Source organism: Dermacentor albipictus, chromosome 9 (assembly GCF_038994185.2).
Source record: "Dermacentor albipictus isolate Rhodes 1998 colony chromosome 9, USDA_Dalb.pri_finalv2, whole genome shotgun sequence".
Lineage (NCBI taxonomy): Eukaryota > Metazoa > Arthropoda > Arachnida > Ixodida > Ixodidae > Dermacentor > Dermacentor albipictus.
The window spans coordinates 118,553,421-118,766,642 of record NC_091829.1 but is presented as its reverse complement, the minus strand read 5'-3'; the positions used below and the strand labels follow the sequence as shown (position 1 = coordinate 118,766,642).

The 213,222-nt window shown below is 45.2% G+C and overlaps 1 protein-coding gene across 4 annotated transcripts; it reads right to left on the bottom strand.

Annotated features, from left to right (window-relative positions):
* Window positions 1–13,772: 13,772 nt before the first annotated feature.
* Window positions 13,773–131,076, bottom strand: LOC135911255 (tetracycline resistance protein, class H-like). 4 transcript variants are annotated; one of them, XM_065443449.1, is made up of 8 exons: window positions 130,798–131,075; window positions 99,721–99,896; window positions 80,621–80,892; window positions 74,789–75,423; window positions 69,419–69,658; window positions 52,540–52,623; window positions 35,872–36,028; window positions 13,773–25,400 (listed from the first exon to the last, which is right to left on the bottom strand). In XM_065443449.1, the coding sequence occupies exons 2-8, from the start codon at window positions 99,817–99,819 to the stop codon at window positions 25,298–25,300; spliced, it is 1,590 nt and encodes a 529-aa protein (XP_065299521.1). In that variant the 5' UTR covers window positions 99,820–99,896; window positions 130,798–131,075; the 3' UTR covers window positions 13,773–25,297. The 4 variants fall into 4 exon arrangements, with proteins under 4 accessions (XP_065299521.1, XP_065299520.1, XP_070381395.1 ...); XM_065443448.1 differs by having other exon boundaries at window positions 130,802–131,075; XM_070525294.1 differs by lacking the exon at window positions 130,798–131,075 and adding an exon at window positions 130,689–130,710.
* Between the last annotated feature and the right edge of the window lie 82,146 nt (window positions 131,077–213,222).

Here is a 213,222-nt window from a genome sequence, read left to right as displayed (position 1 = left end):
AGAAATATGTTAGTGTCATCTGCATACATAACTAATTCGGGAGAGTCGGGTATGTCACACAGATCATTAATATATATTATAAATAGAAGAGGTCCAAGTATTGATCCTTGTGGAACACCCGTTACGATTTCCGCGTAAGATGAAACATCATTATTTATACTGACATATTGTTAGCGATTGATTAAGTAATGTCGTAAAAGTTCCAATACGATACCTCGTACACCGCACTGTTCCAATTTGGTAATTAATAAACTGGCATGCTGAATCGAAGGCTTTCCTAAAGTCTACAAATAAACCTAATGTGTACATTTTATTTTCAATATTTGTTATTACTTTATGTCTGATATTGAGAAGAGCTACTTCACAAGATTTATTTTTTTGGAATCCATACTGCATGTCACTAATTACACTATATTTACTGAAAAATGTTTGTAGTCTAACATTCAGGGCACTCTCGAATACCTGGATAGAACAGGTAAGACAGATATCGGCCGGAAATTTGTCATTAAATGTTTATCACCTCCTTTGTAAATAGGGCATACACGTGCTATTTTTAGACAATCGGGAAATATACCGCTTTCAAACATTCTGTTTATGATGTGAACAAGGACAGGTGCAATTATATCCGCAATGTATTTCATTGGTACTGGTTTCACATCATCGTACCCAGCAGAGACGGTGTTTTTTACTTTGAACAGCAGTTGCACAACTTCAGTAGGTGTAACAGGTGTAAGTATCACTGAGTTAGTAAGACTGAATTTATTCACAATAGATGTGGCCGTGGGCTCCGCCCTGTTGGGATACTGGGTGCTGGAGACGAAATATTCATTTAGAGCAGCTGCTGCTTCTCTGCCTGTCAACACGCCAGTGGCTGTCTTTATGTTAATCTCCGTATTCTGTCTTTTCGTAGATGTTAAGTCTCTAACTTCATTCCAAACTTTCCTAGGGTCATTTTTTATTTTAGCAAATAGCCATTCATAGTACTTAATTTTTACTTGCTTTAATGCACTGTTGACCTTATTTCTGTATTTTTTGTAATCAGTCAACAATTGCACACTCCTACATTTTACGAACAAGTGATACATTTTGTTTTTTCTTATCATTTTTAGCAAAGCAGCGTTTATCCAGGGTTTTCGTATTTTCTTGCTCCTCTGATTGCAAAATTTCAACGGAAACGCTAGGTCGTAGCACGTAATCATTTTATGAAAGAACAATTCGTAGGCTGCATTTGGATCTTGTTTTTCAAATACAGATGACCAGTCTGTTGATAGGATCAGAGCACGAAAATTTTCTAATGCGCTTGCGTGGAAACTGCGAGTCTGCACTTTTTTTCCTCCTTCCACTCGTTTGTGCGCATGAGGAATGAAACAAAATACGGGTAGATGATCACTTATATCAGCGGCTAACAGTCCTGCAAGGCAGTCAGTCGGGTGTGCATTGGTTATGCACATATCAAGCAAGGTAGCCGTTAGCGCCGTTAGCCTAGTGGGTTCCGAGATTACGTTTGTGCACATGAACGAATTGATGAGACCAGCAAACTGTCTAGATGATATGTCGTTCGACAACATATCTATATTTATGTCACCCATTATGATAAAGGCGGAGGACGAATGGCTAAGGAAATGTAGTACCTGTTCTAGGAAATCAAAGAACGTCACTTTGTTTCCCAACGGTGGGCGATACATAACCACAACTGTGACATTTCTAAGCGTACCATTATACATTCTATATTGTTCGTTACAAGTGAAAATTCTGAAATTATCTCGTGTACAAGACACTGTTTAACATAGACAGCCACGCCACCTCCTCTGCACTTTGTTCTTACTAACCTATGCTATGTGTAATTTTCACAGTACGGGGGGTTATCATTCACAGTAAGCCATGTTTCACAATACAATAAGATGTCAAAATTATGGGCGATTGACGCAAATAAGCAATTCAGTTTGTCCTCTTTGTTTTTTATGCTCCGCACGTTTAGGTGAAATATTTTTAGCAATTTACTGGTATGAGACACTAATTTATTGAAAGACTGAACATCATAATATGTGCAGTTCATACGGTGAAACTAACTAAAAAAGGAAAGAAGAGAAGCAGGCCAAGACGCTCACGTTGTCATCTTATCAATGTCTTCCATACTGGCGATTCGAATAGCTGGTGAATTTTCATCCTTGTGTACGAACACTTTGCCGCCAGCCTCTGCAGGCCCAGTCTTGAGCATTGAGTAAGGGGGGTTTCGAAAATGAAGAGTCAACAATATTGCGGGTCTAAAAAAAAAAAATAGCCTAAAAAATTACCTTTTAACATCGGCTCTGCAACATAAAAAAAAAAGAAAAGAAAATGCTTCGAAGTGCATCACAAAAACCCGTAATACCAATGTCAAAGCTGTGGACAAAACCCTGGTCTATGGGAAATCAAGAGGGGAGCAAGCAGTTGCACTAATGCTACTCTGCCTGAGTGACGCATAGTTTGAATCAAGTGCAGATGACATAGATGATTATACCAAAGATCCTGAAATGCCATGGCAATCACAAGGTAGCAAAAACATGACCACTTCAGATGATTTTGTTACGGGACCTAGTTAATTGAATCATAAACATAACCTTTAGCAAGCAAGTGTCGCTTTGTGAGGAACTGAAATGTTACAGTCATGTATTGGCCACAATATTCAATGAGGATGACGTGGAGGACAATGAAAAGGAAACACAGGCCACCATTTCAACAAAATGGAGAGAGCGGAACAAATCTAACAATGCCAAAATGCCATTGTCAAAAAAGGTTGTTGCACGTTGCCAAGGTGACATGTGAGAGGGCTACTGTCGTGCATCTGTAGTTAGAAACCATGAAACAGGTTGTTGTGGATCTGTACCACAGAGGAATGCCTGAACTCAACTGTTCAAACTAAAATGTACTGTGCTTTTGTGTTTCAAGAGTAGCTACAACATGTTGGTTTCTTTCTGCAAGCATGCTTCGGTTAGGGCACGAGATGGTATCCTCATATGTAAAGACAGATGGAAGACTATCATTCAGAGGTTGAGAACACTGCGATTGCTGAATTACTTCACTGGTAATATCAATAAGAATAATGTCAGAATGGTTACTTGGATTAATTAAGCGACAGAAACGTGAAACAAATTATTTGTAGAAGTGACAGCAACAAGACTTAAGGAATTATTGGTATTTTTTGTCGCAGTGATTGTGCCAATGCCACAATCAAATCTGTGATTTGGTTTTTGTCTACCTACCTAAAAAGGCGCTCCTTTTGGCTGTTGAGCCAAGGTGCAGTTGTTGCACTGACACAAATGTGCATCTAGAAAGGCGGCCATTGCGATGGCTGCAGCTAGGAACAGTTTTTTTTACTAATAGAAAGATGCTGCCATCTCTATTCCTGATATTGCTATCAGGAATAGTATGATTGAGCCATGTTTCTGTTACTGTAATTATCAATGTGCATGAAGAGTCAATTATGAACAATAACACAACGCTTTCCAAGAGTACACTTATTTTCTAGTAGAATAAACTACATGTCATCTGGGCAAGATTCACTACTTATGCGAGGTGAAAGACAAAACTTGAAGGTTGCAGTTAGAACATCATTGCATGTTTGAGTGTGGAAGTTTGATTACACTATTAGTACTTGCGACTGGAATATTGGCTGCACTCTTGACAAACAATTAGTTAAAACTGAGGCAAATATGGTCAATATATTTTTTTGTCGTCCTAGAAAACTGTAGCACTTTTCATCTCTTTTCTTGAGCAGTCTCAGAGTAATCATAGGCTAAACTCAAAGCGGTGCCCATTAGTTTGATATTAGAGCTCAAAACTGATTCCACTTCTTTCTCATTGTAGTGTAGCAGACAAGTACCAGCTCAGATGGTAAGCCCTCGCAGCAGACACAATGTTTAGGTCAAGCTTATGTTTACAGAACTCGGTCATGAGTTGCTCAGAGGTTTCCCACTTTTCTGATTTGCTGTCAAGTACACCGTAGAATGTAAGGTAGGACCTCCTCTTTTCTAAATCACCAGCCTTGTCTTAGATTCTGCAATATCCAGTTCAGAGTTAGCGGCAGTCTGACCGAAGCATGCCGACATCAGCCTGGACACCAAACTTTCAAGCTGGTTCTGAACTTTAAAACAGTACTGTCATCATTCACTGAAGACTTTTTTTTTAGAGTGCAGTTCTTAGGCCCCCGTTCCTGCGTTGAGCATCGGCGTCTTTCATAACCGAGTGAACAAGCGCAGCAAAAGATGAAAGAGTGAATGCGGAGCACGGCAGGAGATGAAAGATGGCGAGAGTGAGGAAGAAAGCGGAGTAGGAGAGTATGGCAGCAGGGTGAGGAGGAAAGCAGAGTGCCACATGCTCAGCGGCAGTGACCAGGCATGCGGTGAGCGCTATGGAAACAAAGCACTGGCGTGGTCTTCGGACCCACTGCACATGAGCTACTCCGCCTGCATTGTCGCCGCTAGAGAATGCACTCCGCACGAGCCACACATTCTCATGTTCACGCTTTCATTCTGAACAATGAGCGCCGCAACTGGTGGACACGCTTCGTATGCCGCTGCTGCTAATAGAGCTGCCCAAGCAGAGGCTTAGTGCCGCCACCAAGAGGACCTTGTCGCTCAGAATCATATCCTTTGCCACAATATATCGCGAATTCAAAACACCTAAACAGCTGTACTCAAAATTTGCATTAGAGAGTATCGTAATCATGGATTTTTTTTTAGGTGTAGAAGTGTGGGAAAGACAGTCGAGAACAGAGGGACTGCACGCTGTCCAATGTCATGCAAGTGCTTTGTTGTCTTGATGTCTGTTTTTATATCCATGTGAATGTTGAGTATTTTGTCAAACAAACTGATTCGAGCATATTATGTACAAACTGCTCCATGTTTCATGTATGCGTGACCTGATAGTTAGGCTGGGGAGGTGGAGTGCCCTGGCTTCAATCCCACCAGCAAATGCATAACTTTTTTGCACTGAAGAGGTGTCGAATGAGGTGAGACGGGCACCTACCTACCCATGTACAACAAAGCACACGGTAAGAGGCATTGCATTGAAAGCACTTGCGAGTGAGTTTTCACTGTCACGTAATTCAGGGAAAGATTGTGTTTGAGCAGTTCATTTACAAGGAAAAGAATGGTGTGGTGGGCATGGTGGTGGGGATGAATACAACCATTTCGGCGACTCGGTGGTTGAAGCATCCTGCTGCCAAGTTTGGTTTTCAGCTACCAGTACAGCTGCATTCCGATGGTGTTGGAATGTCCAAGTGCTTGAAATGATCTTGGAGCCCTCCCCTTAAGTGTCTTGATATTTCCTTTACTCTGAACATCAGCATTTGGGTTTCTTGGTTGGTAATTTTGAACTTTAGGACTAAATTTACAATTTAGAACGCACTGACATTTACACTTCTTTATTCAGAAAGAGTGGACACACACACACACACACATGTATTGCCAAGTGCTACTCGAAGATGATGTAGACCCTTGGATTTAACCCATAAGTGGTCACTGCGTGATCTGAAGATGACAACATGCTCTGCTTTATGTCGGTGGACTTCAAGGCGAGTGCTTACTAGCCTTGTAAATATATCCTGTAAATAGTTTCCCACCTACTGTGATACCACGTAAGAATGTAAACATACCAAAATAAAAACGGGAAAAAAAAAATGAAGTCGATATGCAATGATGCCCTGTTTCAACTTCCATTAATGCCCAGCTACCGCAACTTTTTGTTGTACTGTGCCAATTGCGTTATGCTAACGCCCAATGCTCTCAACCAACTAATCTTGCTTCTTGGACGATTTCTCTATCAATTATGATGCAGCACCCGTGGAGAATCCTAGAACACTTTAAATTTGGGCCACAGCTCCACTGCTGGCAATGATCCACTTCCAAATCTAGTACTGTCTTTTCTTCTAAGGTCACCTTCATGCTCATTCAGCTTATCGTTGAACTGATGGAAGTCAGCATTGTGTGTGTCCTCTTCTGTCACGTGTCTTATGTTGTGCTGCTCTAAATCCTTTACTGTATTTGAATGTTAAACGAAAATGAATGAATGAATGAATGAAATCACTTGTATTTTGAGAAACCGATAACATACTTCCATATCTAACCGCGTGAATTGAATTTTGTGCTAGTAACATAAACCGAGTATCTTAAGCAGCTGAGGACTGTAATGCACTGATGCAATTTTTTATAGGAATTGACCCCTCAGTGTCTCCAATTCCTTTTGCTCATGACATTGAGAAGGTCTTGACTCCGACAGCCTTACAATGTCTTGAAGTAGCATACTGTGTTTATTTGCCTGCTCCAAAGATCATGTACCCTGTGATGCCATGAATGCATGCGACACTGGCTAAAACCCTAGTAATGTGTGTGCCACTTGCCAAAGCAGAGGTCCAAATATGTGTGCACAGATACCTGAGAAAGTGGACTAAGAGAAGGCTGTCATTGTGGTGTACATTACATGTGCACACTATGGCTTTAGTTTCCACTGCAGTGGGAAAAATTAAGTTCTTTCTTCTTTTCAACAACTTAAGGGTATTGCAGACTGTCGAAACATCATTCATTTTTAATTGTGCAGCATAGTAAAAAAACAGAGAGCTTAATTTCTGCAATGCCTTACTTCTCTCTAGTCTGTTAGCTCAATGTTTTGTTCATGTGGTCATCCTCAATATGTTACCATGCATGCCAATCTTCGTGCTCCAAAATAATAGAACTGTCATTACAAAAACAGCTGTGCAAACAGGCTGTTGCTGCTGTGTGAAGCTAAGTGGGAAGCTAAGTATACTGCAGTGTTTAATAGGTTGTGATGGCCTCTTGGTCCTAGGCCAATATACATGTGCCCGTCTGGCCTAATGTTCTTTGGCGAGCAGGACACTGTGTCATGTGATACAAGCCCAACAACTTGTCATCCTGCTAAGATTTAGGAGACCTATCTGGAATGCCAAATGCTGTTGTTTCCCTTGCACTTCATTCTGATCAATGCTGCAATGTCTTCAACATGGCAAACAGTGAACGAACAGGACACTTTGTTCGCTTCATTTGACATGTTGAATGTAAAGCATCTTAAAACCATCCTGCAAAATCTGCGATATCCTTTTTGTGTCAGATTCTTCTTCCACAGATCCTCATCTTGCATTGTGCTGTATGCCTGTGCCCGGAGAAGCTACCGCTTGCAAGTCTTTTATTTTGCAGCTCTAATTTCTTTCAAACAAATTTTGCAATTAGAAATTTTCAGGGTAATTGAAGGCACACAAAGAACTTGGGTGCTCAACATGCATGCTAAAGTAAAGAGCTTTATTTTAATCCTCAGGGAAAAAGCAGCCATGGATCAAAGTACACTTTGGGGCACAAGCTTTTGTCATGCTTTTCTTGTCGATTATACAAAGCCAGTAGAAAATGCAATCAATGAAAACAAGAAATATTCGTTTACTTTTTTTTTTCACGACAATGTCTCATTTTATCTTTCAGTATCTTTCTTTTTTTTTGCTTTATGGTCGGTTGAATTCACATAGTTCTTTCTAAACAAACATAGGTGCTCACAGTTGGTATGGTTATCCTCATTTTTACTGACTGCATTGCACAGGCTATCTCCATCCTACCAGACAGCATGGATAATATTTCACTAATACAAGGGCATGGAACATTGATTCACATGCTAATAAGAGCATGATGGAATGAGCATCCCCCCTCCCTCCTCGCTTTACCATGGAACATGAATCTCACAATAGATATTTGATCCACCTAAATGAAAGGCGCTTCTTAAAAATTTTTGCACCCATTTATGGTGTAATTTTGATGGACAACAGTGACGACTATCATTCTTGTGTACACTTGTGTGCATTTTGACACATAGAATTCTTAACAAAAACATTGTGAATCTTGTGCGCATTTTATTTCTATGCAGCTGTGTGTTGGAACACTGGGCTAGTCTTAACATCGCGTACCATTCTCACAAGGCAAGTAGCAGACACACAGCACTAAATGGAAATGGTCCCATATCAGGAGGTCTCATTGCAGTCTTTGACTTTGGGAACTCTTTCTGTATATTAGCATACTGTGATCTTTCTAATCATCACAATAAAACTGATTCTGATTCTGAATGTTTCGGCTATGCTCAGCTATGTTCAACTATGCCATTTGAAGAGGTTAAACAAATGCTGTGTGCATTGAAGAAAAGACTTGGCTCTTCAAGCAACTCCGAAACAGGGCTCGATCGTTTGCAGAAGAGTAGGTCTTGGTGGAGACGTTGCCACGCAAAGCTGTAGAGCAGGCAAATTGCCAATGAACCAGGGCAACGCAGGCATTGGTGGTGAGCAGTTCGTCTCTTTTTCTGCGGTGTTTCGTGCCCCAACCATTAGGCCTCACGCCGTAGGTATCGCGTCCGTCGAAGAAACACCACAGAGAGCTTTAATGTTTGAGGAGTGAATGTCAACTTCAACTTAGCAGTGTTCTTAAAACAGCTTAAGGACGAGGATGAAAAGTGCACATACGAAAGGACGGTGCGCTTGACTTCCAACTAGAGTTTATTTCAAACGACCGGTAATTTTATACACATTGGTGCATCAGGCATGCATCATCCGAAAGAGTACACCATTCAATGAATTCACATGTCTACAGATATACCTGAAAAGAAATGACACCTCTTTTTCATGCAGCACCAAACATGCAAAGCTGACACAGTTATCAACTGCTTTGCTCATATAATACACTTCAACTGTTTCACATTCAACACCTGTCCTGTTGTGTGTGTACTTTTAGTCCTCAGTACTGATTCAAGAACATGGTCAAGATGAACCAACTCGCCCAAATCATGGTACTCTTGCTTCAATTCAAGTACGCAATAATTTTGGCATAGGTGCTCAGTGGTGCCACTGACAAACTGATATTTGGAGCAATTTTCGGAGCAGCAAAATGTTAATTTTTAAGCAGTTTGGAGCCCCTAAATAAAGATTTTGGTGCACTTTGTCGCAAATGAATGCCAACTGCTAGACAGGCTATTTCAAAAACTTAAACTTGACAAGTGTTAAAGAAATTATTTACTCGCTGTAAAACAATGTTGATCTGCCTCTAAATACAATAAATTAGAAACTGAAATTTGGGTATCCCTTTAATTTAAGTGAAGACAACAGACTTGTTCACACATCGTGCTGTAATTAGTTTATTTCAAATTATGTGAAGCTGCTCGGACGTTGCCTTTAGCATCATATGAATTTTTTATTGAGAGCTGCCAGCTTAGCCATATTTTCAGCAAGGCTAGAGCTAGCATCAGCAAGAAACACCGGGACAGACTCAATGTCAACCTCTTCTGAGACAGACTGGCCTTGATGGGCTCCTGGTAATGCTCAAGTATTGCTTTAGAAACCATGCACTTTTCAATGGTGTGCTTTTCCTCATAAAGCTGAAACCTCTGCTCAGCAACTGGCTGACTCCCAACTGGTGCCGACTGATTATTCAGACAAGCTTGATTATTCCGATTATGTTGGGGAACCTTCACTGGCCCATAAGTACCGCCAAAATTTCGGACACCTTAAAGGGCTCACCAAGTCTGGCCAGTTCGAGCTTACAAGCGCAGAGCATATAATGCGCGGCAACGATTGTATTTGCAAAGAATTACATTGTTACGCGCCGCGGAAAGGTCTGAAATTTCAATCCGAACGGCGTTTTCCTTTCTCCTCATGGCCACTGTGCTCCAAGCCGGACAGTGACGTACTCGGGTCCGCAGTGTGACGTTGCTCGTGGCGACACATAAGTTTAAGAATTATTCAAGGCACCATCTGTTATTTGTGTGATCTGTTGCTTGAATTGACGAATTGAGGTTTAGAGAAATAATAAAACACACAAACAGAATGCCTGCGTGTTTTTTGTTTTATTTCGAACCGAAGCAAGGGAGATGTACTTCCACTTCGTCTGCTTGTTCCTACGGTTGTGCAGTCATGTGCGCAGGTATTGAAGCTATGCCATTTTCTACCATGTTCCAGCGCGTGACCATGCTCGGCGGCCCGCTTGTGTCTGCCTCAGTATTCGTGTAGCACTGAATTATACCACTAGTCATGTGTCCCTGTGCACAGTGAGCAAAATCATGCGCTGCGCAAAACGAAACATCACAACTGCTCACGCGTAATGCCGTCGCCGGAAGTGCGTGACACCGAAAAAAAAAAAAAAGCGAGGAGAAAAAAAAAAGATACGAAGGTGAGGCCTGTGACATATGCGTCACGCGATCCTCGAGGTTCAGTATGGGAGAACGCAGAGAAGGAATTTCGCTTGCGGAGGCCAGACAGGGCGAGTGGAGAGAGCGTCTTGCTTGGCTGTAGAGCCCGCCTGCTGAAATCATATGTTCGTGGCACTTAATGAGCTATGAGCTTAACGAGCTTAATAATGGCTATTAATGAGCCGATTTGAAATTTCTTTTTTCGGCAGAATGCTCCCTAGCGGACTGCCCTTTAAGAAATGCGGTTCAATAATTCGCACTCTGCCTGCACGATTGCATGCTAATTTGACCCTCGAGTTGAGCAGAAATAGTGATATTTTGGCCCCGATACGTAGCTGTTACAGCCACGGCAAGGTATTCGACCATGTTGCTGATAGTACACCCTTGAAACTGAAACTAGTAAAGCCCAGTTAATCAAGCACAGACTGCACCCAAACCGTAAGATAAGTAAATCACAGCAAGCCATTCACGAGTCCCCACAGTGCTGGTTCCATGTGTCCAGCGTTTGTTCATTCACGGGTTAAATAGTGGGACGGTACTAGTGACTTCCAAGTTGTTTAACCGCTGGTACCTTGGAGGTACCTCCAATACCTGCACCGACGAGCACAATGACTGTTGCGAAAGAAAAGCAGCTGTCATTCGGCAATGATAGCGTGGTCGACCTCTGGGCTGCAATTTTGTAGCACTGCATGGCTCAATTCTATATGCCACCCTTATCATTACCATTCACGACCGGCTGTACCATTGATAACACAGGCGGAGTGCCACTCTTATCAATGACAAAGCACAAAAAGGAGTGGCACCAGAAAGGGCATTGCTACAAAGTGCATTCGGTGCATGCACTGACTGTATTTTCAACTATCTGGGGCAACTGCATGACGAGGCACTGTGCCAGGAAGGCTATCGTCAGTCAACGTGTGGTGCCAATCAGATGAAATGTCACGCAAGGGATTGTCCAAAAAATAAAGCCGACGTTTGTCAATGCATTGCTGCATGCACGTACGTTTACCTACGATCTGGGGATGTATTCTGTGATGACCACTTTCGGCAATACTGTCGCCTTGGCCACGGCTTCACCATTGGTGTGCGCCTATTGGCTGTTTTAGAAAAACGGACGAGCTGCTTGGCTGGTTGAGCACTACCTCCTCCGATTTTGCTCATTAGCCAATCAGTGTGTGCCTGACGGCAATACTATTGCCGAGGCAACACAGTCACCAAATGTGATTGTTGCAGAATCAGGGCTGCCAGGTTTGGCTACTGCATGCCAAACTGGCTACTTTTGAAGGCTCGTGGCAGGAAAATTTTCATGGTTGGCTACTTGGCTACTTCCTGGCTACTTTCAATATCAACGTTTTTCTACAAGAACTACAAACAACCCAGACAAAATATTGCAAATAAATTGTACAATTCGCTGTACTATGACTCATGACACACACTATGTGCAACGACCATCCTCACTATGTCTATTTGGAAGGAAGGATGCAACCTCCACCTTGCAACCGACGAAATTCACTCAACAGGAACACCTTGTGGCTCCATTCCATGGAACGTCTCCTCTTATAGTTGATTCCTCATAAAATTATAAGGTGGGAACAGAAGTTTTATTACGGTTTCATGATGAAATTGAGTAAAGGCATACGAGAACATATCAATATACACCTATAAAATTACTAGAAAAACACTTTTCTTAAGTCATAAAAAATCCTGACTAGTATATGATATTCCTTTTCAAAGTTGAGATATGGCACAGGGACATATTGACGAATGACTAAAGAGCGAGAATTGTACACACACCATATTTGCTGGTACTAGAGCTCACTGAGAACTACTTATGTTTACCTTAATGATTTATACAGCGATAACAATACCTGAACACGAATAATGAGCCACCAGTTCTAACTCGACTTCCAAAGTCGCATTTTAAATAAGTCGAAGCACACTAGACATAACAGATCCAAAAGGAGCAGTTCATAATCGGCTAATGCAATGTTTTCTTCCTAAGTTGTTGGCCATGGCGGCATCGTGGCAACAGTTTTTACTACTTTTTAAGCACCTGTAATGAGCCGGCTACTTTTATTACTACTTTTCGTGATTTCCTGGCTACTTTTCTCTTTTTAGACCTGGTCACACTGCGCAGTATATGTCCCGGTCCTGGTCACTGATATATGCCCACTGGCCAGTCTGTATCTCTATCATATGCCGTCCCTCGCAGATGCAGATGCGTCCGACGCTGGTGACACAAAATCCCACGAAAGCGAACACATCCCCGAAAGACGTCATAGGAGAATAGGACACGCTTTTTTTAAGCCACTCGTGGAATAAAGCCACTTGTTTTCTGGTGAATTTGGATATGTCGGACTCACGATTATTCGGTCATTTAGGCAGTCACCATCGAGCCTGAATAATTGGCCAGCGACATACACTGTAGATAATGTGAAGTTCAATTCATTGAGCCACTTTAGTCATGGGCTATGCACGTCTGCCAGACTACTGGTGGCAGACATGCATTTTGGTGCAGTTTGGTCCAAAATCGTATTATTTTATCAGAATGGTACAGGAACTCTCGTTTGGCACACAGTTGATGAGAGAGATAACATGTGAAAGTGAAGGAAGAAATGAAGCCGAGAGCCAAGGCTATGCTTTGTAATGGCATATGTTTAACATGTGCACTGCAATTCGCTAATTGCAAGGAAATGAGTTTCTGTGCAAGATATGAGCCGATTTAAGGTGGTGTGATCTCACCATTTTGATATTCAGGAATCGCAGGAGTTCAACATATTCAATACCCCCTGGGATATTCTGAAGTCCTCTCACGTACACATACAGCTGCACGTGCAGTACTATTGCGGAATTCACAGGGCTCGAGACCATGAGCCATTTTTTTACTTTTCTTGTATGCAAGAAGAGCTGAACTGGTCCAGAAAAAAGCTTCAACTATTAATTTCTGTCGTTGCACATGCCTCCAGATGCCTTCACATTAAAAAAGTGCCCCACCTACAGCTTAGCCATGTGTACAACACTGTACTTCCACGCAACTTGCAGGAAAAAGTACTTTCAGGGATGGAGAAGCTTGAATTAGTAGCGCTTTTTTTTTTTTGCAAGTATACCATGTTTTTGTTGCACATGATTAGGTATTGTACGCCTTTCTTTGTTGTAAAATAGAGGCTAGAAAAGAAAAGGTATGTTGTGTAACCTCGTGTACAACAAGGTGCAGTCAACTGAAAAAGTTTACAGACCACAGGTTCTGAATATTTTTGAGGCCTCTGAATGTCCCCTGGTATTAGAACTTCCAGTTCATACCAGTAGTAACTATACACAAACAACATAGTGTTGTTTATGGTTTATTTTTTCGCTTCGCACAGAAAATGCGTAGAAATATAAAATTTTCTCTGATCTTGTGGTTCACAAGCTTTCGCAGTTGACTGTACATTGTGGACTTGGGGAAGCAAGCCTAGAAAATGTCTTGGCAATTGTGAACCAAGATGGCCACCGTTTTGCGTAATGCAACTTCAGTTAAGGTAGAAGACAAGTTTAGTTAAATTGACACACAAAGGAGGGAAGGAAGCTCCATTGCAGAGATTACCCTTTATTACAGAGCCAAAAATAAAAGCTTCTTCAACAACCAATAATACAGGCTGTTACTTGAGTACAGGCAAGAAGGCAAACTCACAGTCAACAGTTGTGGCTCACAAGCAGCACTCTGTTATAAAACACAACGCCGTGTACATTTATTCACAGCTACATTTTGCAACAGTGGTTATACTTAAGGCTTCATTTAAGCCAGCACCAAATTGCTAGCTATTCAATCAACAACCTTCTCAATTGAAGGCAGAAGCAGGTAAAAATGATTAAAATGTGCCACAGTGCATCAGCCCAAAGGATAACAAAGAAATAATAATAATTAAAAAATGCGCAAGTGTATATGCAAGAAAAGCAAGGACTAGATCAAAACTACCAGAATAGGCATTTCTAGATGGGCTTAGAGCAGCATGAGTGACCCATTTTATAAAACAACACTAAACAAAAGAGAATCACAAAATTTCACATACGGGCAAGACTGATTTGGCAAGCCTGGCCTAAAAGAAAGAGCAAGAAGTAGTTAAAGGAAAGACCATTCGCCATTCTGGCATCAATATTTCTCTCGGAGGAAAAACTCAAAGGAAAACTCGTTTCCCTTTCCAACACACCCGCCTTTGCATTCAGCTCACGTGTTGTTCGGTTCCTCAATACATCCGGCGCTTCATGAGCTGGTCATCACGGTTGTGACATGCAGCACAACAATACAGATAACGAAAGACCAAGTAAAACAGCAAGCAGACAACACAGCACAACAAACAGCAAGAGCTGAGTGCAATCCTTAAAATTAATACTGCAGTCAGAGCAGTGAAGGCACAGATCTGTTCCAGAATAATGCTTCGCAATTCATCATCACTGGCCTAATTCATGTCCATTGCAAAATGAAAGACTCCTCATGTTTCATCAGTCAAGCGAGTCGTATGACTGCAGATTTTCTAATCTCACCTCGCCATTGAATTTCCTACAAATTTCACTGGGGGACTCTGGTGTTGGTCCAGCTGTCACGGCAGTGCATAATTTGTCTAATCTTTGAGCTTATGGCTCCAGATGTTCTTGTTGAAATATTTATTCCACCATATCTTTCCAAATTCCCAAGCAACCGTATTTTCCGAAACCCACAAAGCCAATTAGTTTTTGCACACAAACACATAATCATTGTGAATTGTTGCAATTATAGTGTAATATATATTGTTGAAAGTGATCGACCTGCAAAGTGATAAAGCCGTATGAAGCCAGGAGGAGGATGTCTAAGCAAATTCCCATAGTACCCATGCTGGCTAAAACACCGTGCTTTGCAGCTACTGCAAACACTAGCAGCACAATTCAAGCTAGTAATTTTTGTAGGTAACTCTGTGTGCCACACCACCTAAAAGTCTGCTGTCCTTGGCCGGTTATCTTTTCGTAACCTTTAACCTCCTATAGATGAGCTGGGCAAGTCCACAATAAAAAGTACCAGTTTATCACAGCAAGGACAATCTTGGTGCGTCCACACACCTAGTTCTGTTTTTCTATCGTACACAGCTCTGAAAAACCTATTGCCACCTGCAGTAGTGGGCACAGTGCAAGAGAAGAGGCAAGAAGAACAAGAAGGAAGAAGTGCGCATGCTACTCCCGCCCGCTCGATAGCCAGGTCCCACTGCCGTGTTTTTTGGGAGCCAGTTGTCTGCATTAAACGTTGCGAGTCCTCTTTGAAGACACACGTGACAGACAATATGAAATCTCAACAGAGGCCTTTTTAATGTTTGCGAAAGAAAAAAAAGGCGTCACTGCTGTCATTTGGGGACACACTAAGTGAGGCTACATTAACCGAGGCCACATTAAGTGAGGCCTTCCTACAAGACTAAATGTGATCCCGCATGGCAATGAACTCTCACAGGGCATAGAAGTCGTGTTTGGGATGTTCCATTTTTTTTTTGCTTTATTGGTGCTAAAAAAGGCAGCTTCAAGCTGTGCAATGATGTCAACATTATTTAGCATTAAAAATATTTTTTATGTGTGTTCTCTAAATAAATATAAAATTCTGAATATGTTTCTGGCATTTATTTATGAGCTGATTCATCAAGCATTAAAAAAATCTGTATTTTGAGAATGCTTTAAAAAATTAATTTGGCAGTCAAAAGGGAGATGTGCCAAACTCCACACCTTCCATTTGACCTTAAGCTGCTTTCTTCTGGTCCACTTCTCTAATATTACATTTCTGTAAAGCTGTGCCATGTAGAGTTTACTACATCCCTTATAAATGTTATATCATCAATTACACTGAATTGTGTCACTCTGGCTCTAGATGCTTGAATTGAATGCCTTAATTGTCAGTACAAAGTGACTTCAAAGTGGATTAAGGATATGAAACCCTGATCAAATCCGTGACATTCGTAAGCATAGGTCCAAGTTATTGCAAGTCGACTACAGTGTAAAATGATAAATAAATAAAGCTTGTCTTTTCTTCCAACCAGTCTTTTGTCAAAGGCAGTTGTTGCAATAGGGAACTGTTGCCAATTTTTTTGGTGTCACACCTATCACAAATAGATAACATTGTTCAGATGTCCTGCATTCTCTTGTGTAGACCGCTCAGTAATAAATTGTCTTGTGGTGCCCAAAACATTGGATAAATGCTTTTTCTGATGAATATTCAGTCGTGCCAAGTGCGGCGAGATGAGAGATGTTTACTGAGTCAGCAATTTTATCAGTGGATACAACTAACTTGACGATCGAGAACGATATCTTACCAGTGCCTGTCATCCCTCCTGTGCTTTCTCTCAAATAAGATGGACTGATGGGCTTACTAAGCTCACTGATGTAGACAGAGAAGGCACAGGTGCAGGGACTGCTTTGGAAAAGGACTTCGTTCCAGAGAAGGTTTCATTAGGCCTGTGATGACAATGATCAGAAGTGCTCTGGAGCAAATGACAATGCGCCAGCTCATTAATAAATCTGCTAAGTGTGCACCCCCAGACGCAACATCTTGAAATCAATCGTATGATGGAACCCCATCAGGTTGGGAAAGAACATGATGAAAGATGATTACAAACGCTGACAACAAAAGATTTAGTGAGCTCAACATTATGGCTTCCACACGGGAGCATTGTTCACAACATAATTGAAAGAAACAAAAAAGTAGATTAAGTATGCCACATAATGTGGCCGAGATGCTTAGCATATATGGGTGGTAAATTACCATCATTTCCGCTGAGAATGCCTGTCACAGTTTAAATGTGTAGCAGGCTCTACATAAAGATGCATGATTATACAGTTGACTTCCATTAATTTGACCCAGATGCGACCAACAAAACTGATTGAATTATCCGACGGGTGAAATTAAACAAAATTTAAAAAAAAAACGCTGGTTCATGTGGCAGTATTTGCCCCATTTTACCACGCCCCCGAATCAAACGTGCATGCACTTTCTAGGAATTAAAATAGTTAAGTAATGTAGGAATAACAAATCTAACACGCACGAGATTTTCTTGGAAGAAAGATTGTTGCACAAAGACAGCCAGTTTTTTAAAATCAGCTTTGACACGTTTTATTTAGTTCAGCTCCGCCGCAATACACCCACGTTATGCGGTAAAGCATGCGACCGTTGCTAAGGCAGTTTTGATATTATGCTCGATTGCACTGTGCAGGCAATTTTTGGCCAAATTTTCTTTAAAAAAAGAAAGGCATGCCCAAGAACCAGGCAAATTTCGTAATCAAACGCTGTGAACTACAGTTATTGCTTGAACATCTTTCTAGGAAGGGCCAAAAATGGACGAGAGATGATTTGTGTTATTTGCATTCACTGTCCCCTAAGCTCCGCCGGGATGACATTGCCACTAAAGGGGTCGCTGTTGGGGTCACTATAGGGGTCACTATAGGGGTCAGGCTTACGTGTGTTGAGTAGTACTGAAATTGGGGGTCATAGGAATGCATGGGTGCTGGCCGAGACCTTAGGTCGGGATCAAATTAACCGAATTTGAATTAACAGAAGTTTACTGTATTTTCTTTTGCAATCACACGTTCCTGTTACCTGTTGATATTATGGCCTGATGAAACACAATGCATCAGCAAGCAAACACAACAATCTCATTGTGATCAAGGTTTGCATGCAGGAGCCCAAACATTAACATCAATTACTAAATCTTTTGTAGTCTGTGTTTGTCTTCATACTGTGTCGAGACAACAGTTCGGGATCGGTGCTTATGCAAGAAAGACAAGCAGTGCAAAAGGCCTGCAAATGTGTGCTTGCAGGTGCTGTTCAATGGTTTAGTACGTGGCCTTACACTGTTTGGCCATGAGCATCCATATTATTTCTCATCGTGCTTCTTAAGAAGTGTTTGAACAGCAGTGCCACCATGTAAAGGCTGAATGCAAGACAGTGACCGAGCAGTAGCCATTTGAAAAGCAAGCATGAGAGGCTTATTTAGGGGTGCAGAAGAAGAGTTCACTTCCGGAATAAAAAAAAAAAAAGTGCCTATGGTAATTGGTGAAATTATACAAAAGCAAGCAAAATATTTTTCTAAAATACATAAATACAGGTATCTCAAATTTTTTTTTAATTGACACAGAAGAACATGAAAAAAAAGGACTAATAAGGAGCAAGTAACAATGCACAACCAGCGCATACACTTGAATGGCTTGCCCTAAATAAGGTGACCTAAACTTTGAGTAATACTGCAGCTGCTGCTGCATGGCGCCTGCACCTATGCAGAGTCAGTAACCAAATCACGGCAACACTTGACTCCTTAACAATAGAGCGTTTTAGCCTGTCCAAGAACTTCTTACCTTTTGCGATTCACTGGCTTACTGGAGAGTTATACGGCAGCAACAACACTGGTAGCAACATCTTATGATCCTTCATCTAACCACAAAGCCATTTTTACATTTTTGTGCTTCATGAGTGTTCTCATAGAAAAAAAAAAAAGAAAAGTCACGATTACACCGCTGCCATAAATTTATGCCAGCAGCGAAGTAGATCACACTTGGTTACTGCAAAAATGGCTATGTTTGTCCGGTCGAGATCTGTGCCACCAGGTGGCGCCACCAACCCGGCTTCTCATGTTTGCATCATCAGTAATTGGGTAATCTGCAAATGGTAAAAAGTTTGCGGACAAGCTAAAACTCTAATAACAAGGAACAAAAGTGGATACCTGATATGTCTGGATTAAAACATAAACTAAGAAACACTCCAGTGAGTGAATGCACTTAAAAATCACAGCATGCAGGAGGAGGTCACTCACAAACAGACGAACAGAACAAACAAACAGCCAACAAAATGTAGTCACAAAACAAACACAGTTGGCCAAGTAATGCAAGCCTTCTGAAGCCGAGCCCTTGGCACATGCCATAGTCGCAAGCATGCAGGACATTTGATTGTCTGTGTATGAGCTCAAAGCTCAAAGGTTACGAAAAAGAACCACTCACTAGTCTTGGCAAGCTTTAGTAAGCACGTGCAGCCAGAGCTCAATAAAACGAACACCGATATAATGAATTATCAGTTATAACAAAGTAAATTAAATATGTTTCTCACCGTTATCCGAACATAAGCAGTATATGTTCATAAGAAATATCAGACCAATAACTTTCTCACCAGATGCAACTTCATCGTAACGAGGTTTGACTGTACCAGAGTAGTGCCAGTTGCTCTTGGGTATGTAAAGTCTAGGAGAGGCCTTGGCCAGTGCGTGCTGTGTTTAATATAGCCACATTCTGTCACGCATCACGCCACTCTTCACCCCACCACCAAAGTGCCCTTATTTGACTAATTCCACATGTGCACTTTGGCTGTTGTTTTCCTCTGCATCTTGCATTCTTCAATAAGCTTTACTTGGTAGTGCACATTTATTGGTCCCATTTTTTCATCTGTTCAAAAGAACAGACCAATGGGCTTAATTGATATTGCATTATGTAATGTGGAGCGCATACGGGGCATGCAATATGACAGAGAAGATTCCATGTCTTCCGTCTTCTGCTGTTCCCTGTCTGCACAACACATCGTGTAATCTTCTGTCCATTGTTTCCTGCGCCACGCGGTGTCATGCAACCACATCAACTCATCCAGCTTTCGTTTCTGCTACACTACCGTTCTCGCAGAGAGACTTGTTTCAGCCTAAGCCCATTGTATGAGAGTCACTACAAGCTCACCCACAAGGCATGCCCAACAGATCTGCCCTTGGCGGCTTGCCGACAACAAATAAACACATTCGTGGTGCTCCACTGACCACAGCACAGAATCAAAACTCATGACAGCTATGCGTAAAAGGCAACATAATCAGGCTGGTGTCTCAAAAGGACTCCCCTTGTGGAACTTATTTTGGCCACTATGCTGCAACAGGTTCTCTCTGACATAAGCACACACATTCACAAAGCCATCAGGTCAGTTGGCTTGCACTTCATGTTGACAGCTGTCCATGACAGAAAAAGGTGAATCAAAAGGTGGCAGTCTTTGCTTTCCTGTTAGCTTTAGGAGCACCCAAACATCAAGATGCGATCTCAAAAGCAGCAAAAGGTTATCTGGTTGGCGAGACCACAGGAAACAGTATCCTGCTATATCATTATTTATCAAAGCCCGCGAGCAAGCAGTGCTCTAGCTATAATGTGCTTGACCTTAACGTTGCTTCAAAGGCTGCCACTGTTACACTGTGAACATCACAAAATGTGACGCCACAAATGCGCACGTTAGTACTGTATTTTCCGTTGTATATGCAAAATTTTTTTCTGAATTTGTGTATATGTCACATGTTTTTTCTGAACTTTTTGTCGGTGAGTCTTATAGAACTGTGCAACTTATATACGTTTTCTTTCTTTTTTTTTCAGAAAGAACTGCTATCAAAATCTGATTGGATGCTATGGCCACATAAAGCACGCTGAATTGACCTGCTCTGGCAGTTGCTACGGGTTGTGTGCGCACTATGGAGGTCCCGGGTTCTTCTTGTGATGGAGCTGCCGAGCACCATGTTAGGACGGAGCAGCAATGCAAGCGGCGGCAGGCCGGCCACAAGTCGACCGACTCCAAAGTCATCCCATCTGCAGGTCGTTTTCAAGATACGGCACGTGCCGCTGCGCAAACTACGCAGTTGCTGCTGGAGTACAAGCCGCACCCCCCTCCCCCTCACACTGCCTTCCCGCTTTCCTCCCATGTGCGCGATTCGGTTCACCGTTGCACACTTTCACTCGCACATAAAGCATACGGCGCGTGGGGATGATTTTCACACCCTTGGCCTTTAAGCGAAACATCGCGGCAACCACGACGGCGGAAATGCGCCTGGAGTGTCCAGATCATTGCTTGCGCATGACCCGCGTTCGCGAAGTAAAACAACACTGTATCTTTTTAAAATTGCATACCAAATGAACAGGCGTGTCTTGTATACCAGTGCAACTCACACACGTTTTTTTTTTTTTTTTTAGAGACTGCCGTTTTGAGGCAGTTGCAACTTATAGACCGGAAAATACGGTGCTACACATGGTGGTCATGCCACACTCCATGCATTAATATTTTTGTGTACTCTTTTTCTGGTCGGTTAGGACGCAGAGAGGCAAGAGGGCATTGTCAGGGAACCTCAAGACAGAAAGTGCGCATAGTACCAGCTCAGAAATATGAATCACAAGTTCCAAGGAAGTGGCGATGGAAAGAAAAAAAAAAAGCACTATTTACCAGTCCTGTGCATTTTATGGTTTACTCAGAGCGACAGCTAGATAGTTAAAGTACTGTAATCTATAACAGCAACCGTTGTTACAGGTTCTTCCCTTTAGCCAAGATGATATGGTTCTCGGTTGCCGATATTGTGCTGCCCTCTAGTGTGTCTAATGCAAAACACATAAGTAGAGCGTATTCCAAGGCAAGCTAGTTAGTAGGTGACCATAATTAAAAACAGAATAAAAATAATTGTGAATAAAAATAAAATAAAAATGGGGCATGGAACTGAGAAACATACAAGGCGCGCTCACGCGGTAGTGCATGAAAGCGACATTTCCTACACATCTGGAATTGACAGTGGTCATCCTTTGTCTGATGTTTCCTCCCTGCTTTCGCAGTTGGTACTCCTTGACTCTTGCATGTCATCCATTTTGTTGTTCTTTCCCCACATTTATGCTGCAACCAATGTAGTACTAAATCAGACAGTTGAGAGTGACAGCCTGCACTATGTCCATGACTCATTTCTGTGTTTTTACACTACTTTTTCCATGATGGATGCATAAGAACAAAAAACAAAGACATCAAATAGGGCACCTGTTTAGGAATGTTGCTAAATGTAATCAATGCCGATGGGTTTTTGCTCACAAATAGTCTGCCACTTCACATATTCTTGTCCTCGATTTACACGTAAAAACCGCTGAATATCAAGCTGTTGCATCAAACATGAAATACGTAAACAAACAACCATCTGTGCTGACGACAGCAAGGGAGGGTAGTGAAAAACTAGAATTGTCAATGAAGTTGAGGAACACTAGGCTCATAGACTACACAATCAGAAAGCTTCATAAGCAGTGGCACTTCGTGTTGGGCTAGTTGGTTGACAGATAGCTATTAGACGAGGGGCGCAAGTTAGGACGGGACGTATCTTAATTTGAGCCCCTCGTCTAATAGCTTCATAAGCAGGAGCTTGCTCTTACTATGACGAGAGTAACGACTCACACGCCCATGGGCCAGGGAAAGGCCAGGGGATCTTTTTGTGTAGGTTTCGTGCTACTCGTTTGTCTTCAATGAATTCAAGTGTACAAGGCTGTCTATGATTTCAGAGTTATGCATCATATCTTAAAAAGAGCTGTTTAGTTGGGTGAGTTGGTTTGTTATACAGAGTAAAATTAAAACAGTGCAAAGAAAGGTGCTTTGGTGACATTAATTTTCCACGCATGTGCAGACCATGAACTGTTCATTTACGTCTTCCTGAAATACACCAGTTATTAAAAAAGGAAAGACCCTGTACAGTTCCTTGATTTGTCCATATATTTCTTTGCATTCTTAATCCTTTCAATGCCGTGTATGAGTCTTTCTTGGTTACCATTGTTTTTTTATCAAAAGATGCCAAGGACGAGTCTGACTTGTTCAAGCATTAGGGGGCTCGCTCAAAGTGCCGGTAACAAGCGGGGCTTGTCCACTCCATTTTAACATTTAAGAAATTTCTCTCTTTGGCTGCCTAGAGGGCCTAGCAAGTCAATTCATCTGCGAAAAGGGGGAAATGGCAGCTTCCAGTAGTATATTGCCATGCTCACTACAAAAATGTGGATATAAATTCATTGAGTCATCAAGCTTGGAAGGCTTGCTTATGCATAAAAACATTGACAGTGATGGCAGTGTTTCCAGTGCATGTTTAAAGCTCTAGAATGTATGTGTAGTATCAAGGACTTGCGACAGAAGTGAACTGCCATTCTAAAAGGTCTAGTACACCACTTTTGTTATTTGGTATTTTTAGACACTAGTTCTGAATTTACTGCCCACATAATTTTTGAATCTGCAAATAATTCTTCTATCCTGATGTGCAATAAAAAAAAGTCCTTTCCTGAACATTTTATTTTTTGCAGCCACTTAAAAGGTCACTTTATTCCTTTATTGTATCTGTCCTTTGCACACCTGAGGAGTGAATGGTGGTATCTAGTGAAACCATGCATCGAGGCTATCTGTATGGGTGAGTGTGAAGGATCAAATGTATAGAAATGGTTGAGGACAGACTAGGGAAACCTTGGCACCGGAGGTTTCATATAAGCTGCGAGGATAGTATGTCGACAGTCCTCTTTGTAAATCTACATGCTTGGTATTCGGTGCCTTAGAGCGCATGCACAATGCCAGCAATACCCACCACGTCATCGTCACATTGAATATCGTAATGAATTATCATTGCAAAAGCTGAATTTTTTGCATCCTCTGGTCATGCCACTCATAAAAAAAAAAATTGCCAAGGTGGGTTAGTTGGTTGCTACCGCTTACCACATCGCAAAGCTGAAGGCAACACGTAGAGAAAGCAAAGAACAAAACTGATGGGACGAGCATTGGCCTAGTGCTTGTCTTGTCTGTTTCAGTTCTTCCTTTGCATGCATCGTTTCTCCAATTTTGACATGCCGAAACAAATACAAATTGACAGGGCCTTCAGCCTTTTCAACAATGCTTTCTAGATGGCAGCCAAAACTGTCTGCACACATACAGTCTTCATAAATAAATTTCAAACTGCACAAGTGACAAGTTCCCTCGCTGGGCGCTGTTTGTGAGAAACCTGTGGTAGACCCTGTGGAATCCCTTTCAGTGCCTCAGGCATGATAAAAGTTCTACAGAGAGACCACCTTATGGCCCAGCAAAAGACCTAGCCAGGTACGGTAGCTTGAAAGCTTTAAATGTCACCTGTGGTTAAAACAATGGGAGTACCAAGGAAATACAAAGGAAAGCAAGTGCCATGTGCCTAACAGTACTGCTGCAACCGGTACAGTAATGATAAAAAAAAAAGGTTTAGAATGAAAACAACATTTCTGGCTGGAATCCCACATTTCTGGCCACTTCCAAGTCTCCCTCTTCACCTGTCTTGTTTGAATAGCTGAGGTACCTTGCCATTTCATGCACTTTTTAGAAAGCGCCACATAGCACAGGAAGTTTCAAACTGTAGCTGGGCAACGTGCTGGCTGGTTAATATTTCCAGGCCACTCTTACAGTATTCTGCGATTCCACAATAAATAAAAATAATCAAATTACAGGGTTTGTCCCAAAGGAAAAAGGCTGCAATAAGCTCCACATTAATTTGACAAACAAGCTCCAGAATAATTTAGACTGCCTGGATTTCTTTTAACATTTGCACGCAAAGCAAAGTGCCAGAGTGTTCTTGCACTCCCCACACTTCAGAATGCGACTGCCACAACTGGGATTCCAACCCGCGACCTTGTGCTCGAGCTGCAAAATGCCCGAGTTGACACTGCGAATGGATACTGCAGGGGTTTTCGACACCCAGTGTCAAATCTGCAACAGTTCCGCCCTGGACGAAACACCCCAAACAAAAAAAAGTTTGGACTCTTTGGGGCATACTTGTTTCCAAACAATAATCATCATGCGTCCTGCTTGCGTTTCCTTTCTTGAAAATTCTGTGCTCGCTACTTTCCTCTGCAGAGATGCTGTGTCACGCCAATAATGCACATGCCGTTCGGGGCCAGGATAATTTACCAGGCACGCAGCATTAAAGAAAGGCACGCAAGGTGGGTGACGATTATGCTTTGGGGACAAGAGAGGCCCTAAAGCGTACAAACTTTTCTTAGGGTATAGCGCAAAACACGATGCCCTACTCTGGAGTGAGCTCACCGGATTGCACGTTTAGAGCCTGCCAACAAGACTACATCCACAGAGCAATGAGTAGGTGACCTCCACCTGCTGCTTGGCACTGATGGTTGGACCAGTGCCCTGGTACCGGTGCTCTGTGATTCTACAATCCCAGGCAGCATTTTGTGTGCCAAGCACTCGGCATTCAGGAGAGATGCCCTGCAACAGTATGGGCCTGCGAGAACTGGGCAGGGTAGCCCATCCCTGATGTAGAGAGCGGCGAAGAGGCATTCCTGGTCACATCCATCAAAGTGAGTGCGGCAGCTGGTTTGTGGAACCGTCCCGGTCAGGCTCGAGGATGGTCTCGTCCTCGTCTTCGGGGTCGGCATGAGGCATTCGCAAGCAGAGTCTGAAAACATGCAAGAGTAAACTGTTACTTAACGGCTATCAAGAGTGTGCAAACATTCAAGTGTTCATAGCTGTTCTAGCACAAAAAAAATTCAAGGCTTTCCAGAAACTTCAGACCCCTACAAAGCATTTTCAAGAGCCAGAAAGTTGATTAACACTTAGAGGTGATAATGATAGAGGCCAGCATGGTTGCCTGTAGTTTCAAATTCATCCCACTGCTCCCATGATTCTGCTGTTATCTGGTCAGACATGCCTGTGTCACTATAAGCTTGGCAACTACTTTCAAGGAGTTACCGATACAGCGAATGTGCCTAATGCGAGAGTGTTAACGTGATACACTCGAACCGACTTATAACGATACCGGTTTTAACAATATATTGGTTATAACAATGAGAAGCTGCTGCACTGTCGACTTTTGTATGTTTTCCATGGTGAAATAACCCAGTTACTACAATGCCCCGATGCCGCATTATCGGTTATAACGATGAAGTCTGGCTGCTGGGTGTCTGAGTTAAAAGGTAGTGAAATGCGAAATCCTTGAAAAGAAAAAAAGAAAACGAGAAATTCGAGCAGCTGCACGATGGGCCGCTGCTCGAACAGCTGCCGCACGCTCATTTTCCAGCCATCTCTGCATGGCTCTCTCCCGTCGCCCTTCCACCCCTTCGAACACGATGGACTGCACCCATAGCTCTGTGCCACACCACCCTCCGTAACACGAATGGACCGCACCAACTGTGCTGCTCGCACATTGCTTGCACGTTGCTCGCTGGCTCCTCATTCAGCGTAGTTCTGCAAACAGCTTAATTGCTCACGCTAGTTTTTGTTGCTTGTGTCAAAGTCCTTCCTGGCCACGTGGTTTCTCAACAGCGCTTGGCTCACCGCCGAAACGGAAGATATCTGATCTGCCCGTTGATCATCAGCAATGCACGACGCTACCGGTGAAAAGAATGCGCACGGCTATTGATTTGGAAACTAAGTGCTTCTAACCAATGAGACGATTGGCGCGAACGTTCTTGCACTGGATAGCGACAGTGACGACGGCAGCGATGATGCGGTAGGGCAGGCTGCCTCAACATTGTCCTCAAAGGAGGCCCGGCATGATTAAGTCCCTCTGGGGCTTCATTTTTGCGAGGAACCTTCCGCTGCACTACGAGGAGTGCTTGGATGCCTTGGAGAAGGATGCCAGCAAGCTTCGCATAAAGTATGCATGGCTGATGGACATAAGCTTTTCTCGTGCGAACCAGTGAGAAGTACATGGTGAGATGCTTGTGGTGATCTCTCCTCAACCTTTCTTCTGGATTTCCCAAGCTTACAGGCTGCCGCGGCAGCCTTTTCGCAATTTTTGAAAGGCCCCTTTTGGGGCCACCAAAGTGACGCCTCGGCGGTGCTCGCATATCGCTTGCCGCCTGTGACACCTCTTTGCAGTTGTTATAGCAGTGCCATTCTTTAATGCCGACAGCTGCAGCTTGTTACACTTGATTGGAGCGCACAGGAAGCAGTTAAACAAGTCAACAAAATTAGCAGCCGGGCGAAGGAAGGTGGTGGGGAGGGGCACAGGCCTCCCTGCCGATATATTTTTCTGATATTAGCTCTGCCATCCCACTACTTTGATTTTTTCATGCAACCCAGTTATAACAATTATCGGTTATAATGATGGAATCTTCGTGGCACTTGAATATTGTTATAAGTGGTTTCGACTGTAGCAGTGATATCTGTCATAGCAATCGGTACAAAAAAAAAAAAGAAAGATTAGAAAAATGCACGCATGGCAATACTATGTTGTAGTCACAAATATTATGCATTGTTTGCATTGCTTTGGCTGTGGTGCTAAATACCATCCAGAGAAAACGGAGTCAGAACTTCATGGAAACTAGATTTCATGGGAGTATCTTAAGTCTCTAGCTATCCAGACTACAAGAAAAATGCTGAATTTCAACAATGACAACCTTCTGCCTGAATGCACAAGATATCTATCCAGTACAAAAAAATAATTAAGCTCACCACTTTGAACAGTTTGTTTTGTGAATGTGGAGGCCAAAACATCCAGTACTTATTAACCACACTTGTTAACTGATGTCGTTTTCCTTTTGACAAGTAACAAATCTGGAGTAACAACCTTTATTTTAAGTGAGCTGGTCCTTATACATTGTGGTAGAAAGTTGGTGTGCAAAGTGGATAATTCAACTGTAAGTGAAGTAATTGCAACACTCAGATTTATTAATGATTGCCTAGTAGCACTGAAACGTTCGGGTGTGAACTTCAATAAGCTTGCCAATCGGAAGCACATTTGCAACTAGGGGAGGGGGGGAAGTGAAGATTGTAAACTTTAGAATGAAAAATCAAATTCGATGACTGAATCTAATAGTCCCAACTCAAAAATACAAACATCTTTCAAATATTTTTGATTACCAACTCAACAATACAAACATTTTTCAAATATCTTTTACTACTTTATGTCGTCACCTGTCAAGATCAAGTATAAAATTGAAGCAAGAATGCCATAACTTCCATTGCATTCACAATACACATGTAACATACCAGAGCACGTTGCATTGCTCAGACTGGCCGACTTTTCCAGCTAAACATGATCACTCCTAATAAAATGTTATCTAGACACAGCATTTGGCAGTTGGTACTGTTTGATACTTTATATAAACACAGCACCTGTGCCTTCTGATCGAATAAACTAAGAATACCTTTCACTGCCGCATACTTTATACAAGAGTGGCTAATGAGACCAATGTGAGAGCCATTTATAGAGCCACCCATAAAGCCAATGTAAAAGAACGTAATTTTGGACGCTAAGGCTCTTTGCCATCTGATTTTGCAGACTTGTTGCTGTGACCACAGCTCCAAAACGGCAATAATCGAAGCCACCACCACCGGCATTTTGATTATCTCACAGAATCAAACCAGCGTTCTTGTGCACCGATTTGCTAGCAGCCTCAGCCATCGCATTAATTCTAGGACGAGCTGCTTTGACGTTTGCTACCCAGCTTCCTGCTGTTCAGTGCTGCGTTTTTCACTAAAATAATTCGCCAGTGTCAGCAACGCCGCCTACTCTGCCTTTGCAATCCTCACTGGCGGCTTTGTATGGTAAGGATAAAGCATTGCGTAATGCTGGTTCCCGAAAGTCAGCTTTGTACAGTAAGGATAAAGCGTTGCGTAATGCTGGTTCCCGAAAGTCAGCTTTGTATGGTAAGGATAAAGCATTGTATAATGCTTTATGCATAATGCATAGCGCACAAAGAATGAAAGTGTCCAACTCAAGAGGTAAGATAGAATTCGCAGAACTGTCAAAACTGGTCAACAAGGCGAAAATAAGTGATATTCGAAACTATAATGCCAGAAAGACTGAAAAAGCCATAAAAAATGGACGCAGCCTGAAATCATTAAGAAGAAAACTTGGCATAAGACAAACTAAGATGTATGCACTGAAAGATAAGCAGGGTAATATCATCAGCAATCTTGAAGATATAGCAAAAGCAGTGAAAGAATTCTACACCGACCTGTACAGTCCCCAGAGGAGTCAGGATACCTCAATTAGAAACAGCAATGAACAGGATACAGAAACTCCTCCTATAGCTAGCGATGAGGTCAGAAGGGCGTTGCAAGACATGAAACGAGGAAGAGCAGCAGGAGAAGATGGAATAACTGTCGATTTAATCAAAGATGGAGGAGACATAATGCTTGGAAAATGGGTAGATTTTTATACAAAGTGTCTATCGAGTGCAAGGGTCCCAGAAAACTGGAAGAATGCAATCATTATACTAATCCACAAAAAGGGAGACGTTAAAGAATTGAAAAATTATAGGCCCATTAGCTTACTACCAGTATTATATGAAATATTTACCAAGATAATCTCCAATAGAATAAGGGCAACACTGGACTTTAGTCAACCAAGGGAACAGGCTGGCTTCGGGAAGAGATGCTCTACAATGGACCACATCCATGTCATTAATCAGGTTATAGAGAAATCCGCAGAGTACGTTAAGCCTCTCTATATGGATTTCATAGATTACGAAAATGCACTTCATTCAGTAGAGATACCAGCAATCATAGAGGCATTACGTAATCAAGGAGTACAGACCGCTTACGTAAATACCTTGAAAAATATCTACAGAGGTTCCACAGCTACCTTAGTTCTACACAAGAAAAGCAGAACGATACCTATAAAGAAAGGGCTCAGACAGGGATACCCAATCTCTCCAATGCTATTCACTGTGTGCTTGGAAGAAGTATTCAAGCTATTAAACTGGGAAGGCTTAGGAGTAAGGATCGACGGCAAATATCTCAGCAACCTTCGGTTTGCAGATGACATTGTTCTATTCAGCAACAATGCAGACGAATTACAACAAATGATTGAGGACCTTAACAAAGAGAGTATGAGAGTGGGGTTGAAGATTAATATGCAGAAGACAAAGATAATGATCAGTAGCCTAGCAAGGGAACAAGAGTTCAAGATTGCCAATCAGCCTCTAGAGTCTGTTAAAGAGTATGTTTAGGCCAATTAAGTTGTTCTGATCATGAGAAGGAAGTTTACAGAAGAATAAAAGTGGGTTGGAGTGCACAGGGCAGGCATTGTCAGCTTATGACAGGAAGCTTACCATTATAATTGAAAAGGAAGGTGTACAATCAGTGCATTTTATCGGTGCTGACATATGGGGCAGAAGACTTGGAGACTGACAAAGAAGCTTGACAAGTTAAGGACCACACAAAGAGCGATGGAACGAAGATTGCTAGGCATAACATTAAGAGACAGAAAGAGAGCAGTTTGGATCAGAGAGCAAACGGGTATAGCCGATATTCTAATTGACATTGAGAGAAAAAAATGGAGCTGGGCAGGTCATGTAATGTGCCAGTTAGATACCCGTTGGACCATTCGGGCTACGGAATGGGCACCGAGAGAAGGGAAATGCAGTCAAGGACGGCAGAAGACAAGGTGGAGTGATGAAATTAAGAAATTTGCGGGCGCTAGTTGGAATTGGTTGGCGCAGGTCAGGGGTAACTGGAGATCGCAGAGAGATCGCCTTCGTCCTGCAGTGGACATAAAACAGGCTGATGATGATGATAAATGCTGGTTCCGGAAAGTCAGCTTTGTATGGTAAGGATAAAGCATTGCATAATGCTGGTTCCCGAAAGCCAGCTTTGCCGCAATACGTCATTAAGCGTTCAGGCATACGCAGTGTATTGCAGCAAAGCATACCAATAGCAGAAAGGAGCCACTGTCATGGGACATGATGTCTACTATTTCATTATACACGTGCGCACCTGGTGTCGCCTGACACAGTACAAGCACTGATACTGATGAGTGTACTGGAAGGCCTTCAGAGATATTTTAGATGTGCCCATGGAGATTTGAGCCCTCGGGGCTGAAAGAGGCACACATTCACTTTTTTGGACTGCCTGATTATTCTAATGTTTCTGCAGATCTTAGGGAGTTCAAAAAATTAAGCATTGACTGTATAGACATATTAATTTGCCCACAATGTTAACTTTATATTACGCATGACTACATGTATGCTCTGAAGAACCCAGAGTTTGAGAATAATCTAATAACTAATCTTTTTGTGAATACCAGGGATGTGAAACTTGTTCATGAGAAGACCGTACATTATTCTCATACAACAGTTTAACATCGATATAACAACGTCGGTAAAACTGGCAATTTGCTTCATTATATCAAACAATTTTTATATTAAAATTTCACCTTTTATGCAAATCAGTACAGGTGCCGATAAATTTTTCTTACACAGAAGAGGATACAAAATTTTCAGCAATATCAGCCAATCGGAAAAACAAATATTAATGAGCAAAAATGAGCAATACTCCTGAGGCCTCCATTTGCAGGTTACATGCGCCCTCCTGGAGCAGTGCTTGCAAAAATCCAATCTATCGTCGCAACGAAAAAAGCAATCCACTACTTATACAACACCGGTCACAACCTTGCCCATTAAGACACAGCGATCACCTAATGGGGCATCCGTGCCCACTGCCTCACCGCGCGGGCAGCCAGCGGTGGAGCATATACAAATGCGACCACACTCTGCAATGCCGGCATGTCTGGGGGACAAACACATACAACACGCGCTAAGAAACCTCCTCCATAGTCCCTAGGCAGAGTCACATATTCAGGGAGCAAAAACCCCGAGATTTTCTCTCTCGCACCCGCTCTTACTCGTGCCTGTGCACAAATGGCTGGCGATCCCTCAAATGAACGTCTCGTGCATGTGCACAGCTCAGCGCAATCTGCTTGCGGCACACTTGGCGCAGTGCATTTGTGTTCCAGAGGGCAGGGCGACCTAGAGCTATGGGCGCAGTCCATTCGTGTTCGAAGGAGTGGAAGGGCGACAGGAGAGAGAGCCGCGTGGAGATGGCTGGAAAATGAGCATGCGGCGACTGTTGGTGCAGCGGCCCATTGTGCAGCGGCTCGAATTTCTCGTTTTCTTTTTTTTCTTCTCAAAGATTTCGCATTTCACTACCTTTCGGCTTGGACACCCAGCAGCCAGACTTCATCGTTATAACCGATAATGCAACGTCGGGACATTGTAGTAAGCGGGTTATTTTACCATGGAAAACATACAAAAGTCAATGGTGCAGCAGCTTCACACTGTTATAACCGATGTATTGTTAAAAACGGTATAGTTATAAGTGGGTTCAACTGTATAACAAACTCATATCATTCAGTGCATGTAAGCTACCCTATTTACTTGCACAAGGAAAGCAGTCATGTAATGAACGCGCATCCCCACTTTTCCAATCGCACATACGGCATTTCAACCACTTTTCCAATCGAGAAGTGTGCTTCTTTTCTCCTTTCCTCGCATAATGATGGCACCTCGATCTTGCTGCTGTGAGGGTTGTCTACTCGGTCTGGCTACCGAGTGCCGTACATAAAGCGCCATGCAACCTGCACTGTGCATGGCATGCATGGCCTCAGACATTTCAAGCACTGCAAATCTCAGAGGTCATTTTTTAATGGTTCCTAGTGCTACCTAGTGCCACCAGCAGAAAACCAGAATGCCTCCATGCATATGTTGCCTTGCCTCGATGCCTCCACATTTTCTTTGTCAGTTCGATCGGCCTGCTTGCGACATTCACACGTGTGTATAGTGATTGAACTGCCTGCGTTTATAGCGGATATGCGAGCTATAGTGTTAGCTTCAAGCTTGAAGCTGTCAAATATGCATTAGAGAGTGGCAACCACACATCAGCAGGGCGCTTCCATGGCTGGTCTGATGTGGGATGCTGCATGCTCTGGAATTACCTATACGATTAAGGACATACGGAATGCCCATCCGAAAGAGCGAGTAGTGCGTAAGCTTCACCCAAATTGAGTGTCATGGCTTGTTTGCCTGGAAGACTTCATATCCTAGTTGAGAAGTACAAAACAAACAACTCTTCACACATGCTGCTTTGCTTTACGCAAACATTGTCAATAAAAGCATGTCTGCCCAAGCTACGAACACTTCACAGTGGTGCAGGTGAGCTGGGAGGGGGGGGTTGTAGGTGAGTGGTAATGTGATCAAGTGCGCACTGGGGGCTCCTTCCTGCTTCTTTTAAGCCTGATGGGAGAGGAGGGCATACACTGTTGTGCTTGCTCTGGTTTGGTATCTGCTTCCTGCATGTCTTTCCTCATCATTTTTATGAGATGCGATGTTACGGTACCTAGCGATGCATCAAACATTCGCCTTTGGCTTGAGTTTGTCTGAAAAGCAGTGTATGGAAGAGATTTTCCATGGCAAGGAATGTGAAAAACAAACAAAAAGAAACATTGCGCATTAGAGGCAACATGGAGCTTCTTCATTGTCAGTGGTTTTCTCAGTGTCAGCGTCTCTTTTGCTCACACCACTCTTGCTATAAGGTGCTTCGGTGGTGTGTGGTGGCGGAATCTATGGAAAATAGCAACAATGCGAGCAGAGAGCCAACGGCGACGTTTTTGTGGATAGCTAATATGGCGATAACTGATGAACTGATGGGTTGATAGGTGGAATGGCTAATTTGGGGGCTTTCATTATGACCTTCTAAATCTGGTACAGCGCAATACAGAAAAGAAGAAACAAGCCGAGCCGGCCAGATGAAAGAACAGAGCACTGCCTTCCAACCGGTTTACTGGCAGGTTGCACCAAATATATAGCTACAAGAAAGCATCAAGCAATGTCGTCACAACACTTCACAAAAGATCACACTGACAGAAGACTAAACTGTCATGAGTCACAGAACGTGCAATTCTGTCATGCACGGTTAAACTGATAAAGAAATCTCTACTTCCTCTGAAGATGGGCACAAAGATGGCGCACTAACATATGTGCTGCCAGCCCTGGCTATAAGATAAGCTTCAATAAGCTCCCACGTAAGTTGTGATCGGTGCTTTCTTAGCACTTCCCACCAATAAAAATTCGGTTTGCATCTACAGTCGCGACAGTGAGTTCCTAAATGTCCCTGTATAGCTCGGTCCCCATTGTAATCATGTTCTTTTAGCCTTTCATTAAGGCAGCAACCAGTTTGGCCTATATATTTCTTCCCACATAAATTGAATTGCTTAAATGATATTGCGCGACATAAAAAACGACACGGACGTGAAAGAAGACGACACACCAAGCGCAAACTTTCAACTAAGTTTATTGTGCCACTGCGTCATTTTATACATGGCATGCACGTAGATCGCGCATGCGCTTACACGGAAATGAAGTGCGAAATCATGTAACATGGTTACGTGTCGTGTGATGCCGCGTCCAAGTAACGTAATTCTTTTTCTGTGAGAGCTAGAGACGGGAAGCTGACACACGCATCACCCAATTTTGCGATCATCTGTGCTTCAGATATCTCACGGATGAGCTGTGTGCTGCCACGGGAAACAATCGTACATTGATCCTCAAGAGGTTTGCACCCATGATCGCGACAGTGGATCGCCAAGAAACCGCTCTCATAATGCTGCTCTCATAAATTGAATAAAGAAGCCGAACAAAACAAGATTCTTGTGCATAGTCGAACAGACAGTGGTGCACGGATGGAGTGGATTTACGGCCGTACAGAGCCTGTGTAGCGTATCCATCACGGAAAACACTATTTCCATGCTACCCTTGTGGCCAATCTTTTTTCATCTGTGAGAGACGTTATGCAAATATGGTATGACTACCGGCCTCTATTGTTCATTTCTTCTTTGTTGGGGTTCTGCATTACTGTCCTTCTTTATCTGCTTTAATAGCTTTTCAGCTATTATTTCAGTAGTGTAGCCGGGTATCTGGCACACAAAAGTCAGATCAACCTGACCTGCAAAACTGCACTGCATGGCACGATGACAGGATTTCCTGTGGGCATTAGTAAGACAAAGATCAGTGATGATTCACTTAACCAGCTTAGAATGGGCTGAGTCAAATGATAAAAGAGGTTTCCCTCTTCTTGGTTCATACATCCAGCATACATGGTCACGTGAAAGAAGTAAATCAAGGTCTAAAAATCGTAACCTGTTGTCAGTTGGTGTCAGCATTTTAGAATGCAATACCAACTCGCTCAATACTCGACCCTAGTGAAGTTCAATATAACGACCTTTTAGAACAACAAGAAATTTACTGTGGTCCCCTGAAGTTCGTTATATCGAGATTTCGCTGTAGTATGTACTACCAATTTGTAACTAATTTAGTCAAAGAGAAGTTTCATTGCAGTTAGACGATGCCTGGACTTCTCTGCTGTATCTTGCCAATTCTTTTCTTTTATGATTTATTTATTATTTATTTACTCTCATACCCACAGCGCCATTTAGGCATTACAGTGGGGGGGTTACATACATCAATGTAAGCAGCTTATGGCATCGAATAAACAGTATTATGCTTACAATACACTGAAAGAGAAAAAGAGAAAAAAAAAACGCAAAAATGACATGACAAAAATGGTACATCAGGATATCAATGTACAGCACGCAGGAAACGGCATCATAGAATTAAGTAATAAAGCACTATATAATGATAGCAAACTCTGCAATTACTGCATACTGAAAAATAAAGAAGAAAATTTCAAAGAGCATTTGCAAAATGTTCATTATTAAGTATACTAACTACGGCAGCAGGCAGTCGATTCCATTCTAAAATGGTTTTGGGGAAAAAGGTGCTTTTGAAAAGTTTAGTTCTACAAGTGTATTCCCTAACCTTGAGCTCGTGATCTGTTCGTCTGGATATATAATGTGGCTGAAGAATATACTTATTACGGTCTATTCCGATTTGGCCATAAAATATATTGTGAAAAAGTTTCAAGCGTAATGCCTGCCTTCTCTTTTCTAAGGTGTCCCATTTTAATGTTTGTTTTGCACTAGTAATACTAAGGTTTCTGTCATAGTTGCCGATTACGTACAGCAAAGTAACAGCAACAGAAGTTACCAGCCTCCAGAAAGCCTCATATGGCCAATGTAACCCTTGCATTAAGATTCAACCTTCTAGTGGCTTCAGTTGCCTCCAAGGGCAAGCAGCCATACTCACATTAGTGCAGCTAATGGGAAGAGCTGCAGGACGGCACCGATCAGAAATGGCAGCCCAGGCTGGTAGCTCAGAGCAGCATTGAACACCAGTGAAGAGAAGATGTCTCCAAATGCAGGCACCAGCGATTCGCATGTCGTCCAGAATGAGAACACCTTGGCTGCAAGAGAAAGAAGGAAGCCCAGAGTCAGAACATGAGCCGAGCCATATCTAACGAGAAACAAGCAGGAAAGGCCACACATAAATAGGGATAAGGCACACCTTGTCTCCATTTATGTACCTTTTCTTTTTTCCCGCACCTTCCTTGTCATTCTAGTAGCATGATTTAGTTCATGTGAACAATGGTCACGAGAAAGAAGTAAACTGAGGTGTAAAAATTTCTAACCTTAACACTTTTTGAACGTAGTAAAAAAACATTGCCGATCTCTTGCCAAGGCTCCTTGAGCTTGTGAGCCAAATATTAATGTTCTGCATCCAGCAGGGACTTTACAATCTCACGTCAAGAGCAGTCAGAAGTTGCTTCCTCTTGCACCTGCAATGTGGTCATCGCAAGCAGTAGGCCAACCAATGCTACTGGCTGATTTCGTGATCACAAGTACATTCTCGGTAATATATCGTTGCTAATTTTGTGCTCAATAAGAAAAAAATATATGTCTGCCATGTCAAAAAGACACAAAAATAACTTCATCATTGCACTGCACATAGCTGCATCTGCTGCAGGTGGCCTCTGAGATGGCAGTGGCTTACTGTGTAGCGTAGTCTACCATGGCTGCCACGACTGCCACGAAAAGAGAGAAAGCAGGATATCGGTGGGATAACTCCCTTTACAGGTTCGATGATCTGATTAATTTTTGCAGCATGAGATTTGTGCAATAACATACTTTAGTAGTTAGGGGTGCGCGAATATAAGTTAATGAATCGAATAGAGAACATTCGAATAATTTAATTCAGGAATCAAATATCTACTCGTAATTTTTTTTAACATTCAATATATTCAGTGGAGAGCCATGCAGTGCCACAGGTCACGTGTGCCACGGGACCCCTCGTACTTAGTGCCACCCGAGCAAGTATTTCGCTCCGTGTCTGCCACAAGAAGACTGCCGAGCGTGCCTCAAACGTACCGCCCTGGCTGGCATAGTAAGTCAAGCCCACATACAACATCCCAACTTAAGATGAACTTTCAATTAAAACAAACGAAACCCACACGACCATCAAAATATACATTATTTCAATGGTGCAAAATCGCACGTACAACAAACATTTTTGAGCCCTGCCGATTGATTACAGTAAACAGGTGGCGTAAACCTGGCGCCACAATGCAAGTCGAGATAATGACGGACTCCGACTCCTTTGCGTGTGTGGGCTGTTTTCTCGAGCCTCCTCGCAGGCAAACTCCCTGTTTCATGCCCCGCTCAAGAGCTACCCTCTACCCTCTCCACATGCTGCCCATGAGCACCGGCGTGTAGCTTCCAAGCAAAAAAGGGAGTAAGGTGTGCAGACACGGACACAAGGGAAGGGAAGTGGACAATATGAATGCTGACTACCGTCCACTTCTCTTCTCTTGTGTCCGTGTCTGCATGCCTCATCCCCTTTTTTGCATTATGAATCCTTACCAACTAGCTCAGCTTTCTGTCGTTCTAGCTTCCAAAATCGCCCCCTTGCCCATTCTCACAACTCCACTCCCCTTTCCTCGCTCTTTCTCACAACTCCCTTGCATTCGCCTGTCTCTGTGGGTGTGCTACGGTGCCATCTTGAAGTCCAGAAGTTCTAGTTTATGGCCATTACTGGGTGTTTACCGTTACACCAGTGATGTTCCATGCAGGGAATTTTCCACTTTTCAGGGAGTTTTTGGACACACATTTAGATGAATGGGAAAACTTGGAATCGGCCAGCTTGAGGTTCTGATAACCTTTGTTGTTAAAAAGCTGGTGTGCTATTTTGGTACAAAACATGAACTGCAGTTTGTTGTGTCTATATTAGATAAGGCTACCTACTCAGAATTGCTAAAAGCTGCAAGCCACCAGTGGCAGTTGATGGTAGAGTTCTCTCTACGGGGAAGATATGTTGGGATATGCCCGTGAGCTGCCACTTGCTATCAAACGCTGTAAGAACTTGTTGTGCTTGTTCATATGTCGGGTATGCTTGCTTCTTTCTGGAGACGTCGAATCAAATCCTGGTCCCGTTGACCTAGCTACCATTTTGGTATCATTGCGACGTATCGAAACCAGTCAAGATGAAATTCGAAATGACTTGCAAGCCCTTAAAAATTGGCAGGCATCTGTCGACGGTCAACTGAAACAGTTATCCGTTAGGCTTCAGACTGTTGAGGGCGATCTCAAATTGATTAAAAGTTTTGGCAATAGGTCATCACCCGAGTCTCCTAAAGAATGCCATGCTATTTCGAGGCCGCTTAAAACAATAGAGATGCGTTGCGAGGATGCCGAAAACAGACTTCGGCAGAGTAATTTACTCTTCTTTGGCATCCCTGATGATCAAAACGAATCATGGCCATCATCTGAATCAAAACTTATCAACTTGTGCAGAGAACACCTTGGCATCGCCATCGAACCCACCAAAATAGAACGCGCACACCGCCTTGGCCAGTTTAACAGAGAGAAGAACAGGCCAATAATTGCTAAATTTACGTTTTTTAAAGATAAACAAAGCATAATAGAAAATGGCTATAAATTTAAAGGCACGGAATTCGCTGTTCACGAAGATTTTTCCCTCCAAACGCGCATTGCCCGACGCAAGCTCATTGCCTTCGCAAAAACCAAGGGCGTACCATTGAATTTAACCCTTGACAAACTGCGAGTAGATAACACTGCTTACAGGTGTGACTCGCTGTCCGATACCGTGGTACCAATTTCGCGATAGCTAGAACTTAACCCGATAACATGCACATCTGACAACCCCTCTGCTGCGCAACATACACACAACGAGCCTTCGTACCTAGCTTTATCATTTACTAACATTCGTAGTATAATTTCTAAACACACCGAAATCGTATCGTACTTGGAAAATAGTAACTGTGATATTTTGGCACTAACGGAAACTTGGCTCTGTGGCGGCGTGAATGACAGCGAAGTTTTTCCTGATACGGAGGACTATGTCATTTATCACCGATACTGAGATGATCAAAGGGGAGGAGATGTCTTGCTGGCAATAAAGAAACATATCACTTCGTTTATAGTACCGATACCCTCCGTTATTGAGATAGTGTGGGTTTGTATAACGTCGACACTATCAAAGTCACTTTACGGAGCATGTTACAGGCCTCCTGACAGCACTGATAACTTCGCTTCTAACTTGTGTGAGAACCTTACTGCTGTTCGTTCTAAATTCCCTAAAGCTGATATATTCATTCCTGGCGATTTTAATTTCCCGGACATAGATTGGCCTAACTTAAGAGGCAATTCGTGTGCATCTAATGACTTTGTCCAGCTCATCCTTGATTTTTCTTGTGAGCAACTAGTCCTCCAACCAATGCGCATTACTAACGTCTTAGACCTTGCTCTAACAACAGCACCTAATAGAGTTAGCACCATTTCAATCACTGATGGGTTCAGTGACCACTCGTTATTGGAATTTACAGTTCGCACACCTTCCTGTACACGTAATCTAACAACAAAACAAATATCTTACTATAAAAGAGCAGACTATAATGCCATTAACAGAGATTTACAGAGCTTTTCATCTAGATTTATCGCAACATTTTCTCAACGATCAGTCAACAAAAATTGGTGCCTTTTTAAAGAACAACTACTAGGTCTAGCAAATAAATACATACCTCAGATCTCATTTCGCACCAACTGCTCCAAACCATGGTTTAATAAAACTTTGAATGCGTTAAAAAACAAAAAGAAACGTTTATACAGGGCAGCCAAAAGTGTCAACACGTTAGGTTTTTGGAATAAACATAAAGCCTGCGACTAAGCCTACTGCAGTTTCCTTCGTCGTGCAAAGCATAAATTCTTTTCTGATGACCTTCAGTCACTGATAAAAAATAATCCTAAGAAATTCTGGAAAACCATATCTCCTTCAAACAACACTGACACTCCCACACTTGTGGATAGCACTGGTCTTCCCATACCGCGAGAGCACTGCGCATCTGTATTTAACAACTACTTTCTTTCCATGTTCACAAAGGAAGACCATTACTTTTACCTTCATTGTTATTTATTTATGTAAGCATTTGTTCTAAGGTTGTTTGCTTTACTGTATACTGAAAAGCTAACTCCTGTTCGTTTACCTTCCTTGCTTTTTATCTTTGTTTATTTTGCGATCTTTGTTCATTATTTGATTCTCGTTTTGTTCATATTTATGTAACAAAAACTATGTTTTTGCTCCACAATTGTTATCTGTACTGCCCCCCTCACGCAATACTCCTCCTGGAGCCTGTGAGGTATATACAGTAAAAGCTCGTTAATTCGAACCGCATGGGGAAGCCGCTTCAGTTCGAATTAACGAAAGTTCGAACTAACGAAAGTGAAGGAGAGCAGCAGTACACTGCGATTTGGAAGCAGTACGGAATGTCAGAAATTTGGCGTGTCAGAAAGTGATGGCGTGTGCCGCGGGCACATGCCATCTTCAAGTCGAAGCTCTGGGTCCGACTGTGCCACACCACCGATTTCCACAGAAACGAACGTTAGCCGAGGCATAACACCATCACAATGAATCGCGACGGCCGATACCTCCTAAGCTGAAAACAGAGGTAAACAACCGATGAAGACTGCCGAGATGAAGACGCCGAACATGTGAAGGTGGCGAAGGCCCTGATTCGTTGGTTCTTGATTGCAAGCGCAGCTGCGACGTACTTGATTCGCTGTGTTTTGGCGCTTGCCGTGCCATCTCCGCACAACCTTAGCAGCTGTACAAGATTTGCAAAGCCTCCGAGATTTGCAACGGGCAAGAAGTCTCGGAGGTTACGTAGAACGGAGAGGCAGCAGCCGCCGCTGCCTTCTGGCTGACCCCGCGTCGGTTAGATTTTTTTTCCGATTTTGCCTTCTCTCGCCGTTCTCTCCGTTTAGGAGGCAATACAGCCTTGTGTGTAGGCCGTAGGCGCGTTTCTCTGGCCGTGTGCCAGGCGAGCGTAGTTCGAATTATCCGTGAGGGAACCTTCTCGCGTTCGAATTAACGGACTTTTTTATACATAGACTTCTGTGGAGCTTGGCCGGACCAAATCGTACAGTTCGAATTATCCATAAATTCGAATTAATGAAGTTCGAATTAACGAGCTTTCACTGTATAAAAAAAAGAAAAAAAACAACATTGGAAAGTGCCACATTAGAAATTGAGTTCTCACATTGCTGTCCGGCTGAGATGTCGAGAAAAATTGTAATGTTTTAACACACACACACAAATCTACAGTTGAACCCATTTATTACGAACTGGATATTTCAGTGAAAAGTGGTCGTTATATCAGTAGTTCGTTATATACAAACTCGCCCTTAAGAACACTAAAAAAAATTACTGCAATGAAGCTGGCGTCAGTAGTTACAATTTGACAGTACTTTGGTCCGAAAATCAGATTTTCAGTGACATTTTTGTTCCCGGCGCATTCCTGCACCTAGCTGCAAACTTCCGCCATAAACGTCTATCTAAAGAATGAAATGTGGAGTCTTGCAGCTCTTTCAAAATGGTGCCTAGTGCAGACCCCAGGTTATTTCGAAACTGCAAGCACAGCCGGCATTTTTTTTTTTTTAGAGTTTCTGATATATTTTACTACCAGTGGGACATGACTATATTCTGCACAAGGGAGCAAAGCATTCTAGTTGGCCGGAAGCGTAAACTTCAGAAATTACTGCGGCATGCCGCTATTCTGCGGAGGGTCTCGGACGACATGGTCTTGGCATTACAAACGTGCGTCAGCAACACAAGAGTGGTAAAATTACGTTATCTACGTCGCTTGGGCAAAAAAAAAAATTTGATGATCGAAAGGTAAAACATCACTGCAGAGCATTATCAACCATCGACAATGTGTAAACAAAGTACCGTCGAACTGTGATCTCATGATCACAGCGTAGTAACTGTCGACCTTTTACAATATTGCCTGGCCGCAGCATGTGGTGCAGCATTCTCGCTGACTCGGGCGACATTGACAGGAACGCCTGAGCGACCGTTGTTCTCATGCTGGAAAGACATAGACGGTCATTCCAAATCGCTGAAACAGGCATACGGTGTGTCTGTGCACATGGTGTGCACGGAAAATTGCACAGGAATGAGAGTGACACCATTGTGGCATCTGATTTCACACCGATGCAAGTCTTGCATCATGCTGTTTAGATGTATGCTGTACACTGCATGCCTCTGCCTTGGTGGTGTGCCTTGGGAACGTGTACAGGCGCCCTAAAAACTCAAGCGTGACCTTCTTCGTGGCTTCCGAAATGCATGCGAGGCAGTTTCTCATTTCTCCCGAAGGCTGTTTCATCGCCCCAGCTAGAGTAGAGTGGGGCGTGCCCTGCTGTGTGCCAAGTTTTGTCGCGCTTCCATGCTTTGGCACTTTGCGTGTGCCCTCTTTTAACGTTGGCCAGGTTCGATGTGTTCGTTGTAGCAGCAAGGTGACTTAAAAAAACTTTCATTATATCTGGAAGCAGCTTCCATAGGGAGGGTCAAAAAATTGTAAATGCACTGAAATGTGGCCGTTACAACCGATATATCGTTATACCTGGGATTGTTATAAGCGGGTTTCACTGCCTATATATGTGTGCGTGTGTTTGTGTGCAGGGAAATTTATGGGGAAGTTTAGATTAATGCAGGAATAATTGTTGCAAATAGAGAATTTTTGTGTATAAGAATGGGATTCTTCTGCAAGGTACGGAACATTACTGCTCTACCCTAGTCTCCACGCTTCCTTGCTTGATCGTCGCACGTGCATGTCTGCTCCATCGATTGTGGTGCTTTGTTCTCCATGTCCGTGTGTGGTGCGTATGCTTAGTTGTAGTTGTATCTGTGTTGTACTCTGGATGGCGGACGGGAAGCCTGCCATGCCTGCAGCAGTCACGTAACAAAAAGTGCTGGACATGGGAACGGCGTGAGCAAATTTGACGGAACTGTCTCAAGGTGCTAAAAGCTGCCATTTGGTGAAGTACAATGTGTCGAAATCAACCATCTCAATGGGTCTAATGAACAAGGAAAAGATCGCCAGCTCCGACACCAACTTGACTGACAGAATGCGCCTGCGGAAGGGCACCTAAGCAGACTTAGAGGAGACCCTACTCATGTGATTCGTTGACACACGGGCTCGCAACATTTCAATATGTGGGTCAATGATGCCGGGCAAAATCAAAAACATCGCATTCCTACCAAATCTTCCCGACTTCTGCACAGGCATCGATTTAAAGTGTGGCATGGGATTGTTTTTAAACCGATAGTCAGCGAGGGGCTTTGGCAAGTGACCAAGAGGTTGCCACTTGGCTGTAACAAACCGGGCCATTATTGCAAGCTATGCGGTGCAGGACGTGTATAACACCGATGAAACGGCACTATTTTATAAGATGCTGCCAGACAAAATGCACGCCATAAAATGCGACTCCTGCACTGGCGGCAAACACAGTAAATTGTGCATTACAGCACTTCTGTGCACTAATACGGATGGCAGCAACCGGTGCATGCCCTTTTTAAACGGAAAATCAAAGAAGTCGCTTTGATTTCTGGGCTATATGCCCATGCGATATACAGGCACAATGCTAAGGTGTGGATGACGCACAATTTATTCGCAGAGTGGCTGGGAAATTTTGACCACGACATGCAGAGGCAACTGAGACAGGCACATGCTGCTAGTGCTCGACAACTGCTCAGCACGCCCCCTGCAAACTTCACTGACGGCAGTGACTACCTCTTCCTGCCACCCAATATCACTTCAAAAGTGCAGCCAACTGATTTAGGCATAACCTGTGCAAATAAGGTATCGTATAGGCGCCACATAGTGAAGCGTTTGCCCATTGCTGGTGGCCTGGGCAGAGCTGATGGCCACTTGTGTGCAGAATGTTTCTGCAAGGCCAGTTTTGTAGAAGTTTTGCCCGATGTCAAGCCTCATGCTTCCAAAGAAGATCAGTCTGGTGGCGATTTGTGGCAGCACATCGTCGATTCTGACATGGGACGCCACAACATTGGCTGGGATTGTTTTAGTTCTGCTGATGAAGATGCTGACACTGAAGGACCGTGCATGGATGATGGCATTGCTTGCGAAGTGCAGGCCGAGAGTGACACAGAGGAAACGAAGGACAACGAAGCCAGCAACCTTAAGTGCGCCTGTAGCAATGGGCTGCATAGGGAGCGTCAGGCAACTTATGTATGCCAGGGGCCTCGGCAAAGAGCGCGCTTTTGCTTTAAATAAAGTGGACACCACCCTCATCAGATCTGCACTGCAGAAACAGACGAGCATCCTGGACTTTTTTGCAAAGACCTAAATTTTGTGTTTTGACTAGCAACATTTTTTTTAGGTGTGTTCCATTTGATACGAATGTCAGAACGTACCGTATAGACTCGTGTAAGGGGCGAAACCGTGTAAGGGCCACGCCCCCACCTTGGCAGCTTATAATTTGGGGGAAAAAATTCCACCGATGAAGCCATCGCGTTTGGTGCTTGGATACCACATGTGCCTTGGAAAATTTTCTTGTGCTGCATACTTCCGCATTGGCCTCTGATGTAATGAATTTCGGTTATGCACAAGTTGCCGGTTGCACCGGCCCCATTTTCCCCAAAAGGTTCGGCGCTGTGTAAGGGCCACACCTCATCAAAATTGCAAAAAAAAGAAGTGCGGCCCTTACATAAGCTTATACGGTAACGAAGGAACACCGTGTGATGCTCAGGTTCGCTATAAGCAGGCTCAACAGTGCACTTTGTCACTGCGAACACTCCCCAACGTTGGCTCGATGCGGGGATGGCACACATAGTGCCCAAACTGTTCAATTCGCAGAAGGGCAACATGAGTTTCGCACATTTAGTAAAATGTGAAGATCGGGCCAATTAGCTGCCAATGGGCACGCAGATCGCATTGGTTGGCTATGCTGCAATGAACTGCATGGTGGTTCAACAGCCATCAATCTAACCCGCACTGATCACACAAAGAGCCATTTGAATAAACATACTAGTGGCAAGCCCTCCGTGGTGGCTTCCTGCCCGTTACCACATTGGCCAGCGGCGAATGCTCGTCATGGCCACACTGCCTAAGCCATTATGCCTAATCGGCACTGCCTCATCAGGCGTCCGTAACTAAAGTTACGGTTTGGTGCTGTTCGAAGCAGATCTATTCGCAGCAGCCGCACAACACTTGGAAAGCCGACAAACCACCTCCTCACAAATGGAAGCGAGTGTGCGGGATGGCAACAAAGCAGTTCATAGCCGTCATCCTTGCGAAACACTGAACAGCGGTCTGTCGTTGCCAACGCCGTTCATAGATGCGCCTCAGGTGTTTTTTCTTTTTCTTTTATTTACTTATTTAAAATACTGTCAGGGCCATATGGCATTAAAGAGGGGAGTGGTTACAGAGTAGTAGTGTAAAGCAAACAAACAAGTGCAGTCGGTTCTTTTAATACAGTGATTTTCCTGATTTTACAATGTTAGATATTGCGTCACGGAAAAGTTTGTTATCGGTGATCGCTACAATACTTGAGGGAAGGTAGTTCCATTCCTGAGATGTACGGGGGATGAAAGACTGAAAGACAGATGAAAGACTTTTTGTGACATGAATCAATCCCTACCTGACTGGGATGATAAACGCGGTTTGAAATGTACCGAGGCCGCAGGATGAATTTGTTGTGAAGCGTGGTGTGATTAAAAATTTTATGAAATAGCGAAAGACAGGAAATATTGTGGCGGTTAGTGAGTGAAATAAGTGCTAGGTTAGTTTTCATTAAGGTTATACTTGCAGCATGGTTATAATTAGAAAGAATGAAATGGGTGGAGTTATTTTGTACTAGTTTAAGTGACATAATGACATTAACGTGGCTGGGATCCCATATTGCAGATGCACATTCAAGTTTTGGGCGTATTAGAGTCCTTTAAAGCTGTAACTTTAAGGTAGTTGGTGCTTTAAAAAAGTTGCGCCGTAAGTACCCAAGCATGTGATTAGCATTGTTAATGACATACCGTATAGGAATGGTCCAATTGAAGTTATTTGTAATGTGTATACTACCAAGATATTTACATGACATTATGAAAGGAAACCTAAGGGAATGTTGTTCAGATGGCAGGTGCTAGGAGCACAATTAGATCTGGATATGCACATTATTTTGCATTTGTTAATATTTAATTCCATTAGCCACTTCCCACATGAGTGACATATATTAACCAGATCAGCTTGGAATGTTTTAGTATAATCAGTGCTTTTATTTCCCGGAAGATAGCACAATCATCTGCGAACAGATGTACGTTAGAAGATATATACTAGTGGTTAGATCATTAATATAGATAAGAAATAATAGCAGTCCCAGCACAAACCCTTGTGGCACACCCAATTGAAATTCAGTGAATGGAGAGTTATGACCATTAGCAGTAACAAATTGGAAGCAGTTAGTAAGGAAATGATCTATCTATTTTGGAGGGTTATGGCCGATATTTAGCAAGATTAGTTCAAAAAGCAGTCGCTTTATCAAATGCTTTACTAAAATCCAAGAAGACACAGTCAGCACACGATGAGCTATCCAGGATGCGATGCAGTTTATGAGTGGATGATACTAGTTGTGCTTTGCAGGAATACGATTTTCAAAAATTATGTTGTGCAGAAGTAAAACACGAGTTGGATCCTAGAAAGCTAGCCTGATTCATGAAAACTACATGCTCTAATAATTTACAGCAGCTACTTGTAAGAGACATGGGACAATAATTAAGAGGCAAATTTCTGGGGCCAGATTTATAGATTGGAACCACCTTCCCAATTTTCCATTCCTTTGGAAGCTCACATGAATAAAGGGATTGTCGGAAAATTTTTGTTAGTATCATGGAACTAAAGAGGTAAGTGCTTTTAAGGAATTTACTGTTAATAAAGTCGTAGCCAGGTGATGAATAATACGACAAACTATCTATTAACTTGCTAATTCCACGTACCTCAACAATTACAGGATGGGATGCATTGGTAAGCACTCGTGTTGGTATGCGACAGGAAATTCAACATTGACAGCTTTTGAAAACTGACTAGTAAATGATTCATTAAGAATGGTCGTGCATATGTTCTCGAGAACAGCATTTCCAGGTAAATCTTCTTATGAAACAACATTGTTAGTTGTTGGGTTTACTATTTGCCAAAACTTTTTAAGATTTGTTTTTAGTACTTCAGGTAGTGTGCTAGATAAGTAGTTGTCTTTAGCAGTATATAGAGCTGCTATATAGATATCTGAGGCGGACTTATAAGTTGCCCAGCGCGCGTCAGTAGGGGATGATGTTGCTAAGTGATAGAAGCCTTCTTTTTCCATTGGATAAGCGTTTGGGTGACCAGAGTACCATGGTGCTTGCGCATTTGAAGTGATTGTGCGGTTAGGGATGTATTTCGCGGTTAATCTGTGAACTGTACATGCGAAGAAATCCCAGTTAGAGTGGACTGAATGATCATCAAAGTTTTTGACAAAGTCATCATAGAAATGAGAGAGCTCATTGTTTATTGCTATAAAGTTAGCTTTCCGATAGTCGCGTATGGTTTTTCGGTGTTTAGACTTTTTAGGGAAAGGAACATTAATTATGAAATTGAACGAGAGGTGGTCACTAATTCTTGGTAAGTAGGTGATATGAGATGCAAGGTCAGCACGTGTCATAAGTACCAAGTCAAGGGCATTAGCTACATCACTTGAAATACTGGTGGCCTGAGTAACTAATTGCGTGAGGGGAAAAAACTGAGCATAAATTAAGAAAGTCATCAACCTTGCGAGAATGGGGAAATAATTAATGGCAGAGTATTCCACATTATGTTAGGAATCTCCTAGCAAAAACAAAGGGTGAGAAGGAAAACGAGAATATACCGTAAAAACCCGCGTATAGTACGAGTTTTTTTTCCTGTTATTAGCGTCCCAAATTTCCGCCTCGTACTATATGCGGATCCGGACAAAAATTTCAAAGTTCGGCTCGAAGTTTTGGTTTCGTTATTGCTCTGTGGCTACGGCTTGGCTTCGTAATATCTGCATGGCTACGACTTCTCTTTGTTATTGCTGCCTGGCTACAGCTTGCCTTCGCTATTGCAGCGTGGCTACGGCATCGTTTCTTTCTTTGTTGAGTGCGGACCTTGGCAGTTCACGTGTTAACCGCGCTTCGCGAAGTGCATCGTTTTTAGTGAAGGAGCACGATGTCGGGGGCACGGAAGCAGTACTCGGCAGCTTTCAAGCGAAATGTGATTTTAGCGGCAGAGAAAATCGGCAACAGTGCGGCCGGGAGGCAGTTTGGCGTCACCGAGGGAAGTATCCGCGGATGGCGACGGCAAAGAGAAGCACTTTTCGAGTGCAGCGGAAAGCGAAGAAGCTTTCGTGGCCTGAAGAATGGGGCATTCCCTGAAATTGAACTCAAACTGACGGAATTCGTCCGAGAACAGCGAGCCGCGCATCTTGCTGTGAGCGTGGAGCTCATGCAGGCAAAAGCCAGGGAGCTTGCGAGAGAAAAAGGGCTAACGAGCTCCACCTTCAAAGCAAGCAAGCATTGGGTTTATCGGTATATGTGCCGTGCAGGATTTTCATTGCGCCGGAGAACTTCAATTTCACAAAAGCTGCCGGAATCGTTTGAAGAGTTACTGGTGGCTTTCCAGCGCCGCGTTATTTCGTTGCGCAAGTTGAAGAACTTTCAGCTAGGGCAAATCGGCAATGCTGACCAAACACCAGTTTATCTGGACATGCCATCGCCCCTCACCGTGCACGAAAAGGGCTCGACACAAGTTTGTGTCCGGTCCACTGGGAACGAGAAGACGCGTGTTACCGTCATGTTGTCATGCACGGCAGACGGCCGCAAGCTCCCGCCCTATGTCGTCTTCAAGCGCAAGACAATGCCGAAAGGTGAGCTGCCGAAAAATGTCATCGTTAAATGCCATGAGAAAGGGTGGATGAATGAGAGTCTTGTGCTCGACTGGATAAAGTCCGTTTGGTGTAGGCGGCCCGGTGCACTGTTGTCGTTCCCGTCCATCCTCGTGCTGGACGCGTTTCGTGGCCATTTGGCCGACTCGGTGAAGAAGCTGTTGCGTGATTGTAATACTGAACTCGTCGTTATCCTTGGTGGGATGACGTCTCAGCTGCAGCCTCTAGATGTTTGCGTCAACAAGCCTTTCAAGGACGCGGTGAAGCGGTGCTACGCAGAGTGGATGCGGTCAGGTGAACCTGCAGTGACGCCAACTGGGCGGCTGAAGCGGGCATCGCCAGCCACGCTGTGCAAGTGGATCGTGGACGCATGGGCGAGCATCCCAGAAGACCTTGTGCGTCGCGCTTTCAAGAAGTGCGGGATCTCGAACGCGCTCGATGGCACCGAGGACGAGTACCTCTGGGAGGATATGTCAGACAAGGAATTGTCCGATGAAAGCGCAGCGGAGGACGACAGTGAATGAAGTGCTGAGTCCGATTTCAATAAATGTTTTCCCCGAGTTTCTCTCACTCGTATTATACGCGGGTAAACCTTTTTTTTTTCCATTTCTCGTCCCAGAAATTTCACCTCGTATTATATTCGGGTTCGTATTTTACGCGGGTTTTTACGGTACTATGTCGATAGTGTCATGCAGTTCATTAATAAAGGTGGATGGTGAAGAAAGTGGTCGATAACACGTGCCAAGAATCAATTTAGAGTTACCTAGGGTTAATATAACCCATGTGATTTCTAGAGAGCTGGTAACTTGGACAGGTGATGATGGTATGTCTTTTGAAACCGCAAGAAGCGTGCCTCCTCCTCTACGCTTGGCACAGTCGCAGCCGTAAACATTGAAGTGGCGCGCATAATGGATTATCTACGAGTCAAGCGCATGCGTGGGCAACCAGGTTTCAGTTAGGGCGATTATATTCGCACCACATGTATCTATCGTGGATGGATGAGAAAGTGTTATGTTTATTAAGAACACTTCTGGCATTAGTAAAGAGTAGAGTACCAATACTTCGGATGAATGTAATTGCTACGATATGCCACTGCACCTCCGCCTTTCCTAAGGTGTAATACGTGGCACAGCAGTGTCACGATGACTTGCCTCAAAGCCACGTATATTCACCTCTTGAACGCGGTTGAGATCGGGCTGTAGATAAAGCACTTGTTATGCATGAACAATCTGTTATAGTGCAATCTGAACTGAGGGGAAGCTGGTCGGCTCCTAGTGAAATTGACTAGTTTTCTTTTGAGAAATACGGGCGCTAGGGGAGAAGTCCTCGCCAAGTGAAATGTTCTGTTGTTTCAGCTGGCTGCAGAGTGAAAGCATGTCTTGTTTGGCCTTAAAGCTTGCAAATTTGGCTATAATGGGTCAGCATTTAGTTCGTGAAAATGTGCTGAGGCGGGGCGTGTGATCAATCAAGTCTGTGCTGAAGGGTTCGAAAACTCTTTTTATCGTGGTTGACATTTTTGTTTTGTTTTGCTTCAGATTTCTTTAGCTTCGGCAAGACCATGAAAGCTTAACTTGTCATGCCTAGACCTATCTTAAAATTCATCAAGGCGTGCTTGGAAAGAATTATTGTGGTTTATTAAACTGCCAAATACGTTGTGGTTATCTGTTAATTCTTTGCCGAGATGATCAAAGTTGTTCGGTTTTTCTTCAAGTTCCAATAGTCTTTTTTGTATACCAGAGATCTTTGTTTCTATGTTCTTTTGCTCACTTCTAATAACCTTCACATCAGCAGCTAGCTCATTTTGTGCTTTCGAACTTTGGAGGGAAGAAGCATGTACATCTTTTACTGATTGAAACAGGACTTTGATCTGTCCTGCGAGATTTTCTGATAAGCTTTCAATATTAGTAAAGTTCTCTGAATGTACGTTAGGGCCAGGGTTAGTTTCAACACCACCGCATTGTAGAAGCAATAAAATTATAGAAGGGCTATCACATATTATATCACTAAACACTTGTGGGCCCGGAAACAGCATTAAGTATGGGTCGTCAGACCTTTTAGCGTAAGAGTAAGCTTAATACACACCTGCATGTTTTTTTTTTTTTCATTTCGAGCAATCTACCACGAAAACAGCTTTGGATTTATACGGCAGGAGCGAAAGTCTCCTTGGCTGCATGCATTGGACGGGAGGAGGGGGCGGGGGCATAACGAACGGCCAATAACAAATGACCGCAGTTTGCACCAGACATCCACAGGCGCTGTGAGCAAAACTGAGGGCACGCTGCTCATTTTTCTTACATGGCATAATGCACTACCCTTCAGATTTGATCTAGTTTCGACAGCATCTGCCAAAATTGTGTCGTTTCGAATTAGTCAGCATTAAATATTTCAGATGAAGCGCATTTGCAGGGGTGCAGCGCAGCATTCTATTCAATATATAAACCACTGCGGTGAACGGCACTTTGGTGCACACAGAGTGCATCGCTGTACTTTTGCATACGATTTTCAAGGGGATTTTGCAACTGTTCGATATAGGCAATAATTTTAATTGCCTATTTTAATTGCCTATTTTAATTGCCTATTTTAATTGCCTATTTTAATTGCCTATTTTAATCTCCAAAGTGAGTGATGCACTGGTGACGCTGCCTAGCAGTGGGGTTGGTCGGGCATGACAGGGCTGTTCCTCTTTGGGCTCCGGGTAGGCAAGCAACATTCTGCACGTGCATGACTCCATTCTTCTGCGAGACTGTCTTGTGAGGCCTACACTGGAACGGATGAACACGATCGTTCAAACGCACCACCATTCACGTGACCATTTACACGAACGACCAGACGTTGGTGTCCAGCACGGGGCGAACATATTCACTCGCTACCCGGTCGCGGTGAGTCGGACTTCCTAGATTTGTTGCGCCCCCATCGGCATGTTCTGTGTGTAGCAAGCATTAGTGTATAAAAGGCACAATAAACGCGCTTGCGATTGTTCGCAATACTGTGTTGTCTTTCCTTTGTCTGAATGTACGAGTGAGATCTCCACAAACTTCAGCAATAAGCAGCTCAATGAAGACCGTGCAATGTCAGTGCAAACAGGCAGTCGATATGAGTGTTGTTTGCTAGAAATTTTTGCTAGAGCGTGCAAGCTCCTTGGCACTGCGCCTGTCACATGCTCTGTGTGTCACTGCTTGCCAACGCTTTACCATTGGTGAGATGCACCTCTTTGGCGCTTTTACCCGTTTTTGTGGTCGGTAGTTGGCAGTCGGATGTTGGCGGTTGGTGGTCGGAGGTCGGAACAAAAGCACCAACGGAAAGGGTGCGTGCACTTGATGAGATGTACATGATGTCCACCAATACTACCACTCAAGTTGTGCTGGTTAAAGGCTTTGTTCTTTATGGTAATACACAATGAAACACAAGAATGCTGCTAAAATACCCTCACTACAACAAACATATGTCATCAAAATTCCTTTTATATCTTTCTTGAAGTGTTCGGCTATTCGCTTACATTGACAATTATTGTCGATAATTTCTGCAAAGCTTTTTTTTTTTTTCAAGTGTCCTGATTGCAATACCACTAAAGAACCGGTTTTGCTGCTCTCGTGATGGCTGCTGCACCACTTTCGGGCACAAATAGCTGTTGTGTAGAACAGGCATAGCACACTTATAAGGGAACAAGTATTTTGGCACTCACTGGCTTCGTGGGGGCTAATCAGCTTGGAGGCGTAGGATGAAATCCCGATGCCAGCTGCTCCACCGGGGGCACCTAGGACATAACCTGCAGGCATAAACAGAAAACCAATTGTTCATACCTCACACTGCTTTTTGCCTCCTTATCTACGAGACTGATGGCCAGGTGACATTTCATCACTGCTGGACAGGCACACACATTGTCACGCAACATCTTTAGCCCTTTCAGCGTTGCGTTTTTTCGAAGTGGATGCAAGCCCAGTGTTTAGGTTCTTTTCTCAGATATTATAAAACAAACACAACCGTTTATATTCCGTTATTTGGAAGCGAAAAAATGCTACAACTGCTACAACTTATAACTAGTGCTGCTAGGCGAACACCCCCGTTACAACACAGATAGTGGGAAATGCACGCGTAGTGAGGTCCTCACTACAGAGTGGAGAACTTATGAGTATGTCAGTGATATAGTGGGATAGAAATGTGGAAACATACTGGTGGGTCAGTGACACTAAAAGGGTTGATAGGTCAACCATTTGGTGCGAGCGATGAAATACACACAATTGGAATAACTGTCCCAAACTTTCGCCCCAAGATGATCAAAAAAGCACATTAAAGGTGCCTTTACCACTGTTTAGCTTGGTGAACAAGTATTCAGTAAGTACAGTACAGATATCAAAACTGTTAAAGGGACACCAAAAGCAAATCATAAGTCGACGTGGACTGTTTAAATAATATTCCAGAAATCCCGCAATGCTTGTTTCGTGCCAAGGAAGTCTTATTTTACGATAAAATTGTATCTGAAGGGTCCGAATGCCGTTTTTCGAAATGTAAATCTCCAGGGACCCAACTAGGGGAGTGGTGACGTTGCATTCAGCATCTACACCCTTTGCTGCTGTCGGTGAGTAAAATGGCACCTGATAGACGACGGCACAGAGCCAAGACAGGGCGGTGGATTCGCTGTTGCAGCTGCCTTTTGGTCAAGTGGTGTAGACCGTTCGGGCATCCCGTGACATAACATGAAAGTTGAATTCTCTGCTACTTGCAGTTTGTGCGAGTTTCGTGAGCCAGCAAAACCAGCACAGCACTACATAACGAAACTGTTGAAACGATAAAGCATGGGTGATGCAGAGGCGAGTGAAAATGAAGCCTTTCGACTGTTCGCGTTGTTGTCAAGGGTAATTTCAATTAGTTCTCTTTTCTAAAAATGAAATAGAACTGGACGAGTAACATTTTATTTCGTCTTACAATACAATGATGTTTCTTGTAATGAGTGGTTGAATACTAGTAACAGAATTTAACTGAGGAGTTCTTTCAATAATACCATACAATTATGTTTTTTTGCAATTAGTGGCTGAGTACTAGCGACAGAATTTAACTGAAAAGTGCTTTCGCCGTTGGACAAGCACTTGAGCGTCCTGGGGGAGCCTCTAATCATGTCGTGCATTTACCTGTTTCTCAATGGTTAATATCTCTGTTTGCGATAATATTCACGCCTTGGAGTTCCTCGAACACTAATCTATCACTTTAGCTTCGCTTAATATTTGCCTTTAGTGTCCCTTTAATGAGCAACCCTCATCAGCTGCACAGCTACCAGCATTTCGAGTACCGACACAGCTGATTTGTCTTATTCAGTGGCACAGGGTCTTATTATAAGACGAGCGCTGCATACTGACGCAGGTACCAGAGTTTAGAAACAACATGCATAAAGCACTTGTTTTGCACCTAACAGTTGTAAGGTCTGCGCAGAGCCACGAACACCTGAGCCAAGCTACAATGTAGTATGCAAGTGTAGCTCAAAGCAGCTCCCTCCTCCCAGACAAAGAATGGTGATGGGCACAGTGGCATTCTGCCGATGAGCGTGAGGTCGTAAGTTCGATCACCGGCCACTGTTTGCATAAAATTATTATGAAAATGCATTCTGTGAGAGATAATCGCAACCCCTTCAGGCACCAATTAATCATACCCATTGAAAATACGGTTTCACCACATTTTATGCACCTTTAGAATTATGAAAAGAGTACAGCTTCAAACCAGACCGACAGTGTCAGTCAGCGAGTTTTGCCCAAGTCTTAAGAATGTGGACTCCATGCTAAAAACCTCTCCAGAGCCATCAGATACTAGAGCATCTGCTGTTTCACGTCTAGTGTACTTGAAATGCACCGATCCAGCCACTTTAAAGATATTCCTTGCACAAAAAATTGTGAAAAACAATAAAAGATGAGAACCCCTTAGATGATGAAATGCTCCCATGAGCCTAACCTAACTGTCTGAATTCCAGCTTGTCTTACTAAAACATTTTACACATAATTAATTAAACTTGGAGCACAAGTCCTATCAGGGGTGTTCGAGATGTATGAAATGCATTTTAAATGTCCCAATTTTCACCAGTGCTTTTGCTTTGGATGCACCAACTTGACATGCACAATTGTGCTCACAGCGCCTCCAGAAATTAATGTTTAGGTGGCAATATTGGGTGCAACAAAAATTGTTTCAGGGCCTCTTTAAGTCCCATCCTGTTACAAAGCTCATTAGGTTTTTAATGTATCCTTGAGAGAATTGCCTACTGGCATGCCTGGCTTGCTAATACAGATGTTGGTAAAACGTTTGCTAAAATATTTGCAAAATGTTTCCACCCCAAGGAAGCAGACCCATCACGGCAGGGGGCCAGTTAAAGGAGGTGACAGGTCAGTTCAGATATTGTCAACCATTATCACGAAACTTCTGGACTATCACAAAAAGATAAACATCCTGAAAAATGGTCACAAACTTAAAGGTTGTGACTTCCGTATTTTGGAGAATTTTTCAATGTGCATACGATCAATCAGAAAAAAGATATGAGAGTATCCAAGCCCTTTTTGGATTATGGCTCCAATGTTCACTCAAGCTTTGACCATGCATTCATTGATAAAGTTAGGTACAATTGGGACAATGATACTAAGACCCTCACTAAGGTTCTTTCGCCCAACAAGAGTTCTTTCCAATGTCTCGGCTATTACCCCCTGATGCCTCAGTAACCAACCACAAGAACCCCTTGGGACGTGCCTTAAATGTTAATGCCAGAAGCTTAATTAACAAGTTTCCAAATTTTCTTTCAGTGATATCTGCCCATACACCACATATTGCTGGTGTAACAGAAACATGCTTGCATGATAACATATATGACTCAAATAACACCTCCAGGTTTTACAGTTGTTAGAACTGATAGACGTCATGGAAGAGCAGATGGCGTTGCATTATTTTTGTGGTCTGACCTTAAATTTTCAATAGTCCCCAGCCCACCTGATACCGAATCAGTTTGGTGTGAGAAGAGGTTTATTGGCGGCTCCTAATGCAAAAGCGCAGTGACAAGGAACGGTGAAACAGCCCGAAGCACTGTCCAAAAAGGCGACAGTAATCAACAGCGCGAGCGGAGCCGAGCCGCGAGGCGTGTCTTCTTCTTCACAGGTGTAACGTCTTTTTGGGAAGCATCTCTATAGTATTTTGCGTTATCTATTGCCTGCCATCATTGAACATAGCTCAGCTGCTCGCTTTAACGGCATTCACACGAGCCTACCTTGTCTGCAAGATTGATCTGTCTTGGTGATTTTAATGCCCCCAGTATTTTGTGGCCATCTTTATTGCTCACCGGCTAATGCAGAAATGAACAAAGCGGTGTTAGATTTTTTTATTGTATATTGGGTTAAAGCTAATAGTTGAATCGAACACAAGAGGTGCTGAAGTTATATAGATTTAGCTTTTGTTAGTTCCCACCTCAGGGTGTCTACCAAGTTGACATTTCCAAATTCCCTGAGTTTTCCAGGTTTTCCCTGAGTGCCTTTACACATTTCCCTGAGTGATGCAGAACTATGTTTTATGTCAAGACGGGCTGAAACCATATCGCCTGATGTGTCACTCTCTAGTAAGCGCATGAAAAAAATAAAGAAGCGACTTAATCCAATTTGAATACTAAGGAGTAGTGTTTATGTTATTCAAAAAGAGAATAGAAGGCAGGGGTTAGTGAAATGCACAGCAAATAAAGTATCTTCGAAAAAAAATTTCAAATGAAGTTGGACATTCACAAATACGAGTAAAAATGAGATGCACATAGAAGCAAATATATTCGAATATGAGCTATTTCTATCAACTGATAGCAAGCTCAGTGGTATGAGGCCCGAACTCACTCACAATTGAGATTCTCTCTCAATCGCTCGTAACTCAACCTCAACTGTCCTGACATACTCTCAGCCCGCGCACGACGCCTGAGTGTTATGTTTCACTGCTTTAAAGAGTTTATTTTCGTTTGGATGAGGGACACCTGCATCTCGGCATCAGCCAAAATTTAGTTTTTTGAGCTCAAACTTCTTCAAAACGGCGGCAGCAGGCTTCCTTTACCGTTTACTCCTCAATGCATACATCATTTCTGTTCTTGTCCTCCTCCTGCCACTTGTTCGCCCCAAGGACCATTTCAAGCATCTTGGTCAGTTGCACAGTCCACGACCGATATTTAGAACTCCTTAGTGGTCGGGAAAACGTTCGAAAAATCGGCCAGTTGGAAAAAAATAAATGCGTGTCATTTACTGCCCTTAGGGGCTCAAACCGCGACAGGCACGTTCGAAAACGCTCTGAAGGCCTGTCGGTACACATATTAGGCATATCGGCGCTCGTACTGTGACAGAAAATACCGGGTGCACGTGTGTATAATTAAGGAATGCATACTGTGTTCCGTGACAATAGCCCCTTCCGACGCTTGTTATGCTTCACTGCAATACTTTTGCGTATGCTTCACCATGTAACATTTCTGTACAAAGGCAAAGCTAACTTTCGGGAACCGGCATTATGCAACGCATCGTGTTTTCTAAGTTCCTAAGCCAATCGCGAGGACCACAAATGCGGAGTACATGCCATTGCTGACAATAGCTTATTCTTTGAATAAAGAACTCGGCACCCAACGGCAACAAGCTTCATAGCGAACGTCGAAGCAGCTAGGCCTAGCGCGTTGCCGCAGTGGTGGCAACGGCTGCCAGCGGATCTGCGTGCGACAGTGCCGGTTCGAGGTGGTGAAGTAATCAAAACGGCAGCGGTGGTGCCTTTGATTATTGCCGTTTCGGACCTGTGGTCACGGCAAAACGTGCGGAAAATCGGACGGCGAAGAGTTCTTGCGTCCGAAATTTCACACATTCTGATAGGTTGACTCTATGGGTTACGTGGCGGTGCCGTGAAGCCGTCCAAATTATCGGGAATCCGGAAAGTCGGTCGTCGACTGCACACTGGCAACTCCTCCAGCCGACGACAGCGCGTCAAAGACGTTTCATTACGATTCCTGTCTGTTGCTCGAGCGCATTACCGCGACTTCGACCCTGTCAATAAAATTGCCGCTAATTTTCCCTGATAGAGGCCCGAATTCCCTGAGTTTTCCCTGACTTTTTCCAGACTACTCAAAATCCCTGAGAATTCCCGGTTTTCCCGGTTGGTAGACACCCTGCACCTTTAAGAAAATGGTTTCGAATGTGAAGTTACAGATGGTATTTGAGACCACAAGGCCGTTCTTGTATCTATTTCCATTTCAGTTCGCAGCAATCTTTTGCTTATTCTACTTTGCCTGATTTTTCACATGCCGACGACGCGACTATTATTGATCTTTTATCTGATTCTTTTGATGATTTCGACTGTCTCAGCGAATCTAATGATGTGAATTTCTTGGTGGCTTTTTTGGAAATGATTGCGGCAAGCTGCATCCAGCGGTTGGTCCCTCTGAAAACAAAAAAGAAAAATCCCAATTTTCCCTGGATTTCGTGTGACATACGTCATCTGGCGCGTCGCATTACTAGGTTAAGGCAATTAAGGTGAAACGGTGACCTCCTTAAAATGGCCAAATTTAACATAACGAAGGCGGAACTTCACCTCAAAATTAGTTAATCAAAGGACTTGTGCTTCAGGGTTTCATTACAAGGTCTAATTAATAAAGAGAAAGTCAGACATCCACCCATTCGTAGCAACTGCTACAAAGGAAACCCATATGGGTTCCTCGAAAGAAAAGCCTCACAGTTGAAAAAAAATTCATCCTGGTCCGGGACTCGAACCCGGGACCACCGCCTTTCCAGGCATCTAATGAAAAGATATAATGAAAAGTAACTCTAGAAGATTTTGGGCTCCAATCTTACCCAGCTAGCCTCCCCAAATATAGGTGTTATAAATAATGTCTCTTCAAATTATACATTAATTATCACCACCACATTAAACAAATATTTTCAATCCATATTCATAACTGATAACTTCTACTTACCTACCTTCATTCACCACTCACATTATTCAATTGGCAATATTATGGTGTCTCTCGAAGGTGTTCTGAATCTAATTTAGCACTTAGAAAATAAAAAATCCAGTGGCCCGGATGGCATTAACAATGCTTTTCTCATTAGATGTTGTGTTTGAAGCAGTCGATATTTGGCTGTAATTTTTCAAACATTTTTATCTACCTCGACAGTTCCTTTAGTTTAGAAATTGGCAAAAATTCTTCCCTTGTATAGATTTAGCAACAAGTAGTCACCATTAAACTATCGTCCGATTTCATTAAGGTCTCAATCATGTAAACTTCTTGAACATATCATTTTAAGCATACTATAATAACATTTTGAATTATGCCCAGCATGGTTTTTGTCACAGGTTTACTAAAATAGCTCATCTCGCAGAATTCTAGCCTGACATTTTACACGCTCTTGACACTGGAAATCAAATAGATGCCGTTTTCATCCATTTTTCAAAGGCATTCGACACCGTTACACACTCAAAACTTCCACATGAGCTTCGCGCAATACTTAACAACTCTTCCTAGGCTGACTAGATCGCTAGCTTTTTACACAACTGTTCCGAGTATGTTTAATTTAATTCCTCAAACTCGTCTGCAGTAAATGTGACGTCCGAAGTTTCCCAGCGTTCAGTGCTGGGGCCTCTTTTGTTCTTGTTGTATATAAATAATTTGCCGAATCATATGTCAGCAAAAATCTACCTTTATGCTGCCAACTGCGTATAACGTAATTAACTTGCATGTTGACCACTTTTCACTTAATGATTTTTTACACAATTTTGCAGGTGGTGAGACAAATGGAAAATGAAAAATTACTGGGCCTCTTAAAGTCTCGCAAGAGGTAAACGGCGAAAGCATACTCTTCCTCCTCTTATCATTTGCCTTTTTCGCTTTGCCTCTTATCTTTCTCTTCTTTCTTTTAGTCATTTGTAATCAATTGTGGTCATTACAAGCTGCCATTAGACATGTTGGTCATATCATAGTCATTAGTAGTCTTTACAAGTCATTTCAGTCATTATTAGTCATTACTGGCCATTACTAAGAATCTTTAGTCATTTCTAATCAATTGTAGTCGTTACAATTCATAGTTAGACATATTGGTCATTTCATAGTCATTACTAGTCATTTCAGTCATTATTATTCATTACTGCTCACTAGTAGGCATTTTATAGTAGTAATTTGTAATCAGTAGTAGTCATCACAAGCCGTCGTCAGACATATTGGTCATTTCGTAGTCGCCAGTAGTCATTATTAAACTCTATCAATCTCTATTATAATGTTATCATTCACTAACTACCACTATCAATCATTTTTCATTCTTTAGTCTGTCTTCATATGGCATGATGACGCTTTGGCAGACACTTCGGCGGTCAGTTCTTCTGACAAACTTCACCATGAGCCTAGAAAGGCTTTCGCCTTAATATGAACTTTGTAAAAACAGTCACTTTATCTTTTAGTAAGCGCACTTCTGTTTCTTTGCTGAATTATTCATTTAATGGATCTTCCCTTGAACAGGTGTCTGAATACAAGTACCTTGGCCTTATCTTCACACCTAACATGTCATGGGCAAAGCATATTGAGTACACATGTAATTAAGTGCTAAAGAAAATAGGCTATATAAATCGCACATTACGAAAAGCTCCACGTAGAACGAAATTGCTATCATATAATCTAACCCATTCTCGAATATGGTTGCCCCATCTGGAATCCTTATAAAGTATCTGACATTACCACCCTTGAATCAGTTCAAAAGAAAGCAATTGGTTTCATATACTGCTGTTATGACTGGAACTTCTCACCCTCATCTCACCTTGTCGCACTAGGTCTACAACGTCTGTCCACGCAGCATGATCATGGATGCCTTAAATTGTTTGCACAATCTCTCAACACGAGGGTCACAACGTGGGCTTGGTAACATGTCTTGAATAGGTGTACGGCAGCGCAATTACTAAAAAACAGGACAAAAGAAGACATGCAGGGACACATGCAGCGCTGAATTCCAGCAATGTTTATTATCGAAAACCAGGGCGTACTTATACTCGGCCAACACGAGTCACGGCCACGTGAACAGATAGACATTCAAAGTGAAACATTTTTGTAAGTGATATCTTAAGCCATGCGTAAAAATTTCAGTTCTTTTACAGAAAGAGCCAATGATGGTTTACTGATACAAGAATCCCCCAGTGCAGCAATCTGCTCAGCTTCTATTATAAGTCTAGTCATTTCGCACTTCTACCAGTAATGGTTGTTGATTCACACTGCGGACAGGCACTATGCTCCACAGTTGCAGCAAACACACTCTGCACCAGACAAATAGAAAGGTTCATGAAGCTTATTAATGAAACATGTAAGACATCTTGACCAAAATTTCAATTGCCATCATACATTGGCAGTACAACTGGATGTTACTGGTGTGGGCAGATGTAAATGATTAAGCAGGTCCAAAAAATATGCTTTGAATATCTACTGCCAACTGTATTCGTATTTTTCTGAAATAACTTATGCCCTATTTGAGATTAGATTTACCCTAAGCTGAAAGCAAACTAATAATTTTAAGTAGGGGTGTGTGAACATCGAATGTCACTGAATCGAATCGAACAATGAGCATTCAAATAATTCAATTCGTGAATCCAATATGTACAAATAAATTTTTCGAATATTCGATACACTCGGTATTGGGAGTGAGCTCTACCACTGGAAGAACTGGCGCCACCGTTGGCATGACATGGCATGAGGGATCACATGGACACGGCGGCCGAGTCGGCTGCTTCGGAAGCGCCGAAGCGAGCTGAAAACGAAAGTTGTAAGTCCCACCTGCGTCGCGGTTCCGATTAAGTGGTGAGGCTTTACCGCCTTGGGTGTCTGCTTGACAACATTTGAAAGCACTATAATAGGTAGTGGCTGCCTTTGGAGGCATCATAGGCTACTGCTCGGTGCCGTAGTGCCGGACGTACGCAACGAAGCCCGGTGTCAGCCTTATTCACACGCAACCACAGGGCAAGGAGCTGCATGAAGCTTGGCAGGCGAAACTTAGAACCAGCAGACAGCCATCAGCTACAACTCGGGTATGCAGCAAGCACAGACGTGAGGAAGATTTCTGCTACTGTGCCGAGTCTGCGATGTTTGGCGAGTAGCAGAAAACGCGCGCTGAGACACTCGCCCGGCTGTTTGGCTAATGTCATGATGCTTTATTAGGTCTATGAACTTGTTGATACTAGATTCTGGCAAGTTCACTGGAATGGAAAGGGAGCGGTAAGAATCGCATTAAATAAAGGCATGGCATATGGTCATGTTTGTGTTATGAATTAAGGCACTGGATTGCGAAAAACAAGCAGAGGGAAATTGCATGCTGAGAAGACCGATAAACATATGGTGCGACGCAACTTGAGAAATAATATTGAAATGACCAAGAATTTAGAAGACAAAAAAGATTGAATTGTTGCGATGGCACATCACAGTAGCCATAGGCGTCAAAGTCTGTATAACGAAATTATTTTAGAACAGTTCTGATAGCGTCCATGCAACAATGGTTGCTAGTGTGCTGTAAAATGCTTATAAGCTGCGGCCTAAAGCTCATGGCACAGTGCGAAAACGAAAAAAGCCAAACAAACGTGTGGACATGCACGCAGACGTGCAGTCAGTCACCGCGAAGCCGTGCTATCGCTGCATTGGGTCTTCATTCTGTTATGCCCCATTTGGTTATACAGACAGCCCACTATAAGAACATATTTCACATATTTTACTCTCAGCGTTTGCCTACCTTTCATGCAAGAAGCCCGTTCAGGAGACTCCATCGCGGCGACCGCGCGCAGTGGCGTTCACTGTACGTATTCGGCAAAGAGATGGCGTCTGTAAACAATTCTGTGCTTTCAGTTTGCCCAAGATAATTATATCGACAGTCAAAAAGTCCCCTCATTTTGAGAGTACCTACATAGATGTCCAGGAGGGCTGCCGCGTGGTGTTTTTATTGAGCGCCGTAAGCGAAACCTATGAAGAGCGTGCCGCGTGATTTCTCGTACTAAGCAAGGAAGGCGCTACCGACAGATGGCGACTCCGTAACTCCTCGCCCCCAACAGAGACCCATGCAACATGCGCCGCGGAGCCCTTCAGGCTTAATGCCATCCAAGTGAACATTTTATTTCGTTTTCAGTGCAAAGGGAGCACTGAACATGCCATGGATGGGCCAACCATTTGGTGTGAGTGATAAAGTACACACGATAGGAATAATTGTCCCAAAGGTTGTCCTGGCCAACATGGTAGCAGAATCTGTCACAGCGAGCGCTCCCTGATGTTGGCCCAAGGCGGGGGTCTCACACGCAACGCCCGAACATCGCAATTCACAGAATGGTGCCGCGTCGGCTCGGGCCGCCTTTGTCGGTACGAGGTTTATAGGTTTATCCGGGTCGACACAACTGACTGAAATGATAACGTGAATCAGAGAGAGGATCCGGCAACAAAAGCAGCACGTAAACTGCAAAGATTGGGCCGCTTAGCCACCAATAGGCATGCAGATGGTGCTGGATGTGGGGCAACGAACTTAATGCTGCTTCAACAGCCAGCAATCTAACCAGCACACGTGATCTTGAGACTGATCACATGATGAGCCACTTGTATAAACATACTAGTGGCAAGCATTCCGCTACTTATGCGGGTTATGGCCTATTACCACATCGGTCAGTGGCCAATTTTCATAATGGCCACATATTCCTAAGCCATTAGGCCTAATCGCCGCTGTTGCTTTGGGCATTGATGACTAATGCTACCGTTTGGTGACGAATCGATGCAGATCTATTCGCAGCAGCCATGTGACACTTGGAAAGGCGACAAACCGCTTTGCAAATGGAAGTGAGTGCTCAGGATGGCAACAAAGTTGTTCACAGCTGCAATCTTTGCAACACACCGTATACCTTGGCCTCTCGTTCCTGATGCCATTTGTAGACACACATCTGTCCTTTTTTTGTGTGTGTGTGTGCGTGCCTTGAACAACCCATCGCAAGACTAGCTTTAGATTTAAATGGCAGGTGTGAAAGTGTCATGACTCGGTTGCATGCACTGGTGTTGGTGGTGAATGGACCGGAGGGAGGGGGGGAGGGGAGGCTGAGGTGTCACGTGGACTTGCCTTGACCCTGCAGATTTCAGGATTAATAAAGGGAAAACTTTCCCTTTATTAATTACTTCTCTCCACTTTGCGAGTTTCCGCAGAACTACTATGTCTGATTTCAGAATCCCTGACAGGTGGCAAATCATGTGAAACCTGACAATGAAACAGCACACAGGGCTGCCTGCTATTTAGTGTCGGCGGCAGCTACGCGTGTGTGGTGATCAAGTCACATGATGCAGGGTCCTTTTGTCCGCTGCACACATTGGCTGTATGATAACATACCTGCCATAAAGTTGGGATAGCGCTTTTGTATTTTCGAGAAAAACTGGAAAATGTGCAATATATAAAAGACTGACACAAAACACAGGTCCACTCTTAAACTAAGAACCTCATTGGTGTTTGGTACTAATAGAATGTCACTAATTCAGTAGTTTCAAAGGGAAAAAAAAAACGCATTTCATTCTACTCAAGATAATTTTGTCAAGTTAAAAAAAGAATACTTTGCAGACCCTTATATACTATAACTGAGCTGTAATCAGTGCTAGCATAATAATTTCATGTTTACATAAGTAAGCACACCACACTGTATATGTTGATCTTTATGTACCCATGTTACTGATAGCTTACTACATTCTTGTTATACAATGCTAGGAGACTCCCATGTATGTGCAGCACCACATTTTCTTGCCCAGAATTTGTAAGCATTAAATTTTATGAAAACTTTTCTGACACTCAGCTTTTTCTTCTTAGTTCGACTCGATATTTAATTTGAAACCTACTACAGTCGAACTTACTTATAACAATATTCAAGTGCCAGGGAAATTTCATTGTTGTAACCGATAATTGTTATAACCGGGTTGTACGAAAAAATCAAAATAGGGGGATGGCAGAGCTGTTGCGAGAAAAATGTAATGGCAGGGGAGGCCAGTGCCCCGTACCCAGCACTTTCCCCCACCCAGGTGCTCATTGTGCTCATTTGTTTAACTGCTTCCTGGGTGCTCCGATTGCATGTAAGAAGCTGCAGCTGTTGGCATTAAAGAATGGCACTGCTATTAGCCCCGAGAACGACCTACATCGGCACTGCATGTGCCACTCGCGTGACGTCAGGGCACAGACATGTGCCAGTCGTCTGCTTAAGTTCTGGTGGTGTTCGGGCGCTTTCTGCAGCATTTCCGTCTGTTCGCTCTCATCCCCTGTGCTTGTATACTTATGACTGTCATCTTAAATATATCTTCACAACGCCTTCATTTGCAAAAATTGATTCAAAGAGCTTATTTCCTAGACGATGATACATTTCTCAAGGGCAACGCTACAGTGCCGGCCGAAGGAGCTCAGACCAGCCCACTGCAGGTTTTTCACGCCCAAAATCTACACTTTGCAGCCTGAGTAATAGAAGCATAAATGCAAAAACATAGCATATAAGAATCCACTTAAGATGACACACCTGCCGCAGTACAGGTATGTCACAAACGCGGGCTACATATGACTTCTGCAATATTTACCTTGATTTTAGACTGCTAAAACATGTTTGCTCACGACGAGCAGTTCATGGTATATAATATTGAATTTTTGCATTTCTCTACCGAAACACTTGGCAGTTACACGATGACTTAACTATCACTGCAGTTTAGAATCTGCCAGTACCGTTCACTTTATTAACTGCTTCTAAACATTGGGCGGTTCTTTACCGATTAATTGTAAGTGGCGGTAAATTGAAGCAAAGCTAATAGAGGCTTACAGCTGTTTGCAGCATATGAAAAGGAATGTACCAATATTATTTGGTACATTTTCCGTACTACGAATTCAATTCACTTGACCAATTTATTGTGCTCATTGCTTTAGGAACAGACACGATGAATCTGTTTGGCGAACTGACACATGCTGCTCGGCCTGAATTTTTTTGAATGAAATATGCTTTTTTAACTGTATGGCTGCAGCCAGAAAGAAGCCGGAGCATCATTCATTAGTAGTATGGGATATATTGGAGATATCATTATTCCCCAGTGGAAGTCAAAAATGCATTCATGCAAGGCTTTTAGTGTCCTCCCCTATGAAGGTCTGCAAGGTTCTGTATTATGTACTAACGAAGCGAATAGTTCTCCGTTTGTATAATTAAACAACATTGGATTGAGACAACGGAAGGCAGAAGGTGCTTGACTTTTCCTTTTCTAGGCAACCTAAGCTGTGCTGTAGTGCCTTGAGTAAACTTTAGGCACTGCAATTGGCGCTGTAAAAAAACTGCTTCGTGGTTTCAAATCGAAGTTGTAGCGAACTGAAGGGTTTCACGAACAATGCGTGCCTCACCAACACGACAGTCGTTGCTTCCATTCTTAACCACGAAACTTTTCTTTCGGGTGGTTGTTGTGACAGTATTTGTCAATTAAGTATGTACGTACTATACATGATGCGCCATCGTGTTAACAGACATAAGCAATGTGTTTTGTGGGGGGCTTGTTTCGAAGTAGTCGAAAACTTTTTCATACAAAATGCGCACCTAACTCTTCTTCTTACGCATTAATAAAGTAGCTATGTGTGACTAGAACAACTCACCAGAATAATAAGAACTGCGATGAAAGCTCTGCTGCGCAGTGTCCTTCTAACACAGATTTATAATCATGACACCAAATACCGAAAATTTTCTTCCATGTAAAATGCAATGTCTCTCATAGCTAGGTACTAAGGGAATATGTTAAGTGTTCAGCAGAGTGTCATACATAACTTCGCATGTTGAATTTGTAGGCATTCTTTTAATGCAAAATTTATGGACAGACACGGCGAATATATGCGTTGCAAAACCAGTAGGCCCCTTAAACGCCACAGAGCTTGCGATATCCAAGCCACAAATTTTGTGGCTTGAAGCTTTTGAAGAAGAAACTGCAGCTCAGGCATGGCAGCAGAAAGAAGCCGACATATCCATCAATAATTACAGCTCAAGCCACCAATACCTCAAGCATGCATGAAGGGAACGAGCGCATGCGGCAGCCAAGCGAGCCGAAGCAGCAGTCGAGTGAGCCACAGTGGCATCCTGGCCATGACATCACTCGCGAGAGGGCACCACTCTAGCTTCTTGCCACTAATAACAACTGCAAAGAGGAGTCATAGGTGGCAAGTGATATGCGAGCATCACCTAGGCATCGCCTTGGTGGCCCCAAAAGGGGCCTATTAAAAACTGCAAGAAGGCTGCCGTGGCAGCCTGTCAGCTTGAGGAATCCAGAGGAAATGCTGAGGCAAGATCACCACAAACATCTTGCCACATATTTCTCACTGGCTTGCACGAGAAAACCCTACATCCGTCATCCTTGCGTGCCTTACGCAAAGGTTGCCGACATCCTTTTCCAAGCCAACCAGGTGCTCCACATGGTGCAGCAGACGGTTCCTTGCAAAAACGAAGCCTCAGGGGGACTGAATCATCTGCCAGGCCTCTTGAAAGGACAACGTTGAGACAGCCTGTCCTACTGCATCATTCCTGCCATCGTTGCAGTTGCTATCTGATGCAAGCACGTTCGCCTCATCGGATAGAAGCATTTCGACTCTAAACCTATAGCGGTGTGCTTTCTTTTCACCGGCAACGTTGTGCATTGCTGGTGGTCAGCAGGCGAATCAGCCATCTTCCATTTAGGCAGCGAGTCAAGCGAAGTTGAGAAACGATGTGGCCAGGAATGACTTCGACATAACTAACAAAGACGAACACGAGCAACTAAGTGGTTTGCAGAACTGTCCTGAATGAGGAGCCGGCAAGCAACGTGCGAGCAATCTGTGAGCTGCACAGTTGGCGCATTCCATTCGTGTTTCGGAGGGTGGCGTGGCGTAGAGTGATGGGCGCAGCCCATTCTTGTTCGGAGGGGTGGAAGGGCAAGGAAGAAAGGGCCCGCGAAGATGGCTGGAAGTTGAGCGCTAGCGGCCCATCATGCAGCAGCTCGAATTTTTCGTTTTCTTTTTCTTCTTTTCAAGGATTTTGCATTTCACTGCATTTCGGTTCGGACACCCAGCAGCCAGACTTCATCATTATAACCGATAATGAAGCATCGGGACATTGTAGTAACTGGATTATTTCACCATGGAAAACATACAACAGTTGATGGTTGCAGCAGCTTCTCATTGTTATAACCGATATAGTGTTAAAACTGGTATCGTTATAAGTGGTTTTGACTGTATTCAGTATTAGCACACCGTTAAATTTAACACATTTTTTACTACGACTGTAAACAACGTCTAAAAATTAAGCACTTTTACAAAAAAAATTGTAAGAATTGCAAACTATGCATTAGTGTAGCTTTTCTGTTTTTTTTTTTTGTAACTATGTTGCAAGATTGCAGCCCAAAACACCATCATTAAGAACATCACCATGTGATGATTATGATGGTGGCTTGCTTGGAATGGTTGTCTTTTTTGTGCTTTGACCGTTCTAGACGTGTTTTTTTATTATATTTCAAAAGACAACTTCAAATTAACCTGCTGCGTTGATGAGCCAATGGTTGGAATGCAAAGAATGAACAGCTCTCAATTTATTAACCCATTGTACATGCACTGTACATGTACATTTGCCCGAATTGTGGTCTTTCCAGTAAGGAGCACTTTTGTGCGTTTAGATGCCATGCAAAAGATGCGCTCATGTAAACAAGTGCTTGTAGGAGGTTTATTTCAGAAAACTGATGAACGTGATAGCGCTTGAAGCACTCTCTTAGGAGGAGGCAAGGACTTCCACAGTAGGTCTGTAGGGGTCCTCATTGTTGCATTCTTCCAAAGAGCTCCAATCAGAGGACATTTGCTGACCATCTGAAGGTGGAATATATTCATGCACGCCACTAAAATAATCTTCTGATTCAGTGAACTCACGTAAATTTCATCCTAAAATGTGCACACCGAAAACGTCACCATCTTGTTGGTGCTTTACGCCACAAAGTGCGCAAAAAACCTCCTCAAGCATGCAAGAAGAAAAAGGCTGCCTTACTCTGGAGATATTGTGAATGCACTTGAAATTGAGAAACTTCCACAAAACTAGCACTACCAACTCGAATAAATGGTGATTGAGAGAATGCATGTGTTTGCCGGGCTGATTTATTACAGCCCCCCAGAAGACCCAAAGAAAACACACAATAGAATGTGCATGCGCAATACGTCCATCATGGCAAAGAAAAAGAATTGAAAAAACAACAACCTTGCTTCCAAATAGACACACAGCAATGTCATTGGTGGCTCCTTTCTCAATATGATATTTTCTCACATTAAGAAAAGCAGCAGGAATTGTATTAGCTGTGTGTCTATTCAGAAGGAGGACATGGTTGTTGAATTCTTTTTCTTTGACATGGTGAACCTCTATACATGCGTGAATTATTGTATGCTCTCTTGTGGTCCACGGGAGCATAATAAATATTGTGTAAGGGTAGCCCACATGGTGTCCGGTCTGCTTTATTTACACTACACTGGCTTCACCAAGCGTCATCCAAACTAGCCCAAGAAGTTATCCTGTACACCTCAAAACAAACAAAGGCCACTCACTGAGATAGTACATCCACTCGTGCGTGGAGACGCCTTTGACGGCATTCTGCAGGGCGAAGGCCACCACTCCCAGGCAAGCAAGCACCAGGTCCCGGACCTGCAGCAGGCGGCTGAGCACGACCACGCACACGGCCGTGGCCAACAGCTGCACCAGGCCGAAGAAGGCAGTCACGTTGGAGAACTTGACGGGGCTCCAGTCGAAGCGCGTTTCCGTGTAGAAGTAATTGATGTTGCGTGCCGCTGCACATGAGGGAAGGAGACGACAAATGGGGGAGGGGAAAACACGCCCCGTGGCATGGCAGGCCCTCAAGGCTACACGCCCACCAGTTTGCACAGATTGTGCAGTTTCCTACAATACCAGGTAGCGGGAAATGTGGCACCACTGCACACGCAAGTTTCTTAAAGGGACAGTAATAAATAAACTCTGTGAAGAATAAAGACTGTGAAGGCCCGAACAGGCACAAAGTGGTCAGTCCTGTTGTTCCCGCACAATTTCTGCTGATGACTATTGTGATGCGGACTGCGCTGCTTCATTTCGGTTGTTTGCTAGTGCTGCTTCTGCTATTTGGCATCACATATTTGCGGCACTGGCTGCGATCTGAAGGTTTTCCAAATTAATTGGTGTGTGGACAAATATGTCTTAATTGAATCTGATGCCATCAGATAATGCATACGCTTGCAGGGACCAGAGGATAAGTCCAAACTATAAGGCTTTCTTAATTAACAAGGGTTGACTTAACGAGGTTTTACTGTATAAGTTAAGATGGACTACATATTTTTTGTATGCTATGTTGTTTCAATAAAATTGGACATTTGCTGTAGAACAATGGTCCACTGTCGGGAATTCTGACTGCATTCAAGGAGCTTACAGACGAGGATATTAATCAGTCATTTACATGTGTGTGTTGCAAGCAAACAAGCCTAGCATGTAAATTGAGACGTAGGAATGCGGAGGTCTCCCTCTTGGATGCAAGAACAATGTTACATACACTGATAATTTGTGTAGGCAATAAACAACTTGACCATTCTGCTCTACTAAGAAACCCGTGCAATTAAGGCCATTAAAAGGAAGGATAAGTAATACGTCTTGAGGAAAAGTGGCAGGAGAAGATGGAATAACAGTTCATATAACAAAAGACGAAATAAATATTTATTTTACTTGAAAAGCTCATTTACCATATTCGCATGCTTTTCTTCCTTATATTAGGGCTTAAAATAGGGTGTGTGCAAATTGTGCAATAGTTTTGCTAACATGTCAAAATAACATCTACTAAGGTAATGGCACTCAAAATATCGCGTTTACTTGATTCTAACTGACAAATAGGTTGATCGAAAGTGGCACCGAGTGACGACAAGTGCCAATAAACTGTGCTTACAAATTTTAGGTATTTGCTAGTCGTAATAATAATGTACGTAAGTACAGTACAGGTAAGTAAGGTAAACACAGTACATACCTAAAAGATTAAAGTAAGTATCACACCCAAAATTAAAGGTCTTTATTTTACACATCACTCTCTGTCTAATCAGAGTCGCTGTTGGAGGAATCAAACTCTGAACTGTCATCTTCGCTGCCGCTCTCACTACCGTCATCCCAAAATGGTATACTACTTACTGCTTTACTGATGTAATGACTTAATGCAACTACTTCATTAGTCTATTACTTAGTGCAATTACTGCAACCTTACTGCAATTTCTCAGTTCCATCAAGTGCATTTGACAGCCCTTGGATTACAATGTTGGCAAAGACCATGCCCCACGCTGTCACTATAGAGTTGCATGCTGGCTCCAGAGGAAGTCTCTTTATGCTTCCAACGGGAGTGAGGCCATGTTCTCCGTCGACTATCTATTCCACATACAGTTTGCATATATAGTCTTTAAAGGTCTTGTTCAACGACACATCCAAGGGCGGCAGAACTGATGATAGGCTGTGCAAAATAACAGCCAAGTTTGTCTTTATGTGCCTCTGCTTTTCTTTCATGCTGTCAATGAGACATTCTTTGAAGATGTCAAGCACCGAGAGCGATGGCAGTAGCAGCAGAATGCCTGGTCGTCTTCCCCAGTGTCGACCCAGTTGCTTCATTCATCCAGCGATTTTCAATGTGACTCTGTCCTCGAATATTTATCTTTGGCAATGTCATTCGCTTGAAAATGACGAAGGGTGAATGTTTTCGCCCATCAGCAGTCACCGCAAGCATTACAGTGCAACACCATTTCTCATAGCCCATTGTTCTTACCGAGACAGACAAAGCAACTTTTTTGCACATAGTGGCGCTGGGTGGTATGTGAAATGTCAGCGGTGTTTCACCAGTGTCCTCAATCTGAGACATTACAGTTATTGACCTTACGCAGTCCACTCCCGAAATAGTAAAAAGCAACCGCTTTTTCTTTGTAGTCGTTGAGCAAACGTTGGCAGAGAGTCGTCCTTCGTCTCAGAGACAGGCGATGGTGTCTCATGAAGTGTGTCACCCACCCTCTGCTTGCTTTGAATGTTGCAACAGAGATGCCTTTTTTGTGTGCAATCTTCCTTGTCTGAAATTGCAGCATCTCAAAGGACACGGTGAGACTAGAGGTTCTATGGTCTTCAGTGGCATGGCCTAAAATTTCTTTCGGAGGCGGGAAGGTCCTCTGCCAACAACTACCACTCCTCCCCCTCCTTCACCCTCTCTCTCTCTATTATATACACACACACATGAACGCATGCAAGCATACACACACACACAGTCAAACCTTGATATATCAAACACTTTATCGAACCCGACTATATCAAACCCGTTTACATCAAATTATTCTTGACATCGAACAATTTCTGAACACGGTATTGTTACAATAAGTATATATAGCAAAAGTTACACTTGCATTGAACAAAAATAGCAGCGACTCCCGATATATCGAATGTCAAGCGGCAGAAAAGTGCCCCCAGAAGTTGGCTTTCCCTTGCGGTGATAGGAAAACCCGGCGGCGCGGCTCCATCAAACCACTCTCCCTACTGTGACTGTGCTGCCGTTGACACCTCCCTGCAAAAAATGATCATCTGCAGGGCCTCCTGTACGGACAACGTTGAGGCAGCCTGCCCTACCGTGTCATCACTGTCGCCGTCGCCATTGCTATCTGATGCAAACACGTTCGCGACAATCATCGCATCAGTTAGAAGCACTCGGTTTCTAAATCTATAGCTGTGTGCTTTCTTTTCACTGGCAATGTCGTGCATTGCCGATGATTAGCGGGCGGATCAGCTATCTTCCATTGTGGCAGCGAGTCAAGCGAAGCTGAGAAACCGTGTGGCCAGGAATGACTTCAATGCAACCAACAAAGAAGAACGCAAGCGACTAAGCTGTTCGTAGAACAGCGCAAAATAAGGAGCCAGCGAGCAAGACGCGATCAATCTGCGAGCGGCATAGTTGGCGTGGTGCATTTGTGTTTTGGAGGGCAGGGCGATGTAGAGCTATGAACGATGCCCATTCTCGTTCTGAGGGTTTGAAGGGCGACGGGAGAGAGCCGCACAGGGATGGCTGGAAAATGAGCGCGTGGTGGCTGTTGAAGCAGCGGCCCATCATGCAGCAGCTTGAATTTTCAAGGTAGCCTTTCGCTACCTTTCAGCTCAGACGCCCAGCAGCCAGACTCCATCGTTATAGCCGATAATGCGGCATTGGGCGGGTTATTTCACAATGGAAAACATACAAAAGTCGACAGTGCAGCAGCTTCTCATTGTTATAACTGATATATTGTGAAAACTGATATCGTAATAAGTGGGTTTGACTGTATATCAAGCTCCGCCACCCCAGACCACATGCGCTCGATGGACAGGCAGTGAGCTTTCACACAACACCCTCGATGATAGTGGTGGTGCGATGGGCATTCCAGACTGCTGCGCACTGCACACATCGATAGTGCCGAGGGCGCCACTTGAATGTAGCGGCATGCGCACACGGCGGCTGGGCTAGCTTGACAACGTCAATGATGTATTGCATTCGCTGCACTGACTCCTTCTCGGTGCAGTGCTCTGCGCCTGCCACGCCTCGCAAGGACTGGCAGTTTGCATCCACAAAGACGCGCAACAGAGCGCACACACTGGGCTCACTCATAGATGCCTTGGCAGATGCCACTTTGTCATTGACGGTGTTTGAAAATGCTTCGATTGACGGACATGGAGATCGCATCAGAAGTAGCGGCCAAACGAAGACGCTGCCGAGGTTGATCCCGCAAGCGTGGACTGCAAAAGTGGACATGGCTACATTGTTGTTGCAAACTTGCCGGGATATTAACAATATTATTCATTACCGATAGGGAAGAAACTGTTTCAATGCGCTTAATGTACTCACAAGAAGAAAAATAATCACGTTCGGTGTGTTCGGCTTGCTCTGCCGGCTGCCATTTTTGTTTTGGTGTCCCGCACTGACAGCGGCAGCTGCCTGCTTGTCATCCTGCAGCAAATGCGGGATGAAAAAAGAAAATGTTCCTTTTCGTGGGAAACTTACCCCACGTAATGATCACACCCCTGAATTGGTGTCAATTTTTTTTACAAGAGAATGCAATCATTATGCGAGTAAATATGGTAAACAGAAGTCCACTGTAGCAATTTTTATTATTGGCACATTAGAGAGTTTTAGAATAGGGGCCTCAAACGTTTTGGGGCCCCAAAGAAATAGCGTCGAAGCCACTGCGCATGCGCGAGATGCAAACTGCGTTTGGGTTTTGCGTTGGGAACGCTATTTCACCAATTTAGCGGGAGCTCAAATAGCGTTCCCAAAAGCTTTGCGTCAACAAACATGGCGGCACCCATCGAAGCGACGGCTCTAACCTAGCACCAAACTGGGTTCGATTCGTGGTAACGCGTGAAGTTCGCAAGCTAGGAGAAGTGACTGCAGTTATCGCTTTCTCTCAACTAGCGTGTGTTATGAAGACTGATTCATTAGACGCCGCTGATTACGAATTCGAGTGTGGATTTTATGGCTCGTAGGCCTAACACGGCTAAGCTTGGCTGGTGAAGGCACGTAAAGTTGGTTTTGTTGCTCAAAACTAAGCACAACTAATTGTTTGCTACTTGAAGAATAACCTATAAATTGTAATTAAATGCGAATACACGCAAGTCAAAATTTCTATTCATATCATAAAATGGTATATTTTACTTAATTATTTTTAATCGATTTTCTTAGATGCCGTAGTGGCATTGTCAGCGCAAGACGCTATCCGCAAACGCAAAGCCCTATACTAAAACTCTTCACTCCTGCGTGCCCCAACGCGAACACCCGCAAAGCTCTTTGGGGCCCCAAAATATTGGGGCCCCTATTCTAAAACTCTCTATTATATTAAATGTTGTGTGGTGGGTCTCATGAAATCGATTACTCAAATGAAGGCTTTGAAGGCACTCACTCTCGCTATTGAAGAGAATGAACCAGATGGAGATCATGAGCAGGAGCAGCTTGGCCCGGTTGGAGCCCGGCCGTGGCCGAAACACAGCTCGGCTGCCCTCGCGCAAGTTGTCTAGTCGCATCAAGTCTCGCAGAAGCTCCCGTCTGCTCGTCCGGTGAAGCTGGCTACTGAATGGCACTGTCCAACCAATCCACACAAACATGAACGCCAGCAAGATGGCAGATGTCACGTAGATTGCTGTGTAGTTGCCTCCCGCTGCGCGAAACACCTGGCCACCGACAAACAATCCCAGCTGAAAACCCAGCGTCAGCGCTGTCATGATGCAAGCGAAACGCACTGTTTTTAGTTCAGCTGAGGCTGTCCGCGTGCCATTGCTGTAGACCGAAGCACACACGGACACAAGGCCACCGCTAAAACCATTGGGGATCGCACAGAGGACAGTGGCATACAGCGGCGTGCTGAAGGACATCACGGTGAAGAGTGTGGTTAGGTCCTGCAGGATGCCACCGGCCGTGGCAATGAGCAGCGGTATCTTGTGGCCATAACGGTCACTCCAGGGGCTGACGAAGATGGAGAGAAGGCCGGCTGGCACAAATTGAATGAGGAACAGGGCCAAATTGTGGACGTTAGCATACCTGCAAGAAAGGTCAGAAAGAGCTTAAAAGCTTCAGACAATGTCTACTCGTATGACGTAAAGCAACTAACGGTTTGCTGGCACCACCTTCACTGCAGTTAGGGGCAAACTATGGGTCTGTTTGATTTGCCTGCACCACTTGAACCAGAGCGCTGCACCCTGTCATTAATTTCAGTGGTGTAACAACAGCACCCAGTGAACCACGCTATTGATTTCAAAAGATTCAGAAGTGCAGGGTTGGTTCACAATTTCCTGGCACCCTCCCTACTGACAGTGCCAACTTGGTGCAGACATGCAGGTGCAAAGCAGCAGAGTAGCAGATGATGCAGCACGCTGGCATAAGTGCTGTTGAAACCTTGCTTACATGTGTCTGCTGTGTCTATGCAACACAGGGTGTGTTTTACGTCTCGGAAGCCGACTATACCGGTTTGGGACCGCTCAAATTGACAGGCAGTGTATATTAGGCGAATGTCTGCTCCGCATATGCGCCTCTGCATTCATCTTGTATGTCATGTTCTGCCTGCACTCCTGAGGTCAAGCTTCACAATTTCTTACCTTCTTGTGTCCCGCCATCAAATGGTTCACAGTGTTGCAAGCAAATTAAACGAACCTTGCACTTTATCTTTAATGGCATCAGAAAGAGACAACACATTGAGAACATGGCCCACACATGTACCAAACATTCTAATTCATTTGTCACACTTTGTTTCAGTCGTGATGCAATGCAACAAAGAAAAAGAAATCACAAAATCACGATACTCCCTAATGTGGAATTTCAGCATACTTCTATACATGTTTTCATTTTGCGATATCTTGGCTGGTGCGGACAACCTGTGTCGTGCGGCACATTGCAAACAGAGTCAAGTGTGGTGTGATCGCCTCACTTATTCGGAGATCGCGAGAAGCAGCGCATGGCTCACGCATGGCTCACGCATGGCTCACGCATGGGTGCGATTCACAGCAGCCGTTGTAGACAGACCTCTACTCGTGCAGCACTTGGTTTCCATATACATATGGCATCGGTGGATGCGCTCGCTGCAAGCCATCGGTGAACAGAGAATGGCATGCTACTCTGGTGCCATCTCATACTGGTCGATGCAGCAGAACCCGTCTCGTGTGGCACTATGCTTTTCTTTTCACGCTTTTGCCATACCCTCCTCCTCCACTTTCCGCCTCATGGTTCTACTGCACCCTCCTCGCGTTCTCTTCGCTATTGCCATCTTTTATCTCCTGCTGCGCTCCGCGCTCACCTCTTTCATCCTCTGCTCATTCACTGTGACGCCGAGGGACACCGACACGAAATGCAGGAACGGGTGCCTAAGAGCTACACTCTAAAAACGTCTGTGCCTGTACACTCAGTATTGAACCCACAACCATGCATTTCAAGCCTAGCATTAAAATACTATGTGACTTGCTTTGGGACTGACAAACACTGACAGTTTTCTTTCAGGCTCATCTTGCACGCTGTATTGCGCTCTACCTTTGCTCTACTGTCAGTTATAATGCATTGCACTTGCTGCACACACTTCTGCAAGCACACTATGACAATGCACATAAAAATGCAGCAGGAGTGTTGCATAAACACGGGCACCAGGTGTACGCGGCTCATTCAGCTAAACCGCTGGTTGCTCTCCACTAAAATTTCACACAGGGCTAGCGTTTAGCTGTGGGCTCAGTTTAATATCCTGATGGAATAAAACAAGACTGTGAACAAGGCCCCTGTAGGGAACTGAAACATTAACTTTACTAAATCTTTTCTGGTCAGTGTTTTATTTCATCATGTTCCATCTCAACCCAATGGGATTGATTCCATCACACTCTTGATTTCAGTTTATCGCCCTGTGTATGAGCATTAATTGCCTGTTTTGTTCACAATAAAGCCAAGATGACACAATTAAAGATTTTTTTTTTCTGCAACAGAATGGTTGAGCCATCTGTCACTACTACAGTGAAAAGTGCATTTCACTGTAGCAGTGGAATCTGTAAAAATCCTGCACCTGTCGATGCCTTTTAGCTGTGTCAGAGTCCTTGAAGTCTGCAACTTGCGACCAATCTGGATTTATACTGGCCTGGGAAAAGCAATGCAGGTTCGAAGTAAGCAACCCCTGAGAAGTTGTCCGGGAATGTAACCAGACTTTCCAGGGGTGCTTCAGTATGCCAGCAGTGCCAGGTACTGGCCTGAGGCTTTCCGCAGCAAGTCCTTGAATGTACAGACCATGCACTCTTGTTCGTCATTATACTGCGGAAAGCAGGGGCTGCTGGTGACATCCATGAATCCATACTCTTTTGTGAAGTTCTGAAAGGCTGTGCAGGTCATGGGAGAACCATTGTCCCTAAGCACTAAGGTTGGAATGCTATGCCTGGCAAAGATGTTCTCGACGGTAGCTACAGTAGAACCTCGTTGATACGTTTTTAAAGGGACTGTGGGGAAAAAAAAATGTATCAGCGGGAAAATATAACCGTAAGGAAGGGTGCAAATCACCACAGCACAAAATCAGAAACAGTCTGAGTGGCTGCCAGTGCAGTTATAAGGTGCCTCAGTGCTCGTAGTGTGACCAGGAATGGCCCATGCGTGTGTGTATAATTAAAGGACATGTATGGTGTCCCATGACAGTGGCCCTACAGCAATATATTGTGTACACTTCACTTCATAACACGGTTCTACTGCGCAGAAGCTGACTAATGAGAACCAGCAATTGTGAAATGCAAACAAGACTGTTGCAGAACTGATGTGCCTATAGTCAATGTCCTAGTGCTTCAAGTTGTTCATTAATTCCCCCGTTCTCAACGATCTATGAGCCTCCTGGTTAGCTCAGATGGTAGAACCACACCGGAGGGACATTGGTCCCACGTTTGAATCACGTACCAGGTCAACTTTTTTCAACTGTGAGGTTTTCTTTATGAGAATCCCATGTGGGCTTCTTTTGTAGCTTCATGCTATAGTTGTATGGACGATAGTATTTCACTTTCATGAACATTCCTCCACCTTGTGGGCTTCCACAGGACTAATTTGCCATTTTAGCAGGGAAGAAGTTTGGGCGTGTTGGTGAGATGCATACAGACTCGGAAACATAGCACAAAAAATGACACAGAGACAAGCAGGAACACAGGACGAGCGCTCGTCCTGTGTTCCTGCTTGTCCCTGTGTCATTTTTTGCGCTATGTTTCCGAGTCTGTATACTTTGCCATATTCAGTGTTTTCACTATGAAAAAATAAAAGACATATCTGTTCCTAAAGTTAGTTCTTGCACTCATATAATTACCCAAAAAAGTAGATGTGGGAACAGGAACTGCCATAGCACAACTGGTAGTGCAACATATGCATAATGCAGAGGTTATGGGTTTGGCTTCTACCAGCGGCTAGTTATTTTTTCGTCGACTTTCATTTCGCTTTAGAGGGGCTCTGAAACAGTTTTTATCAAAGTCAAGAAATGTATTTGAAGTTAAATTAGACTATTTAAGAAATATTTTGCAGCAAGAAGTACTTCAGTGCATTTTTAGCAGAAGCAGAATTATTGCTGGTCAAAGATTGCCTGTGATCCACTTCGCGGAGCCCCCATTCCTTCTTTATTGCCTTGCACTGCGAAGGCTATGGTGGAGTAGGCCATGCCCACAATGCTCTGCCTACTGAATGTCACAGAGGTGCACGGTTCAAATTTGATTTTGAATGTTCCCATAGCTGCCCCTATTTCCAATTTTGGCACCTACAACATGCCAAATGCGGTTGTCCTCAGCGAGCCGCAGTGAGCTCAGCGAGCAGACTTGTCGCGGCACCCCACGGTGGCAGCGGTATCAATGCTACGCAGCAGATCGGAGCTGCATGCAACTTTAGTGTGCGTATGCGCAATGTCTGCTTTGAGCGCAACAGGGCCAAAGTGCGTGCTCGCGGAGTGCGGCCACGCTCCATAGTGCAGACAGGCTTTGTTCTACACCAGCTAGACTGATCATACTAATAGCCACATACAATTGCGTATTTTGAAGCGTCAATAGCTCAATACGAAGCAATTACTGCCAACGCGTTTAGCCAGAAGCAGCCAGGATTGTGCATGAGCTGGCAAGTGTACGTGTGGTCCGACCTCAAGTTTAGAATAGTTTGAGGCTAGTTGAGTGTTTAAAACTCATTGAAATTAGCAAGACCCAATGGCTACAACACCAGTAAACAGGGCAGCAAAAGTTTAATTCCTACACTGGCGGCTGCGACTGAGTGTGAACAGACGTGATAGTCAGCTTCTTTTGGAAGTACATAATTCTTACAGAAATTCGAAAGCAGATTTTCGCTTACTTTAGTCTGCTCATTAAACTGTGCCCATAAATACTCAGTAACAGTACGAAGGAGCAGACTGATCCAAACACCCGTCTTGGTTAATGTCAGCTATCAACCAATGGTAGCCATCTATTGGAATCTTGCATATGAATCTTGCAAGGCCGCCAGCAGCTTTGAGGCAATGAGGAGAAAGCTTTGTTTGAAACAAGTGTTTGAGAAATATGTAACTTAATGCTCTGCTTGTGAGCTCCACGTGCCGCAAACAACTGCAAAATTTGGCTGAGACGTTCACAGCAGCACATGCTATCCACAGAAGGTGCTTCTTCACCAAGCCTGATGAGTGGATCATTATCATCATCATTATCATCATCAACCTATTTTAAGTCCACTGCAGGAAGAAGGCCTCTCCCCCCGATCTCCAATTACCGCTGTGCTGCACCAACCAATTCCAACTTGCGCCTGAAAACTTCTTAATCTTATCAGCCCACCTAGTCTTTTGCCATCCTCAACTGCGTTTCCCCTTCTCTTGGAACCCATTCTGTGATCCTAACGGTTGTTATCTAACCTACGCATAACATGACCTGCCCAGCTCCATTTCTTTCTCTTAATGCCGATTAGAGTATCAGCTATGCCCGTTTGCTCTCTGATCTACACCATTCTCTTACTGTCTCTTAACCCCTTCAATTTACCAGTTCTACACTTCCATTAAAAGTGCAAATTACTTCCGTTATGCTGTCTTAGGCTATCATAATCTATTGGCTTCATATGGTTGTGACTATTAAATGACATATGCATATCAATATGTTTCTTTTATATGTAACACACCCTTTTTTCATCAAGAATTCAAACAGCGAAAAAACCCTTTGCAAAACCTTTGCGAAACGGGCTGTAGCTATGAGCATCATTTCATGCTCCATAAGCAAGCCACACGCACCGTGTGACATCGTCTTTGATAGTCTTATTCCAGGAGAGGTTGCGGCATGCTGTGGCATTGATGCTGTACCGCTGCAGACAGGCTTTGGTCAGCAGCAGGTCCTGGGTCATGACAAGCCGCATGGAGTATGACACGGCGTACACAAACAGGAACAGCTCTAGATGTAGTGTGCGCACAAAGTGCAGCCAGTCCACGCGTCGCAGTGCCCCCGCGGATGCCTTCTTGTCCGGCATCGCAACGTCCAGCTCCCCCGTGTCCATCAAGCAGGTCGTCTGCGAGGTAGGTTCTGCTTTATTTCACTCAACCCAAATCAAACACGCAAGATAAACGCTTTGTTTCATCCTACCTGCTACAAGCTATTGCATATTGTGATGATCTTCCCAACACAATTCCAAACAGCATCAGCAGTATTTTTGGGAAGGGTTTTGCGGGGACAACAGTGACCATCTCCAAACATTTCTATTCACTTATTCTTGCATGTGAATCAAGCACACTGCTGACATATGACAGCATAAACATATAATACATATAGTACTGTATATTTACATATATGTACATGTAATGACATAGCATGTGTAAGTTGTACTGAGCAGTATGTCGCCGCAGCAATAATTTCAGGGAGTTTCAGGACCCCTTAACTTTCCTCCCGGTTGCGGGCCTGGTGGTGGGAATGCTCTCCAGCATTTTGGAGCAGCCATTGGAGCAGGAAAAATCTGCTTTTGGAGCACCGACTCCTGTGTTTTGAGCAAGCGTAAGCGTAATGTTTCAACGAAGGCGCACACAGAGAAATGAAACTTAGTTTAGTGTAGGGATGTACGAATACTGTGTAGTAAATTTCGAATTGTGATTTAATCTTGCGACTTTTACATATAAAGCAAGCAGTCATCTAACCTAATGCATTGGATTCTGAAGTTTTACGTAAGTAAAAAAAAAAAAAAAAGCGATTATGAGGCATGCCATAGTGAGGGCCTCCAGATTAGGCTTGACTACCAGGGGATCTTTAACGTGTACCCAAAGCATGGGACACAGGCATTTTTTTTTTGCATTTTGCCCCATTAGAATGTGGCCGTTGTGGCCTGGATCAGATCCCACAACCTCGTGCTTGGCGGCGTAACACCATAGTTGCTAAGCCACTGCGGCGGGTATTTATCCTAATGCTCATGTATTGTATGCATATTGTACGCGTTGTGGTATCTGCATACAAATGAGTAGGCTGTGGTATCCTGTGTTAGCTTCTGGTTTCGGTTTTGCGTCGTTTACGTCAGGGCGCCACTCAGCGCCAAATGCTGTAAGTTGCCTTCCTGCTTCCCCTCGGAGAAATAAAAGTTCATTCTTCGTCTGGACCCCGACTGGAGCAGTCCGGCTCTTTCTTGCGGCGTTGCGTGCCCCGGCCGTTTAGGCCTCTTGCCGTAACCCTTTCGTCCCGCCGCCCCGTCGAAGCTACAACAAACTGGCGACGAAGTAAACCATTACTCTGCTTCCTATGTGCCCTTGCCGTACTTCTGCTCCTCCTCCTGCTTCCGGCATGCAATGCGCCGCAGCTACGTCTCCTCCGTCAACTGCAACTCCTCTGCCTTTGTTTTCGGTGCCTGGCATGGCGTTCGTACCCTACATGCCGTCTTTCCTGGAGCTACCCGGCGCTCCTGCGGTACCGTGGCTCACGTGGAAACGGTACTTTCGCACGTTTCTCGAGGCAACCGGAGGCGAGGCACTACAAGACGAGAGGAAGAAAGCCATTTTACTGAGCAACTTAGGCTTCGAGGGGCAGCGTCTCTACTACGACCTCGCGTCGCAAACAGACCAGACGGCTACTACGTTCGAAGACGTTCTCCGCATCTTCGACCAGCACTACGAAGAAAGCACCAACCCCCTGGTGCACCGTATTATCTTCCGGGAAAGGAAGCAATTACCCGGAGAAACCTTCCAGGACTTCGTCACCGCGCTACAAAGGCTAGCGCCTGCTTGTGCGTTCGGCGCTTGGCACGACAAGTCCTTTTGCGACCAAATCCTCCAAGGCGCCGCATCAACAAGAGTTAGAGAAAGGTTACTTTACGAAGGAGCGTCCCTCACGCTCAAGAAGGCCCAGGAAATCGGACGAGCCGTACAGCAAGTTCACAAACACCTTCAAGCATTTAACAGCTTGTCTGTTCAGCGCGTCTCGACGCAACGCCAAGATGGCGTCGACAGCCATCACCTTCCTCGCCTGGGCGCGCAAGATGGCGGTTCCCGCCACCCTTCTCCCTCGACCCGGCGGCTTCAAAATGGCACTCGGCGGCATGGCAGAAAGTCACAACCTGGGGAGGCCGGCCAACATGGCGCGCGGCCTGAACTCCGCGAAGACAGTCGTCACATCGCGGGCTATTGCTACCGATGTGGTTCACCTCACCACATCGCATCCGATTCAGGCTGTCCAGCCAAGCACGTTTTCTGCTGTGCGTGCGGAAAAGTAGGACATTTCACTGCAGTTTGCCGTTCGAGCACCCGAAAGCATCGACAGTCCCCTGCTCGTACGCAGCTTGTTTTCGCTGCACGCCAACAAGTGTCAGAAGTTCCAGCTGACCCAAGCATTCTGTTTCCGTCTCTTCCGCATAACCCTGCCTCATAGTTCGCCCAGCTGTACTCAGGACAATCGGGACTTGCAAAGCACTTCATCCACGACGTTCATCTTCAAGCGTCAGTGCAACCAGTCTTCGCGAACTGCGTCCTCAACCTCGGTTTCTCCGTGAGCAAGTCTGCACTGCAAACGGTATTTCGCCGCTGGAAAACAAAGTTCAGTCAGTTGTTAAGGCACTGCAGCCAACTGACAAGAAGTCGCTGCATTCATTGCTCGGTGTCACGCAATGCTACGCTAAACTGATCCCGCAGTACGATGAATTGGTAGAGCCGCTTAGGAGACTGCTAAAGCAAGGACAACCGTTTGTCTGGGATCAGGATACCGAGTATTGCTTCCAGACTATTAAGGAGGTGATTGCATGCGAATTCGGCTCTTACGCCAAAAGTGTTCAGACGTACGTAGACCGTCGTCGTGCAACAAGATGTCCTCAATTTCGTCCAGATCTTGTTTGAGTACGTAACTCAAGAAAGTCCGATCCTAAATACTCGGGTCCATTTAAGATTTACCGTAGGGTAGGTCGCAATACTTTCACGCTTGAAAATGTCAAACGATGGAATGCATCCAAACTGGTGAAATGTCCTGCACTACAGGATTTTTTTGGAAAATTCACCGAAAAGAGTCACTCCAGTGACTACCCTTCGCTTGATGACTGTCTCCCATCTTTTCTTCCAGTTATTACTGGTATAGGGGATACATTACGTTTCTTGTAGGGTAATCGTGCAGTACGCACATTATTACTACGGTGCTGACCGCCATACTAATTTGTCTTTCATGCCAAAAAGTTTTTAACATTAAAAGTAGTTACCATTCTTACGGGGGGACTATGGAGTGTAAAGTCCTTTTACGCACGATTCCAAATCCACGACAGCCACAGAGACTGTCTCGAGTCAGGCTCAGGGCGAATGAGCCACCCATCAGTGCTGTCCCAGGGGGCACACAGATGTTGGTACTGTCTATATTTGTACTTTGTGAATTCTTTGTGTTATCGGTGTGTGCAAGGCTGCATCTCATCGTCCTCCCAAGACGGGTACTGAAACTGCAGAACTGGAGTGCAATACATATTCAGTATTCATGTGCGTTTTTCTTAAATGGGGAAGCCAAAGATATCATATTCTATTATGTAAAGATGTCATCACTAATCATGTATGTTACAGTGCTAACATGTGTTCCTTGGCTCGTGACTTACTTTTGTTGCGAGGAGAGCGAGTAGAACATTTTTCCTTTCAAGGGAGAGGTGATGTGGTATCCTGTGTTAGCTTCTGGTTTCGATTTTGCGTCGTTTAAGTCAGGGCGCCACTCAGCGCCAAACGCTGTAAGTTGCCTTCCTGCTTCCCCTCGGAGAAATAAAAGTTCATTCTTCGTCTGGTCCCCGACTGGAGCAGTCCGGCTCTTTCTTGCGGCGCTGCGTGCGCCGGCCGTTTAGGCCTCTTGCTGTAACCCTTTCGTCCGGCCGCCCCGTCGAAGCTACAACATAGGCCATGGTCCGCAATTTCCTTGATACATTTGTTCATGTATGACAAGTACTACTCCACTGCAACCATTGCAGGTTCATTGACACAGCTGATTTACTGCAATATAACAATGTATAAGCAAATTGTGACTTCTGCTGCTAACTATTGTATAACATTTGATTTCGTAATGCTAAATTTTATGTAACGAACTACTTCTGCTCATTTTCATTATGCTTAGCCTTTTCTAACCCCACTTACATAATACTCCACCTCATAGGCTGCGAATACTGAAAAAAGTTAGAAAAATAAAGGGAAAAAATATGCAGATCCCACACACTGTTGGAATTGATGTACGCGAAGCTTTTCGTGCTGGATGCTTTGATTGACGATAATTAGTGGTAATGCTGACGGCTAAGGCTTTATTTCTTGAACGTTTACGCTAACATGAAGAGTGGCGAGTTGATGTTAAACATTACCTTGCGTGCACCACTGCTGTTTGTTTGCGTAGTACACAGAACACGCAGGGAGAGGTGTTTGCTTGAGGCGTTGTTGTGCGCCATACTTTATAACCTCAGAGGGTTGAGCGTTGTCATTGCCTCGCATGGCACATCACATTGTAGCAGAAGAATTGAACTTCAATTGGGTTATGGGGCTGTACGTGCCAAAACCACACTCGGATTATGAGGCACGACGTAGTGGCGGACTCCGGATTAATTTTGACACTGTGATGTCCTTTAACGTGACCCAAAATCTAAGTGCATGTGCGTTTTCTATTTCACCCCCGTCGAAATGCGGCTGCGGCGACTGGGATCAAATCCATGACCTCTAGCAATGTCACAGCCGGAAAGCTATTGCAGCGGGCACAGAACGTTGGCACAGAAGCGTTGCTTTGACGGTCGACCACTTCTGTAGTGCCTCTGGGACTCTGCGGTGCATTTTAATTAATGCGGCTCTGCTTCTGCGCACCCTGCATAAGTTGCCCGCTTGACATATTTGCATGGCGTTTATTTTTAAGAAATAGCAGCAACGTACCGTACCGTAACTTGAACTTAAGCTTATCCTTTGTCTCCGCAACTGATGTCGTATAGTATTGGGGTTTCCTTGCCTTCTCACGTCACCTCCCCACTCTCTTGTATGGGAATTGCCTCTTCTCCTCTTCTCTCTTCAGTTCTATCTGTGTGCCCTCTGGTTTCTCATGTTAGTAGAATGGAAAGCACTGCAGTTTCTGCAATGCTTCTGAGAGGAGTCATGGTTAATTAGAGCTGTCACGCGGCGGCGGCGGCGGCGGCGGCGGCCGCCGCTGCTGCTGCTGCTGCTGCTGCAGCAGCAGCAGGAAAGTTGAAGGAACAGACAAAGAAAGCTTCACTTTAAAAAAGCGCCAGTAGTAGAACCTCTCTTTAGTAGTAGAACCTCTCTCTTTTGTGGCCACATTGTGCTGCCTTCGTAAATAAGCCATGCCTTGCACTCTCCAGACTGATACGCCCAACACACCACTCACTGCAGACAGCAAGCAACTTTGTTCGCTCTGAGGCAGCACCAAGGAGGGTGCCCCGGTGCAACATGCCATAAACAGATGGTGCCCACTTGTTAAAAGTAAAGATGGTTAGTTAGTCTTTATTCCAAATGCCTCTCATTGATGTGCATAAAGCCAGTGTCACCAGCATACTAACTGACTACACTGAAACCTTGTTAAATCCTAGTTGGTCAGAGCTCGGAAGAAGTATGTACTAAACGGTAGTAATGCTTAACCGAAATAGGATGAGATCGCCCACTTACCTGTCAAAAATGGAACTCGGAAAGAGTGCGATGAAAGGGGAAAAAGACATGCAGTATTTATTCACTTCGCACGACAGAAGTGTTATTTTCATTTGATGCCGCGGCGACTTAGCAGCGACTACAGCGGCCTCAAACTTACTGAAACTGCGAGCCGGCTTTTCAGCCAGCCCCCTCTTCTCGGCAAACACACACATGGCAAATTCCTTGTTGGCATTGCATGTTCTCCGTGCACGCGAGCGGTAGCACTGCTGAAGTCGCGGGGCGCCTTTTTAATTGTGGGGTGCTGTTCTCGTCACGATGATTGCATTCACGAGGCTGACGTAACATGCAGCTTCTGCCACTGTCGGGCTTGAATCGTCCGTGCTGTCACTTTCTGTGTCATCCTCATCACTGTCGCTAGAGGACACTTCGGCAACAACAGAGGCAATTATGGCGAAAAGTCGAACCTCACAGCTGACATCTCTTCACAGTCACAGCAGCGCTGCCGAGCAACTTATTTGCATTCGAAATGCTACACACCGTAGTCAACAGTAGATCCCTGTTGAGTGCCTGCGCTGACTTCTTCGTGTCACATTCGATAGCACGAACTATGTCTATTTTTTCTTGTATGCTGAGCACCTGGTGTCTTTTTTATCCGAGCTTTGGCATGATGCGAGTTCGTGTTTGCACGACGCCACAACGCTCTCTCATAGAATAAAGAACTAACTTTAGAGAAGGGAAACTGTACGTTCCGCAGTGGTACGAAAATAAGCAGCGGCAGCGCATGGTACTTACATAGGTGGACGCCAGACGGCGCTGCTCAATCAGGAAGCGGAAGTGTGTGTGTGTGTGTGTGTGTTTTTTTAGAGCAAAATCCAATATGGCCGCTTTATACCGGTAGCGTGCGGTGGTACGCGCCATGCTTGCCCTGTTGGCTATGCAGCATACTTCGATGCCTTGGCTGCTGCGTAGCTGGTGCGTTCTAATTGCCAGGAGACCAAGAGCCTGTACTAACGCCCATACAAACAAGCCACAAGTGAGTGAACAGAATGTGCAACTTTATTGGCAGAAGAGAAGCAGTGTACATTCTCGTGCAAGAGCAGAAATAAAATTTGCATGTCGAGATATGTTGGGGTTATTGACATGAGCTCATAAACGGCTCACCGTCGTCATCACACATGGTGGTCTGGTAACAAGCGACAACCAGCGGAGCAAGCAGATTGGACAGAGTGTCCCAGCTGTTTGCAGCGACAGTCGCCATTAAAGATGAGCAACTTGCATTGCGACGCAATCGGGTGATGCAGGAATCTGCTGCCGCAACCAACATAGCGACATGGATACCCAGTATTTTACGTTAACTCCTTTCCAAGCTGCATGTTCCTTTTCTTTCGAGGGCCACCAATGTGCGGCTCATACTTGGTGCTCCACTTTGTCTCAATATGGACAAATTTGTTCCGTGGGCATCACCTTCGGCAGCCACTCTTGCAGGCCTATCCACGCATGTGGCTATCAACTTCATACACTTCGAACCATGGAAGCATATATGCTGGTCTCCGTTCTGAGCAAATCATGACCAAGGTAGGCCACAAGCACAATTTGCCCATGGCTGCAGCAGGAAAGAACGAACAGGGAGCACCAGTTATGGTACATGTATACTGGGAGTCTATGTCACTGTGCGGACTGCAGGAGCAAATGCATACCTCGAGAGACTGCTTCCCAACGCAAGTGACCAGGCCCCCACATCCGAGAAACGTAACACAGTGACCACAACCAAGTGGGGCAGCAAAACCAGCTTCTGCAATCAGTCACTTCAGTGTAGCTTGCGCAAAGGCCCAGGCTATCAAGGAAAAAACAGCAATCATCAGCTAGACTAGGAATATGGAAAATGAGAAAGCTTGCATTCAAGAAAGAAGCCACTCTGCTCTGCAAGCATTGAAGCAGCAGAAAAGTAAAATAGTGCATAGCACACGGTGTGTAGGTTAATGCAAGGCACATGCCGATGCTGATCAGCTATTCCAGGAGAGAACTTGCGCATGACAACATGCACTAGAAGATCCTGCTACAGATATGTTACGCTACTAGACAGTGACTAGTATTAAGTATGAGAGAAGAATTGGCTGACCTTTATCTTTGGATGAGGATGAATGATCTCCAACGAGAATGGGCAATGAAAAAGCTTGCATTTTTAGAAAAAGAAATTACATTAGGCACAAATGGAATTGACATGGCCAGGAAGCTGATTAAGGGCGAACTGATGGAACTCTTTTGGCCAGCATTGCCTGTGCTTGGTCAAAAGTTGCAGGTGCATCTGAAGGAAGGAGAAGGAGGAGACAAAGGGGAGGAAAGACAGGGAGGTTAGCCAGTGTAAGTACCGGCTGGCTACCCTGTGCTGGGGAAAGGGGTAAAGGGAATAAAAGGAGAAAGAAGTTGAAAAAAAAAGTGGAAACCAGAAAAAATCACACAGTAACGCGATACTATGCTCTACAACATTCAAAGGCAGTCGCACAATTCGCATGTCCCTAAAAACTTCAGCAAAGCCCTTAAGGTCTTGAGTGCTGAAGCCCGTCTGGACCAGTGTCCTAGAGCTTTTTCCTCTGTAAAGGGGTGATAGTCCAGTTAATTAATTAATTCCACAGTTAATTAATTCCGCAGTGACCCGGTATCCACTGGTAGATGATGTTGTGTCCCTTGTTGAATGCATGATGGTGGAGTAGTCGGATGTCTGCGACTAGTTGCACATTTGGTCCGTGGTTGAAAGGGGACATCAGACACTAGAGAGCTGCCTTTGAGCCACATAAGATGGACCAAGAATCTGATGATGTGTAAACAATAAGCTCCAGAGCAGCACGGATAACTGTGAGTTCTGCAGCCGTCGATGATGTAATGTGAGATGTCTTGAACTTGAGGGTGACAGACTCTGCAGGAATCACCACTGCTCCAGCTGAACATTTAGAGGAGACAGAAACGTTTGTGTAAACGTGGATGCGTCCTCCGTGTTTGTCATGTAGCACTGAAAGCACGGTTTGTTTGAGGGTGAAAGTTGACATTTCCGTTTTCTTTTTGATACTGGGAATAAGAAGAAGAGCCTGGAGTGGATGGAGGCACAACAGCGGTAGAGATGGTCGTGCTGCAGGCGTGAAGTTTGACGGTAAAGTTCCATGGTTGGCGGCAATAATCTTGCTAAACGCTGAACGAGGTCGAGTGGCAGGAAGGGAGGCGAGATGATGCAATGGAAGTCGGGCGAAGTGCCTGATGTGCATCCTTAAAGTGTCGACTTGAAGATACGTATTGATGGGGTGGTCATGCGCGATGGCTATTGTTGCTGCCGTAGATGCACATCTGGGAAGACCAAGACAAATTCGCAGCGCTTGAGCTTGTACAGACTGGAGGGCACGGAGGTTAGTCTTACCCGTCCCACCCAGTACAGGTAAGCTATAACACAGGAGACCGAGGGACAGTGCGTTATAGAGTTGGAGCATCACACTCACAGACACACCCCATGACTTTCCCGCAAGAAATCTGAGCACGTGGGTTATCATGACTAATTTCCTTTTTAGGTAGGAGATATGAGGACTCCAGGAAAGGTCTCGATCTACATGTATTACGTATCACTCCTAGAAAGCGGTGCGTCTTCTCGTAGGCAACTGGCTGTCCATTAATTCTGATAACGTACGGTTTCATTGCTTTGCGCATGAAAGCGACTATAGAGCACCTCTCAAAGGACACCTCCAGACCTCGCGCTCGAAGATAACCTGATGTTAGTGAGGCCGCTTTTGAAGTCTGGCGCGCACCTGGGGACGCGTCGCTCCTGATGACCAAATGCATATATCTTCTGCATAAATCGACACATGGATGGATTGCGGAAGGGTATGAAGCAGGTCGATGAGCACGAGGTTAGAGTGGGGCTCAAGACTCCGCCTTGTGGTACGCTACGGTTGGTGTTGTGTTGTGATGACGCACCATTCTCTGTTTGCACGAAGAATGACCTGTGCTTCAAGAAGCTGCATATCCACAGAAAAACAAGGCCGCCTAGGCCGACATCGCCCAAGGCGTACAGGATGGCTTGATGGGTTACGTTGTCATAAGTGCCTTTAACATCCAGGAACATTGCTGCTGGCAGCCCCCTGAGGCTTTTTTCGTGCTGAACAGACGAGACAAGATCTATGACGTTGTCTACAACAGAGAGTCCGCGTCGAAAGCTTGCGATAGCGTCAGGGTACAACTTGTAGTGTTCTAGATACCGCTCTAGATGCGTCAGCACCATCCTCTCCATTCCCTTTCCTAGACAACTGGCCAGAGCAATGGGATGATAAGACGCCATGTCTAAGGGTGAGTTACCTGGTTTGAGCAGAAGCACAAGGCGGCTGAACTTCCTTGCAGCAGGAACTACTCCTTCACGCCATGAATTATTGTACACGTCTAAAAGTGCATGCCGGGCTGTCTGACCAAGATTTCGAAGGGCTGCGTATGTCACTCCGTCAGGCCCAGGTGACGAGGAACGTCTGCACGCTGCCAACGCCGCCTGCAACTCCTCGATGGAAAAGAGATTGTCCATACGAGAATCCCGCGAGATTGGAACAACATGGCGGTCACGTGTAGCGAACGATGGCAGTAGACCAGCAACCTTGGAACAGAAGTCCTCCGCTACGTCGATCTCTCTGCGACCTTGGCATTCGAAGGGGTGGTTGGTGTTGTTGTGGTGATGTTCGAAGACCACGCACTGTTCTCCATATATGTGACAAGGGTTTACGGGGATCAAGGGAAGCACTAAAGGTTTTCCATCTTAAGAGACTGCAGGGAGTTGATCCGACGCTGGATCTTCTTCTGTATGCGTCTCGCCTCCCTTAGGTCGTAGATGGACTTGGTGCGCCTGTACAGTCGTTCTGCGAGACGGCGGATTGCTCGAAGCCGCTTCAATTCTGCTTCGAATTCAGAAAATTTAGGAATAGGCCTAAAGATATTGTGGCTTCTTGAGCAGCGGCGTTAATTAGCTTCTCGATGTTTTCAGGTAGACAGTCCTGGATCTCTTGGCAATTCTTCTCCATGAGCAACGTGTATTTAGGCCAGTCGATGTGATGAAGAATTGTAGTAGAGTGTGACTTGCATATGCCGTCGATTTTAATATATGTTGGAACGTGGTCACTACCGTGCGTTTCGTTGTCCGTGAACCATTTCACACTGGCACTGAGGCATCTTGAAACAAAAGTTAATTCCAGGCAGCTGCTGTATGTCAATCCCCGCAGAAAAGTAGGACTGCCATCATTTAGGCAGCAGAGCTCATGGTCTGACGCAAAGGATAGTACACGTCTTCCTCGACAGTCCATCTTTAAGCTTCCCCATAGCGAATGATGCACATTGAAGTCGCCAGTAATAACCCATGGTCCAGGTGTCACTGTTAGAATTGTACCTAGTCTTGCGTTGTCAAATCAACTCGAAGGTGAAATGTAGGCACCTACGAGCGTGAGTGCGACATTCCTGCATCGTATAGTCAAGCATACGTACTGATTGTTGTCATCAAGTGCCACTGGGTGTAAAACATACGTGAAATCGCATCTGATATAAAAAATGACTTTGCTGCGGTTGCTACAGCTGGAAGACATTAAAGCTTCATATCCTGATAGGCGGATGGCGCTCGCAACATTTGGTTCACAAATGGTGATTATTGGAAATCTGTTCTTAAAAACAAACGGACGAAAGTACAAAATGCGGCATTTAATGCCTCTGACATTCCATTGGAAGACAGATGCTTCCTTGACCTCTTTAAGGAACGAATGTAGAGGAGCAGCCATGGTGCTTCTCAAAATTGGACAGTACCGTATTCAGGGCATCCAGTATTTGAAGTGCGCCTCGAGCCAACGGAGTGTCTATGGCGGTCAGTAGTACTTGTAGTGTGTTCATAAGGGCTCTTATCATGGTGACAACTTGTTTGTCGCTGTCTTGGTTGCTGCCAGAAGGTGAAGCATGATTCGGCAAGCATGCTACATCTTGTCGCTCTGCTGGTGGATCTAGCCGTGGCAATGGCGGCCACTCCTCGCTTGAGGCAATGATATTGGAGACTTTCTGCTGAAGAATCTCATTGCTGCTATTGCTAGTTGTATGCGGAAGTTTGTGGACTGTCAGTGGACGCAGTGCATCCTTAGCAATAGCAGTGGGTTTCCTAGATCTCCGGCAATGTGAGCGTCGACGTTGCACCCTTAGCGGCAGCCTCCCTGTGCGAGGAACCATCCCTGACCATTTGCCTCAAGACTTTCGCCTCATTTTTCACATGTGGGAAATTCTTTGATGTTGCATCGTGAAAGCCCTGACAATTGGCGCGCTTTTGGTTTTCTGCACGACAGGCGTCGGAGCTGCCCGACATAGAGCACCGTAAGCACACGGCGGCATTTGTGCAAACCGTACTAACGTGCCCTATCTTTTGACACTTCCTGCACTGAAGTGGCTTTGGCACAAAAGGCCAAACAATGTGTCGGAAGTGACTGACCTTGACGTGGGACGGTAGGCTGTCTCCTTTGAAAGTAACTTGACACACTGCGAGTTTCCTAGGCGATGGGCTTGCAATATGGCAATTCCCTCTGTCGCCGGCTTAATGAGTACATGCAGGTCAGCATCGCTTATGGAATTATCCACGCCATACACAATGCCAGCCGTAGAGTCATGATCGCCTTGTTTATAGCAGCGTATGTTAATGTTATCCAGCACCTTAACGTTGCTCAGAATGTCTAGCGTGCTGTGGTTTGTGACATCTATAGCGAGGGTGTTCTTACGGGCGTTGATCCTTACATCTTTGATCTGACCCGGAACAAGTGCCTCGGGTGACACAGATGCGGCTTGGCGGTTGATTCGATTTAGATTGTCGCTAGCAGCCACAGGCACAAATAAAATTGTGACGTCTGATGGCTTTCGCGTCGGGATCACAGTTGCCTTACTTGTGGAAGGAGATGTCCTGACGAGTCTTCGCTTTGCTTTGTGCTTCGCTACGGGCACGAAGTCACTGTCATCTAAGGTTTCATCACTGGTCCCTGAGTAGATCACAGGGTCCTCGCTGTCGGTGTCACTCGGGCGACTAGACCGCTTTCTCGGTACAGCCGCTGTTGACATAGGAGGACCGGAAAACCCTCCAGGTGACTCCACGTCTATCGCCGCAGTTAAGGGAGCGGCATCTCCCACAAAGTAGCTTCAAATTCTGAAGACGAAGAATTTCTAGAAAGTCCTTTTTGAGTTACCTGGATGACTCGGCCAAATGTCCGTGCGGGTGGATTGGTGGCTGAAGCTCTTTTCAGTCTTGACACAGTCCTTTGCAGATTTGATATCTCATTCAGATTCTTCTGCATGCGCTTCTTTGTTCTTGGTGTAAAAGCCTTGCAAATTTGGCTCCAGCCCCTTCCTGTTTGTGTAGATGGGGGCTCCAGTGATGACCAAGATGTGCTTGGCACAGACACTGCTGGGGCAGAACAGTAACACGTGAGATACAGCACAGATTAGCCAAACTCATGTAGTGTTTTCTTTTATGTTCGAACCAATTATAGTGAGCCATAAATATGAACAAACATTCATATCTGCTGTAAACAAATTACATGTACCTCAAGACCAGGAAGCCAATACAGCATATATCAAGCATATCTATTTCTGAGCCAGATGCTGTTTACCTTGTAGTACCGGCCAAAGTTCACACAATGGCCGTGTTGTAGCAAGCAGCACTTCTATTTAGTGCATGGAGTGTTTGCTTTATACTGGTGCCGTCCTCATTACTGCATGTCTGGAACAATTGTTTAACTGCATCAGAAATTGAAAAAGCACAATTTTGCAATATGAAATGTAAAGACGTGTGACATATACAGTCAAACTTCGATATATCGAACACGGATATATCGAATTATTGCGTACATCGAACACTCTCTATAACCCGCAACACTTTCAAAGATAGCGGCGGCGCGATGGGTGTTCCAGACTGCTGCGTACGACAGCTATCCACATTGGTTGCGCCGAGGGCGCCATTTGAACGTAGCGGCGTACGCACGCGGTGGCTTGGCGTGGCCATGGCTTGGCCAGGTTGGCTAGTTTGACAATGTCAACGACACGTGCTTCTCGCTGCTGCCCATGGTGCTGCCGCTTGTGCTACGCCAGTCGTTGTTTGTGTGTGTGTGTGTGTGTGTGGCTTAGGCCTGTCGTGGTTGGTGTGATGGCTGCAAACGCGAAGAAGCGGACGTCCCTGAAATTTGCAGCGAAATTGGAAGTGATAAAGCGCGTTGAAAATGGAGAAAAGAAGTCGAGCGTCGCCGAAGCTTTCAACATCCCAAGGAGTACTTTGAGCACTCTGCTGAAAAACAAGAGTGACATGAAGGCCATGGCGGAACAGAACCAGCACTCAGGCGTGCGGCGGGTGTGCAAAGCTGCCTTTGAAGACGTCGAGAAGGCGCTGCACAAATGGTTTATCGACCTAAGGGCCCGGAAGAATGCCAGCCCGAAGAAACCTGGAGCCAGTTAGAGCGCTTTGTCGGTACTGAGCCACACAGCATGAGCATTGAGGACATCGTTGGGGGTGACGACAGCCCCGGAACAGTGGCGGAGTTAACAGACGTGGAGATCACGGCAGGTGATTGCTGAGCGGCCAAACGAAGATGCTGCCGAGGCTGATCCAGCAAGCGCTGATGTTGCCCCGCTCCCGACTGCAACTGAGGCTGTAGCTGCTTTGGCCGTTGCACGCCGCTATTGCGGCGCAATAGAAGGCACTGGACTGTCTCTTGTGGACCGTTTGGACTATTTTGAGGACACCGTGGTCAAGCACGCAGTTGCCAATATAAAGCAGGCTACGCTGCTTCAGTACTTCCAGTGAACGAAATAAATACTTTGTTTGAAGCTTCATGTGAGTATCTATTGCACCACGATTGGTTCATTGATTGATCTGTGCTAGTTTTTGACGCGTTTTCTACGTGATTTTATATATCAAATTCTGGCTATATCGAACTATTTTGCGATCACCGCGCTGTTCGATATATCGAGGTTCGACTGCACATTGTAGTGGTTTGAGACTACAGAACACATGCAAATGTACACTGTCTGTTCTAGGGTGCTCAAGCAGCATGTTAAATAAATATTGAGTTATCATGCTTCTACTGTTGAATACATTAAATTCTGTACTTTCACTTCACTTACCAAAGCATTATTCGGTTTTGTGGACAAAAGAAGTAGCCAGTGGACTCGAAAAAATGTTTATATATATAATGATAAGGCTACCCAGTCACCTATGGCCACGACTACAATAAGATGAAAAATGTGACGCGCGTTCCGATATCGCTCTCTTTTTTTCCTCTGATTGTGTGTGTATAACAACGGCCTCGCAACTAAAGGTTTATTTAGGAAACAGCAACGGAGGATCCTGACTACCCATATCTAATGCAGAATCTAGTTCGTTATCTTGTCTCCACCTGCAAGTGAATGAGACTAGTATTATATAACGATTCAAGGAGCAGTGTTAAACGACTCACCGTTATTGCCGTTGTCAGCCGCAGCAGAATCCAGCTCTTGTTTCGATGCAGACGTGTTCCTAATGGCTCAAGACCGAAACCTAGCTTTTGGGCTTACAAGTTTGCTTGCAAACACGTCACTTCACCCCATGTTAAATAATGCGAGACATCGAAGCGAAATGAACTAGTTTTAGACACAAAGAAGCAACCAGCCTAAGTGTACGAATGACTGAATCCGTGCCGCCGCACACTCAAAAATACCTTAAAATTTAAAATCCAGGCCAGAGGTCACGTGAAAGATCGATGATGCTGAACGATATTTACGTTTATAATGACAAAAAACAATAAACTCACTAATAAAGAGTACAATATCTAATTAGAAATGATAACTTTGTGCTCTTTTTTAAGTAATAAAAATGCTTCGATAATTGCAAGAGAATATTTGTAAGATAAAATTGTGCTTATTATGGTGCCTCTAGCGGGAGATATTGGAACTAAAGAGGGCATCCCTAAGTGTTTATAATGTGCTGGTTATATTAGCAGTGGGGCGCGGTCGATTTTTTCACCCTCTGTAGCTATTTGCAGAACTTGAGAGTGTGCTACCCCTGGCTCTCTGGCACAGCGCTGAAATGATGTTGATGTCCATGATGTGGCTTCATGCGCAAACGCACAGGGCGCTTGGAGATTGTTCTGATCTCTGACGCGTGTTCTTCTGCCGGGCCCTAGATGGAGACGATGCATCGCTGTGTTTGCGCGACGAAAAGTGGAAACACTACGTGTTAACCGATACGTACGCAATAAGGTGGTATGGTTTATGCAGATACAAAACACATTATGTTCAATGGCTGCTGAGTTGGAGATCTGACTTTCCAGTAAAACCTCGTTGAACCGTATTCGCTTAAACAGTAGTTTTGTTTTAAAAGTAGTAACGTCAAATCCCCGACTCGGGGGCCATCGAACATAATGTGTTTTGTATCGGCATAAACCGGCCCAGCTTATTGCGCATGCATCGGTTAAAACGCAGCGTTTCAATTTTTCATCACGAAAACACGGCAGTGCGTCGTTTCCATCGGGCGGCCCGGCAGAACAACAAGCCTCAGAGGTCTGAACAATGGCCTCCAAGCACCCTATGCGTTTGCGCATAAAGCCACATCAACATCAACATCATTTCGACGCTGTGCCAGAGAGCGTTATGGCGTCATGCAAGCGAGGACTCCTGTTATGCCGAAGCTCGGATAAAAACGATGCCGGGTGCTCAGCATAGAAGAAAAATTAGACATCGTCCGTGCTATCAAACGTGATGCGAAGAAGACGGCGCTGGCACGCGACAGGGATCTGCTGTTGACTATGGTGTGTGGCATTTGGAATGCAAAGAAGTTGCTCGGCAGTGCTGCTGCGACCGTGAAGACATGTCGGCTATGAGGTTCGACTTTTCGCCATCGTTGCCTTTGTTGTTGCCGATGTGTCGACTAGCAACAGTGATGAGGACAACACAAAATGCGACGGCACGGGCGATTCAGGCCGGACAGTGGCATAAGCTGCACGTTACGTCAGCCTCATGAATGCAATCGTCGCGACGAGAACAGGACACGATAATGTAGCTCAATTCCAAACGAAAAGTATTCAAAACTCCAGCACCTGGCAATGAAAAAGGCGTCCCGGGACTTCTGCAGCACTACTGCGCACGTGCACGGAGAATACGTAACGCCAACGAGGAATCTGCCATGTGAGTGTTTGCCAAGAAGAGGGTGCTGGCTGAAAAGCTGGCACACACCTTCAGTAAGTTTGAGGCCGCTATTGTCGTGCTAGGCCGCCATGGCATCAAACGAAAATCACACTTTTGTAATGCGAAGTGAATAAATACTGCGTGTTTTTTCCCCTTTCATCGCACTCTCTCTGAGTTCCGTTTTCAACAGGTAAGTGGGCGATCTCATGCTATTTCGGTTAAACAGTACTACTGTTTAGTACGTACTTTTTCCAAGCTCCGGCCAACTACAGTTTAACGAGGTTTCACTGTACTACTTTTAAAACGAGGCTACTGTTTAAGCGAGTACAGGTTAACAAGGTTTTACTGTATTCTAGTTAATTTTGAGGCCATATCTTGTATGTACAGTTGCATTCTATATGAGCTGCAATACTGGTGAAAGTGGTTGAAGGGGCTCTAGAACACAAGACGTTCATTTGAGGGATAGCCAATCGTTTGTGCATAGGCGCGAGTAAGAGCGGGTGTGAGAGAGAAAATCTGGGGGCTTTTGCTCCTTGAATATATGGCTCCGCCTAGGCACTATGGAGGAGGTTGTTGCATGCGTTTGTCCCCTAGACAGGCCGGCATTGCGGAGTGCAGTCGAGTTTGTTTACGCTCTGCCGCTGGCCGCCCGCGTGGTGCGGCAGTGGGCACGGAAGCCCCATTTTGTGACCGCTGTGTTTGAAGGGACAACGTTCTGACTGGTGTTGTATAAGTTGCGGGTTGCTTTTTTCATTGCGACGATAGATTGGATTTTTTACAAGCACTGCTCCAGGAGAGCACATGTAACTTGCAAATGGAGGCCTCAGGAGAGCACCTGAGGTTATAGTAAAGCAGGCGGCATAGTATCTTTAGGGCACTCAAGGGGTAGCTGGGTGATCAAAGCTGGAAGCAGGGCAGCCCGTGTGTTGAAGCCGCGGAGGTCGAAGCGTTCCAGGAGGTGTTCGCATAAAAAATTGGCTGTCCGCATCTTATACACCCCTGGCACGCACAGGCCTCGGTGAGCCCCTATCCACGGACCAGTCAGAGTTCTAGCTTTGGTGTCCTGGAGGCACTGCCAATAATATGAAATAATGACACGTTGTTACAATTAGTAAAAAACACGATTGAATAAATGTCCAGCTGCCAACTTGTGACGCTAAGTCCAGCACCATCGCGCGCCGTGACTTCTGCAACACAGTCAGTACTCTGCGTTTGAAGGTATGTAGGACAGACTTCACGCACCTGCGGTGCCGGTGCTGGGTCAGTCATCGTCACCGGTGGCCTTTCAGCCACTTCTGTTCAACTGCGATTGCTAAGGCCTTCCAGATTTGCAATATATGCGGCCCGGGCTTTACTACAGTCACTACTGCTCCCACAGAAACATCTGTGATGTTATTTACAAGGTACATTGCCGTAAGGCACGAGAAAGCTATGATCCGCAACGACTGACTTAGCATGAGCGCAGCAGGTGCAAGACAGTCTGTCCGTCACAGCGGTTGCCAAATCAGGTGTCAGTGCCCGCTGCTTCACCTATTTCACTGCACCGGCAGCCAGTGTCCGAGCGTAAATAAACTCGACGGCACTCCGCTGGCACACCTAGAGACAAACACCTACAACATGCGCTAAGAAACCTCCCTCCTCCATAGTGCCTAGACAGAGTCATATATTCAAGGAGCAAAAGCGCCCAGATTTTCTCTCTCGTGCTCGCTCTTACTCGCGACTGCACACAAACGGCTGGAGATCCCTCAAATGAATGTCTCATCTTTAAAACAGCACTGTGATGCCAACATATGAAATGTTGCAGAACTACACACAGTTCTGATTAGTGGTACTTACAAAACCAATATTTTTTATGTAAGAACCACTGTGTAGTCTTAGAGCCTCTTCAATCATGGGCGCCAGTGTTGCAGCTCATACTGAATGGAACTGCACAATAGGCACTGCTCCAAAAGCATTTGCCAGTGCACCAAATCAGCTTTCTGGTTGTACCATCACTGCTTGAATTGGGATGTGCTGTCCTCCCCTTTAAATGTTAGAATAGTAGCAACTAATCAACTGGCAGTCACATACTGCTGAGTCATGTTCCTCACCTGATCACTCAGAGCTCTGGTCCGCAGAAGGGGTGTTCGGCTGCTGCTGCTCTGGACACCCTCAAAGCCGTCCGAATCCAGTGAGGAAGCCGCGTGCATAAAGGGCGTGCCAGCAAATGCCCTTGTGGACTCCTATCGCGTCGTCGGCTCAGCTTCGGCTTCTATTTACATGCCGGCTGCAAAGTTGAGTGAGGAAGTTGCCAATCATGTACCAAAATGAAAGCACGGCGTTTACGACCAGTAGCCACACACTCAAATCATTATCTCAAAATAACTTGTTCTTGAGCTAGTTCATCCTAGACCTCTACAATACTACTATAATCACACATGCGCTCTTTGTATGTTCATATATCGTTACAAATTTGCGCTGTGTTGTGTGCCTTCTATAAGTGCTGTTTACATACGTCAATAGGAATCATTTTGTTACCTATAGCTCAAAACTGTTCCAAAGTGTGTAATGTTTATGTTACATTGACTGAGTTTTATTTGTTTTTCTTTTATTTTTCCTTTCTTTAACCCTTTGTGGTCCGTTGTTGGGCAGGGCCCGACAACGCAACACAGCCGTAGCAGTCTGCTGTCGCTTTCGGGCATGCGTACGTGATAAGAATCAAAACAAGCGCACGTCTCTCAGGCTTTAGTGGAATATAAAAAAGTTTTATTATGTACCGCAGAACACCGTTAGGGCATCAAAATACAATGGGCCGCATCCATTGGGAGAGTTGGTTGAAACATGGGCAGCAATGTGCTTTCTGCATTTCAAGGAACACAAGCCCAAAAAGATTCAGGCCGATCTAGTAGTGGTGTACCGTTACCATCACCACACACAGTCACCATGCACTGCAACCAGATCGGCATGAATTTTTTCAAACTTGTGTTCCTTGAAATGCAGAAAGCAGATAGCTGCCTGTGTTTCAACTAACTCTCCCGGTGGACGTTGCCCATTGTGTTTTGATGCCCTAGCAGTGTTCCGCAGCACATAAAATAGAATTTCTTATGTTTTGTTAGAACTAAAGATGTACGCTTATTTGGTGCTTATCATGTACGTGTGCTCCAAATTTATGGTCCTGGTACTACGAACTTTATGAATGCTCATTGTAGGAGAACATCTATGGTATTAAATTACAGGGCTCACCGTCCCGAAGCTGTACAGCGGGTCATGAGGGAGGCTCTAGTGGAGAGCTCTGGACAAATTTTTACCAGGGGCTTCATTAATTCTTTCCATACCGCACACATTGGGCATAATTAGCCTGCTAACAATAGGTTGAACTGCCGCTTTCGAGACATTTTGCACCACTCACGGACACACTGCACTTTTATACATGAAGGAGGAGAACTATATTTTTGTTTTCTAAACAGATTTTTTCATGCCAGGCAGTAATTTTTGAATGCACTCCGAAGTTTCATGATTGTCAAAGTAGAATGTAAAAATGGTCGCCTCCAGGAGTGGAGTGCGCTCTTCGAAAGATCGCAGATGTTGTGATTCCACTGCATCTGTGTGTGATTTTACAGGTAGATCTCAGGATACTGCCCACTCGTCAGACCTTGACTCTGAGAGAGAGGACGATGCAAGCCAGCCCGGAACACCCAACTGTACTGCTTGCAGTTAAATTTTTATAGCAGAATACCAGTTCAATAAAAAAATTTAATTTTTTCAGAGACGGTAATACATATTGCGTATCTCCTCATTTTTGTTAGACATTTTTCTGAGTAGATACAAGCGTGTCCTTACAAATTTTGTTCAATTTTATCCAACAATTTTGATTTTGGCAATTTGTCTTTTTTTTAACATACATCTCATTAATAAAATTTTTATGCATGAAAAATACGTTCATTCTGCTTTTTGTTTATGTATTACATCAAATATTAAGTGCAGTAGTTTGTTCAAAAAAACAAATCTGGCGTGACCTACAAAAACACCTACTTTTTCCAAGGTAGGGAAAGAGTTAACATGGGCCTAAATTTAACATACAAAGGAACGCCACTTCTTGACTCTAACAGTGAAAATGAGAGTGAAAGCGATGCACCAGAGTTTTGTTCTTCGAGCAAAGAGGTTGATAATAAGTCTTCTCATTGCTACTTCTATTGAAAGTGACGATGCAAAAAGCAATTCAAAAGGCAAGGACGACACTGACTTCAGCCGACAGTGCTGCAGTGTTTTCACACTTAAAACATGAAGCAAATTGGTTGAAAATGCTTCAGAGGGGTTTTCAATAGCGTGAAGTTTAAAAAGCAAAGCAAGGTCATTTTTGGTCAAAATAATAAAACATTTAATAAGAGGTTAGGCATCTGTGATCCTTCCTTGTTCACAAGGAAGAGTGAGAACAAGGTGCCCATATGGATGACAAAAAGTCGTTTTATTTTCTTGGTCATTTAAAGCTAAAAAAGATTACACTAAAACTACTTTTCCTAACGAGACGGGCATGTACCGTCAAACTTGACATTGTCAATCACCGTATGAATGTTTCCCAAATTCCAGAACTAACCAGCTCTTACACACCTGTCAGATGGACAGCCTTAGCCGCAGTTGGCAAAATTAACCACAGGCTCAGCAGTCAGTTTGCTGTTGCTATGTGGGCACAATCAAGGGAAGCAACATAATGACGTGGTAATCATATCAGCAAATATTTTGTACAAACTTAGCTACTTATAACAAAATAACATTTTAAGTTGTAAATTTGTGCAAGAATCAGCTACCTGTTCAACAAATAACAGAATGAAATTGTTGTAAGCTGTGTATTCTCCACAAGGTGGAATTCGAAATCAGCCTTTCATACCTGGCTTGGTGGGACCAGTAGGAGCAGTCTCTGCTTCATTCAAGTGTTATTGTGTGGGTAGGATGAAATTTCCATGGTGTGTGGTTTCTGCAGAACTGAGCTGTTTTCATGTTGTGGGGAGCTTCAACATGTGGCAGCTTGGCATCCACTTCTTTGAAATTTCTTTTCAGAATTGTCAAGAATTCCACGTGTTTTAATGCAATGAGCTGGGGTGATATTCGCAAACATGCATTAATAATGCCCATGTCGTCACCCTTGGCCAGTTAAGCACTTTTGGCTAAGCAGTTCAGATGACGGTGTTGTGCTCACAACTGCCATGGCTTCCACCATCTTGCTTGGTTCTCCATTAGCAAAGGGGAACAGGTTGCTAAGCTCAGTTTGTGGTAATTGTGGCAACGTGACCAACTACATTTACATCAGACATGCAGCTAGCAGTAACCGTGGTCAGCTGTAACCATAGTGAGCTTAACCACAGTCAAGGCTGTCTGCGTAACAGGGGTATAACTAATTTAGTCTAAAGACTATGTCATGACTGGAACAACCTGCCCACCGCCACTGCCTATATTATGGAACAAGAAAATTTCAAGTCTGCCGTTGACGTTCAACTCTTGCAATCTCTTATTTTTCCTGCGTCTGTATATTTATTTGTATTGTACTTTTTGCCAATGTAAATAAATAAATAGTTGCCCACCCTATTAAAAGAAGTCAATAAATGACAAACAAGCATTTATATCTTTACTAAACATTCTTCAACCAGCAACAAACTTCCAAATGTGCTGAGTTTGTGGTGCTCTGTTGTTAAAACAGCGTATTATGCTATAATCACAAAGGCCATGCATTTGGCACCCTGCATAAATTGAAAGGCACGGAAAAGGTCCAGTCCTTGTGAACTGAATTTAGAGCACCAAAGGCATAGATAAAGTGGCATACGGGTGAGAAGGTGACGATGCACACAAAAACTATCATCAGTAGCCACTTCCAAGGCAAAGCACGACTTCCAGTCTGCTGAGCAGCAATCATAGGAGTACTGCCATGTTAATTTTGAGCACTCATTCTTTTTTTTGCATTACATGAAGGTCTAGGACCTCTAAACTTGAGAAAAGACACTCGTGAACCTCTTAGCGCCCAAAATAATTCAATATAATGGCCTTTCTACAGCCAGTTTCGGTTTCACTTCTACTGTGTCGTGATGTCATGCGGAAGGTGGTCACGTGAGAGGAGGACATCGGGACGTTTTGAGACTTGCACTGGCTTTCTTGGTCGCCTACTATGCTGCTACATTAGCGCTGTCAATGAGTAGCAGCATAGGAGATGACTAAGCAATACAGAGAGAGGGTCAAAGCGTCGCAGTCTCCTGCTCCTACGTGAGCCCATTCTGCACTGTGATGTCATGAAACAGCAACCTCCTGGGAAAATAGGGTGCTTTCAGGCTGCCAGCATTCTTTTAGGGCGTAGAGGTCAAGGACCTTCACTTAGTGCCAGAAAAATAAATAGTTGAAAATATCATGTCAGTAACGCTTTACAGGAACATTAACCCATTCGCAGCCGCCTGCCACCTGCGCATGCGGGCCATTCGTACAGTGCATTTTTTCACCGAAAGCATGCGCGCGCGCCCCGCACCCCCCTTTCTGTGCGTCACGAGCGCCTAAGCAAAATATTTGCAGGACACTTATCAAGATACGTTCATTGACATTTGAGAAATATTCACACTTAACTCTCTTAAGTTTTTTCAAGTCACAGGCGTTTCACCATGTGAAAAATCTTGAAGCACTTAGGCATGTCAAGAGCAGCATCACATTTTTCGCATTCCCAGTGGCTTTCACTTTTTTTTTTCCTTTAGCCTTACACACCTGGCATTGCCTTGAGGCTGCTCATCGCTGTCGCTATCAAAGAGGATATCCAATATGTCATGCTCGGAGAGAGCATGCCGCCCACTAGACGCCGCCATTCCTTCTGCCGCCAGACACCATGACAAAAAAAAAAGGAAGAAGAAGGAAGAAAAACATAAATAAGTGCGTTCAAATGACACAGCTCAGTACTGCCATCTATCGGTAATATATTCAAGCAACTTCAGATAAGCTTAAGTGCTGCCGTCTATTAACCACTTCAGGAAATCCTAAAGTCGGCAGCCCAGCGCTTTGCTGGCTTCGGCAACATTGCCACTGCACATATGCCCATTGATTTGCCGACTTTGGCAGCGAATACATTAAAGGCCAAACTAACTCGGTGTGGACTGTTTAAATACCATTACAGAAACCTCACAACGCTTGTTTCGTGCCAAGAAAAGATTTAGTTTGCAAGAAAATTGCACCTGTAGGGCCCAAATACTTCTATCGCAATTCAAATCTCCCACGACGCAACCATGGAGTGGCGACGTTGCATATGCCATCATTGCACTTCTCGAACATTGGTGAGTAAAATGGTGCTCGACAGACAGACGTACGGTGTTCTGAGTGAAAACGCAAGCAGCTGGCCATGGAGAAACCGTGCCACAACAGAGTGGTGGATTCGCTGCTGCAGTGGCAGGGACTATTCAGGCATCCTACGACATCACATGGAAGTTGAATTCTCTGCTACTTGCAGTTTGTGCGAGTTTTGCGAGCCAGCAAAATCAGCGCAGCACATCACAGAGTCGAGCAAAAACGGAACCTCTCGATTGTCAGGCAACGTTGTGGGGATGCGCGACTCTCACGCACCCCCTGATATGTTGTTTTCCCGCATAGCTCCCGTCACCCGCATTACGGCTTCGCCACATGGCCTGGGGCCCGCGGCAGTTGGCGTGGTTGAAGCGCAGTACGAGAGATGGCGCGAGTGTGGCGCTGCTAATGCCGCCTACCGGCGGGGTTACTTGGGCGAGAAGAGGAGAAAGCTGTTTCTCTTCGGCTGCGGGTCAGCGAACGCCGCGGTCGTCCCGCGCGTGCGCCAATTCATACTTCTGCGAGACCGTCTCGCATGGCCGCCTTCGAACGCGCCACCGTTCGCGTGACCGTACATGCGAACGACCAGGCGTTGGGATCCAGCATGGGGCGAACATATTCGCTCGTTATCCGGTCGCGGTGAGTCGGACTTCTAGATTTGTCGCGCGTCAATCGGCATGTTTTGTGGATAGCAACTCAGCTAGCAGGCATTGATCTATGAAAGGTGCAATAAATGCCCTTGTGATTGTTTGCACTACTGTGTTGTCGTCCCTTTGTCCCAAGAGTACGGGGGTGAGGATCCCACATCTGGCTGCCCAACGTAGACCTCTTGGGGCATCGGACGATAGATTTAACAGTTTTGCTTCGTTCGAGACCTTTGTTTGAACCGAAGCGTATGGCTAGCGTGAATTTTGATCACTAGCGTTGGCGGCGTGCTTTCTTGAGCGAGGCGACGGTGCCTGTAGTGTGTCTGAACATGTCAACATGCTAAGTCTTTTCGCAAGTGTTTTTTTTAATGACATTTATCTGTATGAGAGCCACGTGGTCTGCATCCTAGGAGAGCGAGGCTTAGCGCCCGCGGAGCATTGGCAAGCCTGAAGCGAGTGAGTACGGAAGCCTCGTGGGCGGTCCGAATTTCATATGTAAATAGCTTCTTCTATCTCTTTGACTCTAATGAAGTCGCGGCACTGGGAGCCGGGTGGCCACGAGCCACGGGTGCCACTACAGGCTGACTGGTATTGCGGCCTGGCACCGGGCACTCCAACACCGTCTGGGATGGTGGGCGCCATCAACTCGGATGATGTGTGCACCGAGCGGGGTAGGACCACTTCACAGAGCTGACGTCTCCTCGCGGCTGCCTGTTTTGCGCTCATTTTGGTTGTTGTTTTTGGATGCCGGTTGTTATCAGGGTAGCGACGCTTTAGGCTTAAGGCTTTACGAAGCTGCCTGTCACAAATGGAGGGACACAACCTGGTAGACCATGGCGTTGAGATGTTTCAATTTACTTCCCTCATTCTATTTAGCCTCGCACAAATTGAAATTACTCGTTCGACTTAAGGAAGCGAGCTTCGTTCACATGAACTTAGCATCTGAGTAGCTGCCCGATCTTTTGCTAGCCGAGTTGAACATTGTACCACATGGACGATGCGCATGCAGAATTCCTCTCCCTTGCACTACTTTAGTGTTTGCCGAGTGTGTTGAGTGTACACAGCGTGAGTGGAGTCACGCCTGGTTTGCTGTCACCTGCACATCGTCCGCGCTGCTGCCCCGGACTAGGATCGAGCCACACCGGGCAATGGTGATGCTGTGGCCGGTGCGGCACAGCGACTTCGGCGGTGGACAAAAGAGCCGGCGGTCACCGACAGCTGCGGCGACTCTTGCCAGAAGGGCGTGTTGGCGCGAGCGACGCTTACTCGTATTGACTACTGCGTCGTCGTTTCCGGAGTCCTGGCCTGGAATCGTGCCATCGAGTCTGCAAAGCTGCTGCTGTGACCGGCCAACGCCAGCAGTGTACCCAAGGACAATGTCGGCTCGCATGCTATGGACAGCGTGTGGACATTTCAGGAGAGCACGTTGTTGGGCGAGTCGGTCGTACATACTTAAAGAATTGCGCCCGTCCATGTCCTTACTCGTCCGTGTCTTTTTTAGTGCAATTCCCTTCTTTAAGTATGTGGACATTTCCTCAGCGCGGCCACTGTAGCATGTACTACCGTGCTCGCGAAGCACGCGTTGATGTTAGACCGTGGTACATGTTTTGCCGGAATATGTAGTGATTTAATGTTGGGGGGATGTGGGGATGCGCGACTCTCACGCGTCCCCTGATGTGTTGTTTTCCCGCATAGCTCCTGTCTCCTGCAATGCGGCTTCGGCGCGTGGCCTGGGGCCTGCGGCAGTCGGCGTGGTTGAAGCGCAGTACGAGAGATGGCGCGAGTGTGGCGCTGATAACGCCGCCTACCGGCAGGGTTACTTGGGCGAGAAGAGGAGAAAGCTGTTTCTCTTTGGCTGCGGGTCGGCGAACGCCGCAGACGTCCCGCGCGTGCACTGACCCATACTTCTGCGAGACCGTCTCGCGTGGTCTCCTTCGAACGCGACACCGCTCGCGTGACCGTACACGCGAATGACCAAGCGTTGGGATCCAGCATGGGCGAACACATTCGCTCGTTATCCGGTCGCGGTGAGTCGGATTTCTAGATTTGTCGCGTGCCCATCGGCATGTTTTGTGGATAGCAACTCGGCTAGCAGGCACTGATCTATGAAAGGTGCAATAAATGCCCTTATGATTGTTTGCACTACTGTGTTGTCGTTCCTTTGTCCCAAGAGTACGGGGGTGAGGATCCCACAATGTCAATCAGTTTTTTTTAAATGAAATAGAACTGGACAAGTAGCATTTTCTTTCATCCCATAATGCAATGCAATGATGCTTTTATAACGAATGTTTAAGTACTGGTGGCAGAATTCATACGAGTGCCTTCGTCATTGGGCAAGTACTTGAATGCCCCGGGGAAGTTTCGAGTCGTGCACTGCATTTATCTCTATTTCTCGATTACTAAGGCTCTGTTCACGATAATATCTGGCGCCTTAGAGATCCTCAAGCACTAATCTATCACTTTAGCTTGACATAATAGAGCAGTGCTTCTGTGGCACATACCATATAAAGTAGTGTAAGGGCCACACTTTTTTTTCGTAATTTTGACGACGTGCGGCCCTTACAGGGAACCAACCTTTCGGTCAAAATGGTTTTAGCGCAGACGGCATCTAGTGTGCACCGCTGATCCCCGAATATACCATTGCATCAGAGGTCAACGCACTGCTCTCGTGATCTAGTAGGGGCATAGAGAAGTGCGCAGCATGTGAAAATTCAACGATGCACACGTGTGGCATCGGGACACCCAACGCGACTGCTTCTCCGATGGAAACTGTTCTCCCCAAATTTTGGACTGCCAAGTTGGGGATGCAGCCCTTCACGGGTGTAGCCCATACATGAGTCTATACGGCAGTTCAAGTGCAGACATTAAAGATCACTGAATGCTTGTGCTTGGTAGATGGGAAAACTCTCATTCCAATGCGCTACACGGTTTTTAGAAGATCACCAATAGTACACGTCACTTTTGTTTATCCGATGATTGTTTCATATTCAGGATGAGTGCTAACCTGCAGTTCAGACCTGCAATAAGCTGTCTAATCTTCTCATCGCCTGGCATGCTGGCGAACTTCAACCGATTGTCAGAAAATTCTAAAGCTGCAAACAAATGATGGTATATGTAAGGTGGCTGTCTTTAAAGAGGCACTAAAGAAAAGTATTACATTGAACTTGATTAAAAGATTAAGCTTCTGGTATAACGAATTCATCATTTGTAGTGAGAACAGAGCTTCTGTAAGCAAGAAAATGACAAAAGTACGAAATTGGGAGTGGTCCCATCTGTTGTGGGCTATGACACCCTCTCATGTTGTTGAAAATCGCAAATGACTGTTTTTATTTATTTATTTATTTATTCGGTATACCTACATCGCCTGTACGGCATTATCGTAGGGGGGTAATCGTAAAACATTATCGTAAAACCCCATAATTAAATTATGGGGTTTTACGTGCCAAAACCACTTTCTGATTATGAGGCACGCTGTTGTGGAGGACTCTGAAAATTTCGACCACCTGGAGTTCTTTATAGTGCACCTAAATCTAAGTACATGGGTGTTTTTGCATTTCGCCCCCACTGAAATGCGGCCGCCATGGCTAGGATTCGATCCCGCGACCTTTTGCTCAGCAGCCCAACATCGTAGCCACTGAGCAACCGCGGCGGGTAATTTTTGTTGAGAGGGTGCAAGTGTCATCACATGGCTCTGCTCCACCAATAGGGCCCCCTGCTGCGATCATCGAAACCCGTATACCGCAGATAATTAAAGCATGTTTTCAGGCATTTGAGATATACTAAATGGACTTAAACTGACTCTACCGACGTGCCTTGCGCCAACATTCTAGTGAGAGCCCTCCCACCCCTTAAATAAAATTGTAGTGCTAAAGGAAGAGAAAAAGTGATGAGAAGGTTTGCAGTACCACGCAAACAATCAGAAAACAAATAATGTGAAGACAACAGTTGCAAAGTTCGCATACGAATTTTCATCAAGTAAAAAAAAAAAAGTCATAGTTTGTGTCCAGTTATTTCTTATACATCCGCACTTATAGTCATTTTCATGGGTTTCTGTTTGTACTCCTGTAGATCACGAGCATGTATTTGCAACTGTGAAAGTTTGTCGGTGTGAAAGTAGCAGTGTGAGCTCTGTGTCGCAGAGAACCCAATGGTGGAGTCTTCCAATTTGTTTGGGAGCGCAAGTTTCCGCATATATATATATACGTATATGCATATATATATATATATATATGCCACATATATATGTATGTATATTTGTTTTGCAGGTTTCCGTATGTTGTCCTGTAGATCACGAGCATGTATCCGCAACGGCTAAATTGCATGTATTGCAAGTTCGGCGGCAAATGGGATGTCAATAAGTTTCCCGTTCGAAGTGTACAAACAATGCCTAACTGATCGCAGGCTGTAGGTTATGCTGTAGCTTAGGGGACCCTGAAACGATTTTGAGGATATTGTACAAACGTACTGAGTCGTTAGAGTAGGTCCTTCCAATAATTAATTGACGCATCTAATGCTCTGCGTAAAAGGTCTAATTTATTATAAGGTTTTAAAAATGTACATCACTGCTGATCACAGCACACTGCTCAGCGGAATTTTAAGCCGCCCCTACCCATACGATGTAAATCACCCAATCGACATCAGTAGGGTGAGCTATCCACTTGGCTGCCCAGGGCACGTCATCGATGTTTCCACCTTTATGGTGAACAAATGATGTTCGTAATAGTTGGAATGGTAGTTAATTTGTTTCCATAAAAAGAAAGTAACAGAAAGAGAATACACAAGAACTATTTCTCCCTACACTTAAGCACTTCCGGCACACAGCAAGCGTCATCTGCTTGTATTACAACATGCTCCATTTTGATGAGAGCTCTGCGTTCAGAGTCGGTCTCAGTCTTTTCGCGAGCACTATGATTAGGCTTTGTTGCATTGTGTACTGCAAACATGGCGACTGGCAATACATCGAGCTGCGACATCGTATCCCTCCGCAAGACAGCAGACGAGTGGACTGGGTGCAGCGCATCGGACTGCCGCTATCCGATCAGCACCAGGATTTGCGCGTTTGCGGCCGTCACTTTACACCGGAGGATTACTACCACAATAGTGTTTTGAGAGTCTGGTATTAGGGTAAATGCAAGCACAAAGGGGACAGGGCCTGGCCATTTTACTGTGTTGTTCCACGGGATCAGCAGAAGTCCAAATTTGAATGGTCTGCACAGTGCAGCCACCTGGTGGCACAGAGCTCGACCACACACAGTAGCAGTACCAAAATGTATTCTTTTCTGCTGGAGTAAATTTTTTGCAGGAGTGTAATCATTACCACATAGTTTTTGTAAATGTTTAAAATGTTTTACACTTGGTTAGAGCCATATTAGCGCTTTGTTTGGCTGGTTAACCTCTGCGCCAACAGATGGCTGGACCGTGCAGACCGATCAGGCCGCTCTTACGTCTACGCTAAAGTTCCTTTATCAGCTTGAGTTTATGCCTCCAGCCATCCGTTGAAACAACCAGCTCGCCTGTGGTTACCGAAATACCAGACACGTTCGGCGCTGCTTTGATAGTTTGAAACAGAACAGCGCGGTTTTCACGGGGTCAAGCAGGGAGAAATGACACGGACGAGCGCTGTAGTTGGTAAGACATGTTTGAAACAGAACAGCGCTTGTCCTGCTTGTCCCTGCTTGTCCCCATGAAAACCACGCTGTTCTGTTTCAAATAGAGAGTTTTAGTTTAGGGGACGCAAGGTGTTGGGGTCCCTAGTGCTTGGGTGCTTTTGCGTTTGCGTATGCAAGCAGAAACACGTTATAGGTTAGCGGCCCCAAATGCAAGCCACAGTGAGGTCGCATGCGCTCGCAGCGCCATCAACGTCTGATCTTTTCTGCGTTTTAATTTTTTAAAACATGAAATCAAGCATATGAAGTAAAGCATGTAAAACTGTTCTTATTAAAAGCAGTTAATAAAGAGGTTTAGAGTGTCCGGTATTCGAATAAACGCAGGCTTGGGCATTGGGGCGGAGCCATGAACGGGAGCGGCCGGCATGGTGCAGCCACCTGGTGGCGCAGAGCTCAAACAGACAAAAACAGCTAATATTGCAGTGACCAAGTGTATTTTACTTTGCTGCGGGTATAAATTATTGGCAGCAACACAATTACGCCAGTGCCGAAAATTTACACCAGCAGCGAAGTAGAATAGACTTGGTTACAGCAATATTAGCTGCTTCTGTCTGTTTGAGCTTTGCGCCGCCAGGTGGATGCACCATGCAGGCTGCTCCAGTTTATGGCTCCGCCCCAATGCCACAACTGCGTTTATCCGAACACCGGACACGCTAAACTTCTCTAATATATATAAAAACGGCGTCTGTCGACACTTGGCGAAAGATTTGTTAGATTATCTACCCGCTAGCTACTCGCAAGTTCTCCTACACCGCGAGAGTCACGTGGGTAACGTGACCACTTAGGGACAGCGATGTTTTCGGCCGGCCAAACAACCCAAGGACGCAAGTAGACGTAGCGGTCTGCGCATGCGCAGTACCGTCGCCCCTAGTTCTTGCGTATGCAAGCCGCTTGCGTCCCCTAAACTAAACTCTCTAATATGTCTTACGAACTCGCCCAAACGTCTGTTTTAACGTGCTTCGATCGCTCTCCCTTGGGGTCAACTGCCAAGCAGCTGGAGGAGAGTTTGGAGAGGCTTCGCGGGCGCGCTCCTAGAGAACCGAAAGTCTACAACACGATGTGCCATCATGACGCAGAGCCAGTGAAGGCGAAGCTTAGCCACGATCACTTGGCAAACGAGTTGAGAAGAAAATGCATGACTATGGAGGAGAGTAACTTGTAATCATCCGCAGCTCTCTTGATATGAGACGTTTCACACAAATTGTGGTGCGAATGATTAAGATTAGCTGTACTTTACGCGCCTACAAAATTTGTGCGAACCGTTTCAGTGGCCCTTTAAAGGAGGCGTCGTATAAGTGCTTTCCAACCACAGAACACGGCCACTTCCAAGGTTGCATATTTTATGCGTGGCTCAGAACTATTTTTTGGCAGCCTGTCTCGATACTGAGGATTTGCCTTTGAGCGAAAGTATCTGTCAATGCACCCTCTTCACATCCAACGTCTCAGCCTTGTGCAGCGCATATGGAAAATGCTCCAACTGCTGATAAGTGTATTGCGCCAAATTCTATTTTTTTTATACCCGCAGACCCCCCCCCCAGTTGAAGCACAAAACTTAACAAAAAACTTAAAAACACTGTTGTATCAGGGATTGATGAAACAGGCTCTGCTGAGCTGAAATCGATATCACCATTGATATGTGATGTGTTGGCTTATATTATCAACCACACCCTCACTACCGGTGTATTTCCAGAACAGTTAAGGGTGGCAAAAGTCACTGCAGTCCATAAAGGTGGTGATTCCAATATTTCAGCCAACTATCGACCAATATCCATGCTTCCAACAATATCAAAAATATTTGAAGGAGTACCAATTTATGATAGACTTGCATCCTTTTTTGGTAAGCATCGAATAATATAGAAGAGTCAGTAAGGGTTTCAGAAAAGAAGTCAACGGAACAAGCTCTACTTTATATCAAAGATAAGATAATCAATCATATGGTAAAGAACAAATACATTCTTGGACTTTTTCATGATCTTCAAAAAGCATTCGACTGCATACTATTCGAACAATTAATTTATAAATTGTCGAAGTATGGAGTGCATGGAGTCGCATTTCAACTCCTCAAAAGTTACCTTGAAGATCGTTACTAATTCATACAAATTAATAGCACAATATCTACAAAGGTAAAGTTAAACCAAGGAGTTCCCCAAGGGTTCATACTGGGGCCACTATTGTTCCTTGCCTATATAAATTATATTGTCGAAATACCCGATTCCCCAAAACTTATTATGTATGCTGATGATGCCAACGTTTCCTTTTCATCAGACAATTTAAAAGTACTTGAGGTCAGTGTAAATAATTATTTAAGGCATCTTGCAATTTGGTTAGGGCTAAATAAGCTATGCTTGAATGAAAAAAAAAACCAAAAACTATATGATATTCCGACCTATAAACAAGCCTGTAAGTAAAATAAGGGTGAATTCAAAAGAAATTGTATTGCACAAGTCGGGGAACAAAAATTTCTTGGTGTGTAGTTCCAGGAGGACTTACTGGATACACATGTAAATCACCTGATAACCACGTTAGCATGAATAGTTGGATGTTTCTACAAAACAGTACACCTAATTCCACTAATGTTAAAAATAAGCATGTACTATGCACTCTCCCATTCAAAGGTAAATTATGGGCAATGCCTCCTTTACTAGATGCCTGCTACGTTGTCCGGTAAACTCGGTTCCGTACCCTCTCTCTTTTCTCGTCTCCGCGAAAAGGCAACGAGCGCCTCTCATGGCAAAAGCCTGCAACATAGATCACATGTTGCAGCCTCTGAGATTACCATGGCATCTGTCACCATCTCAGAGGCCTGTGAGAACGTTCGCTAACAGTCGCTCGGGCATATCGGCGCTACGAATGCGCCGGCAGAAGCATTCAGCCATCGCCGCCGCCGAAAGTTGAAAAGGCAACGAGCGCCGTCTCACGGAATTTATGCTGAACTAAGGGAACCGCTGCTACAATGGGAAAGCGAGCGACGTAGCAGGCATGTAGTAAAGGAGGCATTGTTATGGGATATTAGTCTGGGGAATGACATCGCAATGAAATTACCATAGGCTCATTACTCTAGAAAGGAAAATATTGCGCTGTTTTGAAAAGTACACGAAAAAATTACAGGACCTGCCAACTGCTCCACTGTTCGTAAAACATTCTACGCTCAGGGTGGATCAGTCATACTATATTATGTTACTCCAGGTAATTCAACAAAATAAACTATATGAAGAAAGTCCTATCAAAAGACCATATTAGTCTTTACGAGGACAAAGGAAACGAGCATCTAATATAAGAACTAATTATGGAAAACAAAGTGCTGCATATTAGACACATTATATTCTGAATATCCTTGCAGACAGACTGAACTTTAGAGCTAGTAGTAGTGCCTTTAAAAAACAAGCAAAGAACTTATTAATAACCAGATGTATACAATATCAACATTAACAAGTGGATTTTCATGCCTCGACCAATGCTTGAACCATCCACAAACTAGTATTTCTGAGTATTTCCATGTATAATGCACTTTCAGTGTATCCTCATGCATTCACATTTCTCATTCTGGAATTTATTTTGTTTAGCTGTGTATTTTGCTGTGCACAACTTATTCTGTACGAGTGTTTAAACATGTTATGCAAACTTCTTTTATTTATGTGTGATTTGGTATGTGTACTCTTGCACGTTACTAGTTGGCCATTTTCCTGTAACTAATGCATTAAAATCCTTTTTTGATTGTGCTGAACTCAAAGCATGTGAACTGTCACGATCTGCGGAGGGACAGGGGCCTTTGTCAGCCTTGATTGCTTTTAGCCCTTGCCCCTACAGTGAGCTTTGTAAATCGCTTACTGTAAATAATGTACTTACTTACTTACTGAATGGAAGAGGTACCCAAGAGCCACATCGCTAGACTGTGTGTTTAGCAACGCATGAGCGCACAGCACATGAAACATTCTGCTATGGCAAGCACCACCTAGCGAATTAAATTTTTTAGCCTGCACATTTGTTCAATTATTACATAGCATATTGATAAAGCGACAGCTGACAATTCTGCGATATTACACATCTGGTACATGAGCTTGGGCTGCTGGTTACCGGAGCATACTTTACCATTCATGCCCAGTCAAGCCAGTGGAAAGAGAGGGGTCTTGAGACATAGGACACCCCCCCCCCCCCCACTCCAATTGCCATTTGTATTGCAGTAAAGGTAATCAGACCCTTCAGATAAAATTTTCCCATTAACTAAATCCTTTCTTGCCCCGAAGCAAGCGTTTCACCGTTTCTGGAATGGTATTTAAACAATCCACATTGGCTTATTATTTGTCTTTAGAGTCCCTTTAAAGGGCCCCTCGCCAGGCCCCATAGCAAATTTTGGTTATATGCTGGAAGTTGTTACAGCTCCACTAGAGAGCGCTCTGCCTCAAAAATCTTTCAAACCCGTTCATTAATAGCAGAGATAGAAATACTTCAGTGCCGCAGACCCATGATTTCAGAAAGTGAGCTACACTGTCAAGTGAGACACTTTCTCCACTTGTCCCATCTAGCCTCCGCAAGTGAAATTCCTTCCCTGCATTCTCCCATACCGGACTTCGAGGATTGCATGACGCATACGTCGTGGCCCTGCCTTCATCTTTGTTTTTTCTCCTCGCTTTTCTGTGGTGCAGCGCACTTCCGCTGACGGCGTCGTGCACGAGCTGTTGCAATTGTCTTGTTTTGCTGAGCACACGATTTTGTGCGCTGTGCATGAGGACTGACTAGCGGTACAAGTTAGTGCTACACGAATACTGAGGCAGACACAAGCGGATCACAGAGCATGATCCCGCGCTGGAACATGGTAGAAAATGACACAGTTTCGGTGTCTGCACGTGCGACTGCATGGCATGGGAACAAGTAGATGAAGCAGAAGTGCATTTCTTTTGCTGTGGTGCGAAGTAAAACAAAAATACGCAGACATTCAGTTTGTGTGTTTTGTTATTTCTCTAAGCTTTAATTTGTCTATTCAAGCAACATTTTACACAAATAACAGATGTTGCCTTGAATAATTCTCGAAGTAACGTGTCACAAGTGACGTCACAGCACAAACACATGTACATATGCGCACTAACACATGTACGTCATCCTCCAGCTTGGAGTACGGTGCTGAAACCGGTGTTCGGTTTCAAATTTCAGATCGTTCCATGGCGCCATAGGGATGTAATACTTTGCAGACACGATCATTATCACGCATTGTAGGCTCTGCGCATGTCAGCTCAAAATGGCCAGACCTGGTGAGGGGCCCTTTAGGATTAGAATGCGATAGCATTCAAAGATCCCCGACTGCTTCTCGCGCTTCCTGGCAACTGCTTCTTATGTAATTGTAATGTGTTCCTGGAAACGCCGGTGGCAAACGCTATGCATGATGGCGAGCTTTCTGGTTCTTTTTTTACCCCTCCCCTCCAACGGTCGGTGCTGACACAGATGGAAGCACCATCTGGATGGTGTTGCAAGGAACTGAGCAGGGTGCACCGTTCCTACTAGGACAGACCTCAAATGGCAACTGAAAAAGGCGCTTGTGTTTGACTTTCTGCGTAACAGGATTATGTTTTCTTGTAAATTCAAATTACAATCCGATGCTATCGTGTCTATAGGTTGTGCGTAAGTTGTAACATCTATGTGCCACAAGGAGGGCTTGCGTGGTTCGAGATGTTTTTTTTTCCCAACGGACAACGATGGCGATGCCGACACAGGATTTTCTGTGACACAGGGCCCTTAAAGCTCTTGCATTAAAACATTAGAATGTTTGTCATTACAATGCGCATTATAAGGCAAGTTTTATTAAAAGCACCAAAGGACCATGAGGAACAATTAAATAAGCAGTTTGCTTGCAAGCTCGGGGCTTTCTGGGGTATTCGTGGTCATGCATTATTTATTTATTTGCAATACTGCTAGTCTCAGTGAGACCAAAGCAGGGGGGCACAGTTTTACAAAAAGAAACAAACAGGTGATTATACATGGTACAGTAAAAGAAAGAAAGGAAAGAGAAAAAGCTTCCTTAACTACTGCAGAAATCACCAATGACAATGTGAAGTACAATACTTTTGGTTGGTACAACAATATGGCCATAACAATATAACAATATAGTTGGTATAAAAATATAGTATTACTAGAATTTATATAAAAATTAGCGATAAATGAGCCATGCAAGATTGCAGAAGCTATAAAGTAACATAACCGCGCAGAAGTGGCCAGTTTGGGGGTTGAAATGCAGAAATTCCACGCACAGAAGTATTACAGTTTAATATATGTGGATACGTTAAGTGGCGTCTTCTCTGTTGAATGTGTCTAGTAGGCTGATAAATGATGAAAGTGAGGGAGAGGAAACTATGTCTGAGTAGAGGAGATTCCATTCTATGATCGCACGTGGGAAAAGTGAAAACTTGAATGTGTCATTGCGAACACTGTACTGGTTTAGAGTAAATGGATGATTTTTTCGCAATAGACGTGATGTAGAGAAACTAATGTACTTAGCTCGGTCTATCTTATAACTGCCATGCATTAGTTGGTAGATGAATTTTAAGCGGGCTTCTCTGGCCCTAACGGATAGTGTATTAAGACCTGCGTTAGCTAAGAGGTTTGTTGGGGAGTCATAGGGCCTGTATTTGTTAAAAATGAACCTCACAGCTTTTCTTTGCACCTTTTTTAGTTTTGAGATGTTAGCTGATGTGTGCAGGAACCAGCCGATGTTAACGTATTCTAAGATAGGGTGAACAAAAGTTGTGTAGGCTAGTAGTCTGGTGTGCTTCAGTGCAAGGCGTAAACATCGTCTAAGAAAAAAAAGCTTGCGTAATGTGACTGAGGTAATATTATCAATATGCAAGTTCCATGAAAGGTCAGAAGACAATGGCAAACCTGGGTATTTGTGGTTATTTACTTTATTCAGGCAAGTGCCACCGAGGGCGTAAGTCAATTCCAAAGGCTTCTTTTTTGTTGTAAAGGACATGCATACAGATTTACTGGTGTTAATTGACATTTGCCATTCTTTACACCAATTGGACACCAAATCGAGTGCTCTGTTTAATAATAAGTGGTCTGCGTAACTGACAATTTCTTCATAAATAATACAATCATCCGCGAAGAGCTTAATGTCACATTCAATGTTAGCAGCAATGTTGTTGATAAAGGTCAAAAATAGCAATGGGCCCAGTACTGACCCTTGGGGAACACCGGAGGTGACTGCTACAGACCTGGAAGGGGTGCTATCTACAATAACGTGCTGTGTTCGATGTGATAAGAAGTTCTTTATCCATGCAGTAATCTGACCGTCCCCGATAGTAGCCTCTAGTTTCGCAACTAATTTTACCTGGCTTACACAATCAAATGCTTATCATATAAAGTTTAGAATGGCAGCCTCCTCGACCAATTAATACCGCTCTATACCTTCATGACCAAATCATAAATATGTGCCATCTGCTACGATGGCAGAGTGGAAAAAAAAAGCACTTTTTCTCTAGTCCTAATGGCCATAGCAGATGGTGCCACTATTGTTAAAGTATGCTGCAATAAAACATATTTAGTGCTTGATCTCATATGAAGACACAGGTGCTGCATCTATAAATAATACCAAACAATACCCACTGCCAAATGGCATGTTTAAACAACATTTTATAGCAAATGATAGTGCCCAGAAAAGCGCATCTGTCTGAGTGATGCAGTGTGCTCTAGTACATTACGTCTACTGCGGTTGGATTAAAACTTATTACGTTCTTGCTTGAATTTGATGTTCAAATGCATGCAGCCGACAATGCAAAGTGTTTGAAAACTATGAGAAAATATTCTGATTTTCAGATAGTGACTGTTCAATTTGAGGACAAAATTGATTAGGATAATCAATTCATTATTTGAAAGTTTTGAATAATCACACATCCTTAAATATCCACTTACCACCTTGCATAGTAGTGAGGTAGCTTATCCAGTTGTGCACTTACAGTAACCTCTGATATCATAGTCCTGATTCGTGCATGGTCTGTTTTCTTGATGTATTCTACATAATTAGCGATGAAGGTGGCCGAATAAATGCATGCATATTTAGACTTTATTTTTTTACTTTCTTGTGACTGTGTTTTTTGTGTGTGCTATTTATTTATAACCATGAGATGTGTCCATTTCTTTTTTTCTATGCCGTTGTTTTGATGCAACATCTTGCCACATCTTAAAGGTTTGTTACATGACGTAAAGCGTGAAAGAGGCAGAATGGCACATTATCAACAAGTGCGTAACACTGTCATCAGTTAGTATGTTATAAAATATTAGGTTGAAAAGCTTTATCTGCACTAGTGATTAGGTGGTTTATTGGGGCAAGATCAAAGTTGAAATTAATATTCACTATATCATCCAAGATTGCATGAACCGTGGACTTCTCACAAAGGCTTTTTTCTGTGAAACGTGGGGCCCTTATACAGAAAATGGAAGTTCTTTTTGTGACAGGTTCACATCCTTAAACAATATGATGACATCATTTAGGCAGCTGGCCTACTTTAGCGATATCGACCTTGTTTTTGCACCAATGCAAACATAACATTCATTTCTGTGATGATGACAAGCAATCTCATGCATTTAGTTTCATATTTATAAGCAGATGTAGACATTACAGAAAAAAGTAACTGATAACAATTACAATTATTTAATTCAATTATGTAATTTATTACAGTTACCAATTACTGCCCCACAAAAGCAATTAAGGAATAACTCAAAATAATCAATTATGTCCAAGTTCCTTTCTTTCGATTTTTATTAATATTGCATTGATACAGTAAACAGATGAGCTGGCCTGGCACTTTCAGTGCGTCCTCTGCAGCCCTTCATATGTTGCTCGACTCTTTTGTTACCATGCCTATATAAATCAATCAATCTTAACTAAAGTTTTTTCTATGTGCTGTAAAAAATTTTCGTTGGAATTCTACTAGCAGTGTCATGCAGTGTCTGAAGTGGCGACTGAACTTAACTATTTGTTAGATTTGGCTATTTCTGGCAGATTAGGGAGCCTGTAAAAATAAAACTTTGACTGGAGATATCGTCGAAGCTAGCCTCCAGTGCTCTTAGCGCTTCAATATAACAACGCAAAATCTGTGCTTTGGTCGACTTGGCAACATAATCTTCTAATGACAGCAGCTGCGAAGGCACAGACGCTTCTCCCAGTAACTGAGCATTGGACAACCTGAGTAACTTCTCCCAGGTTGTCCAATTTTTCAACCCCATGCCTAGGCTAGTTTAACAATGTCACAGACAATAGTAGATGCTGATGAGTTCCGTGTTATTTAGATAATTTTGTTTGACTGATATCAGGTGCAATTTTATTTTTCAAACCATGAGTTGGACTAATCAGCGTTTCGACAGTGTGTGCACAAATTATTACGAGCAATCCTTCCCGTCGTGTGGGTTTTCACTCGCATAAGAGCACTCAGTCGATTTCAGACCGACCTTCAACCGAAGCTTGACAAGCAGTCTAATCTCTTACATGTTAAACACTGCCTTTGCAAGTGCCCTTATTCATTGGTGTACAATACTGTGCAACACTCCTTTACAGTACACTACATCATTATTGTACCACACTGTACTGGAACTAAACAAAGCATGTGGAGGCTCCACCACTAGTTGAACGCATACAGACCACATTGCTTGCACAGAAAAGTTGATTGAACGCAATAATAAAGTATGGGGGGGCTTCAGCACGCTATCTGACCTAAAAGCCATTGCGTTGCAAGCCTAAAGAATCCAGCAAAAGGATGAGCAAGGCACATGCTGCAATGAGTAAAAAGAAATGCTCCCTGTATAAAAGCAATTTACCTACTTGCACATTTGCAAAGCTACTGCTTTCCCACATAGCATGGGCATCACTATGGCTAGTATTGACACCGACAAATCTTCATAGTAATTTTTTTCCCCGTGATCTGACTTACAAAAGTTGAGAACTAGGAGCCAGATGCATATCTTATGTTTTTCAGATTTTTTTTTGTCGTCAGAACTAATACAAAAAATAGTAAATCATTACGTTCATTAACGTTCCTTGAAGTTTCCCATTAAAATTATCAAAAAGTGGCTTTGCAATTATTACTGCTTTACATCCATTCAAAACACCAGTGATCTGGTTATAATATTATGTGCCACATATACGTGAAGACAACTGCATCCTCAAATTAAACGTTAAAACCAAAAATGAGCACATTTCGAACGGTAACAAAAAAAGTCAACTATCTACATTAACAATTTGTTTTAAGAAGTTTTGGTGGTCATCGTACTACGTTTTAGTTCTGAAGACGTCAGCAGTGACATTGAAAACTCGCTTGAGGAGGGAAAATAGAGGGAACGATAGGGAGGTTAGCCAGTTAGCTCGTTATGTGCACTGGGTGTAGGGCAGTGTTGTAACATATAAGAATCTTGAGCACAAGATTGCAATTACTCAGCCTCTCGGTCCTCTGTGAAGTGCAGCCCTTCATTGTTGCTGGGACTTGGAGAAGAAGCTCTTCGTAAGGCCAATGAAAAGCTGACAATAGTCCATATGCGATTTCCTGGCATTAACATCCTAAGTGGCCTTTGCTATATAGAAATACCAGCACCGGTTCAACGAGGAAAGAGATATTGAGCCCCCTGGTTTGCCTGCTGGAACATGAGCAGTTGCCAGGGTGCCGTGTGGCACGATCTCAGGCGTTCTCTGTAGCTTATGCCAAATTCAGGTTCTCAAAGCTGCATCCCCTTTTACAGCTTGTCTTGTCAATAAATTAAGTGGTTACATGTAATCACTTACTAGAAAGAAGCAATTGAGTTATAGTGAACATTACCGAGTAGTCACAACTCAGTTACGGTGTGGTTAGTGATGTGTACTGAAGAGCTGAAGGGAAGAAGTTGCTCAGGTGGTTATCACCATTTTCAATCGCGCACTTGGGGCTTCGAACTCCGTGTGCTGGTTGGGCACTATCAGGCTCACAAGGATGACGCAAAGGTCCCACACTTCTGTTGGCACCCTGCAAGAAGTTTCCACTGCAAGCACCTGCGATGTGCCTACTTGCAAGTCCTCACATACTGCTCTGCACCTGTGTTCACTGCAATGGCATGAGGGAGTGGTCGACAACTTTGCATGCATTGCACATAGGTCTAGGGCACGTTGTGCCATGTAGAAACACTTCAGATGACGGACATCTCTAATGTTGCACTGTTGACCGGGCACGGTGGCACCATAGGCATACGGTTAACAAATTGCCCGTTCTTCTACATTTTGCAGTTCCTCTTCGGCCTGCTGCTCGGCGCAGGAGATGTGCACCTTGGAACTACCAGGACTGTTCCGACTGCAGTGGACCGGCATGCAAGAAACGACCAAGTGCCGATGCTGCCCACATGGATCTTCCACTAGCAGCTGCATCAGCTTACCGGCACATGCGCCTACCCATCTCTTGTAGAGCGCCAGCCAGCATCTGCACCGTCTACGGCTATACATGCGTTCTACAAGGGACCTCCTGTCACTGGGCATGGTGGCACCGTTGACATGCGGTTCACAAATTGCCTGTCCATCTACATTTTGCAGGTGAGAAACCGGTTTGGAAAGTGCATCTGCTCAAGTAATCGCTACCTGGTGGTGTTGCTGTGCCCATGGCATTACAGAGCTGTGTGTGAGTCGTGCATGACACATTTTAAGAAGGTAGTGTTGATTGGTGGAGACAATGAAAGCAACTCCCGTCCTCAACTCGAGGAAATAGCCAAAAAACTTACCAAAATGGCTTCAGACATTAAAGATATCAAAGAAAAGCGACTAGCGGATATAGATAGCAAGCTCGACGACATTGGGAAACTAGAAGCTGAAATCAGCGCATGCCATACAGAAATAGCTTGTATGAATAAGGTAATTAAGAGTCTTGAAGCAAGAATAGATGACCCAGAAAACTGCAGCAGGAGGTCAAATCTAATCGGTTGTGGTCTACCAGAAATAGAAGAAGAAACAAGCGAAGCACTAGAAGAGGCTGTAAACGAGGGAACAATCACAAATATCCTTGAACGCAAACCTGTGGCCATTGAGCGCATACCTCGCTTAGGAAGAGGAGGACCAAACAAGACGAGGCCATTCATATTTAAGCTACTAGACGCAAGAGATAAAAGTGCCATACTGAAGAATGGCTTCAACTTGAAGAACTCAGAGCTCTTGATAGCGAAAGGTTTTTCACTAATACTTAGAGAGACGCGAGAAAAAAAAATCTGAGACAGTGCTAAGCAAAGCCGCTAAAATAAACACAGAGTGTCTTTGGCGCACAACAAAGTGTTCATTATCAAATGTGTTTTCATCTGGGATGATGAAAAGAATGACAGGGTAGAAATAAAGAAGCATGACAAAATGGAGCAAAAAATGAATGAGAATAAAAACAACATTCTGACATGCATCTTACTTCTAGACTACAAAATATCCGTACAAACTGCAGCCCAAACTATAATCAATTTCGACAAAGCAGACGACGCCCACATACAAACCTATTTAGCTCACGAATTCTAAGAGTTTTCAGCACTGACCTCGGATCCTTTGACTGATCTAAATGTTGTCTAGTTGCGTTTTAAAGACATAGTGTCATACTGTGTAACGAATTTTATTCCTGTTAAATTGAAGAAAAGAAAGAAAAACATTTAAACATAGCCCGTGGATAACTTGGGAAGTAATACACGCAAAACGGCATCTCAAAAGGTTACGAAAAGTTAGCAAAGGAACAGGCAATAACCCATCTAACACCCCTAGGCTAGCGCTTGCTGCAAAAAACATGAAACAGAAATCCAAGGAAGCAAAACACCTCTACTTTAACACTGTGCTTGCCAGCTTCCTAAAAAACAACCCACATAGATTCTGGAACCACTTTCGCTGAAAAAACACTCACAATTCAGCTCCTGTCAAGTGAAAAAGCCAATAGATATAACCAATTCTTTCGTTCGTTCTTCACAAAAGATAACGGCGTCATGCCAGACATAGCTCCACAGACTGTTTTTACTATCAACCCACTCATTATCACAGATGCTGGTGCTCTTAATCTCCTGCTTGTCCTAGACATTTATTTTAAAAAAGCATATGGCCCGGACAATATACCCACCCAATTTCTTAAAAAGTGGTGCAGCAGATACCTCGACCTTATTTTCTGTAAATCCCTCTCGACATCAAAACTACCCAAAGATTGGAAAATAACTCAAATTGTTCCGACCTACAAATTTGGAGATAAATCCAAGGAATCAAATTTCAGACCAATATCATTAATGAGCACAGCATGCAAACTACTTGAACATATAATTTAAAAACATTTAACTCTTCTTTTTTTTAGATGAGGGCATTCTGTCCCCAAATCAGCACGGTCTTCACGGAAGTCTATCGATCATAACACAGTTAACCGTCATCCACAGTCTTGCACTAAGTATTAACAATCACAGCCAAACCGACATAATCCTACTTGATTATTCTAAAGCATTTGACTGTGTTTGTCACACCAAGCTAATAACTAAACTAAAAATGTTATCGCAGCTGGAGAAATTGTTGCTTGGGTTTGTGGGTTTTTGTTTAGTAGGTCTCAGTTTGTTCTATTCAAACACATCGCATCAGATACAGTACTAGTTACGTCAGGAGTGCTCCAGGGTTCCATGCTCAGGCCCTTGTTGTTTCTCGTGTATATTAATGATATTGACACATGTACTTGTTCATCTTTATTGAGTGAACACGTTTCACCGCCTAACAAATGTTATCGCACAGCACTGGACGCGCCTACGTGTATCGGAAGTTTCTGGAATGTTATCAATGGTTCCATCCGCTGTCTGTCGCTGAACCGTGTGTAATCTGATTTCATGTATGCGAATGACATGAATGACACAAATGGTGTAGAATATTGTGGAAGACAGGTGGGTCCCGGCGATTACTCTGGAACATTTGACGACTGATGTATCAAGAGCAGATGTGTTTGACCCGCTGATCAGATTTCCGACAATCACCGACTGTGTTTGCTGCTATCGCTGTGCTTTAAGTGTAACTCGCCTTTGTGAGCACAAGTTCGCCCAATAAGACACTAGCTTTGCCATTCACCCTTTTGCTTTATTCACTGTCACTGCCACGTGACATCTGGTGGAGGTGCTAGTGCGTTCATGTACCGAGCGCCCCCGCAAAGCTGTGATCCAAGTCCGAACCACGAAGAGAACGTCGCCGTCGCCAAGGACCAGCGAGCTAGCCCCAGGCTGAAAGGACTGCCCTCAGAGCATGGACGTTTGTTTGAGACGACCAGGAAGATCGTTACCAAGTCAATTACCACAATACCAGCACCAGCGTCCCCCATCGTGCTTCAACAGCCTAGAGAGTCGCCTACCTTCCGAGAAGCTTCGTTGGAGGATCCAGAAAACTGACTGGAGACTTTCGAAAGGATCTCTGTTTTCAACAACTGGACTTCTGAGGACAAGATGTGCCACATGTACTTTTCCTTGGAAGATGCCACGAGGACGTGGTTCGAGAACCGGGAGTCGACCCTTACAATGTGGGAGCTGTTAAGAAGTAACTTCCTGCGGACCTTCATGAGCATTGTCTGGAAGGAAAGGGCCAAGGTTCTATTGGAAGCCCGAGTGCAGCTACCAAATGAGAATGTTGCCATCTTTACAGAAGAAATGAGCCACCTATTCCGCCACACTGACCCGGAAATGTCAGAGGAGAAGAAAGTGTGCCTACTGATGCATGCTGTGAAGGAGGAACCTCTCGCCGGAATGGTACGAAGCCAACCAATCAGCATCGACGCGTTTTTTCGTGAGGCCACCAGCATCGAGAAGACACTGGAAATGCAGAACCGGCCATTCAACCACCGCACGATCTCAACAAACTATGCCGGAGTTGAGTCACTGGCCACCAACGACCTGCGTGAAAGTATAAGAGCGGTCATGCGGGAGTAGCTACAGAAGCTGTTCCCTTCATCACAGCCCCAAGTGGCTTCGATTGCCGATGTTGTACGTGAGAAGCTCCAACATCAACTCCAAGTAGCCCCTGAATCGCCGCAGCCTCAGCCGCAACATATCACGTACGCAGCTGTAGCTTGTCGTCACGTCCCCCCTCCGCGCCCACGGTAGGGCCCAGTGACACCAGAGTTCCGTCACCCACCACCGCCACCAGCACGCGAACGCATCGCCCCATGCAGCAATAAAAGGAAGACTGATGTTTTACGCGCCCTCGACCACAGTCCGCTTTGCTATTACTGTGGAGAAGCTGGGCACATCTACCGTCGATGCTCTTACTGCGAGATGGGACTGTGAGGGTTCGCCATCAACGCACCGCGCCCACGGCAGGGTGAACGCCCATGTGACATTGCCAACTATCTCGCTGCCACACAGTGAAGCCCTCGACAACCATCCCATTCGCCGTCACCAGCCCGCTACCTGTTGCCACAGCGCCGTCCGTACACTGGCCCAACCCGGGGCTGGTCTGTCAGCCCCATACCCGGAAAACTAAAGGCAGCAACCAAGGGAGGTGCGGTTGCTATTTGTAGAACTGACAAAGACCCTCCGCCGCCAACAAAGACACCGAGAAGACTTTTTCAACGACATATCAACGACATATCAACGAGACGACGCCATCCCGACGAAGCCTGAAAGTCAAGAATACACCGAAGAGAGACAACCTGACGATGCAACATTCCAACTTCAGTTCAACAAAACATAGCTGTGACCCGACACCAAGACCTAACTGGAACACAAGATAAAGAACCACCGATCTCGACGTGCTTCTCGACGGCCACACAGTCACCGCCTTAGTGGACACGAGCTGGCTACTCGGTCATGAGTGGACCCATCACCGCCCATGGGAAGGCCCTCAAATTGGGACCGCTGGAGGACACTTAACGCCAAATGGAATGTGCACCACAAGAATTACCGTTCATGACCGGACTTACCCAGCCAGACAAGCCACAGGAGGACAACTGCCTACCAATCGCAGACGAATGGTCTCACGAAACGCCTGAATGAGACCTTCGTTAACATGCCAGCAATGTGCGTCGGGGTCGAGCAAAAGACCCGATATGCCGTTCTGGCGTACATAACCTTCACTTACAACACGGTGGTGCAAGAAACAACACAGATCACGCCGTTCAACCTGGTTTATGGCAGGAATCCGAGGACTACTCTCGATGCCATGCTGCCGCACGGGTGCGACGAAGAGAATCTTGATGTCACCATCTATCTCCAGCGTGCCGAAGAAGCCCAACAGCTCACCCACCTGCCGACACTACAACCTTCGACGAAGCTACGTCGAGTACCAGCCCAGCGACCATGTTTGTGTTTGGGCCGCAATTCACCGATGAGGATTTAGCGAGAAGCTTTTATGCTGCTATTTCGGACCCAAGATCATCCGACGCATTGGCGCACTCGACTATGAGGTCGTACCAGACGGTATTTCGCTATCATATCGGCGCCACTCATGACCTGAAATAGTCCCCGTTATGCGACTTAAGCCGTTCTACGAACGCTAATGAATTAACGAATGCTAATGAATGAGCTGACCTTTAGACTTTTTTGGACTTTGTTCCTTTTCGTTGTTTTGTTAGTTTTGGTTAATAAGTGTCCTTCTATGTTCCACTTTCTTATGTTTGTAGCATTGGGATGATGTTTTTAAGAGGAGGGTAATGACACATGTACTTGTTCATCTTTATCAGGAGACCATGTTTCAGCGCCTAACAAATGTTATCGCACAGCACTGGACACGCCTACATGTATCGGAAGTTTCTGGAATGTTATCGATGGTTCCATCCGCTGTCTGTCGCCGAACCTTGTGTAATCTGATTTCATGTATGTGTGACGCGAATGGCATACAACTTTGTGGAAGACACGCGGGTCCCAGTGATTAATCTGGAACATTCAACGACCGATGTATAAAAAGCCGACATGTTTGACCCGCTGATAAGATTTCTGACAATCACCGACTGTGTTCGCCGATATCATTGTACTTTATGTGTAACTTGCCTTTGTGGGCACAAGTTCGCCCAATAAAATACTAGTTTCGACATTCACCGTTTAGCTTTATTCCCTGTCACTACCATGTGACAATATAATTACTAATATAGACTAAAATAAAGTTATTCATGGACGACCGTATCATTTATAGAGAAATTAAAAACGATCAAGATCACTACTTCCTTAACAAATTCCTTAGTGCTATTAGTCAGAGCGCCTTAGTGCTATTATTACTTGGTGCTCAGACTGGCAGGTGACAGTCAATGTAAAAATGAACCTTCACACTTTTGCTACACTATAAATGGCACAGCTTTGACTAAAGTACAGGAACATAAATATCTAGGCTTAACAGTAATGTTAGACCTAATGTGGAACTGGCATATTGACCACGTTACTTCATCTGCTATGCAAAAATTATGTTTGCTTCGCAGATCACTTCAACTTGCCCTCTTGTTAACAAAACTCTTAATGTACAAAACATTCATTAGGCCGATCCTCGAATATGGAAACACTGTATGGTTTGACGTGATAGTTCTGCGGAAACTCGCAACACGGAGAGAAGTAATTGACTATGGGAAAATCAGACATCCACCCATTTGTAACATTGCTACAACGGAAACCCATATGGGTTCCTCGAATGAAAAGTCTCGCAGTTGGAGAGAAATTCGTCCTGGTTCGAGACCCAAACCTGGACTCCCGGGTTAGTCACATTACCTTATTTACTTCCTTTGTAGCAACTGCTACGAATGGTTGGATGCTTCATTTTCCCTTAATCAACTGTATGGTTTCCTCATACCCAGACCAACACAAAGAAAATAGAAACAGTACAAAGGAAGGCCATTCGATTCATCCATAATAAATTTAAACATGAAGACTCTCCTACTAACCTTCTAGCTATTTCTGGGCTCCTTACATTAGAAACACGAGTGAAACAGGCACGTTTAAAATTTCTTTACCAACTCCTGCATAATTATTTCAATTGACATTTCAAATTATATTTCTTATTTACAAAGACGACCTACCAGGCACAAACATACAAATGCTTTAGTGGAGTATAAATGTAACAACGTGTTTAGACATTCCTTTTTTTCAGTTGCCATCCGTGTATAGAATACGTTAGCACCTCTCACCACTAACGCTGAGTCACTGTCTGAGTTTGAATTAAACATCGATAAAATCTGTTAGCATGTTAAAATTGCTAGTGGCATTATATGATAATGCAAACCAGCATGTACCTGTGCCTTGTGTATACAGTCATGTACGCAGCATAGAAAGTTTAAAATGCTATTTTATTCTATCATGAAGATTAGCACGTACTTGTATTTGGTGTATATATATTATGTAGTGTAAATGGCCTATGAGCAACGTGCAGGTTGTTACACATTTCTTGTTACATATGTGTTGCACATTTTTTGTATCTGTACATATATATAGTGCCCCCCTGCTATGGTCTCAGTAGAGACTGGCAGTATTGTAAATAAATAAATAGTCACTTTGTTCGTTGACTGTGATATTTAGGTCAGTTGCCTGTGTCATTTATATGTCTACATGTATGCTTGTGCTCCGCATATTGTCAAGAAGTATTTTTTTATGCGTATTGTACCCCGCTGGCACGTCTGAGGTCCTGGGCCCGCACTTCCCATAGCACGAGTAAACAAAGTAATCATTAAATTACAATTATCAAAATGTATTTGATTACAAGTAATTAATTAATGTAATTCGTTACGTAGATGTCTATAAGCCAGCTGGCAGTCAGCCGCTCTTGCTGCTGCACTCGCGAGAGAACGCCTGCTTCAGACACAAATTGTCACGACCCGGCGTGACAATTTTCGACAAACGCAGGCTTCGTCGTCATGCGTAGCATCTGGATTGCTTCTAAATTAGCAATGGGCCTGGGCGCGCTCGCCTACATTCCGTGCTTTACGCAACAGCCCGTAGTCACAGTTGCGTGCATCACAGGTGAATGAACATGCTACCCCGAGTTTCTTGTTCATCAGTAGTGTCTAGAATACGTCGTGCCCTTGGCGACTCACGAAGTGCGGAACGCGACTTTCGGAACGGTAACTCGATCCGTAAGAAAGACGCGAGAAAAGCCCCCCACAGAAGCATTTGGTTGGCCGCGATTAACGGTATACACTGTGTTCTGCGCATAGATTGGAATTTCACTGTCCCGGCCCACACTGCCGAAATACAAACGCTCCCGACTACGACGTGTTTACGGTTCTGTATCGCTGCGCACAGATGCCGGTAGACGGGAAACGTAAACGAACACGAAATGCCACTTCACGGTGATTCGAGGTCCCCGTTTTTTAACGGTTGCTCACAAGCGAAAAAAAAAAACAAACTCAGTTTACATGTCCAATTTATGTCCTGCATACACGTTAAAATGTAGTCGAAAACTGACATAACCCGTGAAAATGATCGCTCCCTTATCTCGTCTGTGCGTGCCGTGCATGCGCTGTAGCCAAAAAAAAAAAAAAAAACACGGTTGTTTACCAAGACCGCACCTAAGTTACGTACGATCTGATTATTTCGGTGAACAAGGCACAAGACGGCGAATCGAATTCCTCAACGTGAATAGCGCTACTGACGTTTGAATGCGATTCTGCATCAGGAAACCGCGAGTTACCTGCCTTTGCGAGGTGATGGCTGTCGAGTCAGGTTACGGTCCCATTGTGCATTCAGATGACAAAGTGCTGGCTCCGGTACTCCGGTGACGATCCTGCAGTTAACGAGAGCGATCGACCTTTCTAAAAGCACGATGCGATTGCACCCTAAGCACAGGGATTGCTCGCACGGGCGTCAACACTACAGAGTGAAGCACATTTCGGCCTCTCTAACCGCCCACACTGAGCGCGTGGTATGTTATACTCCCGTTGTTGTGTGTGTAATGGTATGCCCCCGAGACGGCCAACGTTTTTGAGCAGTACACCCACGGATGAGTACACCCGTTGCACGTCGAGGATCTTTGGTGCTGTCAGTGTGTCCGACTTCTCAGAGATGGCAGCACCTGGATAAATGTGTGGATGGATGATTAAGGCTCAACCCTTTGAAGCGGATGAATATGTGGATAGATGTTATGAGCGTCCCCTTTAGAACGGGGCGGTGGGTTGCGCCATCAAGCTCTTGCTATTATACTGTCTAATGTCCTACCTAGATCGGGTCCTAGATCTAGATCTAGGTCCTACCTAGCATAGAGTTTCCTACAAAAATTTTGGTAGGAAACTCTACAGAGATCGGGAGGCGGTGGTGCGCGCCACCTAGCCTTGAATGGTACTATATGCACGCATACCTATCTATTTACTCCTTTACTTTTGCGTTGATATTATCCACCCATCAGATAGCCTTCGTTTAGTTATTTCTACCTGTTCAAAGTCTATTTTACTTTCACTGTCTTTAAAACCTAAAGCTTTGAATAGTTCCCCGTTACATTCAGCTGCAGGTTGAAGTTGTTTACGACACGCCCCGCACAACAAGTATAGTATCTGGCTCGGTAGGTTTCAGTCTGCAGTACACCTGTCCTGGCCTCAAAAGCAATGAGCTTCCCTTATAGTAAATATTTTCTTTGGCTATTTCTTGCTTAAACGTCCTGTATCTACTTAATGCTGATTTGGTTTGCATCTCTGTTTTCCACATACCCCTCTCTGTCTCCTTAACATTTTTCTTCGCGGATGATTCCTTACCTGTCCCCTCACTGCTGCCCAAGTATTTGCTTGACAATTTTCTAGTTTGCTTCCTCAACCTTGTGTCAACATTCATCGTGTATAAGTAACTGAAAACCTTCCTAGCTCACCGCATTTCCTCCATTTTTCTCAATCACTCCTCAAATGCTATCTTGCTACTAGCCTCTCTGCCCTCGAAAGAAGACCATCCCAGATCCCCCTGCACCCCAAGATTTGGTGTCTTGCCATGTGCTCCCAGATCTAGCCTACCCACACCACGTTGTCTAGTTTCCAACTGTGCCCGGTTCTGTGCTGTCATACATAGAACTGCATTGGCAAAATTCAGGCCCGGAACCATTACCCCCTTCCATATCCCTCGTACTACCTCGTACCTGTTGTAGTTCCACAGTGCCCTACTCTTCATAATCGCTGCACTTCTGTTACCTTTCGTCGTTACATATTTTTCGTACTCTGTCAGGTACTCAATTACATTATTTTATCCACACCTCAAGATACTTGTACCTTTCAACTATCTCAAGCGTGGCCTCCTGTATCTCATGCACGTCGCAAATGTCATCATTAAAAATCATGACTGCTGATTTTTCTTTGCTAAACTTCAAGCCTAATCTGTCTTCTTCTGTACCACATATGTCCATCAATCCCTGCAGATCTTCTGTATTGTCAGCCATTAATACAATACCGTCCGCATACATCAGTCCTGGTAATGCGCCTGTTCAATCAATTTTTCTTGTTTGAAAAATGATAGGTTGAAGCCGAGTCCGCTTTGCTGTATTTTGGCCTCTAATCCTTGTAGATACAGCATAAACAACAGAAGTAGCAATGGACACCCCTGCCTTAGCCCCCGCCGAATCATTACAGGCTCCGAAACCTGCTTTTCCCATTTTATAATCACCCGTTTACATTTATAGATATTTTTTAAGAAATTGTTACTCCATCTTGCACTCCTAAACTTTCCAGAAGCCCTCTTGAAGTACACTGTCATAGGTTCCCTTGATATCCAAAAAAAGCCAGCCATAGGGGTCTGTGTTCCTTTTCAGCTATTTCAATGAACTGTGTCAGTGAGAACAAATTGTCTTCCAGCCTCCCATGCTTCCGGAACCCATGCTGTAGCTCTCCAAGCACACCCTCGTTCTCTACCAATGCCTGCAGTCTGTCCTTTATATTCTGCATAACCACCCTGTAAACCACTGACGTCACTGATATATAGGCTGGTAGTTATTTATGTCAGCTTTGTCCCGCTTTCCCTTATATATCATTATCATCCTACTTAGCCTGCATTCGTCAGGTACTTTAACATCCATTAGCATTTTGCTCACCACCTCCCTTAATGCTTTCCTAGATTTCGGGCCCAATTTCTTTATTAACATAATTGGAATACCATCCGGGCCTGCCGATGTGCTATTTGTTACCCTTTTCTCGGCCCTTTCCCACTCTCTTTGTCCAAGCGAAAGCAGTGGATTGACCGGGCTATCCCTCTCTGACATACTGCATGTCCCATTTCTCTGTTCTGTAAATTTTTCCGTGATCATGGTTCCTATATGCTCTATTGCCTCCTCTCCTTCTAACCGAGTACCTTGAGGTGTTACTATATACCTCTGCTCTAGGCTTGTCCTATTACCCAAGGAGTTCAGATGTTGCCAGAATTTCCTAGCTGCCTGTTTATATTTTTTATTGCTTACTTCTGACAGCCATTGGGACCCTCTTGTTTTGATTTTCTCATTGATCAAATATGATGCTTCCCTTCTGCATTTTTTGTAGTTTACCCATTTTCTCCCAACTTCTGCTTCACGTTCTCCCTTACTTTTCGAATACCTGTCTTCCCTGGACGCTTCCTGACGTTTCTTTATGGCCTTCTTAACCTCTTCATCCCCCCAGCTCTTGAGTTTTCGTATCCTTTGCCTTGTTTTCCTGACTCGCACCTTACCTAGCTCATGCTCAAATAGTCTCATTAAGTTTGGCTAAGTCCAATCAATTTCAGTATACCTCTGATATTTCCTCTTCAATTTGTTTGGCCGCTATTTCCACTTGCTCTTGAGTAAAAAATCTCATCTGGCTGTTCCTCACGCCTCGTTCGTGCTTTAGTTTCCCTCTTAAAAGTCGACTTGATACGTTTGTGGTCGCTACCTATACTTCTGGAGCCATGTTCATCTATAATCATGGCTCCTAATCTATCGTACATCCTATGTGACATTAACGCACAATCTATTGTCGAGTGTCGACTCCATACCTTCCATGTTATGATCCTGCCACACTTCCATCAGTCCTAGGGCACCTCGACGTAGCGCCCCGCCGTACAGGCTGGTGGCACCTTTCGGCCTGCGCCGCGCCTCCGTTTTGCTCCGCAGCCGCCATATTGGGGCGAGTCGTTTTCTGCGCCCGTTCCTTCAAGCGTTTATAAAGCAGCATTGTTGGGGAGTTCGCGAAGCTGCTGTATTATGCGCCAGATGCTGGGCGATTGAAATGTGTTCAGTCGCAAAAACCAGCATACCAGGGTGTTGTGTACTGCTGTGTGCCGGCTCGACAACGAAAGGCATGCGCTGTTTTCGCTTTCCACGGGATAAGGAATGGAGAAAAGTATGCGCCTGTCCGCCTTTAGGTACCAGCATTGTGTGGTTAGAATAATGCCGCGAAGTTTGCATTTGTTTCTTTGATCATTCTTAAAGCGACCGGCACGCCGCATCATCAGTTTTTCTGTGACGCGAGATGCGACCACATTTATCTCGATTGATCCGAGCCACGAGCGACTACATCGGGTTCCAGAATTTTGTCGTTGTCTTTAGCATGTTATCTCGAAGTTTCTTTACCGGCTTTAAATTGAGCTCGGCCGAGAGCGGCGGGCATCCTGTTCATCGATGACAGCCGAGCACGTTTGCTGCTACCGCCGCCGCGAAGTTGTGCAGTTCTTAGTAGGCGCAAGTCAGCCTAATAAAGTGTTTCTTTAAGGAGCCTCAACTCAACGTCAACTGGTTGCTAATTTGTAGCAAGAGACACAACTGAAGCCTACTGCATGTTATGCCCCTTATAAACTCGCATGCCCGGCAGCACCGAAAGGCGCGCGCTACATCGAGGCACCCTGCATGGTCATTCTCGCTCGACTACTATATTGTCACGCGGTAGGGACGGTTAAGAAGGCAGCAAAACTGTGATTAACGAAACGAGCGTTCATTTGGGCGAACTCGTGCCCTCAAAAACAGGCTACACTCAAAGAACAACGGTAGCGGTCTACACACTCGGCGGTCGTCGAAAATCTGATCAGCGGGTCAAGCGCGTCGGCTTTTATAAGCAGTCGTCGAACGTTCCAGACTAATCGCTGGCACCCGTGTGCCTTCCACAAAGTTGTATGCCATTCGCGTCAGGCGATGAAATCAGATAACACAAGGTTTGGCGACAACAGACAGCGGATAGAAGCATCGATAACTTTTCAGAAACTTCGGATACATGCAGGCGCGTCCCGCGCTGTATGATAACATTTGTTAAGGGGTGAAACGTGGTCGCCCGATAAAGATAAGTACACGTGTCAATATTTAGCAAAGCAGCGCACTCTTCTCCGGGCGCGCGCTTTCCTCCTCAATTTTTCTCAAATTTCACTCTACTACGGGCTGGCGCGTTGCGCTCAAGCGTCCTTCCTTTCTTTAGATCACTATCATCACCGACACAACACCCTCTACGTCCGCACGCCAAGTTTCATCCTAGGGCCGAATCTTATAACGGTTCGGAAGGGAACCGGTTCACTTGGCCTCATCTGATTGGTCAAAATTTTGCTTGCGTGAGAGGCTGTGAGAGATAGCGGGGCGGAGCAAATTATTATCACGTCACGCATCTGTCAATCAAAGTGCGCTAAACATCCAAAATACGAAATAGATACGCAATCGCGGGCCGCTTCTCAAGCGCTCCCAAGCGAATAGCCATGGATACACGGCCAAGGTAAATATACCTGGTAGCGAAGATTCCATAGGAAGCCATACTACCCATGCGTTCAAAACATGGAAGTTCATCGGTGGATGGATGGATGTTATGCGCGTCCCCTTTGGAACGGGGCGGTGGGTTGCGCCACCAAGCTCTTGCTATTATACTGCCTAATGTCGTACCTAGGTTAAATAAGAAAAAAACAAAAAACGCTATGAACTCCCACAACCAAATTTTCTGGTCCCCCATTGCGAACATTGCTTTTGTACGTCTCCGTTTTTTGTCGTTTCCCTACTTTTCTTCCACCAATCTTCCACTCGCCTCTTACTAACCTCTACTTCCGACATGTTTACTTTTCCACTACTCTCGCTGAACCCAAGGGCTTTAAAGGAGGGCAGTGGTGCATAAATCGACTGCTGGGAAGACGTCTTCACATTCTAATAAAACATGCTCCATCGTTTCCCTAGCTTTAATTACCACAGGAAACACATGCTTCTTCTTCCTTCTTATATCTTGCTTTAGTGGTGTGTCTCCTAAGGCATCCAGATCTCGCTTCGAAAAGTAATGAGCTTCCCTTTGAGTTATTGTAGGCTCCTGTAATGTCTAAAAAGGCCACATATAACGGTCTGCTTTCTACTTTTGATACTTCAATACACCGAGTAAGAACAAATAAGTTATCATCTAAACTCCTACCTTTTCTGAAACCATCCTGAAGTACTCTCAAAATGCCATGATTCTCTGCCCATGCTTGAAGCTTTAATTTGATGGCCTGCATTGCTAGCCTGTATATTACTGATGTAATGGTCAACGGTCTATACAAGTGAATTATATCTTTCTCCCCCTTACCTTTATAAATTAAATTCATTCTACTTTGTCACCAACTGCCTGGTATTCATTTGTCTGTTAAAGTTTCTTCCACTGCTTTCACCAGAGCTTCCTTACTTTTTGGTCCTAGTTCATTAATCAGGCTAACGGTAACCTCGTCTAGCCTTGTGGCTGTGCGCTAAGGAATTTTCTCTTCGGCTTTCTTCCAGTTGAAATTTGTCAGCACCAACTCCTTTTCTTACTGGGTCTCTTTCATGCTTTTTTTTCAAATGCAATTTCGTCATTGCCTTGGAAAGATTTGGCTGTTATATTTCGGATGTAGTTTATTGCCGCTTCTCCTTCCAGTCTGTTTTCATCTTCGTCTAGGATATGTTGTTGTATTGTTGTTGACTTCCTGCCTAATAATTTTGTGTGGTTGCAAATATTCTAGGTGCGGCCTTCTTTTTCTCACGTATTTCTGACAACCAACGTTCACTCTCACCTTTTATCTTGGCTTGCACTTGTATTTGAACCAGATACTCTTTATCCCGGTATATTTCCCATTTACTGGTTACTTCATCCTGCGGCAACTGCGCCTTCTTTGCCTGTCTGTGCTCTCGAGATGCTTTCTGTCGTTCGGCGATCGCTTCTCGTATCTCCCAGTTCCACCAGCGTTTCGGTTTCTTTTTTCCTTTCCAACGAAGTTGTTTCACTTTCCCTATTTATGTGATTATTACACTTAGAAGCTCACCGTATTTCCACTCTTTACTTGGCCATTTGCCAAGTTCTTTCTCGACTCTAGTGGCTATATTTGTTATTTGTTCAGCGTTCAAATTTGGACTGTCCATTTTGCACTCCTTGCTTTCTTTCCCAACTACGTATCCCATTTTCAAAATGATGCGTTTATGTTCACTCCCTACCCTTCCTCATCAATGACCATTTCTCTCAACTTATCATGAATTCCTTCTGTCATCAGACAGTAATCAATGGTTGATTGCCGGTTTCCCACTTCCTACGTGATCTGCCCTTCACACTTAGGCCCTGTATTCACGATAACGAGGTTATGTTGCTCACAAAGTTCTAGCATTGACTTCCCGTTGTTGTCGGTATAGCCATCTAAATCCTGTGTGTGGGCATTCATGTCACCTAATAGGATAATTTCAGCATAATTCCCGAAATACTTGATATCAGCACTTATGCATTACACTAACTCTTTATTCTCTGTGCAATTATTTTTATACACAAATACGTAACACCCAGCCAAGTTTTTTCCCCACTCATTGTACCTGATAACCAAAGGTGCTCTTGACATTTTGAATTTACTCTTGTCCATTTGGCTCCCTGATGGATGAGCATTCCGACTCCCCTTCCCTTTCTTTCCGGCTTGGTTCTGTTGCAACCTTCCCAAACATAATTCTCAATCACTGGCGACTCTTCCGAGTCTTTAAGCTGCGTTTCAGTAACCGCATAGACCCCCTATTTGTTCTCTATTTAACTGCTTGCCCAATTTTCCTTTCTTCTGTCGCCCTGTATGTTTATGTAGCCTATTACATGGCGAGCTCTCTTTCTTGCGTTCCTCCTTTTTCTGTTATTGACGGCGATGCTATTCTGAAGTTCCTTTAGGGGACCTTCTTAATTACTACCTACTCTGGCCTCCTGAGCGCCCGTAGGCCCCCTAAAAAAGCAACAGCACGACCACCAAGTCGCCAGCCCACTTCTCGTGCGAGCCTGTAATTGAAGTGGATCCCGTCTCGTTGAAAGCCACCACACCTTCTCACTTCCCCGTTTACTTCGACAACCTCGAAGCCTTTCTCTCGGCCCATGTTCTATATCGCCTCATTCGCAGCCACTACGGCTCTTTGTATGGGACTGTCACGTACAGGCACCTCCGGCACCGTGCACACCACGATCTGCACCTGAGGGGATAGCTCACGCAAGTCGTCCACCCCCTTCGCCAAGCACTGGGCTAGTCCTGTCCCTATCCTGTTTAGGACGTCATTTAGCCTACCTGCTACTATGACAAGGTTGTGCACGTGAGCATTTTCTGCGAGATTTTCGTTTGCTCGCTCCATGACAGAACCCAGTGTCCGGCCTGGAAATGACCCTACCGCCACTCGTTTATCGCCTTTCTCCCTCTCCGCAACTGCTTCTGCGCACCTAGCCAGGTTTGAGTCTCCGGCGATAATCACCATTTCACTCTCTCCGACCTCTCCCTGCTTCCCTTTGTCCTTTTCCGCGTGATTCGAACTAGACAACGGGCATTATCCCCTGTGCTCCTGATTTTTCCGCGAGGCGGCCTTATGTAGGTGTCGCTCTTTCCAGCTAACCCTTCACCACGTTGCACACATTCCGCATACTTTGCTGGCACTCCCTCTCCTGTCACGTCGGGAGACGGCGTTCCATTGTCACGACCATTGTCGTTCACAATGGAGGTCCTGTTCAGCTTTTCCTCGGCTGCTTCAAGTCTTTTTTCAACTACATTCCGTGCATCACGTCCATATTTAGCTAATTTTTGAGCTCTTCAACCTCTTTGATTAGCTCCTCCTGGAAAGCCTCCATTTTCTGCAGCCTAGAGTCGACATCACATTGTGTGCCGGTTGATTCGATGCCTTCTCCATTCTCATCTGTCAAGTAACGCGACGCCCATTCAGCATATCTTTGAAGAAACTGGGTTGCTATGTCATTTGGTCCATACGCTTTTTTGCATCTAAATTCAATAGCTGCTGAAATGCGCCTTCCTGTGTAATTATGATGTCATCCATTTGGCTAGGATCTGTGCTTTCTGAACTAACATCTACGTCATCATCGTTCGTGGTGAACACGGACTGAAAGAAGTGATTAAAGTGTTCTACAATATCTTTTTGTTTATCAGAACATGATCTTTCCTGATTTCCTGTACCTCTTCCTTTCTATTACTGAAGTATCGCCAAAACTTTTGCGGTGATGTTCTGAGGAAGCGGCTAAGCGTGTCATTGAAGACATTTTTTTTAGAATCGTGCAGGGCTTGCTTCAACTCAGCTCGAAGTCGCGAAACCTGAGTAGATTTGTTTTTGCTTTTACGTAGCCTTCTTATTTTTCTTTTCATATGAATTATGTTCCTGGTTATCCAGGGGCTTCAGTGCTTTGTCTTCTTTACGCGTTTAGGGATATAGGTATCCTCGCAGTGTTGTACAATTACCTTAAATTTCTGCCACAACTCTTCTACTGTTTTAGTATGGAAATCAATTTCAAAGTCAGCAAACGTCAGGTAGTCCTGTCAGAATCCAGGTAGTCAAGGATGGAAACATCATCCGCGTGTCCATAATCGTTAATGCGCACAGGGACGTAAGGCCTGAAACAAACACTCGTTCGCACTGTGATTGTAACAATAATCATCTTGTGTTCAGAGATACCATTCGCAACGTGGACAGTATAAGCACCTATGTTATCTGACACAAACACCAGATCCAACAATGACCGCGATGTGGCCATTACTCGTGTGTCTTGTACAATTCGGTTTAGATTATATGTGAACATAAGTTACAATAGCTTCTCTACTCTAGATGAATCGGAGACAACAGTACATGGGTTTTGCCAATCTATGTGATGAAGATTAAAATCGCCGGTCATTATTAATCTCGCGTCTACTTTGACATTTGCGCGTAGGAAAGTGTTTAGGTCTTCCAGCAACCCAGGTGAGGCAGAGGGTGCACGATATACTGCTCCAATGATGTAGGCAATACCATGAAATGTAATCTTGCACCAAACCGTTTAAGCAGCATCGCAATCAATCAATACAGCAGATACAGAGTTTTTTACTATGATACAAAAGCCCCCACCACATGGGTCCCTGTCTTTCCTAAACATTCTATAGCCGGGAGGAACAATACAGTCGTCAGATATATTTTTATGCAACCCCGTTTCTGTTATTACCACAACATGTGGGCTTTGTAAAAGGAGCAGATATTCTGTGTAGTCTTACTTACAATACTTCGCTCGTTCAAACTTAAAATGCATAGCTATATCTGTGATGATGAGCCCGAGGTGTTGCCTATGGTATCAGGATCATCAGTGCCGCTTGGCCGATCTGACCTGCGCTGTGTTCTGTTATCGGCTCTTTGCCCTAAGCTTTTAGATAGCAGGCAGCGTTCATTGCGGTTGTGATCCCAAAAGTATGTATCGTTGTTTATGCGAAGTTTATCATGAACGAGCATGACCTTTGCTTTGTTGGCCCTGTCTGCGGCTGCGCTTTCCCATATTTTTCTGCGTATATCTATTATTTTATTTATTTATTTTTATTATATTACAATACTGCAGGCCCTCGCCGGCCCCTGCAGGAGTGGTTACAACATGGAATACAGTACAAAAAAAGAAAGAATAAAGGGAAACTAGTGTATCCAAAACAACGATCATTAGCACACACAAAAATGAACATACTCAATAAATATATACACTCTGTTTAAATGAGCCATCCGAGAAGCAGGAGAAGCAGCGTTTACCATAAGAATGCATCTACGGAGGCTGCATATGAAATACAGGTGATATCACCATTCGAATTCCAGATTCTCAATACGGTCAAGAAATTCGTTGGCAGATGGGCAATTTACGGCTCGAGAGGGTAGTATGTTCCAATGGGAAATGGCGTGTGGGAATAAAGAGTACTTGTGAGTGTTAGTATGGCTGGGATGGTGTCGTATTGATTTATTATGGTTGGTTCGGGCAGAAAGTCTGAATGGCGCTTGAATGTATGTTGCTTGTGGTATTCGACAGGAGCCGTGATAAAGTAAGTATAGAAATTTTAACCTGGAAATCATGCTACGTTGAGCCAGTGATTGAACGTTAGCCTTGACGCGCAGGTTCGTAATGCTCGTTTGACGTGAATATTATGAATATATAAATCTCAATGCTAAGTTCTGTATGAATTCTGGTTTCTCGGTTAAATATTTCTGGTGTGGGGCCCAAATAATGTCGGCATACTCTAAAGCGGGTCTAATGAGGGTTCTGTATGCATTTAATATAACACTAGGAGGTGTGTTTCTAAGTTTTCTTCTCAAGAAATGTGGTTTATCTAGGCCCTTGTCATATATGTTATTTATATGAGTTTCCGAATTTCGTTGTAAGAGTGACCCCGAGATATGTGACCTCCTCGTATTTTCTTAGTGGTATGTTGTTTATTGTGTATGTAAACTGAAGCGCATTTTTCTTGTGTTTGAAGGAGATACTGGTAGCTTTTGCTGCATTCAGTTTTATCCCCCAAATGTTGCACCAATTTTGTATAGCAGCTAACGAATCATTTAGTTTTACCTGATCCTCTCTGGTATTCACTGTTGTGCACACTACGCAATCATCGGCGAATAGGCGCATTTGAATAGGCGGCTGAGCGCATGAACGAATATCATTGATGTAGATCAGAAATTGGAGGGGCGCAAGAACCGAGCCTTGTCGAACACCAGAAAAAACTTTGATGTAATCAGACGTAATATCATTCACAGCTACGCATTGCTTTCTGTTTTCGAGATAGTTCTTTATCCATGATACTGTTTTCTCGTGTACAGCAATGGCAATTAGTTTAGTAATAAGATCTGGATGAGGAACAACATCAAAGGCCTTTGAAAAATCTAAGAAAATGGCATCTATTTGGCTTCTGTTATTTATTGTGGTAGCTACATCATGGGTTAACTCAGCTAACTGAGTAATAGTACTTAGACCTGAACGGAATCCATGTTGCCGGCTATATAGTAGGTTATTATTCCCTAAGTGCAATATTATGGCCTTATAAATAATATGTTCGAACAATTTACTGGATGTCCATGTTAATGAAACAGGTCTATAGGTACTTACGTCGAGTTTAGAGCCAGATTTGTGCACAGGTATTACTTTGGCCCTTCGCCAGTCGTCAGGTATCACTGAAGTTTGCAAAGATCGTCTGTAAATTACGTATAAGTATTTTGACGTCCAAACTGCATGTTTTTGCAAAAACGCATTTGATGTAAGATCAGGGCCACAGGGTTTCTTTACATCCAGTTTTTGTAAGAGTGGAAAAATTCCTTGTTGGTCGACATCTATTTCAGGCATTCGATTCTCGAACTGATACCGTGGAGAGCGACCATTAAAGGTAGTTCTGTTAGATGCAGATTGAAAAAAATTCATTAAATTTGCTTACCATGACGTCAGGATGAACAACCGTCTCGTTCGAAACAGTAATCTGCGATACGGTGTGCCGCTCCCTCGATAGGTAGCGCCAGAATTTTTGTGGTTTATTCGTCATGTAAGAAGGCAGAGTAACAGTCAAAAAACGCTCATTGTGGATATTATCTTGTCGTAAGCGAAACAGATATTGAAGGTCACGTGTGGTTTTCTTTCTGCGCTTCCTTTTAATTTTATGTTTTAAATGTATTATTTCACGCGATATCCAAGGATGTTCTTTATTCACTCGTTTTTTTTTTCTGGAGGGAATGTAGTTTTCTTCACAAAAGTGTACAATATGCTTAAAACATAACCACAATTCATTTACGTCATGAAGTAATGAAAACTGCAGAAAGCAGGCGTTTAAATATTCTGAGATAGCATTGTCATCCACTCTTGAGTAATCCCTGATAATAACAATCGATGGCTTAACGCGTTCATGGTTTCCTAAAATTGGGCAGGAGAATACAATCATTTTATGGTGCGAAATGCCATTTTCAACGTTTAATGTGTTATTTTGAAATAGACTGCTTACGAACTTCAGATCAAGCACAGAATATGACGGACCAGCTATTCTAGTCGATTCGGAAACTAGCTGGCCTAGAGAGAAGGTAAATGACGCAAACAATAGTGATTCAGCACTTTTTGCGTCAGAGCTGTTGTGCGAAAGATTAGACCAATTGATTCCTGGTAAATTGAAATCACCTGTGATTTATCATCACAGGTGATTTCAATTTCAATTTCAATCGGAACGTGAATTAGTGTGTTGTGCAATGTAATCGTGCATGACGTCTAGGTATTCAGGGGGCGCATTAGGAGGTCGGTATACGCCGCCCAGAAATATGCTTTTTCCATTAAATGTAAGTTTACACCATACGCTTTCATGGTCAGGTATGCTGTTGAAAACTGAATTTTATGTTAGATTTAATTGCGACAGCTACACCTGCCCCCCCCCGCCCCCCCCCCCTTCCCCCCACGATTCTCTGTATTTCCGTATGAGCCGATAAGAAGGTGGAGACACTTCGGAATCCTGGACGCTTTCGTGAAGTCAGGTTTCCGTGATGACTATAACGTGCGGTTGATGGGCTGCAACTATGCTTTCAAGTACGATGAACTTATTGACTAGCTGCGCGCATTCAGTGATAACACTCTGATACATTTCGTACGTTGTTGTCATGTGCCATCGTGAGCTGCAGGGCCAGCGTGCGCAGAAGTTATCGGTTTAGATAGTTCAATTCTTCGGTCCTCACACTCATTCCATATAAAGGTTTTGCCATTTATATTTAGTTTATCGAATGCCAGAGATACCTTTGCCCCTTTCGCCTTGTCACTTACTGCAGAACGCCATAATTTAGCACGTGTGTCGCGTACTTTCTTTGAGAAATCTTCGGATATTGAAATCTGGGTGTTTTTGAGCTTGAAGCAGCTTGATATTTTGTTTTTCTCAGCGAAGTTGAATAGCCTGATAATAACGGGGCGTGTCCTTTGGCTTTACTTTGTACCGATTCTGTGAACTCGTTCTATTGAATAAATTTCTATTCCTAGGATCTTCTTAAATATACCGTCTCGCACTTCTTCAAGTGTTTTAACATCTTCATCAGAGCTCTCTCTTAATCCATAAATTACTAGGCTATTCCGCCTACTTCAATTTTCTAAATCATCAACCTTCGATGCCAGAAATTCTACTTGCGACATGGTAGATCTACAAGATTCCTCGCAGTGTACTATCTTGTCTTCGCATTCTTTCCATAATTTCAAGAAAAAACCACAGCAGGGTACTACAACCTATTAACACACGTACGGATGTATATCGGTATTCCTTTTTTCCTGATGTAACTGAACTATGGAACAAACTGCCAAGTGATGTTGTGGAGAGTGTGAACGTGCAACAATTTGAGCTGGGTGTCGATATGTTTTTGAGAAATGGTGTACAAATTTTGAATTCTGATTCATGATTGCTCATTGAAGTGCTTATGAAATGTATATGTTCTTCTTCCCTCCCTGTAACGATCCTCACTGGAGGGTTAACAGTATGACCAAATAAATAAATAAATAAATAAATAAATAAATAAATAAATAAATAAATAAATAAATAAATAAATTGTAGCGGGTAATATGCATGTGGCACTGTAGTTGTAGTGGGTAATATGCATGTGGCACTGTGCGGACTGCCACCGCTGCGGCGCGAGACACGAGCGCGGGTTGTTGATGCGAAGCGCTAGGACTCGTGATCTAGAGCTACCTGCGATCCCTCGAACGAGCTACATAAACCCCATTTCATTTGGTGGAGGTGCGGGGTAACCTCGAAAACTGGAACTCCGAAGCCGGACGCTACCGACTGCTGCGACCATGCCTGACGAAACCACCCAGGAAGATGCACCACAGCCTCCGACGGTCATCGTTTCCGGTGCATTGCGCGAGCGTGATCCTGCCATCTTTAGCGGCACCGATGATCATGACGTGGAGGATTGGTTGTCATCTTACGAAAGGGTGAGCCAGCATAACAAGTGGGACGACGTCACAAAGTTGCACAATGTGCTGTTTTACTTAACCGGCGTCGCGAACCTCTGGTTCCGAAACCACGAACACGATTTCACAACGTGGAGCAGATTCAAGACAAGTTTCACAGAAGTGTTCGGGCGCCCCGCTGTGCGCAAGCTTCGCGCAGAACAACGCTTACGGGGGCGCGCGCAACATCACGGTGAAACGTTCACAAGTTACATCGAAGATGTCATTGACCTGTGTAAGCGCGTGAATCCGTCAATGGCGGAACAGGACAAGATAAAACACATTATGAAAGGCATTGATGAGGACGCATTTCAAATGTTGCTAGCGAAGGATCCGCGTACCGTGGCCGAAGTTATCAACTTGTGCCAAAGTTTTGACGAGCTACGGAAACAACGCATCTTAGCTCGGCGCCCACCGCCTACGGAAGATTCGTTAGCAGCATTGGTTATTGGCGACAACCACACAACTTTGCTGACGCAAATAAAAGAATTTGTGCGCGAGGAGGTCGCGCGACAGCTCTCGATTTTGCCGACCACGGAGAAGCCTTCTCAATATTTGGCTCCAGCGATCCGACAGGTAATTCAAGAGCAAGTGACCGAAGCTCTTCCACCTCCGTGTCAGCCGGCTCCCGTGGCCGCGCCTCTGACGTATGCTGAAGCCGCTGCACGGGCGCCTCGTCTGCCGGGATTCTCTCCTCCGCCTTCAGCGCCTCTCCAGCCGGTGTTCTCTCATCCGCCCTCGCCTCGCCAGCAGGTCGCTCCCTTTTTCAGCGCACAGCAGCAAGGCACAAATCCTTGGCGTACTCCTGACAACCGCCCAATATGCTATGCCTGCGGTACACCGGGACATGTAGCGCGCTTCTGCCGCCGGCGCTTGCCGGCCTTCGTGGGCACCGCGCGACCACCCAGCTCCGGCTTCCGACCATACCGTATGCCTCAGCGACCACCACCGGAAGTCTACGCTGCTGATGACATACCAGCACCGCAGTCACAGCTCTACAATACTCGTCGCTCACCTTCCCCTCGTCGGCGCTCACTCTCACCCATGCGTCGTAGGCCCAGTGCCAGTACTACTGAGGCGGAAAACTGATTTCCGCAGTTCCTGAGGCACGAACTGCGTCATCGTCGGAACATCAAAGTCCTCGTTTTTCCCCCGCTAACGTTGTTGAAGTGTCTGTTGATGGCATCAAATGTCTTGCCCTCGTCGATACAGGTGCTGCTGTATCTGTGATTAGTGAGAAACTCTGCCGTGAATTACGGAAAGTGACCATGATGCCTTCGGTATTATTGCTTAGAACAGCCAGTGCACAGCAAGTTCAGCCAGTCGCTATGTGCACTGCCAGGGTGTTGATTCGAGACATTTTGTATCCGATTGATTTCTTTGTGCTGACTTGTTGCTCCCACGATGTGATTCTCGGTTGGGATTTTCTGTCGCGCCATCACGCCGTCATTGACTGTGCACGTGCTGAGGTTCAGTTCTCCGTTCTGTGCGATATGCCATCTCACGACTTTCAAGTTCATGATGTAACCAGGATCTGTGTAGCTTCAGATACTGACCTTCCCCCTCACAGCGCGGTATTTGTCCCTCTTTCATGCGCATCGCTTGCCGAAGCGACGGTCATGTTTTCACCCGCTGCCGTCTTCATTCGCCGCCAGCCTATATTGTTGCCTTTCGCTCTCCTCACGGTTCACCATGGGGCTGCAGAAATACTGATTTCTAACCCAAATTCGTACACTTTGGCTTTGCACTGTGGCGAGACTATTGGTACCATCCAGACTGTGGACGCTGACGTTATTGTGCATTTCCCTGTTCCCGACGACGTGGATACTGCCACCGTAACAGCACTGGCACCCCATGTGCCATATAGCCGAGTACCACCGGATGTTTTTTGTCGCTCTATTGCCGATGACCTCGAGCCGACACAACGTGAGCGGCTTATTACTCTTTTAAATGATTTTCACGCCTCTTTTGACTGCAACCAAGCATCATTAGGCCGCACAAGTACCGTCTCTCACCACATTGATACGGGACACCACGCACCATTACGCCAGCGTCCGTACTGCGTGTCATCCACCGAGCGTCGTGTCATCGCCGAGCAAGTTGAAGACATGCTTGAACGTGGTGTTATCAAGCCATCCTGCAGCCCTTGGTCATCTCCTGTCGTACTCATTAAGACAAAAGATGGCTCGATTCGTTTCTGTGTGGACTATCGTCGCCTCAACATGATTACACGAAAAGATGTCTATCCTCTCCCGCGCATAGATGACGCCCTAGATTGTCTTCATGGTGCCGCATTCTTTTCTTCTTTGGACTTGCGATCGGGCTATTGGCAAGTGCCAGTGGATGAATCCGACCGCTCCAAGACAGCTTTTATTACGCCTGATGGCCTGTATGAGTTTACCGTAATGCCATTCGGCCACTGCAATGCACCCGCGACGTTCGAAAGGATGATGGACAATCTTCTACGAGGCCTCAAATGGAAGACGTGCTTGTGTTATTTAGACGACGTGGTAGTTTTCTCCCCTGATTTCACCACTCACCTCTCTCGTCTACGCGAAGTTCTTACTTGCCTTACCAACGCCGGCCTTCAACTTAACTTGAAAAAGTGCCGCTTCGGAGCCCGCCAGCTGACCATACTTGGCCATGTCGTGTCCAAAGACGGCGTCCTTCCCGACCCTGACAAACTTCGTGCTGTCGCAGAATTTCCGCGGCCGACTACTGTGAAAGAGCTCCGCAGTTTCGTCGGTCTTTGCTCTTATTTTCGCCGCTTTGTGCGCAATTTTGCCTGCATCATCGCTCCCCTGACGAAGCTCCTGGCTGGCTGTGGTGCCCTTCGCGACTGGACTCCGGCGTGTGACCAAGCCTTCACCACTTTGCGTCGTCGGCTTACCTCACCGCCTGTTCTACGCCACTACGACCCGAGTGCACCGACTGAAGTTCATACCGACGCCAGCGGCGTTGGTCTTGGGGCCGTCCTTGCTCAACGGAAGCCTGGCTTTCCAGAATATGTGGTTGCATATGCGAGTCGTGCTCTCACGAAGGCAGAATCCAATTATTTTGTCACGGAAAAAGAATGTTTAGCTATAGTTTGGGCCTTAAACAAATTTCGTCCTTACTTGTATGGCCGTCCGTTCGACGTTGTGACAGACCACCACGCGCTCTGCTGGCTTGCGTCACTGAAAGACCCGTCGGGGCGTCTTGGACGTTGGGCTCTTCGGATCCAAGAATTTGACATTCGCGTCATTTATCGATCCGGGCGCCAACATTCTGATGCAGATGCGCTCTCCCGTGCGCCCATGCGATCCGACGAAAGGCCACCTTCATCCATAGAGTGCCCGGTTGCTACGCTTGCTGTTACTGACATGCCGTCTGAACAGAGAAAAGATCCGTGGATTGTGTCTCTCATTGACATTCTTAGCAGTTCTTCAACGTCTACATGCCCTCGAGCCATTCGTCGCCAAGCCACCCACTTCGTGCTACGGGACGCCATCTTGTACCGCCGAAACTATCAGCCCGACGGTCGCAAATGGCTACTAGTCATCCCTCGCCATTTGCGTTCCGACGTATGCACGTATTTCCATGCAGACCCACAACAAGCTCATGCTGGCGTCCTGAAAACCTACGAGCGGCTCCGCCAGCGGTACTACTGGCGCGGCATGTATTCTTATGTCCGCAAATACATTCGGTCATGTGCAGCCTGTCAGCGACGCAAGTCATCTTCTCATACGACAGGCCCTCTGCAACCTTTACCGTGTCCTGCACGTCCTTTTGATCGGGTTGGCATCGACCTTTATGGGCCTCTTCCATGCAGTGCTACCGGAAATCGTTGGATAATTGTCGCAGTAGACCACCTGATAAGATATGCTGAAACTGCTGCACTTGCTTCGGCTACTGCTCGCGACGTCGCCGCATTCATCTTACGGCATTTCGTCTTACGGCACGGCGCACCGCGAGAACTGCTCAGTGACCGAGGCCGTGTCTTCTTGTCCGAAGTTATTAATGAGCTACTCGCCGCGTGCCGCACTATTCACCGCACCACTACGGCGTATCACCCACAAACTAACGGTCTAACGGAACGATTCAACCGCACCCTTGGGGACATGCTCACCATGTATGTTGCGTCGGATCATTCCAATTGGGACGATGTCCTCCCTTTTGTGACGTACGCATACAATACCGCCGTTCAGGCTACCACAGGCTTCTCACCATTTTTCCTTCTTTTTGGGCGTGAACCATCCACTACCCTCGACACCGTACTACCATATCACCCGGATGCCTCTGAATTCACCCCTCTTTCCGAAGTTGCTCGCCGTGCTGAAGAGTGCCGCCAACTGGCTCGCTCGTTCACGTCGGATACCCAAGGAATCCGCAAAGATCGCCACGACAACGATCGGCCCACACAGTCCTTCGCCGTGGACTCTCACGTCTGGCTTCGGCTGCCCTTCCAAGCTCCAGGCCTTAGCCCAAAGCTTGCCCCGAAATATCAAGGTCCGTACCGGTTCGTCGCGTGTACTTCGCCTGTGAGTTATGTGGTCGAACCGGTGACGCCATCTTCGGACAAACGCCGCCGTGGCCGCGAGACTGTTCACGTCAGCCGCCTGAAGCCGTACCACGACCCCCTTATCGTATCATCGCCGTAGGTCGCCAGGATGGCTCCTCTTCGCCCCGGGGGAAGTTGTAGCGGGTAATATGCATGTGGCACTGTAGTTGTAGTGGGTAATATGCATGTGGCACTGTGCGGACTGCCACCGCTGCGGCGCGAGACACGAGCGCGGGTTGTTGATGCGAAGCGCTAGGACTCGTGATCTAGAGCTACCTGCGATCCCTCGAACGAGCTACATAAACCCCATTTCAAAATAAATAAATACATAAATAAATAAATAAATAAATAAATAAATAAATAAATAAATAAATAAATCCCTTTCATTCTCAATAACTGTCATTCTTTCTTGCAAATCTGCAACTATTGTCTCCACGTGCTTGATATTTGAAGACAGTTGTTTCAGTGTTTTGTTCGTTTCCTTTTGTTCTCTTAGAATGCGTTTCATTAGTTCCCGCTGCGAACATTCATCTGAATCAGAGTTAGGGCCTGGATTTTGTTGAACGTGTCCGGATGTTAGTAACACCAAGCGGACAACATTAAAACAATCCCGCAAAATAGCAACACAGCATTGTTGACTTGGGAGCACCGTTAACGTTACGTCGTTGTCTCTAAACTGAAGAGACTAAATGCTTGTCACTAATCTGCGCGATCAGAAAAAAATTTGATCAGCATCCGTGCTCGTTCGGTGCTTCCACGTCCACTGAAGGGAGCGTCGAAAAGGCTGCTGCTTTTATCCAGGTGCCGCGATGGCTCCGTCGACGTCACCATGCTGGTCAGGTGGTCCCAGTGCAGTGCACGTGGTACAGCTTCCTGCGACTTGTTTCGTCCGATGAAGCCAGCAGGGCAGACAGCCGGAGGTAGCAGTAGATAGGCCTGATGAAGCGCATGCTCAGACCCTGCGTTGATGAATCCGGTCCTCGACAGCACGATCTGTGCGATCAGAAAAAAAAAAATGATCAGCATCCGTGCTCCTTCGGTGCTTCCAAGTCCACTTGGAAGCACCGAACTCTAATGAACTCCGAACACTAATAAACACCGAACTCCATCTAATGTTTCTTTGAAATAGTCAGAGCTAATACACCAAACAGTACCCTTTAGTTTTGCACCTTTTTTCAGCAAGCTTTCTTTTTCTCTGATATCGTAAAACTTAAGAATAACGGGTCTATATTTTGTTGGTTGGTGTTTGCCAAGGCAATGAATTCGCTCAACTGTATGAACCTGTAAACCTATAGTTCTTTAAAATATATTCTCCAGAACAAGGTCTTTTAATTTTGACTCTGTTTCTACACCATAGTCAGTCCCCGTTTCAGTGACGCCAAAGACTAACAAATTATTACGCCGGCATCTGTTCTCGCAATCGACTAACTTTGCAGCCTGTTCTTGAACTATACTTTCTAAATTCCCAATCTTGCTGTTCATTGTACCAACTGCATCAAAGAGGCTCTGTATCCTGTCTGTCTTTGCACTCAGTGTGACAATTTCACTTTTAATGTCATCCATCTTACGAGCGAACGCAGTCTGATTCCGAATAATTTCTTCTAGCATTTCGTTTACCTTGGGTTCGGGATTCTCCTCAACATCTCCCGTCATAAGCAACAAGAGAAGCGTTGACCAGCAGTCATACAAAATGTCACAACACTTGCGAGGGCACGGCAAGACTATCAAAAAGCGGTTGTCGCTACGATAAATAACTATATTGTCCATAACACTTGCCTGCAAAAGCAGTAGCGGTGGCTTAGGCATTTTGTTCGTCAGCCAGGTGCCGTGCCCTCTGAAGCGGATGTCGCATCGAGGCTCCTTAAGTACGGTGTCGGGTGATGAAGTCACACTTGCGGAACGAGGATCAAAGATAGTGCAGTCCACGGTGTCGTTGGCACGAGGTATTCGGAAGAAAGCCAGTAGTCCGTTGTTCGTTGTTGTGGGGGTGAAAATCCACGGCAATACCTGCAAAAGCAGTAGCGGTGGCTTAGGCATCTTGTTCGTCGGCCAGATGCCGTGCCCTCTGCAACAACTCGCCCAGCTCTCAGTGTGGATGTTTAAAGCCAGCATTCATTTTGTGTCAAGGTGTTTTCTATCTCACCAAGGTTAAAGATTCTGTCAAGTCTTCAAAGCTGACGCAATGGCAAAAATATTCTCAGTCATAAAGGATGCTCATTGACACACGAGGCACCTTGTCCCACAAGACATCAATAAATTACATTTTTAGATAACAGCACATCAGTTTCTTACTTGCCAAGCTTCATCTCTACACTAGTAGGCATCCCATGGCTTTTCCGAAAAGAAGGTTGCACAAGTATTTAAATACATTCTTCATGAGTTTTCTGTTAAGACCTGTGTTTCCTTTATTTCAGTTGCAAGATGCGAAGTAGGTAGCAAGAGTGTGCAGCTTTAGTGCATCTGCTGTTGACGGAGCTAAGCTGACATGAAGGTGAAAAGGCTTCTCTGTATATATCAACGCAATGTAAAGGTATGGCTTTCTAACGACATGTTGCACCGGAAAGGTGAATTAAAGGTCAGGAGGATTCTCTGGTAATGGGGCGCGTACAATACAGCTAGGATACAATACGCAGATTACTTTGCAATTACTCGTTTGCTTTCTTGGCGTATCATGGTAAGAAAGAAGGCTGCAACATATGTCTGCATGCGAGTTTTGTTTATCATAACAATACCATAAAAATTGCAATTCATTACGGCACCAAAGGAACCATCAGCCAACTAAGCCGTTCTTGACATAAACCTTCTCAGCCTGGTATTTACAGACGTTAGCTTTGGGAATGTCCTTTCACACAAACTTGTAATAGGAACCGTGGAAAAGAGGTCAATAACGCGACAGAAATCTTTGGAAACTGATTTGTCCAGCCCAGTGTCATTTTATTATGCTGGCTTTCTTAATGCCAGTTTGGGATTTAAGGAGCTGCAGCTTAGCATGCACGCTGTCAAATTATAAGTATTTCTGAAGAGCTAGGCATAAAAAGCTATTTTATTCTTCCCCACATAAAGATTCAAAAGGCCCTACATGAAAACTATGAGATAAAATTGCGTAAATTACACGCAATGTGGTAAGTGATGTTATGTGAAGCATTTTGCAGGTAGTTGGCTATGCAAACGTGAACCGCAGCTATCGGGCGTACCGAAAAAAATAAACACTTGTGTGAAACTTGCTTTTGATTCTCAAAAGGAGGTGTGCTGCTGCTGAGACACCCGGATCTTTTCATGTGAGCCATCTGGTTACAGCGCAAGTAGCGTGAGAGTTGCATGACAAAGCTGGAATGGCGACAAATCAGGGAACGCTATAGCATCACAATCACAACCACACATCTAGTGGCACAAACTAATATACAATTTGGGCCACCGGGTTGGCATAAAATCATGATAAGGGTAACAACCTCCATTATTGAAATCTTTCAGTACAAATTATAAAAAAAAAATTTATAGTTTTGTCCCACCTATAAAACTATATAAAAATCACATACTAACATAGGCAAATACACAATAAAAATTTCTTACAGGATAAGCAATATTGTATTACTTATGCAACTTTATTGTAATGCTGAGGCCTTGAAAGCAGAAATGATTGTTAACACTTTGTCAAAGCTAAAGTAAATGTCTTGTTTAGTCCATTTCCTTTTTGTTGGAGTTTAATTTGCTGGTCATTGACGCTTGCACATGTTGACATAGCTCTTGCCGGTCACAGCAAATGCTGATTTCATTATGATTATGGCATGCAGTTTCTCAGCTCCAAGCCCTGCTGCTCTTTTTTTAGCATGGCTTCCTTGAGTTGCAGCAGTAATATAAGTTGGTGCTGCGCCAACGTGCAGACATTTCTGCACTTTTGGATGTCATCATATGTTTTTACTTCTCCCATTTCTGCCCAGAATGATGCAGTTGATTCGATTTACAAGGTTGCTATTGTATTGCTTGTAATTAAGTTTCGAAGGCAGCATTCTCCACTCTTTTTCTGCCGTTACTGGATTAGGCATCAAGCGAGAACACTGCTTCAGGCGGCACAGTGGTTGCATTATTTTGTCCTCCGATGTAATAGCAGTTGCTACGGACTTAGAAAGAACCTGGTTCAGATGCCAGCAGTCCTTTCTTCAACTTCGTCGCAGATGTCTGAAAATGCAAATTATTGGCAGAAAATTTGCAGGTCATGCACTTCAGCTTGCTTACCAGCTTCAATGCATTTTGCTACGCAACGCGTGCAGCAGTTTGTCCAGCTAACGCATTCCACTGCCAAAGAAACTTGTGTGTCCGTATCAGCATCACTCCTTTCTCTAGTGTTTGGCCGGTTGAAGTTCTGCAAGAGAAGAATCTGCCTAATCATCACACGAATTGCTTAGTATACATTAACCAAAATAATAATTGAATTGTTTTAAGCAATGTAGCTAGTTGGGCGAGTTGGTTCAGCAATGCAGGCTTGTAAAAGCCCATAAGATAAGAAAAGACAAGAATTAATAGTGCATGTGCTAGTCTGCATTGTCGTTTCCTTTGTACTTGTATTTTATGTCCATTTGCACGTCTGAAATGGTTTAAGCATGTTCCATCTTAGTTACAACAGGTATGGCTGACTAGATTTTGTGTGGTTTTTAGTTTTCCTGCATGGGGGTTTACGTTTGAGAGAGAAAAAAAAGGAACAAGGAAAGCCGGGTAGGTTAACTAGACATATCCAGTTGGCTACCCTGCATGGGGGTGAGGGTATGAGGGGTTAACAGAAAAAAAAAGAGGCAAGTGGAGAGAGTTCACCCGCACACAAGACAGAGGGTGTGTATAAGTGTCTTTTCAGATTCGTTTGTCTTAGAAATTTATTAGAGCCTGTATAGCTTTCTTTGTTGATACGGCCAAGCACGGAGGATCTAGTCTCTGTGAAAGGTCAGTTATCGAGTTCACTGGGTACACTGTAAAGGTGATGAAATTGAACGTAAAAGTGGGTTCACTGACAGGGGAGGGACTCAATGGTCTTTTCGCAGTTACAGTGGTCACATTTAATAAAGTAAGTACAGTGAATAATAGCAGCTTTAATAAGTACAGTGAATTTGTAACAGCTACGTCCAGTCGTAGGTGGCAGAGCAGTGTGTTGTCACACCAGGAAAGGTTTGACATGGTAAATGCAGCTGCAGTGATAGATCAAGCTTTCACAAACTATGGGTGAATAGCCCTGAGTCTTCTAAAGAGGCAACATGATGTCACTAGCAATTCATTAAAGAACCGTGTCTGTCTCCATTCTTGATAGTGGAATGAGCATGGTCTATGTGTTATCGTGTGGGATGATTTGGCAGCATCATCAATAAAATGCTTGGTAATAATGCTGCAATGACCATGGCATGCACTGGATAATAACATCACTTCCTTTTCCAACATTGTGATCATAGATTTCGGGTATAATAAACTGTTCATATTTGCCATGGGGAAGTGCCACCTTGCAGGCTTCCAACAACTGTTTTGGAGTTCTGAACTCTGTTCATTTACGTGGCGGATTCAATATATTCAACAGCGGCATGAAGGGTGGCATGTTCTGATCTTGTAGACATGGCATTTGCAACATGTTATATGGAACATTTTTAATTTAGCTCTGATCGGGCAACAACGACAGTTACCGTTAAATCAGTGGACGCGACCGAATCATCCATGTAAATATGAATGAGGTTCACATATGATTTTGTAAATGTGATAAAGAAAGGTCCATTAGAACTGTTGATGACATCTGGGCCTTCTTTGTAACCTCTTGTATTTAGAGGCATACTTAATGAAGCATACCTCTAAATACCAGTGGTTACAAAGAAGGCCCAGATGTCATCAACAATTGTAATGGAGCTTTACTTGACCATGAAAGGGAGATGTTCATGTTGCAGCAGGTGCAAACATCTTGGAAGTGAAGGCGGGTGAGTAAAATGGTTCTTGAAAATGTACCCCGGGAGCTCACCACGTCCAAGCAAACGAAATGGTACTCAAGGGAGATGGTGGAATGTTGAATAGTTGCTCTGAGAACTTTATTATATGTAGCTATGTAGGCCGAGACTAGGGCCCTCTGCTGATTGAAATCGTAACGATTCAACTGTCAACAATCGTGAGTGTTTTATACACAGTAGATTTAAGAAAATCACCAATTTATTCCGTTCAGAGCAAATCTTTGCTTGCAGCTGTCCTGCCTCCATGCATATACCTCCATATATATGTAGGTATATATGGGGAGTATATATATATGGGGAGTATATATATAGGGGGTTTCTCCAAAGTTAGCACGCAGGACCCGACGTAATATATGCAGGAAAGAGACGACGAACTTTTTGGGAAACTTATTTACTGAACGTTTTCGGCTGGTGGACCAGCCATCGTCAGAGTACAGAGTACAGTAACGCATGGATAACACATACACAGCTTTAAGAGTACCGTATCAAGCGAAGAGGGCGCACTATCTGCGCTGACTAGACCTTACACTGCGCATCATAAATCATTTTCATTGCACATTATAAATGATTATCAATGATACGCATTTTGGAATACAAAAAATGAAATGCAGATGTGTACAGGATACAACATATACAAACATGATTCTCAGGTGCCAGCGGTTACCAAATTATGTGTAGTGAAAACAAAATGACGTACACAGGCAGATACAAAGGTGTGATGTTTAGCACATGGCATCGATAAGTGCAACCTCGAATTACCGCAAAATTGAGGTGTAAAGCGCACAACTTCAAGCCACAGCTATATACGTCAAAAAAGCCACATGTAAAAAAAAAGCGTTGAAATCATACGTGTACACTGTGTGGGAAGTGTATATTTGTGCTCAATCTAAAGATTAGTTTTTTTTTGTTTTCATTTATTCCAGACGAGACAGTGTTAAATTTATGAATCAGGTAAGATTCGCGAAGCTCGCGGTCATGGCTGGTGCGGAACTCAGATTCGAGTATTGTTATTTTGAGATTGTTAAATGAGTGACCCGGCATGTTAACATGCTTCGAGAGTGGTAGGTTTGGTTACGATTTGGCATGCGACCTGTGGTTAAAACGAATCCTGAAAGGTGTTTCAATCTGGTCTATGTATTGCATGTGGCAAGTGCCGCACTCGAGCAATTACACTGCGTTAGATGAATCACTTGAAACTGCCTCACAGTCAATGTAGGTGTTATATGAGCGCAGACTTTGCAACGTGGTTTATGTTACGTTTTGCGCCAGGCGTGCCGAAAGGATCAGACAAGTTCGGGGTGAACGACCTTTATTAACCCATGCTTGTGGGTTGAGGCTCGGCAAGAAAGAGGGCCGCTAGCAAGGGGCACTCTGCTTTTAACACTTAGTGGCGCATGCGCACTTCGCAGAGTGCTCTTATCAAGATGAGCACCAGCCGACACAACACCACCTCCCCTTTTAATGGAGCACACTCATTCAGCGTCCAGCTTAGAATCTGTCTGGTGGGCGACGATTTCGCATGGGGTAGCATCTTGTCTCGGCGGGTGCTGGTGTTGCCTGTTGCGCAACCGGAGCTACCATGGGCGGTTGTGGACTGGAAGGAACTGGTACGCCAGCAGTCTCAGGATAAACCAGGAACTCGCTGGTCGTAACTTCGCCAGCTGTTCCATGCCTTGGGGTAACGTCCTCTGCAGGCCTCTGTCGCAGCTGATCCTGGTGACGACGCCAGGTGAAGGTGCCCCTCGGGGTGTTTGCACGTACTTCGAAAGAGACAGGTCCTGTTTGAGCAACAATCACAGCGGGAGCCCACTGTGGTTTTCCAGAATAATTACGTGCTAACACGCTGTCGCCTACCAAGAAGTGACGTTCGCGACACGGACGACTTAGTGCCTGAGTGCACTGTCTGTGTGCTATTCTTTCCTCCACGGAAGGCTTTACGGCATCTAGCCGACTGCGTAAGCGTCGTCCTAGGAGCAATGGCGCTGGTGATTCACGAGTCGTCGCATGCGGCGTGTTGCGATACGACAGCAAAAATTTATGCAGCTTTACCTGCAGTGTTCCTCCTGTGCCGTCTTTGCGCAGCGCATTCTTTAAGGTCTGGATGAAACGCCCTGCCAGCCTATTGGAGCTGGGGTGGTAGGGAGCCGTGAGGACGTGCCGCACTCCCATTGCCTGCACGAAGTGCTTGAACTCCTAAGAAACAAACTGAGGTCCATTATCGGAAACAATTGTTTCAGGGAAACCAAAACGTGCGAGGAGCTCGATCAAACAACGAATCGTGCTTTCTGTAGTTGTACATCTCATTTCGAAAACCTCTGGCCATTTAGAATGTGCGTCGGCCACCACTAAAGGCATGGTATTCTGAAAAGGTCCCGCAAAGTCTACGTGAACACGCTGCCATGGTGAAGTCGGCCATGACCATGGGTGAAGAGGTGTGTTGATTGGAGCGTTACGTTGCTCTTGACAACTACCGCAGCTTGTTATACGAAGTTCGAGGTCCGCCTCAAGAGTTGGCCACCAAACGTAGCTGCGTGCTAGTTCTTTGCTGCGCACGATGCCGGGATGGCCGTCATGGAGTTCGTCCATAACGAACCCTTGCAGCTTTGCAGGCACGACTACTCTTGCGCCCAGCATGACGCATCCCTGATGCACAGTCAGTTCGTTGCATCTGCGAAAAAAAGGTTTCAACTGTTCATCCTTGATCGACGCGGGCCCTCCCACATCGGTGAATTCCTTCACTTGACAAAGAATTCGGTCTTAACCTGCGGTAGCCGCGATATCTCGACTAGAAACAGGCAACGAGTCCAATCGCAACGAATAAAATGTTTCTTCTGTTTCTTTGGTTTCCGCTTCAAGATCTGGCAGCGGCAGACGCGAGCAGAAATCGGCTTCCACATTCTCGCTCGATTTCTTGAACGGCCCAGCGTCGCAAACGAGCAGCCGCGATGGTGGGAATCCCGGTTGTCGGGCCCAATATCGTTTGAAGAGGCTTATGGTCTGTGACCAAGGTGAATGAGCGCCCATAAAGATAGAAGTGGAACTTCTTTACACCGAAAATGATGGCTAACGCTTCTTTCTCCAGTTGTCTGTATTTCTTTCCCGCTTCAGATAGCGTTCGTGAAGCGTAAGCAATGGGCCGTGCCCTTCCGTCATCGTAGACATGAAATAGGACTGCTCCTACACCATACCGAGATGCGTCGCATGACAACCGAAGTTGTTTTTGATGATCATAGTGTGCGAGCGTAGGTAGTTGTGCCAATAGCGCTTTCACTTGGTTGAACGCTTCTCTAGCGTGCTCGTCCCAGTGCCACGCTACATTTTTTTGCAGAAGTCTGAAAAAAGGTTGAGCTATCGTTGCTAACTGTGGCACGAGCTTGCTGTAATAGTTGATGACGCCCAACCAAGACTGAAGCTGCTGCTTTGATTTCGGCTCTGGTGCCTGGAGAAGTGCGTCAACTTTACCTGACAATGGGGAAATGCCTTCAGCGCTGATTTTGTGTCCAAGGTATTGAAGTTCGCTTTGAAAGAACGAGCACTTCTATTTCTTTACCCTGACACCTCGGCTTTGAAGACGCTCCAGCAGCGCTTTGAGATTAGCTAAGTGGTCTTCTGGTGTTTTCCCAGTAACCAAAATATCATCTAGGTAGCAGCAAACACCCTTGAGGTCCTTCAGCATCGTGTGCATTATCTTTTGGAAAATCCCCGGCGCGGAAGAGATTCCAAAAGGTAATTGGTTGACGACCAACAATCCCTTGTGCGTGTTCAAGTTTAGGTATTGCTTTGAGGCATCAGACATGACCACTTGCTGATAAGCGCGGTTCAGATCAATCTTTGAAAGATGTGTGCCTTCAGAGCCGCGAATAAGTCATCGACCTTCGGCAAAGCGTAACGTGTGACGTCAAGACACGGATTCATGTATGTGTGTACTGACTTTTAAAGGAGGGGAAGAGAGAAGTGCAGTGCCGTAACTGTCTCTCAGAGGAGGACACCTCAACAGCACTGCACAGGAAAAGGGGAGTGGGGAGAAAAGATCAGGGAGAGAAGGAAAAGAAGGCGGAAAAAAATAAGAAGAGTGAAGAAGCAATGCGGGGCTTACAGCCGCGCTCTCAGCTGCGTGTCACAGCAAAAGTCAAGTAGGGCAGGAAGCACTTTCTTGACAATGGAAGGTTGGCTACCGGAAAGAAGTGCTCCCTCCGAGTCGCAGGGCAGTCCCACACGACGGTATGATGCAAATAGCGCAGTGCGCTCAACATCGAAGGCCGGGCAGCGGAGCAGAAGGTGCTCAAGCGTCTCCTCCTTGCCGCAATCCAAGCACGAGGGGCTGCCTCTTCCGTTCAGTCTGTGCATTTTGGCGGCCGTGACGCGCAGCCGAAGGAGGAACGAGCAGTCCCAGCGGCAGAGACCCGCGCGGGGGGGAGGAGGCGAGGGGGCGTACCTGCAGCAACACGTGGATCCGGCTGCTGCGCGCGGAGGATGCGCAGTATCGCCGTCTTGGCCACGTCGAAACGGGTAACGGAGCTGGCGAGGGGGAAGCGAGTCGAGAGAGCTTGCTTCGCGAGGGCGTCGGCCGCTTCGTTCCCGGGCCGGTCGATGTGCACGGGGACCCACTGCAATGCCAAAACGCAGCCCTGATTTACGAGATGGCGCAGTTTTGATCCCACGCGCTGCACAAGCGGAAGACCGGCATAGTCCTTCCTCAGCATGCACAGAGCCGCACGCCAGTCCGACAGTATCGCAGCAGACGAGACACCGCTTTACTGTCACCTTATAATCGCCACACAGACGTATGCCACCGTCTTTCTTGATAGCGAGTACCACTGGCGTTGCGTAATCTGATGTGGCAACGGCCGTTATGATGCCCACTTTTTCCGTCTTCGAAATTTCAAGCTCAACCGCCTTTTGCAGTGCGAACGGCACGTTTCTTGCTTTGAGAAACTTCGGTGCCTGATTAGGCTTGAAATACAGCTCGGCCCTTTCTTCTGTAATCATGCCTAACTCATCTTTAAATAGAGAGTCGTACTTTGCGATCAAAGCGTGCAGCCTTTCCTCTAAACTGGAAAAAGGCAGCTCTGACTTTGGCAGATGGTGCACGTTCCAGATTTTGCTCCACTCCAGCCTAATTTCCTGAAGCCATTCCCGACCCAGCAACGGCGGCCCCTCCTGGTCGATGACGTGTAGAGGAAGGCTCGCCGTGTTGCCACCGTGCTGCACCTTGACTTGTGGGACGCCTTTTGGGATCACCAGGGCTCCTGTATAGGTGCGGAGCTTCACTTCCGTCGGGTTGAGCCTGGCTGATAAAAAGAAATTGGCGGTATTGTTTGGAAGGCATGACTGTGACGGCGGCACCTGTATCTAGCTCCATAGGGACTGTCCCATCATTTGCTTTCATCTGTACCATGATGGGCTCAATACTGGGAGCAGATACGCCCTTTACGGCTACCACTTCCGAGCGGGATACTACCGATAACGTTTTTACAGTGTCCTTCATGGGGCGTTTGCCACGCGACGTGCTACGGCAAACTCGTTGTAGGTGACCCCTTTTGTTGCACTTATAGCATTTGTCATTTACGTGGGGACGCTCTTTGCCGGAATGTTTCGGCGACCCGCAGCGAAAACATGCCTGTGGCTGGACGCTCGAAGTCGCCTGCACCTTATGCATGGGGTTGGCTGTAGACAAACCTGTACGGTCCTCCGCATTGCTTTTGGTTGCCGCCTCCATAGCCACAGCGCGCTCTACCGCTCTCTGAAACGTGGGCTTGCTATCCTCCGTGAACAGCACTCGCTGTATATCCTCTCTTAACAAGCCGCAGACGAAGCGATCCCGGAGGGATTCATATAACGCGCTTCCAAAATCACAGGTTCGTGCTAGCTTCCGTAGCTCGGCAACGTAAGCAGAAATGGACTCGCCTTCGACTTGCTGCCTCCTGTGGAACTTTGCTCGTCCGCCAATGACCGATGGTTTCGGCGACAGATGGTCCCCCAGCGTCTTCTTTAGTACCTCGAAGCTCTTGGCTGAAGGCAGCTCCGGGGCAACCAGTGATTTCAGAAAGCTGTAGGTACTGGGGCCTATGGTGCTCAGGAATGCATGTACTCTGTCACCTTCGGGAACGCGGTTGACGATAAGAAACGACGTTAGCCGTTCTTCGTACGACGCCCAGTCATTCGTGGAAACGTCGAATGGTCCCATGTGGCCCAGTGGAGCAGCAAACTGCCTCGAACATGCACTGGCTTCTTCGTTGATGATATCAGTCAGCGAAGAAAAGAAAAAGCAGCACTCTTCAATTGTCGATACTGAACAGAAGCTGAATGCCGAGAACACCTGCCTTCCTTGACGCTGCGCAACTCTTCAAGTCCCATCTTCGTCGCCACGTGTTACATTTTGCGCCAGGCGTGCCGAAAGGATCAGACAAGTTCCGGGTGAACGACGTTTAATAACTCATGCTTGTGGGTTGAGGCTCGGCAAGAAAGAGGGCCGATAGCAAGGGGCACTCTGCTTTTAACACTTAGTGGCGCATGCGCACTTTGCAGAGTGTTGTCATCAAGATGAGCGCCAGCCGACTCAACAGTTTATTGCAGCTGCTGCAACCGGTCGGGTTAGAAGTGGCGATTTTTGAAGACGTCAGTATGTCACCTAGGTTTTTCGAACGCCTATACACGACACGAGGTGGCTCAGGAAAGAGTTCGTCGTCTCTTTCCTGCATATATTTAATATATATATATATATATATATATATATATATATATATATATATATATATATATATATATATATATATATATATTGTAACAAACACTTATAGGGGTTTCGTCACAACTATGTATTGTGGTGGAAGAGAGAATGACACCTTTATTTGAAGTCGTGACTTGTCAGTCGAGGTGGGAGGGTCCCTTATTCCAGGAACCCTCTGGCTTGGATTGCCTTCCGGGCCCGGGCGACTAGTTCGAGCTGGTCGACCAGGTCCGGCTTGGAGATCGCAGCCTCCGACGTTTCAGTGATGAGGTTTGGACCTGCGTCTGCTGCTATTAGTTGTGTCGCTGTGATGCTTGCTCGGGTGTTCTTGCATTGCAGGAGGAGGTGCGCCAGGGTGTCAGGCACGTTGCAGTGTGGACAGGTGTAGCTGTATAGCGTCGGGTGGAAACGATGCAGCAAGATTCCGTGGGTAAAGGTATTGTTCTGGAGTCACCTGTAGTCGGTGCCTTCGCTTCTTGTTAGTTTGAGATGTGGTGAAGGGTACACCCTACGTCCAAGCCGGTAGTGTTGTAGTAGTGCTTGGTAAGTTAACGGTATTGTTTCCGCTTCCTCCGCTGATTTGTGTGGGTGGGACCTTTCTAGAATGCCGTGCGGGGAAGCCCGGTTGACGCTTGCACGGGCTGTGGTGTGTGCCGCTTCATTCCCCTTAAGTCCCTCGTGTCCCGGAACCCACATGATGCAGGTGTAGGGGGGAGGAGTATCGCCACGCTTCAGTAAGTTGATCGCTTTGGTGGAGACCCTGCCTTTCATGTAGTCGCGTGCCGCTGTTTGAAAGTCGGTGAAGACCACTATGGCAACCTCACGTGTATGGGTGGCGAGTGCTATAGCGGCCTCCTCAGCTGTGTGCGCACGTTTGGCGAGAATTGTCGCCAACGCCAGTGTCGTCCCCCTGTAGTCTGTGACGCTGATGGCGAAGGCATTTCGGTCCGGATACTTGGCTGCATCCACGTAACGAGCCTGCGGGTCGTTACGGTGCTTGTGTCTGATGGCGTTTACCCTGGCGAGCCGTCTGCCTCGACGGTGTTCTGGATGCATGTTCCGAGTGATCTGAAGAACTTGTAAACATTCTCGCAGCTTCGATGTAATCTTTTCCTTACGCTCGCCATCGTGTTCTATGTTAGTTACGCACCCTGTGCGTCAGAGGACTGCTCGGCCTGTGGTTGTGAGCTTGAGTCTCTCGATCTAGTTGATGAGGTGCGCTTCCGCGAGTTCTTCCCAGGAGTTGTGAACTCCCATGCGAAGCAATCGGTCAGTGTAGGCGGTTGGCGGTAGCCCTAGGAGGAGCTTCGTGGCCTTTCGTATTAGGAGGTTTAGCTTTTGTTTCTCGGCTGTCTTCAGGTTGAGGTAAGGAGTTCCGTATGTAATGCGGCTGTAAAGGAGGGCTTGTACCATTTGCAAAGTTTCGTGCTCTTTGAGGCCATTGCAGCGATTGGCCACCCGTCTTATCAGATGAGTAAGCTGTGCCACGGTGTTGTGTAGCCTGGGGAGTGTGGCGGAGCCGGACCCGTCCTTGTGTATATGGTATCTATATACCATATGGTATATGGTATACGGTACGGGATTCCCTGAAGAAGGACTTGTTGGTCCGGTGCGTCGTGGCTTGGTGGCCGGCCCCAGGTGCGTGCTCCGAGTACTAACAGCTCGGATTTATCTGGGGCACAGTGGAGGCCGCAGGTGTTGAGGTACCGTTCGATGATGTTGACCGCCTCCTGAAGACGGGTCTCCTGTTCGCCCGTGCTCGCGCCTCTCGTCCACAGTGTGACATCATCTGCGTATAGAGCATGGGATATCCCTGGGACGGTGTCTAGGAGGCGGGGAAGGTTGAGGAGGGCCATGTTGAAGAGGAGTGGCGAGATTACCGAACCTTGTGGCGTACCACTCTTAGGTAGGTGAAATGACTTGCTTCGGAGGTTGGCAATCCCCACCATGGCCGTGCGGTTGGTGAGGAAAGTGCGCATGTAGGCGTATGTTTTGGCACCACAGCCGATATCTTCTAGATTACGGAGAATGACTTCATGGCTCACGTTATCAAAGGCGCCCTTTACGTCTAGCGCTAGGATGCAAGACTAGCTGTGTTTGCTCAAATGGTCAAGAATATCTTCTTTTAGCTGGAAGAGGACGTCCTGCGTGGAGAGCATCTGGCGGAAGCCGAACACGGTGTGCGGATAGCGATCGTTTCCTTCGAGATGTGTGGTGAGCCGCTCGTTGACCATGTTTTAAAACATTTTCCCGGCGCAGGACGTAAGGGAGATGGGGCAGAGGTTTGCGATGGAGATGGGTTTGTTTGGCTTGGGTACCATGGCTACCTCCGAGTGTTTCCAGGCTGTTGGTAGCTCGCCCTTAATCCAGCAGTCGTTATAATACCGAAGGAGAGCCGTCAACGCCCGAGTGGGTAGGTGTCGAAGGTGCTTGTTGGTTACTCTGTCTTTGCCCGGGCTCGTATTGCGTGTTATCCTAGAGAGGGCCGCGTGCAACTCTGCCTGTGTGAAAGGCCGATCTAGCTCTTCGTTCGGCGCTCCTTGGTACTCCCTGGGGGTGTAAAGGTAGGTGGCAGTGGTTTGCGAGTTAGCTGAGCCGTGTAGCTTCGTCTGAAGTTCTTGGAGTAGCTGATCCTCTGTGCCGCCATAGTTGTGGATTAGTCGGTGAATTGTATGTCTTTGTTGGGTTTTGGTGTGGGCGTCGTCGACGAGGGATCGAAGTATATGCCAAGTCTTCTTTGTGCTGAGGGTTCCTTGAAGTTGGTCGCAGAAGGATCGCCAGTTCTGACTCGCTAGCTGTTCAGCGTACTCCTGTGCCTGCAAGCTTAATAGGGCAATTCGGCGCTGGAGCTTGCGGTTGAGCTTTTGGCATCGCCATCGTTTGAGGAGCGATCGCCGAGCCTCCCATAAGTGCAGTAGGTGGTTATCGACCACTGGGTTGTCCTCGTCTAGTTGAATCGTCCTGTTGTGGCCGTCAGTCGCACCTACGATACCGTTTAGCCAAGATTCAACGTCTTCGATGTCCGAATCGTTGTCAAGCTCATTCCTATACGTATTCCAGTCAGTGAGTCGCGCCTTTCCTGTCTTGTGCGCGCGGTGAGATTGTTCAACCTCGATTTGAATTATGTGTTGATCACTCCCTAGCGTGTCCGGGAGTCGGGTCCACGTGGCCTTTCGCACGTCTCGAGTGAACGTGAGATCAGGATTGGTGTCCCGGGACACGCTGTTGCCAACTCGGGTGGGTTGGAGCAGGTCATTCCATAACGTAAGACCGTGCTGCTATGCGGCGTCGTGAACCCGTGCCCCTTTCTTGGTGGTATTGGGGTAGCCCCAGGCCGCGTGCGGGGCGTTAAAGTCCCCTACTACAACAAGCCGGTTGCCGTTTACGTTCTTGCGAAGGTCCCGGACGAAGTGGTCGTAGTGGAGTAGCTGCTCCCGCGGCGGGCTGTAGAGATTGGCCAGGTATAGGCTCTGTTGATTCTTGCGAGTCGGCGACACCTCCACTATGGTGTCTTCGATTTGAGTGTCTTCAATTTCGTGAGGCTGTGCGGTTAGTGTCTTCTTGACAAGAATTGCGGTGCGGGTAGTCTGTGCCATAGTGTTGTAGCCGGGGAGCTTTATTTTCATGGTGTTGGTTTCCTGTAGCGCGATTATGTCAGGATTGTTTATTTTGAGATATTCTTGCAGGTTGGCCGAGCGGGGTCTATAGGATCTGCAATTCCAGTGCCAAATGCGGAGGGTGGGAAGCGGCTCGGCATGCCTACGTTTGGGAGCCGCCATGTTGGTGGTTGTCCTCCAGCTGGAGTAGGTGGCTTGGCGTTGTCGAGCTAGAATCCTCCGTGGATTCCCCTCGTACTTTCCTTCGTCCTTTTCGTTTGGTTCCTAACTGCTCTGCAAGATGTTCATGAGTAACGAAATTCTTGTAAGCATAGGTCATGAAGTTGTGTTGTTGTGCCATGAAGCCATCCAGTTTGGCGTCGAGTGTGGTGACCGTACGGGTTAGTGGCTCTACCTTTTCCATGAGTTTAGTTATCACTGTCTGTATGGTCCTGTCTACTGATGCGAGAAGTTTTGTAGTGAGGGTTTCCTCGAAGACTTGAAGGCGTCGTTCAACAAGGTCGGGAATCTTCGCTTCATGTGCTTGCAGCCGTTCGTCTACCCGCTTCATTATTCTGGTTTCTACATGTTTTAGTATGCCTTCTTCTACTCTCTTCGCTACTCTTTGCTCGAGTTCGGACATGTTGCACTCGGCTACCGGTTGTAGTTGTATCGTCCTCTCTAGATCCTGTACTTTATGTTCGAGAGTCCGTATCGTTGCTGTCTCGCCCGAACTGCTCGGTTTGCGTGAGGAATTCGAGGCGCTGCTTCCGTTCGCCGCGGCGACGTAAGTGATTCGCCTAACGGAGCGAGACCGCGACCGAGAGCGGGAGGTAGAGCGCGATCTTAGGATAGAGTGAGAGCGACTCCGGCTAGGTCTTTGTCGAGGCGAGGGCCCCCGTGAGCTATCTGATGTGGTAACCAGCGCGGGGAAGTCTTCGGTGCTCGATCTCCAGTGATTATCCCGGGCGCGAGCGTTGTCGAGTTGCTGTCTTCTTACTTGGTAGGGAGGCGAGTTGTTACGGAGTTTCTTCTTACATTCCTTGCCTGCCGTTTCGTGGTCTCCGCCGCAAATTTTGCACTTCGGGTGACAATCGTGTTCTTCCGTGACCCAATCACGCCCGCATGTGTAGCAGAAGTTGGCTCTCGGCTGAGGACATATATCCTGTCTGTGTCCGATGGCGCCGCAGGTACTGCAGTATTGGACGGATTTTCGGTAGGGCTTGCATCTGTAGTCACCGCTCTGGTACGTTACGTAATAAGGGACGTGCTGTGTGTCGAAGGTGATAACCGCGGCTGTTGAAGATCCTAGCATGCGCGCGCCGAGAGCCGTGTATGTTGAGTCCACTCGAAGGCCGGAAACAATCTCCGCGGGACTTGTACCCGGTTCGAGGCCGTGTATCACTCCGCTGCACACATCGTCTGGGTGCCGGATGTGGGGATTTACTTGATAGACGATTCCGCCGAGTTGTATGGTGTTAATATGCTGCAGTTTGGAAGCTCGTTCCGTACTTGCCGTGCTCGCGATGATCACCTTCTCTAGTTTCTGCACTTCTACTCGGACATTATCGTGAAAGTCTTGCTGAACCAAACCACTGGATCTTCCGATGGCATGTGTCACTGCGATGAGTGTGTGCTTCGAGAGGTCAAGCAGGTCAAGCAGGTCGATGAGTGTGTGCTTCGAGACCTGCTTGAGGGCGGAAGACGATCTTGAAGTCGTCAGTAGGGAAGGGGCGCATCTTCAGAATGCGTTAACGCTGCGGCAGTGGTTGTGCTTGAGGTCTGGGGTCGGGTTTCAGGACTTCCATGGCTCTTTCCTCGGTGGATTTATTGTCTTCTTTTGCTGATGTGCCTTTACGACCAACTTGTAGCCACTCGATGTGGGCTTTACCCGTAGTTTTGCCGCTATTCGCGTCGTATGCCCACTGTGGTATGGTATCGGTGTTAGCCCCGGTCACCTCCATTCGCGCCGTTGTCGGCTCTTCTTGTAAAGCGTTCGCCATCTGTGTTTCCAGAAAAGCGGGCGCGCTTCGCCTCAGATGCTGGTTATGCGCGATTCACTCCTGCTGCGAGAGCGCCGTGCGCGTGCACCGCGGGCATGCAGGCGCGAGCCGTTGGTCTCCCGCTCGTGCCACGGGTGCCCCGGCGTTAGGGTTATATTAAAGCGCACGGTCATACAATGTTCAGGGTTCGATAATTCAAGTAAAGGTCCGCTCACTGCGTCGTGGCTGGTGTCAAACGATGCCTTGTAACTTCAGAAATCCGAGGTTACCAAATTTGCTGAGTTTCCAAGCAATGTTCCACACAAAATAGCGAGAAAAGCAGGAGCCCAAGCAGGATATAGCTATGCCTTCTTCTCTTTCTCTCTGGAGCGTCGCTTCACCTCTTCTTCCTCTTCTTGCATTCCCCGACAACGGTCACCTACGATGCGAGTGCGTGCGACGAATGCAAGTGCCATTGTCTTCGTCTTTTTCACCAATACGCCGTTGTCCCCTTGGAAGACGCACGAACCTGCGTGCGCTGTTTAAAGATGATTTCTGATCCTGATCGTCCTGATGCGTAAAGCGACAAAATTGTTGACAAGCTGTTGTCTTTACTAAGGTGGTATATGGCATAGAATAGATGTGTTTGGTAAAATATTCCCTGCCTGTCATAATATGGCTTCATTCTGACCACATGAACAGTTTCTGTGCGACGTCGGCATCGCGATGAGCTAACTTGTCTTTCCGGTGTAACTTCGCAGTTTAAGAGTGATGCGGCGAAGTACTCGGTAAGAACCGAAATAACGGCGCAAAAGCTTTTCGGACAGGCCGTGCGTCCGCACGGGAGTCCACACCCATACTCTGTCGCCCGGTGCGTACTCGACTTCTCTTCGCCGCAAGTTGTATCGGTCTGCGTCGATGCGCTGCCTTAGTTGAATGCGATGTCGCGCCCGCTGATGTGCTTCTTCGGCCCTCTGTGTAAAGTCGCTGTTGTCAGGGTTCTGTTCTGCACTGTCGCTGACAGGCAGCATTGCATCCAAGGGTGTGGCAGCAGTTCGACCAAAAACAAGCTGGAATGGCGTTACTTGAGTAGTTCCTTGCAATGCGGTATTGTCAGCGAATGTTGCATAGGCTAGTATCTGGTCCCATGTACGGTGCTCTAGGTATACGTAAATTGACGACATATCGGTCAGCGTCCTGTTCAATCGCGTCCTGTTCAATGTACGTCGGTGTGCTTTTTTCATTTTTCTCACTTCCTTTCTTTAGTCCCTTGCTAACAACAAGCATCAAGTTTTCCAAGCCTGGAGCTGGGACTTCTCTAGATGCAATTAAATTTTCCCACGAAAGAGAGAGAGAGAGAGAGAGAGGAGAGAGAGAGAGGAAGTGGATGTCGAAGTTGTCACAGCCACTGACAGACTGCCATAGTCATAACAAAAGCTAATACACACGTGGGCAAGGTCATATATGCATTTCATTATGGTTGACAAATTTGGTTTATTTAGCTTCCCAACAAAAAGCAATTTACGGGCTAAATTGTTTTGTTTAAAAATCAAAGGCGATTTCGACTGCGACACAAAAAACGTAATACACATGCTTGAATGTACACTCTGCAAAAAGCGGCACATCGGCCAAACAGAAGGGCCTTTCAGATTCCGCTTTAACAATCATAAATCCCACGCTAACACGTTGCCCATTGCAACCTGCCCATCTCAAGACACGTGCATCTTCCTGACCACTCATTTGATGAACTGAGAGTCACGTTGCTTGAATCTGGATTTCGTTCAAATTAAGATAGAGAAGCCCGCGAATCCTTCCTTATCTATAAGTTTGATACCGTCGCGTGTGGTATGAATGAATGTGTAGGAAAATTGAGTTGCCTGTCTTTGCAGCCCGTCACTTGTCTCTTCTTCTACTAGTACGTCGCTATTCCCCTTTTTGTGTGTCTGTGTTTGCTTGATAACATAGCACATATTGAGCACATATTGACGTTTTGTTGTCCCGTGGCGATTGGTTTTTTACAATTCATTTCAGTGCGTTTTTATGCTTTGTATTTTAGATATGTTTGCAATCGCCATCGGTCTATACACGTGTCAGCTATCCTTTGAACGATTCGGATGCATTTTGTTCGCCCATTTTATTCGTTTTTCATGTAAGCATATCTTCATTTGGTTGATAGGCACATGTATATTAACTGTACTTACACCATGCAATGTATTCTGAAGAAGGCCGGTCCCCGGCCGAAACGTCAATAAACCGCTTCATTCGCGCGTCTGCTTCACTGTGAGCATTTACCCGGACCCAGAACTGTTTTTTTTCTGATATATATATATATATATATATATATATATATATATATATATATATATATATATATATATATATATATATATATATATATATATATATATATATATATATATATATATATATATATATATATATATATATATATATATATATATATATATATATATATATATATATATATATATAGGTTCTGATATTATATAGGTTCTGGTATTATGAAAAGGCTAGATGCACTGGAGGAAAATTCGCAAAACGTTGATAATGTCAGCCTGAAAGTTTCCAGCATAGCGAAAACAGTTGAAGAAGGTAGCACGCGGTATAATCTTTTTGAGTCTCGTTTCAATGAATTCGAAGAGCGGTCGCGCCACGACAATTCCATTTTCCATGTTCTCCCTGATAACAATGAGACATGGCAACAAGCAGAAGCGAATATAATCACATTAATTAGCAAACGAGAAGATAGGGGGTTAACCGTGGGGCCCGATTTTTATTATTCATATCATAAGAAGCCAACAAACACTGACACCAAGGACAACGTAGCGAAAAAACGACTTGCCGCAGGTGGGGAACAATCCCACAACCTTGGCATTTCGCGTGCGATGCTCTACCAATTGAGCTACCGCGGCACCGCTTCCCCATCCACTTTCTTGGGTACATATGTTTCCTACAACCCACAACCTTGGGTACACAGACCGTAGTGGCGGATGTGGAACATCCTTTCTCCCACAGGCGTCACGAGAACGTGATCTTTTTGGGTGAAGGCAACCATTCAATAAACCCACACATGCATGCTACCTGAAGGCACCAGTTGTTCTTTTTTTCATCCACTTTCACTTTCATTAATTTATCGTTTCTTTATTTCATTTATTAAGCACAAGTAATTTCTCATATGTTGTTTTTGATGTCAGTGTTTGTTGGCGTCTTATGATATGACACATTAATTAGTAGTATTACCGACCACTTCCTGCAGACGTAATCCAATGTGCGCACCGCCTAGGTTCGTGTACGCCTAATAAATTCCATCCTGTTATTCTGCAGTTCGCAAACTTCAAAACCAAAGAAAAACTACTGTCTCTGCAAAGCCAATTCAGGCATAAAAATATCAATCTAAGTAAGGATTCTTCCGTTGGTACATGAACCGCGCGAATAAAACTGGTAGCATTCGGTAAGAGCCGCGCCTCTTCTGTACATATCAAATTGCGATACGATAAGTTAATCCTGAACGGAAGATCATTCGTGTGCGATGCCGAATGAGATAAAAAAGGAACAACTCAAGAAATGTAGTGATAATGTAGCGCGCACATATTCTGTTGCGCCACGTCCTCCGATCTAGCAAAACGCGAGGGGCAGTGGTTCATTTTCTTAACTTACTCAAGTTTCAGTTTTATGCTCTAACGTCATAAGCACCTCCAACAAATACGATTCTTTATCTTCTGCAAGTGACACATGTTCTGCAAAAATCATTGTGCTTAATGAAACATGGTTGCCTGCGCATGTATCTGACACAGAAGTGTTTCACGGTGCTGTGCGATTTCGTGTTTATCGCTGCGATCCTACTGCGCGCAGAGAAGGTGGCGTCCTTTTGGTAATTTCAAATAACATCCCGCCTTCTCTTGTCTGTACGAGCGACGATCTAGAGGCTTTCTGGGTTTCCGTAACTCTTGGTTACAATAAATTCATCATAGGGGTGTGCTATTGCTCCCCCTCTGCACAACCTACGTTTTCCCATGACCTACACGTCAGCATAAAACGTGTTCGGGCGTGATTTCCTTTATCTCCCATCCGACTTCTGGGCGATTTCAGTCTTCCAAACATAACCTGGCATGATCCGCCTTCTTCCCTCTCTCCCTTTCCGGCACAAACTGGGGAGATTTTAGATGTGTGCTCATTTTTTTTTTGTCACAACTAGTAACACAACCTACACGTGTAGCTTCTAATGCCACGAGCACCCTTGACCTGGTTTTGACATCCCACCCTGATACAACCTCGGAGATTTCGCACCTACCTTGTAGTATAAGCGATCAGTGCCTACTTGACTTTTTCAATTCACGCTATAACCCTCAAACCAAATAAAATCAGAAAAACTACATATTCACAAGAACGCTAACTTTAGCGTCAGAAATAATGAATTAACTGCATTTTTCAACATTTTCCTACCGAATTTTCAAAATCGTTCGCTTCAGCACGTTAGGGTCATGTTGGGTCAAAATTGGGTCATGTTCCTCGCTTAAGTTCAGGAGCCAACTGGAAAGTATATTCCATCCCGCAATATTACTTCCAATTCCAATGCTCCTTGGTACAAACCCTATCTTAAGCGCCTACGTAGCCGCAAAAAAAAAACGCCTGTATCACTCCACAAAGCGCTGGCCAACTGCCACACGCTGGTCCGCTTATAAGTCCGCATTCGACACGTATGTAATAGCATTAAAAATTTTAAATCTAACTTTCTATCTAACGTACTTCAACCAATGCTAAAGAATAACGTTAAAACGTTTTGGGGTGTAATCAACTCCTTACATGATGAGCACTTAACTCTGGAAGACCCACTGGGCATCCTTATACCTAAAGAACAGCGCGCTCCCACCTATGATGACGCATTCGTGCAAAATTTTTCTGTTCCCGCTGTCCCGCCTACCTGCTAATCCCCAATGCGATTATGTATCTATGCCCCAAGTGACCGTGGATACGGCGGGCGTAGGTAAACTAATTGATTCCCTGAACCAATATTCATCGCCTGTTTACGACCCTAATAACTCAAAATTTCTTAAAAATACGAACGCCGTTAGTTCAGATATACAAACAGAACTTTTTCAGCAATCACTCGATACATCTGCTTAACCCAGCCAATGCAAAATCGGGAAGGTGGTTTCACTGCATAAATGAGGTAACAAAAATTTAACAGCTAATTATCGTCGCTTCTCACGCTCAAGCACTTGCTGTAAATTGTTTCTCGTCGTAAAATGGCACGTTTAGTCCTTTTTCATAAATTATACCATCATTCAAGCCTCCACAACGGTTTCACTTTTCAGCCACAATACATATCACCTCGAATCGACCACCATTATAAAGTTGGTCTTGAATCATGTCACACTAAAAAAGTTTTGCAGTCATTTCTTCTACAGTCATCCACGGAATGGAACCATCTTCCTGGTGAAGTCGTATCCATTTACGACAACCAAACATTTAGAGCAGCTCTAGATATAACGTTGTACTCTGAAGCATTTTTGTTGTTGATTACTGTGTGGTTGTAACCTAAGTGCATTTGTATTCGCCGCTTTGCTATCTTAGTTTGCTACCAGTTTATCATGACGTTGTTAACCCTAGGTAAAACTGTATAATAAAAAGGCTTTGTATAATAAAAGACTTTGACGTTCTAACTGCTTATATTTCTTCCTTTTACATTTGCTGTAAATTAACCCGATCCCCTCTTTCATGCCTTTGACCGTGAGAGTAATAATATATATATATATATATATATATATATATATATATATATATATATATATATATATATATATATATATATATATATATATATATATATATATGTGTATATATATATATATATATATATATATATATATATATATATATATATATATATATATATATATATATATATATATATATATATATATAATATCTAATCTAATTCGCTCTCTTAAAATATCATCCTCAGCTGGCTGCGACGACATAAACACCAAATTACTTAAAAGTACTATAACTCTTTCTACAAAATTTTTGTACCTTATATTTAATCAATCCTTAAACATAGGAAACGTTCCCGACGATTGGAAAAAAGCGAAGGTAATTCCCATTTTTAAAGCAGGAAGGCGCGATAACCCTGCTAATTACCGTCCGATCTCTCTAACCAGTGCCCCATCTAAGCTCCTTGAGCACATTATAGCATCTAACCTAATGGATTACCTAGAATCAATCAAATTTTTTCACCCTTTACGACACGGTTTTCGTAAATGTTTGTCTTGCGAAATTCAGCTTGCCGAATTTACCCACGACCTACTACTACACATGGACGATCACCTTCAAATAGATACAACTTTTCTAGATTTTTCTAAGGCCTTTGACCGTGTGTCTCACAACCATCTCCTTGCAAAATTATCCTCTCTCGTTATCCGCCCCGAGATTATCAAATGGATTGAAAAATTTTTAAGAGGACGCGTTCAGTTTACGTATGCTAACAATTTTCATCATCATCATCATCAGCCTAGTTACGCCCACTGCAGGGCAAAGGCCTCTCCCATACTTCTCCAACTACCCCGGTCATGTACTAATTGTGGCCATGTTGTCCCTGCAAACGTCTTAATGTCATCCGCCCACCTAACTTTCTGCCGCCCCCTGCTACGCTTCCCTTCCCTTGGAATCCAGTCCGTAACCCTTAATGACCATCGGTTATCTCCCCTCCTCATTACATGTCTGGCCCATGTCCATTTCTTTTTCTTTATTTCAACTAAGATGTCATTTACCCGCGTTTGTTGCCTCACCCAATCTGCTCTTTTCTTATCCCTTAACGTTACACCGATCATTCTTGTTTCCATAGCTCGTTGCGTCGTCCTCAATTTCAGCAGAACCCTTTTCGTAAGCCTCCAGGTTTCTGCCCCATAGGTGAGTACTGGTAACACGCAGCTGTTATACACTTTCCTTTTGAGGGATAGTGGCAACCTGCTGTTCATGATTTGAGAATGCCTGCCAAACGCACCCCAGCCCATTCTTATTCTTCTGGTTATTTCAGTCTCATGATCCGGATCCGTGGTCACTACCTGCCCTAAGTAGATGTATTCCCTTACCACTTCCAGTGCCTCGCTACCTATCGTAAACTGCTGTTCTTTTCCGAGACTGTTAAACATTACTTTAGTTTTCTGCAGATTAATTTTCCGACCTACCCTTCTGCTTTGCCTCTCCAGGTCAGTGAGCATGCATTGCAATTGGTCTCCTGAGTTACTAAGCAAGGCAATATCATCAGCGAATCGCAAGTTGCTAAGGTATTCTCCATCAACTTTTATCCCCCATTCTTCCCACTCCAGGTCTCTGAATACCTCCTGTAAACATGCGGTGAATAGCATTGGAGAGATCGTATCTCCCTGTCTGACGCCTTTCTTTATTGGGATTTTGTTGCTTTCTTTGTGGAGGACTACGGTGGCTGTCGAGCCGCTATAGATATCTTCCAGTATTTTTACATATGGCTCATCTACACCCTGATTCCGTAATGCCTTCATGACTGCTGAGGTTTCGACTGAATCAAACGCTTTCTCGTAATCAATGAAAGCTATATATAAGGGTTGGTTATATTCTGCACATTTTTCTATCACCTGATTGATAGTGTGAATATGGTCTATTGTTGAGTAGCCTTTACGGAATCCTGCCTGATCCTTTGGTTGACAGAAGTCTAAGGTGTTCCTGATTCTATTTGCGATTACCTTAGTAAATACTTTGTAGGCGACGGACAGTAAGCTGATCGGTCTATAATTTTTCAAGTCTTTGGCGTCCCCTTTTTTATGGATTAGGATTATGTTAGCGTTCTTCCAAGAATCCGGTACGCTCGAGGTTATGAGGCATTGCGTATACAGGGTGGCCAGTTTCTCTAGAACAATCTGACCTCCATCCTTCAACAAATCTGCTGTTACCTGATCCTCCCCAGCTGCCTTCCCCCTTTGCATAGCTCCTAAGGCTTTCTTTACTTCGTCTGGCGTTACCTGCGGGATTTCGAATTCCTCTAGGCTATTTTCGCTTCCACGATCGTCGTGGGTGCCACTGGTACTATATAAATCTCTGCAGAACTCCTCAGCCACTTGAACTATCTCATCCATATTAGTAACGATATTGCCGGCTTTGTCTCTCAACGCACACATCTGATTCTTGCCTATTCCTAGTTTCTTCTTCACTGTTTTTAGGCTTCCTCCGTTCCTGAGAGCCTGTTCAATTCTATCCATATTATCGTTCCTGATGTCCGCTGTCTTACGCTTGTTGATTAACTTAGAAAGTTCTGCCAGTTCTATTCTAGCTGTAGGGTTAGAGGCTTTCATACATTGGCGTTTCTTGATCAGATCTTTTGTCTCCTGCGATAGGTTACTGGCTTCCTGTCTAACGCCGTTACCACCGACTTCTATTGCGCACTCCTTAATGATGCCCATGAGATTGTCGTTCATTGCTTCAACACTAAGGTCCTCTTCCTGAGTTAAAGCCGAATACCTGTTCTGTAGCTTGATGCGGAATTCCTCTAGTTTTCCTCTTACCGCTAACTCATTGATTGGCTTCTTGTGTACCAGTTTCTTCCGTTGCCTCCTCAAGTCTAGGCTAATTCGAGTTCTTACCATCCTATGGTCACTGCAGCGTACCTTGCCGAGCACGTCTACATCTTGTATGATGCCAGGGCTCGCGCAGAGTATGAAGTCGATTTCATTTCTAGTCTCACCATTCGGGCTCCTCCACGTCCACTTTCGGCTAACCCGCTTGCGGAAAAAGGTATTCATTATCCACATATTATTCTGTTCTGCAAACTCTACTAATAACTCTCCTCTGTTATTCCTAGAGCCTATGCCATATTCCCCCACTGACTTGTCTCCAGCCTGCTTCTTGCCTATGGTGTATTGGTGTATTTTGTTTTGACTTTACCCATCGCCAATTCCACGTCTTCATAGAAGCTTGCGACTTCCTGGTCATCATGACTGCATGTAGGGGCATAGACTTGTACCACCTTCAATTTGTACCTCTTATTAAGTTTCACAAGACCTGCTACCCTCTCGTTAATGCTATAGAATTCCTGTATGTTACCAGCTATTTCCTTATTAATCAGGAATCCGACTCCTAGTTCTCGTCTCTCAGCTAAGCCCCGGTAGCACAGTACGTGCCCGCTTTTTAGCACTGCATATGCTTCTTTTGTCCTCCTAACCTCACTGAGCCCTATTATATCCCATTTACTACCCTCTAATTCCTCCAATAACACTGCTAGACTCGCCTCACTAGATAACGTTCTAACGTTAAACGTTGCCAGGTTCAGATTCCAATGGCGGCCTGTCCGGAGCCAGGTATTCTTAGCACCCTCTGCAGCGTCACAGATCTGACCGCCGCCGTGGTCAGTTGTTTCGTGGCTGCTGGGGACTGAGGGCCGGGGTTTGATTGTTGTATTCATAAGGGAGGTTGTGGCCAAGTACTGCACCAGGGTGGCCAATCCTGCTCTGGTGAGAGAGTGCATTACCGGTTCTGGTCGCCGGGATCAGGCCGCACTCCAGGCCTGTTTGTGCAATTTTCTCAACACACGTTTTTTTTTGTATTTTCCGGTGGAGAATAGCGCGGCACCGGGATTTGAACCACGGTCCTCTTGCACAGGAGACAGATACTCTACCGTCCCCGCAGTAGTTAAATAAAAAAAAATTAAATTATGGGGTTTTACGTGACAAAACCACTTTCTGATTATACGGCACGCCGTAGTGGGGGACTCCGGAAATTTCGACCACCTGGGTTTCTTTAACGTGCACCTAATTCTAAGTACACGGGTGTTTTCGCATTTCGCCCCCATCGAAATGCCGCCGCCGTGGCCGTGATCCGATCCCGCGCCCCCGGGCTCAGCAGTCTAACACCATAGCCACTGAGCAACCACGGCGGGTCCCGCAGGAGTTGCACGCCTCATTTAACCTACAGTGGTGCCCTATTTTATCAGTCAAGGTTGACCAATCTGAGATCGGTTATACCGCACGGATGGCACTCGACTAGAGAACCTGGTATTTATGACTTGCACATGTGTCGTCAAACCTAATTGAGGATGTGTATATATATATATATATATATATATATATATATATATATATATATTTAAGAGGGTTCCCGTGCAGTCATAAAATAAAGGAAACGACATTAAAAAGAAAGACAAAAAATTACCGACGATTACGTTACTTCCTAATGCGAAATTTGAGCGCAGCAAATAATCTCGGCGGCGGCGCTTAGCCTCTGCTTCGGCGACGCGTACTCCTGGATCATCTCGACGGCGGCGACGGTAAGCTTCTGCTTCGGCGGCACGCACCTCTGGATTCTGACGGCGACGGCGCTGGGCCTCTGCTCTGGCAGCTCGTTTAGCAGCAGCAGCAGCAGACGGAGGACTTCCATCGGTCGTCTCGCTCATGGCTCAGAAAGAACTGGCAGATAATTTCGCAGTGGCGAACGGCAGCGGCAATTTCGGCTCGGGCGGTGCACATATACAGATCCGCCGCCACCGATCTGGCTCTCTGATTGCCACCGCACAGGGCGAACGGCAGCGGCAATTTCGGCTCGGGCGGTGCACATATACAGATGCGCCGCCACCGATCTGGCTCTCTGATTGCCACCGCACAGGGGTTGCATTGGAGGAGGAGCGAAGAAAGGAATTAAGTTCGAGCCGGCGCTTTGACAACCGGAGACTCGCAGGAAGAGGGGGGAGGGGGGCGGCGTGTACACCCAGCGGCACACGATGGGGGCAGAAGCGCGCGCAGCAAGCGGACAACACGATAAAGGGAGGAGGGAAGAGATAGCAGTGACTGACTGATGCCGCTGACGCCGATAGTGAGTCAACCCCAGCTGCGGAGTTGGTTTCAGGGACAACGCCGCCGATGCCGACACAAACAATATGATACCCTCGCTTACGCAGCGCTAAGAACCAGTTCTAGCCGTGGGAAGGTGGTCACGTATTCGTCGACGTGCCGGGGCCTACGTGAAATAACCGGCGCGTCGGCAACTGAAGAGCACCCTATCCGCCACACAAGAACAAGGGGGGGGGGGACCCTTTCCTCCTCTTTCTGCATGGCGGCGACGGTGTTCTATGCAGTCACGTTATCTTGACTCTCTAGCGGCGTCAGCGGCATCCAGCGGTATCAGTCGGTCGCTGCTAGCGCTGGGGGGATGAAAGGGGGGCGGAGCTGGTTACGAGGCCGACGACAACGCCGACGACGACGCGAAACCCAGGAACGGACGCCAAAGAGCTGCGCTCTAAAAAAACAGAAAAAAGGGGGAAAAAAGGAACACGGCAGGTGATTTGAACTCATGACCCTTGGATGTTGCCCGGAAAGATAGCTCAGTCGGTTGGTTCGTCGGGCCCCAGGTTACTTTCAAGCGCCATAGCTCCTGCTCCGAGCCTCGTACTTACGTGGAAAGGGAGGGGGGAAAAGGGGGGGGGGAAGATGAGGGGGGAAATATGCGCTCACCGAGAGGTCATCGTCAGCACGGGACCACCACCAGGCTCCTGACTGAGATGTGGGGGAACTTCGCGGCCGGAACGAAGCCTCCCTTCTCCGCCGGCCAAGAGGGGGAAACGCGCTTTCCGATCGCTCAAGGTTGCGCGGACATAGTAGTATAGCTCTAGCGTCTAGGAAAAGCTTAAACAGGTGCGAGGGCGGCACGCATAGCGTGGGGAGCTAGCCGCGAGAATAGCTATCTCAAAGACTGCTGCTGACGAGGGCGAAATATTTTCGTGTAATTATAATAACCCTAATAGGACTACTTTCGAAAGAACAAAAATAAAAAGAAAGGAAACGGCCCCTAGGGCTATACTACGAGAGCTATGACTGATAATTTTCTATATATATATGTATTCATCTCATCTATGGGATCGCATGCGCGCGTTGTTGCTTTGTCTCTAAGAATCAAGGAAAGCAAAGCAAAATTGCAGCGCCGTGGTTTTAAAGCGCACCCGTGGTAGAGGAACGGAAGGCGATATAAGCGTGCGTGGCTATGATACGCACACGAAAAACTGCCTCAAAATAGTTAGACTTGAGGGAAATCTTCGTTAACAAACGATAGCACAGCAATCAGCATTCGAATATAATTATAACCCTAATAATAATTGTAAATATTCATCTCATCTATGGGATCTAATGCGCGAGCTGTTGCTTTGTCTCTGCGTGTAGTAGTTAAAAGAGCCAGTTTAAGGCGATATAAGCGTGCGTGGCCATGATACGCACACGACAAACTGCCTTAAAATATTTAGACTTGAGGGGAAAGCTTCGGTAACAAACTATAACACGGCAATCAGCACTCGAATACGACGAGAGAAATTATTGTGCGCGTTGTTGCTTTGTCTCTAAGAATCAAGGAAAGCAAAGCAAAATTGCAGCGCCGTGGTTTTACTGCGCACCCGTGGTAGAGGAACGGAAGGCGATATAAGCGTGCGTGGCTATGATACGCACACGAAAAACTGCCTCAAAATAGTTAGACTTGAGGGAAATCTTCGTTAACAAACGATAGCACAGCAATCAGCATTCGAATATAATTATAACCCTAATAATAATTGTAAATATTCATCTCATCTATGGGATCTAATGCGCGCGCTGTTGCTTTGTCTCTGCGTGTAGTAGTTAAAAGAGCCAGTTTAAGGCGATATAAGCGTGCGTGGCCATGATACGCACACGACAAACTGCCTTAAAATATTTAAACTTGAGGGGAAAGCTTCGGTAACAAACTATAACACGGCAATCAGCACTCTTATTAGTGTAACTTCCGGGGTTCCCCAAGGCGCAGGTTTATCTCCTCTATTGTTTTTGATTTACATAAATGACCTTCCCGCTAACATATCAACGAAGCTGCGGCTTTTCGCAGACGATTGCGTTCTTTATAACCCCCTTCATACATCTGACACAATCGCCCTGCAACACGACCTTGATACTATCGCTTCTTGGTGCGAAAAATGGCACATGCCTCCTAACTTCACTAAATGCAAGGTAATATCTTTCACGCGCAAACACACCACCGTACACCACACTTATCGCATTAACTCTGTTCCTATTGACCACACGTGTACTTACAGATACCTAGGAGTTCATATGACGCCATCACTTTCATGGGCGAAACATATCCAAACAGTTCGCTGCGAAGCTTCACGCACACTAGTGTATTTACGACGTAACTTAAAATCTGCATCGTCTGAAATAAACAAACTAGCATATTTAACGTATCTGCGACCCAAACTTGAGTACGGATCATCCATCTGGCATCCCTCACAAGCTTATCTCGCCGATGACTTAGAAGCCACACAAAACCGCGCTGCTCGCTTCATTACGTCACAATATTCAAGACATATCAGCGTAACCACCTTAAAACAAACTTTGTCTCTCCCATTCTCCCTTCTCGTCTTTGCCTTCTTTACACTTTCTTTTACTTCACCCATTCAGGACACGCCCTCTTAAAACGCCCGTTCAGAACATCATCCCGTTTCTCTCATACTCGCCCCTTGGCGGCGATAAAGTGCCGGACGACGGCGATGAGCAGCTCATTCTTCCCCCATGCCATAACACTTTTGAACGCACTCCCGGATGACATTGTTTCGTGCAGTGACCGCGAAAAATTTCGCGACAAACTAAACGATTTTGATAATGCCAACATAACCACATGAATACCACATCTATTTATTTATCTCCTTGTTGGTACTGTGTATATGTTCCGTCTTCTTCTTTTTTGAAGTTTTCTTTTTATGTACCTATTACAACTAATGTGCACTTTATTATGTAACTTTCCTATGAAGCTGTTCGACTTTGATGCACGCCCCCCTTATGTAATGCCTTTGGGCCCTTAAGGTTGAATAAATGAAATGAAATGAAATATATGCCGTTGAGCAGCGGGATGTAGTACAGCCGATCGAGTGCCAAAACGAGGTTTGTTTCTCTCTCTCCTAGCCACAGCCCCCACTGCTCCTTATTTTACGGTACAGTTATCTCATCCGCAGAAAAGGAAGCTGTCCCGGCGACCTACGGGTAGGACAACTCAGGTGGATCATAGTACGGCTTGAGAGGCTGGACATGCACAATTTCGCGTCCTCGACGGCGATCATCCAAAGGTAGCTCGAGGGGTTCCACGATATAATTGACTTCATTGAGACGTTTGGTTGATCACGCGGTATGAGCCCTGGCACTTCGACGCGAGTTTCGGTGACAGTTCGGGGGTAGGGGTTGGAACCCAAAGCCACACTAGCGAGCTAGGAGCACAGGATACAGGAGCATGGCTAGTTTCTCGGTGGTGCTTCTGGCGTTACTGGTCTTCTGACGTAAATATACGGGAGAGCTCGCGACACCCTTCTGCGTGTGCAGCAGCTTCGGATAAGGTAGTGGTTTCCGTTGTGTCAGGGCAGTACGGAAGGATAGTATCCATTGTGGAAAAAGGTTAGCGTCAGTACACGAAAAAGAAGGCCGAAAATCTCGCGGTAGTCTGCGTGGCGGTATTGTAAGCGTAGGTCAGAAATGGTAGAACATGGTCATATTTGCTTTGGTCGGATGCAACGTACATGGCCAGCATGTCCCCAAGAGTGCGATTAAAGCACTCGGTCGTGCCATTAGTCTGCGGATGATATGCAGTAGTGCTGCAATGAATGATGCGGCATTCTGTGAGGAGAACCTCGATGACGTCAGGGAGGAAAACGCGGCCTCTGCCACTAGTAATTCCCTGAGAGCTCCGTGGCGAAGAATGATGTGGCGCAGGAGAAACCAGGCAACGTAACGTGCAGAAGCGCTGGACAAAGGGGAAATTTCCGCATAGCGCATAAGATGGTCGATGGCCACGGTTACCCAGCGATCGCCGTCTGATGTGGTTGGCAGAGGTCCATAAATGTCGATGCCTACTCGATCAAAAGCACGTGCTGGGCAAGGCAAATGCTGCAATGGGGCGGTTGAACGATGAGGGGGATCTTTGCAGCATTGGTAAACGAGACAGGAGCGGACATAATGACGGATGAATTGATACATCCGCCGCCAGTAGTAACGAAGGCGTAGACGCGCGTATGTCTTCAGTACCCCTGCATGCGCACACTGGGGGTCGTCGGGGAACGCTGCACAAATATCCGAACGCAGATGCCGAGGGATGATAAGCAAGCATTTGAGGCCGTCCGGGAGGTAGTTGCGACTGTTCAAGAGCCCATCGGGAACGGAGAAGTGATGTGCTTGGCGACGTAATGCGCGATTGGTAGTGGGTGTCGATGGGCTGGACAAGAAACTCAGCATGGACACAAACGATGGGTCTTTCTTCTTCTCTTGAGGAATGTCCGTGGCAACAAGGGAAGACTTGGACCAGGCACGTACCCAGTGGGGGGAGGGGGCCGGGGGGGCCCGGGCCCCCCCCGAAATCATGTGGCATACCCCCCCCTCCCCACCCACGCCACCACTCCTCACACATTCCTGAAGCGCCGCCAGATCAATGTTGAGACTTGGCAGCTGTTCATCGGTCAGCATTATGCTGCCCTTTTCACTCCTTTTAGGTGGCGGTAGTTATCGGCATCTCTTGTAATGTGAAGGAAAGTTTTCTCATAGATTCCGCACCCACGCGATTAACTCGGGATGCTTTCAGTTGTCACTATCTATTCAACCATCACGCGCATAGCTGTTGCTTTTGTTAGTTCAACCTTCTTTGTTTAGGCTGATCCTGTGACCAGGAGAGGGATGCGACTGTTACTCAGCTGGCCTGTACTCTCATGGAACGAGTTGCGGCTGGAGAAAACGCCAATTGCGTTTAACTTTTGCCTTTGCTTCATTATTTCCTTGAATTACGGCTCGCCGCGACGCTGGCAGATGCCCGGAACCATATACACGTGATATGGGTTAGATAAGGTGGGAAATAAAATAATGTGAAAGAGCGTCCATCATGAAACCCTGCAATAACCCTTAAACCCATAAGCAAGATGACTGTCGCCCGTTACCTTGTCTGTTTTTCCCTAATTGTATAGCACTTTTCGTGCAAAATTGGCAACTGGAAACAAAAATCGCAAGGAGTTGAGAAATTAAGCGATCTACTAAGGGAGAGAGCCAAGGCAACAACCAAACTGCAAGCAAAAGCGAATAATAAAAAGTTAACCGTTGTTTATGAGAATATTTATGGATCAACATCTTTTTATTTAAAAGTAAGTAGAAAAAACGCCGCCGGAAGTGGAGAGCAATTACTTGTTTTGAATGACGCTTCTACAGTTATCGGTCGAACCGCCTCACGTAGCCACTTCTCTGCTGTGCTTATGTGGGTGTTTTTCTAACCTTTCGCGGTACGTCGCAGTACGTCCAGAATTGCAGAGTCCTGCGCTCTACGCAGTTGTATGGGACTGGCGGCCGCACAGCGTTACGCAATTCGCGGAACTGTCAAAACTGATCCACAAGACGAAAATAACTGATATTCGAAACTATAACATGAGAAAGACTGAAGAAGCCGTAAAAAAATGAATGCAGCCTGAAATCAGTAAATAAGAAGCCTGGCATAGGACAAACCATGATGTATTCACTAAAATATAAGAAGGATAATATCATAAGCAATCTCGAAGATATAGTAAAAGCAGCGGAAAAATTCTAAGCTGACCTGTATACAGTAGCCGGAGGAGTCACGATACCTTACTTAGAAACAGTAATGAACAGGATACAGAAACTCTCCTATAACTAGCGATGAGGTCAGAAGGGCCCTGCAAGACATGAAATGGTCAAGAGCGGGAGGAGAAGGTGGAATAACAGTTAATGGCGTAGCTAGGTCGTCTGGCACCCGGGGCCTGTAAGTCTTCTGTCACCACCCCCCCCCCTCCCCCGGGGTGTAGCCGGCAGTAAGAGGGGTGTCTTCAGACGTATATGACACCCGCCCCCCTCTGTTGCTACGCCACTGATAACAGTCGATTTAATCAAAGATGGGGGAGACATAATGCTTGGAAAACTGGCGGCTCTTTATACGAAGTGTCTATCGACTGCAAGGGTCCCAGAAAACTGGAAGAATGCAGACATTATACTAATTCACAAAAAAGGAGGCGTCAAAGAATTGAAAAATTATAGGACCATTAGCTTGCTCCCAGTATTATATAAAATATTTACCGAAATAATCTCCAATAGAATAAGGGCAACACTGGATTTTGTCAACCAAGGGAACAGGCTGGCTTCAGGAAGAGATACCTTACAATGGATCAAATCCATGTCATCAATCAGGTTATTGCGAAATCTGCAGAGTACAATAAGCCTGTGTATGTGGCTTATATAGATTACGAAAATGCATTTGATTCAGTAGAGATACCAGTAGTCATAGAAGCACTACGTAATCAAGGACTACAAAACGCTTACGTAAAAAGCTTGAAAAATATTGCTACATGCGTGTGGTATTTGTTTGTTTGAATGAGGTACGTGGGCGCCATCACTCCAGAAAAGAGGAGGAAGAACGAACTGGGCTCGCGCTGTGAATCTAACCGGTCAGCGCTGCAACCGCTGTTGTAAATATAATCTGTATATAGTTTCTCGTCTTACTGACTCGTCCTTCGCGTAAGAATATCTACAGAGGTTCTACAGCTACCTTAATTCTACATAAGAAAAGCAGGGACATACCTATAGAGAAAGGGGTCAGATAGGAAGACACAATTTCTCCAAAGCTATTCACTGCGTGCTTAGAAGAATTCAAGCTATTAAACTTGGAAGGTTTAGGAGTAAAGATCGACGGCAAATATATCAGCAACCTTCGGTTTGCCGATGACCCAAGCAACGCTGGAAGTAACGCTTGATGGTCAAAACATCCCGGAAAAGAATATGATCAAAATCCTGGGCATGTGGCTACAGGGCAGCAGAAAATGTAGCCACACCATCAGCCTGCTGAGCAAAGTGACGGAGCAGGTGGGCCGGATGATCAACAGGGTCTCCCAAAAAAGATACGGCATGAAAGAGGAAGACACACTCAAACTCGTCGGCAGCCTGGTCGTCAGCCGAGTCATCTACTCGCTACCGTACCACGCGATGACCAAAGGAGAGAGGGAACAGGCGGACACGATAATCAGGAAAGCATACAAGACGGCTCTCCATCTGCGAAAAACACTTCAAACGAAAAACTGCTCCAACTGGGCATCAGCAACACTTTCAGCGAACTGGCGGAAGCCCTGCTTGAAACGCAAAAAGCCAGACTCAAAAGCACCCCTGCAGGGAGAGCGCTCCTGACTAGGCTGGGACGGGACACGAGTGGACACGTAGATAGATACGCAGACGTGCCCGACTGCTTAAGAAAAACAATAAGCGTTAGGCCAGTACCTAAGAGCATGGACCCCAACCTCCACGAGAGCAGAAGGCAGGCGCGAGACGAATACGTGGAAAAGACACTCGCGCTACTAGAGAACACGGTGTACACTGATGCTGCCACGTACCCGCGAGAAGGGAAGCGCATGGCCACGGCGGTGGTGGTGGACGGCGACGGGAATCTGATCACATGTGCGACGGCAAAGGCAGCCGACACAGCGGAGGCCGAAGAAATTGCCGTGGCGCTGGCGGCAGTAGAAGGATATAGGACAGGCAGGCCTCTAAACATCCTAACAGACTCGAAGGAAGCGTGCAGAAATTACACGCGGGGCAGGATTAGCAAAGCCGCCCTCAGAATTCTTGGCGGAGCCAACTTCGCCGAGAGGAACGTTACCCACAAGTTAATTTGGATTCCGGCCCACGCAGGCATAGAGGGTAACGAAAGGGCAGACAGCCTAGCTCGAGAGACCACGTTCCGAGCAGAGCAGTCGCGCGCCCCGGAGTATTACCCACACGCTTGTGAGGGAGGATACACAGAAATCTTAAACTTATACAGAGGGACGAGAGCCAAATATCCCCCACCGCACAAAGCTCTAACGCAGGAGGAAGCAACGAGTTGGCGCAGATTGCAGACAAACTCCTTCCCAAATTTATACATCCTAAACAAAATGTACCCAACACAATATAGAGACACCTGCCCATGGTGCGGGGCCACACCCACACTATACCATGTCACATGGGAATGTAAACACAAAAAATCATTCCACCAACACAATAACCCGAGTGCGGAGCAATGGGGGAGTCGGCTTACCAGCTGCGAGCTCACGGCCCAAAGGGCCTTAGTGCAGCACGCTAGTGAGGTAGCTAGGCTCAGTGGAGCCCTGGAATAGGGGCCCACCCTTGCTGGAAGAGGGTCCAAGTCGCCGGCGCCCAAGACGACCGAGACCTCGAGGCGCTAAATCCTTGAAGGAACCAAAATAAAGTTTCTCTCTCTCTCTCTCTCTCCACTCAACAACAATGCAGACGAGTTAAAACATATGATTGGAGACCTTAACAGAGAGAGTGTAAGAGTGGGGTTGAATATTAATATGCAGAAGATGAAGATAATGATAAATAGCCGGGCAAAGGAACAAGAGATCAGGATCGCCAGTCGGCCACTAGAGACTGTGAAGGAGTACGTTTACCTAGGTCAATTAATCACAGGGAACCCTGATCATGAGAAGGAAATTCACAGAAGAATAAGAATAGTTTGGATCGCATACGGCAGACATTGCCAGCTCCTGACTGGAAGCTTACCATTATTATTGAAAAGTAAGGTGTGCAATCAGTGCATTTTGCCAATGCTGACGTATGGGGCAGAGACTTGAGAACAAGTTAAGGACCGCGCAAAGAGCGATCGAACGAAGATTGCTAGACATAACGTTAAGAGAGAGAAAGAGAGCGGTTTGGATCAGAGAGCGAACGGGTATAGACGATATTCTAATTGACATCAAGAGGAAAAAATGTAGCTGGGCAGGTCATGTAATGCGCCGGAGAAGGAAAGCGCAATCGAGGACGACAAAACACTAAGTGGAGCAATGAAATCAGGAAATTCACGGGCGCTAGTTGGAATCGGTTGGCGCAGGACAGGGGTAAGTGGAGATCGCAGGGAGAGGCCTTCGTCCTGCAGTGGACATAAAACATGATGATGATGATGGAGGCGGTGGCCCCCCCCCCCCCCCCAAAAAAAAAATCCTGGGTACGTGCCTGACTTGGACAATGAAGCCTTCGGGGAGCTAACCTCGTCTGTTAGTGGCGAACGAGACAAGGCATCCGCATCCGAGTGTTTTCGGCCAGAACGGTACAGCACTTGAATGTCGTACTCCTGCAGTCGACTTGGCAGCGGCGACGACGTACCTACTGCAACGCTGAGCGCTTGTCTGCATTATTGCTGCAGATTCCCTGCTCCAGAAGCTGCAAGTTGTGCTGACGCCAGTGCTTCTACAAACGTGCACGTGGCGTGACGGGTGCGGCGAGTATTTCCTGGTACCTGCAGGCACGACTGTCAGCTGAGCCAATCAACTGCAGCATCGGCAACGACGTCACAGCATCGAAAGCTACAAAAACGAATGCTCCGCGGCAATTCACTTGTCAGCGGCGACGACGTACCTGCTGCAACGCTAAGCGCTTGCCTGCATTTTTGCTGCAGGTTTGTGTTTAAAAAAATTAAATTATGGGGTTTTACGTGCCAAAACCACTTCCTGATTATGAGGCATGCCGTAGTGGAGGACTCCGGAAATTTCGACCACCTGGGGTTCTTTAACGTGCACCTAAATCTAAGTACATGGGTGCTTTCGCATGTCGCCCCCATCGAAATGCGGCCGCCGCGGCCGGGATTCGATCCCGCGACCTCGTGCTCGGTTTGTGCTTTCGGCCCATTACTACCATTGCATACAGTTTCACCTACGCTGCTGCCAGGCATTGTTTTCTTTGCCTCGTTTATATATCTTCTCTGTGTCGCGGATTATTTCTGTTGATACACCATGACCAAAGAAATGGCTAAGCTGAAAGATGAAATAAAAGCTGAAGTTGTTCAGCTTAAGCAAGAGTTTAAAGATCAACTAAGGCAGTGTCGCGAGACAATGGAAAGGGACATGCGCAATGAGATTCGAAAACTGAAGGTAGAACACAAAAATCGTACTCAAAGCATCGAGTTCGGCCACGCCTCAGTTGAAGAACTGAAGGCAAAATTAAGAGCTGCAGAAACCGCAAAACAAAAACTGGAAAATGAAAGTACTTCAAAAAATATGCCCGGCCCCCGAATTCAGGACTCGAGAGCTTAAAAAAGAGGTTTATGCGTTCAGAAAAGCTCTCAAGAAAAAAGAAGCTTGAGATACAAGGCGTTGTTAGGTGTGGCGATGAAAGTGTGCCTAACATTGTTCGAAAAATTGGGGAAGCCATCAAAGAAGAAATTATAGACACTGACATTGAAGTACGTCATCGTATCCCTACTCGAGATCCCGAAAAATCGAACATTATTGTACACTTTAAATCCCGAACCAAGCGTGACGCTACGCTGAAGAAGGCAAGGAAAGCGCGTCTTGTCAACAAAGACATTGATATTGATAGCTCCCAGAAGATATATGTAAACGAGCAGCTGTGCCCTACACTAAAGCGGCTGCTTGGAATTGCTATCGGTAGAAAACGTGATCATGAATGGAAATTCGTCTAGTCGTACAATGGCAAGGTTTTCGCGAGACAGTCTGATGACACACCAATCATAAGGATAGAACATGACGAATATCTTTCTAAGATATGCTAAATGTCGCGTTACATGCCTGCACCTTCTGTTCAAACTAAATGTCTTGATTTCGTATTACCGCAATGTTCATCTGCTAGATACTCCAAATACCTCTGTTTTTGCATTTCAATTCCCGTTCCACTGTTGGCAAGGGCGACAGAATTACTTGTTTCCTCAATAAATTTTCGTTTCAGTTTGACGTCATAATGATATCTCAAATTTGGTTTCAAAGCAGCTACGATGTTGTTCAACTGGAAGGCTATACCTCATTTCACATGACCCGTCAAAACACGCGAGGAGGCGGTACGTGTCGCCCTTTGTGCTTAAAAATAAATGTGATTATGAAATGGTGCCAGAATTTTCATTCATAAGTCATGACTACGAAATGCTAACTGTCAAAAACACCAAGAAGGTGTTGTCAGTAATTGAAGGGCAGTATCGAGAATTTTTGAGGTTGCTTTAGTAAACTTTTGGAATTCTGCTTAATCCAAAATGTTCATTTTGTCTCTGGAGGTGATTTCAACATAAATATTTGGGAGGATAATAAGTATGTACACGATATAAACAGCCTACTACTTTCATCTGGTTTTACTAATCTGATTACTACACCAAGTAGGGTTACTCTTTCCACTTAATCTGCCCTCGACCTTCTCATTACAAATATAGATACACCTGTATGTACTACGAGTACAATTTCCTCTGATATTAGTGATCATGGTCCAGTTATTGTAGTGTATTCTTTGAGTAACAAACAACACAACGAATTACTTACTTATCAATACTTTTCCAATGACGCACAGGATTTATTTAGTCAGGCGGTAATCACGCACGACTAGAATTTCGTGTTACGAAAAAAGAACGTAAACGAAGCATATAACGAGTTTCTTGAAGCTTTTGTGCGCATTTACATTGCGCATTTTTCCATGCAAACAGGTCAGACGTTCAAAATAGATACGAAAACCGTGGATCACCAACGAGCACGTCAAGCTGATAAAAAGCAAAAACCACCCTTATCATACGTTCCTGCACTCGAGATCAGAAATTAAACTTAAGAATTCAAGAGAGAAAGAAATAGATTAAACAAAATACTGAGGCAAGGGAAAATAGATTACTATCAACGTGTTTTTTCTGAAATTAACAAGTAGCGTCCGGATGCATGTGGTCTGGAAAGTAATAAATAGCGTCTTGGGTAATGAAACTAAAAGGAATATACCAAAATCGATAACTGTTAATAATTGTGAACTTAGCTTTAAAGCGCTGCCTGACCACTTTAGTACTCATTTTGTGAACGCAGGCGTAGCGTATAGCAATGACCACCGAGTTGCTCATTCACTTAAGAATAGTATTGCTAATACTACATTTATGGAACCAACAAATGAACATGAGGTGTTTACTACAATAATGAATTTAAATAACAGCAAAGCATTAAATATCGATAATTTACAAATCAAGCCAATAAAATAAGTTATGGAACACTTGCCCTTCACTCGTGCGTTGGTTCACATATTCCATTTTGCAATAGAGTCGGCTACTTTCCCACATCGCATGAAACGAGCTAGAATATCGGTGTTATTCAAACACGGTGATGCAAATAGTCTCCAATTACCGGCCAATATCTGTACTAACAATTTTCCAAAAGCGTTAGAAAAAATAATTTCTACACGGCTAACAAAATTTCTAGACAAACATGAAGTTATAACAAATTCGCACATTGGCTTTAGAAAGGGCAGATCTACGGAGGCAGCTCTTTTATCCTTGAAAGAAAATATTGTGTTAGCTATAGACGTTGGGAATTTCGCCCTCGGACTTTTCATCGACTTCAGCAAGGCGCTTGATTGCCTCAATCATGACATTCCTATATCTAAGCTTTCTATGTATGGAGTTCGCGGCGGTCCCCTCGCCTTGATGAGGTCATACTTGAAGAATAAGACTCAATGTGTATGTATCGATAATGTCCAATCGTCTTTCCTGTCAATTAAAAACGGGGTGCCACAAGAAAGTGTTTTGGGCCCACTGTTATTTAACTTAGACGGCAATGACTTCGTAAATATTGATGCTAGAGCTGATTTCTTTATATATGCAGATGATAGCATTTTAGTCTTTACTGGAAAGTATGCGAACGAACTAATTATTAGGTGTAATGCACTGGTACGTAATCTGTCTGAGTGGTCACAGTTAAATGGGATGAGAATTAATCCTGCTAAAACGAAAGCTGTTTTTTTTAGAGCAAGAAATAACATTTTTAAACTGGAACATTCAATAACTTATTTAGATAACAATATTGAGCTAGTTAACCAACATAAAATACTCGGTATAACTTTTTCCTGTCATCTAAATTGGGATGCTCATTTGAATCAACTTCGCAGTAAATTTTCCGCAGCAGCCGGGGTGCAGGCTCGCTGTAGAACTCTCATGCCGGTAAAAACCAAGCTATAAATTTATCATGCATTGCTTACCTCCCAATTTAATTATTGTAGTTTAGCATGGGGGACCACAACACAAACAAACATGAATAAAATATTTACATTACAAAAGGCGCTCCTCCGGCACATTCCCAGAACCAATCCCCTATCTACGACAAAAACTTTGTCAGAGAAATACCAAGTTATATGGGTAGACCGCTATTACGAATATCGCGTTTTACAAGTGTTTTATTTTGGAAAAGAAGAGTTAAGGAATTGCTTTGCATCCATAGCGGCCTTACAGCGACACAAAATACTAGTACATCTAAGACATCCTGATCCTTGGTATGTAGCACGTTTTCGTATTGAATACAAATTACAATCTATTAAACAGAAGTTACTAAAAATCCTTAATTATTACGCTGACACTGCTAATTCTTCTCGCAGGGAAATGAAGATGTGTTTTGTTCACATGTAAACATATATATTTCATGTATAATGATTCCAATTCTGTGCTGCCCTTTGATGATTATTTTTTTCTTAAACTTATCAAATATCTTTCAATGCTGTTTGTTTCTATATCGAAAAATAATTATCCTGTCAATAGGTTTATATTTGAAAATGTTACAATTGTTTTTCGTCTGATGTTTGATGTTGCATGTTTGATGTTATAATGTACTTTTTGTTATCGCCCTGCTATGTAACGCAACGTCTCTTGGGTCCAGTCAAGCTGCGTATGGCAGCTTTTAGCCCAGGAGGACGTTTCTAGTGTGTATTAGAATAATTAATAAAGTTGAAGTTGAAATTGAAGGGCCCATCGAGCAAGACGACCGCATGCTTATTTTAAGGACGACAGCCAGCACAGCGAATGGTAATCAGTTATCACGTCAAATGGGCGGCCATGGAGATAGCCCAAATTATAGCCAGGCATTCTTTTTATGTTACAGAATAGTTCGATTCAGGTTTAGTGAGTGCACGACTTGCGAAGGCGACGACGTACTCATCGAAGCCAGCCTTTCTCTGAGCGAGAACGGCATCAAGGCTGACGCCACTGGCATCCGTGTGTTGGAGCGCTTGGGTCGATATGGAGCAGGATTGGTGGTGACCTCAAGAGACGACGCAGCTTCATGAATGCGGCATCGCAATACGGTGGCCAGGTCGAAAAGTTGTGGCCACCACGAAGAAGCTTCGTTAAAGGTGCTATTATGGGGGCGAAATTGCGAATGAAACAGCGGAAGTACGACGATAACCCAATGAAGCTGCGCAGTTCTTTCAAGGTCGTTGGTCGCGAAAACTAGGCAACAGCTTGTAGTTTCACCGGATTAGGGAGGACACCTTCTTTCGGCATGACATGGCCGAGGATTAGCAGCTGCCGGGCAGCGAAGCGCCGCTTCAAGTTAAGCTGGAAGCCAGCATCGGCGATGTACTTGAGGACGCGTTCAAGTCGAAGTAAGTGGGAAGGAAGGTCCGGTGAAAAGATAACAAAGTCGTCCAGATAAGACAAGCATATCTGCCGTTTGAGGCCGCGCAAGATGTTGTCCACCATTCTTTCCTATGTGGCAGGCGCGTTACCGTCACGTGTGATTAAGGGCGTTTTTGGACGGTCTGACTCAGCCACTGGCACTTGCCAGTACCCGGATCGTAAGCATAAAGATGAGAAGAATTTTGCGCCTTGGAGGCAGTTTAGCGCGTCGTCAATACGGGGTAGTGGATAAAGGTCCTTGCGGGTGATGTTATTGAGTCGTCGGCAGTCCACACAAAAGCGAATTCTGCCATCTTTCTTTTTGACCAGCACTGCAGGAGAGGCCCAGGAACTGTGCGAAGGTTGTATGACGCCACGTTGGAGCATGTCTCCAACTTGCTCAGCGATGACCCTACACTCCGTGGCGGATACACGATACGGCCTGTGGCGTAAAGGCGCATAGTTATCGGTGTCGATGTGATGGACAACAGTGGAAGTACGGCCTGAGCGAGATTGTTGTAGGTCGAAGGACGTGCGAAAGCGGTCAAGGAGATCGACGATCTGGGTGTGCTGGCCTGGAATGAGGTTGGGATCAACACACCGGGAGAATGTTGGGTCACACGGCGGCGGGGGAGGAGAAACTTGAAGGGCCAGAGCATCAACCGGAGGAGAAGCCGGGTTGTCAGGCACATCGTGAAGAAAGCTTGGTTCGATTTCGTCAGCATAACCAAGACACTCAGCGTGGAGTAGGCTTGGAGGGCAAGGAAACAGGTTCGATACATAAAACGCGCTGGAGCTTTGTCGAATGGCAAGCAGGGCAAAATGAAGCGAGAAGGGATGACGGTGAGCAACAAGCTTAGACGGCGTGAAAAGGACTGTGGAGTCGGAAAACACAACGCAGGAAACGGGTACGAGGGCGCCAGAGTATGGAGGAATCTCGGTGTCGGCGGTGACGAACACACGACCGAAAGCGTCATCAGTATCTTCAAAAACGTTGTTGCTGAATGGCGACAGCGCCAGTTCAGCATGGGCACAATCTATAACGGCATTATGAGAGGACAGAAAGTACCATCCTAAAAACATGGCATGGGAGCAGCGAGGCAGAACAACGAACTCAACAAAGTATAAAGTGCCGCTTATAACAACACGCACGGTACACTTCCCTAAGGGTTCAATCGGCGCTTGCTGTACGTAATGAAATGGCAAAATATGGCGTCGCGACTTTTCTAAGGTTAAGACAAAGCTGGTCCGAAATCAGTGATATTGTTGCTCCCGTGTCCACAAGCGCAAAAACGGGAATGCCTTCTGCATAAACTTCAAGGACGTTCTCAGGAAGTAAACGGGGTCTTGATGAGTTCGTTGAGATCGCAGTTCTTGCTTCCGGAACTGCGGTCCTTAGTTTTCCTCTCGGATAGCTTCAGGGCGACGGATAAGCGGTGACAGAGAACCCCGACGGGGAGACGGAGACCGAAGGGTATTGAAGGTTCGGGAAGCAGGAGGTGAGACTTCGAAGGTCTGAGCGGCAGTAGCGGAACGGGATGGAAAGTCGAAAGAGCTGCTTTGTGCCCTCGGAGAATCCAAAGGATACCATCCGCGTTGGCGGAAAAGCCGTGCTACGTGCCCAGGTAGGCCGCACGAATAACAGATAGGCCGGTTGTCATGGGTGCGCCATGGATTGAGAACAGCGGGCGGAAACTGATGGAAATATTGGCGACATTGACGCACAGGCTGCTGTGGCGGCCAGTAGCTGCTTGGTAGGCGTACATGTTACAGCTGCTTGCGGAGGTGAGGGAAAGGCGCTGGGAAGTCCGGATTGAATAGCTGCAGACGGAGGCCTTGTATTCGCCACAACGGCAGCGTACGTATGTGGAACAGGCGTCGGAGGCGGTTGATGAGCAAGTGGTACGGCGTTAGCGACTTGTTTTTCTATCACCTGACGGAGATCGGAAGACAAGGGCGACTCTGAGGCTGGACTGACTGGCAGAAGACAGAGTTGGCGTGCCACTTCTTCTCGTACGAATTGCTTGATTTGGTCGAAGATTGCTGAACTCCAAGGAGTAGCACTGACACCACCACTCAGAGCTGGAAGCGTGACGTCCGAAGAGAGAGCTCAAGGTGCAGAAAGCCGTTGTTTGCGTAGCTCCTCATAGCTCTGGCAAAGCGTTATGAGTTCGTTGACCGTCTGAGGATTCTTTGCCACGCGCATTTGGACGGCGTCATCTTCTATGCCTTTCAAGATGTTCTTTACCTTGTCATCTTCAGTCATATCTGGGTTGATACGCCGGCAAATGTCAACTACATTTTCAATGTAGCTGGAAGAGGTTTCGCCTTTTCGTCGGGCACGACAGCGAAGCTGTTGTTCAGCCCGAAGATTGCACACAACAGGCCGACCCGAAGACTTCTTGAAGTGTCGTTCGGAATGCTGCCGAGGTGGAAAAGTCAGCCTCATGGTTTCGGAACCAAAGATGGGCGACCCCGGAAAGGTAGAATGGTACGTAACCAAGCTTGTAAGCTTCAGTCCATTTGTTGTGGGCATTCACTCGGTTGTACGATGACAGCCAGTCGTCTGCGTCATGATCGTCAGTGCCATTGAATATGGGAGGATGCCGTTGGCGTGGCGCACCAGGACAGAGGACCGGAGGCGGTGCCTGGGGTGGATCGTTAGGACTGGTCTCCTCAGGCATGGCAGATGTGACAGGGATCGTCCGGCTTCGGAGTTCCAGGTTTGCAAAAGGTCCAGGATGTTCCACCAAATGTCGCGAAGCACTTTGCGCAGTAAGTGATCGCGACTAGAGCGGTAGAGCAGCGAGAGGTAGTGTAGCCGACCGAGCACCGAAACAAGTTTTTTTTCCCTCTCGTCGTCGTTCTCTCTCTCCTAGCCACCGCGCCACTGCTCCTTATCTTACGGTACAATATATAAATATATATATATATATATATATATATATATATATATATATATATATATATATATATATATATATATATATATATATATATATATATATATATATATATATATGGGTACGGGTCTTGTATGTATTTCCTAATGGTCGGCAGATTTGCGTTATCTTCACCATAGTAAAGAATTCTATGCGGCAAATTATGCGAAATGCATTGCCGTGAAGCATACTGGATGTGCAGTGAAGCACACTGAGATTGAAAGGGGGTTCTGTTCAACTTTCACGGGGACTATAGTATCATCATGATCATCATCATCATGAACCTATTTATGTGTACTGGAGGACGAAGGACTCTCTCTGCGATCTCCAATTACCCCTGTCCTGCGCCAACCGATTTATTTATTTATTTATTTACCTCAGAGACTCCCGAAGCAGTATTGCGTGATGGGAGGATACAGGGAATTAGCAAAAAAGAAAGGAGTAAACAGAAGTTATACATTGTTAGCGAGTAAACATGAAAGAACAAATATCTAACAATATAAATAACGCGATAAATGAAACAAAACGACTGTGTGAAGTAGCAAGAAAAGGAGTACCAAGAAATTATACAAATGGTAGCTGGTGAAGATGAAAGAACAAGTCTCTGACAATGTTAAAGCAATACAAAGCAAACATTCATACAAAACAAACAAGAAGTTATACAACTTCGCTAAAAGTATTTACTTAGGTGCGCAGTATGGTTTAGTTGTGGTGAATTATGGAAATAATATGCATAAGCGTGCTTTGAAGGATAAAGGGTCAAGAATGTCAACTATGTCGTTTGGTAGGCTATTCAAATGCTGAATGGCACGTGGTAACGCGGAAGAATTGAAAGCATTGCTTCGGCCAAAGATACGCTGGAAACTGAGATGATTAGGCAGACGCCGAGATGCACGAGATGGAAGAGTGAGCGACAGGGGGGACACCTGCGTGCTATGGATTACTTTGTGATATAGACAAAGCAATGCTATGGTTCTTCGTGATTCAAAAGATTAGAGGGATGAAGATGACCTAATGCTAGTCACGATAGAGTTGCGGTGATAATCTCGGACAATGAAGCGGGTGGCACAGTTTTGGACTGATTCGAGAGTCGCGATTAGGGAAGCTTGATGAGGTGACCAGATAGGGGCTGCGAATTGCAGTTGTGGCCTCACGAAAGTCTGATAGGCGATTTGTCTGGTGAGGGCAGAAGCATCGCGCAGGTTACATTTAAGATAACCGAGCGTACGTGAAGCTTTAGCACGTATTTTTACGATGTGCGCAGACCATGACAGGTTAGGTGCAATGAGAATGCCGAGGTACTAGTATGAGTTGGTGGATGTGACGGGGTTCTTATCAAGGGAGTAATCGAAAGCGGAAAATGTCTGTTTTCGGGTGAATGTTATTAGTTTGCATTTATCAGTGTTAAGGGTCATTTGCCAAGAAAAGCACCAGTTAGTAAAACGGTCAAGATCTCCTTGGAGAGCCACGTGATCAGAAGGTGACCAGATTTTACGATAGATCACACAACGGTCTGCGAACAAGCGAATGGATGACGTTATTTCGTATGGCAGGTCGTTAATATAGATAAGAAAAAGTAATGGTCCGAGTACGCTTCGTTGTGGTACACCAGATGTTTCATCACTGATACTGGAAATAAAGTTATCGACGACGGTGAATTGCTTACGGAATGACAAGAAATTTCTGATCCAAGATACTGTTAGGGAATCGATTCCAACTAGCACCCACAAATTTCCTAATTATGTCGCACCAACTAGTCCTCTGACGTCCTCTACTGCGCTTCCCTTCTCTTGGTACCCATTCTGTCACCCTAATGGTCCAAAGTTATCTAATCTTACAGCGTTACATGACCTGCCCAGCAACATTTTTTTTCTTTGGTGTCTATTAGAATATTGTCTATACCCGTTTGCTCTGATCCAAACCGCTCTCTTTCTGTCTCTTAAAGTTATGCCTAGCATTCTTCGTTCCATCTCTCTTTGTGCGATCCTTAACTTGTTATCGAGTTTCTTTGTAAGTCTCTAAGTCTCTGCCCCATATGCCAGCACCAGGTAAAATGCACTGATTCTATAATTCCTCTTTTAATGATAGCTGTAAGCTCCCATTCAGGAGCTCACAATGTCTACAGTTTGCGCTACAACCCATTTTTATTCTTCTATGAATTTCCTTCTCATGGTCAGGGTTTCCTGTGATTAGTTGACCTAGGTAAACGTGCTCCTTCACAGATTCTAGAGGCTGACTTGCGATCTTGAACTCTTGTTCCCTTGCCCGATTATTCATCATTATCTTTGTCTTCTGAATATTAGTATTCAACCCCACTCTTACACACTCCCAGTTAACGTCCTCAATCATTTGTTGCAACTCGTCTGCAGTGTTGCTGAATAGAACAAGGTCATCGGCAAACGGAAGCTTGCTGCGGTATTCACCGTCGATCTTTGCCTTTCCAAACCTTTCCAATTTACTATATTGAATACTTCTTCCAAGCACGCAGTGGAGAGATTATGTCTCTTCGACACCTTTCTTTGTAGGTATCTTCCTGCTTTTCTTGTGTAGAATTAAGGTGGCAGTGGAATCTCTGTAGATATTTTCCAGGGTATTTACGTAAGTGGTCTGTACTCCCTGATTACGCAATGCCTCTATGACTGCTGATATGTCTACTAAATCAAATGCCTTTTCGTAAGCTATGAAAGCCATATAGAGAGGCTCATTATACTCAAAATATCTCGATAACTTGATTAATGACATGGATGTGATTCATTGTAGAGTATCCCTTCCTGAAGCCAGCCTGTTCGTTTGGTTGACTAAAATCCAGTGTTGCCCTTATTCTATTGGAGATTATTTTGGTACATATTTTATATAATGCTAAGAGTAAGCTAATGGGCCTATAATATTTTCAATTCTTTAACATTTCCCTTTCTATGGATTAGTATGTTTGCATTCTTCGAGTTTTCTGGGACCCTTGCAGTCGATAGACGCTTCGCATAAAGCGCCGCCAGTTTGCCAAGCATTATGTCTCCTCCATCTTTGATTAAATTCTGTTATTCCATCTTCTCCGGCCGCTCTTCCTCATTTCATGTCTTGCAAAGCCCTTTTGATCTCATCGCTAGGTATAGGAGGAGTTTCCGTAACCTGATCATTACTGTTTCTAATTGAGGTATTCTGATTGTTCTGGGTACTGTACAGGTCAGTATAGAATTCTTCCGCTGCTTTTGGTATACCTTAGAGATTGCTAATGATATTACCCTGCTTATCTTTCAGCGCATACATCTTGCTTTGTCCAATACCAAGTTTATTTGTCAGTTATTTTAGGCTGCGTTAATTTTTTACGGCTTCTTCAGGCTTTCTCAGGTTATAATTTCTAATATCATTTATTTTCGCCTTGTTGATCAGTTTTGACAGTTCCGAGAATTCTATCTTATCTGTTGAGTTGGACACTTCCATTCTTTGTTGTTTCTTTATTAGGTCCTTTGTTACTTGGGAGTGCTTCCCTACTGGTTGCCTTACTGCCTTGCCTCCCACTTCACTTGCTGCCTCTAAAGCTAGAAGCGTTACAGTTTCATTCATTACTTCTATGTCATCTTCACCTCTCTGTTCTAAGGCTGCATTTTTGTTTGCAAGTGCGAACCTAAATTCGTCTGCTTTTACCCTTACTGCCTCTAAAGTAACCTGTTTTTTCTTGACCAATTTTACTCATTCGCTGCTTAAATTGAGGCGAATCCTAACCCTCACTAACCCATGATCACAGCACTTTACCCTACCTATCAGTTCTATATCCTGAACTATGCCAGGATAGGCAGAAAGTATGAAATCAATTAATTTCTTGTTTCACCATTTGGGCTTTTCCAGGTCCACTTTCTGTTGCTTCATTTCCTGAAAAAGGAGTTTATTATTCTCAGCATATTCCTTTCTGTGAATTCTACCAGCATCTCTCCTCTAGCGTTTCTGGAATCGACGCCGTAGTTTCCGATTGCCTGTTCACCCGCCTGCTTTTCCCTCACTTTTGCATTAAAGTCACCCATTACTACTGTATACCGAGTTTGCACATTTCTGATGGCTAATTCAACATCTTAATAAAATTGATCTACTTCCTCATCGTCCTGACTGGACGTTGGAGTGAAGGTTTGTACTACCTTTAATCTATAACTGTTACTGAGTCTGATTACGACTACGGCTACCCTCTCGTTGATGCTGTAGAATTCGTTAATGTTGCCTGCTATGTCGTTATGGATTAGGAATCCTACCCCGTATTGCTATTCATCAGGGAGACCTCTATAGCAGAGGACGTACATGGCTGTTATTTTAGCAATGTGTAAGCCTCACCGCTTGTTGTGGCTTGCCGCGTGTCTCTCGTGCGACGTTGGCGTTGGCTGATTCGCCGAGAGCGGTTAATAGGATGATCACATGGCGATTACGTCAGTTCGTTCGTTTTGGCGCGGACGCTTGAAACAGACGAGGAGCATTGGGACGGACGGACGGACGGAAAAAACTTTAATGGAAAAAGGACCTGCGAGGTTGCCAGCCCGGGCTCAGGCCACCCGGGCATTGTGTGCGGTGAGGCATAGCCTTTCCACCGCTGCCCGGGCCCGCTGGATAGCCCATAATTGGTCGTGTAGTTCTGAGCTAGTCAGAGCGCTTAGCCATCGCTCCTCAAGAAGGTGCGGTTCTATCTTGTCCTCTACGTATACTGAACCGATCTGTGTGCACTTCTACAAGATGTGTGCCATGTCTGCGTGTTCGTGTTTGCAGAGCTTGCAGCTTGCGTCTGGATATTGTGTTGAATTTATTCTGTTTAAGTGTACTGGGTTTCGGAACGTTCTGGTTTGCAATCTTCTCCAATCTGTTTCTTGAGACCTGTCGAGTTGTTTGTGGGGTTGTGGGTATGCTTCTCTTTGTTTCGTGTAGTGTGTCAGTATGTCGTGGTACGTGACCAGTCTGTCACTGTCGTCTTTTATCGCCTCTTCGTCGTCGTCGCCTCCTCCGTCTTCTCCATCGCCTCCGCCGCAGTCCTTCCCCCTTCCCCGGGGGTTGCGGGGTGTTGGGCCGTCACTGTCCGTGCCGCGGTGGGTTAGTGTTCGCGCGACTCGGTGGGCCTTCTCGTTGAAGTTGGGAGGGGCATTCACGGTAACTTCTCCCATATGTGCCGGGATCCATTTGAGGTGTTTGGGTGTAATTGTGCCGTTCTTAAAGTCTTCTGCTCTGTGGTTCAGGATTTTGGCCGCCTCGGTGGAGACCCAGCCCTTTGTGAAATTCCTAATAGCCGTCTTCGAGTCACTGATTATTGTTCTGTATTGTTGCCGACCGCTGATTATAGCCAATGCGATTGCCGTTTGTTCCACTGCCTCCGACGATCTAGTCCTTACGGAGCCCGCAGTCACGGTCTTTCCTTTCGTGCATACGACCGCCATTGCGAAGAGGGAGTTACCTTTGTCAGCGCCGACGCCACCATTGTCGTCCCTGTTTCGGGGGTACCGCGCGGCGTCTACGAAGAGCACCCCGTCCCGCGCGCCGTGATTTTTGAGAATCGTTTTCGTGCGGCATTTTCTTCTCTCTTCATTGTGCACGGGGTGCATGTTCTTCGGGATATTTTCCGTGTTAATTGCGGCTCGGACGTCTGGGTGAATCTGCATCTTAGGGCCGTTCATTCCGTGGTAGTTTATGCCGATCTTTTCCATGATTTCTCTGCCCGCCTTGGTTCCGGAGAGTCTTTCGAGTTGCGCTATTCTCTGTGCTTCTGCGATCTCCTCCAGCGTGTTATGCACCCCGAGTTGTAGTAACCTTTCGTTCCTTGTGTATTGGGGGAGACCCAGTGCTGTTCTGTACGCTTTTCTAATGAGCGCGTCGATCCTGTCTTTCTCGGCCTTGTTCCAGCGGACGAATGCCGCCACGTACGCGACGTGGCCGATCGAGAAGGCCTGAACGAGCCGTACGACGTTTCTTTCCTTAATGCCCCTCCTGTTGTTGGAGACTCTCTGTATTAGCCGAATGGCCCCCATGACTTTCTTTTCCAGGCGTGTTATACTTTCCGCGTTTGTTCCCCTGGCTTCGATCCAGACCTTCGGTGACAATTTTCTACGCAACAAAGGCTGTAGCGGTGGCGCCAAAGTAGAGCATCCGCCTTACGTGCAAGAGGACCATGGTATGAATCCCGGTGCCTTGCAATTTTCTAGCGGATATAAAAAAAACATTCGCGTGTAGATAAACTTGCATAAGCAGGGCTGGAGTGCGGCCTGATCTCGGTGATCAGAACCGGTAACGCACTCCCTCATCAGAGCAGGATTGGCCACCATGGTGCAGCACTTGGCCACAGCCTCCTATATGAATACGAGGATCAAACCCCGGCCCTCAGTCCCCAGCAGCTGCGAAGCAAGTGACCACAGCGGCGGTCAGACCTGCAACGCAGCAGAGGGTGCTAAGAATCTCTGGGTCTGGACAGGCCGCCATTGGAATCTGAATCTGGCAATGTTTAACGCTAGAAGGTTATCTAGTGAGGTGAGCCAAGCAGTGTTATTGGAGGAATTCGTCATCCGCCTGGCTACGCCCACTGCAGGGCAAAGGTCTCTCTCATACTTCTCCAACTACCCCGCTCATATACTAATTGTGGTCATGTTGTCCCTGCAAACTTCTTAATCTCATCCGCCCACCTAACGTTCTGCCGCCCCCTGCTACGCTTCCCTTCCCTTGGAATCCAGTCCGTAACCCTTAATGACCATCGGTTATCTTCCCTCCTCATTACTTGTCCCGCCCATGTCCATTTATTTTTCTTGATTTCAACTAAGATGCCATTAACTCGCGTTTGTTCCCTCACCCAATCTGCTATTTTCTTATGCCTTAACGTTACACCCATCATTCGTCTTTCCATAGCTCGTTGCATCATCCTCAATTTGAGTAGAACCCTTTTCGTAAGCCTCTAGGTTTCTGCCCCGTACGTGAGTACTGCTGAGACACAGCTGTTATATATTTTTTTCTTGAGGGATAATGGCAACCTGCTGTTCATGATCTGAGAATGCCTGCCAAACGCACCCCAGGCCATTCTTATTCTTCTCATTATTTTAGTCTCATGATCCGGGTCCCCGGTCACTACCTGTCCTAAGTAGATGCATTCCTTTACAACTTCCAGTGCCTCACTACCTATCGCAAACTGCTGTTCTCTTCCGAGACTGTTAAACATTACTTTAGTTTTCCACAGATTAATCTTTAGACCCACCCTTCTGCTTTGCCTCTCCACATCAGTGGATGAATGAGAGGAACTGTAAGAATTAATGGGCAGTAAATGGGATATAATAGGATTCAGTGAGGTTAGGAGGACAAAAAAAGCATATACAGTGCTCAAAAGCGGGCACGTCCTGTGCTACCGGGGCTTAGCGGAGAGACGAGAACTAGGAGTCGGATTCCTGATTAATAAGGATATTGTTGGTAACATACAGAAAGTCTATAGCATTAACGAGAGGGTGGCAGGTCTTGTTGTGAAACTGAATAAGAGGTACAAATTGAAGGTCGTACAGTTCTACGCCCCTACATCCAGTAATGATGACCAGGAAGTCGAAAGCTTCTAGAAACATGGAATCGGCGATGGGTAAAGTAAAAAGAAAATGCACTATGCTGATGGGCGACATCAATGCTAGGGTAGGCAAGAAGTAGGCTGGAGACAAGTCAGTGGGGCGAATATGGCATAGGTTCTAGGGATAGCAGAGAAGGAGGAGGAGGAGACAAAGGAGAGGAAAGACAGGGAGGTTAGCCAGTGTAAGTACCGGCTGGCTACCCTGTGCTGGGGAAAGGGGTAAAGGGAATAAAAGGAGGAAGAAGAAGAAGAGGAAAAAAAATGGAAAAAAGAAAATTCACACAGTAACGCGAAACTACGCGCTACAACGTTCAAAGGCGGTAGCACAATTCGCATGTCTTTAAAAACTTCAACAAAGCCCTTAAGGTCTTGAGTGCCGAAGCCCGTCTGGACCAATGTCCTAGAGCTTTTTCCTCTCTAAAGGGGCGATTGTACAGTTTTGCGAGAGCGGTCACGAGCCCTTTTCTTCGCACTGCGTAACGGGGACAGTCACAAAGGAGATGTTCAATCGTCGCCTCGCAGCCGCAGGTGTCACAAGTTGGGCTGTCGGCCATTCCAATGCGGAATGAATAGGAGTTCGTGAATGCCACGCCGAGCCACAGGCGGCACAGAAGTGTTGCTTCCGCTCGTGGCAACCCTGGTGGTAGGCGGAGTTGCAGACGTGGATCCAATTTGTGGAGACGTGCGTTCGTGAAATCACTGGTGTTCCACAGACTCTGTGTAAGCTCGCGGGCGAGGGAGCGAAGACTTCTGGCTGCATCTGTTCTTGACAGCGGTATGAGTATAATCTGGGCACCATCATGAGCCGACCGGGCAGCGTCATCCGCGCTGTCATTTCCTGAAATTCCGCAGTGACCCGGTATCCACTGGTAGATGATGTTGTGTCCCTTGTTGATTGCGTGATGGTCTAGTAGTCGGATGTCTGCGACTAGTTGCTCATTTGGTCCATGGTTGAAAGGGGACATCAGACACTGAAGAGCTGCCTTTGAGTCACAAAGGATGGACCATGAATGTGATGATTTGCGAACAATAACTCCAGAGCAGCACGGATAGCTGCCAGTTCTGCAGCCGTCGATGATGTAATGTGAGATGTCTTGAACTTGAGGGTGACGCACACTGCGGGAATCACCACTGCTCCAGCTGAACTATTAGAGGAGACAGAACCGTCCGTGTAAACGTGGATGCGTCCTCTGTGCTTTTCATGTAGCACTGAAAGCACGGTTTGTTTGAGGGCGAAAGTTGACATCTCCGTTTTCTTTTTGATACCGGGAATAACAAGAGCCTGGAGTGGATGGAGGCACCACAACGCTGAATGAGGTCGAGCGGCAGGAAGGGAGGCGAGATGATGCGATGGAAGTCGGGCGAAGTGCCTGATATGCATCCTTAAAGTGTCGACTTGAAGATAAGTGTTGATGGGGCGGTCATGCGCGATGGCTATTGTTGCTGCCGTGGACGCACATCTGGGAAGACCAAGGCAAATTCGCAGAGCTTGAGCTTGCACAGATTGGAGGGCACGGAGGTTGGTCTTGCCGGTCCCACCCAGTCCAGGTAAGCTATAGCGCAGGAGACCGAGGAACAGTGCGTTATAGAGTTGGAGCATCGCACTCACACCATGCACTCCATGACTTTCCCGCAAGAAATCTGAGCACGTGGGTTATCATGACTAATTTCCTTTTTAGGTAGGAGATATGAGGACTCCAGGAAAGGTCTCGATCTATTATCACTCCTAGAAAATGGTGCATCTTCTCGTGGGCAACTGGCTGTCCATTAATTCTGATAACGTACGGTTTCATTGCTTTGCGCGTGAAAGCGACTGTAGAGCACTTCTCGCAGGACAGCTCCAGACCTCGTGCTCGAAGATAACCTGATGTTAGTGTGGCCGCTTTTTGAAGTCTGGCGCGCACCTGAGGACGCGTCGCTCCTGATGACCAAATGCATGTATCGTCTGCATAGATCGACACATGGACGGATTCCGGAAGGGTATGAACCAGGTCGATGAGCACCAGGTTAAATAGAGTGGGGCTCAAGACTCCGCCTTGTGGTACACCTCGGTAGGTGTTGGGTTGTGACGACGCACCGTCCCGTGTTTGCACAAAGAATGACCTGTCCTTCAAGAAGCTGGATATGCACCGAAAAACAAGGCCGCCTAGGCACGACATCGCCCAAGGCGTCCAGGATGGCTTGATGGGTTACGTTGTCATATGCGCCTTTAACATCCAGGAACATCGCCGCTGACAGTCTCCTGAGGCTTTTTTCGTGCTGAACAGGCGAGACAAGATCTATGACGTTGTCTATAGAAGAGCGTCGCGTCGAAAGCCTGCCATAGCGTCAGGATATAACTTGTAGTGTTCTAGATCACACTCTAGACGCGTCAGCACCATCCTCTCCATCACCTTTCCTAGACAACTGGCCAGAGCAATGGACGATAAGACGCGACGCCTAGGGGTGATTTACCTGGCTTGACCAAAGGCACAAGGCGGCTGGACTTCCATGCAGCAGGAACTTCTCCTTCACGCCATGAGTTATTGTACACGTCTAGAAGTGCATGCCGGGCTGTGTGACCGAGGTTTCCAAAATATTCGTATGTCACCCTGTCAGGCCCAGGCGATGAGGAACGTCTGCACGCTGCCAACGCCATCTGCAACTCCTCGATGGAAAACAGATTGTCCATATGAGAATCCCGCGAGACTGGAACATCACGGGGATCACGTGTAGTGAACGATGGCGGTAGACCAGCAACCTTGAAACAGAAGTCCTCCGCTACGTCGATCTCTCTGCGACCTTGGTAGAGAGCCAGGCATTTGAAGGGGTGGCGTTGTTGCGGTGATGTTCGAAGACCACGCACTGTTCTCCATATATGTGACAGGGGTTTATGCGGATCAAGGGTATCGCAGAAGGTTTTCCATCTTAGAGACTGAAGGGAGTTGATCCGACGCTGGATCTTTTTCTGTATGCGTCTCGCCTCCCTTAGGTCGTAGATAGAGTTGGTGCGCCTATACCTTCTTTCCGTGCGACGGCGGATTGCTCGAAGCCGCTCCAATTCTGCTTCGAATCCAGAAAATTTAGGAATAGGCCTAAAAGATCTTGTGGCTTCTTGAGCAGCGGCGGTAGTTAGCTTCTCGATGTTGCCAGGCAGACAGTCCTGGATCTCCTAGCAATTCTTCTCCATGAGCAACGTGTATTTAGGCCAGTCGATGTGATGAAGAACTGTAGTAGAGTGTGCCTTGCGTATGCCGTCGATTTTAACATATGTTGGAGCGTGGTCACTACCATGCGTTTCGTTGTCCGTGAACCATTTCACACTGGCAGTGAGGCATCTTGAAACGAAAGTCAAGTCCAGGCAGCTGATGTATGTCAATCCCCGCAGAAAAGTGGGACTGCCATCATTTAGGCAGCAGAGCTCATCGTCCGACGCGAAGGATAGTACACGTCTTCCTCGACAGTCCATCTTTAAGCTTCCCCATAGCGGATAATGTGCATTGAAGTCGCCGGTTATAACCTATGGTCCAGGTGTCGCTGTTAAAATTGCACCTAGTCTTGCGTTGTCAAAACGACTCGAAGGTGAAATGCAGGCACCTATGAGCGTGAGTGCGACGTTCCTGCATTTTATAGTCAAGCACACATACTGATTGTCGTCATCAGGTGCCACTGGGTGTAAAACATATGTGAAATCGCATCTGATATAAACGATGACTTTGCTGCGGTCGCTACAGGTGGCAGACATGAAAACTTCATATCCTGATAGGCGGATGGCGCTCTCAACGTTTGGTTCACAAATGACGATTATTGGAAATTTGTTCTTAAAGACAAACGAACGAAAGTCCGAAATGCGTGATTTAATGCCTCTGACATTCCATTGGAAGATAGACGCTTCCTTGACCTCTTTAAGGAACGAATGTAGAGGAGCAGCCATGATGCTTCTCAAGACCGGACAGTATCGGATACAGGGCATCCAGTATTTGAAGTGCGCCTCGAGCCGCCGGAGTGTGTATGGCGGTCAGTAGTACTCGTAGCGTGTTCATAAGGGCCCTTATCATGGTGACAACTTGTTTGTCGTTGTCTTGGTTGTTGCCAGAAGGTGAAGCATGATTCGGCGAGCGTGCTAGATCTTGTCGCTCCGCTGGTGGATCCAGCCGTGGCAATGGCGGCCACTCCTCGCTTGAGGCAATGATATTGGAGACTTTCTGCTTAAAAATCTCATTGCTGCTATTGCTAGTTGTATGCGGAAGTTTCTGGACTGTCAGTGGAAGCGGTGCATACTTAGCAATAGCAGTGGGTTTCCTAGATCTCCGGCGCCGTGAACATCGACGTCGCACCTTAGCGGCAGCCTCCCTGTGCGAGGAACCATCCCTGACCATTTGCCTCAACACTTTCGCCTCATTTTTCACATGTGGGCAATTCTTCGAAGTTGCATCGTGAGAGCCCTGACGATTGGCGCACTTTTGGTTTTCTGCACGACAGCGTCGGAGCTGTGCGACCCAGAGCACCGTGAGCACACGGCAGCGTTTGTGCAAACCGCACTAACGTGCAGTTGACACTTACTGCACTGAAGCGGCTTTGGCACAAAAGGCCGTACAATGTGTCGGAAGTGACAGACCTTGACGTGGGACGGTGGGCTGTCTCCTTTGAAAGTTAGCTTGACACACTGCGAGTTTCTCAGGCGACGGGCTTGCAATATGGCTATTTTCTCTGTCGCCGGCTTGATGAGTATGCTCAAGTGAAACTCTTGCTTGGGCTAGTTGGTTCATGCTTGAAGTAGGTAAAGGCAAGGCGCAGAAGACCAGGACTTAGGAAGAAGAACACAAACGCCGTCTTGTCGTTTGTGTTCTTCTTCCTAAGTCCTGGTCTTCTGCGCCTTGCCTTTACCTACTTGATGAGTATATGCAGGTCAGCATCGCGTATTGAATTATCTACGTCATACACAACGCCGGCCGTAGAGTCATGATGGTCTTGTTTATAGCAGCGTACGTTGATGCTATCCAGCACCTTAACGTTGCTCAGAATGTCTAGCGCGCTGCGGTTTGTGTCATCTATAGAGAGGATGTTCTTACGGGCGTTGATCCGTATATCTTTTATCTGACCCGGAACAAGTGCCTCGAGCGATACAGATGTGGCTTGGCGGTTGATCCGGTTTAGATTGTCGCTAGCAGCCACAGGCACAAATAAAATGGTGAGTTCTGATGGCTTTCGCATCGGGATCACAGTTGCCTTACTTGTGGAAGGAGACGTCCTGACGAGTCTTCTCTTTGCTTTGTGCTTCGCTACGGGCACGAAGTCATTGTCATCCGAGGTTTCATCATTGGTCCTTGAGTAGATCACAGTGTTCTCGCTGTAGGTGTCACTCGGGCGACTAGACCGCTTTCTCGGTGCGGTTGCTGTTGACGTGGAAGTACCAGGAACCTCTCCAGGCGACTCCATGTCCATCGCCCTAGTTAAGGGAGTGGCGTCTCCCACAAAGTAGCTTCAAATTCTCAGAGACAAAAAGGGAGCGTTCCACACAGGACACTTCGTCGTCGTCTCAATAGCAGGGAAGAGTTATAAGTAGAGTTAGAGGAACGGAATAATATGCGGATAATGAATACCTTCTTTTGCAAGCGGGACAGCCGAAAGTGGACGTGGAGGAGCACGAATGGCGAGACTAGAAATGAAATAGACTTCATACTCAGCGCTAACCCTGGCCAAGATGTGGACGTGCTCGGCAAGGTGCACTACAGTAACCATAGGGTTGGTAAGGACTCGAATTAGCCTAGACTTGAGGAGGGAACGGAAGAAACTGGTACATAACAAGCCGATCAATGAGTTAGTGGTAGGAGGGAAAATAGAGGAATTCCGGATAAAGCTACAGAACGGGTACTTGGCTTTAACTAAGGAAAAGGACCTTAGTGTTGAAGCAATGAACGACAATCTTATGGGCATTATTAAGGAGTGTGGAATAGAAGTCGATGGCAACTTCGTTAGGCAGGATACCAGTAAGCTATCGCAATAGATGAAAGATCTGAATAAAGAACGCCATTGTATGAAAGCCTCTAATCCTACAGCTAGAATGGAACTGGCAGAACTTTCCAAGGTAATCAACAAGTGTAAGACAGTTGATATAAGGAAGCATAATATGGATAGAATTGAACATGCTCTCAGAAACGGAGGAATCATAAAAGCAGCGAAGAAACTAGGAATAGGAAAGAATCAGATGCAATATCATTACTAATATGGATAAGGTAGCAGAAACCTGGAGGCTTACGAAAAGGGTTCTACTTAAATTGAGGATGATGCAACGAGCTATGGAAAGAAGAGTGATGGGTGTAACGTCAAGGGATAAGAAAAGAGCAGATTTTGTGAAGGAACAAACGCGAGTTAATGACATCTTAGTTGAAATCAAGAAAAAGAAATGGGCATGGGCAGGACATGTAATGAGGAGGGAAGATAGCCGATGGTCATTTAGGGTTACTGACTGGATTCTAAGAGAAGAGAAGCATAGCAGGGGGCGGCAGAAAGTTAGGTGGGTGGATGAGAATAAGAAGTTTGCAGGGACAACATGGCCACAATTAGCACATGACCGCAGTAGTTGAAGTATGAGGGAGGCTTTGCCCTGCAGTGGGCTTAGCCAGGTTGTTGTTGGTGGTGTTGTTGATGATGATGATGAAGCCTCACCAGTTCTAATCTCACTGAGGCCAATGATATCCGAAACCATGTTTGATATTCACTCAAAGAGTCCAGCTAAGCTAGCCTCACTCGAGAGGGTTATGGTGTTAAACGTTGCAAGGGTCAGTTCCCATTGGCGGCCTGTCCTCCTCTGTGGTACAGGCCCGACCACCCCCTTAGTCGGGTGCTCCGCAGCTTCTGGGGACTGAGGGCCATTGGTTAATCGTAGATATAATCAGGGAGGTTGTGGTCGAATAATGCACCAGGGAGGCCAATTCCTGTTTTGGCGAGGGAGTGCGTTTGTTCAAGCTCAGTGGGCCTTCCTTATGTGGTTTTATCTGTATTAGTAAGCCCCACTCACTCTCGGCATCTTTCGCCGGTGTCAGGCGTCACTACAAGCCTGCAAATGTAGTGCACTGGAAGAAAAAATAAATAAATAAACGGGCGGGGGATTTGAACTTCCCACTACCGCAACCGAGGATTCGACATAGCTCAGTAAGATAATCCAGCACGCAGCAAGGCTACCTTGTTACCGACAAATATGGCCTAGAGGGCCCTACATGCCCAAGAGATCCGCTGATTTGTCCATCCTTTGCGGGTTGCGCGATCGTCATATGTCGCACGATATAGTGTCAATTATCGGTGGCCCTGACCTCTTGTTTCCCGAATCTCACGCATGCACGCGGTCTTGAGCGTGCCTGGGTACACGCGCGTACACGTCGTCTCCGGCCACAGTACGAGCACTGAACCATCTAATAAGTGTATCGATAGGCCATGATTCGCCCTCATGATTTCTCTCTGTTCGCGCTCTATTTACAAACCGACTCGCGGACTACAATAAAATCGACCAATACACCCAGCTATTCGCTGCAATGCATAATTGTCTGCAAGCGGGCTTTACAACAGCACTAAGTATTATTCCGTGAAGCGCTATTGGAAAACCTTTTAACCTCGGGTAAATACCTTGCATTTTCTCATGTTTTCGCAATGTTCGGTGTCTCGCGGATAGCCAGTATAGAGCGTGTTTCAGCGAACCCTTTTAATATTTTTTTAAAGGTTGCCTGTGGCAGAAAGCTAAATTTTAGTTCATGAGCTGGTCTACTCGAAACGGTGGACAATACTTGCAAAAAAATTGAGATGCAAGATGTGCTAATTAATAAATATTTACTAAATAAGTTTCTAACTAATTACATTATGACCCATATTCCAAATTACAAATTTTAGCAGTTGACGGCGCAAAGCGAATCTACTTGGAACGAATTCTCAGTACGACACCAGTTTCGGGATATAAATTCCCGAAATTTGAGGAGAAATTCACCGGCGTTCCAGTTACTTGTGTGCATGAAACGACGTTTTGTTAACAAATTAACTCGAGTATACCGGCTCATAAACTGAAGCGTGACATCTACCACAGGCAAATTTTATAGATTTGCGGAAGCGTTCGCTGAAGCACCCTATATATATATATATATATATATATATATATATATATATATATATATATATATATATAGAGATTTGCAAATCAAGCTTTGCGAGTTGTTCTAATCAATTTCGGTGGCTGCGATAAAATTTTGCACGAAAGACTGTCGACTTCATCGCATGAATTTTTACTGCAGTGAAGAAGTATCGGTATGTACTATACATATCTGACTGTACTAGTACTATGATAAACCATCCGCAAAATTAACCTAATAACTGTTTAGGTTTAGTTTCGTGGTTTTAGTGTCTTCGTGCGAGCGAGATGTTTCCAACTTGCTAGTTTTTTGTCTGTGAGGTTCATTACTATGTTGTGCTGCGGAGAAGCTGCACGTTAGAGGTACATATTATTTACTCCTTGCATAGTGACTAACAAATTAGCGGTTCTCGCCATGAACTGCTGTCCATAGTCACAGTGGTCACAGTGATCTTACCGTTCCTGCTAACGAGCACTCCTACAGCTCATACTACGTGTCTTTTGGTGTGCGCTACAAATCAGTAATTTATTCTGTCTGCTGTTGACAGTCGTCCGTTAAAGCTGTATGCAATAGTATTTAGTAATTTAGACAGTGCGCAATGACTTACTCATTTTTATGTTTTGTATTTGCCTTTATTTTTTGCCTTCCTATCTCCAACGTAATACGAGCCGTCGTGCAGGTTAACGATACGGGATTTTGAAAAATAGCGCTGTTTTTTGAGCGCTCTAAACATGCATGGTTTTGAATATGGCTTCGGTTATGTGCGTAAAAGGCAGAAACTGCTTTCTGGTAATGTTCTTGGTTGCCGCGAAGGTGGTATAAATATAGCTGATTTTGTAATAACTTCACGATTTCTCTGCGCCGCAGTTCTTTGATAGCGCACTACCAATACATATAAAATGCACTATACGAATGTCTTTCCGTACAACAGGTTACAATTTTTGACGGGGTGTTGGCACCTGTGAAATTCAGGTGCCATTGCGTTGTGGCTGCCCACTATACGTGTCCGACATTTATGGCACGTTCGCTAGCATAGGAAATAAAGGTGGCAGTCAGGAACTGCTCTGCTTTCTTTTTACATGATCATGTCGGTGTTGTGATAGTCTATGTTTTAGGTAGTCAAAGTTATCAGTTCATATTTATTTATCTA

Bases quoted from the DNA above. Each gene is read 5' to 3' on its own strand.
- LOC135911255 (XM_065443449.1), bottom strand. From the start codon at position 99,819: ATGCACGCGGCTTCCTCACTGGATTCGGACGGCTTTGAGGGTGTCCAG. The intron at 75,424-80,620 runs GTGCGTGTGGCT...CCTTTCTTGCAG, and splicing joins ATCAAAGACGATGTCACACG to GTATGCTAACGTCCACAATT. The intron at 36,029-52,539 runs GTGAGTGCCAAA...TTTCTCTTGCAG, and splicing joins GATTAGCCCCCACGAAGCCA to CCAAGGTGTTCTCATTCTGG.